Genomic DNA, 288,358 nt, shown 5'->3' on the forward strand with positions numbered 1-288,358 from the left:
CACCATGTTGGCCAGGATGGTCTCAATCTCTTGACCTCGTAATCTGCCCACCTCAGCCTCCCAAAGTGCTGGGGTTACAGGCGTGAGCCACCGCGCCCGGCCAGCATTTTAACTTTTTAAAATTTACCATCTGGCTAATGGTGAGGTGCCCTTCCTAACCATGGAATTCTCAGACTTGCTACCATCAAAACTAAGGAACATTATAATTTAATTGACATAGAAACCCATCATCTCCAATCAAGTGACATCAAGCTTAATATTTTTTATTACTGGCTGCTCATTTTTTTCACTGAGGATCTCATTTTGCGAATGAATTCGATTTTGTGAATCAACTGAATTTTATTACTCAATATTTTATTGTTTATTTTAATTCTTAGGGGAATTTCATTTTCATTATCTTTATTTTTACAGCCATGCTTTATTATGATAAATGACGCTGGTCTTCCATTTATGGTAGAGATGCAAATGCTTCCTTTTAAAATAAGTTTACACAAGCTAAAAGTTGAGACAAATTAAATACAAACATTAATCAAATGATAGCACAAGCGTTATGAGAATGTGACAGTTGTTGTCAAAGAGTGGAACAAAAGTGCTGGACAACACGGGCTGGTATGCAGATATCTAGCACCCAAGTTCTCTTTGCTTGATCCGATAGGGGGCCAGAGAGTTATAAGGATGTGTATGTGTGTGCTTGTGTGTGTATGACACAATCATTTTCCTCAGAGAGTTTCCACCTAGAAAAGCAACACACTTACCAGTAAGGAAACCGTCACTGGTGAGGCTTCAGTGCCAGTGCCTACAAGAGGCACATGTCAACCTGAAATCGGGAAAGGGCCCGGCTTTTAAGAAGACAGGTGTGAAACTATGAGTCACAGTGCCTTTCAAAACTCTTCCTGGATATTAGGCTGCAACAAACCCTAGCACGTCCAAGAGTACAAACTTGTGGATCTCACATTGGCATCACTGGTTTATGGTACTGTGTAGGCTTTTCTAATTTTAAAATAATAAACCAGCAACATCCGGCAGGATGTAGTAGGGGCTGTTCCACCTCTCTGCTGTGTATGTCAGGACTTGCGGAGAAAGGCCCTATGAAGAGCGTCCATCCTACCTGCCCATAGAAACGAAGAGCACCGTTCACCAGCTATGAACCACATGTCAAACACACAGACATATGTAGTATGTGATGATCATGCTGTGTAATGATACCAAGCTCTAAGAGGTAAAGAGCCCTGGAAAGGGATAGTTCACCCTGCAGGAAACTGAATCCGAAAAGGCTCATTAGTCATTATGACTCCTATTGCTTAGAACAGTGCCTAGTACATAGCAGATGCTCAATTGATACTTGTAGTAGTGAGTAGGGAAGTAGAGGGATTGAATTGACCATGATGAGAGGCTGAATAATGGTCCCCCCAAAGATCTACCACGAAGCCTTTGACTATTACTTTACATGGGAAAAGGGATTTTGCAGATGTGATTAAGTTAAGGTTTCTGAGATGGGGAGATTACCCTGGATTATCCAGATGGGCTCCTAATGTAATTATAAGTATCTTATAAGAGGGAGTCAGGGGAAGATTTCACTACAGAGAGAAGAAAAGGCAATATGACCACTGAGGCAGAGACTGGAGTGATGTGGCCACAAGCCAAGAAATGCCTACAGCCCCCAGAGGCAGGAAGAGTCCAGGAAAGACAATTCTCCCTGGGAGCCTCCCAAGGAATCGCAGCCCTGCTGCCACCTTGATCTAGGCCTATAAGACTCAGTATGGATTTTTGGCCACCAGTACTGTAAGAGAATAAGTTTCTGTTATCTTAAGCCACCAAGTTCGTGGTGATTTGTTACAACAGTACAGGAAGCAAAGGCAGCCATGATCTGGGAAGAAGGTAGAGTGAGAGGGAGCTGTGAAAGCTGTCTGGGCAGTGTCAAGGACATTGGAGAGCCTAGGGGTTTTGAACTGAGGCCTCCTAAGATGCAAACAGAGCTTGAGAAAAATGAATCTGTCTTGACTGTGCAGAACAGATCGAAGGTGGAGAGGCCAGAGGCTGGGAACTCTGTCAGGAGGTTCTTAAAGCAGCTCAGATTCACAGGGGTGAGAGACAGGCCCCTGGGATTAGCAGTGGAAAGGAGAGAAGGAGACCAGTACAAAAAAATTTCAAAGGCAAAATTGATGGCGCTTAGTGAAAAGCTGAATATAGCAGATGAAGGAGAAATTTCTTCCAGCTGTTAGAGCAGACACTGCAAAGAAAGGGAAATTGCGGCAAAGGGGGAGACATTTCTAAATGTTTCTAACAATATTGAGGGGGTTAGTCTAAACTATAGCAGTGCCATGAACTGAGCTGCTTGAAGAGTCAGAGAAATAACTCATAGATCAACCCTTTCTATGGCTGGCCACTGGTGGCAGAAGGAAAATACTATTGCCTGGGCTCCTTGTTATAAAGTGTGGAAGAATTCTTTCCAAAATTCTTTCCCCCCTTGACCTCTTCTGCCAAGGCCTAGATTTTCAGTGTGGAGGTGGGCAGGGGAATGGAGTGAAAGAGAAGGAGAGGAGTGCGGGTAGGAAGTAAAAAGGGAGGAAAAAACAATAGCACGGGTCAAACACGGCACAAACGTATACCAGCTGCCCTCTTGCCTGGGCACTGACCAATCTCAACAAGCCCGTCAGAATGAGGTTGATGCCTTCACAGCTCCATCGGCAGATCCCTCTCACTGGGTGCCACTTCCATCCCTGTAGACCTTGACCTTCTTGCCAGAAATTCAAATGGATTCTGGCATGGTGGGGGACTACAGAGCAAGAATAAGTGGATTGAGCAGGAATTGAACTTGAAACATCTGATTTAGGGTATAACCTAAATCCTAGCACTACCCAGAGCAGGGAGCACTGCCCCAGAATAGTAATCCATCAACCCTAGAAGCCGTCTCCAGAGATCTGGGCTACAGATTGGGAGAATGTGAATCACAACAGTGCCCTGCCTCATGCACTCTGTGATCACCGGCCCCCACTGGGGAATTCTGCCACAATGCCTCCACCAACTGTACCGAGAAATTCTCTAAGAAAGCCACAGCTCTGAAGCCTGCCTTTGTGCAGGAGCTGTCAAGTCTCATGGTTCAGCTTGGCTTGGTAAGGGGGAGAGAAAAGGGAAAGTTTCCCGCATTTACCACTAGTTATTTACTGTGCATCTCCTGTGTGTCAGGCACCTGCTAGATGCTTAGAATACTCAGTAAATAAGACAAGCCCAGCCCCTGTCCCCATGATGCTGATAAATATTATCAAAAGCAGCCTTTGAAAAAAGCCTGAGTGGAAGCTTGAATCAGAACCAAATCTCTATTTTCCAAAATGATTGAACTGGCAAACGTGCAAATGTTCTCAGGACCAAAACAGGATTTTGTTCCATTTGAGTCTCTCCTCTCTCCAGGGCCTCAAACAACCTGCTGAACAACAGAAACTCACATGGCCCGATCTTCTGACAAAGTCCCCTGAGGAATTGCTGAGATTACTGAGAAATCAATTTGATCACACCATTTTCTAGCAATATTACCCTCTTCCTTTCCCAAGCCCCTTCACGGGTTCAACTGCTCATTTGACAAAGATTTATTGAGTGCCCAGCCTGTGCCAGGTATGGACAAAGGGTGCAGCCCTGCCCAGTGGGGCTGTCAGTCCACAGGTGCACACCATTTGTATTAGTCCACTTTCACACTGCTGATAAAGACGTATCCAAGACTGGGTAATTTATACAGGAAAAGGGGTTTAATGGACTTTACATTTCCACATGGCTTGGGAGGCCTCACTACTATCATGGCAGAAGGCAAGGAGGAGCAAGTCACGTCTTACATGTATGGCAGCAGGCAAAAAGAGAGCTTGTGCAGGGAAACTCCCATTTTTAAAACCAGCAGATCTTATGAGACGTATTCACTATCATGAGAACAGCACCAGAAAGACCCACTCCCATAATACAATCACCTCCCACAACACATGGGAATTCGAGATGAGATTTGGGTGGAGACACAACCAAACCATATCACCATTCCTCAGCTCTTGGTTGGGGGACAGGGCAGGAGTGACAGCCCCGATCAGACAAGCAGAGAGCTAAGGGTAAACCTGGAGAGGAAACAAGCCCAGGGTTGGAAAGTGGCAGAGCTGGGGGAAAAAAGCCCAAGATCCCTAATTCCTGTACTAACACCTTCCTCCAACACTCTGTCCAATTCGGCCACTGAGAAACTTTCAAGGATGGGCCATTAGAATCTACCAAGTGTATTCACATCCACGGTCTCACTTGAGCCCCACGGCAACCCTAAGGTGCGCTTTTTCACCCCCATTTTACAGACAAGTTAATGGAGGCACAGTAAATCTCAGGATTCGTCCCAAGTTAACCAGCTGGTAGGCTGCCAAATTGGGGCACAAACCCAGGTCTTGTCATTTCAATGTTAGTCTTCTTTTTCGCCAGACATCAAACTCCAGCTCTTTGTTCCTGGTATCTTGTCCCCCCACCACCAAGCCACCAAAAATCATATACACACCCCAATCCCCAAAATAATTAAGTTAAATTAAAAACAGAAATGTCTTTCTCCACTCTAAGATCTGGCAGCAGGCAGCAGGCAATTCTCCCGGGAACACTAAGTGATTTCCAGGGGAAATCTGACCATCACTAACGTCCAAAGACTCCACTGTGGTTTCAATTAGGGGTCGGAGCACTCTGGTACTGGAGGAGAGGGAACAATGGACCGTGCTCCGGGAGAGAAGGCTGACCTCTCTCAGAACCCCCTCTGTTCCTGGCTAATATGTCAATAGCCTCTTAAATGGAACGTTATGTGTCTGGGATTTTACTGTCAGACCCACCCCTTTTTGGTAGGGTTTAGCTTTTTTTTTTTTTTTTAATCTAAAGTTGATTGCCTCTCTCATTATCAAAGCCACCATCCATCTGTTTCCACTTTCTCGAGGGCTGTAGCAAGGAATAGAGCTGGAAATGTGTTTTTACTTGAGGTTTCAGGATTCCCCCTCCTCCCTGCTTGTTGAGGGTTGTTCAAGTTTTAATGTTGTCACTGCAATATGATCTTCCAGTAGTGGGTGGCCCGGCTGTGCCATTTGAAACTAATTTACAGCTTCATCTGAGACTATCGTCACTTGAAATTAATTAACCAGAGCAGACCAAAAGTTTATATAATGGGGGGAGGAGGAGAGAACTTTTACCTGGTAAGAAAAGACTCCCCAGACTTTGCAAGATACTGTCCTTGGGTACAAAGAGCAGTCTTTACTTTCCTATCCACTCACCACGTTTTTGAAACTAAAACACACACATAAACCATAAAAAAGTCAGGATGTTTTCTGAAAGGTTTCTTTGGGAAGATAAGAGCTCTGTGGCAGTTTTCCCAGACCCGAGCCATGGCTGTTACCAGGAAGAAAGGTGAGTAGACTCATCACCGGCTGATAGAGACTTCTGCATCCCATAATGAATGCTAGAGATGAAATGATGGGGGAAGCAGGCAAGAGTGGGGTGGGCTGGGCAGGTCTCGGGGCATTTACCACAGTCCCATCTAAAACAGATTCTTCCCAGGCTGCAACGCGGAGATCATCCATTCCTCTCACATTTGGTGAGTATGTAGTGACCCCTTGTTATTTGCCAAGCACTGTGGGTGAAGGAAATACCCTCAAGAGGCTTATAAGTTTCATCAAAATGACAACAAATACTTGTAAAGCTCTTGGCAGTCTACAAAGCACTCTTATGTACATTCCCACTTAATTCTCACCACGACCCCGTGAGGCACACAGTACTATCATTCCATTTGATGAGGAAAGAAGCCAAGGTTCAGAGAGGGCAAGAGCTTTTCCCTGGGCCACACAGCTAGGAAGTGATGGAGCACAAATCCAAACCAAGGTCGGTAACAAAAGTCAAATCCTCTTTCCACCAAACCTAGTTAAGGATTATAAACACAAAGCAACAGGAACAAAAGGGGCATTAAGTCTTGAGGTACCCCCACATGAATGTGATTAGGGGTCAGCAGGCATCTTATTTTTCTGCCATAAAGGGTTCCAGACACTGCCATCATGAGACTTGAGCTAGTGATGTGGCCAGAAGAGGCAACTCTCTGACCAGCTCTAGGGAGTTCTGGGCCCTCAACCAGACATAAATCTGCAGATGACAAAACTATGCACATCATTTCCTGGGCTCAATTTGACTTTCTAAAGCTGAAACATGCAGAGTGTTTGGGCGGCAACAGATTATAATCTCTCTGCTCTTAAATGCCAACGAATATGTGAAAGTAATTTGAGAGCCATTAACTGGTGCTTGCATAATGCCTGGTTCCTACTAAATACTGAAAACACTGGCTGTGATTGTGATTCCCCAAATCGTCTCCCTCCTTGACTCTCAGAGTTGGAAAGAAGGGACCTTAGACACAAAGATTGGTCCCTGATCCAACCAAAAATATGGATATCTGTTACAGAATTACATAATCGATTGTAACAGCTAACATTGGGCACTTACTGTGTGGTAAGTGCTCTTCTAGTATTTTGAGCAAATTAATTCTCAGGACAACCCTATGAGATCTTTGATTACCCCATTGGACAGATGAGAAATCTGCAATAGAGATCAGTGACACATCCTCTTGCCCAATCAGGATTCAAACCCAGGTAGCTTCCCTCCCAGGGAGGGCCCTTAGCCACGATGCTATTCATCCTGTCCAGGTCCTTCCTAATGTGCTGAACAACCTGAGTGTGTAGCCTTTGCTTACACATCACAGTAACGGGTGCTCACTACCATAGAGGCAGCCTCCTGTTGCAAGACTGAGGATTTAAAGTGGAAAATTCATCTTTATGTTGAAATGAAGTTTCTTTTTTTTTTTTTTTTTTTTTTTTGAGTCTCACTCTGTAGCCCAGGCTGGAGTGCAGTGGCACGATCTCAGCTCACTGCAACCTCTGCCTCCTGGGTTCAAGCGATTCTCCTGCTCCAGCTTCGCAAATAGCTGGGATTACAGGTGCCCACCACCATGCTCGGCCTTCTTTTTTTTTCTTTTGTATTTTTAGTAGAGACGGAGTTTCACCATGTTGGCCAGGCTAGTTTCAAACTCCTGATCTCAGGTGATCCGCCCGCCTCAGCCTCCCAATGTGCTAGAATTATAGGCGTGAGCCACCACGCCCGGATGGTGAGATTTCGCATTTCTCACATGCCCCCAAGTGACGCTGATGCTGTTGGTCCAAGGACCACATTGTGAGGAGGAAGGGTCTAGCTCAGGTGTAGGGCTGAGCATGCCTGCCACCTATCTCTGTAAACGGTGTTTTATTGGCACACGTTTACACCCATTGGCTCCCACATTGTCTGTGGCTGCTTCCGTGCCACAACTCAGTTGAGTGTTCGCGACAGAAACCATGAGGCCCACAAAGCCTAAACTGTCTTTCCCTTTATAGAAAGAGCTTGTCTGCCCTTGCTTTAAATGACCACCTTTCAAATTTTGAAAAGCTCTGCCCCATCCTCCACCCATAGCCTCTGAGCCATCTCATCGCAGGCTGAACATTCCAGGCTGCATTATCCCTCCCATCAAGTGTCCTGGGCATCCTGGTGTCTAACCGTGAGCACATCCAGGTTTGCCAGGACCCCCTCTGAAGAAGGAGCCTCACCCCCCAGATACTCCACTGTAGGAGTGACTGAGACTATTCACGCCCTGATCACAGGGTTATATTTCTCTTCGTGGGAAGGTCAGCACTTGGCCTCTGTGGTCCTGTTGAGCCTTCTGCCCTGGGTCTCAGCCACCAAAAGGCATCCTGCCCTGCTCCCTGGCACTCTCTCCCTCCTCCTCTCCTTCCCACACTCTGATGTCCCACAGGCTCTTCAGCTTTCTGCTAAGCAGTTGACAGTAACTACCATCGAATGCTGGTTACCACTCTGGTACTCAAGCCATTAAGAAGTTGGCACCCAGGCCACTGCAGAATAGGCCTTCCATTCTGGAGGCTATCGGGGGAAGCTCTACATGATTCTGTCCTTGTAGAGTGGGTGTCTCTGGCCCCTGGTTGCTCTCAGAGCCAGAAGGCAGGATCTCAGGGCTGAGAGATTACCAGGAGCCTCATTAAAGCCCCAGAAACCACTGCATCTGTGACCTCAAGGCCCAAGCTCACTGCATGGGCATCTCTAGTGACTAGACATGGCTCAGAGGGGTCTCCTTGCAACTCAAGGGAGTGGCCTTAAAGACATGGCCCTGCCCTTAGGCAAGGCAAGAACCTCTTAGCTGGAGTGATTTAGGACTGAGAAGTTCCTGATATGCTCCACACCTTTTTATTTCTTGACACAGAGTCTTGCTGTGTCTCCCAGGCTGGAGTGCAGTGGCACTATCTCAGCTCACTGCAACCTCTGCCTCCCAGGTTCAAGTGATTCTCATCCCTCAGCCTCCCAGGTGGCTGGGATTACAGGCATTCACCACCACACCCAGCTTTTTTTTTTTTTTTTTTTTTAAGTAGAGACAGAGTTTCACCATGTTGGCCAGGCTGGTCTTGAACTCCTGATCTTGGGCAAGCCACCTGTCTCGGCCTCCCAAAGTGCTAGGATTGCAGGCGTGAGCCACCAGGCCCAGCCCACACCTGCTTTTTAAAAAATTCGTTTCTGGCAGCTATTGAGCATTTAAAATGTGGCTCCCGTAAATGTAGTCCTGAAAGACTCCATTTATTTTATTTAACTTTAAAAAGCCATAGATGGTGAGTGCCTACTAAATTGTACAGTACAGTATCTAGCTCAGGTGTAAAATTCACACATTAAATTCATTAGAATTTGATCTAATTCTGTGACCTCAAGGACCAAACTCACTGCACGGGCATCTCTAGTGGCTGGCCATGGCCTAGAGAGGTCTCCTTGCAACTCAAGGGGGAAGCTTTAAAGACCCAGCCCTGCCCTTAGGCAAAGTAAGTTCTTTAGAATTTGATCATGTCTACTCTTTGGGGCTTGGTCAAAATTTCCCTGGGGAGAAGTCACCTATGGAGCTATTCTGAGTCACTCGTTCCTCCATAAGAAACAAGGCACTAAGAATAGGAGTTAATCTGGGGAGGCCAGAAAAGGGGCCCTGGAAGTCACAGGAATCCAGGAAGGAAGGAAAAGAACCAGCTCAGGCCAATTTTGATTGGAGATCAAAAACACCAAACAAGCAACTCTGCCAACCTGGGGACCCCGCTAGGACCTTGGAGGTGGCCAATCCAGTTGGAAAACATCAATTTCTACTTGATAAACAGAAGGAAGGGAAGGAGGAAGAGAAGGAAAGAAGGATGGAGGGGAGCCATTGTCATTGTCCTGACCCTCAAGGAATTTGTAATCTAATTTAAGAAACAGAATCACAATAGCTGAAACTGCTGGAGAACAATGAGGTGCTAAGTTGTGGCACTGCCCTGTCTAAAGCAGAAATCCCAGGACTGGGGACATGGGTGGGGGCTGAATCACACTAAAGAAGTGGGAGTGGGCTTGGGCCGGAAAACAAACAGATTTCATTTGGACTAAAGGGAAAGAGAAGACACCCTGGGCAAGTGGCAGGCTGGGACAAATGCAAGAGGAGGAGGCATCAGGACTCCAGTGGCAGCAGATCCCGTGCCCCTGATTAGGGTGAAGGGCCAGGGTAGGGGGCAGAGAGGATGAGGGTGGGGTGCCAAGGTAAAGCTGGGCTTGGGGGTTCTGGACAGCACAAGAGCGAGAGTTTGGGCTTCATTCGTTTTCTGGCTTTCTGAAAAGAAAAAAGAAGTTGTCCAGGGCTCCTACAGAGGCTCCTCCTGCAAAGTCCATGCAAGCAATGCCAAGGGTCAAGGGGCGGGAGGAGCCAGTGGCTGAGCGGGTGGGTCTTAGCACCCTTGTGCAGGATGCAGCTCCTGTGGCTGCTCTGAAAGCAAACAGCCCGGCTAAAACGTCGTTAGAACCACTCCACACTGCAGTGAGCCTTCCTGTGCAAGCGCCCTCCCTTCTCTCTCTCCTTTTGAAGGTTCAGACTCCAGCCAGCTCCTGCTCCTTGCCCTGAACCCTGCACATGCGTTTCCCCTTCAGCACATCTAATTCTGTGGTCGAGTCTGCTTCTCACAGGACCCAAAATAATGTAAGAGGAATAGAGAATTCTATTTTCTCCTAAGAGATTACATCCTCCTCGAGGGTTGAGTGCTCTCCATGACCAAAGTAGCCCCTGACAATGTCTGCCTCTGGAACACAGGAAGTGCTCAAGGTACAGGAAGTGGGCCTCAGGCCTTCAGGAGCAGGGGTGTGGCACAGGCAAGCTTCACACTTTGCCAGGGCAGATCCCAATGATGGCCCCTGCTGGCAGCCTCCCCTACTCTGTTCTGGGCCCTCCCCTTTCTGGTAGTGACCCTCCCCAGTTTTGAGCAATGAGCACGCTCATACATCAAAGTCCCCTGGAGAAAGTGAGGCCAGCACGCTCACACCTGAGACTCACCCCCACGCAGCTCAAATATGGGCACCAAATGTTGTAAACTTTTGATCCTGAAGTGATAACAGAAGTGTGAGGAATGGAGAGGAGCAGGAGACCATAGAGAGGAACCAAGGCCCTGATCATGTTTTTCGGGGAGCAGGGGAAGAAGGGAAAGTGGAGGGGGCAACTGTCATCCCCCAGTCCCTCCTCTGTCACAGGCTGTGTTGCTGAAGAGGAGTCAAAGGCCGTCAGGGAAGACACTTCCACAAACCTCACTCACCCACCGGGCTCATCTGCTCCATCCTTCACATCCAGGATTCTCAACCTCAGCACCAATGATACTTGTGCTGGAGATCCCTTTGCTATGGGGCTGCTGTGCGCATTGTACCACATCTAGTAGCATCCCTGGACTCTACTCACCAGGTGCCAGGAACACTCCCCTAACTCCAGCTGTGACACCCACAAATGTCTTCAGATGTTGCCAAATGTCTCCTAAGGGCTAAAATCATGCTGGTTGAGAAGCACTGACTTAAATCATCAGAAATCCCACTTCAGACAGAATAAAATAAATATGTCTGCGGACTGTGTCTCTCCACATCAACCTTCCTACACTCAGGGCTTACCAGATCTCTGCTAACCTGAATCTCCCAATACAGCTCTTTCCTGGGCTAGGCCTGGCGGTTCCCAGCTCCTCCCCAGATCCAGCACCTTCTCACTGTACCCATCCCCATTTTATCAAATCTCATCAGCCAGGCAGCCCAGCCAGCCCAGCAGACAGCCCCAGAGGTGCTGCCTGGATACAGTCTTCAGGTTGTCGCACTTATACATGCCAGTGGTTTCTGGCATGGATCAATAATACAGCTCTGCTTCCCCTCACTGCATTTTTTATTTTTATAGGTTTAGGGGGTACAAGTGCAGTTTTGTCACATGGATATATTGCATAGCCCTCACTGCATTTACAGGAAACTAATCCAGGTGGGTATCACACTCGCTGCCCATTGCTGAACACCTCCTGATTGATTTACTCATTCAACAAATAGTTACCGAGTTCCTACTAGATGGCAGGCACTCTACTAGGAGCTAGGGATATAAGTATGGATGCAATAGACAGACGAAGGCCCTACCCTTCCCAGCAGGTAGAGGTGCAGGCTCTGAACTCTGACTCTGGACTCCAAGAAATGTGAGAATAGATAGTGTAGGACATAAAATATGCTTAGCATGGTGCCTGACACATGGTAAGGTGAAAAAGAGCTCATCCTGTGGTAAGGGTTGACATTATTGTTATTATTCAAGACATTGCAGCCTCATGGGAGAGACAGACAAATTTAACATGCAATTACATCAAGTGTAATAAATGCCCTTGGAGACAGATGCATAGAATTCATTTGGGGGTAACCTATGAGACTCAGGGATGTTTCTGCCAGGAAAAAGTGCTAGTAAGTTCAGATCTGAAGCCTACGTAGGAGTTAGCCCCTCTCCCCACCAAAAATGAGGTGGTCAGGAGGGTATTGCAGACAGAGGGAAAAGCGTGTGTTAAGGTTCAGAGACCAGAGCATCACAGCATGGCAGGGGTGGCCTGAGTGTTCAGCGTGGCTAGAGCATGGATGCTGATGTTGTGAGCAGGGCTCACACCAGTCACTCCTGTGAGCCATATTAAGGCATTTGGACATGACCCCAGAGCAATGGGAAGCCATGGAGAGTTTGGCAAAGGAGGAGTGTGATCATATTTCATTTAGAACATACACTCTGGTTGAAAAGGGAAGAAACACTGGAGAAAGAAAGTTGGCCACTGCTGTAGTCTCCCAGTGAGAAAGGACAGTGGCCTGGCCCAAGGAGTAACAGCAGGAACAAGAAGAGGTGGATAGAGCAACAGATTCGTGAGTGACACAGTTTCAGGCACGTAATAGATGACTAATGACTAGCTGGAGAACAAGTACACAAGTGGGGAGTAACAGTCAGGTCTTTGGAGGACCATGTAGAGCCTCAGAAGACCTCCCAGCATATTCCTGTAGCATCCAGCTCGGAGGGGCCATCTATGGCCTCAGAAGATGAACTGAATGCTAGGCAGCTTCAGGAGGCTGATTAGAAACAAAATAGAAAATGCCTTCCTCCCTACATAGGCAGTCCCCCCACTGGCAGTCATGATCTGTACTGTCAGAGAGAGAGGATGAATGATAAATGTCAGGGCAGAACAACAAAGTGTGCCACGGCTTCAGGGGCTGCCACATGTGGAGAGGTTTGAGAAATCAGGTCCAGAGTCTGGAAAGGCAGGAGCTGAGAGGAACCAGATCAAAGGCTCCCAAAAGTCCTGCTGCAGTCACCTACAGCTGGCCAATGACAGATGAGCTCACGCAGGTAAAGCTGGTACATAAGGCGTTCTGCAGGTGTTTGGGGTCTCTAGGATGGAATGGGCACAAGCACATCCCCCACAGTGCAGAACATCAGCTTGGAGCTTCAGACAGGTGGTCTGGGGCAACTACAAGAAAGGCCAAATTTTTAAAAATACTAATTTTTAATGATGTAACAAATTCTCATAAAAAATTTAAACATTACAGATAAGGCTAAAGTCCCTCACCACCCACCCCAAATCTAGCCCCTTCTTCACCTCTCCCCAGAGGTTCCTATCTCTTGTCTCCCAGGCTGGAGTGCAATGGTGTGCAACCTCCACCTCCCGGGTTCAAGTGATTCTCCTGCCTCAGCCTCCCAAGTAACTGGGATTATAGGCGCCTGCCACCACACCCGGCTTATTTTTGTATTTTTAGTACAGACAGAGTTTCACCACGTTGGCCAGGCTGGTCTTGAACTCCTGACCTCAGGTGATCCGCCCGTCTCGGCCTCCGAAGGTGCTGGGATTACAGGCAGGAGCCACCGAGCCCGGCCCTTTTCTATTTATTTATAAATAGAATAGGATGGGTATATACGTGCCCAAAGAAAGTGTGTCATCTTTTAAGGAGTTTGCTTGCTTGCTAATTGTCGTTGCTGTGAATTAATCTGTCTTTCTGAAATTTACTATTTTTCATTCCACAATATATCTGGAGATCTGCCCACATAGGTTTATAGGGCTCTATGTCATCCTTCCTAACCATAGCATGGGATCATATATTATACTATGTTGAATTTGGCCATTTCCCCATCACAGGTACTTTATATAATGTACAGAAAATCCAAAATATCTTACTCTCTAAGGATACTCAGGGCCAAAAACAGAAGTTTCTTCAAAAAGCTGAACATAACGGTAGAGTCGGGAAGGGCTTGGGAGCGAGAGGAAGGGGAATGGGGGGTTAGTCCTCCAGCCTCAACAGGGAAGACCCTGTCCTGGGCAATAGTTATTAATAAAATGGAAGGTTGAGAAGAGTTGCAGTGGGTGAGAGAGGGTAGATGAGTTGCTTCATGCTTGTTCATGCTTGGCTTGACTGATACCACATGCTGAGTGGTAAAAGAAGGTTCTCCTGGCCTTCCCTGGGGGTGGAATTACAACTCAACACTGGGGCTAAACCTGATTTCAGAACTCAAGCAGAGAGAGCTCCTCCTACCATGTTGGCAGAAGGGAAGACGGGGGTGGATGCGAGTCAATAGTCACAAGCACACACTCCACTTGCTTCTCCAAGTTAGGGGGCCAGAGGGGAAGTGTGGGAGGCTCTTTTGGTTGCTATGGCTTCTGTATTGAGTTCTGCTTCAGATCACACCTGAGTTTAGACGACTCAGCCCAGGCCGGATCCTACAAGACATGTCCCAGGTTGGAGGTGAAAACCAATGCAAGGCCAAGGATTCTGAGGTGGGGCTGCAGGGGTTCCTGATGGCCTCATACATAGGCAGGGTAGGCAGTCACCACACTGACCCTGATGATGCCTGAGGTTCCACACTAAAGTTCCAGCATGTGTTCAAGGCCTTCTCCTTCATCCTTTTTTTCCCAAAACTAAACTACCGTCCAATCCCGCCAACCAGGAATTCAACCACCCAGTAGGAGTACGCCATCCAGGACCCAACTCCCCTATGTGGGTGATCTGGACAGCACCAGGGTTACTGCCAGAGCAGGCTTAAGATCCACAGAAAAGACTCCAAGAGATGCCTGGTCTGGGCTGCTACTTTGTCTCTAGGTCAAGTCCAGCTTTGATCTCCCACTGTGCTTTGGAGACCAATGACTCACCCTCTTAGGAGCACTCTTGCCTTGTTACATAAATGGGAACCCAACAGGGTCCTGCCTTCTTCCCGGCACTGTTGCCAGGCTCAACATGAGCTGTGGATGTGCTGTCGGAGGGCCATGAGACTGGAGAGGCAGTTCCTACTACCGGCCGCAGAGGTAACTATTTTAAGCCTTAGTTTTCTTATCCATAAAATGGGAATAACAACAGCCCCTACCTCAAGGACTGTTAGGAAGATTGATGTAGATGCTGTGAGATGCAGCCAATAAAAAGTAGATGCTAGTAATCATAATTGGAAGAATGATGTATAATGAAGATGTTGAGTATTACAGCGTGGGATATGTCCCCGTGTCTCAGCAAGGACCTGGCCTCTAGCAGACTCAGCTACTGAAGCTCAGCTTTGCTGCCAAAGGTTCCAGATTCATTGACTCGGCTTTTCTTGTAGGAAAACATTCCATTCTGTTGCTAGTTCTCCAGGCTTTCACCCCAAAATTTTATCTCAGTCCTCCCAAAGCTTCCTGACCTTGTGTGACTCGGGCACTGCCAAGACCACATTCAGGATGAGTCACCTCCATCCTGGATCTCAGCACAAAGTAGGTAAAAAACAGGGGAGGGTATGAGTGACAGGCTGCCAGCAGTGCCTACTAGTGCCCGAGCATTTGCTGGGAGCCTTTCCCCTACAGGGAAAGCTCAGGAGGGCGGGCCAAGCAACGAGGACAGAGTCTCTTGGGCCCCTGCTGTGGCTGTGTTTAAACCTGTCTGTCCTGAACCAAGACCCCCGGCACCACATTCTCCACTTCCCCAATGAGGCCTCCACCTGAACCTCCTGTCTGAATATCATGTGGTCTCCACTAAAGCCTGACATCAGAGCCTTCCCTATCTCCCTTACAAGAAGGCTAGAATACCGAAAAATTCAGAGGCGCCCTCTCATCCTGCTGAAACAGCTGGCCTCCTCTCCATGGTGCGGTGAGGGCCACCGTGAGCCAGTGTCTCCCAGGCTTTCAGAAGGCCAGAGCTCAAAGGCCTGGCCCGAGTCCCACCCCTTCACGTGACAGATGGGGAAACCGGGCCCTAAGAGAGGAGATATAAGCCCAAATCACAAGCTAGCAAGGGGCCACAAGTCTTTTGACCCTCGCCTGCAAAGTAAAATCAATAAACTCCACCTGGATTCCTTTTCAGCAAAACACCGTCAGAAACCCGTAGGCAATTCTTTTCTAAGTGGAATCACTTGTGGCTTAGGCCTTTGATGTGACTCATCCGGACAGAATCCCTGTAAACAGTGGGCTTGACCCGCGAGGACTTGGGGGCTGCTCGGGTCAGAGCCTCGCGGCCGCCGTCACACACCCCGGGGAGCTGGGGAGGGACGACCGGCCTCCACCAAAGAAACAGCAAGGACAGCACAGCAGGACCCTGGCGAATCCGCGCCCGTCCCTGCCCAGGCTGCCCGGGTTCCGCCGCTGGGCGACCCCAGGATTTCCTTTGAAGTCTGAATCTCTCTTATCCCCGAGCCCCTGCCTCCCGGTACAGCCGTTGCGCGGCGATTGCCAGGCAGGTCTCCGCCGGGCTGGGAGAGTCGCCGCCGACCCTGTGCTGGCGCCTCCCCTTTGCCCGGGTGCGCAGCGCCCCCTGCGGACCAAGCGTGGGCCCCTTTCCAGCCCGGGCAGGGTCGCTGCCGCGGCGAGCACCAGAGGCCGAGCCCAGCGGGTGAGGACCCCTCCCCCGGCAGCAGCAGGTCTCAGGAGCGCAGGGTTCAGCGTCAAGGGGTTCTGGTTCCAGGCGGGACTGGACAACTTGGGAGCTGGGTGGCTGGGACGCGCTGGTCCCCTCTGTGAGCGCGCTCCATCCGCAGAGGGAGGAACCCCCCGCCCCCACCACAGCCCAGCCCCCACCACACAGCCGGCTTCCCGAGCTCTCTGAGGACCACAGCAGTCGAGGTAACGTCTTTGGCAGCGCCTCTCCTCCCCGCCCCCAATCTGTGCACAGCGCCCTGTCACCCCAGGTGACCTCACCCCTCCCTCTCCAGAGCCGCCTCTATCCCTCTCCCGGCAGCCTCCCCCCAGCCCTGACCTGTGCAACCACGGGTAGTTGTTGTCAAGCCTCAAAGCCTCCCTCAACAATGCTGAGCGTTACAGAACAAGGACGTCTTTCTAAAGTGACAGACAAAAAGGCACAATCTGTGAGCTTGCTGGAGCACTTGTCAGGAGATTGGACTCCAGTCAGCTCAGCCAACCTTTTAGGGCATCGCTCTGTTCCCCAGGCATCCTCCCGCTTCAGCTCCCACCTCCCCAGTTCCCCAGTAGCTGGGACTACCCGCATGGGCCACCACACGCGGTTGATTTTTGTATTTTTTGTAGAGACGGGCTTTCGCTATGTTGTCCAGGCTGGTCTCAAACCCCTGAGCTCAGATGATCTGCCCGCCCTGGCTTCCTAAAGTGCTGGGATTACAGGTATGACCTACGTTGGACAATTCAATTGTCCTTCTCAGAGCCATTTCCTCCTCTTTAAAAAGGGAGAAGATCTTTTGGGGTCTGGCACTCCTCCCTTCCAGTTCACTCTCCAAACTCCATACAGAACTGGGAGCATGCATCCCTACTCCCCCTACCCAGTGATGCCCCTGCCCCTCCTCCTGGACTGAATTAGTAAAAAGCACTGCCCAAACCTCATCACCCGGACTACAGAGCTGGGACGGGCAGTATAGACTCTCCCACTACATCCTGAGAGTCTTCAGAGACGCCTCCCCACCCCCTACCCCCTACCTCTCTGCCTTCTGCCTAAGCAAAGTCACCCCCACATCGCTGCCGGAATGGCTGTACAAAAAAACAATTCGGACCAGGCCACTTCCTACTTCAAACCCTTCAGTGCCTCAGCCTTCAGGATGAAGGCCACGGTTCATACCCAGGCAGAGAGCCTTGACCATCGACCCCTGCGGATGTCTCCAGCTGCACACCCCATCCCTTCCCACCTTAGGCTGGTCCCCATAATACAAAACGGCTTTTGATTCCACACACTACCCCTCACTTACAGGGTCCCCTTCGCAGAGGACGTCCTCTTCCCTCCCCACCCCACCTCATGCAATACACACACTGTCCTGTGATTAACTCCTGCTCCTGTGCCTCCTCCCCCAGTGCACCTCCGCTTCACAGCCCCCTGTGCTTGCTTCGATTGCTTCCCCTAACCACCTTATATTAAAATGTGATTCAGTGTTCTTGTTGTTCCAATTACTTATCTGTCTTCCCTTCTAAATTGTGAAGTCCTCAAGGGCTGTCTTACTCATCTCTAAATAACCCAGATGAGTCCTGGGATCTCCCAGCCCACTTAGCTCTAGTTTAGATGAGTTTTGCAGAAGACACAGCCAATTGCCCACCCAACAGTCATTTTCCAAGTCATCTTTAATGATAGAAACTTGATTTTGTTCAGGAAGACAATAAGCCCAGCTAAAATAGTCTCCTTCCCAGATTCCCTTACCACTAAGTGTGGCCACGTGACCCACATGTGGCAGAAGTCACTGGATGGCACTCCCAGAAAAGATTTTCAAAAGAGGATACATTCATTCATCTGTCCTTTTTCCCCCTCCCTGTTTTTCTTTCCTGGAACACGGGCAAGATGGCAGGAGGAGGAGCAGCCATCGTGCAACCAAGAGGACAGAAGACGCACACAGAGGTAGAACAGCAAGTGAAAAGGAACCTGGGACTCTGGTGACAACTTCCAAACACTGTACCAGCCCTTTGATTGTTTAAATCTCTCTTTGGAGGTTTTTCCTCTTACTTGCCGAAAATTGCAATCATAACTGGTACAAACACAATTTCCTCACCCAGAAGTTCAAAGCTCTCCCCTATAAGATGTCTGCCAGCTCCCAGAGAGCTCACATTCTCCTGGTCACCACTGACATTAAGCTGCTGCTCATTTTTCTGTTTAACTCTGGAACCTGAAGTGGCAAACCACTAGACTTCCATTTTTACAATTTCACAGGAAGCATTGCAGAGGGAGGTGGGTTAACTGAAAACGTTTTATAGTGAAGACCCAGACAGAGGCATGCCACATTGCAGCATCTCACACATAATGAGGCAAAAGAGTAGGAAGCCTCATTCTTAGAAATCCTTCAGCCGCCCCAGTCCCCTAGAGAAAAGATCTTGACCACATCAGTCCACTGTGGTCCCCAGCCTCACACCCTCTGACTACCCCCTCTCTCCCTCTCTTCTTCTCTGATCCTCCCTTCCCAGCCCTCCAACGAGGAAAAACCAAATTTTCATGTTCTCATGCATAGCAACTTAACACATCATTCCTGTGGCTTGGACTCCTATATGCACCCTCCCCCTCTATCCCAGTGGCTTACCACACTATTATTCCAAAGACAGTTGCCTCTATATGGGAAACTCTGTTACTAGAGGATATGATCAGTAATTTTTCACTCTTACCACATTTGTCTTTCCAATATACAGTAAAGGGGCTCCATGAAGATGGGTCATATGAATGGGCCAGAAGGGAATCTTGAGACACCCCCTCACCTGCTGTGAGCTATCGCCAATACTCACCTATTTTAAGAGGTGCCTTGGATTCAAATTCAAAGGAATAATTCTCCTGTGAGAAATGGTAGACCAAGTGAAAGGAAAGGTTGCTGTGAAGGTCAGGCAAGTGAAAGACGTGACAGATAAGCGCAGTGATTCTCTGTCCATGTGCAAATCACATTCAGTCTCTGGGCTCAGGTTTGCCAAGAAGAACTTAGACTGAAGTTAGAAGGAATTTTAAATCTCATCTGTAAAAAAAACTAAGAATGATACGGACCTCTTGTAAATTGGGGATATTTTTTCATTCCAAATACGATACCTGGTTGTTGGGTTTTTTTCCAGTCAATCTTGGTAAATTTATTGTATTAATCTTTTCAAAACACTAACTTTGAAGTGGTTTTGGTTTTTGTTGTTGTTGTTGTTTCTTTTGTTTGGTTGTTTTTGTTGTTGTTGTTTGCTAGAGTTTTACTCTGTCACCCAGGCTGGAGTGCAGTGGCATGATCTTGGCTCACTGTAGCCTCTGCCTCCCGGGTTCCAGCAATTCTCCTGCCTCAGCTTCCTGAGTAGCTGGGATTATAGGCATGTGCTGCCACACCCGGCTAATTTTTGTATTTTTAGTAGAGATGGGGTTTTGCCATGTTGGCCAGGCTGGCCTTGAACTTCTGACCTCAGGTGATCCCTCCCGCCTCGGCCTCCCAAAGTGATGGGATTACAGGCGTGAGCCACCACGCCCAGCCTGAAGTGTTTTTTATAACGTCGACTGTATGCCTATGTTCTCTTTCTTCACTTATCTTTATTATCACCTTCCTTCACTTTCATTTTTTATTCTAACTTATTAAGTTTCATGTATGCCTCATTAATATTCAGGGTTTTTTCATTTCTAATATAAGTATTTAACGCTATGAACTTCCATGTAAATACTGCTCTGGTGGTATTATGTTTTGATGTGTAATATTTTCATTAATGTTCAATTATAAATATTTTCTAATTTCTATTATAAATTTTTTAACCCGTGAGTTGTTAAGTGTTCCCTTTTCTAACTTCCAAAATAATGGGAGTTTATAATTTCTTGTCATTGTGGTTGTTGATTTCCAACTTACTTGCATTATGGTTAAATAACATAGCCTGTATAATAACACTCCTTTTGAAATTGCTGTGGCTTGCTTCATCACCTCGCTCATGATAAATTTTCATAAATATTCCACATGTGTTTGAAAAGAACAATGGGCCCTATCAGAGGATGGATGGTGGGGGGCGAGAGAGGATCAGGAAAAATAATTAATGGGTACTAGGGTTAATACCTGGATGATAAAATAATCTGTACAACAAACCCCCATGACACCAGTTTAACTGTGTAACAAACTGACATGGTTGGCTATGTCACCATCCAAATCTGGTCTTGAATTGTAACTCCCACAGTTCCCACGTGTCATGGGAGGAACCCAGTGGGAGGCGATTGTATAATGGGAGCAGATCTTTCCTGAGTTGTTCTCTTGATAGTGAGTAAGTCTCGCAAGATCTGCTGGTTTTAAAAATGGGAGTTTCCCTACACAAGCTCTCTTTTTGCTTGCTGCCATCCATATAAGATGTGACTTGCTCCTCCTTGTCTTCTGCCATGATTGTGAGGCCTCCCCAGTCATGTGGAACTGTAAGTCCCATTAAACCTCTTTCTTTTGTAAGTTGCCCAGTCTTGGGTATGTATTTATCAGCAGTGTGAAAACAGACTAGTACCGTAAATTGGTACCAGTAGAGTGGGGCAGTGCTGCAAACCTTCCCCGAAAATATGGAAGTGACTTTGGAACTGGGTAACAGGCAGAGGTTAGAACAGTTTGGAGGGCTCAGAAGAAGACAGGAAAATGTGGGAAAGTTTGAAACTTCCTAGAGACTTATCGAATGGCTCTGAACAAAATGCTGTTAGTGATATGGACAATGAAATCCAGGCTGAGGTTGTCTCAGATGAAGATGAGGAACTTGTTGGGAACTGGAGTAAAAGTAACTCTTGCTATGTTTTAGCAAAGAGACTGGTGGCATTTTGCCCCTGCCCTAGAGATTTGTGGAACTTTGAACTTCAGAGAGATGATTTAGGGTATCTGGCAGAAGAAATTTCTAAGCATTGAAGAAGTGACTTGGGTGCTGTCAAAAGCATTCAGTTTTAAAAGGGAAACAGATTATAAAAGTTTGGAAAATTTCCAACGTGACAATGCAGTAGAAAAGAAAATCCCATTTTCTGAGGAGAAATTCAAGCTGGTCACAGAAATTTGCATGAGTAATGAGGAACCAAATGTTATTCCCCAAAACAATGGGGAAAATGTTTCCAGCCCAAGTCAGAGGTCTTCACAACAGCCCCTCCCATCACAGGCATGTCGGCTTAGGAATAAAACATGGTTTCATGGGCCAGGCCCAGGGTCCTGGTGCTGTGTGCAGCCTAGGGACTTGGTGCCCTGCATCCCAGCCACTCCAGCTGTGACTAAAAGGAGCCAAAGTACAGCTTGGGCCATGGTTTCAGAGGGTGCAAGCCCCAAGCCTTGGCAGCTTCCACGTGGTGTTGAGCCTGTGGGTACACAGAAGTCAAGAATTGAGGTTTGGGAACCTCCACCTAGATTACAGAGGATGTATAGAAATGCCTGGATGTCCAAGCAGAAGTTTGCTGCAGGGGCAAGGCCTTCATGGAGAACCTCTGCTAGGGCAATGCAGAAGGGAAATGTGGAATTGGAGCCCCCACACAGAGTCCCTACTGGGGCACCACCTAGTGGAGCTATGAGAAGAGGGCCGCCATCCTCCAGACCCCAGAATGGTAGATCCACTGTTAGCCTGCACCATGGGCTTGGAAAAGCCACAGACACTCAATGCCAGCCTGTGAAAGCAGCCAGGAGGGAGGCGTTACCCTGCAAAGTCACAGGGGTGGAGCTGCCCAAGACCATAAGAACCCACCTTTTGCATCAGCATGACCTGGATGTTAGACATGGAGTCAGCTGGGCGCAGTGGCTCAGGCCTGTAATCCCAGCACTTTGGGAGGCCAAGGAGGGTGGATCATGAGGTCAAGAGATCGAGACCATCCTGGCTAACACGGTGAAACCCCGTCTCTACTAAAAATACAAAAAATTAGCCAGGCGTGGTGGTGCGCGCCTGTAGTCCCAGCTACTCGGAGGCTGAGGTAGGAGAATGGCGTGAACCTGGGAGGCGGAGCTTACAGTGAGCCGAGATGGCGCCACTGCACTCCAGCCTGGGTGACAAAGCGAGACTCCGTCTCAAAAAAAAAAAAAAAAAGACATGGAGTCAAAGGAGATCATTTTGGAACTTTAAGATTTGACTGCCCTGCTGGCTTTTGGACTTGCATGGGGCCTGTAGCCCCTTTGTTTTGGCCAATTTCTCCCATTTGGAATGGTTGTATTTACCCAATGCCTGTACCCCTGTTGCCCCCATTGTATCTAGGAAGTAACTAATTTGCTTTTGATTTTACAGGCTCATAGGTGGAAGGGACTTGCCTTGTCTCAGATGCGACATTGGACTGTGGACTTTTGAGTTAATGCTGAAATGAGTTAAGACTCTGGGGGACTGTTGGGAAGGCATGATTGGTTTTGAAATGTGAGGACTTGAGATTTAGGAGAAGCCAGGGGCAGAATGATATGGTTTGTGTCCTCACCCAAATCTCATGTTGAATTGTAACTCCCACAATTCCCATGTGTTGTGGGAGAAACCCAGTATGAGATGATTGAATTATAGGGGTGGGTCTGTCCTGCTCTGTTCTCATGATAGTGAATAAGTCTTACAGGATCTGATGGTTTTAGAAATGGAAGTTTCCCTACACAAGCTCTCTTTTTACCTGCTGCCATTCATGTAAGATGCAACTTGCTGCTCCTTGCCTTCCACCATGATTATGAGACCTCCCCAGCCATGTGAAACTGTAAGTCCCATTAAACCTCTTTCTTTTGTAAATTGCCCAGTCTTGGGTATGTGTTTGTCAGCAGCATGAAAACAGACTAATACACAAACCTGCACATGTACCCCTGAACTTAAAAGTTAAAAAAAAAAAGAAAAGAAAAGAATGTGTTCTCTGTGTGCAAAAGTCTATTAGGGCAAACTTCATCTTTGTGTTGTTCAAATACTCTATATTTTTGTTAATTTTTTAATCTCCCAGATTAATCAATAAGAGAAGAAGGTTAAAATCTATTTTGATTATGAATGTGTAAGTTTCTTCTTATAGAAGTTCTGACAATTTTTGCTTTATATATTTTTATGTTATTTTTATTAGGTTTATTCTGGTTTGGAATTGTTACATCTTCCTAGTGGAGAATGTACTATCATTATGTAAAGGAAAAAGTTATGCTTCTTTCCTTAAATACTATTTGTCTTCTATTAATATCACCACATCGTTTGTTTTCTTTGGCTTAGTATTTGCCTGTTATATATCTTTCTAGCTTTTTACACTGAGGTTTTATGTATGCTTATGTTTTAGTTATGTCTCTCGTAAAAAGCATATAAACTGAATTTGGCTTATTTAAAAAATAATCAACTCCAAAAATCCTTGTCTTTTACCAGAAATTTTAGTTACTTTACATTTATTGTGACTGTTGGCATATTTTGATCTATTTTTGTTATCTTATTTTGTACTACAGTACACATTTGTCCCACATTTTCTCTTTTTCTTATTTGGTTTCTCTTTCCTGGTCATTTTTTTGGTGGAGGGAGGGTAATTGATTTGTTTTTCTCACTCAGTTTTTTACCTCTGTTATTGCAGTAGCTACCCTTGAAAGTTTAACAAGCATGTTTAATAGTGTCTAAAGCTAATTAGTATCCTCACCCCTTTTCTGAAAAATTCATGGGTTTTTAAATACTTAACTCTGATTACACCTCCCAATAACTTGCAAGTTATTGGGATCTACTTTTTATCCTATTTTTCCTTTAGTCAAAAAATAGACATTATTCTTATTTTATACAGTCATTGCATATTTAGATATGCCCATACATGTTCACCAATTTCTTGCCTCTTAATTCCTCTTTGTATATCCGATCTGAGATCTGGGATCACATATGAGATCACATTCCTTCTGTAGGAAGTATATGATTTTAGAATTTCCTTAAGTGAAGATTTGCTGGTTTCAACTTCCTCATTTTTTGTCTAAAAATGACTTTATTTTGGCCTCCCATTTAAAAGATATTTTTGCTGACTATTGTATACTCAGTATTGTATATAAAACTGTATTTTAGACTGTTATTTTTCTCAACAATTTTTCTATTATCTTCTGGTTTTTATTCCCCTTGCAAGTGTAATTGTTTTGTAGGTAGTTCATCTTTTTATGGTTGCTTTTGTAATATTTTCTTGGTCTTTGGTGTTCTGCATTTTTCCAATGATATGTCTGGGGTAAATTTCTTATCCTGCTTGAAATTCAGAGTATCCTAGTTCTAAAGTGTACTGTCTTTCAAAAATTCCAGAGAATTCTCAGCTATGATTTTTCTCTCTTCTCTTCTGAAACTCTGATTAGAGATTACTCATCTTCCATGTTGCGTAACTTTCCTTTCATACTTTCCATTGCCTTTTCTCTCTGGGATACATTCTAGGTAATTACTTCAGATCTATCATCTAGTTCATAATTCTTCAGCTGCTTCTAATATGCTATATCACCCATCTACTCAAATTTTAGATTTCAATTGCTATTTCTTATTCCTGAAAGTTTTATTTGGTTCTTTTATAATTCATCTTGGGTCTTCCTTTGATATTCTATTTTCTTTTTACCCTTTTCAAAGTACTTATTTTCTTTTATCTCTTTCTTTGCTTATTTTCAAGTATCTCATTTCTATAAACATGGTAAACATACTTCCTTAAGTCTCTGTATCCGTTAATTCTGATATGAAAGTCTTTTCAGGACTAATTCTGCTGTCTGTTTTTTCTGCTGGCTCTTGCTCATGGTGTAATTTTTCATGCCTATTTTATGATTTTTGACTGTGAGCAGAAATTCATTGGAATTTTATCTGTAGGGATTCTTTGAGCCTAGGGTTGAAGTTGTGTTTCTCTGGATGCTTTACATTTGCTTCTGCCAGCAATACAAACCTAAGACTGCTTTAAATTCAATTCTCTGTTTAAGGTATTTCAGACCATGTAAGCAGAATGAACCTGGGCTGCAGACCCACATGAGGGCCAGCCTGCAATTATGATTTCACAAAGAATACTTTTTCTTTCCACCCAGTGCCCAGTCTTGCCAGGCAAGGGCAAGTGTGCCTGCTGTCCCCTCCTTCCTGGACATTAGACATTTACCTTTACATTACAGATGCAGCCCTTTTGAGTCCCAGCTCTATGTGAGGGTCTCTGTGAGATTTATCAGCCTGAGTGGAACTAACATTTTATCTCCCATACCATACCCAGCTTTCAAAAATTGAAGTTCAAGGCCATCGTTTTTGGCAAATACCTTCAAGGTGAACTGGCTTTTCTGCTAGCTTACTTTCTGCCTTCCCTATTATTGTTATGACTGTCGTTGTTATTTGTCTTCTTTTTCTTTTGTTTCTGTGCATTCCTTATTTTCTTATCTGCTCAGCTCTTCATTTAAAATCATTTTTTTGTTCAAAACCATTTATCCAGTTCTCTTTTTTTCTTAACTGTTTTCTTCTTCTAGGGTATCATTCAATGTGTTCAGTTCACCGAACTCCCTGAAACAAAGTCTGAAAACATTTTTGGATTGGGCATAGTTGTCCCCGGATGGATTCATGATTCACATTGTCTTCACCACCTAGGTCCCGCAATCACTGCAGTGACTCTATCGCATTGCTTTCATGCCTCCCACAGCTTTACTAACACCAGACCCTGTGGATGACAAGTGACTTTTATCTTGTCTTTGAGGAGCCCAGGAACTGTACTAATATTGCAGAAATAACAATGTTCTTCAGAACATCTTCTAATAGTGATCATGATAGCTAACCTTTAGTGGGTACTTCTGCATGCCAGGCATTATGCTAAATGTTTTGTGTGCATTATCCTGTTTCATCACCACAACAGCACTATGAGGTAACACAATTATTATACCCGTTTAAAATATAAAGAAACTGAAGTACAAGTGGTTACATAAATCACTGAATGTCACCAGCCAGGCAGGGTTGAAGTTTGAACCTCAGTCTGTCTGACTCAGAACCAGAGCTCTTAACCACTGACTAAACCGTATGAGTAATGGCTCTTTGGCCACAGTGATCAACAACTCACAAAGAGGGTGAGAATGGTACAGGTGGGGAGGGGTGAATGAAATGAAGCCAAAAGCCCATTGATCCCAGAGCACCTTCAGCCTTTGGCTGAAGAAGTCTTTTAAACTAGAGATGTGTTTTTTTAGAGTAAGGCATTGTGTCTTCAACCTTTTACTTCTGGGATTGGCAGCACAGAATGATTATTAAAAGGAAGATGGAAAGACTATTAGGTATGTGCCTTTGCTACATACCAGATACTGAGCCAGGTGCCTCCACATCAACCCTGTAAAAAGAATATTCTTACCATGTTTTGCAGATGGAACAATCGCAGCTCTCAGAAGTTAAATGTCTTAGGCTGAGTGGGCCCAGGATTCAGATCGAGAACTTATTTTAAGCCCATGGTCTGTCTTCTACACAACACTGAAGATATTGAGGCAAAGGAGTGAGATGTTAGCTACGAAGGTATGAAGACGAAAAGAGAATCAGAGAGACCAGGCAACCCAATTAGGGGTTTGAGGTCAGCCATCGCCCCCAAACTACATATTGACAAGGAAAGGGAGGACACTTTTTCTAAGGACTGATCTTCTCTAGAGGAACTGCTTGGCTGGAGCCTGTTCAGCGTTGGTGTCCCTGGGAGAGGAGAGAGGCAGTCCTGCCCACAAAAGCAAGTGGGTGCTCTCTGGGACACCCACAGGCGTCAGCCCTCAGCCTCAGCAGGATATCCAGGTGGTGCCAAGAGCTCCCAGGGAAGCATGGATTCTGTCCTTACTCTCAAGTCATTCATAGTCCATGAGCACCTGGACAGAAGCCAGGAAAGGCATCTACAGGGGCAGGAATCTGCTGAATCTCTGCAGATCATTCAAGGGTTGGACAGACAGCAGTCGGATGCTGTTTGGCACAGCTGAGACAAAGAAAAGCTTCACAGAAAAGGGCCATTTCATTGTAAATTATTTTTTATTTTAATATGCAAGAAAGAATACAGAATGGGGCCAGGCACAGTGGCTCACGCTTGTAATTTGGAGCACTTTCGGAGGCCAGGCTGGCAGATCACTTGAGGTCAGGAGTTTGAGACTAGCCTGGCCAACATGGTGAAACCTGTCACTACTAAAAATACAAAAATTAGCCCAGCATGGTGGCAGACGCCTGTAATCCCAGCTACTCAGGAGGCTGAGGTATAAGAATCACTTGAACCCAGGAGGCAGAGGTCACAGTAAGCCGAGATTACGCCATTGCACTCCAGCCTGGACGACAGAGCAAGACCCTGTCTCATAAAAAAGAGAAAAAAGAAAGAATACAGAATGGGAGGCATGACTCCTCTGACAAATGGTAACAAAAATGATGCTAATCTTTAATGAGCCAGTGTGCGCCAGGCATTTTACATGAAGAGGACATTCCACATTTTGAAATCCCTACAGCTAGTGCTTAGAGCTGATGTGAAGGAGAGACCAGATTACATGATAATTTCTAAAACCTGAATTTGAATTCCAACTCCACCATTAATAACTGTGTGACATCAGGCAAGTAAGTTAACCTCTCTTGGCCTCAGTTTCTGCATCTATAAAATGGATTTAAACTATATCTGCCTTCCTAGGTTATTTTAAAATTGAAATAATTCATGTGTAGAATTTCCACAAATCAAGCATTACAAAAAAATACTTGTTGTTGGTAGTACTCGTTATAATGGTAATTAATATTACAGTAACTTTTATTCTAGGAATCTGTGTTGACAAATTTGGGCAAAAGGAAATATTTTATTTACCAGCCTGGGTGGAAGATTACTATGTCTATTTTCCATAATTTAGCTTAACTGCTAAGTCTACACACCCTCTTCCCTTCTGCCAAGCTGGAAGACATTTTAACCCCAGCCATTATTGGGGTCTCACTTCCTCCTCCCATGGGGTCCGAGGCACTGGGCATGGTGGGAGGAGGCTCTGGTCATCTGCCCACATAGACTTCCTCTGAGATGTATCTAGAAGCCTTTGCTCCTAGGACCCCCAAGGTTGGAACCCCTAGCATCCCATGTACCCTGAAGTCAATCCTCCCCAGGGTGTGACACTGCCCAGAAGTAGGCCTGGCTAGGACACAAGAGCCTTTCTCATAACTGGCCTCCAATGCCAGGGAACTCTTCCCAACCTCTTCTCCTGAGACACCACCTTGACTGTCAACCTCCCTTCCTTTCGCCTCCCCCTCAGGCCCTCTGACCTTCTACTGATTTGGCTTTGCAGAGCAGAAGCTTTATAGAGATTTCTTTATCCCACCTGGCCACATAGCTCCCAGGAGGCATTGAAGTGCACTATTACCTCCCTGCTTGACTGGGGGACAGGAAAGAGGGAAACCCAGCCAAGTACTGACACTATCTTCCCTCCTGTGGCCTCACCTGTGTGCAGAGCCTTTCTTGAGCTCCAGCTTGGCAGCTCCTCAGAATCAGTATTTCCAAGCTCAGCCTCAAGTTCCCCCTAAAGCATTTTCCTCTTTAGAGCCTATGGCTCCCATGCACTCTTGCCCAGCAGATGGAGAAGCTGGCCACCTGAGAAGAAAATGATTAGAGTAGCCTTTCCCTGCAGGAAAGCGTAGGATTAGAGTAGCTCCCCTGCCACCCCCTAGGCTCAGGCCCCCCGCTCCAGCCCTGGTCAGTCATGTTCAGCCCCTGGTCTTTCTGCTTTCACGTGCCGCTTTTCACTTCCACCCACAGACCCTAACAAATTGTCCTACATTGCCGCTTAGCATTGAATCTTACTGGTCCAAAGACCTCACCTGAGTCCTCAGCTACCTATTGAAGACCCAAAACTGATTCTAAAGTTTATATGGAGAATCAAAACACTGAGCAGCTAACACAGTATTGGAGAAGAGCAAAAGTGAGAGAACTTACACTTCCTGACTTCAATTCTTACTATAAAGCTACAGTAATTACAACAGTGTGGTATTGATGAAATAATAGACAAAAAGATCAATGGGACAAAATAGAAAAATAGATCCACATAAACATAGTCAACTGATCTTTGACAAAGGAGCAAAGAGGCAATACAATCAAGAAAACATGTCTTTTCAACAAATGGTGTTATAACAACTGAGTATCCGCATGTAGAAACATGAATGTAGACACAAAGCTTCCATCCCTAAGAAAAATTAACTCTAGACACAAAGCTTCCACCCCTAAGAAAAATTAACTCAAAGTAGACAGTAGACGCAAATGTAAAATGCAAAGTTCTAAAACTCTTAGGAGATAACACAGGAAACAATCCAGATAACCTTGGGCTTGATGATGACTTTTTAGTTATAACACCAAAGGCACAATCCATGAAAGAAATGATTGATGAGCTTGGCTTCATTAAAATTTCTGCTCTGCCAAAAAAGACACAGTCAAGAGAACAAGGAAAGCATCCACAAACCAGGAGAAAATATTTGCAAAGGACATATCTGATAAAGTACTGTTACCTAAAATACACAAAGAAATCTTAAAACTCAACAATCAGAAAATGAACAATCCAGTTAAAAACTAGGCAAAAGAGCTGAACAGACACTTTGCCAAAAAAGACATACAGATGAAAAACCATCAGATGAAAAGATGCTCACATCATATGTCATTAGGGAATTGCAAATTAAAACAACAGTGAGATGCCACTACACATGTATTAGAATGACAAAAATCCACAACACTGACACCACCAAATGCTGGTGAGGATATGGAGCAACAGGAACTCCCATTCATTGCTGGTGGGAATGCAAATTAGTAAAGTCACTTTGGAATACTGTTGAGCAGTTTCTTATAAAACTAAACATACCCTTACCATATGATCCATCAGTCGTAGTCCTTGGCATTTATTCAAATGAGTTGAAATTTTATGTCCACACAAAAACACAGATGTTTATAGCAGCTTTATTTATAATTGTCAAAACTCTTGGAAGCAACCAAGATGTCCTTCAGTAGGTGAATGGATAAATAAACTGGCACATCCAGACAATGGAATATGCTTAAAAAAGTTAACTATTAAGCCATGAAAAGACATGGAGTAGCCTTAAATGCATATACATACATACGTTTTTTTGTTGTTGTTTTTTTTTTGAGACAGAGTTTTGCTCGTGTTGCCCAGCCTAGAGTGCAGTGGCACAGTCTCAGCTCACTGCAACCTCCATGTCCTAGGTTCAAGTAATTCTCCTACCTCAGCCTTCCAAGTAGCTGGGATTACAGGTGCCCACTACCACGCCCAGCTAATTTTTGTATTTTTAGTAGAGATGAGGTTTCACCATGTTAGCCAGGCTGATCTCGGCCTCCCAAACTGCTGGGATTACAGGCGTGAGCCAGCACCCCCAGCCTAGTGCATATTACTAAGTGAGAAAAGTCAATCTGAAAAGGCTACAGACTGCATGATTTTATAGATGACATTCTGGAGAAGGCAAAACCATGGAGACAGTGAAATGATCAGTGGTTGCTAGGGGGGTAAGAAGAAGGGAAGGAAGGATGACTAGACAGAGCACGAAGGATTTTGAGGATGGTGAAACTACCCTATATGATGCTATAATGGTGGATACATGACATTTTCTATTTGTCAAACCCCAGAGAATGTACAACACCAAGAGTGAGCCCTGATATAAACTATGGACTTTGGGTGAAAATGACATGTCACTGTAGGTTCATAGATTATAACAGAGATCTCTGTAGTGGGGGATGTCTTTAGTTGGGGGGGCTGTACATGTGTGGGGGTAGAGGTTATCTGGGAACTCTCTGTACTGTCAATTTTTTTTTTTTTTTTTTGTGGACTTTAAACTACTCTAAAAAAGAAACTGCTCTATTACAAAGAAAGAAAAGAAAAGAAAGTGACAGGCCCAGATCAGGTAGCAGTTAACTCAAGGTTCCCTGTGAAAGCCAGAGGGCCTGTGTGGTGCATTTAAGATCTCATGGCTCTTACCCACAGGCACCCCTGGGGTAATCCTCAGGCCCAGGATCTAATTGTAAAGGTGGCAATGCTGTTAAGAGGACAAGTCTCCCATGTCAATATCAGAGGTTTCATAGGAAAAGAGTGGGACCCTGAGGCCTGGAATGGGGATATTTGGGTAAGCAAGACTGAGAATTTGGAACCCCGGATGCCTTGAAACATCAGGGCTGGAAGAAGCTCCCTCCCCTTCGTTAGAGAAGAGTGGCCTCCCGCTGTGTGGAGACCATGCAGAAACCTCACCTGACTCAGGTGCCTCCCCAAATGATGCTTGACCTTCTCAAGATCTCCCCCCACCATCCATTGCCAATAACCAGGGTCAGGATACCACACAGTCCAAGCAGAGAAACACAGCCCCTCCTCTGGAAGGAAGCAGCAGGTGCCCTCCTGCAAGGAACATGGGAACACATGTGAGGGAGGATCTTGGGAGTTTAGGCTCAGTGTGGTTGGCTAGAGATAAGGCTGAGTGTTTTTTATATTGACCGATGAGGGAGCATGTCATAACTCAGGGCTCAGTGTCTTGACAAGGACTCTGAAGCCCTAATCCTAAGATGCTACTGATGGCTTCTTCAGGCCTGGACTCAAAGAAGGCCCCTGTGTGGGAAGTCAGCACCCAGTTGCCTTGGCCCTCAGCCTACTTCCTTTCCCCATGAGACCCCACTTCCCTACTCCTCAGCCCCTGCCCCTCTGGACGGGGCCACCTCCAGCCACTGTCCCCAGGTGGGATGCCAGACTGTAGCCAACTCGGCCTCCAGGGCTGCAGGGCTGGGGCCATCCAGAGGACCTCCCTACTTGAAGAGGTACAAAGCCCCTCCCTCAGAATGGGCCTCCAGGTTCAGTATGTGAGCACCCTTGCCCCCTGTAGCTCAGAGCTCTACCCTCTGTCCCCTTCCCCCATTGAAGACCCTCAGCCAGATGGACCCTTGCTACCCCTGTTCCTCCCGACCACCCCAAAGGACCCACTGCCACCTCCTTGAGTGCTAATCAGTCCTCCAAACCCACCCGACAATCAGAGACATGTCTCGTGGAGCCCAGTCAGCTGTGGGTTGGCCTGGAGTCTTGTTTGGACTTTTAGTTTTCAAAAGGTTCTCAGATGTAAGTTGTTCACTATTTCTTAGTACACAGCACGTACTCACGGGCCCATGCAAGGCTGCTCTATCTGGTATTTCTCGTCACTTTCTTTTTTTGCTTTTTGCCCCGTAACCTTGATACTGGCACCTTTTCTCCTCCCCAGCCCTTGTTTTTGGCCAGCACTCTAGTAGTTTTGCTATAAGTCTTCAAATATGCATGCATGCATGAGCTTTATACGTATGTGTTTTTAAATTACATAAATAGCATACTAGAAAAAAAAAACTCTGTGGTCTAGGAGGTGGAGATGCTGGGATGTTTGGCGAAACACTGAGGAAGGAATAGCATTCTCAGGAGGGTGGGAATGGCAGAATGGACATGTTATGTGAAAGCACAGAGCTCACTTTGTTTCCTCTAAGCAACCAGAGCCCATGCCCCCTGTAAGGCAATAAAAATGGCACAGGACAGGGGGCCACCAGCACCCTTCAGGAGCTCAGTGGTGGTGGCTGTTCTTTCCGGGGACAGGACACGGTTGGGGGTCACAGATGCTGCCGTGGACCTGGGGGGCCTGGAATCCTGAGTAGGGGCAATAGGATTCCAGACAGGCTGATGCTGAGGAGAGCATTTACTCAGAAGCAGGAAGTGAACGGAATGACTGTAACAGGCAGCAAGGCTGGAGTGGCAATCAGGCCGCCCCGACCTGTGGCGATCTTGGTGATTGCCAGCTGATCATGCTGTTCTTCTGAGGGGCACAAGAGTGTCATCTGACTTACCTGAAAACAACTACAACAAAAACCACAGACAGCTGGCAAGCAGAAGCTGCCATCAGCTGCCCCACTAGAGTACAATGGTTCTGTATACAGCTTCCAGATCTAAGTCAGTTTACAGACACGGGACCCACCATTTGCAGGGGAGGCCAGATCCCCTCGAGGAAGGACCTTGTAATGCCATCACAAGTATATGTGATAAATCATTTCCTGATCCCTTCCCAAAGGGTCCTGCAGCCGGTTACTTGATAACTGCACTGGAAAAGGAGAACAACCAGACTTTTAGAGGAATTCTGGACAGGGGCGTCTGTGCTGAGACTGATATCAGGGAAGCCAAAATGCCACTGGGGCTGTCCAGGTAGGAGTGGGGGCTTGTGCAAGGCAGGAACTGTGGGATGGTAGCAGGAGTGGACCCTCTCACGTCATGCCCACGGTCTCCCTGCAAAATGGGGTCATAATAGTACCGTCCACATAGAATTGTGAGAACTCAATGAGATGCTCGTGAGAAAAGACCGCATAATCAGCTTGGCCAGTTATATATATATATGTTATATAAATAATATATTATATATAATATTTTATATCTATGTATATTTGCTTTGTAGCTTTGCAATAAGAAAGCTGGTCCACAAACCATTCACAGAAAAGCCAGAAAGTTAAGAAATATTGGGCCAACAGTCATCTCAGCCGGCCAAACGAGGGCACCAACCTCACACCCAAAGTTCCCTATGGGAAGGAGCCATGCCTTCTCCTCAGCCTTGCCCTGCAGTCCCTGGCTCCAGGCAGGCTCGGTCCTCTGCTCTCCAATCTAAGAGTTTGTTTTCCCTTGGCATCCGCGTGGAATGGCGCACACCTGACTAGGAATCAGGTGCTGGGGGCCCACCTCTTGGGTTTCCCCCAGCCAGCTGCATGACGCTGAGAAAGTTCCTCACCCCTTCTGGGTTCCTCAGTGTGAAATAAACAGGTAGATCAGAGGCTCACCAAGGCCTCTTTCATGCCCAGAACCAACAGACTTACCTAGGCCAAACCCCAGTGAACGCATCTTTGAGACCTCAGCATCTCTCAACAGAAGACGGGGTGAGCAAATCAAGAAGTTCAAAGAAACTAACCGGAGTTATAATCACCTCCTCGCAAAGACCTTCAGAGTGTCTCAGCGTACCTAATACGAATGAACAAACTGTTCCCGCTGCTAGGTACCCCTCTAAGTTCTTGAGTACACACAAACAGAGCGGAGGGGCCCTATGGGACGTCTGCTGTGGGGCCTTCCCTGTACAGTCCATGTCCCCCCGGGAGACTCTAGCACACCTCTCTTCTCCCTTCCAGTCTCTGCTTTCAGCCGCCTTTGAATTCTTCAGCGACCCTGAACATGCTGTTTGTGTCCTCATTGTGGTGCTGTTTGCCAGCCAGGCAGGCAGGCAGGGAGGTTGGGAGAGAGCCGGAAGCCATGGATGCCCTAGCGAGTCATACTGTCAATTCTGTGCCTCAGTCCCATTTAACCAGGGACAAGCCAGTGCTTTGGCAGCCCAAGAATGCAGTCCTTAGGCAGACGTCTGCTGCCCGCAGGAAACTCTCAGAGCAGCCACGCTCTCCTCTCAGACTTTTGGCAGAGCCCTCGCCATTTCTTCATGTTAATAATGAAGAAAGAAAACCCCTCAATGAATGTGCAGTGAAATGAATCTGCAATTAATTTTAAATAAGCTTAAAATCCCATCGCAATGCCCTCCCTTGGTATTTTTATGGGAAATGGTTTTCACTAGATATGCACACCATAAAGATCCTGAAACGTACCATAGACAAAATCCTCTTAGGCGTGCTAAAGGGTAATTTGGTTTTTCTCAAAGCTACATTAAAAAAAAATAAGGGATAGAAATAAGCCAGCTTTTAAGAAAATATTAACAGTTAACCTATAAACCATCCCCAAAAGCAATCTCCCTACTCAGGAAATTTAGCATATGGCTTTAAAAGCTTAACCCTTTTGCTTTTTCTCATCTTTATGCATCTCTCACTTAAGCAGAATCACTTAAAATATCTTATCACAAGGGGCTTAAGAAGGCCTTTTCTTATGGATCTAAAATCAGCAACAACCCTTAGGTCAGGGGGGTCATCCTTTTCGGAGTCTGCCCAGCTGCAGTTCAGCCCCACCAGCCTGGGAGCCGCAGGCCGGACTCAAGAGGAGCAGCCACTCCAAAGCTACAGGAAGCCCTTTCTCTTCCCAGGCCTCTGGGACAGTTTCCAGCTCTGGTTCCCAGCCCGCTGTCCGTCCCCTCCCCCTGTCTGATCCCAGGCCAAACCTTGGCTCCAGTAATAACAAAGAGGCCCAGAAGATGAAAAGCTGAAGTCCTTTCCCTTCCAGCTGAAGCCAGGTGTGATGCTGGCAAGGAGAGGTTCCAAGCTTGGCCAAGCCAGATGAAGGCATGCGAAAGCAATAACCCAAAAACGAGCCCCACATGGGGCCGGATGCCCAGATCTTTCACTTATTTCACTATAAATGAGTTTCCTGGGGCAAAATAATTTCTTTCTTCAAAGAAAATCGCAGTCAAAGGCCAAAGAAGAAAAGGCGGAGGGCAAGAGGGAGGAGGTGAACTGGGGACCACAGAAAGACAGCAAGAGAGGAGTCCCTTGGTGGATACTCTGGGGATTTCCAGAGAGCTCAACCAAGCCTGTACAGAACTTGCTGGCCTGTAAACGGGCACTCTGATGTTCGCAATGATCAGCCCCAGAGTTTTGCCCAGACTTTTGACTGACAGTGTGTTTCTCAGCAGAAACAAGCCGTTGGGATGTTTTCCTGACCTCCCAGAGAGCTGAACATCCTGATGCCCTGGGGACTGGCAGGCTCCCCAGGGAGGTGTCCAGATCCTAGAGAAAGACTGGAAGGGTGGGTGCAGACTACAGGCTAGATTCATATGCTGCTCTCTGATCTTCCTTAGTCCTTGATGGCTGCTCAGACATAGGGACTTGAGAAGGCGGTCTCCAGCCCTGCCTGCAGGAAACCTTCAATCTGATTTTTTAATCTCAGGGGGACCTATATTTGAGCTTTTGAACGCAACCTCAAAATGAAATCCAGATGCCATGCCAGGTTGCTTCTGCCTGGTCATTTAGAGTGGATAGCACTGCAGGTTGAATCAGACTGGTGAGCTGACCATCAGCACGAAAAAGGGCTGATGTTTGCCATGGTGGCCAGAAATAGGGACATTTCTCTCATTGCCCTTGGTAACAGGTCATTCTCCTTGGTAATAGCTCATTCAGGTGGGCAAAGGTGGCCTGGCTGGTGGCTGCATGACTTCCCAAAGCCTGGATCTTGAGCCGCTGTCTGGAACCCAGCACACTCAGCTCCAGATCAACCACCCAAGCCCTCTGGTCATCATCGAGCTCTGAGGCCCTTTGATATTCAGAGGTCAGTTGCACGGGGAGACTGAGAAGAAGTGGACTCTGAGAAAGGGTGAAAATTGAAAGAATGTGGTGCTGGAGAATCTGGGCCTCGCTCCCTTCCATTCCCACCTCCTTGCCATGTGCCTCACTGCCCACTAGAAGCCAGGAAGCTAAAGAATATCTCTATGTGACACTTCTGTAGCTCAGATGTGCACCAGATCTAGCTTTCTCCCAGCAGGTGCAGATTTGGAGGATGGGGCATGCATGGGTCTGCTGCACCTCCTGGCAAGCACAGCCATGGGGGCATTTGGTTTTTCAGCAGAGGGTCCCAGAGAGTCTCTGGCTCTGTGAGTGTCAAGAGGCTGGGTTGGAGCCTTGTCTGAGTTGGCAGGGTCTGCAGCAGGGCAGCATGTACCTGGAGCCAGAAGTTGTAGTAAAGCATCCCAAGCACAGCAGAGGTAGTAGCGCCCGAGGCAGGCCAATTCCTTGGTGTTATTCTAGCAGGCATTTATACTGGGTCATACATATGTGGAGAGTGACAGCCATCGGATGCACCTCCAATCCTTCCAATCCTTTTCCTTTTCTTTTTTTTTTTTTTTTTTTTTTTTTTTTTTTGAGACAGGGTCTCACTCTGTCGCCCAGGCTGGAGTGCAGTGGCACGATCTTAGCTCACTGCAACTCCCAGGTTCAAGCAATACTCCTGCCTCAGCCTCCCAAGTAACTGGGACTACAGGCACCTGCTACCATGCCTGGCTAATTTTTGTATTTTTTTAGTAGAGACGGGGTTTCACCATGTTGGCCAGGCTGGTCTCGAACTCCTGACCTCAGGTGATTCATCCACCTCGGCCTCCCAAACTTCTAATCCTTTTATAAAAACTAGACTTCCTCTATGAAATCCCTTTCAGCCTGAGTTAGCTAGGGTGGATTCTGTTGTCTGCAATTAATCCCCAAATAAATCAGAAGTGAAGCGAAGAACGCATTTCATAAAGGAGTAGCCACTCTGTCAAACACTGCAGAGACTTTAAGAGGAGCATAGGAAAGCATCTTGGATTTGTCAGTGTGAAGGTTATTGGTAACCTTGATGTGCATAATTTCTGTAGGAGGCTGGAGAGTGAATGGGAAGTGAACAAGATGAGACAACCACTGGAGAAAACTCTTCTGAGAAGGGTTGCTGAGATGCAGAATAGAAAATGATGCAACAGCTAGAGGAAAATGTGGGCTCAAGGAAGAGTTTTTTCAATATGGGAGACTTTGGAGCATTTCACCTGCTGAAGGGATGCTGCAGAAAGAGAGGGAGATGAATAATGCAAGGAAAAGAGGATATCAAAGGAGAAAAGTCTTTAACCGCAAGGAAATAGGATCCAGAGTGGGTGGAAGGGCAGGTCTTTGAAAGAAAGAAAGAAATTTCTCCATGGTAACAACCTCTTGGCGTTCAAAAGATAGAGCACAGACCAGCTGGGCTGAGGGGTTGTGCAGGGAGCTGAGAGGGAGAAGGAAGAAGAAATAAGAGGAAGCCAAACTGCAAAGAGCCTCGGATGTCAAACCAAGGAATTTAGACCTCCTTCTGCAGACACTGGTCTTTGGAAACAAATGCTTCTGGCCAGAGGATGATGTAAGAACAAATATCCAAAGGACACCCAAACCAAGTCCGCAGGAAAGAAACTGACCTGGTGTATTGCCAGTGTGTGGGCTGGCATCAGGACAGGGGTCGAGTTTTGGGTTAAGGAAAGGGCAGCATGATGAAAAGAGCTCCAGCTTTGGATTCAGATAAATCTGGGTTCAAATCCCCTTGCTATTAAGCTGTGAAACTTGGGGGAAATTATTCAACTTTTCTGCACCTCTTCTGTAAAATGTGGAGAATAGTTGTTCCTCCTGGAATGGGTGTTGTGAAGAATAAATGAGATTACATACCTGGCCTAGTAAATACTTAATGAATAGTAGCTACTGAATCCGAGTTGCTGGAAGAGGTGCCTGGGGTCCACATTTTTAACACCCTCTATGAGGAGATTCCACTGTTAGGCTGTGGGGCCTGCACAAAAAAGAAAAGCCCAGAAAAACTTGTCGTGAGCTTTTCTCATGCCCTGGTAGATAGTAGGTGGTCAGTAAGTATTTGTTTAATAATTAGATAAATCGATAAACAGATAATAAATAGAATATATGTAGATAGAACTGGCTGTAAAAAAAATGCATAGTCTCAATTTGGAACATTAAAATTTAGATTGTTGGTCCAGTGTGGTGGCTTACATCTGTAATCCCAACACTTTGGGATTAGATAACGAGGGCAGATAACGAGGTCAGGAGTTCGAGACCAGCCTGAACAACATGGTGAAACCCTGTCTCTACTAAGAATACAAAAAATAGCCAGGTGTGGTGGCACGTACCTGTAGTCCCAGCTACTCAGGAGGCTGAGGCCGGAGAATTGCTTGAACCTGGGAAGTTGAGGTTGCAGAGAGCCGAGATCGTGCCACTGCACTCCAGCCTGGTGACAGAGCAAGACTACGAGACTCCATCTCAAAAAAAAAAAAAAAAAATTTAGAATGTTGGTCTGGCATGGTGGCTCACACCTGCAATCCCAGCATTTTGAGAGGCCAAGGCAGGTGGATCACTTGAGGTCAGGAGTTCAAGACCAGCCTTGCCAATGTGAAGAAATCCTGTCTCTACTAAAAATACAAAAATTAGCCAGGCATGGTGGCGCACACTGTAATCTGAACTACTCAAGAGGCTGAGGCAGGAGGATTGCTTGAAACTGGGAGATGGAGGTTGCAGTGAGCCGAGAAGGTACCTCTGCACTTGAGCCTGGGCAACAGGGCAAGCCTCCATCTCGGGAAAAAATAATAATAATAATAATCAGGCTCTTCAGGGCTTGGAGGCCAGATTGTGTCTCCTCCTGTTTCATCTCTTTGGGCAATTGGTAGATGTCCCCTGGCAGCCAAGGCTCCCTCTAGGAGGGCCCTGATGACTGCAGGGGACTGTTTTTTTCACTTTTCAGTAAACATGACATTTTGAACCCAAAGCTGGAATATTAATGAAGTCTGCGTACAGACTGGAGATCAAAATGACCTGAAATTCAGGCTCAATCTGGAACAGTAATTGTTCCTGCAGTTATTTTCTGCTGACTGCTTCACAGTGTCAAAGAATCTTAAGGAGGGTGGGGATACCTTTCAGATGAGCTCAGACAAACTGCTTGGATTCCTCTGAGGCCTGGGATAAGGTTTCAAAATGTTTTTCAAATTGTGTTTGCCTGCGGCAGCCCAGTGTGATAACAATGATCATATGTGTTGGAATCCTAGCAAGTCCATAAACAGGCTCTGTGACCTTGGGCAAGCTGCTTTAATCCCTCCAGACCTCAGTGTTCTCATTTGTAAACTGGGTCGGGGTGATGCTTACTGTGGGAGAAGTGTGAGAAATACTAGAGATCGCGTCAAACCCCTTGCCAGGCCTGACACGCGGTAACTGCTCCATCCATGCTAGTGTCACCCTCCCACCCTGACCTTCTTCCCAGGAGCCTAGAGGGGCCAGGACAGGTTCTTCTCAGAAGATGCCCACCACTCAGAACAGTTCTCTTGCCAAAGTTTTGTCCCTACATAAATTCAGCAAGCAAAGACTCCTCTGATGCTCCTTTCTGTATTCTCACCTTGGGTTAGAGTAAGTTCAATATCAGCCCCTTGCCTTACGGAAAGAGAGACAAAGGCATTGTAATTTAAGTTCCTTTTAGGGCTAAAAGATAACAATCAATCAACATTTGCAGAAAGCACTGACATATTAATTTTTTAACCTTGAGGGATTATCTTTTCCTACAGTAAGTGAACTACACAGTAAGTGCATTTTCTGTACACAGCATTTCTACACAGTAAGTGAACACATTTATTTTTCTTCCCTGAAAAGGCCTCTTATCGTTGGAATGAAGAATGCAATGCAATTCCCTTCTATCCCTTCTCATTCCAGGATCCCCTTGGGGACATACCTCTGCACACACTGCTCAGACCCCGCTAGCATCCATCCAAACAGTGGGTGTTCTTTTTTAAAATACAGTTGTACTTTTATCCTAATAGAAGTACCAGGATTCCTGAAAATCTTTTTTTACACCATGCATAAAATCTCATATGTGCTGAACCACTGGATTTCCCAGCCGCCACATGCCCCCACATGCAAAAATATACCCTCATTAGACTCTCCTGTGCCCCCAATTCTTCCACTATGGATCTAATCCTTTGGGTTAAGCATGCTCTTTTATTTGGCTCCTGGGGAGCTGGGAGCCTCCTAGCATCTAATGACAAGGTAGTAGGAGTAAATCCCTACTCATAGATGTACCAATGCCACACATATAATTCTATGTATTTTTCTCAATTCAGGCCAATTCCAGTCCCCGGAGTCCTGAATCCTTCCAGAGGGTTCCTCCCTTCTGGAGCTTCCTGCCTGTCTCTCTGAGGTCATGCTGAAGTTCTGGTTTCTAACAACACTTGGGGTAGGAAATGGACTCCAACTGGTAGGTGTCTACTTCATTTGCCTAATTCACTCTCCTAGTGATAGGCCCTTCACATCCTCCCTATGGTAAGCAATGCTACGATGGACATCTCAGTACATGTAACCTCCTGAGGCTGTCTGGCAATCAAGAGCAGATGGCTAGGTCCTAGGATACATGAATACCCAGTTTGACTGCATACTGTTAGACTGCAGTCTAAGACCACTAGCATGATAAGGGCTCCTGGCTGCTCAGTCTCAGGAACATTTGGCATTGTATGGCTTTCCAATGTTTGCCAAACTGATGGGAATAATGTGCAGCTCATTTTGGTTTTAGATTTTCCTTTCTGAGATTGCCTGTGACACTGGGCATCCCCTCATGTGCTTACAACCAGTTAGGTTTCTTCTGCTGTGAATTGCCTGTTCATGTCCTTTGCAACATTTTTCTATATTGTTCTTCATCTTTTTATTGTTGATGTTCAAGAGTCACTTATATATTCTGTACATGACTTTATTGCTATTTTCTTCAACCTTTTATTTTGAAAAAATTCAAACTAACAAAAAGGTTATATAGGTATGATAACAGGTTTACCTATTATTAATATTTTCCCACAGATTTTTTTTTTTCTTGAGATGGAGTCTCACTCTGTTACCCAGGCTGGAGTGCAGTGCCATGATCTCAGCTCACTGCAACCTCACCTCCTGGGTTCAAGCGATTCTCTTGCCTCAGCCTCCTGTATAGCTGTGATTACAGGCATGGGCCACCACACCCAGCTAATTTTTGTACTTTTAGTAGAGATGGGGCTTCACCATATTGGCCAGGCTGGTCTCGAACTCCTGACCTCAAGTGATCCACCCGCCTCAGCCTCCCAAAGTGCTGGGATTATAAGCATGAGCCACCGCGCCTGGCCTCCACACATTTTATATCACTTTCTATACCATAGCTATAGATATATAACACACACACACATCACACACATATATATACATATATATTTTTTAATGTAATCCAGCCCCCAACTGACTGCAATCCTCTGGGTCACGTGATGAGTTGTTTTGTTTTGTTTTGTTTTTTGTTTTTTAATTATGGTAAAAAATACATAACATAAAATTTGCCATCTTAACCGTCTTAAATGTGTAATAGTATTAAATATGTTCACATTGTTGTGAAGACATACAAATATATTCTGTTGAAATATTTGAAAGTAAGTTGCTGATATTTTGACACTTCACCACTAAATAGTTCAGTGTAGATCTCCTAGGAACAACGACTTTCTCCTACATAAACTAAAATAAAATTTCCTCACTGAATACATTTAACATTTATACAATACTAATGTCTAATTAAGGGCTTATATTCAGTGTTACCCATTGGTCCCAATAATTTTTAACATTGTAAAAATCACCTCCCAACCTGTGACCTATTTTTTAATTTCATCTGTGAACACCTTCAGGTAACAAAATGTTTAATTTTGCATCATCAAGTGTGTTCCTTTTTTCCCCTAAGGGCAGAGGTTTTGAGGGTCTTACGTATGACGTTCTTGGCTATTCCTAAATTACAAAGATTATTTGTCAACAATTTCTCCTTTTAGCTTTATAGTTTCACCTTTCAAATTTAGATCTTAAGTCTAAGGGTAAGAAGTAAGAATTCAATGTTTTCTACATAGTGAACAATCTTTTCCAATGACATTTAATAACCAATCTGTTCTTTCCCAAGTTACGTGTGGCAGTCTCTTAACACTCCTATGTATATGGCCTGTTTTGGGACTTCCCATTCTTTCCATGTGTCTATCTGCCCATTCCTGTGCAGGAACCACGCTATTTTCATTTCTGTGGCTTCGCCTTGTGTTTTCCTATCTTTCTGTCTGACACATCAATGTTTCTCTTTTTGCTCTTAGTTTTTAAACTTGGCAGCTGTTGGGGAACTTTTATTCATCTGTATAAATTCTAGGTTGTTTTAAGGTCTTCAGACATTCTGCCCTTGGCCAGCCATTGTAATAACCTAGATACACAGCTGCCCTGCTGGCCCTGACCTTTCTGCCTCACAGACTCCTAAATTCTACGTGGCAGAGTTACACGTGATGATTCTATTCCAGAAAATCCATTTCATGCCATACCACAAAAATGCACAAGTTTCTCCTGAAAGTAAATAAAAGCAAGTATTTGCAAGGTATGGTGGCTCACATCTGTAATCGCAGCACTTTGGGAGGCCGAGGTGGGCGGATCACCTAAGGTCGGGAGTTCAAGACCAGCCTGACCAACATGGAGAAATCCCATCTCTACTAAAAATACAAAATTAGCTAGGTGTGGTGGCGCATGCCTGTAATTCCAGCTACTCGGGAGGCAGAGGCAGGAGAATTGCTGGAACCCAGGAAGCAGAGGTTGCAGTGAGCCCAGATCACGCCATTGCATTCCAGCCTTGGCAACAAGAGTGAAACTCTGCCTCAAAAAATTAAAATTAAAATTTAAAAAATTGAAAAAAACAAACAAGACTTTAAAGCAGCTGTGAATCCCAATTCACAAGTTCAGATATGTAAGAAAGAACACTTTTTTTCATATCCCAAAACTGAATTGAATTTGTTTTTGGAGCCCCGAGTCTGCTGGAGTAGCAGAAACACCATTTCAGTTAATTTAGGGACTCTTCCTACTTTCTCTGGGGTGAATTTGAGTTACAAAGGACCTGCAGAGAACCAAGGCTCCAAGGAGGAGGGGTGATATTTTAAGTCCTCAGTATCATCAAAGCGTGTCACTAACTTGTCCATCGTCCCATCTGGTCCTCAGTCAATGGTCCTTAAAGGTCTCTCTGCTACTTCTGTTCCTCTCTCAAGCTCCTGGCAATCATTCTGTGCCTGTGAGACAAGAATTGAGAAATGCTGTGAGATCTCATCTGCCTAGATGCTGCATACAACTGAAGCCATCAGTTCTCTGGGATCTTGCCACCCCTTGAAGCCCTACCAGGAAACACAGACATAGATGCCCTGTATTCTCAGATCCTGCAAATCTGTCAGGGCCTCACCAGGGTTCATTCTTGTCTCCCTGGGACCCAATAACAGCTACCTCTCTATATTAGTCATGGTTCTCCAGAGAAACAGACTCAATAGGAGATAGATAGATAGATAGATAGATAGATAGATAGATAGATAGATAGACAGACAGACAGATAGATAGATGATTTCTTTTTTTTTTTTTCTTTTTTTGAGACAGAATCTCGCTCTGTCACCAGGCTGGGGTGCAGTGGCACCAGCTTGGCTCACTGCAATCTCTGCCTTCTGGGTTCAAGTGATTCTCCTGCCTCAGCCTCCCGAGTAGCTGGGATTACAGGTGCACACCACCACACCCAGGTAATTTTTGTATTTTTAGTAGAGACAGGGTTTCACTATGTTGGCCAGGATGGTCTCAATCTCCTGACCTCGTGATCCAGCCACCTCACCCTCCCAAAGTGCTGAGATTACAAGTGTGAGCCACCGTCCTCGGCCAAAAGATTTCTTATAAAGAACTGGCTCGCATTCGCATGATTATGGAGGCTGAGAAGTCCACAATCGGCAGGGAGGGCTGGAGACCCAGGAGAGCTGATGTTTCAGTTCAAGTCTAGAGGCAGTCTGCTGCAGAATCTTCTCTTGCTCAGGGGAAACAGGAGTTTTTGTTCTATTCAGGCCTTCAACTGCTGGGAATAAGGCCCACCAACACTATGGAGGGCAATCTGCTTTATTCAAAGTCCATCAATTTAAATGTGAATCTCATCCAACACACCCTCACAGAGACACTCAAGATGATCTTTGACCAAGTATCTGAGCACACTGTGGACCAGCCAAGTTGACATAAAATTAACCATCACACTCTCCTTGATTAATGCCATATCAACCAGGATCCAGTCAGGCATTCCAACATAGAAGATTTATATTTTTACAGACATAATTCACATACCATGAAATTCACCCATGTAAGGGAGTTTTAGTATGTTCAGAATGTTGTGAAACCATCACCACTATCTAATTCCAAAACATTTTCATCAACCCCCAGCCCCAACAAAAAAAAAAATAAAACTCCTACCTGTTAGCAGTCAACAAGGGGATTTAATATAGGGAATTGGCTGGATGGATAGCAAAGGACTGAAAGGAAGAAAAGGAACACCTGACATCATGCAAACATAGTAATTGCAGGAAACAGCCACCACTCCTAGGACTAGAGGAACAGAGGGAAAGGGTTGGGGCTATTAGAACCCAGAATCCTGGAGGACAGCTTCACAGAACTAGGGTAAAGACCTCTCAGGAAAGGGTAACAGCCTGCTGGTATCGGTACCTCAGGAAACTCGAGGAAGGGTTTCACAGAGCTGGGACCTAGATCTCCCAGGAGGGGTCATGAGCTAAATGCTGCTGTACCACAAGAGCTCAGAGAGAAGGTCTAAGTTAGGACTCAGTCCTCTTAGGAGGGAGTGCTACCTGGAAGCTGCTGCTAACGATGGGGTGAGATGGGCTGATTGTGGGAACTTAACAAAATAATGGAAACTGGAACCAAACTCCACTGCTGGGGTAACAGTGACGGGAACAGCAAACATGGGGAAGGAGCATCCCTTCTCCATCATCCTATTGTCTGGTCTCCTTTTAGCATCCCCTATTACCAGGACCTAACAGGGAGCAGCTGGCAACAAGGAAATTGGGTTGCAAAGTCACAGCCTCACCGTTGCAGAGCTGAGCACAGAAGAGTTATTAGGAGCTGGAGATGGTAGCTTTAACACCATGCCTCCCTACTCTGTCTAACCCCAGCCCAGGGAGGGAACATTCTCATCTGGAAGGTTGGATGACAACCCATCTTGCTCTTCACCCATCTTATTAGTCCATTCTCACACTGTTATGAAGAAATAACTGAGACTGGGTAATTTATAGAGGAAAGAGGTTTAATTGACTCACAGTTCTGCATGACTGGGAAGGCCTCAGGAAACTTACAATTATGGCAGAAGGGGAAGCAAACATGTCCTTCACATGGCAGCAGGAGAGAGAATTGCTGAGCAAAAGGGGAAAAGCCCCTCATTAAACCATCAGATCTCAAGAGAACTCACTCACTGTTATGAGAACAGCATGGGGGTAACTGCCCCCATGATTCAATTACCTCCCACTGGGTCCCTCCTGTGACATGTAGTGATTATGAGAGCTACAATTCAAGATGAGACTTGGGTGGGGACACAGCCAAACCATATCACCCATGATGTTTTCTTCCAAATAATTAGTCTGTTGCAAGAACTTCTGTAATATATCCACTTCCTGATCTAAGAGCCTATTAGCATGATTCCTAGAGACACCTGGGAAGCTAACCTTGGTTCTAGCCCACAGCACTGGGTTTAGCCAAACGTGGAGACTGGGCTGTTTGGGCATGGGGAGGCAAAGGATGATAAAAGAGGATTGTCTTTGTGCTTCAGTGGATAATGGAATGTGGACTGTATGGAATATGTTGTCATATTCCATGTAATGCAACCCTGAGAATGATGAGGGGCATCTGGCTTATGTGAGGTGGTCCCCGACATATAATTACACTAACTGCCTGCAGGACTGCACCAGTTTTAAAGCGGGGAGTATCTTCCTAGATTAAGTAGGTAATGACAACAGCACCAGTTTTAGTAAACAGAGCTACACTCCCCCTCAGTACATGCAGCTGCCACAAATGGAGCAGCCAAGCTTCTAAAGGTCTGCTGTGATCCCCACATGGACACTGTCATGCACAAGCATGAGCCAATCATGTATGCACCTCTACCTGTCTCAAATAACATTGCTCTTCTCTCCAGCCTGTGTGCTGACTGCATGGCCCCTTCTGTTTACTTTAGATAAGTAAACATTGTTTGATTTACCCATGGAATGTCTGTGTCTGGATTTTCCTTTAATCTAAATCCACTATTGACATTATATAGTGATCGTGTGGTTTTTCCATCACCTGACGGGCTTAAGTTTTGAAATGCAAAAAGTTGGGGTGTGGGGGGATGGTGTTTTTTCTTTACATGTTTGCAATCATCTCCTCTCCAGAAAGAATCAGCACAGAATCCCCTAGTTGTTTCAGAGTAGAAGATGGAATGGAGAAGAGACACATCCCAGTTGCTTTTTTACAGTTTTATTTTTTAATATTGTATACATCAAGTTCACAAACAAAAATGTGCAGTTACATCATGAGCATCCATGTAGTCACCATCCAGGGCAAGAAACAGGACATTGTCAGCCCACCAGAAGTCCCTGGGTGCTTTGTTACTGGCATCAATCTTCTCTGCACATGTAGCCACCCTGCTGACTGTGGGATCTGGACTGTGTCAACTTGGCTAAAATGGAATTAGGCTTCCTGGAATTCCTGAGTTACTTGTAAAATAACTCAACTAGATTTGTTCCTTCCCTACTCCACCCCACCTCCAACACCTAATTTTTATTTTCTTTTGCAAGATGGAAGGCAGACGTGAACAGCAGGTTTTGTATCATAAAGGCTGTCACAGTTAGATGTGGTGACAGACAGACACAGGTGTCCTGTCCTTATCCTCCTATGCTGCACATCCAGCTCTTCTTTCTGAGGCAGGCCATGCTGAACCAACAGTTATCCCAGCTTGCAACTGGATATTTGGCTGCCAATCCTCAGGCATGGTAGCTATGCAGAGGCCCTAGTCTTCAACTGACTTCTTCCCTCCACCAGCCCTTCACAGTCCTCCTCCAGCAGCCTCACGTGCCTGGTTTCTGGATCTTCTAGAAAGCTCTGATATGTTCACTCCATGCCAAACAGACCTTCAGGTGATTGTTTAGTAGCTTTTCTCTATCCTTAAACTGTTTTTTGAACCTATACTCCCCCAGCTTCTCTCGTAACTGCATAGGGTCTATTTCCTCTAGTTAGAAGGAATGTTGCATTCTACAATATTCACAGGGTTCCACTTCCCTGATGGAGCACTGACTGATACAAAGATTTTCACAATAATTACTTTCTTCTTTTTCTTTATAGTGTTATTATCAATGAGGCATGGGTTCATAACACTGTAGTTTAGTTTTGCCTGGTTTTTTTAAGAATATTTAACTGATATTATTTAGTGTGTCTTATTTTGTGTCTAGTTTTATTTGCTCAACTTTATGTTTGCAAGATTCATCCACGCTATTGTTTGAATCTGTAGCTTATTCATTTTCTTTGCTGTGAGAACTTCTTTGTATGAATAACTCACACTTAATTTTTCATTCTATTGTTGATGAGCATTTGGATTGTCCATTTGGACTATTATGAATAATGCTGCCCTAAACACTCTTGCACATGTCTCGGTACATCGATGTATGCATTTTTGTTGTGTACATATTTAAGGGCAGAATTGCTGAGTCATTGAGTATGTGTGTCTTTGTGTTTAGTAGATAAAAACCTAACTGTTTAAATGTGTTTTTACCAGTCTACATTCCAATCAACATCGCAATTAGTATTACCAACCTTTTTATTTTAGCCATCCTGTCTGGTGGATCCCTAGGTGGACACTCGTTTGTGTTTTACATTGCATTTCCCCGATAATGAGGTTGCATACATCTGTATATATTTATTAGCTATTTTGAAGTTTTCCTGTTCATTTTTCCATTAGGTGTTTGTTTTGTTTTGTTTTGTTTTTCATTGATTTTGAATAATTCGTAATATAATTTGAAAATAAGTGAATGTATTTTAAATATGAGCCCATTTCTGTGTTAGGCATATAGTTTGATGAGTGCTGACATACATATAAATCAGTCATTGAGGCTGGGTGTGGTGGCTCATGCCTGTAACCCCAGCACTTTAGGAGGCCGAGGCAGGTGGATCACTTGAGGTCAGGAGTTCAAGACCAGCCTGGCCAATATGATGAAACCCTGTCTCTAGTAAAAATACAAAAAAATAAAATAAAAATTAGTGGAGCATAGTGGTGCATGCCTGAAATCCCAGCTACTTGGGAGGCTGAGGAAGGAGAATCACTTGAACCTGGGAGGTGGAGGTTGCAGTGAGCTGAGATCACACCACTGTGCTCCAGCCTGGCTGACAGAGGGAGACTCCATCTCAATAAATGGATAAATCAGTTGTTGAATAGTGTTGGAAGTTCTTACCAGGGCAATCAGGCAGGAGAAAGAAATAAAGGGTGCTAAATTAGGAAAAGAGGAAGTCAAATTGTCCTTTTTTGCAGATGATGTGATTGTATATTTAGAAAACCCCACTGTCTCAGCCTAAAATCTCCTTAAGCTGATAAGCAACTTCAGCAAAGTTTCAGGATACAAAGTCAATGTGCAAAAATCACAAGCATTCCTATACATCAATAACAGACAAACAGAGAGCCAAATCTGAGTGAACTCCCTTTCACAATTGCTTCAAAGAGAATAAAATACCTAGGAATCCAACTTACAAGGGATGTGAAGGACCTCTTCAAAGAGAACTACAAACCACTGCTCAAAGAAATAAAAGAGGACACAAACAAATGGAAGAACATCCCATACTCATGGATAGGAAGAATCAATATCATGAAAATAGCCATACTGCCCAAGTAATTTATAGATTCAATGCCATCCCCATCAAGCTACCAATGACTTTCTTCACAGAATTGGAAAAAAATACTTTAAACTTCATATGGAAGCAAAAAAGAGTCTGCGTTGCCAAGACAATCCTAAGTCAAAAGAACAAAGCTGGAGGCATCATGCTACCTGACTTCAAACTATACCACAAGCCTACAGTAACCAAAACAGCATGGTACTGGTACCAAAACAGAGATATAGACCAATGGAACAGAACAGAGCCCTCAGAAATAATACCACACATCTACAACCATCCAATCTTTGACAAACCTGACAAAAGCAAGAAATGGGGAAACAATTCCCTATTTATTAAATGGTGCTGGGAAAACTGGCTAGCCATATGTAGAAAGCTGAAACTGGATCCCTTCCTTACACCTTATACAAAAATTAATTCAAGATGGATTAAAGACTTAAATGCTAGACTTAAAACCATAAAAACCCTAGAAGAAAACCTAGGCAATTCCATTCAGAACATAGGCATAGGCAAGGACTTCATGTCTAAAACACCAAAAGCAATGGCAACAAAAGCCAAAATAGACAAATGGGATCTAATTAAACTAAAGAGCTTCTGCACAGCAAAAGAAACTACCATCAGAGTGAACAGGCAACCTACAGAATGGGAGAAAATTTTTGCAATCTACCCATCTGACAAAGGGCTAATATCCAGAATCTACAAAGGACTTAAACAAATTTACAAGAAAAAAATCAAACAACCCCATCAAAAAGTGGACAAAGGATATGAATAGACACTTCTCAAAAGAAGACATTTATGTAGCCAACAGACACGTGAAAAAATGCTCATCATCACTAGCCATCTGATAAATACAAATCAAAACCAAAATGAGATACCATTTCACACCAGTTAGAATGGTGATCATTAAAAAGTCAGGAAGCAACAGGTGCTGGAGAAGATATGGAGAAATAGGAATGCTTTTACACTGTTGGTGGGAGTGTAAATTAGTTCGACCATTGTGGAAGACAGTGTGGCGATTCCTCAAGGATCTAGAACTAGAAATACCATTTGGCCATTCCATTACTGGGTATATACCCAAAAGATTATAAATCATGCTGCTATAAAGACACATGCACATGTATGTGTATTGCGGCACTATTCACAATAGCAAAGACTTGGAACCAACCCAAATGTCCATCAATGATAGACTGGATTAAGAAAATCTGTATACATATAAAATAAAAATTCCATATACACTATGGAATACTATGCAGTCATAAAAAAGGATGATTTCATGTCCTTTGTAGGGACATTGATGATGCTGGAAATCATCATTCTGAGCAAACTATCACAAGGATAGAAAACCAAACACTGCATGTTCTCACTCGTAGGTGGAAATTGAACAATGAGAACACTTGGACACAGGGTGGGGAACATCACACACCAGGACCTGTCATGGGGTGGGGGGAGGGTGGAGGGATAACATTAGGAGAAATACCTAATGTAAATGATGAGTTAATGGGTGCAGCACACCAACATGGCACATGTATACATATGTAACACACCTGCACATTGTGCACATGTACCCTAGAACTTAAAGTATAATAATAAAATAAATAAATAAATCAGTTGTTGAAAAGATTACCCATTATCTAATGAATTATCTTGGCAGCTTTCTCAAAAAGCAATTACTCGTATGTGTATGAGTTCACCTTTCAACTCTCTTCTGTTCCACTACTCTATATGTCTATATACCATGCTGTTTTGTTTATTATAGCTGATAGTAAGTCTTGAAATCAGAGAGTTTAAGTCCTCCAACATTTTTCTTCTTTTAAAAACATTTACCTGTGTAACAAACCTGCACATCTTGCACATGTACCCTGGAACTTAGAATAAAAGTTAATGAAAAAAAATTATATTTGTTATTTATGGTTCTTTGTCATTTCAAATATTAAAAATTAATTTGTCAATTTCTAGTTTGAAAAGTTTACTTTGATTTACATTGTTTCATATAAACATCCCATTTTGGAGAGAATTAACATCTTAGTGATGTTGAGTCTTATGATCCATGAACATGGTATACATGCCTATTTATTTAGATCTTTAATTTCTCTCAACAACGTTCTTTTTTACTGTATGTATCTCTTGTATTTAATCCTAAGTATTTTGTTTTTGACACTGTATTAAATGAATCTTTTTATGATATTTTTCACTGGTTTACTGCTAGTAAAAAATAATCAATTTTTGTATATTATACTCGTATCCTGCAGGTTTGCTAAATTTGTTTTTTATTTCTAATAGCTCTTTCATAAATTCCTTGGAGTTTTCTATATAAACAATCATGTTACATGCAAATACAGGCAGTTTTACTTCTTACTTTTCATCTGTATACCTTTTATTTATTGTCCTTGTCTTATTGTAACGGTTATAACCTCAGTACAATGTTAAATAGTAGCTGTGAGAGTTACATCCTTACCTTGTGCTCAGGCTGAGAGGTAAAACATTCACTATTTCACTATCAACCATGGTGTTAACTGTAGGTTTTTCATATAGATGACCTATAGAAATGTGAGGAGGATCTCTTTTTTCCTACTTTACTGAGAGATTTTATTAATGGATTTTAAATTTTTTCACTTGCATTTTTCACTTGCAATTTCTATTAAAATTACCTATATTGTTTTTCTCCTTTCTTTATTTTGTTAATATGGTGAATTACATTGATTGATTTTCAAACATTAAGCCAACCTTGCATTTCTAGGATAAATCCCATGTGGTCATGGTGTATTATCCTTTTTATATACTGTTGGATTCAATTTGCAAACCTTTTTTAGGAATTTTATGTCTATGTTCATGAGGAATATTGGTCTGAAATTTTCTTTTATCTTTGGAATATCTTTCACAGATGTTGGTATTCGAGTTATGCTAACTTCAGATAATTAAATAATTGTCCTACTTTATTTTCTAAAGGATTTTATGTAAAATTGGTATTATTTTATTTTATCCTTGAATTTTTTATAGAATTTACCAATAAAGCTATTTGAGCCTGGAATTTTCTTTGTGAAGAGTTGTGTGTGTGTGTATGTATTTTGTTGTTGCTGTTCTTAAGAGACAAAGTCTTGTTCTGTCACCAAGGCTGGAATGTAGTGGCATGATCACTGTAGCCTTGAACTCCTAGGCTCAATATTCCCACCTCACTTCCTGAGTAGCTAGGACCATAAGTGTGCACCACCATGCTTGACTAATTTTTTAAATTTTTGTAGAGATGTGGTCTTGCAGTGTTGCTCAGTCTGGTCTCAAACTCCTTGCCTCAAGTGATCTTCTCACCTCAGCCCCCCAAAGCGGGAAGTTGGTTAAAAAAAAATTAAATTTATTTAATAGATATAGGCTACTCAGAGTTTCTGTTTCATCTTATGTCAGTTCTCATTAATTATATTTTTGATTTTGTCTATAGTGCTGAATTTGTTGGTATACAGCTATTTATAATATGCCCTTCTATCTTTTTAATATCTGTAGTATCTGTATTAATTAATTAACTTTCATTTATTCCTGATGTTGGCCCTTTGTCTCCACTCTATGACCAGTCTAACTAGAGATTTACCAATTTAGTTCATCTTTTCAAGGAAACAACTTTGGCCTTATTAATTGTTTATATTACCCGATCTCTTCTATACTGATTTTTGCTTTTGTCTTTATTGTTTTTTCCTTCTACTTATTTTTGGTTTACATTGCTCTTTTTTGTTTGTTTTCTCTTAGCTCTTTGGGCATTGATTTTCAACATTATTTTCTTTTCTTTTTTTGAGATGGAGTCTCGCTCTGTCGCCAGGCTGGAGTTCAGTGGTGCGATCTCGGCTCACTGCAACCTCCGCTTCTCAGGTTCAAGCAATTCTCTTGCCTCAGCCTCCAAGTAGCTGGGACTACAGGTGCACACCACCACGCCCAGCTAATTTTTGTATTTTTAGTAGAGACAGGGTTTCACATGTTGGCCAGGATGGTCTCGACCTCCTGACCTCATGATCCACCTGCCTCGGCCTCCCAAAGTGCTGGGATTACAGGCGTGAGCCACCACACCTGGCCTTTTCTTTTTTAATAAAAGGATTTAAATCATTTTCTTCTAAACACTGATTCAGCCAAATCTCACAGATTTAGACATTGTTATTTTCATTATCATAATATCTGAGATTTTTATTATTATTAATATTATTTTGAGATGGAGTCTCACTGTGTCACCCAGGCTGGAGTGCAGTGGCACGATCTCAGCTCACCACAACCTCCGCCTCCCAGATTCAAGCAGTTCTCCTGCATCAGCCTCCCTAGTAACTGGGACTACAGGCGCGTGCCACCACGCCTGGCTAATTTTTGTATTTTTAGTAGAGACGGGGTTTCACCATGTTGGCCAGGCTGGTCTGGAGCTCCCGACCTCAGGTGATCTACTCTCCTTGCCTCCCAAAGTGCTGGGATTTGTAATCCAGTGGCATGAGCCACTGCGCCCGGCATAAAATATTTTTTAATTTGGGGGAATTTCTTCTTTGACTCATGGGTTATAGAGAACTGTATTGTTGAATTTCCAAAATGTGGGTTTTTTCTAGATGTCATAGTTGTTGATTCAAATTTAATTCAATTTTGGTCAGAGAACATACTCCAAAAAGGCCAGATTTTGAATTTACCTCTCTGGGTTTCTGTCATCCTCCAATATGCTTCATTATAATATCAGCTCACTAGAGCTTACACACAGATCTTTTAAAAAATATTTTGTCTGGTTTTCCTTATTGTGCTAATGGGGAGAATTAATCCAAATGATTAATTCAAGTCATTCATTATCAGAAGTCACTATATTTGCTTTTCAAACATATGTCAGACAAAACCAATTGTTTAACATAAAAGTTAAGTCATAAATCATTTGGTGGAATTTTTCTGCCTGGGATAGATTGGCTCTTTCCTTAAAACATGAGTCAAATGAAGTTTGGGCCAAAGACATTATCTCCCTCTCCTAGAACAAATTTCAGAATCAAGTTAGGCATTCTTTTTACAAGAATTTCCAAGAGATACTCATATTGAGGTCCTTTTTCACAGTTGTTCTTCATTGCCTATTCAGTTTATAAGAATGTCTTTGACATTAATTGCTGAGGAAGGAGAAATCTCACTTCTTCCTCTTCTTCTTCCATTCCTTAGTCTCTGTTTTATCAACCTAAAAAACTAATTTTGAACTGCATTCCTTTTCAACAATTAGATATACTATTTTCTAGAACGTCTACAATGCTCTATCTAGTCCTATAGCTTTCCTCAAACCCTGATGTCATTGTTAAAAGGGAAAGATTATTCTCCACTCATGTATCATTCCATGTGGAGGGGCACCATTCTTTGTAACACTTCTGGCCTCACTCCAAATGGTGAGTTAGAAAAGAGGAACTGGGAATGTGCACTTCAGCTTCTTCTGTCCTCTCTCTCTGGAACAGGTTGCCCCAAAAAAGCACATGTTCTGTTACGCTCCTCCAAGAACAAAAATTCACAAGCTAATACTTCTGGGTGAGCACAATTATCAAAGTCTGACAGATTATTAAACCCAAATATCAGGTTCATAATTAATAAAAGAACTATTCCACTGGCTCCCTTGAATCCAATAGATATGCCAATCAATTCTCTTCCTGAACTGATCCCAAAGGAAAAGAAAGCATTATATCAAAAAGAAACCAAGTGGATGGATCACCTGAGGACAAGAGTTCAAGACCAGCCTGACCAACACAGTGAAATCCCGTCTCTACTAAAAATACAAAAATTAGCTAAGCAGGGTGATAGGTGCCTGTAGTCCCAGCTACTTGGGAGGCTGAGACAGGAGAATTGCTTGAACCCAAGAGGCAGAAGTTGCAGTGAGCCGAGACTGCACCGCTGCCCTCCAGCCTGGGTGGGAGAGCAAGACTCTGTCTCAAAAAAAAAAAAAAAAAAAAAGAAAGAAAGAAAGAAAGAAAGAAAAGAAAAGAAAAAGAGACCTGCCCTCAGGTATTTATCACAGCACTAGTCACAATAGCAAAGATGTGAAATCGACCTACGTGTCCATCAACAGTTGACGGGATAAAGAAAATGTGGCATATTTACCCAACGGAATAGGAATACTCTTCCACTATAAAAAAAAAAAAAAAAAAAAAAAAAAAAAAAAAAAAAAAATGAATGAATGAAAACATGTCTTTTGCAGCAACATGGATGGAACTGGGGGCCATTATCTTAAATAAAACAATTTAGAAACAGAAAGTCAAATACCATATGTTCTCACTTATAAACAGGAGGTAAATAATGTGTACACATGAACATAGAGTGTGGAATAATAGGCATTGGAGACTCAGAAGGGTGGGAGGGTGGCGGAAGGGAGTGAGGGATAAAAAATTCCTTAAAAGTGTACAATGTACATTATTTGGGTGATGGTTACACTCAGAGCCCAGACTTTACCACCATGCTATATAGCCATGTAAAAACACTACACTTGTACCCCTTAAATTTATAAAAAATAAAAATAGAGGTTTTCAGTCTCCAGTGTGGTGTAATAGTGAGAGGTGATACTGTGCTAGCAGCCCTCACTCTCAGTGCCTCCTCGGTCTCAGTGTCCACTCTGGCAGCACTTGAGGAGCCCTTCAGCCTGCCACTGCACTGTGGGAGCCCCTCTCGGGACTGGCCGAGGCTGGAGCCGGCTCTCTCTGCCTGCCAGGAGGTGTGGAGGGAGAGGCGCGGGTAGGAACTGGAGCGCATCCAGGCCAGCGCGAGTGCCAGCAGGCACCCACGTGGTTCGGCAGGCCCAGCACTCGGAGCTGCCGGGCTGGTGGTGCTGGCCCAGGGCAGTAAGGGGCTTAGCACCCAGGCCAGCAGCTGCGGAGGTTGCGCCAGGTCCCCCAGCAGTGCTGGCCCACTGGCGCTGCACTCAAATTGTGGACAAGCCCTAGCTGCCTCCCCACCGGGCAAGGGCTTGGGACCTGCAGCCCACCATGTCTGAGCTCCCGCTCTGCGGTGGGCTCTCGCGCAGCCTGAGCCTCCCCGACGGGTGCTGCCCCCTGCTCTGTGGCGCCCGGTCCCATCTACAGCCCAAGGGCTGAGGAGTGCAGGCACAGCTCCGGACTGGTGGCAGCTCTGCCTGCAGCCCAGGTGCAGCATCCACTAGGTGAAGCCAGCTGGGCTCCTGACCCGGAAGGGGGCTTGGAGAACTTTTATATCTAGCTGGAGGATTGTATGTGCACCAGTCAGCACCCTGTATCTAGCTAATCTGGTGGGGACTTGGTGAACTTTTATGTCTAGCTAGAGAATCGTAAATACACCAATCAGCACTCTGTCTAGCTCAGGGTTTGTGAATACACCAATTGGTACTCTGTATCTAGCTAACCTAGTGGAGACTTGGAGGACTAGCACTCTGTGACTCTGTGGCTAGCTCAAGGATTGTAAATGCACCAATCAGCACTCTGTGTCTAGCTCAAGGTTTGTAAATACACCAATTGGTGCTCTGTATCTAGCTAACTCTGTATCTAGCTAACTAGCACTCTGGGTCTAGCGCAAGGATTGTAAACGCACCAATCAGCACTCTGTCAAAATGGACCAATCAGCTCTGTGTAAATAGACCAATCAGCTCTCTGTAAAATGGACCAACCAGCAGGATGTGCGTGGGGTCAGTTAAGGGAATAAAAGCAGGCTGCTGGAGCCAGCCAGCTGCAACGTGGTCGGGTCCCGTTTCACACTGTGGAAGCTTTGTTCTTTCGCTCTTTGCAATAAATCTTGCTGCTGCTGACTCTTTGGGTCCACGCTGCCTTTATGAGCTGTAACATTCACCTCGAAGGTCTGCAGATTCACTCCTGACAGCAAGACCAGGAACCCACCAGAAGGAAGAAGCTCCAGACACATCTGAACCTCTGAAGGAACAAACTGTGGAAACACCATCTTTAAGAACTGTAACACTCACCGCGAAGGTCCGCGGCTTCATTCTTGAAGTGAATGAGACCAAGAACCCACCAATTCCGGACACAATAGGACAAAACTGAACCCAAATCCCAGCTTTGTGACTTTAGGCAGACATTGGTCGTTCAGAGTCCCAGTTCCCTCCCTTGTGGAAGCAGAGACGAACAATGACTGTCTTCAGGGGCTGGTAAGTGGGTAACTACTGGCAAGATAAATGTGGTGAGTACTTGATAATGGTAACTATTTTTTTGAAACAGAGTCTCACTCTGTCACTCAGGCTGGAGTGCAGTGGTGTGATCTCTGCTCACTACAGCTTCTGCCTCCCAGGCTCAAGTGATTCTCCTGCCTCAGCCTTCCAAGTAACCGAGATTATAGGTGCTGGTCACCACGCCCAGCTAACTTTTGTATTTTAAGTAGAGATGGGGTTTCCCTATGTTGCCCAGGCTGGTCTCGAACTTCTGGCCTCAAGTGATCTACCCACCTCAGCCTCCCAAAGTGCTGGGACTATGGGCGCAAGCCACCGTGCCTGGCCTCTGATAATGGTAAAATTTTTTCCTTCCAAAAAACTAACCCAAATGTCCTTGATTATTTTAGGGAGTCTCAGGGAAGACTCTCAATAATACTGAAAACCAAAGAAACGGGAAGATTGGCAAAAACAAAACAAGACAAAAACAACCGCGTTTAGAGAAGGAATGATCCAGGAAACATATTCCATTTCTACAACTTGATGCTTTGCCAAAGGGCTCCTCTCACTGTTATTTGATTTGAGCCTCACAATTGCTCTGTGAAACTGATGGGGCAAATACTACTGGGTCCATTTGGAATGTGAGGAAACTGAAGTCAAGAAATCATGTGATGATTGCTCAGGGCACCTCAGCGTCTAGTCCAATCCATTTCTCCTAGGGAACCCTCGACATGTTCTGGTCACTGAAATGATGGCCATAAAGATGCCACCCTCACACATATACGGCACTTTGCAATGTGCAAATAGCACATTTATTTTCTCATTGAGCTCTCACAGCAATGATTTCTGGTCATTTCACAAAGAGGAGCCCAAAGGTTCAGAGAGGCCAAGCAGCCAACCCCATATCACACAGCTGACGCAGAGGCTGAATTTGGGTCTTCTGGCAAGGCTGGGGCTCTCATGCTCATGGATTTTAATTACACTAGGGCAAATGAGGATACCGAGGGCAAGTGGGGAGGTGGACTGGTGTTAGGGCGAGAACAGGATGCACGTTTTTCAGTCCTGGAGGAGCGCCGCACACGAGCAGCTCTGGCTTTTGTGGTCACAGCGACTGGCACAGCCAGCTCTCTGCCCAGGTCATTTAGTATAATCTGCAGCATCGTTGTGATTTATTGATGGCTTTTATTCCCCACTGGGACGGCATGAAAATAATCAGATGAATAATGAGCTTGTGAAGATGGATGCACTCTGAGCCAGCTCCCGCAGAAGGGAATTATACGCTGGGATTCTGCCTGGAGCAGCACAGGACGATGGATGTTGCTGCAGAAAGCTGGGCCTCATTTGCTCCTTTGGCAGTGAGTTGCTTCTCTCTACAGACACAGAGAGCTTAAGAGGTAATAGTGCTGGCATGTCCCTGTTCCAGGAGTGGAAATGAGATGGGCATTGATGGTCTCAGGGATGATAAAACGGAACCTCATCCTGGGGGTTGGTGGTAGGAGGCATAGCTGCACTTCACCCTGTGGTCGCTAGCAGGAAGACCACCCACTGTGAGGTTTTGCAATGCATGGTAGCCACTCTGCATGATCACGAGTCTGGCACCTTCCTGCTGGTGCATCCATGCTGTTTCAGTTGTCTATCGCTGAATCACAAATCACCACAAAACTTAGGGCTTTGGAACAACAGTCATTTTATTACTCACAATTCTCTGGGTCAGAACTTGTGTGTCTCAGCAGAGATAGCTTATCTATGCTCCAGTTGTGTTGGCCACGGCAGCCCAACCAAGGCTGAAAGAGCCACAAGAGCCTGTCTTGCATGTGTGGGGCCATGGTGCTGGCTATCTCTGGGCTGCCTCAGTTCTCCTCCATATCATCTCCCTCCAGCAGTACAGCCCGGACTTGTTTACATAGCGCTGGGTTCCCAGAGTGAAGGTGAAACTGCAAGTCCACTTAATCTCAGGCTCAGAAGTCCCAACCGTCACTTCTACACATTGTCTTGGTGAAAGCAAGTCACGAGGCCAGCTCAGATTCAACGTGGGGAGAAATAGGCTGCCCTCGGGAAGGGAGGAACAGCTCGGTTACTGTGAAGGGGTGGACATAGGCTGTGATTCACTGGGGCCAGTCAGAAGCTGACTCTGAGATGGAGTTTGGTGAGCAGGATGTTCGCTGAAGAGTGTCCTTGGGATGAACGCCTGTGGAAGGGAGAGCTCTGGAAGGAAGGAGGGGACAGAGAGAGAGGTGGAGTTGTGATCAGGTTCACAGAGAGCTTCAGTGGATGCCGCAGGAGCACTGAAGCTGGAATGGTCCATCAGAGCTGTCCCGAGGTGGGCCAAGGTGGTCAGGACCTTGTATGCCTGCACCAAGGATGTAGGCACCCTGGAAAGGGACATGACCTTGGCAGAGGCAGTCCCTGAAGGCTGCCTGTTCACAACCCTCCCTGCAGCAGACAGCACTGCGGGCGGCTCTCACAGTGTCCTCCCAACCTTCTACCACACTTGCCTTCAAGAATCTACCTTCCTCCCCAGCCTCACAGCTCCCTCAGTTCCCATCCATACCACTGTCCACCCAGAAAATGCCACAGATTTTCCCTGACGCCTCCTCCCATCTGGCCAGGCCCTGCCAACTTCAGCACCCTATGATGTCCCTGTACCCTCTCCTTCCTCCCCAAGTCCTCTCCTTCCTCCCTGCCCTAGCCCTGAAGCAGCCTCCTGACCCCATGTCCTCGCTTCTGCCCTTTCCCCTTCAAAACCAGTGCTTCTGCAGTAGCCCCAGCCTTCCTTAGAAAACAGAAATGTGCCCCTGAGGCTTTCCTGTTTAAAGCCCCTCACTGATCCCCATCATCTCAAGGCCGAACCCCGGCTTCTCCACATAGCTTCCTGGCCCTGACACTTGGCTCCAGCCACAGCTCCCTTCATATTCAACCCTGACCCTCAGGGGCTTCCAGAGCTCTCTGTCTCTGGGCTGCCACACAAGCTGTTCCATGTGCCTGTGTGCTCTGTCTTGTGGTCCCCTCCCTGCCTCTGTCAGCACCCTCATCCCACTCTTCATCCAGCCCACTCTTCTGCTAACCCCTTGCCCTGGGAGCTTGCCCCAGTGAGCCCTAGAGCCCACCCACGTCCCTCACAGGCCCACCGCACCTCCGTTCCCCCATCCTGGCTCTCTGCACATTGGGCACAGGTGCCAGTGATGTCTGTCTCCCATCCATCAGGCGGTGGGCTCCACAGGGCGGGCCCAGGTTCACTGCACCACAGGGCCCAGAGCACAGCACCCTGCAGAGCCGCTGCTTTGTGCATGGCAGGGGATCTGCCACCTGTTCTCTGCACCAGGCTGCTGAGCTGAGAGCTGGAGGAGGGATGAGGAAGGGAAAAGAGGGCTTCAGCCTAGTCCTGCATTAGATAGGCAGGCCTCAGGAGAGGGGCGCGCTCCAGGGCCAGGAAGAGCTGCTCTGGAAAATAGGCCTGGCCCACAAACAGTCCTATCCACAGGGCACGAGTGCTTCACCTGGCAGCCCAGGACAGTGGAGGCTTGGAGGATGCCCCGTACTGGTGGACAGGCTGTGGAAGGCGTCACATCCCTTAAGATAATATCCAGATTCCACTCCCTACTGGGATTTTCCCTGAACATGGCACAGCCCTCAACATTTCCTGTTATGGGGTGAAATGCACAGTCCATCTTTTCCTTGCCCCAGAAGAACGCTGCCAATCCACAGTGCCAGAGAACTGCCTGGCCCCAGTTCTTACTAGGATCCACGCCCTGGCAATGCACTTTATGAGGATTATTAGCCTCGGTTTTCAGGCTAGGAAACTGAGGCTCAGAGAGGTTAAGCAGCTTACCCAAAGTCTCCAGAATTAGGAAGTGGTAAACATGGGGTTTGAAACTAAGTCCTGTCTCCTGTCCACCGCAAACACTTGACACTTTGCACAAGACCCAGGCAGGGAGGTCTGCGAGAGTCAGAGAGTGAGTGCCTATGAAAGCAGCCCACCACCAACGAGAAAAGATCACAAAGCTCGTATTGCTAACCTCTATGAGGCGCTCTGCCCAGGATTAAAAGGGAACTTGGAGACCATCCTGGCCAACTACCTCCATTTATATTTCATTTTACTTTGTGGACCCTCGGGGCTATGGTTTTTAATATCCATCTATGCTTCTATGTGAACATCTGGTCCACTGCTTTTAAACGCTTCTAACTGCTGCGTCTACTGTGGTTTACTGCCCACTGCTGCAGGGACAGAGGCCCGGGTAACAGCTCGCTCCACAAACTCCACTGCAATGGACACCCATAGTTGTGTCTCTGTTTTTAAAGGTGAGAAAACAAGGTCTAAAGAGTGGAGAGAGGCTTGCGGCCGGTATTTATCCGTGGTAGGCATCTCTAGTTAGCTCTTAGCAACTCCAGGGAAAGGGGCATTTTTCTCTCCCAGTATTTGCATGTCCATTCAGGAAAGAACTCCAACTGGTCCTGCTTAGATGTTCACACACTTAACTAATCCCTGTGGTCAGGGACAGGGCATCCTGACATTCCGAGCCTGGACCAGGTGACCACCTCTGGTTTGGAGTGAGTAAGGCAGTTCTTTACCTGCCTATAGAGGACAGGTGGAACGGGGAAAGACATTTAGCTCTTCAAAGAAAAATAGTAGGTGTCCATATAGGGACCTACAAGCTTTCCCAAACTGGGGACAGCAGTGCTGGCCATGGGAAAGGGCCCTTTGTTGGGGTGGAGGCACAGGGGAACGCCTGAGGAACAAGGCTGTGAGTGCACAGGGGCTCAGAGCTGCCCATCGGGAGGTGGGCATTTCCCTGCCTGTGCTCCCTTGAAGGAGCCCCAAATGTTTCTCTGGTCTCTCTGAAGTGCTCAGCACGGAGCAGCAAAATTACCAAGTTTAGCATAAACTCCCCTCCCCACCTGGTCCCAGGCCAGAGTGAAGAGCTGGTGAAACTGCTCACAAACATCGCCAGGTATGCACAGAAGCAGGCACAGAACAATAAGAGTCTCTGGACATGTCAGGGAGTCCCATCCTGCCACATGCAGAGTCCTATCTTTGTTGACAACTTAATCTCTCAGAAAGTAGAGGAACAAGAACAACTACTTCCACAGACTTAATTGTGGTCAACAAAGAACTGGCTGTTGAAATGGCAAAGAAAGGAAATTGAGAAAACATAACAATCCACTCAGAATGTGTTTGTGGACTAGGTATGTGCCCAGAGCTGCCACTCGTCCCTTCTCTTTTGGACACCTGAGACCTTGTACATTAGGTATGGGCAGGGCCACCTGGAAGAGTCAGATTTAATGCCTCCAGAAGCTGCCCACAGTCATCCAGGGATCGAAGTTTGGTGAATTAATACCCCAGCTCCCCAGCTTCCTTTTCCTATGTCAGGCAACTCTGCAGTGTGCTCTGCAGGATCTCCCAGGAGTCCCCAGCAGGTTAAGCTTTCACTGCCTACAGCAGTAACTTACATGATAACACACATACAGCAAACGGTAACTTGCACGCATGCAGCAGTAACTTGCATAACACACACAGCAGTAATTTACATGATACACACACAGTAGTAACTTGCATGATACACACACAGCAGTAACTTGCATGATACACACAGCAGTAACTTGCATGATACACACATAGCAGTAACTTGTATGACACACACAGCAGTAACTTGCATGACATACACACACAGCAGTAACTTGCATGACATACACACACAGCAGTAACATGCATGATAACACACACAGCAGTAACTTGCATGATACACACAGCAGTAACCCACATGATACACACACAGCAGTAACTCGCATGATAACACACACAGCAGTAACTTGCATGATACACACACAGCAGTAACTTGCATGATACACACACAGCAGTAACTTGCATGACATACACAGCAGTAACTTGCATGACACACACAGCAGCAACTCGCATGATAACACATGCTGTATGCGCTTAATTTCCTTCGTCTCTTGTCTCCACTCCTTCAACCATTTCCTTTCTTAAAAAACTATTTGCACTTACATTCTTCTCTCGGGTTTTGTCTGGTGGGACTCAAACTAAGAATGCAATAGCTACAAAAGTAAATTCTAGGAACTTGGAGACAGAGTCATACAGTGAATAATTGGACAGGCTTTAGAGTCAAACCATCTATGCTTGAATATACCACTAGTATGTAAATATTTAATATTAAAACGATTGTTGTATATAAACTTTAGGAAGTAGACTTTAAGACAGGCAGAACTGGAAACTCTAGAAAAAGGAAGATGGCTCAAGAAGGAGAGGAGACGTGTTAAAATTCTGAGAATAGACAAATAATTCATTCTTCCGAGGTAACCACAGAAATACAGTGACTTCCCAGGACGCTATCCGGGGAGGCAGGTGTTCAAAGGACAAAGGGCAGAAGGAGTAGTCATGAGCCAGGCAGAGAACAAAGGCTTCCTGCCCCAGCCTGCAAGATGCTGGGGAGACCAAGCCCCAGAATGCACTGTGGCTTGCAGATATCCCAAGGACAATAGAAAGGCTTTGTTAAAGTATGCCCCAAAAAAAACAGAGAGGGAGGAAGGGACACACTGGCGCTTGGAGCAGAGTGTGCTGTTCACGGGTGATGGAGAAAAAACTGAACTATTCAACTCCTGTCTTACTGCTGTCTGTCCCATCAAGGCAAACGATTTAAAACATAAAAGGTGAAGACAAACAGTTAAGAGGAAATCAGCAGTCAGCTAAAATCTCGGCAGGCTCTCTGGCTTCACGAGGTTCCTAAACTGGTAGACAGAGATGTGGGCGAGCCAAGGAGGCTGGGCTTGGGCTCAGAGGCTGAGAAGCTCTCTTGGTCAGCGGGGCAAGTGGTAACTGGAAGTGGGCTGCAGGCTCTGACCTCAGCCCCAGCATGTTTTCCAAGAAACTGAATGAAGATACTAAACACAGGGCTTATCAGAGAGATGCCTCCAAACCAGCAGGTCTCACCAAGGGTGATTTTGCCGCCACAACAAGGGAAACCTTGGCAATGTCTAGAGACCATTTTTGGTGATCACAAGGGTATGGTGGGGGTGCTATTGCTATCTAGAGAGTAGAGCCCAGGGATGTGTCTGAACTTCCTGCAAGGCACAGGGCAGACCCCACAACAAAAAATTATCTGATCCAAAATGTCAGTAGTGCCGAGATTGAAAAGCCCTACTCTGAGAAACCCCCCTCAAGAGATGGCTGTTGAGTGAATGAATAAGACGTTGAGTATCCACTATGTGCCCTGGGAAAGTACAGATGACTGAGACGCATTCTCTCCTCTCACAAACTCATACTTTCTTCCAAGAAACAGATACAAGTGGCTGTGTTACAGTATATAACATGCTTTAATGGAAACGCTATGGGAGCAGAGACCAAAGAACCACTGATCCCACTAAGCAAGGCATGATTTGAGCTAGGCTCTGATAAACAAATGGAAGTTTGGCAGAAACACAAGGTGGGAATGAAGGGTGGAGGGAGGCATTAAATGTGCCTGGTGTGTTGGGGACACCTCCTCTTAAGGAGGAGCAGCTGGAGGGGGACCAGGGAGGTGCTGGATGCTGCAGTAAGGCCTTGGCTCTGTCTCACAGGCACAGGGCTCGAGAAGGTTAACCAGAGGGTAACACAGTCAGATCTATTTAGGGCTGGGTGAGGTGGCTCATGCCTGTAATCCCTGCACTTTGGGAGGCTGAGGTGGGCAGATCACGAGGTCAGGAGTTCGAAACCAGCCTGACCAACATGGTGAAGCCCTGTCTACTAAAAATAGCAAAAAAAAAAAAAAAAATTTAGCTGGGCATGGTGACAGGTGCCTGTAATCCCAGCTACTCAGGAGGCTGAAGCAGGAAAATCGCTTGAACCTGGGAGGCGGAGGTTGCAGTGAGCTGACATCGTGCCACTGCACTCCAGCCTGGGTGACAGAATGAGGCTCTGTCTCAAAAAAAAAAAAAAAAAGAATATATTTATGATCTCTGGTTTAAAAAAAAAAAAACTTCCCGCCAACAAAAAATTAGCATAACAATCACCTCATTTGTAAATCCGCCATGATGACCTCACACCAAAACACAGTGGAATATGCTGGAACCTTGGAGAGCATGCTAAAATGCTGCTCTGTCCACCTTCATGCACCCCTCCCGTGCCCTGTGCATGTGCCAGATGTTTTGTGTACAATTTAATAATTTTTTCTAAATTCATGGAGTTGTACCACCATCACCATCATCCAGTTTTAGAACATTTCTGTCACCCCAAAGAGTCCCTGTGTGCATTTGCACTCAATCCCTATTCCTACCCCCAGCCCCTGGCAACCACGAAGCTGCTTTCTGTCTCCATCGATTCACCACTTCTTGCCACTTCCTATAAATGGAATCATACAATATGTGGTTTTTGACCTCCGGCCTCTCTCATTTAGCATGATGTTTTCGAGGTTCGTCATGTGGTAGCATGAATCAGTGGTGTGTTCCTTTTTATTGCTGAATGATATGTCAGTCAGAGGTCTATTTAAAAGACTATGCTGGTTATAGAATGAAAGATGGGGTAGGAGGAGGAAGAAAGTAGAGGCCAGGCCGGGCGCGGTGGCTCAAGCCTGTAATCCCAGCACTTTGGGAGGCCGAGACGGGCGGATCACGAGGTCAGGAGATCAAGACCATCCTGGCTAACACGGTGAAACCCCGTCTCTACTAAAAAATACAAAAAAACTAGCCGGGCGAGGTGGCGGGCGCCTGTAGTCCCAGCTACTCGGGAGGCTGAGGCAGGAGAATGGTGTAAACTCGGGCGGCGGAGCTTGCAGTGAGCTGAGATCCGGCCACTGCACTCCAGCTTGGGCGACAGAGCGAGACTCCGTCTCAAAAAAAAAAAAAAAAAAAAAAAAAAAAAAAAAAAAAAAAAAAAAAAAAAAAAAAAAAAAAAAAGAAAGTAGAGGCCAAGAGACCAGTTAGGAGACAGTGATGGTTATTCAGGCTGAGACAAAAAGCTGTGAGTCGGTAGAGAGGCTGTGGGTGTGAAGAAAGAGGACTGGGTGGGAGGTTACAGGTCTGGAGGCAATTAGTGTACAACAGGATCATTGGGGAGGCTTGACCAGAGGCCAGGGGCTACACAGGGAAGGTGAGAAGCCCACAAGAGGTCTGAATTCCCACGGGGCTAAGAAACAGGACCTGAGCTGATGGCACCTCTGGGCAGATTCATACCTGGCTGAAGGAATAGAGTGCTCTAAGGACCCACCAGCCCTGTGGACCCTCCTGCTGGCCTGCTACGAGGCTGGCTCCTTGGGCTATTGGGATGAAGACAATGAGAACATGTTTGTCAACTGTGCAGGTGACACAAATCTGGAAAGAACAGCAAATTTGGGATAACAGTGTTCAAAACCATCTTGGCAGACTCCAGTGATGGGCTGTGGCAGAATCTGGGCAGCTCCAGAGGGGTGAGATCTAGTGGATTACGAGTCTTCTGGTTCCCTGTTTTCCTAGGATGCTGTGAACTTTGTGAGAACAAGAACAGTGTCTGCAGGACACAAGAAGTATCATCTGAAAAGGACCCCAACAACTTGCTCTGAGTCTCAGCTCTGGGGGTTCCCCCAATAAAACCTGATCCTTAACCCATACTGTGTGATGTGCAGAAATTTATCCCAAGCCCTGGTACCTCAATAGGCGGCCATCACAGAAGTGATGTCTTCTTCTTCATATCCATTTATCAAACACCTGTCATGCCAGCCCATGGACAACAGAAGGCACAGACCCCTTGGATGATGGGCACCTTCCCTAAACAGAGTCAGCTCAGATTTCCAAATACAAGTATTAAGCAGGGGCCCCATCACTGTACTCTGTTTATAGTGTCCTCATTCTTGGAAACTGGAAATTCTGATAACATTTACTGTACTGTCTAATGATATAACTAGCACATGCTCTCTGAGGCAGATCTGGAAAATATAAGCAAGGTTAACTTTTTGATTAATCTATCTCTCAATACAGAATATATGCTCAGCATATTCATTCATTCACCCCTACACATAGATCCACACACACACACACACACACACACACACACACACACACACACCCCACAGATTCTGTCTACATATTTGGGATCAACAGTTTGGCTTTTAGTTTCAAATTAAAAACATTTTTCTGTGCTTAAGACTCTTTGAAAACACTCTGTGTACTCAAGGCATCACACCCCACCCCATGCAGGTTCCATGACTGATGTGCCCATTCCCCTCTCATTGCCATGTCGGTGGTTTTGAATTTGGGGACTGGCTTTGGTGAGCCTAAGTCTGCAACCGGTGCATTGGCTGTGTCTCTCACATAAGCCCATGAGTTCTTCCCCCTTTAAGCCACCTTCTCTCAGAACCTGCAATCCTTCCTCTTCTGGTCCCCTTGCTCCTGGGTCTGTGTGTAACTTCCCTCTGTTCCTCACCTCAAGGGCAAGTTCTGCGCTAGCCCCCTGCTTCCCCTTCTCCACCAGCTAGCTTCTATGGTTTCACATCTTCACAGTCCTTCGAGGCCACAAACAAGATTCTTCCTGGCTCTCTCCTGCCATCTCCTGCCCACTCACAACATCTCTAGCTCCCTGGCTGAAGCGGTACGGTGCTCGGATGAATTAGAAAAGGACAAACCTAAATCCATGTGAAAACATGCAATATGTTTCCTTGTAAAGTCCCATGCTTGCTTTGTTTTCAGCTATCTGCATATGACATTATGACAAGCCTGATTTAGCATCTGAAAAGAGACCTAGAGGCATAATTGGTTAATAAGCTAAAGAAGAATCAATACTGGAATGTGGCTGTCAAAAAAGAAAGTTAGGCTGGGCGCAGTAGCTGACACCTGTAATCACAGCACTTTGGGAGGCGGTCGGATCATGAGGTCAAGAGATCAAGACCATCCTGGCCAACATGGTGAAACCCCGTCTCTACTAAAAATACAAAAATTAGCTGGGCACACCTGTAGTCCCAGCTGCTTGGGAGGCTGAAGCAGGAGAATTGCTTGAACCCGGGAGACAGAGTCAAGATTGCGCTACTGCACTCCAGTCTGGGTGACAGAGCAAGACTTCATCTCAAAAAAAAAAAAAAAAAAAAGAAAGAAAAGAAAGAAAGAAAGTTAATGCCATGCCACTCACAGCCACCTTTGTGTACCATGTTCAGGCTCAGGACCAATAGCGAAATCACAGGAAGGCAGATTTCTGGTCAAAATTAAGAAAAGGCTTTGTAAAAGGGGTTGACTGTAATCAAATGGACTGGCAGTGAGTTGCCCACCACTAGCAATGTGCAGGAAAAGATGGTATTCATTATGCTCCAAGATTTTCTTGCTTCCCACATAAATGTATGACCCACACTTCTTAAGAAGTGACTACAGAAAGAGAATACCTAAACAGTCTATGGGAAATGTGAGCTCTGGCTTCTGTGTGAACCTTGGAAGACTGCAGTGAGGTGTGTGGTTGCTCTGAGGTGGGTCCTGAACAGGCCCCCAAGGAGTGCTTTCACCAGCACTTGGGACTTGACAGAGGGAGGCAGCATTTGGTCTCGTTAACTAGGACAATCACCGGTGGGGGCACAGTGTGAGCCATTCTCCCTGAGCCCTGGGCTAAGAGAGGGCAAGGCCCTGGCCCCAACTTCCACGTGGCCCATGATGTTTTGCTGCAGCCCCTGCACTGTCTGTGCCCAGATGAGCCCCAGCAACTCTAGCAGATACTCACTTTTCACACATTCAACACAAGTTTCCATCCTCCGGCCTGTTGCCGAGAATGGCGTGCAAGGGTGGTACACTCTTAGGGATACCTAAGAGAATGGTTCCATTTACCTTGGGAAGAGGCATCAAGAAAGCAAAGTCTTACTGGGTCAAGGCAGCGGACATGTGAGAAGGTGTGTCTGCCAGAGAAAACAGCAAGTGCAAAGGTGTGGGAAGTAGAGGGCCTTGGGACAGGGCTTGGGGAGGAAAGCATACAATGTAGCCAGTAGCTTGACTGGTTGGGGCTGAATGGGGGTGAGACATGAAGGTGGAGAGGCAGATGGGGTTCAGAATAAGAACAGCCATGCTAAGAAATGGTTTTAATCTTCAGGCCATGGGGAGCCGCTGAAAGAATGTAAAGAAGAGAATGATGGAAGCAGATTTTCATTTTCAAAAGACAATCTGGTAACACTTCACAGTGAAGTGGAGAATGGATTGAAGCAAAAGAGGCTAGACACAGGATGGCAAACTTGGGGGAAAGAGTGTAGACATTCATGTGAAAAGTGCCCGGTACCTTCGCTAGAGCAGTGTGGTTTGGGAGAAGGAGGGAAGGCTTCCATCTAGAAATATTGCAGCATGGTTACAAGTGGGTATACAGAGCAGGATGGATTCGGGTGGACTCCCACGCTTTCTGACTTAGCAGCTTCATAGATGGTAAAGTCATTTCCCAAGGCAGGGCAGTGATGATTTCAGATGTTGTCTTATTGCCCTTGCTTATGGGAACATATGTCTTGATTTGGATTAGAAACCAATTATGTCCATGCAACATATATGATATTTCTCAGAGTGTTGGATGCCACGTATCTGAGCCACTTCCTTGGTTTAAAAATTCCTGCATGGTAAGACCAGATGGGAAGCTTGCTTTCCCTGGATTCTTTGCAGTTGGGTGTCCTGGGTTCAGCCAATCAGCTACTCCTGTCCTGGACTTTAAAAAAGGATGTGGCGACATGAAGAAGCAAGGGCCATGAGACTCTCTAGCAGGAGCAGGGGCTGCATCACCATGGAGTTTTGGGCCTCAGGGCTGCCACATTAGCAGTCCTGCATCCAGTCACAGTGGTGCAAACAGTAGCCACAGTCTTCTCACTCAACCAGGCCTGTGAGTGAGACCTGTCATTCAAGTAGCCCCTGAGCCTAGTACTCCAGCCCTTCTGGCAAATCTGTAAGCTCCCATGTAATCTTTCAAAAACTATTTTTTCTCCCTAAATTAGCCAGAATTGGTTTCTGTTGCTTGTAATTACGAACCTTCAACGTTAGACATTGAAATCAGGAGTAGTTGTAGACAACGGATCCTTAGGGAAGTGGGGAAATTGTGGCAGGGTTTGAGGAGGTGAAGGCTGTGAAACTCTAGTATTAAGCAATGGGATTCCGGCAGTCCATGCATGCAGAGGAGAAATAGTAGATTAAATCATCACCACTTTATACTTAGAATGAAGTACTAATTGAAGACAACGCTGTAGGGTACTGTGATAGGCAGGATTATGGCCCCCAAAGATCTCCCACCTTAAACTCTGGGACTGGGAATACAATGTGGTATCATGTCCATAAATATGTTGCCTTGCATGGTGAAAGAGACTCTGCAGGTGTAATAAAGTTTGCTAATCAGCCAACCATAAAATAGAGAGATTATCCTGGATTATCTAGGTGGAACCAGTATAATCAGATGAGCCCTTAAAGCAGAAGAACAGAGCAAACCAGAGAAGCTGGATGCCCAGAAAGGATTTGATGTGTCATTGCTGGCTTGAAGACGGAAGGGCCACATGTCAAGGAAGGGGACCCCAGTCCTACGACCATGAGGAACTGAATTCTGGCAATAACTGAATGAATTTGGGAGTGGATTATTCCCCAAAGCCTCCAAAAAGAAACACAGCCCTGCTGACTCCTCGGTTTCAATGTTGTGAGAGCCTGAGCAGTGGACTCAGTCACATTGCACCGTACCCCTGAACTACACAACTGTGAGAGGATAAGTAAGTGTTGTTTTAAGCCACTGAGTCTATGGTGATTTGTTATGCAGACATAGAAAACAAATACAGGTACTGGGGAGGGGTCATTGTCAGAGAAGAGATAAAAAGCCTGAAGAATTCCAGGACTATGGGGTGGGTGGTTCCTTCTAAGGGCAATGACCGGGTGAAGGAGAAGACAAAAGTTCTGATTCCTGAGCTCTTGGTCTAATGGGCTCTACTTGCCAGTAGCACTGAGCAACCTAAGACATCACAGAGCACCTCGTGGAGAGGGTGGTGTTTTGCTATCCTGAAATACACTTGGGCTTGCTTTCCACTCCTATGGTTCTGCAGCAGCTCAGCCGCCTGTGGACTCACCTCACACAGGCTTCGTATCAAAAACAACATTGCTCTTAAGAAATCTATTTTTCTGCAAAATTTAAAAAAATAATGGTTGATGGTCTTCATTCATTAGTTTTACCACGTACCAAATCACCCGTAGGCAGCTGGCCTTATAGAAGGATGCATTAACCTATTGCAGACTCAAGTGATAGTATCAATGGAGAGACAACAGCTTTTGGGGTTAGGGTGCTGATCTCCAGGGTACAATGTATGCCTTGAACCAGGAGCCAGTACATGGGGCCTAGAACCAAGGGGTGGATGTGGAAATGTTGCTTGTCACTGTCACACCTAATGATCCATTCATAATGTTTTTGCTTCCTATCCCTACAACTCAGGGCTGCTTGGGTTTAAACGTTTTAGTGTTGAAAAAAGAATGCTTCCAACAACAGACACAACGATGGTTTCAAAAACATGGCCATTTCAGAAACATGATCATTTTAGCTCCCCATAGTACTGTGGTTGTAACAAAACTACTACATTATGCAGACAGAGAAGGGTGAAGATGGAACCTCGGAGTCTCCTGGGACTTCTCCCAATACCTTGATGTTCAGTGGTAAAAATGAATGGAAACTCTAGCCAGTGGTACTGAATTGTAGTGTTTGCTAATTTCCTTGATGTAAAAACCCCCACCATAGCCAATTTCAATCTATCAACATGACATTACTGAACACGCAGTTGGGATAAGATGCATGGTAGTACAGCATTATATAGTATTTCTACTATACATATAAAGACATACATCATCTCAAAAGGAAGGATATATGCTAGTAAAATAATTAGAGTGATGAGTGCAGGAGTATTTATTACATTTGTTTTTAATAAAATGTATTTAACTGTAGGCTTATATAATTATTATTTTTTTTGGAGATGGAGTCTCACTCTGTCACCTGGGCTGGAGTACAGTGGTACAATCTCGGCTCACTGCAACCTCCACCTCCCAGGTTCAAGCAATTCTCTGCCTCAGCCTCCCACGTAGCTGGGATTACAGGCACCCACCACCATGTCCGGCTAATTTTTTTGTATTTTTAGTAGAGACGGAGTTTCACTATCTTGGCCAGGCTGGTCTTGAACTCCTGACCTCGTGATCCACCCACCTTGGCTTCCCAATGTGCTGGGATTACAGGCATGAGCCACTGCACCTGGCCTAGAATTTAATTTTTAATAATGGCTGTTTTTAACAAATGCTCATAACATTGTTGAAAATTTGCTAATCCACTCTCACAAGCTGGTACAAGACAGATCCAGCACACCACTGACAAAGCTATTCTATAGAGAAGAAGTCATTGAGGACCTAGATCCCTTACAAATGAAGGTTGGGGTCACCTTTAGATTCTAGCTAAAGACAAAGTGGATCTTAAATATTGAGGAGGAGAAAAATCACCAACACCAATTCTGGCCTTGGGTTCAGTTGCAAAAACTAAGGCTACCCACATTTCTTCTTCCTTCCATATATCTATTAATGAGTTTTAATTAATTTCCTTTGTCTTCCCTTTCATTATCCCTCACTCTTGGGAAGGTGACTTTACAATTTAGTCTATAAATCAGATCACAGAATTTTGAGAAAGAACGTGACATAAGTTGAGGAGGGCTGGACAGTCCCAGAGACCCTGAATGTGGACTTAAAGCTCTTTTTTTTTCAGAGATGGAGTTTCATTCTTATTGCCCAGGCTAGAGTGCAATGGCGCGATCTAGGCTCACTGCAACCTCCGCCTCCTGGGTTCAAGCGATTTTCCTGTCTCAGTCACCCGAGTAGCTGGGATTATAGGCATGCATCACCATGCCCAGCTAATTTTTGTATGTTTAGTAGAGATGGGGTTTCACCATGTTTGCCAGGCTGTTCTTGAACTTATAACCTCAGGTGATCCGCCCGCCTTGGCCTCCCAAAGTCCTGGGATTACAGGGCTGAGCCACCACACCTGGCCAGAGCTGGTCACAATTCTTATGAGATGTTGGGTTGCCTCCCTTCAGGGGCATGGATGAATTTGTTTTTTATGATATGATGGGTAGGAGGGAGGGATTTTTGTTTTGTCATATTTTGGTTTTGAAGTATAAATGTAGAAAGAAGAAATACTGTTGATAAGGTAAAATTTCTAAATAACACACCACCTCATACTGCAAACTTGAATATAACACAACTAGTGATTGCCCTCTGCCCAACCCCTGTTTAAACGCAGGCAGGCTTAATTTCTTATCCTCTGCAGCAAGACTGAGAAATATGGAGGAAGGATGAAGCCAAATAGGAAACAGCAGACACAGGCAGTCCTTGTTTAGGAAAGATGAGAGATGGGGGTTATGCTCCTACATCCCTGGTATTCTCCCCAGATCAGGGCAATTAAATGGGAACCAATCAAGTGGGAGAGTTTTAGAAGCACTGCAACTGTTCTGGAATCCATTCTGGTTGCAGAATCCAGAATCATTTTCTTGATATTTAAGCTAGGGGTTGACAGCTGCCCCAGATGGTACCAGATGGCACCCGGGACCAGGACACAATTGAATCCTGCAGTAGGACTCTCAGAACTCTCGTCCAGCTAGCTGTGCTGCCTCACTCAGTTATTTCACAATAATACAACCCCTCCTTCTACAAGCTTTGATGCATTTTTGGAACTTACTATGGCATTAGAGCAGAGTTTATGGTATCAGCTACCAAAGGGAAGGGCTTTCAGAGATATTTGTGTTTTGTTTTTCATTTTTGACTTCCCAGAGCTTGAGCCCATTTCTAAAATTAGGAAATTCCCACCTTATGAGTCTTATGAGGCTGTGCTGATAATGCCCAGAACCCACTTCTCCAGCCTCCTTTGCAATTAGTGTATAAGCCACATGGCCGAGGAACAGCCCGGATAGCAAACCCGCCCTGAATCTGGCATTCAGTGGTAACAATGGCATCTCCACCACGCCCCTTCTGACGGTTTGGTTGGATAGCCTGCATACAGTCTTTCCATCTTTTGAGTGATTCCTGAGTTACCTTTTTACAATAATTACTTTTCTTCTTATATCAGACAGCTATTTTTGTAATTAAAACCCTTAGTTCATGCTATACAAATATATTCTACGGGGAAGTAGCAGAGTCCCATTTCAACTTTAGGACCAATGACCCAGGAAGTAAGGCCACTTGGAAAAACTATGGAATTCTTTTTGAATGAGTTTGCTTGTAATGTCACTCTGCTACTTCCTTGGTGAGCTATTTGAATTCTCTGCCTTTAACCTCCCCTTCTTTCATAGGGCTCGTCCTCCAGTCACTACTATAGAGGCAGGAGGGGAGCTCTTATATCCATAGCTACTTGATTCCCCCTGTATTCTGTCTTTCTGTTAATGCACATAAGCACATCATACACTAACAGCAGTGTGAGAAGTTCAATACATGCATGTAGCCATACATCTCAACCAAACTTAGTGTCAGAAAAAGCAACTTCAAAATTCATAATTCAGAGAAAACAAGAACATGATTGGTCCAAATGCCAAGACAAGCTCAACAGTCACACCAGGAATAGAACCTCATAAAACTCTTGTGCTAAGAAGCAGTTTTGTAACAATCAAAGCATCTCTCTTTTCATTCAGGTCTAGGTACTGAGGTTAAGTTAGTTATACAAGGTCATACCAATAATTAGGAGTATACCTAGGAGCCAAACTCAAGTCTTGCTTACATTTTTGCATTTCACAAAACTTTATAAATTCTCCCTCATTAAAGATGTCCTGGGTTATCTAATCTACACACACACACAGTCCAGTAAGAGGAAGACACTTTCTGCATAAAGTGTCAACTTCCAATGAGCCCACTAATCTCTAAAAGACATATCTTATTTGATCTAATGTTAATTTCTCCCCACAACACATTCTCTTCCTCTTTCACACAGTTCCATTTTAGATGGATCCTGACAAGCCTTGTACCTAGGAAATTCTTCCAGGCTAGTTTTTCCACTACAGGCACTGGCGTTTCCCACTGACCATCATCATAGCCAGGACATAATGAGTCCACCAAGCTCTTGCGTATGTCCAGAGACAAATGCAGAAGACAAAGGACTGACATAGGCCACTATTCAGTGTTTTATTGTAACACAAAACAATAGAAAGTGCTCTTTTATTCACTCAAGTCCTAAAGGTGCTGTCCTCTGGATTAAAGAGGTAGCTTAGGGGCAAACAGAAACCCCAACAGACTCGTGTTTTTCTTTGGGTTTAGGAAGCTCAGATCTGACTTTGTAGACCAAGTTTGGTTATGGTATGAGGACTTTACACTTAGCTTCATCTTAACCCTCAATTGCCTAACATAATTACTTTCATCTTACACGTATTTCTGTAAGTCATTGTTTATTTTTCTGAAGAACAAGGTAAATTACTTTCACCATTTTTTTTCATTTTGAAATAGTCACTGGCCGGGCACAGTGGCTCACGCCTGTAATCCCAGCACGTTGGGAGGCCGAGGTGGGCAGATCACGAGGTCAGGAGATTGAGACCATCCTGGCTAACTTGGTGAAACCCTGTCTCTACTAAAAACACAAAAAATTAGCCGGGCGTGGTGGTGGGTGCCTGTAGTCCCAGCTACTCGGGAGGCTGAGGCAGGAGAATGGCGTGAACCCAGGAGGCGGAGCTTGCAGTGAGCCAAAATCCAGCCACTGCACTCCAGCCTGGGAGACAGCGAGACTCCGTCTCAAAAAAAAAAAAAAAAAAAAAAAGAAATAGTCACCAAAAGTTTTCAAGATACTACAGAGAAGTTCACTGTGCTCTTTACCCAGTTTCACTAAATGGTTACATTTTACATCAATAATCAAAACCAAGAAATTGACACTGCTACAATATGTGTATGTGTAGTTCTAGGTCATGTTCTCACATATGTAGATTCCTGTAACCCTGGAACCACCCTGTAATCAAGATACACAACTATTCCATCCCCACAAAGATCTTTCCTGCTATCTCTTCATATCGTACCCACTCCCTCCACCCCTCGTGTATTAGTCCATTCTCACACCACTAAAAAGAAATAGCCAGGTCTGGGTAATTTATAAAGGAAAGACTAATTGACTCACAGTTCTGCATGGCTGGGGAAGCCTCAGGAAACTTACAATCATGGTGGAAGGAAAAGCAGGCATGTCTTATGTGGCAACAGGTAAGAGAGAGTGTGCAAGAGCAAGGAAAACTGCCTTATAAAACCATCAGATCTCATGAGCACTCACTCACTATCATGAGAACAACATGGAGAAACTGCCCCCATAATTCAATCACTTCCCTCCCTCCACACATTGGGATTGCAATTTGAGATGAGATTTGGGTGGGGACACAGACCCAAACCACATCACCTGGCACCCAACAATCGGTTCTCCATTGCCATAATTTTGTCATTTTGAGAATGCATATAAATGAGTTCCTATAGTATGTGAAGGTAAATATATTTTTGAAGTATTTATTTTTTCACTCATCTTTTTTTCTCTAGATCATTTTCATTCACCATTTTATTAACATATCCACTTATTCAAGCGGAAGACTTGGCTGGGAAAGCCACCACTGGAGAGATTGAAAATGTTCTAAGACCACTCTTACTTCACTGTAGCACATAATTTGGTTTAGTAACTTACGTGTCAAAAACTTCACAGATGATAGGACAGATAACTGTATCTTTATTCTCTGTGCCAGATTCAATAATGGCTTCCCAAAGATGTTACCCATGCCTTAATTCCTAGAACTTCTGAATGTCACCACGTATGGCAAAAAAGTACTTTTTGCAAGTGTGATTAAGGGTCTTGAGATGGAGTGATTATCCTGGATTATCCAAGTGGACTCTCCTAAATGCAACCACGTGTTCATATAAGAGGGAGACAGAGTGGGATGTGACTACAGACAAGAGAGGAGAAGGCAATGAGGCAACGTGACCACAGAGACAGAAGTTGGAGTGACACATGCACAAGCCAAGGAATGCCAGACGCTACCAGAAGCTGAGAGGCAAGGAACGGGTCTTTCCCAGAGCCTCCAGAGGAAGTGCAATCCTGCTGACACTTTGACACAGTGAAACTGATTTCTGATTTTTGGACCCCCAGAACTGCGAGGTATTAAATTTCTTTCATTTTAGGCCACTAAAGTTATGGAAATTTGTTTAAAGTGCCCATAGGAAATGAATATACTGCCCGACAACTAAGACGGTGCCTTTCTGATATATTGCAAGTGCTCAAGAAACGTTTCATGAACTTCACTGAGTTCAGTATGAAAGAAAAAGCTTTTTACAAGGGAATTTCTGAAAGGCTTAATGGAAGGAGGATTTGGGTTGTCCCTTGAAGAATTAGGTGAATTATAATAGCAATAAATGGAGCAAGAGATTATTTCAAGTGGTGTGAATAAGATGGGCAAAGCAAGGAGGCAGGAGAGCCCAGTACTATGAGGACAATGATGCTGGGATATTGTCCCAGCTTGGCTGGGATAGAAGGTCCTTGCTGGGAACCAGTGGGGGAAGCACCACAGTATGAATGGCTGGCTACCTCATTTATCAGTCCATATATGGGTTTCCACTGGCTTTCCTCCAGTGCAACTAATCCTGCCAATATGGGAGACTCTCAAATGATTCTTCTAAGACCTGAGCATAAGCAGTGGTGTTCTGTGGTGTGCTGTAGAAATCCTACTTCAGTGGGTCCACTTGGCTCCCCTGCCAGGAAGCTATTTGGAGCCCACTAGGATAGAAAGAATGTGTTTGCTCCTCTGGGAGATGGCTCTGTCAATTACTGACCAACTGTTATCATTGTCTTAGTTACCATTCTGTAACAGTTCTAATGTACAAATTTCATTCATCAGCTTGGTGTGGATGTGGTAATCCATATAACAAATGGATAGGCCTGTCGTCTGTCTCCAAAAGCTCTGACACTCACTTCCCTCCCGGCATCCAAGAAGAAAAACACAGTCAACTCTATTTTATCCAATATCCTGTGCGGGCTCTGTTCATGAGCACATCAGCACATCCATTGCATAATGATAATCAGTGTTGTGATGTTGTTGATGATCCTGAGATACTATAAGGTCTTGACAGTCCTTGTGAATTCCCAAAGGCAAAGTACATTTTTTCAATACAGTTTCTTATTTAACAGAATTCTGTGTTAACCAGGACATTTTATTCTCTGCCCACATGGCAATCTCCAACTGGCAGGCTTCCCAAATTCCTGCCTATTTATCCAAGATTGCCTTTTGTTTTCTCAAAAGCAATTGAAGAAATATTTGGAACTTGTGAGAGTATAGATTTTGGAATAGAGGTAAAAGATAGGTAGACTAATGGAACAGAATGAAGAGTCAAAAAATAGCCCCAGATATATATAGAAATTTGATATGTGCTCAAGGTGGCATCACAAATCAGTGAAGAAGACAGACAGCACTGAATTTAAAAAAAAAGATAACTGAAACAAACTGTATAGCAATTTGGACAATAATTAAACTGAATCTATACCTCACATGATAGCATTAAAACAAACTCCGAATGGATTATTTGTTTAAATATAAACAATATCATACAAGCACTAGATAAAATATGTTGGGAAAGAATGTTTAAGGTGTAACACTAATGCCGGAAACCATAAAGACTGACAAATTTTACTGTATACAAATTTAAAATTTCTGAATGAGAGAAACACAGTTAAATGACAAGTGAAAAAAATCGGGAAAAATTGCAATCTATATGACAAAGAGTTAGCATTGTTTTATAGCTGATTCTTAAATAAGCTACAAATGTTAAAAGCCATCATTCTTCCCCTCTTGCCCACATAGTCCAATTCAATTAAGCACTCTTAAGCCCAGACTCTTAAAACAAGGATTGGAAGCCTATTTATTGGATTCCCTGGACAAAGATGGAAGTGGCCCCAAAATTCTGCTCCATTATTATTATTGTTGTTTTTTGAGACGGAGTCTCACTCTGTCACCCAGGCTGGAAGCACAGTGGTGCAACCTCAGCTCACTGCAACCTCCACCTCCCAGGTTCAAGCGATTCTCCTGCCTCAGCCTCTCAAGTAGCTGAGGTGTGTGCCACCATACCTGGCTAATTTTTGTATTTTTAGTAGAGACAAGGTTTCACCATGTTGGCCAGGCTGGTCTTGAACTCCTGACCTCAGGTGATCCACCCACCTCGGCCTCCCAAAGTGCTGGGATTACAGGTGTGAGCCACCGTGCCCAGCCAATGCCCCATTATTCTTCCTCAGAACAGTCTTCCTTGGAATAGATGCATACAACGTATTGGAAAAGATACATCAAAGCACTAAGAGTGATTTATCTGTAGGCTTGGAGTGAATTATTTTTGCCTTTTTCCTATCTATATTTTCTGAAATTTTCTAAATTGACTACGTTTTGGAAATAAGGAGAAAAAATTATCAGCCCAGGTTCTTAACTGTAAGCAATAGAAATCAATCTGGCTGTTTTAAGCAGACAGGGATTTATTTAAAATGTACTGGCTATCTATAGGGAAGGTAAAAAACCCGGCTTAGGCCTGAGCAGGCAGAAACAAGCTTCCAAATTATACTCCAAAGCCTGTCTGGTGAGAAAACAGCTGTTCCACCAAGCATGAGATGCTCATCTTTTGGCCACCTCCATCTCTGCACCAGGAACCTGATTGTGCAGTAACCCCAACTGTCCTTGCTGCCAGAAAGACGAATATCACCCCTGCCTCTTACTGTTACTTAGTCCCCTAGTCAAAGCTGAGGGCACATTTGGCAGAATGTGCTGGCCTGGGTCATGTGCCTGCACCCCAACACCACCTCTGTCAAGGAAAAGCAATTGTTTGGCATTTTCAGCCTCTATAGTGAGCAGATGTCTCCACATCTTATCATGACTCATAAGGCAGAGAATTCCCGAGAGCTAGAAAGGTGGTTTGTATGCTGGGTGGTCAAGAGAACAGTAAATGTCCACTACACACTACACTTTTAAAAAAGATATTTATAAAAATACAGAGAAATGGAACACTCTAAGGAAAGCAGTAACAGTTCAGGGAGAATTGTGAAGGGGTTGGGCATAATACAGGCAGAGATGATGCCTCTACTTCTTGAAAATCATCTTCCTCTCCCCCTAAAATATGAATCATTTCCCTTCATTTTATTGTTTTTCATAAGATTCTCTGCCAACTAATACATTATTAGCGGGTTAAACATGCTTTTCAAAAATTAGTTTACAATGGTTGTTATCAATAATTTACGGCCAGTATGAATTTAGTCACATGGCTTTTTAATTCCTGCCTCAAAGCTATACCAATTCCTATCTTTGAATGAAGTGAGGGAGAGGAAAGAAAACAGGAGCACATGCACTTAGGGCCTAGGTAAGAGGATGCAAAAATGGGGGACTTACGGAATGGTGAGCATGTTAACGAAAAAATTATTCAGTGACACTTGTGAAAGCACAGTAAGGAAGGTGTTATTCAGGACCATCGTGTTAGGATAGGGACCACTGCAACAGAGTTTGCAAAGGGCAGAGAGACTGGGATTGACTCTGAATACAGCAAGGGTAAGTGGAAATTTATAGCCAAGAAGCAGGGTTGGAGTGGTGGTCACTGGATGGGAAATTTCTACAAGACAACATCAGGAGTAAGGCTAAACTACCCCACAGGATTCTTGCTGAAGACAGATCTGGGTGATGAGACATCACCTGTGGAAGGTGGAGTATGAGGCACCGGATCAGATGTCAAGAGTGACCAGCTATCAAGGGTGAGGGCTCTTGCTAAACTGACCTGGTGGGGTTCTTTGCTAAAACTGGGTTGTACAAGGAAGTGCACAGATGGGCCTAGAAGAAGGTTGAATAGCCTGACTAAAGTTTGGCCAGGCAAAGAATGTTTGTCATGTGCATAGGAGGCCAGAAGGGAGTGACACAGATAATGAAAAATAAGTAAAAGGCAGGCAAAAAACCAACGAACCAACCAAAAAGAACCAGACACAGGTATCTACTTAAGAAATTTGTTTGAAACATCTGTGGCCCAAGAATAAGGCAAGAAAAAAAACAACAAAAACAGATTTTTCCTTACGGACCCAAAATATGGACTGCTATTACCCTGGTTCAGTCATCTCATGGACTACAAATTACTCCAAAATAAAAATGTTACTAAAAATAGCTTTCTTACCATTAAGTCCGATGGAAGCACTTTAGGAAGATGTGCCATTTTTATCCCAGGGCATGTGCCCTGAGGCACTGCGCACTCCAGCTTGAGATGTATACCAACTGATGTGCTGGACCCACGGGGAACACCAGGCCAGTTTCAGAACCAGGAATACCTGTGCTCTGTCTGACACCATGTCTCACATATGTGATGTTTTCATCACTACATTGGCCACTAGGAAGTTCAGAGTCAAACTGAGGTCAGCCCCAGAAAAGCAGGGTATTATATTGTTAACTGGCATGTTTCCTGCACAACAAGTTGTTGCTTGTTTTTCCTATCCTTTTAGTATTTATCATCCCCATTCTCCTCTCCCATATTAACAAAAAAAAAAATGTGAGCCATCTTAAAATCCTTTTTATAATGAGGAAGGGCAAAAATAATAAATATGCATATTGACATTTGCTTGGAAACCTAGAATATAAATTCAAGGCACTAGCTCTTTATTCTGGTTAGACATCAAATCACAATTAAATCTTCCTCAAATTCTCTGTTGTCCTGGTAACTGCTCTCTACTTAGAGAACATGGAGGGCTTGCCCAAAAGGGTCTGGAAGGAGAGCAAGAGCTTATTAAGGAATTCTTTCTGATGTTCGTAACCACACAACAAGCTGTGCCAGAATGACAGCGCGGAGCTGGAGAAAAGCCTTCCTTCAGGTTATCCCAATTGCTGTGATATATTTTAGGCTCTGCTGCCGTTAAATGGCTATGTACATTATAATAATAAGATTGGCCATGGCACACCAAAAACATTGACAATAAATAGTATTTTGGATAATCAGATTGCAAATCCTCTTAAACACATTTGACTCTAACAGCTATATTTAGACTTAGATGAACAGTGGCTGGGGGATTTTAAGTGTCAATTGGTGTGAATGAATAAAGATGGTTTTAAAGGAGCTATATTGCTTAGGGATTAAGGCCAACTGGAACAATTCACTTAAAAAAAAAAAAAAACCCTCCACACTCAGGAGTGCAGCTCGCATGTATTTGATTGAGGCAGATGCACTTTAATCCTTAGGACTTGTATTGCTAGTCCTGGGATGGTTCATCTCTCTCCATTTGTACAAAGCAGAGTGAGTTTTAACTGCATAAATGAGATCCTGCAACTCCTGTAAGTGAGACAATGTTTGCAGCAACAACAAAGAGGGAAAAAAATTTAAGTAGCAGTCATTTTTATTTTGGCTTAACAGATTTTCAGCAGGAAGACTCTGAATATGAATCGGCTTCATTTTTAAATCCTGAAGAAAATTTCTGAAGCAGCCCATAAGGTGCCACTTTAGTCAGAGGCAATTTAAAAAAGCCTAGAATAGCAAGAAAGAAAATCACCAAATTTGTTTGGACATTGTAGGGGGGAAAAAGTTACAAATTATATTAACTCCATTCTCACATCCTCCCTGAGTCTATTTGCTTTTAAACTTCTAAAACTCTTCCATTTTTGGAAGTAGGAATGGGCAGGAGGCATGGTGTAAATAGTAAGAAAAACTTACATTAAGGTATTAATTCCAACAATGGGATTGTGATAAGCACTTAATAAAGAGAATGGTGCAGACTTTCTTCCAATAGGCAAGTGATTCTTCTCAAGGGTCAAATTCCACTCTCTCATTGATAATTTGAGCATTGCTAGAAAAAGTAAACACTTACTAGAACTCCTCTCTGGGTCTTTGTTTTCATGGTCCTTAAGGACCACTGAAGAAGGCATTTCCAAACTTAAATTCCTGACAATACATCGCAACCTTAAGAATCCTGGAAACTACTAGAAATGCAGTTTCTCTAAGTGAAATATCAACAAAGGACATGTAGCTACTTGGATTTCCTGCAGGTACCACTTTTAAAATGGGCTTCACCATATTCTTCTAGCCGGTAAGCAAGCTACTTAATGATGCATAAAACTAATTATTATAAGACTGAATCTGTTTGGTAGCTGTTCACAATGTAGAAAATCACACTTTTTCATGGCCTATTTTCTTTTAAAATGTGTGCCCCTTTCCCATCCTTAATGGGTTCTGTATATGTAAAATAAATACTCTTCGCAGCAGGACCCTGGCTTGGGGGCCTTAAAACCCAATAAAAGAGTCCTGTAGTTTAATGGTCCTTAAATGCTCAACATCTTTTTCACTTAATGTAAAATCCATCTGATCTAATAGCTGTGACTGAATTATAGATATATAATTTTTTTCTATTAAATGTTAATCTTCCGACTTGGCAGAGCAATAGACGCTCTAAATTATTAAGAAGGCAATAACCTCTCTAAACTCTTTCCAGAATTCAGAATATTCCCATGACTGCTATCTTGAAAAAAACTGAAAACTTGCTTAAAATATAAAAGTCAGGCCAGGCGTGGTGACTCATGCCTGTAATCCCAGCACTTTGGGAGGCTGAGGTGGGTGGATCATCTGAGGTCAGGAGTTCGAGACCAGCCTGACCAACATAGTGAAATCCCCGTGTCTACTAAAAATACAAAATTAGCCAGGCATGGTGGTGCATGCCTGTAATCCCAGCTACTTGGGAGGCTGAGGCAGGGGAATCACTTGAACCCTGGAGGCGGAAATTGCAGTGAGATGAGCCTGAACCACTTTAGCCTATGCAACAAGAGTGGGAAAAAAAAAAATCAGGCGTATTAAGTATAATTTGATGCCAAATATCAATTATAACGGGCATTGTTTTTATTGATGTCTCTTCCATTATTTTAACTGAATGGAATATATATACATATAAATTAGACTGAATTATATATATATATGAACTGGAGAAGCAACCCTCACAAGTCTTGCTCTTTTTCATTTACATATGACATTTTTGTAACCTTCTCTTTTTGGTTGAATTCATTCATCACCGATGTTTGTTCATGCAGGCATAAATAATGAAAATGCCTCTAATATATAAGTGATGTCACATGCCCAATTATGCTGAACACAAGCACCCTCACTGCCCAGGGAGTCTGTTGGAATGCCACTGCTGATATAGCTTGATCTTTAAAAAAAAAAAAAAAAATCTGTACATTCATTACTCACTTGAGCCCAAAGGTCAATATATTAATAATCAGAAACTATGCTAAGAAGCAGGTTAATATTTACCTGGAGAGGCTGGTCTAAATAGTCCTGTTTCAAATAGCTAAGACCAAAACATGGGGAAGAACTGAATTTCCAGCAACAGTCTCAGGTTCAGTTTCCAGTTTAGCTGGGAACAACACTGAATGAAATGACAGTTGAAATGTCTATACTAATTTTCATTTTGTATTTTGTGCACAATCTATTTTATGGTGCAAATTCTGCCTTTACTCATCTAGTGCTTTTTATCCTCCCTCTGAACTTATTCATAAAACTTATGGGCCAGGGGTAAGATCTAGGTCAGCCACATCTTCCACGTTCATCACAGGCATTCTCTTTCAACCCGTATTTTGGTGCCAGAGGTGCTACCATTACTTTGGTGCACAGAACCAACAAGAAGAGAAAAGATCACAAGGTTGCAGAATCCAGTGATGAGGAAAACAGAGGCAATAAGAAGTAACTGTCTTCTATCATGGTGAAGCAGATGTCCAAAGAAGCTTGTAACCACTGCTAAGGTCCGGCACTCCTGCAAGCAGGCACTGACGTATCTAGTCACCATGAACACCAAAAATTAACTTGAAACTCTTCCCTTTTTTACTTTGAAACAAGTCGGTCAAAGACATGAACATTCAGATAGGGTAACAAGCACATGTGTGAGAACAGTTTTTAGGTGCTAGTCAGAGGAAAGCTGGTAACACTGGAGAAAAAAAATGCTCATGTTCTGAAGCTGCAAGATTTTTAAAGCAGCAATGAGCCAATGCATTTATAGAAGAGTAGAAAATTGTAAACTATAAAATTTGGTTGGGGTCAAGAGAAAAGGTTCAACTAAAAAACCATAAAAAAGACCGAGCTAAATTCATCTGGAATTCTGGAACACTGCTGATACAGTTAAGTGATTATAGTCACCATAATATTAAAATTTAAGATGTTCAATGCATGAATATTTGATTTTATTTCAATAGACAATTATTTATAACACTGACCCTCTATCAAAAAGAATATGCTTTTCTGATGGGGAAGTGACAAAAAAAAAAAATCTACACAGAACAAGAGTAATAAAGCTTTCAAGTAAGGATTGCACTCCAATAGGAATTGAGTGATTCTCTGAGAGAGCACTCATGACATCTTAGACAACATCACTCTTCTTTCCTCTTGGCCAAATGTTCAGGTCTCATAGTCTTTCTGAACACAGAATGGCAGTGGCCAGCATTGTCCATTACCTATGTTCCACTTGTTTACTAATTAAAAAAGCTTTAGTTTTCAGTGTTGTAAATGCAATTTCTACTTTCAATATCAAAAGGTGAGTGAATGAGACAAGATTAGTTGAAGGAGGTACTTGATATTTTACTTCAGAGCGCTGAAGGAAAATGGGTATTCTCATTTGTACTCTGGAGCCCATCGTTTCCCACTCCCAATGCCCTCACAGACAGTAAATAAACTAGTTTAACTTGCAAATCTTTTTACAAGGATGTTCAAAACAATATTCTAGAGAAAACTTTATTAATTGTTGAAAACAAAATAAAATACACATAATGTTCCCTTCCCATCTCTAATGTGGAAAATAAAACACTTAACATAAATATTCAGTTTAAAACTTTGCTCTATTGTAGAGCTTTTATTTTATTTATTTTATTTTATTTTGAGATGGAGTCTCGCTGTGGCTCAAGCTGGAGTGCAGTGGCGTGATCTTGGCTCACCGCAACCTCCGCCTCCCACGTTCAAGCGATTCTCCCATCTCAGCCTCCCAAGTACCTGGGAATACACGCGTCCGCCACCATGCCGAGTTAATTTTTGTAGTTTTAATAGAGACGGGGTTTCACCATATTGGTCAGGTGGTCTGAACTCCTGACCTCAGGTGATCTACTTGCCTTGGCCTCCCAAAGGATTCTACAGGCATAAGCCACTACCCCTGGCAACTTTTAAAATTTTTTTTTTTATTGAAATAGGTGGCCCAAAACTTGTGAAACAGAACTCATGCTGAAGGACAACATTAAACATAATAATTAAAGAAACAGATATTGCTTATGTAAACCATATAAAGAATTAAAAATAAATCCCATTCTGACTTTCAATGTTGTTTCAACACTGAAAAAATATGATGACTTATTCTTTGGTATGAGAAGTCATTTTGATGGTACTTTTACCCTATTAAAAAAAATAGGATTACAAAATCTGGTTCAGGATGTTCAAAGATTATTGCTAAGGCAAATTTTGCAATTTGAGAAAACCTAACTGCAATGATCCATTTATTCAGTTATTTGTTAATACTCAAATTAGTAATTTTCACTCCAAATGGTAAATAAAATGTTAATAAAAAATAACAAGGCATATAAACTTTCCCTAATGAGACGCAGTAAATAAAAACGGTTGGTTACTTCAGAGTATTTACTATAAACATGTCCACTTATGTTATTTTATTGCTATCTATATACTCTTTCCATTTACTGTATTACTGCACTTGTCTCTAAAACTTCGAAAATCTGTTATCTAAAATCAATTCTCTAATGCTAATTTTGCAGGAAAACTGTATTTCACATTATTAATCTCATTAGTATAACTTTCCTATAAATAAGCATGAAACATTTGGAGGATGCATATATAATGAGTGCTTGGTTACTATAGTAGCAAATGTCAAACTAATTGCTAAAAAAAAGTCTAAAGGTTTTGACACTTTGAAAAATCTAGTATATCATTTATCACTATTCACTAATACTGTGGCAAGAATAGTCACCACAAGTAAAAATTAAGATACTGTTGTAGAGATTGAGGTAATTTTATTATAAATTCCTGATATATTCCACCCCTGCCTGTTCTTAATCTAACTGTAATTTAGCACCACAAACCATTTATGAAAATTAATTTATTTTAAAAGGCATAAAAGTTATTAGTGTAAAAAGAAAAAATACCTATAACTACAAAAAAGGCCAAAGACACTAATGAAGTTACCTCAATAAAGATACTGTAATATGTAACTTGGCCAGCCAAGTTATAACACATTCCTCGCAACTGTATGTCTCAAGGTTCTGAGGATCTGAAAGGTTTTTTGATCCACCTAAAAGTGGCCACCAACCAAATTAATTTCTCTGAAAGACATCTTTAAGAAATTATTTCAGCCTAACCTTGCTTCGTATGGACTCACTCAGATGGCTCATGTTTTATTAGGGACTCGAAGGTTTAAAAATATGTAGTCAATCCAGGGCGAAGTGTTATGTTGTTTGCCTATTTGTAAAATTAACACATACAGAAAATAAGATTCAAACTGATATTGAAAAAGACTAATATATTCATCTAATTTTTTAAAAAAACCTACCAATGGAACAAAATATATTTTATTTTAATTATACCAGCACAGTAAGGCCCAGAAAGACCATGGAGTTGCACAAAGAATGTTCAGCACCAGCAAGATAAAACAGATACTGGCCGTCAGTGCTAACTGCTAGCACACAAGCCCCTGTCGCATTTGTATGATCTGGAGCAGAGCCTCCTGAACATCTTCATCCATGTGACCCTTCGGAGAAAGAAGAAAGAGGAGCATTATTTTATGTAATCTTTGTTTACATAAGAATTCTAAAGACAAAGCTTTTACAAAGCATAACTAGTCACTGACTCATCAAATGCTAAATCCTCACCATTGTGATATCTAAAGGAAAAGGGGGTACAGCCCTATCATGAAAATAAAGTCAATTAATAAGGAGTGCACGGCTGGGTGTGGTGGCTCATGCCTGCAATCCCAGCACTTTGGGAGGCCGAGATGGGTGGATCATTTGAGGTCAGGAGTTTGAGACCAGCCTGGCCAACATGGCGAAATTCCGTCTCTAGTAAAAATACAAAAATAAGCCAGTTGTGGTGGCACACATCTGTAATCCCAGCTATTCATGAGGCTGAGACAGGAGAATCGCTTGAACCTGGGAGGCGGAGGTTGCAGTGAACCGAGATCGTGGCACTGCACTCCAGCCTGAGTGACAGGGTGAGACCCCATCTAAAAAAAAAAGACTAGTGCACACCAGTTGCTCTAACATCCATTATCATAAAACATATGGATAAACCTCCCTCTTTCTCTTTTTTAATAACAGCCTTGAATGATAGAGCAAAGTAAACTACAAGGAAATCTGTTGCTGCTGATGAGGATTTTTTTTTTTTTTTTTTTTTTTTAATTAGAAAACTAACTGATGGCCGAACACGGTGGCTCACACCTGCAATCTCAGCACTTTGGGAGGCCAAGGTGCGAGGATCACTTGAGGCCAGGAGTTTAAGACCAGCCTAGACAATACAGTGAGACTCCATCTCAAAAACTTAAAAAAAAAACAATTTAGCTGGGTGTGGTGGCATGCGCCTGTAGTCCCAGCTACTTGGGAGGTTGAGGGAGGATGATCACTTGAGCCCAGGAGTTGAGGCTGTTTGAGTTATGACTGTGCCACTGCACTCCAGCCTGGATGACAGAGCAAGACTCTATCTCCTAAAAAAATTTAAAATTTAAGTAATTGATTTTAAAAACCCATATTTATGTTTTTACATAAATAGGTTCATATATATTATTTTATAACTTGCTTTTTTATGTAGTGTCATAAAAATCTTTCCCTTGAGCTACCCAATTATTTTAAGTTATTGTATAATATCCACTGCATGGATATATTACATTTCTTTACCCATTCCCCTAATGATGGACATTTAAGGTATTCCCAATCTTAATGGAAAGATTACTAGAGAAGAAATTGCTGGGTCAAAAAGCAGTCTCAATTTTTAATTCTGTTAAGTACTACAAAATTTCCCTCTATAGAGATTATAACAATCTGTACTACCATCAATGGAGTAAAAATGCCCGTTTCCAATACACTCTGGCTAACACGATAGACTATAATCTTGTGTAATATTTCCAGTTCCAATATGTTCTTATTCATTTGCATCTCCCCCATTACTGATGAAACAAAGTTATCTTTTTTACATGCATGTTCACCATTTATATTTTTAAAACATACTTTAAACTTCAAGTGATGGCATGAGTTGATTAAATGCAGCTCAATATGGTGGGCCTATTACAATACCGCATCCCCTCCCAACACACATGTACGTTTTTTTTCCTGGAGTACCTGAATAGGTTTCAGCACAACACTTCCTATTAATATGAAAAGTTTTGCTTTCAAAATCTGTTTCTATAACAGCAGGATGTTTACATTTCAAACATTAGCCATAGTTGATTGAACTGAATTTCTTAGTTAACTTTATGATGCCAGAAGGCAAGACTATTTCTGATGCCAATTGCTTTTGTTATGTTTCATTAGGACACAGCAGAAAATAATTTCAAATTCTGGAAGTGCATATTATACAAAGTGGAAAGGCTTGTTAGTTTGCTGTATTTTTCATTAAGAGCAAGCTCTTCCTCTCACGGCCAATACTAGTGAGTTTCTCAGCCTCTCTAACACAGATTTTCTACTATTTCCCCACTTGAACTTCCTATTCCCTGTCCCTCAATAATCTTCTCTAATAATTGCAATAAACTTTAAAATTCTAGTTTATCTCTGATTTGCTCAAAAGAGTAGCTAAGATACCTTGTTCTATCATATCATTCATTCTTTTTCATTGGTTTCCCCTCCATCTCCTATAGAAATGGCAGGTCTATTGATTTTAAGAACTTGATATCATAAAGTATCTTTCATTATTTTATCTAGTTGTCTGTTTAAAATTGATTTTTTTTTTAATCTTTCCCTTCTTTTTTTTTGGCTTGTTTTTACAGTGTGGCCTAACATACTTCAAATTCAAATAATTCCCATGATCTCTGTCATTCTAAAATTTCTTTCTTTTAGTACATTTTCTTCCTGAAAAAAATCTATGCTGAGAATTTTGGGGATGCTGCTCATGGTGTTTCTACAGGAAATTAAGTATAGTATCCTTTACATGTTAATCATTTCTTAGTATTTTTTTTTAACAATAACTTTCTCAGTACACCCCTAAAAAAAGGGAATTCATAATATTATTCCTTAATTATTCCTTGGCTTTACCAAGCCAAGTTAAGGCTTGGTAAATAATTATCACCAATTCTCTCTTAACAAATCATTTTGTCTTTAATTACTACAGTCCTATACACATAACACCCTGCTTGTTACTTTTGTACTTTTCTAGTATTCAAAGCCATTCCCACACTCCTCTTAGATGACAGCCACGTGTGGATGTCAAGGCACTGTCTCCAGCTAGCAACACCATTAACGTGTGCTACCATCACATGTTACCAAACTGTCTATAAACTGAGTGACAAGCAGATGGAGACAACACTAAATTTAAGATGTTGTGTTGCCATATAGCTTTGTAAATTTTTCTGGGAGATCCACAAACCATGATTAAAAGAAACATAATTATTTTTAAATAAGCATATGGGGTGCAGCTACTTTAAACATCAATTACTTTCACATAAATTTATTTGAAAATAAAAAAATTATTATCTCTAAAGCAATATTCTTTCCAAAGGAGAAGTAGTTCTTTACCTGTGCAGCACTAAGAAGGTGTGTTCGATAAATTGCAATTACTTCTTGATGCTGTCTGTCAGCATCCTAGAAATGTGGAAAGATGGGCAGATGTGAATATCAGCATTGACATTTCCAAACTTTGGACAATGCTCAGGCTTCATGCTACAAAACTATTATTATTATTAAAGTGCTCCTGCTATTTCTAACAACAAACTACCTTGGACCTACCAGATGCAGAATTCCAAAACTAACAATAGAAACTTCTCTAATGAATGTGTGGCTAATGACAGTAATGCTACTTTCCCTAAGTAACATGAAATTATTGCTTTAGTTCACATCTAGTGCCATGACCTTCTGCAGACACTTATCACATGTTTGGATTATTGCAAATGCTTCCTATCCTGTCTTACTATCTCCACACCGTATTCCCTATCATGCCTCTGAGACTAAGGTACCTCTTTCCTCACATCACTTTTGGCTCAAAAACCTTGAGTGACACTTCTTTACATACATGAGAGAATCCAAATTCATCAGTTTGGTTCTCAATGACTTCAACAGTTTGGCTTCAAACATTGGCTCTCAAATACAGCAGTCCCCTCTTATTGGCAGTTTTGCGATCAGCGGTTTCACTTTCTCTATTTCAGTTGCCCATGGTATAGTACAATAAGATATTGTGAGATATAGAGACCACATTCACATAACTTTTATTACAACATATTGTTATAATTGTTCTACTTTATTATGCTATTGTTATTAATCTCTTACTGTGCCCAATTTATAAATTAAACTTTATCACAGGTATTTATATATGGGGGGAAAACATAGCTTAGATAGGGTTCAGCAGGTCTTATCCATGGTTTCAGGCATCCACTGGGGGTCTTGGAACACAGCCTCAGTTGGTAAGAGGGGGACTACTCTACAGGCAGGCCTTTCAGTGCCCTCTGGCCATGCCACTTGTATTCTGTCTCCACGCTTTATAGCATATACAGGGTTCAGCAGGTCCTATCCATGATTTCAGGTATCCACTGGGGGTCTTGGAACATACCCTCAGTGGAGAAGAGGGGGACTACTCTACAGGCAGGCCTTTTACTGCCCACTGGCCATGTCACTTGTATTCCATCTCCATGCTTTTTTTACACTATTTTCTTTGGATGGAAGAGCCTCTACTTTCCTTTCACCCACCAAAATAGCATCTACTTTACAAGTTGAAGCCAGGTACTCCCTTCTTTAAAACTAGCTTCCACCACACCACTAAGCTTTCCTTCCTGGAAACTCCCATCACTTAGAATCTGCATTCTCAATTCTATATTTGACATCTCTCATTTTGTCATTTTACGAATCTGTATTTTGCCTCCCTAACTACCCAGAATTCCTTGGGGACAGGAATGGCATACTTTCTTTATCCCTGCTTAGCACAGTGTCATGAAGATAATAAACAATAAACAAATATTTCTAATTACTAAAGGGACACTATACTCTTTGGATAAGATCCAAATTCACAATTTACCATCCTTAATCTATAGGCCTACAGTGTTAAAAAATAAACACTACAAAAAACCTTTCTTCTCTTAAAAAATAAACAATTCTACGAAATAGGGAAACATCAACAACAATTTACATGTGATTGGGCCATTTTACTTAGCATTTCGTGTGTATTAGTGCATAATTAAAAGCATAGTCCCAGATACTCAGGAAACTGAGGCAGCAGGATCACTTGAGCCCAGGAGATCAGCCTATAGCAAGACCCCATTGGAGACGAGCCTAAGCAACATAGCAAGACTCCATCTTTAAAAAAAAATGTAAACAAACAAGTAATCAGTTATTATTGTTTTGTGGATGAGAAAACCAAGAGTTAAAAGGAATGTTCCTTGCCACTTCCTTGTAAGTGGCAGGACTGAGACCAGACCTTCCAACTTTAGCTTCTAAATCCAGGCATTTATTCTTCTATGTAAGGTATAAAACAATAGGAATGCCTCTTTATTCACAAAGATAAAAGATTATTTTAAAACCTCCTTTAGTTTAGTGGACCAATATTTTAGAGAGTACACTGCAATGAGAAAGATGCTGGATTTGGAGTCAGCCAGTTCCACATTTATACCCCAGCTGAATGACCCCAGGCATCAAATATTTTATTCTTTGTTTCCTTAAGAATTAAATGGAGGGAATAAACCTGCTTTGTGAGATTGTGATGAAGATAAAGTTTATAGATAAAGTATGTAAAATGTTTAATATGGTGCCTGCTGTACAGTAGGCATCAAATAAGTATTATTACACCACCAGTATAGGTAACTTCTCGTATATAAAAACAATTACATTCTTGGATCCAAACACAGCTACAGATCACTTTAATTTCTAAATTAGCCTTACAAACCAACTACAGGGAACCAGCACATATTCACGCAAAGCCCCGTGTGCCTGGTTACTCACAGCCAGCTGTTGCTCCAGAGATTTCACTTGGTGCTGCAGAGTGTCAATCAGCTGGCTCTGCCTCTTGGTAGGGTTCCCACTTGTGTAGGTGAGTTGGGAAAGGCCATTGAGTGCTTGTTTTAGTCTTTCCACATCATTAAGCAGTTCAGTTATCTTAAAAAAAAAGTTGTAGGAGAAACATATTATTTACTTATTCATGTACAATGAACATCTTTGTACATAAATCATTCCTTTTTGGAGACACAAGCTTTATCTTTATACAACAGAAAATTGAGGTATGAATATTGCCAAAATTGTTATCAACGGTGCATATAATATGTAATTTATAATTAAATCCCCAGAAATTCTTTACAAAAGCAATACCAGATTACAATAAATATTACATATATCCTAAGATGTGAGTATAAACATAGTCTTCTTACTTTTAGATTATAAGTATCTATGAAGGCACATGAACTATCTTCCAGGTAACATATAGAACACAGGAAGGGAAGGCGGATTCCCAGCAACAAAGTGTGAAAAGTAAAAGGGTGTGGCCCATGTAAGTCTAACATATGTTCCTTTTTCCTTTCAAGAGTTGTATTATTTAAGACTACTTTGTTGTCGAGAAGAAAAAAAAAACAAGGAGGCTGTTTATAGGAATAGGAAGTGCCTAGAAACATAGCATTTTCCCCCCTGCTTTAAAGTCAGACAGAGTCGACTTGTATGAGCTTGACTAATTTCCTTTACTTTGCTGAGCCTTAGATGCCACATTGATGAAAGGTGGACAATCTTTCAGAGTTAAAAAAATCAGGTTGGGCACAGTGGCTCACACCTATAATCCTAATACTTTGGGACGCTAAGGCAGGAAGATTGTTTAAACTCAGGAATTCAAGACCAGCCTGGGCAATATAGCAAGACTCCATCTCCTCCCCTGCAACATTTTTTATTGAAAAATAATAATAGACAAAAAAACAAAGAAAATCAAATGCACTTATATGCACATGCTCAATAAATGGCAACAAGTAGATATTAATAATTAGCTCTTATAATTTATAAGTATATTTACTTATACTTAAGTATAATAATATATTTAAATTTATAAGTATATTTATATAGTAATATATATTACTATATATATTCATAGCTACCTTCTGAACAAGCTTAGAGCATTTAAATTCTCAATCACAGAGATGGTGTGCCAGAGGATAGTATGTACAAATACTTTCCAATGGGGAGGGCAGTCTGTGTCTGTGTTTACTCCACTGTATCCCCAGCACATGATATGTAGAAGGCATTTAATCATTACATGTTGAATGGATAAAACTGCAGTCAGTCTTTATATGTCATCTCCATAGTAAAAACTTTATAAATACCAGTGTCAAAAATATTGTTGAGTACCTGTCTGTAAATTGTACCATGAGAATTAAAAATAAGATGGAAAGTTAAGTTATAAACCCTGCTCATAAAAACTGGGCAGATCAACTACATAATTCTAACAAGGTAATATACATGTTTTAAAGGGATGGCAAAGCCACAAAAAAACATGTATCTTAGAGGAGGAACTGTTTACCATAGACTAGATTGGACAGTGAGGGCTTTAGGAAGGAGGATAACATGTTAATGAATGTATAGGATTCAACTCAGTAGAAAGGAGGGAAAGGACATTCTGGGTGAGGGAACTAGTCTGGAGAAAGACATGAGCAACAGAACATAAAATGAATTGGAGGGCTCAGTTTACTACTATGGGTGAGTGCCAAGATCAACTCTGGATGCTCCCCAGTGTTCTTGGTTTCTTGCAGCCCAGAATGAGAGCTTCCCCGCCACCCTCTTCCCCACCTTTCACATGCCACAAACCCACTGGCTTTTGACTCTTCATCTGTGAGACAAGTGAGCCTTAAGTCTCCCCATCATTCCTCATTCTTGGCTAGAACAGCTAAACAAACAGAAGGAAAAATGCTTTTGATTTTTGTTTGCATTACTTCACTTTTTTTCAATTCGGAATTTTTGCACACAAGTTGCCAAACTGGAAAGGGTGTGTCTAATGGTCACTTTGTTACTACCTGTGTCTACTTTCCTGTGAGATTCTGTGGTAAAGAGTGCTGCTCTGGGTTTCCAACACATAGTCATGCAGACTACTTTGTACCTACCTTATTATCTTTTGCTTCTATTTGTTTAGCAGATTCTTGTATTCTTCTTTGCAACTCTGTGATTGTTGTTAAGGACTTATCACATCGTTCCTTCTGATCCTTGATTTCTTGCTCAATGCTAAAATGCAGTAATTCCTTCTCATCTTTTGCAGATATTTCCTTCTTCTTGGCATGTAAAACTTCCTCACATACTTCCTCATACTTTCTATTCAGATTGGCCAATTTTTCATTTAAGCTGGAAATCTGTGTCTCCAAATCACTTTTTGTTGCTTTATATTTAGACAAATCAACTACTTCTCTAGTCTCTAATTTTTTTAATGCTTGTTTAGTATTCTGAACCTCAGACTGAAGTTTGGAGACTTCTTCCATTTTGTTTTGGCTTTCTTCTTCCTTTTCTCTCAAGCTAGCTTTTATGATTCCAACTTCTTTCTCAAATGCTTCTTTAATCTGCAAATGCTCTGCCAGGGGTACAGAAGAGTTCTTTTGATTCTCCAACAACTGATGCAGTTTGGTCACTGTCTGCTGCTCTTTCTCGTAACACCTTTGCATATTCTTCAATTCTTCCTTTAGATTTTCAATCGTGCCATTAAGAGATTTTTTCAGAGCTTCAACCTGTTCCAATGGAACATGTTGTTTTTGCAAAAGATTTTGCACTGCAAGTATCTCAGAGGTCTGTTTGGCATTTTCTTCTACTAGCTTCTCTTTCACATTCTTTATTTCTGCATATTTCTGTGACAAGTCTTTTAACTGTTTGTTTAGCTCGTCTGTTTTTCTGCTTAATGCTCTTTCCATTTCATGAGACTTCTCAATGAGAACTGTCTTATCCCTCAAATCTTTCTGAAGGGTAAAAATCTCCTTCTTTAACCTATCATTCTCTTGCTTGTTTTTCTTGACTTCTTCTTCACTGACACTATACTTCTGTGTCTGCTCTGATAACTGGTCTTTTAGTTCTTTCTCTGTTGCTTTAAATTTTCTCTCGCACTCCTCAAAGCTGACAATTGGGGCGTATTTTACCTTAATGCATTCTTGTATTGTGTCGAGCTCCTTCTTCTGGGCTTTAATTTCGGCATGCAGTGTCACAATCTCTTCTTGGCCTTTTCTGTAGTTGGCCAGTATTTCAGCATTACTATCCTGCACCTTTCTCATGCTCTGACTTAGCGAGCTCATCTTTGCCTCGTGCTCTGCCAGGCTGATGTACTCAGCTTTTATTTGGTTCTGAGTGTTTTCCAGGTTTCTTTTTAGTATTTCATTCTTATCTTTTATTTTTACAAATTCCTGATTTATATCTTCAAACTTTTTCTTCACATCTAATAATTCTTTGTTAGTTTTAGCTAACGTGTTATTCAGTGTCATTTTAATCTCTTCATGGGTTTTAACCGGCACATACTCATTACTCATCATCTTCTTCAAGTTACTGTTTTCAGATGTGAGAGCGTGTATTTTCTCCTGGTCTTCACCACATTTTTTCTTAAGTTCAGACAATTGTTTCTTAAGTTCAACAATACTGGATTTCAGAGCTGTTACCTCTTTTTCATGTTTCTCAGGAGGTACAAACACAGTTTCTAGGCGGTTCACATCCTTACTTAAGCTGTCATTTTCCAGTAGCAATTTCTCCATTTCCAGCTTCTTTTCTGTGTATTTTTGTGTTACATCTAAAACCTTTCTATTAAGATCATCAATAATTGCATCATGTGACTTTTTCATGTCTTCACTTACTTTTAAAGGAACATAATGATTTTTCATTTCAATTGTTAAGTTATGTGCTTGCTCCTTGAGGAGCTTATTATCCAGATAAACTTTTTCAATTTCCTTTTGTAGTGTCTGATTTTTCAATGTTAACTCAGTGATCTTCTTCCCAAGTTCTCCTGATTTCTGTTCTAATCTGCTCTTAACCTGTTCATGTTCCTCTAGTTTGATGTGCTGAGCAAGCTTGGCCTTAACATTCTCAAGTTCTCTCTTTAACTGTCTAATTTCACTAAGGGATTTTTCATGTTCTCTTTCCATTTCTACTAATTTTTTTGCTTTCTCATTCACTTCATTTGATAATGAGCTCTTCATGTTTTCAAATTTTTCCGCTGGAATGGAAAGGGCCAACTTTGCTAACAATTCTTTTGCCTGGCCTTCCATCTCTTTGACCTTTCTTCCTTTCTTCTCTCGCTCCATTTCACACATACTAAGTTCCTTCTGTAATCGCTTATTTTCTTCTATCAGCTTGCCTTCATCCCTCTTAAACTCTTCCACTATCATCTCATTTTGTTTGATTTGGTTTCTTAATTTCCCCACTTCTGCTGAAGCACCTTCATATTTTGCTTTCATGTCTTTCAACTGATCCTTCAGTTCCTCCGTTAGTCTGTGATTCCCTGAGGCTGCTTCACTTGTTAAGTGTTCTTTAAGGGCAAGAAAATGGGTCTGCATTTGTTTAACTTTACCTTCTGACTCATACATCCTCTTCTGCACATCTTTTAATGCATCTTCTAATTGCTTTATCTGTTCATCTGAATCCTCCTTGACCCTTTCACATTCTAATGCTAACGCTTTGCATTCTGCCACTTTGTGTGCCAGTTCATTTTGGAGCTTCAGTCGGTCTTGTTTTGCTGACTCGCAGAAAGTTCGCATTGCTTCTAACTCTTTCTTTAAAATTTCATTTTCGGAGTATGATGTTTGACTGGGTAAAGATAGCTCCAGAGGTCTTAACATAGATCTGCTTTGCATATGGGCTGGTATACCTGGGGAAGTACACTGAAAAGAAAAAAACAAAAAGACATCAATCACAAAAGTCTAAATGAGACATTTACTATACTTATTTGCCAAACTTAGAGAAAGTTTGCACATCATCAGGAGTCAAAGTGTTATCAGACTAGGTAGTAAGATGGAAAAAAAACACAATGCTGATTTTTGTAGTAAGAAAACAGTTCTGGATATGATTTCCTTAATACATTCACAACATTTTCAGACCTCTGTTCACGTAAGTCTATTTCTGGCAGAACAAGGGAAAACGGTCATGGCTACTGGGTGCTATTTTGTCTTTCCCCTTTCATAACACCTACCCACACATGAATATCACCAACTTTATCAAAACGTATTTATTATTTATATGTTTTATGGCACATAATGTGCTTAGAACTTCAAATTCTGAAGCAAACCATCATAACCTTGAATAAAAACAAGTATTGTCATTTTAAATGTGCAGATAATTTCATAGAATTATAGATTTAACTTCTAACAAGATTTTTGACTTCTGTGTACTTTCACTGTTAAAACAACAGAATATTCTCTAAATTATAAAAATACCACCAAAATAAACCCAGCTAGTTATCAGAGTTGTCAAGAGAATGATTGGTCACGGCCAGCACCAGGGAAAGAGTCTCCCAATAGATAGAAAACACCTGGAGCTGGTGACAGCCGCTTCCGGATAAGATCTCCGGAGCTGGGTGAGCAGGCTCAAGCATGCACACTAAGAGGCAAAATGGTGGATGTATGACCTTCTTCCAGGGGCATTTGACTGGTAAAGGAAAACAGCCCCTAGAGAGCATGTGCACAACCTTAGTAAAGGCACTACATATGTGGACCCTCCTAAGTGCTGACAGGCCACTACGCATGCAGACAGCCTGCCCCCAAAAGAAGAATCAACGGAGGAGAAATGCAAACCCAAAACCAAGCCAGTGTATAAAAATCCCAAGCCAAGGGCTGAACAAGAGCACTGGGATCTCTCAAGCCACCCACTTGGCCTTCTTCCAAGTGTACTTTGCTTCCTTTTATTCCTGCTCTAACACTTTTTAATAAACTCGCTCCTGCCCTAAAACTTCCCTTGGTCTCTCCCTCTGCCTTAAACCTACTTCTGCCCCTCAGCCAAATCCTTTCCACTGAGGAGGCAAGGATAGAACTTGCTGCAGATCCCTACAGATTTACTGTTAGTTAAATCTGAACTGCCTTTCCCCTGGATCAGGAGGAAAAAAAAAAAATTAACTTTGAATTATTCATATCTGTCCTCCCCTTTATATGGGCAAATATGAAGAGTTAACTGACCACTGTTAATGAACAGAAACTTAGCATCAAATGCAATGAAACTGCAATTCAAATCTCTTATTATAACCACTAACATCAAAAACACTCTAGAGGGCACCAGAAACAGCAATATCTGTTTTTATTAAACTCAAGAAAGCAGGACCAACCTGTCTTTGATAATGAAAACCTCACTCTATTACAATGCTACTTTCTCCTCTTTATAAAGGCACAGAAATTTTCTTTAAATGTTTTTTAAAATTAAAAAAAAAAAACAGTTATTACCTGTGAGTCTGCCATATACATCTGACCTTGTTTAAGAAGCATATCTTCTTTTCCTAAATAAATCCATATAAATGACATTTTAACTTAAATATCCATATTAAAGTAGGCTAAACATTAATTTGATGTTATTCCCTTTATTATTCAAATAAAAGAGAAGCAAGAGGTACAACATAAAAGTATCCTCATTCTAAAATACCCCTTTTTTTCCTTTATTATTTCTATAAACAGAAGTACCTACAATCTACTGAACAATAGATACTAGGTTGGTTTTTATTTTTTTCTTATTTTTTTTCTATGCTCTCTTTCAGCAGAATCACTAAGATTTCAGAAACATCGAAGACTGTCAAACTAGGCTACATGATAATAAAACATATCTTATAATCAAAACAAAAATGATATTCTTTCAAATTTATAGCATAAATATTACTGTTGTACGAGAGGATAGTTTAATAGTCACTAGGAAACAAACAAAAACAGATTTTCTACAGAAATTGTTTATTGCAGAATAAAAAAGATTATGTAGAGTCTAAAAATAATTCATAAATGTTTATTGAACATGTAATTTTAAAATGCCTACTTGCATTGAGACTGATTTCTCCAAATTAGAAAACTGTGTTTATGTTCTTCCCATAAAAAAATGAAGCCTAAATATCACAAGACGAATGTCTATGTCTACTAATCAACAAGGCAAATTTGGTAATTCATACAATATACAATTTTAAAATACAGGTAGCTAAGGAGAATCAGAGCCTCAGCAATTATCAGAATATGTTAGAAGTTACAATAGTCATCTTAACGTCTTCCTAGTTACATGTGTTGATGAAGTTTAGCAGCAGGAATATCTTGTACAGTTATTTCTGTATAGTTAAACAAGTAAGAATAAACATTCTTCTTTGCTTGAACTAGGTGAACTGTAATGATAATCCATACTTTTATACTTACGGTTACTGAAATGACTTCCTGATCCTAAATGATCACTCTGAAATCAGAAGCATAAAACATTTTAGGGTGAATGCTGCCTCATTTTGTTAAATTCTGTATCTGTTTTAGCTCTAAATGATGCAGTCATTAAAACTACATTTTTGACATTCCTGTTTCTCCAGAGCATTATTCTACTCAAACCCACAAAAAGAAACACTAGCAACACTTAGAGAGATCAGGTGGGAATAAAGTACTTCACTAAGCATTTTAGTAAAAGCAGTCAAGTGTTTTAAGGAAAAACTTCATTGCTCAAAAGAAAAAAAAAAGTAAGCCCTAAATGAACTGAAAACAACTTTCAAAAACTACTGTTTGCTACTGCTTTACCTCAAAAGGACGGAAGTGGCCACATTCATGTCAATAACTCATTTTACTTTACCACTGTAGGAAGCAGAAACCCTACCTCATTGACTATGAAATATCGACATAACCTCTTCTTCCAGAGTTTATAAAATACCAAGTACTTGGAAAGTAAAACGAGACAGAGAGCAGGAAATGAAACTGAGGCAGAGACCTACACATAGTAATAAATCCATCAATCCATTAGTTAGGAAATAATAGAGAAACTCCAGATACAGTGAATCAAAATATACTGGGTTGCTCCTTTTCCCAAGTAAGCCCAATACAAAGAATCTAATATATAAATTAAAATGTTACACTTCAAGAGTAAGAATAGGCCAGGTGCAGTGGCTTACACCTGTAATCCCAGCACTTTGGAAGACTGAGACAGGTAGATCACTTGAGCCCAGGAGTTTGAGACCAGCCTAGGCAACGTGGCAAGACCCCATCTCTACAAAAAAATACAAAAACGAGCCAGGCGCGGTGGTTCATTCCTGTAATCCCAGCACTTCGGGAGGCTGAGGCGAGTGGAATGCCTGAGGTCAGGAGCTCAAGACCAGCCTGGCCAACATAGTGAAACCCTGTCTCTAATAAAAATACAAAAAATTAGCTGGACATGGTGGTGGGCACCTGTAATCCCAGCTACTAGGGAGGCTGAGCCAGGAGAACTGCTTGAATCTGGGAGGCGGAGGCTGCAGTGAGCCGAGATAGTGCCATTGCACTCCAGCCTGGGCAACAAGAGTGAAACTTCAATCAATCAATCAATCAATAACACACACAGAAACATTAGCTGGGCAGGGTAACCCAAGTTACTCAGGAGGCTGAGGTGGAAGCACCACCTGAGCCCGGGGAGGTCAAGGCTACAGTGAGTGGTGATCACACCACTGCACTCCAGCCTGGGTAAGAGAGTGAGACCCTGTCTCAAACACAAAACAAAACAAAACAAAACAAAAACCCCAGAGTGAAATGAAGAGTAAGGACAGGCAGATGCAGTTCATATTTGTGCATTTAGGTGTATCAGTCCTAATAGCTACATACCAAACTCTGAAGTTGTCGACCATGATAAAACAGTCCACAATTCCATGACTAAATTAATGCCACCTCCTTTAATCATTAGTGCCCCCACGGCATGAAAAAATACCTATAGGCTTAGTTAAGCTCTTTGTTCTATGGAATATTTAATACTAAAGTTTATAATAACTCCTAAATGGTCCCATACATGCATAAGGGGGTGCTATGCACATAAGGAGTTCAAAAAACTTAATTTGGTCTTATTACCTTTATTACTCAAATGAAAACAAACATAAAAGTTGTAACATAAAATCAGCCTCATTCTAAACTATCCATTTTCTCCATATTTTTATACATACAAGGGAAATAGCTACATGTTAAGTTATTATACATAACTCATACCAGTAATTCTTTTAACAGTTAAGGTTTTTTAAGCATGTGAGATAATACAGCAGTAGATATTCAATGTTTGTAGTAAGTGATGAATTCTTAGTAGTTTGTTGTTGTTTTGTTTGTTTGTTTTGAGACAGGGTCTCACTTTGTCGCCCAAGCTGGAGTGCAGAGGCACAATCTCAGCTCACTGCAGCCTCCACCTCCTGGGTTCAAGTGATTCTCCTTCCTCAGCCACCCAAGTAGCTGGGATTACAGGCATGCACCACCTCGCCCAGCTCATTTTTGTGTTTTTAGTAGAGACAGGATTTCACCATGTTGCCCAGGCTGGTCTTGAACACCTGAGCTCAAGTGATCCACTTGCCTTAGCCTCCCAAACTGTTGGGATTACAGGCTGAGATACCATGTCCAGGCAAATTCTTAGTAGTTTTTAAGGGTTGCTGTTATAAATACTAGGTCATGTATAAAGTGGGACCTGTAATTTTCTGTTTGAAAGTAAAAAATCATTGCTAGCATAAATATTCATCACAATGAGTATGTAGTGACTGAGGAAAATGTCCCCATCATACTGAATGGGAACAGTTACAAAACAAGATGTACAATATGATCCCACCTGTTGAATGAGTATATAACACACAAATTATGTACAAGTGTCTGAAAGGATTTCAGTCAGGTACTAGCAGAGTTAAGATTATAAGTGTCGCCAGGCGTGGTGGCTCACGCCTGTAATCCCAGCACTTTGGGAGGCCGAGGTGGGCGGATCACAAGGTCAGGAGATCGAGACCATGGTGAAACCCCGTCTCTACTAAGAATAGAAAAAATTAGCCGGGCGCAGGGGCGGGCGCCTGTGGTCCCAGCTACTCGGGAGGCTGAGGCAGGAGAATGGCGTGAACCCGGGAGGCGGAGCTTGCAGTGAGCCGAGATTGCGCCACTGCACTCCAGCCTGGGCAACAGGGCGAGACTCCATCTCAAAAAAAAAAAAAAAAAGATTATAAGTGTCTTTTGCATCTGCTTTCAGTTTAAATATATTTTCTTATTTTTCTGAAGTAAATATGTATTTTTATAAGAAAAATGTTACTTTTATGACTACGGTAAGTTATAGACTTGACAATTAAGACAGATAGTTTGTCTAAAGCTACAGAAAAACACCTTTGTTTTCTTCCCCTTGAGACAGAGTCTCACTCTGTCACCCAGGCTGGAGTGCAGTGGCGTGATCTCACTCATTGCAACCTCTGCCTCCCGGATTCAAGCGATTCTCCTGCTTCAGCCTTCTGGGTAGCTGGTATTACAGGAATGTGCCACCACGCCCTGCTAATTTTTGTATTTTTAGTAAAGATGGAGTTTCGCCATGTTGGCCAGGCTGGTTTCAAACTCCTGACCTTAAGTGACCCACCCACCGTGGCCTCCCAAAAGTGCTGGGATTACAGGTGTGAGATGCTGCGCCTGGCCTACATCTTACACTTAAGACATGCAGAAAAGCTAGCTCCTAGAAGAAATATATACATAAATAATACCCAAGTTATAGGTGTCAAACTTTGATTAATACTTAAAAGGCCCTGTATATACTCCTAAATTTTCTCATTCAAGTAATTCTAAGTGTAAAACTAGCATTGTAGTTAAAAGCACAAAGGAGTCAGATGCTTGAATTCAAATCCTGACTCTGTCACTTACTATTTGTGAAACCCCTCATGGGTAAACCCTGCGCCTCAACCTCCTTATCTGTGAAGTCAGGTAATAGTAAAACTTATCACATAGAGTTCTTTTTTCATGCACGTCAAGAATGCAAAGTACATTGGTCAGTGCTATTAAAATATTAGCAATCATCAGTTTCACAATTAACCTAAAAAAGAGTCTTCAAATGTGAAGACAGAAGCCACTATAGCTAGATCATTTTTTGGTTTATAAAATGGTGTTTCTGAATAATCTTGAAAATTCAGTCACATAAATATGTACACATATTAAATGTGTATAATATAATGAATTTTTGCATATGCATACCTTTTGTAATTATACACAACCCAGATTAAGATATAAAATATTTCCAGGACCCCAGAAGTTTCTTCACACACCTTACTCGTAACCCCAACCAAAGGGTGGCCTCTATTCTAATCTCTAACATCATAGATTAGTTGTATCTGCTTTTGAACCTCATAAAAATAGAATCATTCAGTATGTACTCTTCATGTCTGATTTCTCTCTTGCAACATTGTCTGTGAGATTCATATATGTTTTATATTATTTTTCATAATGCACACATAGTTCTTTATTTACAAAGAAAAATATTATTTTTGCTATGCTCTGAATGTCTGCCAAGATGTGTTGAAACTTAATTCCCACTGTGGTGGTATTACGAGGTAGGGCCTTTTAGAAACTGATCAAGTCATGAGGGCTTCACTTAGGCCCCTTTTTGCCCTTTCGCCTTCTGCCAGGAGAAGATGCAGCAAAAGGCCCTCACCAGACACGAACGCCAGATCCTTGATCTTGGACTTTCCAGCCTCCAGAACTGTGAGAAATTAGTTTGTTCTTTACAAATTTTCTGTATTTTGTTAGAGCAGCACAAATGGACTAAGACACTTTTTTAGTGTACTTTGGGGCTGCATTCACCAACAAAGATAAAAGATTCATGCTGAATCAGCTACCTTCAGTGATGCCCAGTGATGACTCCTTTCTGAGATAATCCTGGACATATCACTGTTCATTTTTATGAATGCTTTTTATTATCATTATACTCACTGCAAATTTACAGGTAGAAATACGATGTTTTAAAAAGGTAAGGATGGACAATGAAGAGAAACTAGAATGACACTAAATGTCGATTACACGCTAGTCAATTTAAATGATCTTAACCTTTATAACTATGTGGAGAAAGAGACAATCACCCCAGTTTTGCCAAACAGGCAACAGGTTCGAAGACTTTAAATAAGCAGCCCAAGGTCACACTATAAATAAGAGATTTATAATTCAAATTCAAGTCTGCTGCCAAGCCCCTTACCATTACCCATTATGAGTTATAGGAAATAATTTAACCTTTCTATACCTCAAAATATTTAAACCTATTTTTCAGAGCCTCAATAGTCCTTAAGCTTTCTTCATGTTGCTTTTCTTTGGCTGCCAAAAGGGACTTCAGCTTTTCTCTCTGAAATGAAACAGAATAAATAGAGTAAAATAACCCTGTGCTTGGAATTGGGTTAAAAGTGTGTTTTAGAAAACATGAATTGGAATTACATTAAGGACTGGAGTTAATGAATTCTCCAACCTGGTGAACTCTACTAGTAGAGTTGATAATTTCTACAAATATACTAATGAAACATACAATATCTATAAACAAAATCATAAAAAATTCAAATCTCTGTTTTCAATCTTAATGTTTTCAGACATTTCTTTATGTTTAGAATTTTACATTATTTTCAGGACAAGTTTCACAGAAAGTAAGACTTTCAGAAGCAATAACAACAAAATGCCTACAATAACCTATGCCACTATATTCAAAACATCCTTTTATAGTCATGTGTAGATTTTGAATTTCCCTTTAATAACCAGAAATAGAATCCAGGTCTGTATCTCAATTCAGGACTTAAACCTACTATAGCATCTATAATTGAAGATGCTACTATAGCATCTTCAATTCCTAAAACAATTTTAATGGTTTAAAATAAAATGTCATCCTACCTCGCTTTCCAGATCATCAGCAACCATAACTTCCTAAATTTAAAAAGAAGACAAAATATTTTCATTCTTAAAAGCTTATTTTAAAAGGCATGAACTTGGCAAAGATCTTTTAAAAAGACTGGCACATGTCTTTAAGACTGGGGCCAAGGATATGAGAAGAAGATAATGTACCACCAATTCTGTTGTATGAGTTGTCTTTTATTCTTCTCACTATCCAGGTTCAGAAGCACTTTTGATTCTCTTGAGAATCTATCAACCAACAAGTCCTACTTGTTCTTTGTCCTCATATCTCCTGTCTACTCTTTTCTCTCCAATCCCATGGCCCTAACTATAGTTCAGCCTTTTGCTTTTGCATATGTTCAATTTTAGGAAAATCTAACATAGATAGCAAGATATTAAAGTGATACAGAAAATTAGAATCAGAAGGACACAGCTGTACCAATCACGCAGTTACTTCTTACTTTTGAAATGCAAATATCACATAAGATTTCACCTGTGATAAGTCCTGTACATAATAAAATGTATATTTAAAGAGTGACCTGATTGTACTAGATTTCATATATATTCTACTTTCCCTCTAAAAAAATGATTCATGGATATTTCTTGTATTTCCAATTTTTTTATACAACAAGGAATATATTACGGGTCACTGTTTCTGTGATTTTGTTCACCACAGTGTTCTCTGGAGTGCCCTCTGATTCCCCCTTACTTCCTTCAAAATTCAACAGAAGTACTGTCTCCCACAGGAAGTGCCCCCCTCAGAAGCTGCAGCCCACAATGATCTCTCCTCACTTTCCTGAACATTCTTTACACTGTCCTTACTTGTTTGCTTATGCTACTTTAAATGTAAAATTTCATGTAAAAAGCCTGGTCCCCAGTAAGATTTAACTCCTCTGAAATGCAATGAGCTAATTTTACCTTAAACAATCATTAACAATTTGCTATTGATGATGTAGTAAGACAGTTTTTTGATTTTTTATTATGCAGATTTATTTACCTCATTCAGCTGTAACTGTAAACCGTTGACTTTATCCAAAAGTATTCGTTGTTCTTGCTGAATTTTTCTCAACCTCTCTTTCAAATCTTCATTTTCAATCTCCAAATCCTTAAATAATAAAGACAACAAGGTACCAGGCCAATCTTAAAAGAGCAAATTCTTAAAGAAGAAATTTTTTAAAAAGCAGTTCACTGTCATACAGGTACATACGCATGTAAAACACTAAGTACAAAGATACAATAATTTCAATGATATGCCAAGGATTTAAAATCTACAGATCAAAAATAAAATAGAAAATTACTATCCTATAATAGCTAATAAATACAAGTATATACTACAAGAGGGCAAATCATCATAATTCCAATAAAGAAAAAATAAAAAGCATCCAGACACAGAAAAGAGCAAAAGAATATGCCATTTTAACTTTTGCTTAAGATCTCCCAAATTGGCCGGGCGCGGTGGCTCAAGCCTGTAATCCCAGCACTTTGGGAGGCCGAGACGGGCGGATCACGAGGTCAGGAGATCCAGACCACCCTGGCTAACCCGGTGAAACCCCGTCTCTACTAAAAAAAATACAAAAAACTAGCCAGGCGAGGTAGCGGGCGCCCTGTAGTCCCAGCTACTCGGGAGGCTGAGGCAGGAGAATGGCGTAAACCCGGGAGGCGGAGCTTGCAGTGAGCTGAGATAGGGCCACTGCACTCCAGCCTGGGCGACAGAGCGAGACTCCGTCTCAAAAAAAAAAAAAAAAAAGATCTCCCAAATTTATGAGACTCTTCTAATGTTTTTGTTGAACTTATCATCGTTTTCAGTGCTCTGGTAAAAGATAAAGGCTCGAATTTAAGGACATAGTTCATTTTCTTACACTACATACGAAACTAAGAAAACCCAAATAAAATGCTTTTATTATTTTGAAAACAGCTATTCAATTTATCATTTAACAGTGTTTCAGTCATAAAATTAATTATGGGTCCTTCCTCTAAAATAATCCTCATAATATTATTTGGAAACTTTGACCAATATAAAAGCTCAAAAGTACTGTGTGGTTAGTTTAACAAAATTATTTTTCTCAATCAAAATAGAAAATACTTCAAGAAAAAAATCAGATTTAACTTACATTAATGATCATCATTTTTAATAGTATAATTTTCCAAAACAAACACAAATGTATGGTTTATATCACAAAACAGACATATTTAAATCAAATAGTTATATAAAGTTGCTTTTTCTAATGTATATTAAAACAATACTTTCTACACCATACTTCTAGTGTTATATAATTAAATTTTTTAATACTGGACTCAAACATTGATAACAAAAGTCAATTCTTTAAGACAAGATTAGGCAGCCAGGCACGGTGACTCACACCTGTAATCCCAACACTTTGGGACGCTGAGGCAGGTGGATCACCTGAGGTCAGGTGTTCGAGACCAGCCTGGCCAACATGGTGAAACCTATCTCTACTAAAAATACAAAAATCAGCCAGGCATGGTGGCACATGCCTGTAATCCCAGCTACTAGAAGGGCTGAGGCAGGAGGATCACTTGAACCTGGGAGGCAGAGGTTGCAGTGAGCCAAGATGGTGCCACTGCCCTCCAGCCTGGGCAACAAAGCCAGACCCCATCTCAAAATAAATAAATAAATAAATAAATAAATAAATAAATAAATATAAAATAAGAAGAGATTAGGCAAAAAAGAGAATCACAAACAACGTTAACGAGTGTCCCTTTCTTTGCCCCGCTCATTTCACCCACTCTCTTGTTTCCTCTCTTCTCTCTCAATCCCACTACAAATACTGGAATTGTTTTTAAAGGAAGATACCACATTTTTTTCTTTTTACCTGAATATTTTGATGCTCCCTCTGATGTGACTTCACATTTACTTCATCTTGCATGTGTGTCAAATTTCGCTTTGGTAAAACATAAGAAAACACGGGTCAGCAAGTGTGAGAATACAGAAAAGTATATTTTCCTCAACTGGCAATACACCAGGTTAGTGATTTTCAGTTTATCCAACATTAGCTGCACATAACACAAGGTGGCAGTGTTTCTATTTAAAACCCCAAAATGTAAAGGACCTTTAAGATCATATTTTAAATAAATCAAGTATAATTTATTTAAAAATACTAAATAACAAATTTTAAAATATGATTAAGGATTTATTTTAACTAAAGTCACAAAATTTTAAAAAGAAGAATTTGTAATAAACTCATAACAAAAGTTGGGCTATAAAGCACTGCATTGCCAACTACTCCTAAAAGAACTCAATTAAAAAAAAAAAAAAGGAGGAGGAAGGGGAAGTCACATAAATTTTGAAAGACAATATGGAAATTATTTACTTCTCTGAACACCACCAAAATAAAATATCAAGAGGTATGGTAAGGAAGAGACAGACAGTCCCTCTGACCTGAGCAATATAAAAAGGTCTCTAAATAACTTGGTTGGGTATATGTTGTTTTTGTAACTTACTGCTTTGAAACTTTATTCCAGCTTAGAGATTTGCTTTAACAAAAACACAACATAATCATTAAACAAGAGAACAAATAACTCCCCTATTAAAAAAACCAAAATGATCTTTAAATCTCCACAATAACTAATGTAGAAAGCTATTTCTTTCTTCCTAATTAGTTTTTTAAAAAAAACTACTGCTTTAATTCTTCGAGATAATTTTCTCATGTTTTGTATTATTTGTTTACCTTTGTTTGAACAAGTTTTTAAACTATCATTCAAATGAGTTTGGATCTAGAACCAGAGGAACAAGTCCCATTTGAAAAATATTCTATGTCCACAATTTGGCCCTAACTATGTTTCCAGCCTCATTCCTTCTACCAAAGGACTGTTCTTCAAGTGGAATCTGACATCTTCTCACAGCTCACCTGATCATACCACTTTCATTCCCAGTCTTCACTTCAGAATCCTCACCCACGGCCTCCACTATACCTTAACTCAGACACATTAAGTCAACCCCATCCTTTAATTAAAATCCATCTTCCTGACAAACCTTGTTATTAGCACACTAAAAGAACCTCTCTTGCACCTCTGGCTCCACTTAGCAGCGATCTGATCACATGCACCACTGATTAGGGGGCACACATCCTGCCTTCTGCCATCTGGTAGTTACTGGTGGGTACATATCCAAAGTCCTTATCATACAAGGTCCTTCTTAATCTAGCACTTTGTTACTTTAGCAGCCTCTTCTGCTCTCTCCACGATGGGCACATCACTCCTGTCACACTTGTCTGCTGCTGCTCCATGAACATGTCTAACCTGCTCCCTCATCAGGGGCTGGGCACCTGCCCTTCCCTCAGCCTGTGAGGCTTCTCCCACAGACCTCCACCCACTCCCTCTTCATCCTTTAATTCTGTTTTGTTTTGCTTCATAGCATCTGCTATGATACTAAATATTCCTTTGCTTATTGTTCATCTCTCACTAAGCTAGGAACTCCATAAGGGCAGAGACTTCGTACACTACAATATTTCCAGCACTTAGAACAGTAGTTGGCATGTTGTAGATGTTCAACAGATATCTGTGAAAAATTGAGTGAGTCTTACATTTGCAACTGTACTGTAGGCTTCTTGATAACAGAGATTACATGTGCCTTAGTATTTAAAAAAAAGTCCTATTTACAGCATATATTTAGTAAGTATATTCAATAAATGATAGAAACACAGTAATTAGGAGCAGTGTGTCTTTCTGTTCCTAGTAGAATACTAACTCCTTGTATTCACCTCAATAATTCCTAGAGCACTAAGCCGAGCACCATTCCCATATTAATATTCAATCATTCTTTTTATTTTAAATATCTATACCTTTCAGAAATCATTTTTCTCTGATTCTGTGTGAGATGGCTAGTACAGTCATAGCAGTGTACATTTTTTTCACTCTACTCACACTTAGGTTATATGAGGCACAGGGAAGAAGGCTGGAACAGTTGCTCCAGATGGAAAAGTGCCAACAGACATGAACCATGCATGAACATATTAACTCAGATGGATTGAAAAGGAAAACAAGCTTTAATGCAACTTTCATGATAAGTGCAGCAAACCACCATGGCACATGTATAGCTATGTAACAAACCGGCACAGTCAGCACATGTATCCCAGAACTTAAAGTAAAATTTTTTAAAAATGTAGCTTTCAGATTCAGGTGAGAGGTAGAAAAATGACACAAGATGATGATCAGAATTGCTCAAGATACCTGATTACTTTCTCTTCAGGGTTTGCAAATGCTTAGGTTCCTCTCTCTAGAGAAAAGTTGAAAGCCTGGAAGGAACAGTCAGCAGGAGAGGAAAGCTGCCTACACTAGCTGTTGAGCCACAGTACTGTAAACTAACCCCACTTATTTGAACGCAAATAGATTAGCAGAAAACATAAGACATTTCACAAACTGGTACATCAAAACAGGGTTAAACAGTACTTTAATAATAAATTTAATGCAAAGCATGAATTGTTTCATGTGTTGGTATTCTGCAAAGTCCTCAATTAAATACACACAGAAAAAAAGACTGAAGAAGAAATAAAAACGCTAACAGTGGCATTGAAATCACAATATATAATCAGTTTAGAACTCTGTTTTCTTCATTTCTTATTACATTTAAAGAATTTTCCCATAACAGTAAATATTTTGTCCTATTATTAAGGGAGACTGGGGGAAACTGTCTATGATCTGCCAAGCTAAAGTTCATCATTTAACAAGTTACAATGTCTCCTACTTGAAAAAGTTGAATGCTTGCGGCCCCAATCAGGAGGCTATTTCTTTCCCACTGGATACCTTCACTGAAACTGAGATCTACTGTCTCAAGTTAAGTGACAGTATCTTGATAGGACCTCATGATCTAAGTACCCAGAATCTATATGGGCTTGATTAACTGAGAAGAGAGATAGAATGCATTAAAACTCAGAATAGTTATGCATAACTATTAACTAGTTTTACTAAGCACTTTAAACTGTACAATACATATAATTCTTTAACATTAAAATTAATATCTACCTGTTGCAAAGATGGTCCTTTCTTCCAAAGTTCTCTCCCTAAGATTTAGAGAAAAAGAGAAACAACAAAATGGCAGGTTAACTTGGTGTAGATATACATTCCCTAACTATACAATTGAGTCAATATTGAATAAATAAACTTTAGAGTTTCCTCCAAAGCTTACAACTTTTTAGTTTTATTTCTAAAACATATGCTTAAAACAATAATGAAATCTCACTTTTGCCTATCAAATTAGCAAGGTTTTTATACCAACATTCAAGTAGGTAGGATTAAAGACTAAGGACGGGAGGCAGATAAAAAATGGGAAACTTATTTAGGATGGGTATGGTGGCTCACACCTGTAATCCCAGCACTTTGGGAGGCTGGGGCAGGAGGATCACTTGAGGCTAGGAGTTCAAGACCAGCCTGGGCAACACAGCAAGACCCCATCTCTACAAAAAAATATAAAAAATTAGCTGGCCATTGCGGTACCCGCCTGTAGTCCCAGCTACTCATGAGGCTAAGGCGGGAAGACAGCTTGAGCCCAGGAGTTTGAGGTTGCAGTGAGCTATGATGGCACCACTGTACTCTAGCCTGGGCAACAAAGGGAGACCCCATATCTAAAAAAAGGAGGGGGAGAAAATTTTAAAACCTCCTAAATTGGGAGGCAATTTGTCAACATAGACCAAAGGCTTAAAGAAATGTACATGCCCTGAAACTCAGTGATTCAATTTCTAGGAACTGACACTAAAGGGTAATAAAAATATACTAAAATATTTATGCATAAGGACAGTCACAACCTTTGTGTACTAATGAATAATTATAAATAGCTTAAACACTACATGTAGAAAATTGCTTTATTAAATGAAACTTAAACAGAATCTCATACACCAATAAAAATCATACTGTAGAAAAAGTATTTTTGAGGGAAAGGCCTTCAAAATATGTTACATAAAAAAGTAAGCTACACTTCAGATTTACAGGTGAATTCAATTTTATGGGAAAAGACTAGAAGGATATTTCTCAAAATGTTAACAGAGGCTCCTCAGTGGTAATGAGTGACTAACTTTATTCATTGTGCTTTTCTGTATTTTCCTGTTTAAAAAAAAAACATAAAAAATCATGGCATAGACATTTGATAAATATCAGCTTAATATTTTATATACATGTTTAAACAACGATTCTTTCTTTAAAACTTTCTAAGTATAAAAAGCTGGGAGGTTCACCCCTTCTCATAAAAAAAAAAAAAATTAGTAAAACACTTCACTCTTCCTTCTCAGTTCTGAAGTTATTCCAGTGTCTTAGTGTTCACTGGATAAACTAGATGATATATGCAACACACACTGCCTCAAAGCAAGTGACTATAATGTAAGCAAGCAAATCCATGTTGTAGAGGGAGATGAACCAATACTATTTATCAGTAAGGAATGTTTTGTTTCTTATAAACTGTAGTTCTACTACCTAAGTCTTTTAAAAAGTGGCTCTTTGTTAACGTGGACTTTTCTAGTTACAGAAAACTGCTGATACCTTTGTTGGTATTTTCCGATGCAGTCTTCAACAAGGTTAGAATGTCCAGATTGTCACCAATTCTTGCATAGTAAGAACTATCATGGCCAAGCGCATCCAGCAAGCTTATATCAGCACCATTTTTAATTAAGACTTCTACTGCATCTCTGCAACCATATTCGCAACCTAGCATGAGGGCAGTTCTAAATGGAAAAATGGAAGAGCAAAAGACTGAGAAAACTCCAAGGAAATATCGCAGAAATATTCTGCCCGAGGCTCCCTTCGTAAAGAATAGACACTACTTTTAAGAAGTCAAGCCTGTTACAAATACAGATTTTACTTTACATTTTAAACTCATTGCATTTATAAAAACATTTGCTTTGTATCTTACTTTGCAAAGCTAAAATTTTCTATGTCCTTAAGTCCTTTAATTACTTCTCCTACCAAACCAACCTTTTTTTTTTTTTTGAGGCGGAGTCTCACTCTGTCGCCCAGGCTGGAGTACAGTGGCACGATCTCGGTTCACTGCAAGCTCCACCTCCCAGGCTTACACCATTCCCCTGCCTCAGCCTCCAGAGTAACTGGGACTACAGGCGCCTGCTACCACGCCTGGCTAATTTTTTGTATTTTCAGTATAGATGGGGTTTCACCGTGTTAGCCAGGATGGTCTCGATCTCCTGAACTCATGATCCGCTGGCCTCGGCCTCCCAAAGTGCTGGAATTACAGGCGTGAGCCACCGCGCCCGGCCCAAACCAACCTCATTTATTCCACTTCTTCAAGGTCCTACGGGTAAATAATCACCACAAAAATTTTCCACAACTGATACTGTCACTCCATGTGTTCAAAACCCAGCTTTTCTAGTCCCTTCATGAACTGAACCACATCATGCAAACCTCCCTTAAGAATCCCTTCTCCTCCAAGAGAAGTATCAGATTCCATTCCTGATGTTCCTGCTTAGAAGAACCTTGATTCTTCTAACTGGAGACCTTCACATCTTCAGATTACAACTAACCCCATGCAACATGGATCACTGCTTTATTCTGCTGCAATAGAAACACTGGCACTCAAACATCTCACAGTACATCAGCAAATACTAATCATGCAACAAAATAATTGTCATGAAAATCTAGAAGGACACTAGAAATTATTTTGTCTAATCCTCTATATTTTAGGGTTGAGCTAACCAACACGTAATGAAATGAAATGACATATCCTATATCTAACTCTGTCTTCAATTGTAAATATTGGATCTCTTAAGGAAACTGACTCTTGCCTTTTCTCTGTTATGTATGCTGTGTTTCTCATATTCCAGCCTTGTCCCCCAACTCCCCTGTAGTTGCTGATAAGAAATTCTGTACAAAACCGGCATTAACAAAGTTTTGTTATTTAAAAAATGCTACATATAAAACAGGAAAAAAAGAAACCTTGAATATACAGTATTAGAAACTAAGGTTATAAATTATGCTGAAAATCATCTGCTATTTAGTCTATACAATATACACTGCCCTGCCTCACTGGCCTTTTGTGAATGCCCAATGAAAAAACATAGATAAAGTGCTTTGAAAAATATAAAAGCTATAAAAAATGCAAAGCATTGTATGTAGATCAACCAGATTATCTCTCCTTGATCCTAAATTTTAATTTAATTAATTAATTTTTTTTTTTTTTGAGACACAGTCTTGCTCTGTTGCCAGTGCAGTGGCATGATCTCAGCTCACTGCAACCTACTCCTCCTGAGTTCAAGTAATTCTCCTGCCTCAGCCTCCCGAGTAGCTGGGATTACAGGCACACACCACCACACCTGGCTAATTTTTGTATTTTTGGTAGAGATGTGGTTTTGCCATGTTAAAATCCAATTTTCTTCATCATGCTTGGAATCAGATGATAGTATCCACAAGAAGAAAGTAATACTAAAAAGCCACTTTCTTAATCACATCATTTAATTGCTTAAGAATTTCCTCCTTTGAGATGTGTGAAGAAAACAATTACAGCTATAAAATCTGACAACTAAAGACTATTTTTTATACTTTTACACTTCTAATAAACTACAAACAAAAGAATACATGTTTGTAAGAATAAAATTAAATCAACAGAAACCAAAAAGTTTACTAGTAACTAACTACAAAAATCCCAGAAATTTTAGTTTAATTTATTGTAATATTTGAATTAAATGGAAGGGGTGTATTTCAGATACTTTGTGACCATAAACATCAGAATTGTAATACAGCAAGCACCATGATACATTAGACCTACAGACAGAGATAGGGAGAATTCTGGATAGAAATTATTAGAGCACACCAACTAAAATAGTATCAAATACAGAAGCAAAAATAAAGCAAGGGACCTCTGCAGTACAGAAATGGACAGGTTCAGAGGAGATGGCACTGTACCCTGGCAGAGTAAGGAGAGAAAACACCTTGAGAAAATCTATACTGAAACATGTCAAGTTCCAGAACACTCAAGAACCACTTTACTCAAAAGATTCACTAATGAAGAAGTAACTATAGATGTACTTTTTAAATTCTTCTCCTATGTATCTTACTTGCACCCATTTCATTAAAGAGTTTTTTAAGCTTAAAACACCTAGGATAAAATTCCTCTTTCCTTCAGTTCTTTGAGCCAAACATAAGGCCTAATCACTGCTTTTATTCACATTTACCCTATCATCTTCCTCTATTTCCCTCTCCTCCTTCTTTCTTTGGCAGATTCTGAAGAAAACTGACAAGTAGATGTTAATTCCAAGGAAAAGCAAGCCAGGGAAGGGGAGAACCCAGGGGAAAGAAAGGCCAAGTTGGAGAACAGAGCTGCTGCTTTGACTTGGCCTTTCCATCCCTGTGTATCCAGCTGGTATCTGGGAGCCATGATAAAAGAATTAATTACCTGTTTTGTTTGTCTCTGGAATTAACATCCGCTCCTCTATCTATCAGCAGTTGACATATTGTTGGCCTACTCATCTGAGTAGCCAGAACAAGTGGTGTCCGCCCGTCCTAAGCAAAAGGAAAAATAAAACAGCATTAAGACAACAGATCTCCCAAAATGTAGAAGTTAGAATACATTAGTTGAAATGAGAATAAACATCATAGACTAACTTACTACATCTTTGGCATTCACAGAGGCCCCATGGTCACAAAGCAGCTGTATGCTAGAAGGACAATCTGCCATTGCTTTAAGGAACAAAAGAAAAAGACAAATGGTGAACATCTGTTGGTAAGACACATGGTGTTTTTCTAGGTCCATATAAGGAATAAGTTCTTCAGTTTTTAAACTACCAAGCTTCACATCCTTCACTCTTAGTTTAGCATTATAAGCATCAATTTTTCATCTGAAAATGGATTAGACAAGATAATATTATAAATTGTCTACAATTTATTAGGACCAAGGAATAATGTCAACCTTGGAGAAGATAAGAACACACTACTATTCTAAGGATAAGCACAGATAATAAAAATCAAAGTTAAATTTTGTACTTACAGTATATTTTTAAACATGGCTATAACTGACTTGATCCTTGAAGTGTTGGCTCAGTTTTTTTAAAGAATCATATCCGTTTTTTATAGAACAGTCACAGTAAGTAAAGTATGAATCATACAATCCATATTTCTCATAAAAGCAGAGATTGCAATGTCCACCTTCATGCAAAGTAAGATCATTTTGCTAATAATTATAAAATCACATTACGTTTCTTTGACTAACACTATAGTTCATATTTATATTAGGAAAACTTATGTTAAATTCATAAAATAGGATTATGTTTACAATCCCCACAAATTTTTTAAGGCTTATGAGTTGACATAAATTATAAGCACAAAAAGTACTGACAAAGTGAGCATTTCTTTTTTTATTTTTTTTTTTTGGTGAAATAACAGAATTAAACCAAACATAAGAAAATCAAGTAAATTTTCACTTTTTGTCTCTAATCCAGCAAATCTTTATATAAAAGTATAATCAGCTTTAAGAAAAAGATAAACTGAACTTGAATACATTAATTCAGAAACTGTAAAATTAGCGACCCTTTAGGTCCAATTATAAATGAGAATTTAAAAATGTAAAGCATAATAAATTCCAGAGTTTACAGATTACTAGACCATGAAGAACCACTTAAAACCAAAAAGAGAAAATGGTATATACCACCCAGAAATCCTAGACTTTGAGCTAGACGAAGTAAATGAGTTGGTTTATACATCCTCTTCTTTGGGAGTATGTGGGAAGTAGGGGCTTTGGAGATATTTGGAAGGCCAGAGGGTTGAACTGTAGCAGAAAATGCAGTATTTTACCAAAATTTGTTCTCCTCTTCTTCTACTATAGAGTAGGTGGAATATGACTAGTCACCTAGAGAGTTTATTTCTGAGCCTCCTTTGCAGATAAATATAGCCAATTGATTTTGCTCCTATCAGTAGAATATGAATGGAGAATAATCTACTACTTTCAAATCTGAGTTCTAGACTTTGGGCATGTATTCCACTAGGCTCTCTCCTCCTTCCTGCTAGCTAGAATACGGCTATGACCGCAACTCTGCTTCAACGTTGTAGTTAAGGAAGATACCCAGAGTTAAGTAGAGAAACAAGATAGAAAGAATTCAGTTTTAAAATGACCATGAGTGACCTGTCAATATATATCACTCAACAATTTTTTAAATAAGCATCTGATATTAGAGTTATTTTGTTATAGCAACTTAGTTTCCATCCTAGCTAAAGCATCTAACTAATAAATATTAAGATTTCAATTGGTCAAGTTGTACCAGTTTTTAAAGCAGGGATAATAAAATACATAGTTAACTCACAGGGGTCACTGTGAGGCTCAAATGATAATGGAAAAATGCTTTGCAAATACAGTAATACCCTTCTATATTAAAAAAAGAAAAGAAATGTATTGTGTGAGAAATTATCATACAAACACATAAAATACAAAAAGTAAAATTTTTTTAAAATAAGGTATAAAATTTTGAAGGAAATTTGAAGTATAATATGCCTTCAGTGCAGACCACCTTAATCTACTGCATATATTCCATATATATGAAAAGAGAAAGTAGACTGTTTTTTTCCCTGGCCTTATAGTTAAATGTAGGAATATCAGACTTAGCAAGAGGTCAGGCTATCTTACATTCCAAAAATAGCTAAATATATAACTTTTTTCAAAGTACTTTCTTTAAGACACCTAAAGAATAATGCAAATAAATTTAGACACACAAGTATAATTAATAAAATCTCTAAAAATTATCAGTATAGGCCGGGCGCGGTGGCTCAAGCCTGTAATCCCAGCACTTTGGGAGGCCGAGGCGGGCGGATCACGAGGTCAGGAGATCGAGACCATCCTGGCTAACACGGTGAAACCCCGTCTCTACTAAAAAAAATACAAAAAACTAGCCGGGCGAGGTGGCGGGCGCCTGTAGTCCCAGCTATTCGGGAGGCTGAGGCAGGAGAAGGGCGTAAACCCGGGAGGCGGAGCTTGCAGTGAGCTGAGATCCGGCCACTGCACTCCAGCCCAGGCGACAGAGCGAGACTCCGTCTCAAAAAAAAAAAAAAAAAAAAAAAAAAAAAAAAAAAATTATCAGTATAAATCTCTTTTAAAATATAGCGCATTACAGTGATATGAAATTCAGCATTGACATCTCTAAAGGAAAACAACTATCACCATTAATTAAGAAATTATTATGTGCCAGGCACTACTTATGATTTGATTATACTTATTAATACTACTTATTGCAGTAGTATTATTAACTTCATTTTGCAAATGAGAAAAAAGAGGTTCAGACATGTTAATTAGGTAAACATAGTTTAAGGAAAGTCTTCTTCCCATTTCTCCACTTCCCAAAGATATGTAACACACACACACACACACATTCTCTGTTTCTCTCTTTCTCTCTCTCTCTCTCACAAACACACACACACACAGCTTGGAGCTCCTTGTAAGCAGGATTACAGTTTATCTACCTTTGTACCTTTAGTATCTAGCAAACTGACTGGCCTGTAAATATTGACTGAATGAATCTTTTTAAGCTGTATAATATAATAAATTTCTAATTTGTGCATGTGGATTTTTAACACTCTCTGTTTCTCCATGAATTATACAAATATCTATGTGTTAAAACTCTGAAATTAATTCAAATGACTAAAACATTTTAACAAATATTTGTATCCAAGGGAAACCTCTGCTCACCTGCATCATGAAGTGCAGTTCTTCCCTGCAGGTCTGCATGCTCAGTGGGACAATTGTACTGTTAAAATAAAGAAAATTTAGTAAAGTAGGAGAGTTTTATTTTAAAATTAGATATCCAGACTCAGATGAACAGCTGCTATTTAATCTTAAAATATTCCACTTATCAAAGAAGCTAAAGACTATCAGACAATCCATTAAATATTTTGACATGGAACAAATACAGTAACATTATATAACTAAATTAACAATATTTCACCAAACAGGAAACATATGGTACATTATAATGAATGGTATGAAATACAGGAAAATATGTATTGTTTGGGTTTTTTTCCACTAAGAACTAAAACTTGAGATACTGAATCAGAAAAGCAAGTGAGTTCTGCTATGAAACGTAGTGAATATGTTTTTAAAAATATATGACTGAAATCTTTGATGGGAACTTTAGCCAACTAGTTAGAATTTTGTGGTTACCTGATTAAAAATGTAATAATATTATGTAGTATAAATTATCTATGTTTGTATAGAAATATACAGATCCTATGTTGTATTACTTTATCTTACATGATAGTCTAGACAACAGAAAATTCCAGCCTTCAGTTATGTCAACAGGAAGGTCAAGCCTTTGTTATTTATTTTTAATACACCGAGTTATGCAATTCACTTCCCTCAGAGTTTTTGTTCTTTATTGTTCACATTCCTTCACAAATGATGGAAAAAAATATGTAAGCTCATAGTCAAAGTTAGTTTACTATTCTCTTTGATCTAAAATTCCAGAAACACATTAAAAATACATCTATGATTTGTAGTCAAAATAATAAAGCTAAAGTATTAACCACTTCCACTACCTGTAGAAGTTTTTGTAGGCACAATGCATGTCCATACTTAGCAGCCAGGTGAAGAGCATTTCTCCCTATAAATAATTTAAGATACATGTGAAGGATTATTTTCTTCATATGTGAATTGAGGAGTTTTATAGAAATATGATTTGTGTTTTCCAAAACTAGTTGACAACATACTTAATCTGTAAGTATACTTTCAGTTTCCAAAGATGTTTCATCTAGTTTGATATTTTAGTAAGAGATGATATACGTACCAAAACAATGAATGTAGAAAGAAAAACTAATTATACAAATCTATAACAAGCAGGAACTTTGTTGTATTCACTACTATATCCCCAGCATGTAGAACAGTACCTAAAACACAGCAGGTAATTAAATACTGGCACAGAGAAAAGGGAAAGGAGAGAAAGACAATGAGTAAAGAAGATGGATAAAGAAATACCGAGATTTCACATTACATTTCCAAATAGGCAGTGCGGACACTGAAAATTGAGAAAGTTTAGAAGCGTAAGGCATAGAAAGGGTATTCCTTAACTGATTTTCATGCTTTGGCTAAAATTCAAAGTTTATTATGTAATTGTATCTCTGAAAATCAGACAGCTCGTTCAAATGTAATTTGTATAAAACGTGCATTCTAAAGGAAATGCCAAAGGGGGTAGGGAGGAGAGTTATCAGGTAATCTGAAAGGTTAATTCTGAATACCAGAAAAGAAACTTGTAGGAAAGTTCTACCTCCAAACACTATTTTTGCTAATTATATTTCTTTTTCCAAACACCTCTTGGATGGTGAAAGATATAAGGATTTAACCAGACTATTCCAACTTCTAACATTTAATGCTCTTAATTTCCCTCTAATCTCACAAACTTCTTTTCTTTTCAATTTATCCTTTTAGAGACAAGGTTTCACTCTGTCATGCAGGCTAGTGTGCAGCCTCATAGCTCAGTGCAGCCTCGAATGCCTGGGCTCAAGCAATCCTCACAGCTCAGCCTCCAGAGTAACTGGGACTACAGGCTCATGCCACCATGTGCAGCTAATTTATTTTATTTTGTGTAGAGATAGGGTCTCACAGTATTGCCCAGACTGGTCTTGAACTCCTGGCCTCAAGCAATCCTGCTGCTTGAAGTGCTAGGATTACAAGCATGACACATCACACCTGGCCACAAACTTCTTAAAATATAATTTGGGGGCCGGACACGGTGGCTCATACCTGTAATCCCAGTACTTTTGAGAGGCCTAGGCAGGTGGATTGCTTGAGCCTGGGAGTTTGAGACCAGCCTGGGCAACATAGTGAAACCCCATCTCTACAAAACACATAAAAATTAGTCAAGTGTGGTGATGTATTCCTGTAGTCCTAGCTACTTAGGAGGTTGAGGGCAGAGGATCACTTAAGTACAGGAGGTCAAGGTTGTAGTAGACATGATCATGCCACCACACTCTAGCCTAAGTGACAAAGCGAAACCCTGTCAGAAAAAAACAAAAACGCCACAATTTGATTTCACAAGTAGACCTTTTTGCTAGAAAAGTAATTTATGTTTTATTCATCTTGGAGGGATAAATAAACTGGCTTTCAACTTTTTGGTCACTTCTGTGTAGCTGACTAACCAGGCTGCAGAACAAAATATAGTGAGTCCAGGTCTTTCAGGTTTTTCAGTAAGTACAGATATAATATATTCAACCATACCCAAACATCCTCTAATTACAAGTCGATCAGATGTGATCATTTCAAATTTCAGTTCGCTCCTGTTCATGAACAAGTGTCCTAGAAACATTTCACATTGTGAAAAGTGACTAAAATAACTGTCATTTACATGTGAAGTAAGAGATAGCATGGAGTGGAGATGGTAAGGTTAGGCACAGTGGCAAGAGTACCTGGTGTTCTACAAAATGGTACAGAAACTTGATCACATAAAAATGTCAGGTCAGGACTAAGGAAACACCAAATCTAGCCAGTTGAGATATGGCAGCAAAAAATCAAGGAAACATCAGATCTAAAGCATACCAACATAAATTACAATACAGGTGCATAGCTGGTAAGACCTAAGTAACAAATATCTCAAAACTGCACTAATTTGAAATCTAGTCATTTTAAATACACTTATATATTAAACAGCACTTAAGATAATACACATAAAGATGTGTGTTCAAATTTAATTGCTGTAATGTCTGGATTATAACGGACATTACAGCAATTGAGAAAAGACTCTTGTATTCAATAAAGGACAACTCTAGAGACAAACGTAATAAAACATATCCAATGAAAATATAAATAGCAGCAAAAACAAAAGACAGGAAGAGTTAAACATGGTATGTTGGGGTACAATATATGAAATAATATCTGCTGAGCTTGGGAAAGCATTTGAGCTTGATCTGCAATGAAAGAAGGCAGGCAGAAGTCACTAGATTAGCCACTAGGCAAAATGTCCAGAGCAGAAAGAATACAGGCAAAAACAACAAAGACACTTGTTTGAATTGGAATCAGCATAATAAATAGTCTTAAGAGCTCTGAAAAGGCATGGTTAGTCCAAAATTTCTAAAAATAAATGTTCTTCTACATCAATGGAAAGCATATATAAGCAATAAACACATTTCTTTGTTCACTCAAAGGTAGCAGATAAATTGAATTTGGTCTTCTTAGAATCCGATGTATTCTTAATTAAAGATTTACCTCACTATTTCAATTATGATCTGTCTCCCTCTCCTTCCCTTCCATTTCTAAACACAATGCTGGGTAACAGTGATGTATTTATTTGCCCATACATGGAATCACAGGATAAAAAACTGTAAAAACTAACAAACAAAACCTTTTAGTTCTGAGTCAACTCCTGTATTTAACAGAAACACAAAGTAGAACTGCAAAGAACTAAGCTGTCAACAGTCCCAGAGAAGTGAGAATGTTTATCCTGATAGATAGGAAACTAGCACTCTCATGGAACAAAAGAGATAGTTATATTCAAATACTTAAAGGTCTACCTTTGATGTACAAACTTCTGTTGTAAGATTTTAAAGAACAGACAAAGGTACAAATAAGTGTAAGCAGAAAACTGAGTAAGAAATACATTTTGATTCTCTATAAAAAATGATTTTTTTATAAACATAGCTAGGTACAGAATGGGTTCCTTATGAGGCATAACGGTTAAGAATACAGATTCTGACTGCGACTTAGCTACTGAAGGGCCTTGGGCCAAGTTACTTAACAGCTCAGGGCCTCAGAACCTCTCTGGGTTGATGTGAGGATAAAATGAGTGGGTAAAGTGCTTAGAAGAATAGCTATTAAATGTTATATACACGTCAGCTATTCTCGTTATTATTGTTGTCCTTGATGATAATGCTGTTATGTGGCAGTTAGTTCTCCATCACAAGAAACATCCAACCAAATGCCAAATGACCTCACAATAGAAAGAATTCATTAATCAATAGTATATGAATATAAACTAAATGGCCCCTAATGGTTCTTCAAAATCTGAGATTTTAGGATCCTGTAACACTACTTGGACCTGCACTAGAATTCAGGTCTCCAGCTGCTCATCAATAAAGAAATCCTTTCTCCTAAATTCCCTATACTTGACCTATCCCACAATACCTCAGAAGTAAACTTTTTCTCAACTATTTAAAAACAGAAAATTGAGATGTCTCTCTTTAAATCACATTTAAGTCTGAATAAAAATGTTAGCAGTGGACAATGTTTGTTTTCGCTTTATGTTTTACAATTAACTACGGAGGTAAACATACCTGCAGTGTCGCTGGTTGTAATATCAACTCCATGTATAAGGATGGCATTTAAACACTCAAGATTTCCCTTTGAGGCCACAACATGGAAGCTAAACAACAACAACAAAAATTTGTTATGCTAAGGAAATGACCAAAGGTCACCTTAAATGTTACATTAATGTCACCCTTTATTCAACACACACTCACACACACAAAAAAAACACACAAACACACACGTTTTAAAGGCTACATTAGAACACCAATATATTTAATTAAAATTTTAAAAAGACACCTATCCTATTTACATAAGCAGCCAATACTTTCTAAAAATATCTGCTTAGAACCAATGAAATATACGAATGTGCAAAAGCCTTAATAAGAGAAAGTTTACACTATAATATCATTAACTCTAAAGTTTATAGCAAAAGCACTGCTGGTTGGATCTTAATAAATGCACTGAAAATGTTCTATCAGATTATTTTATTTAGTTTCAAATAGTTTCATTATTTTATTTAGTTTAGCAGAATGCTGAGGCCAAAGACAGATCCAAACACTTATCTCTTCTTTTTAGAATTATCAAACTAAACCTAAGAAAAGTCTTCAAAACAACAAGCTAAACTACCCTTAAAATCACAAAAGAATCAGCGCCTTCCTCCCAAACATTACCAACTAATTACCAACTACCAGTTAATTCTTCCTTCTGTTCAAACGCCTGGGCTTGTATGATTGGCTTAAGTTTCACATGAACGGGAATAATTGAATAAGTTTCCTAATAAGGCAAGTTAAAGTTAAAAAACTAACTTTAAGCTATCAAGTATTCAAAATGCTAGGTAACAATATTTTATTATTTATTTGATCATCTAATATTTTATTAATCAACAAACACAGAAATATTTTGTGTGCAGTGAGAACTGACATTCTGTGAATCTATGAATTATGCTGAGTTCAACAAAAAGAACTGCCACTGACATTGAATATTACTCTGCAAATCCAAACTGGTAAACACAATAGTTGTTGGCAAAGGATGTTGAACACAAGTAGAAATAGAACTGAAGCCTTAAGTAAGTGCAATAACCATTCTAAAGATGCCAGGAAACAAAAAATGTGAAAGTGCTCAGCAGGTGCCAGGATACAGATACACTGTTGAAGCCCACTCTCAGCAGAGGTCTTCCCTGACCACACACCATTAAAATTGTTTACATTTCCCCATTCACCAAAACGTTAGTACTCCTAGTTCCCCCAATGCCTGCCTTTATTATTCTATATAGGATTTAATATTTTGTAATAGAATAAATTCATTACTTTCTTTATAGTCTATCAATCTCTTCCCGCTCAACTCAATGAAAGCAGGGATTTTTGTCTAGTTTTGCTTCCTATTACATCCCCCAAACCAGTAACAGTGCCAGTCAAATGACAAACCCTCAAATATTTGAATAACTGCATGCTTGGAGACAAAATCTGATGATAGCTTACAAATTCATTTCCAGATATTACAAGACTCAGTCTTGCGAAGCTATTAGTATTACGATGGATATAAATGCAAACTATAGACCAAGCACTACCAAGTAAAGCAGGTTTGTGTACAATCTGAATTAGAAAGATGTTTCTGGTAAAAGAAATACAGTGGTCTTAAGAATCAGGTAAGTTCTCCTTCTACTAAATTAAATCGCTGTAAGGCTGAGTATCTCTGCCTTATAATCCCTCTGCCACAATGAAACTGGGAATTATACTATGCAATGCACCGTAAGAACCTTTTGAAGAATGCTAATTTCCTTTAGCAAAGGTAGTCTCCCAACAATCTTAGAGATATCATTGTTTTTTTTTGGTTTTTTTTTTTTTGGTTTTTTTTTTTTTGAGACGGAGTCTCGCTCTGTAGTCCAGGCTGGAGTGCAGTGGCCGGATCTCAGCTCACTGCAAGCTCCGCCTCCCGGGTTCACGCCATTCTCCTGCCTCAGCCTCCCGTGTAGCTGGGACCACAGGCGCCGCCACCTCGCCCAGCTAATTTTTTTGTATTTTTAGTAGAGACGGGGTTTCACCGTGTTAGTCAGGATGGTCTTGATCTCCTGACCTCGTGATCCGCCCGTCTCGGCCTCCCAAAGTGCTGGGATTACAGGCGTGAGCCACCGCGCCCGGCCGAGATATCATTGTTTTGTTGTTTGCTTGTTTTCATTTCTTAGATCACAAAATGTGGAAGACCTCTTTCTTCAAAAGAGATCCACATTATAATGATGATGTACAAAAGGTCAGAAATCACAACAAATCTACAATGCATTAGTAATGCTGATGTGCTATAAATAGATGTGCTTTGGAAAGAAAATATATCAATCATTAAAACATATGCAAAGAATTGTATAGGAAATTTGAAAAATTGCTTTATAAAAATACTGTTTTGCAATTTAAAAAGCAACTCTTTTTTTCTTTTAAAAACATGACATGGACTTCTTCTATAACAAGAGATATATGTAACTTGGACAAACGTTACTACTGAGGACAACTAGAAAAGCTGCAAAAAATATGAGACATATGCTTAAAGGTGTCAGTGAGCTAACAAAATAGTAAAAAGTTACTAGGCCAGGATGCAAGGTAGGACGAAGGCCCAGAGAAGTGAGCTTAGTATTTGAGGTCACTTTTTCCCTGGGAACATTTGCTGATTCCAAAGTACTGAACAGCACTTTGACAGCCTTAACGAAATGGGGAGATACAAACTGGAGTCCACTGCTCTCCAAGTAGCAGTGGAATCCTTGGTGAACCTTCCCCATCTTGGATTGGGCCGTCGAAGGGCTGTACCTTAGGAGAGAGTCAAACAGGAAGAAAACAGATCCTTGCAGTAACTATGGCTAGGCTTCAAGTATTTTATTTTTGAAACCAAATTAAGCTCAAGAAGTACATGTTCTTTTGTCTTAAATTTAGAAATTTCAAAATTAAAAACAATCATTTGAAACAAATTGTTTTTGTAAATACAGAAAATATATTTGTAACATGTCCCACACTTGACTAAATACAACATGCTTTAATTAAGAATACAGTTTGCGTGTGAGTTTAAAAAAAGGGAAATACTTAATTCTACGAATGCTAGAAAGAATTCTACTCTCGGCCTGGTGCAGTGGCTCACGCCTGTAATCCCAGCACTTTGGGAGGCCAAGGTGGGCAGATCACCTGAGGTCGGGAGTTCAAGACCAGCCTGACCAATACGAAGAAACCCTGTCTCTGCTAAAAATACAAAATTAGCCAGGGGTGGTGGTGCATTCCTGTAATCCCAGCTACTCGGGAGGCTGAGGCAGGAGAATCAACTGAACCCAGGAGGCAGAGGTTGCGGTGAGCCGAGATCGCGCCATAGCACTCCAGCCTGGGCAACAAGAGCAAAACTCCATCTCAGAAAAATAAAAAATAAATAAAAAATTTAAAAAATTCTACTCTCTACAATGAAAACTTCAAGACTAACACTCCTCAAATATTTCAAAAACTAAAGTTCACAGTTCATAAAATTACACCATTATAACTGACTATTTAATGCCACTCAAAATTGAACCTTATATCAAAAACTCCAAACAAAAACTCAAGCCACCATTCACTCAAAACATTCAAAGTATGAATGGGCAGAATTGATTTCAGTGATGTAGGTTTCACTGAAAAGTTTCATCCCAAAAAAGATTCCCTTTATCTTTTATCATCTTAGCATTTGAGAAAAAAGAAACATGAAAAGCAATGTCACTTTTGGATATTAAATTTTCACAATTTATACTGTGAGCCCTATAAATAGCTTAAAATTCAGTAATGGGGCAAGATTCAAAATAACCAATGTTTCCATAACTATCAAACTGCTACTTGATAAAAGTGAAACATTATGAACTTGAAACTTTTCCAACTTTATTGCTCTTAAAAACTGCTTAATTTATAGTCCTGTTTTGTTATCTTTACTATATTTAATATCTAAGCATTCCAAGGCAGTGACCCACATCACACATTAACTATTCACTTCCTAATATTCATTTCTATATTTAGTATCTGGTTTCCAGTTATAATATTCTGAATAAATTCATGCAAGTATAAGACTGAGAAGAATTTTTAGGAAATGAGACTTTTCACCTCTAACTTTGGAAGGGTTCCTAGATAAGGTTTTAAATGCTATAAGTATAGAGGGTCATAACAGACACCAGATCTACCCTTTAACCCAACTGCTCCCCACCCACAACAAGAAAGGAAATAATGAAGATTTGAGACGAGGGGGAGAAGACAGACACAAGGTTCATAAGCATATATACAAGCCAGCAGTTCCCCTCAGTAACAAAATAACAAAAAAACAAAAGGGTGGGATTATTACCTGTATCTCCCTAACCCACACTAGTTATTCTGCCTCCTTTCTGCTCTAAGCATTCTCATTTAAGTGAATTATCCAAGTATAAAAATGGATTGGGGGTTGGGAGAAAAGAGTGTAATTTACAGAACTCTTCAAAGACACAAAGCTTGGGTTCACATTCCAGCTCTGTGACTTTACCTGAAATGAGACCAAATTATTTAACCTCCGTAAACTTTTTCCCACTTCTTTTATCAGGCTGCTTCAAAGAGCAAATATGATAAGGAATACAAAAAGGCTTATAATGAAAATGCACCAAATAACCATAGGCTGTGGTTTGCCACCGGGTCTAAACAATTCTAGACCACTGGATAGTATTCTGGTGTTCTCTCTCTAGACTGGAAATCTTTTAAATTGAGAACAATTATTAGTTTGTTTGAAAGATTTTATAGTGCAGGTTTTGGCAGAATTTCTTAATAAGTTGATAACTACAATTCACAAGTTTCATTTGTATCCCAAGACAATTCCCTTCAGACACGCTTTTATCATCAATAATACTTACGCAGATCTGCCTTCCACATCTAGTTTGCCTGGATTGACCCCCTTTTTAGCAAGGATTGAGGACACTTTTTCTACATCCCCCCTTTCTGCTGCTTTCATCAATCGGTCATCATATTTATTCCAATCTGCTGCATGCTACAAAAATGAAAAAAAAAAAAAAAGTAAATATGGCATACTACATTAGTTAAGATTTCCTAAAGAAAGGAAAAAAAGAGAAAAGAAAGCAGTACTGCATAATACATAACTTATTTTCCAATTGCATTCCAAATTTCCTTCTCCCTTCTGTGCTAACTTCATTAGGAGAGCAGAGTTATAAAATCTGTGTATCTTAAACAAGATATACAAGACACAAGATATACAAGAAACATTTAAAATTATACTTTTGAGGGAAAGCATGTTTCTTTTGTTCTCTGCCCAGTTCTCTTTGCCTTTGAGGCAAAAAAGAAAATCAGTAACTACTGAACACCTACCCTGTACCAGGCACTAAGGTCCCAATCAACCCTAGTAAACTAAAATTATCATCTCCATTTAGCAGATAAGAAAAGCCAAGGCCCCAGAGACAGTAAATGTCTTAAGTGTTCAAGCCCGACCATGACTTTTATAGTTCCAAAATCAGTGTAGTTTTCCCACACCCTTTCAGATTTCAAATCACACTTTCAGATTTGGCTCTGGTTACATATCTCCTAGGACTCTTAGATGCAGTGGAATTCTACATACATTTTAAGAAACTACCCCCCCCCCCAACACAGACATTTATGTAAAAAGTACTGTTGGAAATATATTTATGGAGGCAAATTAAATATACACACACATATTCTATACAGAAAGCAATTCATTATGTTTATATATTAGAATAAAATAAAACTTTTACATAGAAAAAGCTAAAAATGACAGACTCTAAAGTATTAACTGCTTAACATCTGAAAATACTAAGATCACAGCTTACTTTCATTTTCTCCTTTTACATTCCATATGTATTGTTTTTATAAAAAAATAGATTTTTAATTTTAATAAAAATTCTGTGTATGTGTATTTAGAAGATTAAAGGTGAGGGTTTTAAGGAAGATGTCTCATATAACATACATTTTAATCATATCAAGGTTATCTCTAACTTTGATAAGCAAAAATACATTCAAGGTATTCTGAAGCCAATAACCTAGATCTTTTCTCAATAAGCATAAATGTCAGAACATAGAACTAAAATACATGTTAAACAATTGATATTTTAGCCTTTTAAAATATTATACCAATTTACTAGTAAATTCTGTGCTAAATCTAGTATTATTTCTAGAACAAAAAAAGATCTGGGTATTTTTCACTTAACTTACAAAACAAATCCTATGGCCACAAATACCCTAACAAATCTCTGAGAAAAAAACTGAATCACCTGTATATCCTCTAAATGTTTGATCAATATGATAATTTTATATCTACTATTCCCTATAAACCAAAAAAGAAAAGTAAAAAAAATCACCATCACTAATTTTCTTGTTAAACAAGTAATGTAAAATTAAATACTTGATGTAGAGAATGATTATGAAAAAAGACAAATACATTAAAATTTTAACTTACTCCTGTAATTTAATATTTTAATGGAACCTGGTTCAAGTACCTACACAGATTTTAGAATTGTCTCTAAATTAGTTAAATTTGGTGATGAACCCCCTTCCTCCTAACTTCAAAAGTTTAAACTGCCAACTTATAGAATAACCCTACCTATGGGCTCCATATCTAAGCTACATTTTACGTATCACCTTTCTTAAGCTTTAAAACAAAAACAAAACAGTTTACTGACTCCAATTTGGGGAGTGGTAGTGAACATAAGCTTACAAGACATTGTATTTTCAAATGTCTAAAGGATTAAATCACACTTAACACACAAATGCTTGTTCTAGATTTGATTAGTCTACCCTTACAATTAAAATAATCTCAAGTTTATTTCCAAGTAAACTTGCTGGTGGAAAAAAGAGCCATTTAAATCACCAAAAAGTTGTAAAAATTCAAAAATAAGGCTTTCTTTAAAGATAATTAAATGTGATTAAAGTCTCACATTATCATATGACTTTCAGTTCTATACCAAGTACCATTTTCAGCTGCGATTCACTGTCAGTTAACAGTAACACTGTACAATTATTAAGATTTTATCATGTGCTTTTTAAACCCAGAGAAAGAACTTTTGTTTTCTATTACTAACCCCAATCTGCTAATCAACTAAATCAAGAAGAAAAAAATAAAGCAAACCAAATTAATAAAACAGTAGTGCATTTTAAAAGAACACAGTTCAGAAAGCCTAACCAAGAATCTTTTGTTACACTAGACTACTGGGATACCTACTCTGTTCTTAGGAGCACAAGAAAACCAACAGTTCATCATAGACAGGATTTAGTTTCTTGTTGCTAATGGCAAACTACTTTGCATTAAGTTACAAATCTCTGTAAGCTCACAAAGCAAACCCTCAGACAAACTCCTGACAAGTGACTCAGTCCCTCACATACTGTGCTACACTTAGCTTGGATCTCTAACGATATTTTCTTTGTCTTCAGGATCCTTCTCCGCCTTCATAACGCTTGAATATTATCTTCCTTGCAATGCAGCACTTGATTAAGAGCAGCCCCAAGTCAGGTACAGTAACTGTCTATTTCTTATTTTTTAGAAGCTAGCTATCTTTCAAAGTTGTCCCTTTGAGGGACCCCACTGGAAAACTTGAACAGCGCTCTGCATCCTGCTGCCTCAACACTGCAACACAGACGCTGCAGTGCATGATAAAACTGTCCACATCCGAATTGTCCAGTAAACAGTGTGGAGCCCGTCTCCCATTGGTTGAGTTCTATTTTAGATTCCATAGGACTTGACAGCTGAATGATAGAAAGGAGCAGCTAAGAATATATTGTAAATGCATGCTTTTCCTCTGAGTAATAAATTTCAGGTCTACTGGGGAAAATGACTCAAACATATTGTAAAACATGCTTATTATATAAAAACAAATTGTGTGACATAATGACAACATTTTAAGAGACAAATTTGGTTATTCCTCAGAAAAATATTTAAAACCAGTTTCAGTCTTAGGATCATCTAACATGAAGTTATAATAGCCCTGACAAACTCTATTTTAAGCAAACGTGTCACATTTTAATTTAAGGAAACACACAGTAACACTTTCAAATTTTCTCCATTTTATTTTGTACCCCTATCAGTCTCATTCTGCATACAACCAGGTTTCAACTTACAACTGCTGCCAGTCTGTCTCCCAGCATGTTAAATGAGAAGAGCCAGAGGCACTGCCAAAACATTAAATAGAATACATCATGATGAATACTTTTCAACAAATTTTAAATTTAACTCAGTACTTTTAATTTCCAAGTTTAGCACCCTGCCTAATATGACAAGTAAATATTTTATCAGTGGAAAGTCAAATTACCTGGATTCACTGGATTAAAAAAAAAAAAAAAAAACTGGTTAAACACTAAAGGAGGCAAATACACATTAGACAACGAGCTAGACTATTAAAAAAAATCTCCATTTGGGGACAAACCAGGTAACTTCTCTGCATTCTCTATGATAGCATACTTGTATCAACATTTCTTACATTACCAAGGCCAGTGCAAGTTCAGGGTGGTTTTTTTGTGGTTGTTAGTGGTGGTGTTTTTTGTTTTTTGGTTTTTTTTAAACCATGTTCTCATTACCACAATAGCATGAGAATAATTTACACTTCCTCTAAAAAGACACATTTGGGAAAATTGTTTCATGGGAATGCAAAACATTCCAACACAAGTGTTTACAGGAAGGAGGGAGCTGCTATATTACAGATCATGCTGCCAGTTAAAAATTCTGCTATGTACTTCCACAAGAAATTCGTTTCCTACTAAATTTAAAACATTAGGCCCATATTCTAATTATAAAATATATAAGGGTCATATACCGTATCTTATTTTTGAAACAATGATTGTTTTTTCCCCCCAAACCACAAGATATCACAATGGATTCATTTGGCTAAACCCAGAGACTCCGCCCAGTCTGTGTCACGTTCTTCTGAGGAAATCTGTGATAGAACTCAGACCCTGTCCTTTGGGTAACAAAGCAAGCACATTCTTTCTAGAAATAGGACAGCAAAGGCAAAGGAAGATGGAAAACAGGAACAAATAACTAAAGCCATATAAGGAGCTACCCACACTCAGGAGATAGAATTGTGTGTCCTAGTATTATGGACATCCTGAGCTGTCTGCCACCTCCCTAGCCTTTGTGGCGTAATCTTCTGTGCCTGCTCTCACACCTTCCTTCATAGCTATTTCCCAAGAGCCCTAGGCAAATTCCCACCTTTGCTGTCCCCTGTACCTATAAGGTTCTTCCCTCCCCTACTTTCAGGTTCTTCTCCAATGTTACTTCCTTAGAGAGGGCTTCCCAGACCTCTGCATCTAAATGGCCCCCGGTCCCACTCTACCCCACCACTCTTTATCCTTGTGCCCTGTTTTACTTTTCTGCAGGGAGCTCATCAGTATCTGCCATTATATCAGATGTTTATCTGTTTATTAGCGTACTGTCTGCCTCCTCAGCTCCCCTCTAATTTGACTATATCTAAGGTTTCTTCTGTGTCTGGTTTGAAACTGTAAAACTAATTTTTCAATAAGTAATTTGGTAGCCAGTCACTAGATTCTCACCCATCTTAAGGACCAGAATCCACATCTGCTTCATGAATCCTTTTTCCTCTTGGACTAAATTGTTAAATAGGCTAGATCTGTAACACACATTTACCAGCAACATTGTTTCCCAGTAAACTATCCACATTCAGATAACAAATATCTATTGACCTGAGGTGAAGGCAGTTAGCCCATGAGTGGTTCAGTTGATTGCAACTGAGCAAACAGATCCTACTGCTCATGGTCAATAAAAGATCCTTCTTCACACTTACTCCTGCACATCCCACACTGCAAGTCTTTCTTTACCAGTCTACAAATCCCACTGAACTCCTCAAAAAGCATTTTAGTTAAAACACGCATTCTTCAGAATTTTGCCTGACTCAAAAGTCAGGCAAACCTGGGTTCAGAGTCCAGCTCTGCTACCTACCTGCTGTATACCAGTGGGATAATTTATTTACACTTTCTAGGCATCAGTGCCCTTAACTACAAAGCAAGGATAACAATAGAGAACCTATATGTGTAAAATCAAATAGCTAATAGATATGAATGATCTCAGCACCATGCATGGTAGATGTTTATGCCCAAAAATGGTAGGCACTGGCGATAGTCACAAGTGCTCCAGCTCCTGGTCAGTGTTACTGTTAAAAGAAAAACTTCAGCTGAATTAAATTTAAAGGAGTTTAATTGAGCAATGAACAATTCAGAAATCAGGTAGCCCATAGAATCACAGCAGATTCAGAGAGACCCCAGGGATGCCCTGTGGTCAGAACAAATTTATAGATTAAAAAGGGAAGTGATGTATAGAAATCAGAAGGGAGGTACAGAAATAGCTGGACTGGTTACAGGTTGGTGTTTGTCGTATTTGAATACAGTCTGAACACTCAGCAGTGTATGAGTGGTTGAAGTATGTGGCTGCTGGGATTGGCCAAGACTCAGCTATTGTTATGGGCACATACTCCTAAATTAGGTTTTCAATCTTGCCTACCGATTAAGTTAGATTATAGTTCATCTGCAAGGACTCAAATATAGAAGTACAGAGTCCTTCTCAGGCCATATTTAGTTTGCTTTAACATTACTAATCAGAAAAACACTCTTTAAAAAATTAATAAAGAAGTGGCCAGGTGCAGTGGCTCACGTCTGTAATCCCAGAACTTTGAGAGGCCAAGAGGCGGATCACCTGAGGTCAGGAGTTCGAGCCCAGCCTGACCAACATGGAGGAACCTCGTCTATACTAAAAATATAAAAGTAGCCAGGCATGGTGGTGCATGCCTGTAATCCTAGCTACTCCAGAGGCTGAGGCAGGAGAATCGCTTGAACACAGGACACGGAGATTGCAGTGAGCTGAGATCGCGCCATTGCACCCAAACTTGGGCAACAAGAGCGAAACTCTGTCTCAAAAAAAATAAAATAAAATACAATAATAAAAATCCAACCAAACCCCTAGAAGTAACAATTTACAAGAAATACAGGGGACAGAGAAATATAATAAACTATATCACAAAGATTGCATCACAGGATGCAATCAGAAAGATCTACCATCGAGTAAACCATGGCTTCTTAAACAAAATACAGCAAGATTTAAAAGACAGAATTTAACCTATAAATTGAAAGTGACTTCAGAAACCTACAAAGCAATCGTAAGTCACAGAACTTAAGTACCCTGATTAAACAAACTGTATCTATAAAAATAAAACAATTGAGAAAATACGACTACTGACTGGACATTGGATGGCATTAAAGAAATCTCAGTAAACTGAGATTTCTGATGTGATAATCTTCTAATTATTTCTGAAAATCCCCATGTTTTAAAAATACATACTGAAATATTTTTAGATCAAATGAATCAAGTAATAAGATGCCTGGTATTTGCTTCAAAAATAATCAAAACAATCAGAGGGCAAACCTAATCTAATAGCACATTTAATAGATTATACACCATGATCAAGTGTATAATCTTTATTCCTGGAATGCAAGGACGTTTCAATATATGAAATTCATTGTAATATACCACCTTAACAGAATAAAGGACAAAAATCACAATGATCATATAAGTTGATAAAGAAAAAGCATTTGACAAGACTCAACATCCTTTCATGGTAAAAATACCCAAAAAACTGGGACTAGAAGGAAACTGCCTCAACACAATAAAGACCATATATGAAAAGCCCACTGCTAACCTTATACTCAACTATGGAAAACTGAAAGCTTTTCCTCTAAGATCAGGCAGAAGACAAAGATGCTGCTCTGGCCATTTCTATTTAGCATAGAATTGGAAGTCTTACTCAGAGAAATTAGGCAGGAAAAAGAAATAAAAGACATCCAAACCAGAAAGGAAGAAGTTGAAATCATCTCTGTTCTCAAATGACAGGATCTTACTTGTAAAAAAAACTCTAAAGATTATAGATACACACTCATACACACAAACAAAACAAAAACCTGTTAGAATAAATTCAGCAAAGGTGTGGGAAAGAGCACACAAAAACCAGTTGCATTTCTATACAATAACAATGAACAATCCAAAACAAAATTAAACAATTCCATTTACAATAGCATCAAAAATAAAAAAATACTTAGGAATAAGCCTAGTCAATTAGGTGAAAAATTTGTACACTGAAAATGACAAAACATTTTTGAAATTAAAAAGTGACAAATAAATTTAAAGACATCCCAGGTTCACAGGTTTGGAAAACTTAATACCATTAAGATGTCAATACCACCCAAGGCAATCCAGAGATCAGTGCAATCCCTACCAAAATCCCAATGGCATTTTTTGCAGAAATAGAAAAATAAATCCTAACATTCATATGGAATCTCAAGGGACCTCAAATAGGCAGTCTTGAAAAGGAAGAAGAATGTTGGAAACCTCATACTTCCTGATTCCAAAGCTTATTATGAAACTATAGTAATCAAAACAGTGTCAAAGTGGCATAAAGTCAGACATATAGACCAGTGGAATAAAGTAAACAGCCCACAGATAAACCCTCATGTAACAGTCAAATGATCTTCAACAAGGTGCCAAGAGCACTCAATGGAGAAAGAAAAACCTCCTCAACAGTGTTGGGAAAACTGGATATCCACATGCAAAAGAATAAAGTTGCACCTTTAGCTTACACCAGATGCAAAAAATGACTCAAAATTGATTGAAGACCTAAACATAAGACCCAAAACTGTAAAACTCCTAGAAGAAAACACAGGAGAAAACTTCATAAATTGGATTTGGCAATGATTTCCTGCATGTGACACCAAAAGCTCAGCTACAAAAGCAAAACTAGACCAATGAAACTGTATCAAACTTCTGTGCAGCAAAAGAAACAATCAACACAATAAAAAGGCAACCTACAGAACACACAGAAATATCTGCAAATCATATATCTAATAAGGGGCTAATACATAAATTACATTTTTAAATTACTATGACTCAACAACAACAAAGATTTAAAAATGGGCAAAGGACTTGAATAAAGATTTCTACAAAGATAATGTATGAATAGCCAATAAGCATAAGAAGATGTTCAATGTCACTAATCATTAGAGAAAAACAAATCAAAACCACAGTGAGATATAACCTCACACTCAGGAATGCTAACATCCCAAAAAAAGGAATAAGAAAAGAACAAGTGTTAGCAAGAATGTGTAGAAATTAGAACCCTTGTGCACTGTGGGGATTGTAAAATAGTGCAACTACGATGGAACGCATATGGTGATTCCTCAAAAAATTATAAATAGAGCTACCATATGATCCAGCCATCCTACTTCTGGGTATATATCCAAATGAGTTGAAAGCAGGGTCTCCTAGAGATATTTGCATATCCATATTTATAGTAGCATTATTCACAATAGCCAAGAAGTGGAAATAATCCAAATGTCCATTGATGGTTGAATGGATAAACAAAATGTGGCTTATGCATACAATAGACTACTACTGAGCCTTAAAAAGAAGGAAACCCTGTCACATGCTACAACATAGATGAACCTTGAAAACATTATGCTAAATGAAATTAGCGAGTCAAAAAAAGACAAATACTGTAAGATTTACTTACATGAGGTACCTAAAGTTGTCGAATTTACAGAAACAAAAAACAATGGTGGATATCAGGGCTGTGACGGGGCAGAAATGGGTAGCTGTTGTTTAATGGGTATAGAGTTTCAATATTCCAAGATAACGTTCTAAAGATCAGTTGCATAACAATGTGAACATACTCAACACATGAATTTAAAATGGTTGACAGTAAATGTTTATGTTATGTGTTTTCAGTACAATTAAAAATAATAATAAAAACATAAATGTAATTTCTCAAGACTGTTTTTCTTTTATTTTCTTTTTTTTTGAGACAGAGTTTGTTCTGTCACCCAGGCTGGAGTGCAATGGCACAATACCAGCTCACTGCAACCTGCAACCTCCACCACCCAGGTTCAAGCTATTCTCCTGGTTCAGCCTACTGAGTAACTGGGATTACAGGTGCACACCACCCACACCCGGCTAATATTTTTGTATTTTTAGTAGAGACAGGATTTTGCCACATTGGCCAGGCTAGTCTCGAACTGCTGACCTCAACTGATCTGCCCACCTCAGCCTCCCAAAGTGCTGGGATTACAGGTGTGAGCCACTATGCCCGGCCAGCCTATTTCATGATTAATACTAACAAATACTAATTTTTTAAAAATCAATCAGGGCTTTGGGAGTATAGATAAAACAAGATTGGCCACAGGTTAATAACTGTTAAAGCTGAGTTACAGGTTCATGGGAGTTCATTATAATAAACTATTCTCTCAACTTCTGTATATTTCATTCACTACTAATAAATTAGCTGATGTATACATATTTAAACTGCAATACATCATTATCACCAATGCCTTTCACTGAGTCATTAATGCGGCTCCTAAAGCAGCACACCCTTTCCACTCTAATCCTTTAACAAAAGATACCTCTCTGCTTCAAAAGAATTAATATTTCAACATATCTTAGTGAGTCCACAGTCATATACTTACAAGGTAAGCGCCATAATATCAAATGAAAGCCTTCTAAAAGGAAGTAGTAATTTTTTTGAGGGGTACTAATGTTTACCATATATTATAACAAGTAAATTTCTACAGTCAGTTATTATGTTGGTTTGAAAAAGAGACGTTCATCCTATTCAGAATGCAGCAAGCCAAAGTATCTATGGTAAAAGACAAATATAGTTGTTTCTGGAGAACAAATATTTTAACATAAATCAGTTATTTCACTAGGTAGATCTAACTGGACAACTTTAAACTCTACATCAACATAAAAAAATCACTTAAAAGTTTTGACATTGACTCTCATATTAATATCAATTAGAAATTCATAACTTTTCCAGATATATAAAATTTTTAATTTGAAAAGTAATGTATGTTTTGTGTAGAAAGCCTAGAATACATTTAAGTTTATAAATGAAAACCGATATACCCCATAATTCCACCATGCAGAAATAACCATTATTAAAAACTTTACATCTAGACTCTTTTCTGTTAAAAAGTCTAAACAACATTTCTTTAAGCCTATGAGTCCAATACTGAATATTTATTCAATATTTAAGAAAGTCTCCTAAGAAATTTATATGCAAATACACTTTAACATATATGCAAATCCATATGAAATATACTGTTTAATGGCTAGTCAACAAATCATAGCTAAAATGATTAGGTGACTAGTTTTAGCCTAAAGGTAATTTATATAGGATGATAGCAAACCTTTGATAGAAAACTGCTTAAAGCCAAGAGGAGTCATCCTGAACAAAAGTATCTAATTCACAGATCTTAATAATTTTGGTGTCATGGATCCCTTTAAAAATCTAATGAGGCAGGGCGCGGTGGCTCTCGCCTAAAATCCCAGCACTTTGGGATCACTTGAGCCCAGGAGTTGAGACCAGCCTGGGCAACATGACGAAACCCTATCTCTACAAAAAATACAAAAAAATTAGGCATGGTGGCGCACACCTGTAGTCCCAACTATTTGGGAGGCTGAGGTGGGAGAATCACCTGGTCCTGGGAAGTCGGAGCTGCAGTGAGCCAAGTTCGTGCCACTATATTCCAGTCTGTCTGTTAGAGCAAGACCCTGTCTCCAAAAAATAAATAAAAATAAATCTGACGAAAGCAATGGACCCTCTTTTTATTTATAATTGCATATACGCACTCGATGAGATAGGAAAAACCAAACTTTTCCCAACTCTCACACTCACCACAGAATACTTCTGTGGCCAAATGCAGAGAGGTTTTCTCCACTTACGGAGCAGTTCTCCAGCACACACCATCTGAGTCTCCTACAATTTAACTCATTTCTGACACTAGCTACCTGGAGATAGTGTCAGATCGCACAGAGCTACAGACTCAGTCCCATAAGACTGTCACTCCCACCCTTCAGATGCCAATTGCAAGCCCCAGCTTGTGACCCGTGCTTCTGAGCAACTGCCTGTAAATCAGGGTTCCCATGACCCATGATTAATTTGCTAGAGCAGCTCACAGGACTCAGGGAAACACTTTACCTATGCTTACTCATTTATTGTAAAGGATGTTACCAAGCTTGCAGATGGAAGAGATGCAAAAGGCAAAGAATGTGGGAAGGAGTGAAGGGCTTTCTTGCCCTCTCCTGGCTTACCATCCTCCAGGTGCCTCCACATGTTCAGCAACCAGGAAGCTCTCTGAACCCTGTCCTTTTGGGGCTTTCATGGAGGCTACATTACATAGGCATGACTGATTACATCACTGGTCATTGGTGATCAACTCAAACATCAGCCCCTTTCCCCACCCCTGAGGTTGGGGTGGGCTGAAAGTCCCAACCCTCTAATCATGGCTTGGTCTTTCTGGAAGACCAGTCCCCATTCTGAAACTATCTAGGGGCTCCCAGTCATCTCATTAGCATACAAAGGCACTCTTATCTCTCTGGAGATTCCAAGGGTTTTAACAGTTGTGTGCCAGAAACCAGAAACCCCGACTCTACTTAAAAAAAAAAAAAAAAAATTGCAACAAAATAATCACTAAACACCTATGTGTAAAGGGATATAAATATTTCACTCAACATTCAAATATGTATGATCAATTGATAGTGCCAAGCCCCACATTTAGGGTGCTAGATATACCCGGAGGAAGAAAATAGACATGACACCCGGCCTCAACCAGGTGACTGGAATTAAACTCAGTCACTTTCTTCAACTGATCTCACAGTATAAGAAGGCAGACAGACATGTATATAAACATGCACAAAACAATTACAGTATAGTATAACACCACCACAATAATTATGTGTGCAATACAGAAATAGTTCAAAAGAGGGAAAGTCAGAAAAGTTCTACAGAGAAGATGACTAACCTATCTATTAAAAGGTAAGCAGAAAATCAGGTTGGAAATACCACCACAAATTTAGGAAATGACAAACGCAACCTGTGGCCTTTTATGTTCTACAAAGCACTTTATATTCATGATATACATATCAATTAAAATCTACATGCAAATGACTCAGAAACACATCCACAACCCAGGCTTCTCTAAGTTCCAGGAATATGTATATATCTCCATGTACCTTCTTCATGATTCTTCTTGAGTGTTTTAAAAGCACCTACATGTCCCAAACCAAAAACATGCTCTTCCTCCTGAATTCTGATCCTATTCCAGGTTTCATTAACACAGCAAAGACATCAGAATCCATCTGGTTGTGCATAGACAGAAATCTAGGTATTAATCTTGACACCTTCCTTTCCTTGGTCCCCATCACCAAATCCTGCTGATTTTACCTCCCCATGTTACTGAAATCCACCTGCTCATCTCCATGTCCATTGAAATTACCCTATTCCAAGTTAGTACCATCCCTCACCAGGATGGCTGCATTTATCTCCTAAACGGTTTGTTCTCATTCATTCTAGCCCCTTTCCTTGTGTTCTCCACACTGCAGTCAGTAATTTTTCTAAAATGGAAACCTAATCATATCACCACCACCACTTCCCTATATCCTGTCCCACCTCAGTTAAAATCCTTTCAGTAGCTTTCTATTGCTTGTAGGATAAATATAAAGTTCTTTGACGGAGTCCAAAAAATCCCTGCACAGTGCTGCCCTCACTTGCCTCCTTATATCATATGGAAAGTTAACCCTGTTTCTCATTTTATACATGCAGAAACGGAGTCACTAGGAGATTAGGGGATTTGGTCTGCTATAAGGCAACTGTAATTCGTTGCAGAATGATTAAAGAAACCTGTTGTATTGACTTCTTGTCCATTGCTCTTTGCACTAGTTATGCTACTTCCATTTCTCTAATCATCTGGAAAAAATCTTCAATGTAAAAATGCAAGTATCTTTTTAAAATTTCCACCTAATAAACTTAGATATCCTTTATAGCAAAAAGGATGAAAACTTCCATATTTGCATATGCAAACTTTCATGAAGCGCCTACTACTGTCAGGCGTGGAAGACAGCCCAAGTCTCTCTTCCCATGGAACTTGATGTTCTAATGAAGAAAGATAAGTAAGCAACCAAGGAAAACAAACTATCACGTAAGAATAGGGAAAGAGGGCTGGGCGCAGTGGCTCACGCCTGTAATCCCAGCACTCTGGAAGGCCGCGACGGGCGGATCACGAGATCAGGAGATGGAGACCACGGTGAAACCCCGTCTCTACCAAAAATACAAAAAATTAGCCGGGCGCGGTGGCAGGTGCCTGTAGTCCCAGCCACTTGGGAGGGTGAGGCAGGAGAATGGCGTGAACCTGGAAGGTGGAGCTTGCAGTGAGCTGAGATCCGGCCACCGCACTCCAGCCTGGGCGACAGAGCGAGACTCCGTCTCAAAAAAATAAATAAATAGGGAAGGAGATGTGATGAAAATGCTGAGAGTTGACTGTTAGGTTGGGTAACTGGAAAAGGCTGTTGTAAGAACCTGATCTTGAGGGTGATATCCGAATGACAAAGAATTTATAACCCAGACAGTGGGAACAACTAGTGAAAGGGGCTTGGATATCTGAAAGAAGGCCAACATAGCTGATGCATAATGAGTAAGACAATCCCAGGATGAGATAAGAAGGCAGACACCACCAGATCTATAATATGGGATTCCTCAGTTTTATCATAAACGTTTTTCAAAAGGGACTTCTTGAAGGATTAAGGCAACTGTATTTTCATGAAGTTCTTTTGGTCGCTTTGGAATCAAGTCTACAAAAATAACTCATCCTGACATACTATTTTTTTTCACTTCCAAGAATTTATATTGAGCAATATTACCTGCTGAATCTTAACTTGCTTTGAAATGTTTACAAGATGAATTTATCTTAATATAATAGATATCTTATATACCTCACCCACTTCAGACCTAGAAATCTAAATAAACTTTACAATGAACTATGCTAAAAAATCTACCATAAAAATAGCACTCCCCAAAACAGTTTCATAAACAGTCACCATCCTCCAGATAAGGCTCCAAGAAAAGAAAGTCTTCTCCAAAGGGAAAAATATATATCCTAAATAAAACTAAACATCATTGGTGTTTAGGCAAATTCCCCCAAAACATCTAATTAACAAAGTACAGCAGGCTTCTATAGTACCCTATAATTACCAGCATTCTCTGTTACACAAGCTGTATCACAATTCAAAACAGCAGAGAGCAAAGCTTACAAAGCATAAACATTCCTTGAAGATTAGGCTGCACAATTAAGAACTGTTCTACAGTTCATTGGATTGATGATGGCTAGAAGTATTCCCCCATTCCATTTAGTCCAAAGGTTATTTATTCCTCCCACTTATATAACAGCAAATTAGAGCTTATGTAACAGAAAAAGAAAAGAATGCTAAAATATACCAGGGAAACAAAAGCTGTACAGCCAGCTTCTTTCTCCCTGACCCCTGACTATCTTCTCTTTATTATTTCCCTTATCCTTAGTTAATTATGCCTCATTCACTTCTGTTATCCTTCCACTGTATGATTTGAAAGTATGTAGTTTGGACTCAGTGGAACAAACAGAGGAAAGGGAAAATTATATCCTAAAATCATTTTCCTGACCAAGGCAAGAACAGGCTTAATCTCACTTTACTGGATTCTTCTACATAAAAATATAAACAACAAAAAAGATGATGATGATTTAAATAATAAATCTAACCTCTTCAACATCTAAGGTGGCTATCAAATCTGAAAAAAAAATTTAAAGAACTGGAGTCAGAAAGACTCAGAAAGCACTGCTTTGCCAAGATTTCCTAACCACCCAGTTTGATTCTATTCTAGTCTGTTGTATAAATACCAGACTGTCTACCCCTCCCTAATGCAGGTATTTGTTACTTTATTAGAACTGTCTGGGCACTTAAAACAGTTTATTTAAAATATAGACAAGATGTGGCTTCTCCACGTTTAACAGTTATCATTTATACTGTAATATTACTTATTTTACCCTTCCTCAAGAGGAGATGCATTAAATTACTAAGTAAATATATACATAGACCTTAAACAGAACAAATTATAATGTATATCATACAAGAATGAAGCTTTCAGGCTGGTTAAGATTTTGTTTAATATTCCCTTAAAAATGCTAAGATTGGTTATCTGGAAAAAAATAAATTTTGTTCCTTGATATTTTTTGAAAAGTATATTCAAATTAGAGTTCTTAAAAAGCCTAAATGTCATAAGTAAAAATTTTTAAATATAAAGCTAAAAACCAAAGAGGATCATTTTGCCTTCTATCCCTATATACACCAATGAACATAGTAATACTTATGGTGAATTTTAACAAATATTTTTGCCAATGTTTGATATGTATCTCAAAACAGGAGAGTTTTAGAAAGCATTCTATGTTTATTCTCAACAAAGTAAAAGGCAAAATAGATACACTTATTAAAGAGCCTCTGATGGGGTTTGATCACAATAAAAACCAACAAAAGATATTTTTGTACCTTTGGTTTTTTCTTGGCTTTGCAAAGAAATATTAATTAAACAAAAATACGTTCGCTACAACTCAAAAGACTCTTCAAATACTAAACTGAAAACAAACATTACACTATTAGCCAATATTTTTAGAATGTAAAATGTGAATTATAAGGTTATATATATAAAAGCAGAGGGTTATAGGAAAGCATATGTTTTTGTAAACCTATTAAAAGTTAGCTGCTCTTCCTTTTATTAAATGAATAATACTTCTGCACAAATGCATAACTTTCCCCCAAACAGCTATTTCACACAGGATTTCCTTCCAGTGAGTCTTAATACATGTCTCCCATATTAAAAATACATGGCCAAATTAATAATGAGAAAGAATGTTTGCTCTCATATTTAGATCTATAATAAAAACACAGCATTATAAATAAGGATTCTATTTCAAAATCGCTGAGGAAAACCTCTAAGTGTTGTATGTACACAATTATTAAACTTGAAGAACCCTTCAAGTCAAGTCAAACTGTTATTTCTACTTTCCAAATAGGGTACAAAGGAACTAACTAATTTAAGGCGGTGGATGATGCAGCCACTGTCCATTTCTTTCACTGCTATAAGCCCAGCCCTTTGCAATGTGATTGTGCCACTCCTCTCATCAAGAAACGACATTTACTTCCTCATCCGTTGAATCCGGCCTGGACTTGTAACTTAATGTGACAAATACAATGTGGCAGAAGTGACCTTTCTTGCTGCTTCCACTCTACTCTGGGAATGCTGCTAGCATGCTGTGAACAAGCTAGCCCCCTTGAGGGTAGGAGAGCATGACAGAAAAAGAGCCCAGCCACCCAGTCATGCCAGCAAGCATCATGTGCCAGACATTATCAGTGCTGCCATTTTAGACCATGCAGTCCTCGTGCAGCCACCAGACGACTGCAGCCACAGGAGTGACCCCAGACAGACCAGATCAGCAGAACCACCATGTAACAGAGTCCAGCCCAAATTGCTGACCTACAGAGTCATCAGCAAATAAAATAGTTGTTATAAGTCACTAAATTTAAACCTAGGACTGTCTGAATCCAGAGCCTAGACTCTCTCCACTAACTAAAGCTGCAATTATTCTTTGGTTGAGAAATACAAAATCTTACATCTTGTAGTCTAATTCAATTTTATAGATATAAGAAGAGCAGACAAATTGAGAAATAATAGTTTATAACTTTTTTTATCCATTACATAAAAATAGGGGATTAGTTGGGAACAGAAATATGTCTTTTTACCCTCCTAAAAGGAAAATAGATATAATATCAATAATATTACGCTGATAAAATGTTATTAGAAAAAGTACTTTTTCCTCTTTCCCAAAGATATGCCAAGTATTCATTTAAAACCTAACAGCATTCATATATGTTTTATTGATAAAAGCTCAACTCAGCATCTGATCTAAAAGACAATCTGGCCATGCAATAAAAATTAAGAAGTTATTAATTTTTATTAATAAATGTGTGGCTTCAAACATTGAAACATGGCTGGGCACAGTGGCTCATGCTTGTAATCCTAACACTCTGGGAGGCCAAGGCGGGCAGATCACCTGAGGTCGGGAGTTCAAGATCAGTCTAACTAATATGGAGAAATCTCGTATCTACTAAAAATACAAAATTAGCCGGTTGTGATGGCGCATGCCTGTAATCTCAGCTACTCAGGAGGCTGAGGCAGGAGAACTGCTTGAACCCAGGAGGCGGAGGTTGCAGCGAGCCAAGATCACACTACTGCACTACAGCCTGGGCAAGGAGAGCGAAACTCTGTCTAAAAAACAAACAAACAAACAATGAAACACTGCTACTACTGTAATGTCTGATCAGTATACATTCATACTTGAATGGAAACCCTAAACTAGGCATGGACCATAACAGAGCAAGAACCATAAGAGCCTTCTCTATGTGTATCCTTTAGGGTTTGGCAAACTTTTTCAGCAAAAGATTACATAGTAAGTATTTTAGACTTTGCAGACCATGTGGTTTCTGTTGTAACTATTCAACTCTGCCACTGTAAACTAAAACAGCCATAGGCAATATGTAATGAATAAGCATGGCTGTTTTCCACTAAAGCTTTATTTATAAAAATAGGCAGTAGGCCACAGTCTGCCAATCCTTGTTTTAGATAGTCACTGATCTTTGGCCAAAAGACACCTAGTTTATTGGCTCTGATCAAGCTAATCTGCATGCTGCCTTCTCATAAGACCTACCAGAAAGTACTCTCCATACTCATATTTTACTGTCTGCAAAATTGCACGATGTATATGTGACGTTTAAATTTTGTGTCAATTTGATTCTGTTATGCTGCCCAGCTGTTTGGTCAGATACAAGCCTAGATGTAACTCTGAAGGTATTTTGTAGATGTGATTAACATCTACAATCAGTTGATCTGAAGTAAAGGAGATTACCCTCTATAATGTAAGTAGGCCTCAAACCCTTAAAGGGCTTAAGGGCAAAAACAGGATTCCCAGAGAAGAAGCAATTCTACCTCAAGACTGTAACATGAAAATCCTGCCTGACTTCCCTGCCTGCTCTACAAATTTCAGATTTGCCAGTACCATAATCACATCAGCCAATTCTTTAAAATAAATTTCCATACACACACACACACACACACACACATATATATATCCTATTAATTTTATTTTTCTGAATATCCCTGATTGACATACTAAGGTAGTATATCCTTACATTTAAAATGGAATATACTCTGATTTTTTGGTACATCAACTGAAAGTTATGGTAGATCATATTACTATTTGAAACTATTTATTCTCCTGCTTCCTTACAAGGTGAGAGAGAGAGACAGACAGAGGAACAGAAAGAGAGAAGGAGAGGGGGAGGGAGGGAGGGGGAGGGAGGGAGGGGGAGAGAGAGAGAGAGAAAGAGAGAATGTGTGTGTGCATGTGTGTTTGTGTTAGGAGTAGGTTATTGCTCTGGGAATCAGCCATGTGATATGTTTGACCAATAGAATGTGAACAGAAGTGAGGTACACTGCATGTTACCAAAAGCTTTAAGCAGCAATCCAAGTTACAGTCAGCCTTCTTGCTGTAGTACTTTGTGAAGAGACTGGCACGTATCTTACGAGGGCTGTTCCTTCAGCCTTGTTTCCCAAATGAGAAAAAGTCTGGAGCAGAGCCACAGGTCAGGGCAGAACTGAAGTTGAATCACAGTTTATTATATAAAGTTAGTGGGAAATATAAGTTTGTTATCTTGAGAAGCCACTTAAATTTGGAGATAATTACTATAACATGGCTGAACACTGCAAAATTTGGTACCAAAAGTGGGGTGCTACCTTAACAACAGCTATCACCAAAAACAATTTTAAAATATGTGACCTAGGCTTTGAAACCAGGTGGCAAAAGCAAGAAAATTGTTATTGGAGAATGGAAAAATAGTAACCCACATAAGGTGGTGGTAAATAAAACTGTCACATAAAAAATTGAAGGACTTGGCAAAAAGATTATAAAAGCTGAACTTTAGATGTCATTAAGTAGATTTAATAAAGGACCATTAGATTAGCTCATTAAAGGAAAAAGAAATCCCCCAGTCATAGGAAGGAGGAAGGAAGGGAAGAAGGAAGAGAGGAAGGAAGGGTAGAAAGTAGGAAGGAAGGGTGGAAAGTAGGAAGGGAGGAAGGAAGGGAGGGAGGGAGGGAGGAAGAGAAAGAGGAGAGGAGAAGAAAACAGAAGAGAAGAGAAGAGAAGCAAAGCGAAGCGGCGAGGCTCAGAAAAGGGGCCTACTTGCAAGTAAGGATAAAAAAAGAGAGAACCTGAAATTCCTGGACTTGCAAGTTAGATACTCCCAACCATTTCCCATTTCCAACAAGTAAAAAAGTGTTTTCAAAGGTCAATTATGACACAAACCCAGGGCAAAGACCGAATCAGAAGTGTAGCCATCATACTGTCTAAGACCTTAGAATTAACGCTGCCCCCAGTAAATCCACTCAGTGGAACAAAATGGCTTGGTGGGGGATTCCCCTGACAAGCAGCAACTAAGAACGTGGACCCACGGAAGCCCAGTAAGCTCAAGATACCTGTACTGAAGTAAAATGCACATCTCAACGAATTGAGGATGTAGCTACTGGCACATGGCTCTGACTAAAATCAAACAGATAAAAAGAAAAAATACAACCACCAAAACATCATTCTGTTTGAATTAAGGAACCATTATTCTTCTGGATTATCTTTGGGTCCTCAATTTTCTATAGGCAAGAAGTGGGTTGAGAAAGGTGTTCAACCCTTGTAACATTCCCTGACCAAGAAGAGCATATCCTCCAATATTCCGTTCAAATGTAGACAAGAATGATATATTAAAGGAAACACCTTACAGAGTACCCACCCAAGAGTCATGGAAAACAACAAACTGGGTGAATAATCAAGGAAAATCCCCTAGGGCCAATAAAAGTTACCCTTGCTACATTTATCCAGTAAGATTTTCATTGCTAAGGACCAACAATTGTTATATGCTTCCTTTCTTCCCCTTTATTTATTTATAAATTGTTTGAGATACAAGGTGATATGGTTTGGATCAGTGTCCCCACCTAAATCTCATGCTGAATTGTAATCCCCAATGTTGGAGGTGGGCCTGGTGAGAGGTGACTGGATCATGGGGGCGGATTTCTCCCTTTGGTGCTGTTCTCATGAGATCTGGTTGTTTAAAGTGTACAGCACCTCCCCTCTTTCTCTTCCTCCTGCTCCAGCCATGTAAGACATGCCCGCTTCCCCTTTGCCTTCTGCCCTGATTGTAAGTTTTCTGAGGCTTCTCCAGAAGCAGATGCCACTAGGCTTCCTGTCCAGCCTGCAGAACGGTAAGCCAATTAAACCTCTTTTCTTTACAAATTACCCAGTCTCTGATATTTCTTTATAGCAATGTGTGAGTGGACTAATACACAGTGTCTTGCTTTGTTGCCCGAGCTGGAGTGCAGTGGTATGATCATGACTCACTGCAGCCTCAAACTCCTGAGCTCAAGTGATCTTCCCACCTCAACCTCCCAAAGTGCTAGGACTACAGACATGAGCCACCATGCCCCACCCATTCTTCCCCTTTCTTAACAGGAATGTTTATGGTGGACATCCTGTCTCTGTTCCACTACTGGGAGAGATGGATGGCAGAACTGGTATTTTAGTTCATTGATCTCTGGATCGAGAAAATCTGCATAGGTAAAAGATGTAGAAATCCTAAAGAGGTTTAGACTTCAAGACTAATGTTATTGAAGGAAATTCTTGGAGTGTTTTCCTTGAGGAAGAGATAAATATATTTTGTATGCCGAAGCAAAGAAAGTTAATATTTGTGATCAAGAGGACAAACTGTGGTAGATTATATTACTGTTTGGTATTTACCAGCCCTGTCTTTGAAGAATATGCACCCCTGCACCTCACTGACTCTGCACCTGACCACGTGACATGCATTGGCAGTCATGAAGTACTCCACTCCGGAGCAGAAGATTTAACAGGTATCACAAGTTACAGCCAGCCCTGAATTCTGCTCACTACCATGAAAATGGCAGGTAGAGACAGAGGCTGCTCCATCATTCTGGATCTTAGGATGAAAATAGGGAGTGCAGCCACTTGCACAGTCAGCCCAAAGCCTACATGTGCCATAATGCTGACAAATCACCAAGATTTGGAGATTATTTGTGTCTGCAGTGAAGTTGATTAATACAGAAATCAAATGAAACAAAAGGTTAAAGGGGGAGGAATTGTGTTACATACAAGTATTATTTTGGTAGTTGAATATAGTGTGAGATGCCTTAGGTGGTAAAATGAGTACAGTTAGTGAAGTAAAGAACACCCATTCTGTTTCTAGAATGGCTATGAGTGTGGGTAAATATAGATTCTTTAAAGGATAAACCAGTTCAGTTTGGTTGTTGGATGTGATGGGTAGCAAAATATAAAACTACAGTTGCAAACCTAATAAATTAACTTTTATTAACCCAGAACTTTACACAGTCCTCAACTATAATCAACAAAGACTTTTATTACCATCTTCATAAAAAGAAACAGAGAAGTTCAGTCACCTGCCAACATTACAGTTACCAAGAACAGTTAAAACTCAAACCTGAGATTATCTAATTCTAAACTTTAAATTTTTTCTATAGCATGCTGTCAATAAACAAGGGTACAGATTATTTGGTAAACATTCAATTAAAGTGGTTACTGACTTTATACCATTTGCCCATTAGATGCAAAAGAAAGGTGATTCCATGAACTCAGTTCTAGGTCTGAATCCTATTTAAAAACATTCTGTATCTCTATTCAGTAAATTCTCTTAAATTTAGACTATACTAATTCAGAATTCTGAAAACCCAGATAAGGAATGGCCTATATTTTACCTTTTTGATACGAAAAATATTTCCCAGGCAAATTAATAATGCATTCAAATGACTGGTGATGCAGTTTGGACATTTTAAACACTTTATAAACCCCTTAACAGCCTTCGAACTCCTTATATTTACTATGTCATTTTTATTATAAAATAATATATTCATACTAGAAAAACAAGAAAACACTAATAAGAAAATACTAGGCCGGGCGCGGTGGCTCACGCCTGTAATCCCAGCACTTTGGGAGGCCGAGGCGGGCGGATCACAAGGTCAGGAGATCGAGACCACGGTGAAACCCCGTCTCTACTAAAAATACAAAAAATTAGCCGGGCGCGGTGGCGGGCGCCTGTAGTCCCAGCTACTCAGGAGGCTGAGGCAGGAGAATGGCGTAAACTCAGGAGGCGGAGCCTGCAGTGAGCCGAGATCGCGCCACTGTACTCCAGCCTGGGCGACAGAGCGAGACTCCGTCTCAAAAAAACAAAAAACAAACAAACAAACAAAAAAAAAAACAAAAAAAAAAGAAAATACTAATACATACTCAAAGAGGAAAGGAAGGCAAGAGGGAAGAAAGAGGGAAAAGACAATCTAGCAAAATCACTTTTTTTATTTTTTGAGACAGGATCTCACTCTGTTGCCCAGGCTGGAGTGCTATGGCACCACAGTAGCTCACTGTGGCCTCGATCTCCTAGGCTCAAATGATCCTCTCACCTCAGCCTCCTGAGTAGCTGGGACTACAGGCATGTGCCACCGCACTGAGCTAATTTTTTTGTTTTTAGTAAAGAAGAGGTCTTGCTATGTGGCCCAGACTGGTCCTGAACTACTGAGCTCAAGCAATCCTCCTGGCCTCCCAAAGTGCTGGGATCTAGCCTACAAAACTACCATTAAAACAGTAACTTCGTATTTTGTTATATGCCTTTCCAAACTTCAATATCTAGACACACATTAAACTTTTAAGTCAAAATGAGAACATACTATACACATATTCCACTTTAAGGAATAGTCTTAATATGAGTTCAGTGGAATTCCTTACTGATGAATATTCCTCACTGAGCATTTCAAAGCTCATTAAAATATCAATCTTTCTGGCTCCCTCTGGTGGCAACTAAGAGAAGCTATTTTTTTTCTTCAGTTTGAAAAAAATTAAGGTGGCTCCACTCAAAAGCACTAATTTATCATTACTAAAAACATCTTTAAGAACCTATCTGAATATACAATTTGGCCAGAAAGCGTAAAATGGACAATTTTTGAGTGAATTTCTATTAACCAACAGGGATTTCACATCAGAAAAACCTGGACAGAGTTCCTGACTTGACATTTGTTTGCTAGTTGACCTTGGTCAAGTTACTTAATCCCCCTGTGCGTCAGTTTCCTCATTTTAAAAATAATGCTAATAGGGCCCGGCGCAGTGGCTCAAGCCTGTAATCCCAGCACTTGGGAGTCCGAGACGGGCATATCACGAGGTCAGGAGATTGAGACCATCCTGGCTAACATGGTGAAACCCCATCTCTACTAAAAAATACAAAAAAACTGGCCGGGCGATGTGGCGGGTACCTGTAGTCCCAGCTACTCGGGAGGCTGAGGTAGGAGAATGGCGTAAACCCAGGAGGCAGAGCTTGCAGTGAGCCGAGATCCGGCCACTGCACTCCAGCCTGGGCAATAAAGCGAGACTCCGTCTCAAAAAAAAAATTAAAAATTAAAAATAATAATAATAATAATAATGCTAATAAAAACCACTTCATTCATTATTAGAGTTAGGGTTAATATATGTGTACTCTGAATATGCTCCACAGTACTGACACAGTAAAACAGTAAACAGCGGGTGCAGTGGCTCACGCCTGTAATCCTAAACTTTGGAAGGCCTAGAATGGAGGGTCGCTTGAGCTCAGGCATTTGAGACCAGCCTGAGCAACATAGTAAGACTTCGTCTTTACAAAAAATTAGCCAGGCGTGGTGGTGCATGTCTTTAGTCTCAGCTACTCAGGGATACTCTTATAATAAACTTATTGTTCTCAAGACCAAAGTCCTTAATGACCTCTAAGATTCTCCATGGTCTCACTCCTCCTTACCTCTAAAGTGTAATCTTGAAATGGGATACTCTCCGTCTAGCCTCCAATCTCTTTTCATAGCGAAGTTCTTCAAAATTACCAAGTTCCCTCACACAGTACCAAGGTACAATGCTACTCCATTTGTGCTTCTTAATCCTAATTCATTTTTCAGATCTCATCTCAACTTTTTCAAATAATCTTCCTCTGACTCCCCAGATTTTGTCAGGCCCTCCCCGTTACATACTCTGGTATATCTGTACTTCTTACAGCTTATTACATAGAGCTGTACCTTTATATTTTAAGTGTGTTAGCTTTCTAATCCTGTCTCCCCCCACTTTTCTGTCTACAAATTTCTCAAGAGCAAGGAGTACATGTTCGAGCGTAGCACTCTATTTGTCTACATAGAGTAGGCACTTAAGTATCTGTTGAGCAACTGAATAAACTGAAATTAACAAATACTGCAATTAAAGAATTCTTTCTAAACCTACTTCACATAAAAGATGGTCATGGAAATGTAAAATAATATTCCACATACTATGCTCTGTATTTCTTCCCAGGCTATTTAGTGTTCATAAAGGCTGATAGAAAATAATACTCAGAAATATATTTAACCCATACTCACAGAAAAAGTTACACCCTTCAGAGAAGAATCAAGAGCACAGAACCTAAATATATAATGATAGTCCTTTAAACACCTCAGTTTTAATTTTTTTTCAAATTTTAGTACATACGTGGTTGTTTTCTGTAGCAAATATCCAGCTGAAAATGTGTCTGAAAATGGAGTGTTTTATAAATGTACCAGACAGTTTTACTTTTCAAGGAAAACTGGTGAATGAACTAGTACAGCTAACAATCATTCGCTAAAAAGTGTACTTCATGGTTTCCTTGGAAGATATGCACTGAACTATTTTAAACCAAGGCACACTTATAATTGCCTCAAAGAGTGTGACCTTTTTATAGATTAAACTCTTTCTCTATACAGTAAGCATCCCTAAGCACAAAGTAAATTTTGGTCCCAAATGGCTTTGTCCTCTATTCATTTTCACCAAGCCAGAAATAAAAGATATCTGGAAATCCCCAACCAAAGAAAGTTACAAAGTTTGCAATACTCTTGCCCAGAAGTTTGAGACCAGCCTCAGCAACACAGCAAGACTTTGTCTCTATTAAAAAAAAAAAAAAAAAAAAATTTAACTAGCCAGGTATGGTGGCAAGTACTTTGTAGTCCTCGCTACTCCAGAGGCTAAGCTGGGAGGATCACTTAAGCAAGGGAGGTTAAGGCTGCAGTGAGCCATCACCACGCTGCTGCACTCTAGCCTGGGCAACACAGCAACACCTCAAAAAAGAAAAACCTTCATTTGATGGAATATTTGATAGATTTATCTGACAGATTTTTGGTAAATCCTATGACTCCAAAACAGTAATTATTTTTCCCCAAAAGCTGCATCATGATATATAAAAATCTAAAAATTAATTCCTTCCCCTGTTAGGTTAAAGGAAAATAAGAGTTTAAAATATAGCTCATATTTATAATAAAATCCTTGAGAATCACCTTCTCCAGGAAAAGTAAATATTGGTATGATGTGGCCTCCCTCCCATGGTGAATATAGATAAATCAAGCTTAGCACTCTTTCCTCTTTCCTCTGACCAAGAATGTCCACAGACCTCCTTAGGATATGGCACTACTCAGTAATACAAGAAAAGCATAGTCATTTTAACTGTCAGAGGGAACATTTGCCATCAATGGTTGTGAAAGGAAGTGGCCAGTACTTTAGGGAAACTTCTCTTCTCCCTGTCTGAAAAGAAAATCTTTCAACTTTCACAGTGTCCTTCTAACCTTAAGGAGGACCTCTCATGGTGGATCTCTTAATTCTCCAGTCTCCAGGAAGGTGGATAGAACTGTGATCTTATTAATAATATATTTCCTATGTTATCATTTAACCAAGAAATAAAAACCTAGAGTGGGGATACAAATGTACCTGAGTGAAAGCAGAGGTATATTAAGAAGGAAGGTTTTCAAGAATCCTGGCACTGGCCACGCAGAAGCAATCCAAGGAAGATGAAGGCAACACCAAGTCATCAAGATAACTTTGCTAGAAGAAAGAACCTGAAATGTACCCAACACATAGACATGATAAACACTGAGGTGATGGATGCCCTAAATATCCTGACTTGATCATTACCCACTCTATGAATGTAAAAAAATTTCACATGTATCCCATAAATATATACAAATATAATGTATCCAAATAAATAAATAAAAATAAATAGGATGACTTTAAACATCTGAATCTTATTCATTCCCACTGTTCTGACTGCACGTTCACTAAGCAAGCTTCCGACAAACTTGCTTTCACATGGGAAGAGACTGGATGGAAGTATCCAGCCCCTCAACCAGTTATTTAGTTCTCATTACACATTAATAAAATGACATTTAATACATGAGTGACTTTCAGGGTAACTCAGCACCCCCAAATCCAATCAAGAGTGAGTTTCTGCTTAAATAAGCCTAAGGTAAATTTACCAAGATGACAAAAGACCTTCATCTGGCAACAGAGGATTGGCTCTTCCCCAACAAAACTTCTCAAACTTTTACAAGATATATATCTGAGCAGCATGGAGGAAATTGTTTTTAAAAAACGTAAACAGCACTGATTTTCTCATTAGCTTAGAATTAGAAGCATATTCTTTGCTGTTTGTGTATAAAATAAAACTAAATCTCTCCAAAATACAGATCTTAAAAATATGTATTCACGACTTTCTCCACTTATTTTCATTTCATTTGGCTTTACTTTTTCTTTTGAAATAGAAATAAGATCACAAAGCTCAGCTATCTTGAAAAGGTTTTAAGACCACATGTTAAGAAATAAACACTCAGAAAACTAATGAAAGGGAAGAACCAAAAAATTAACAGCTATGGGATGTGGTATTAGAGAAGACATTTTTTCTTTATATGTTCGGTACTTTCTAAATTTTCTACAATAAATATTGTTCTGTTCAGGCTTCTTTATTTGGAAGGAACAAGTACCTATCCAATTTCTTTGTGATTTATCACAAAGCTATACAAAGAATCACAAAGGAAATCTCACAGAAAATACTGGGAACCACAACTGAGCTGAGCCCTATAAAGTCAGGAGCTAGAGGGTGGCCTGGGAGTCAGTTCTGTTCTGGGAATCTCAAGCAGAGGATGAGTGGTGCTGCAGCCAGTGCTCAGCCATGCACACTGCTCAGAGCTCTAATCCACATGTTCTTCCACTCTCACTATCAGCTGGAAACATTCTTTCTTGCCTCCATCTTAAACTCTAAATTCCTTTCATTTTAAGTATAAGGCTGTGGTATAAGAAGGTTAGAAAAACATGCAGCTTTTTCTTAAGGGTTAAATTTAATGCTTTTTAGATTATATACGGAATGCATAATCATAGCTTCTAAAAAGATCCAACAGTATAAAGAAGGGTATATAAAAAGGAAAATCTCCTTCCCCCCCATTCCTCTTCCCTGGCATATTTTGGGGGAAAGAGAAAGCAATCTACGACAGAAAAATTTATAATTAATGCATATTTCCAAAAATCATAAAAATATTATTTAACAAACCACAATATCCTATAACTTTTTTCTCATTTTATTACATAAATTAAAAATTGCTGTATAACCAGAAAATACAGACAATAAAAAAGCAAAAACAGGTCACTTTAAAATTACTTGATACTGCATACTGCATCATATACAAATAATAAGAAGCACTTTAAAATTGATTGGTTCTATTTTAAATAGACATTTTTCTTAACTTTACTGTCCATGGAGTAGATATGTTTACATTAACAACCTATTTAAAATGATATAAAATGCCTCATCACTGTAGAAATATTTCAATTCCTATAAAACTTTTCATTTGTCTTGTTCAGGTTTAACTGGTTAAAATTAAAATAATTGTGAAACCGTTCTCAAAAACTAAAAACACCAAATAAACACAAGGCAGTGATGTTTAATGTATTAATTACTAAATATCTTAAACTGTTTTAGAACTTCTATTTAATATAGCCAGTAATCTCAAACAGTGGTTTTCAAACCTATCTAATTTTTAAAATTTTCTTAAAAGCCTTGAAATGAAGAAAGAAAGAAGGGTGGCTCTGTTTGAAAGTAGGGCCTCTTCACTGCCTATGTTCTTTCCCTGAACCCCTAAGGCTCTTCACAGAGCAGCTCAAAGTGTAGTAGACAAACCATTTTCATCAAAATAACCTGGTGCATAACACTAACCAAACTAACCAAAACAGCATTGATACTGGTACAAAAACAGACACACCGACCAATGGAACAGAAGACACAACCCAGAAATAAAGTCACACTCCTACAACCAGCTGATCTTTGACAAGGCTGACAAAAACAAGCAATGGGGAAAGGACTTCCTATTCATTAAATACTACTGGGATAACTGGCTAGCTATATGTAGAAGAATGAAACTAGACCCCTGGCCGGGCGCGGTGGCTCAAGCCTGTAATCCCAGCACTTTGGGAGGCCGAGACGGGTGGATCACGAGGTCAGGAGATCGAGACCATCCTGGCTAACACGGTGAAACCCTGTCTCTACTAAAAAGACAAAAAACTAGCCGGGCGAGGTGGCGGGCGCCTGTAGTCCCAGCTACTTGGGAGGCTGAGGCAGGAGAATGGCGTAAACCCGGGAGGCGGAGCTTGCAGTGAGCTGAGATCCGGCCACTGCACTCCAGCCTGGGCGATAGAGCGAGACTCCGTCTCAAAAAAAAAAAAGAAAAAGAAACTAGACCCCTACCTTTCACCATATACAAAAATGAACTCAACATGGATTAAAGACTTACATGTAAGATCTAAAACTATAAAAATCATAGAAAAGGCCAGGCACAGTGGCTCACGCCTGTAATCCCAGTACTCAGGGAGGCCAAGGCGGGCGGATCACCTGAGGTTGGGAGGTCGAGACCAGCCTGACCAACACGGAGAAACCCCGTCTCTAATAAAAATACAAAATTAGTCAAGTGTGGTGGCGCATGCCTGTAACCCCAGCTGCTTGGGAGGCTGAGGCAGGAGAATCCCCTGAACCCAGGAGGCGGAAGTTGTGGTAAGCCGAGATCGCACCATTGCACTCCAGCCTGGGCAACAAGAGTGAAACTCCGTCTCAAAGAAAAAAAGAAAAAAAAACAGAAAAAAATCCTAGGAAATACCATTCTGGAAATCAGCCTCGGCAAAACACTTACAACTAAGTCCTCAAAGGCAATTGCAATGAAAGCAAAAATTGGTAAGGGGGACCTAATGAAACTAAAGAGCTTCCACACAGTAAAAGAAACTCAACAGAGTAAACACACAACCTACAGAACAGGAGAAAATAGTCACAAACTATGTATCCAACAAAGGTTTAATATACTAAATCTATATGTAACCTAATGCAACAAGCAAAAAACAAATAACCCTAATAAAAAGTGGGCAGAGAACATGAACTGACACCTCTCAAAAGAACACATACAAGCGGCCACCAAGCATATGCAAAAATGCTCAACAACACTAATCAGAGAAATGCAAATCAAAAACTGCAATGAGTTACCATCTCACACCAATCAGAATGGCTATTATTATAAAGTCAAAAAATAACAGATATTGGTAAGGCTATGGAGAAAAGGTAATACATATATACTGCTGGTGGGAATGTAAATTAGTTCAGCCACTGTGGAAAGCAGTTTGGAGATTTCTCAAAGAACTGAAAATAGAACTACCATTCAACCCAGCAATCCCATTACTGGGTACATACTCAAAGGAAAATAAATTGTTCCACCCAAAAGACACTGTACTTGTATGTCACTTCAGCACTATTCACAATAGCAAAAACATGGAAGCAACTTAGGTACCCATCAAGAGTGGACTGGAAAAAGAAAATGTGCTACATATATACCATGGAATACTACTTAGCCATAAAAAAAGAATGAAACCATGTCTTTGCTGCAACTTGGATGCAATCGGAGGCCATTATCCCACATGAATTAATGCAGAAACAGAAAACCAAATCCCACATGTTCTTGCTTATGAGTAGAGCTAAACACCGAGTACACATGGACATAAAGACGAGAACAAAAGACACTACAGGGCAGACAGAGGGACGGGGGAAGGGCTGAAAAACTACGTACTGGGTACTATGCTCAATACCTGGGTGACAAGATAAATCATACCACAAACCTCGGCAACATACAATACACCCAAGCAACAAACATGCATATGTACCCCTGAATCTAAAAGTTGAATTTTTTAATGCAGATTCATAAACAAACACCATTCTAAACATCTCTAAAAGTGTTGTCTAGGAATACCCCTGAGAACCTAATATTCCTAAACCCCTTAAACATAGGAAACTATTTTAAAGAGTTTAAAGAATTGATGCTTATTTTCTCAATTAAAAAATTCACCACTAACCAAACTGGGATTACACTAATAGTCCTCCAGCTTGCTTCTTTTTACATATTTTGACATCTTGGCATGTCACACATATGTAAATATGGACAATTTGCACATTCCAAATGATAATTTCTAAAGATTTACAATTTCCTACAACTAGAGAAAACCATGTATTTTTGTTGTTTGTTTTTGAGACAGGGTCTTGCTCTGTCACCCAAGCTAGAGTGCAGTGGTGCAATCATGACTCTGCAGCCTTGACCTCCCAGGCTCATGCGATCCTCCCACTGCAGCCTCCCAGGCAGCTGGGACTACAGGTTTAAGACACCAAGCCCAGCTAATTTTTTAATTTTCTGTAGAGACAGGGTCTTGTTATGTTGCCAAGACTGGTCTCAAACTCCTGTGCTCAAGTGATCCCCCCACCTCAGCCTCCCAACGTGTTGAGATTACGGATGCAAGCCACTGTGCCCAGCTGAAAACAATGATTTTTTTAAAAAGAAATGAATAACAAAGGTTTTTTTATACTTCTGTAATTTCAAGTACTTTTAATTGATTTTAGGATTTAATGTTGGGATTATAATTGTAATATTATACTGATAGATGTCTTTATGCAAAACACCTCTGGTGTGGAATGTGAAAGTTAATGGCCAGATTTCTAAATTGTTTTAATTTTCATGTTTTAGAAATAGTAATACTTAAAAACAAGTTTGAATGTTTCGCATCATATTTTATATCAGTCAAGTAGCTGTATATAAAGAATAATTTGAATTTGGCACGAATAAGTAGTTTCCATACTTCTTAGTATGCTTTAAGTATTTATGTTTATAGTCAGATTCTTTATAGCAAACTACTCTAAAAAAATTATACTTTATTATACTATGCAATTGGGATAAAATATTTTATACTGATTTTAATAGAATGCTTAAGTATTTAACATGCTTTTTGTGTTTTTTTTTGAGATGCAGTCTCGTTCTGCCACCCAGGCTAGAGTACAGTGCTGCGATCTTGGCTCACTGTAACCTCCACCTCCCAGGTTCAAGCAATTTTCCTGCCTCAGCCTCCCAAGTAGCGGGGATTACAGGCAAGCACCACCACGCCCGGCCATTTTATATATATATTTTTTTAGTAGAGAAGGGCTTTCACCATGTTGGCCAGGCTGGTCTCCAACTCCTGACATCAAATGATTCGCCCACCTCAGGCTCCCAAAGTGCTGGGTACAGGCATGAGCTACCACACCCAGCCTCAACCTGGTTTTAAATAACATTTTCTGTATCTAAGAAATTATGGAACTTAAAGTTCAACAACTTTATCCTTTTAATGTAAGATTGCAGTCATCTATATTGAGGTGATTATTCTAATTGTAGTAAATAAATGCTTATACTTGTAAGCTCTTGGCTGATGGTGACAGAGCTCATGACCTTTGATTATGGCAGGGCTTGGCATTTTACGTAAGAAGAGTTTCAGTTTACTAGTTATCAAATGCTAACTCAGGACACTCTTTGGTACTATAAAAGGTATGAGGGTGTCTCGTATCCATCCTATTACTTTTTTGAATTTCAAGGATACTGAAAATGTTTAATAATGAGCAGATCTGAGATCCAAAACACTTATGATGCTTTAAAATCATTACTGTTCTGAGCTGATAACCTAATGTGAATAGGTGGCCATCGGGGCTTAGTGTTTGAAACCAAATGTCTTAGGAAATTTCTGCCCCTTTTAAATATAACAGTGCCCTATTTGGGAACTATGCCTATATTATCAACAGATTAAAGAGTGGGCAACTCATCCATAGTATTATAAATGTGTACATTAAAGAATAAGAGACTGTGTCTAAGTCTTAAATTTTATATTAGATTCTAACAAGTTTTACTCAGTTTTAAATTTAGTATTTTTTTCTATATTTAAAAACACTTGGCTGGGCGCAGTGGCTCATGCCTGTAATTCCAGCACTTTGGGAGACCATGGCAGGCAGATCATCTGAGGTCAGGAGTTCAAGACCAGCCTGGTCAACACAGTGAAACCCCATCTCTATTAAAAACACAAAAAAATTAGCCAGGCACAGTGGCGGGCACCTGTAGTCCCAGCTACTGGGAAGGCTGAGGCAGGAGAATCGCTTTCTGAACCCAGTAGGCAGAGGATGCAGGGAGCTGAGATCGCGCTACTGTACTTTAACCTTGGTGGAAGAGTGAAACTCCATCTCAAAAAGTAACATAACATAACATAACATAACATCACTTGTTAGTTGATTTGCTTATATTCCTACAATTACTGCTATATATAAGATATTTGGATTTTTTGAATGTCATCTGTGCCTCAATCATAGCCTTTTACTTAAAGTAGAAGTGGAGCATCAGCCACAGTACTTACACAGACACCAAACCACATTTCCAGGCCCACTCTACAATTCAATAATTTGCTTGCGTAGTCTTTTCCAATAGCCTCACACATTTTTGCAACTTGTGATTCTCTTCCTACATCTTTCCTGGACTTCCCAATAATGTTTTGATGGGAAGATGAATTTTTAAATAGACATAAGTATATTATTTAAAAAAAAAACAACTTTTCTATTTTATTATTTCTTAAGTAAAAGACTATGGAAAAAAGCAAAATAACATTTTTTAAATATCCTGGAATAAACTTAATTTATATTAATCAGTAAAAATCAGAATTATAATCACTTATTTTTCTTCTGGTTTCTGCATCCTGGACTATTATAATAATCTATTAATTGGTCTCCCTGCTTCTGCTTGTACCCTTGCCTCCCTGCTAGTTTATTCTCCACACAATAGTCAGAATATTCTTTTAGACCATGTCAGATCATGTTACTCCTTTGTTTTAAAACCCTCCAGTAGTCAGCATCCTTGCCATAAATGTTTAACCTAAACCTAATAACTAGTAAGTAATCAAACCCAAATTGTAGGAAGTTCTTTTAAAACAAAACAAAACACACCTGGCCTGGATTCTTTAGTTTGGCATTCAGACACAATCCAAAATCTTTACCCATACATGATCCAGACCCCTAAGAGATCACTGACAATAATCTCCTTCCACTTTTTCCCTCTTGCTTACTTTAATTTTAATGGCTTTAAACCATGGTTTTAAAACATGAAGACAATAAAATCTCATCTCGGGGTCTTTTAACATGCTATTCCCTCTATCTGGAATTATTATTGATTAGAGGAAAAAGCAGAAACATTCATCCAAAAAAAAAAGTATTACTATGTCTACTGCTGCAGAACCAAAACAGTGATTTGAAACAGCTACCATTTATTATTGCTCATGACTCTGCAGGTCAACGGAGCAGTTCTGCTGGGCTGGGCCAGGTATAGCAATCTCAGCTGGTTTATGCTTGTGTCTCCAACTCAACTAGTAAACAGGTTGGAGGTTAGATGGCTCAGCACGGGCTTGTTCCCAAGAAAGAACGGAAACATGAAAGACTTTTTGAGACGTAGGTTCAACATCACTTCTAACACATTCTATTGTTCAAAGCAAGTCACAAATCCAACTCACATTCAAGAGGTAGGGAAACAAAGTCACACTGCAAAGACTATGGATCCAGGCAAGGGTAGAGAATTGGGACCAATTTGTAATCAATCTACCATATCTTAAGAAAACTATTTCAAAATAGTGGTTCATCTAAGATGGGAGAAAATGAAATGCACAAAGGATAAAAACTATACTTTATACTTATAAATCCTATAAGGCAGGGTTTCTCAATCTTGGCACTATTGACATTTTGGGCCAGGTGACTCTTTATTGTGAAGAGGGTGTCCTGCACATTGTAGGATGTTCAGCAAGATCCATGGCATCTCCCCACTAGATACTAGCAATACTCCTCAAACTTAACCACCAAAAATATCTCCAGGCATTGCCAAATGTCTCTTAAGGAACAAAATCACCCCTAGTTGAGAACCACTGTTATAAAGGGATAAATAAAGGGATAAATTAAGGGAAAGATAACTTGGCCTTACAAACTGGCTTTATATTGGCAAGAATATAATTGCTTTCAAAGGCTGTTAAAAATGATTCTAAAGTGCAAACCTTATTTACAGGTATGTATGATATATACCAAACTTTCAATAGCTGACATATTAAAAATTCAAAGTTTTGTTGACAATTCCTAGGTCACTCCCAATTCATATAATTTAATAAAAAACATTACCATACTCTTGAAGTCAATATAAAAGAAGATAATGGTGTCAGATGTTAAATTAAATTAATACTACTGGCTCTAGAATTTGATGTGTGTATATACAAGCCCCAGATTGCAATAAACAAAGTTGTTTCTCTCCAATTGCCAAATATAAAATTCTGTCTTACAACTCTATCTCATCTGCAACCCTTCTTTTCCCAGTTCATGCGTGACACCGGCAATTTGCCTCCCAATTCCACTTCTCATTCTTATCATCAACAACAGATGTAAAACACAGCACAGAAAACTGCTGTAAAAAACAACAGCAGTAGAAAGTATTAATTTTTTAATAAGTACAACAAATCAAAATACACCTTAGGGAACTTTTCTAAGTAAAAAGAAATTGGAAAACCTACAGTAAAAAGCAACCAAGAAATATTTGTTAATCTAAATTGTTTCCACAATACTTATGTTCCTGAAACTCTATATATAAATTAAACTACTTTAAATACATAATACTGTGAATCTTATAATATTGTATGTTGTAATCTTGTAATTTGTAAATATTATAAACTAAATATTCTCTAACATTCATGTGCAAATCTGTGATAGCACTGGCCAAGTAAAGTCATATACACAAGACCCAATTTAAAAACTTTCTTTTGAGCTAGGTACAGTGGCTCATGCCTGTAATCCCAGAACTTCGGGAGGCCAAGGTGGGAGGATCACTTGAGCCCAGGAATTTGAGACCAGCCTGGGCAACAAAATGAGGCCTTGTCTCTATTTAAAAAAAGAAAAATTCAATCGATCAATCAAAAAATTAGCTGGGCATGGTGGTATGCACCTGTGGTCGCAGCTACACGGGAAACTGAGGCAGGAGGATTGTTTGAGCCCAGGAGGTCAAGGCTACAGTGAGCCAGTTTCCTGCCACTGCACTCCAGCCTGGGTGACAAAGCAAGACCCCGTCTCAAAAAAAAAAAAAAAAAAAAAAAAAGCCCTTCGTTATGGAGTTTTAGGGCAAAAATAAGTTTCTCCCTTAGAGAAAATAAAATGGGGTAACTTGCTAACACAGTAATACACAAACGAGCTAGGCTGGCCGGGCGTGGTGGCTCACGTCTGTAATCCCAGCACTTTAGGAGGCCCAGATGGGCAGATCACAAGGTCAGGAGTTAGAGACCACCTGGTCAATAATTTCTACCAGAAATACAAAAATTAGCCGGACGTGGTGGTGGGCGCTTGTAGTCTCAGCTACTCAGGAGGCTGAGGCACGAGAATCGCTTGAACCTGGGAGGCAGAGGTTGCAGTGAGCAAAGATCACGCCACTGCACTCCAGCCTGGGCGGCAGGCTCCAAAACAAAAAAAAGGGGCGGGGGGGGGCCTGGGCTGAGAGTAGGAAGAGGGCAGTAAAGTGCCTACGGTGCAAAATATGTAAGGAGGGACTCACTGTCAAGGCCAGGCAATAAGCCAAAATGTGAGGCAAGAGCCTGCTGTTCTCATTTCATGTCCAGTCCAGCAGGAACTGCACTTAACAGCAGGCAAATAACACAGGAGGCTGCCCGAGGTCTGTCCTGTGCTAAGCCTCAGCACTCACATCTTACTCTTCACTGTCTCTGTGTCCCAAGCACACAATTAAGATACTTGCCAAAGTTTTGAAACTATGAAGGTGGAAAAGAGGAGCATTCTGGGAAGTTTCCAAAACTCTGTCCTTTATAAAATTGGCTTTGTGTTTAAAAGTAGTTTCTAATTTAAGCATGTGTATTCACAATTTCAATGAAAATGTTATTTTAGTCATTTTTTTCTAATTACTGCTATTTAACTGAACCAATGTTATTACCCATGAACAATGAAAAGCAACAGTATGTGATTAGAACGTTAGTTTTAATAAGTCAGTTCATGCAAAAATGACTACAGAATAGGGTTTCATCCTCACAATGCAAAAGTATTCCTTCACTACTTTTGGTCCTCTTTCAGGAGTATCTTCAATACTAGCAGTTAGAAGCAACCACAAGAAATTCCACCTTACAGGTTAGAACCAACAACAAAACCCTACCTGATAGCCTCCATGCATTAAATGAGATAATTTGTCCTAGGATACACACAAACACACCACCACACCCGAAAGCATTTACAATGGATCGTAAGTGTAGTTCCTTCCTCTTTTGTGACTCACCCTTTTCCAGGATGTCAAAACAGTTCAACAGCAGGAATGTAATTAGATATGAGCAATTAGAAAACTTGCTGTTCTATTTTCCCAATGTGCATACAAAAAAAGTTCTGATTAATAAAGCCTAACTTACAGGACTCCCTGCAATACAGTTCTTTCATTAAGGCTAAATTACTTAACATGGCTATAAGTAATAATATGCACAAATCCTTTCACATCTTCATTTTAAAGATAAGCAACTTGAAATCCATCTTTCCAACTACCACTTCTACTACCTCCACACATAATCTATTTTCAAAAGCTATTTCCTCAGCAAACTAGTCAATTGGTGAGTGTCAAGGAATGTAGGATTTTTAGTTTATTACCTACAGGTTTTTAAATACCAATTATCAGACGGGTGCGGTGGCTCATGCCTGTAATCCCAGCACTTTGGGAGGCCGAGGCGGGCGGATCACGAGGTCAGGAGATGGAGACCATCCTGGCTAACACGGTGAAACCCCGTCTCTACTAAAAATACAAAAAATTAGCGGGGCGTGGTGACTGGCGCCTGTAGTCCCAGCTACTCGGGAGGCTGAGGCAGGAGAATGGCCTGAACCCGGGAGGCGGAGCTTGCAGTGAGCAAAGATCGCACCACTGCACTCCAGCCTGGGTAACAGAGCGAGACTCCGTCTCAAAAAAAAAAAAAAAAAAAAAACGATTATCTTACTGACATATTTAGTAATTACACAAAATTACGGAAAACACACAAGTTTTTCACATCTAACACTTGACAGCAAGAGTCTTTTCGGGTACATGAATTTGCATGTTCCCAGTAATAAATTCCCAAATAAAGTTCTTCGTTTTATATAAATGTTTATTATAAGTTGCATTAATATATTTTAATTATAAAAAGGAATATCATAACCAAAAAATGAAAAATAAAAAACATTTCATAATTCTACCATACCTCCATAACTATGATCTTTGTATATCCCCTGCCGGTCTTTTCCCATGTGAATGTTTCATATGACTATTATCAGGTTGTACCTATAATTTTTATTTTGTTTTTTTCACTCATGAGATTTCCATTTCTTCCATAGTATTCACATGGTTGCCAAATGCCTTGCATATCAATTTTCTATTGCCATATAACAAACCACTGCCAACTTAGAGGCTTAAAAACAACATTTATTTAAAATTTTACAGTTCTGTAGGTCAGAAGTTCAGGTGGAGTTGACTAGGTTCTCTGCTTGGGGTCTGATCTCTCAAGGCCAAAATGAACGTGCCAGCCAGGCTGGGCTCTTGTCTGGAAAAAGACTCTGCTTCCAGGCTCCTTTGGTTGTTGGCAGAATTCAGTTCCCTGAAGCCATAGGACTAAGGTCCCAGTTTCTGATGGGTTGTTAGCCACAAGCCTCTCTTAGCTCTAGACCGCTCACATTTCTTCTCACATGGCCCTGTCCATCTTCAAGCCAGCAACAGGAAAAGTCCTTCCCATCTTTCAAATTGCTGTGACCTACAGTTCTGCTTTGAGCCAGAGAAAACTTTGTTTTTAAAAGGGCTCATGTAATTAGAATAGGCACACCTAGGTCTCCTTTTTAACTAAAGTCAAGTGATTAGTAACTTAATTACATCTGCAAGATGTCATCTGCCATGTAACATAACATAATCATGGGCACATTTCCTTATCATATTTAAAGTCCTGGGGATTCAGGTGGGAAATTAAGGCCATTTTTAAAATTTTGCTTACCACATCTCTGGATGTGTATTTTTCACTGCGCGTTGTAGTCAAAAAGCTTAAAGGACATCTAGCCACCGGACTAGAAAACTTTAAGGTCCCTTCCAGTCCCAAAATTCTAAAAATCTAACATGCAAAGCTATTTTCCTAATTGGAAAGGAAATACAAGTATGCAAATTTCAAAGTTAGTTAAATCAAAAAGGGTGTTGAAGATTTTCCTTTCCTAGTTTAAAATAAAAAGGATATGTTTTAACGAAATTGTCATTTTGAGGGGGGCCAATTTCTAGTCCCAATAAGAGGCTGAACATCTAGGGAAGAATACAGTATGAAAGTGAAAATAAAAGTTAGTGCCAAATCGTAACGCCTGGGAAAGCCAAACGCAAAAGACTCTGAACCAGTGGCAATTTCCACACTACAAAACTCCAGTTTCATTCTAAGTAAAAAGATTAGAAAAGGTAAACAGGAGAAATGAAAAATTAGGTCATAAACAGACTATTCCACCCAAGGTTCATTAAGAAAAACTAGGACTAAGGATACAAACCTTAGGCTGTTGGGTCTCTTAACATACAGGGATTCAGCTGACTGCCTTTGGTATAAGACAGTCCCCATCCCTACGACACAAATCTAACAGAAGGAAGGAGGGAGAGAAAAAAGTACCTCACATATACCTGATGACACATAAATATCTGTTGAGTAAAGGTGTAAGATAATAGACTATAAATTTGTTAGCCTTCAGAAACTTCACCTCCCTAGCCAGAGAAGTGAACTATTTCTGAATTCAGCTATTAATAGAATAAAAGCTACCTATATCAAGCAAGGCTGACATTGGATCAAAGGTAAGACAGTCTGCAAGGGGGCTGGATAATGGTCCTCAGGGGTGACAGAAGAAAATGGGGGCAGGCAGTGTTAAGACCAAAAAACAGTCTTTTTTTTTTTTGAGACGGAGTCTCGCTTTGTCACCCAGGCTGGAGTGCAGTGGCGCGATCTCGGCTCACTGCAAGCTCCGCCTCCCGGGTTCACGTCATTCTCCTGCCTCAGCCTCCGAGTAGCTGGGACTACAGGCCGCGCACCACCACGCCCGGCTAATTTTTTGTATTTTTAGTAGAGGCGGGGTTTCACCGTGTTAGCCAGGATGGTCTCGATCTCCTGACCTCGTGATCCGCCCACCTCGGCCTCCCAAAGTGCTGGGATTACAGGCGTGAGCCACCGCGCCCGGCCCAAAAAACAGTCTTAACAAATATTAGATTGAATTTTGCTGAAATTTTTAGTTTCAAAGTAATTACAACTTATATAATGGCAAATATACAAGTAGATACAATGTCCTCAACAGAATTCCCAAGACTTGTTCTCAGCAAAATTAGTCAGGATTCTCACTACTGGTATTAACAAGCAGAAAGAACACTTTGATAGCTATGAGTGATACCATGGAATGAGAACTTCATAACAGTCATACAGAGAATACTAACCATAGCTCCAACTCCTCATCAAATACACAAGTGTAATGTTTTCCATAGCTTACAAAACACTCAGTCTGGGGTTCTCATTCATTGCTCTACTCTATAATAAAAATTTACTGGGGAAAAAACATGTATTTTGACCTAGGAATACAACTTACAAGAGATGTGAAGGACCTCTTCAAGGAGAACTACAAACCACTGCTGAAGGAAATAAGAGAGGACAGAAACAAGCCAGGCGCAGTGGCTCACACCTGTAATCCCAGCACTTTGGGACGCCGAGGCAGGCGGATCATGAGGTCAGGAGATCAAGACCATCCTGGCTAACACAGTGAAACCCCTTCTCTACTAAAAAAAAAAATACAAAAAATTAGCCAGTTGTGGTGGCAGGCGCCTGTAGTCCCAGCTACAGGAGAGTGGCATGAACCTGGGAGGCGGAGCCTGCAATGAGCCGAGATCGTGCCACTGCACTCCAGCCTGGGCAGCAAGACTCTGTCTCAAAAAAGAAAAAAGAAAAAAAAAGAGAGAGAGAGAGGACACAAACAAATGGAAAAACATTCCATGCTCGTGGATAGGAAGAATCAATATTGTGAAAATGGCCATACTGTCCAAAGTAATTTATAGATTCAATGCTAGTCCCATCAAGCTACCATTGACTTTCTTCATAGAATTAGAAAAAACTACTTTAAATTTCATATGGAACCAAAAAAGAGCCTGTATTCCCAAGAGAATCCTAAGCAAAAAGAACAAAGCTGGAGGCATCATGCTACCTGACTTCAACCTACAGTAACCAAAACAGCACGGTACTCGTACCAAAACAGATACATAGACCAATGGAACAGAACAGAGGCCTAAGAAATAACACCACACATCTACAACCATCTGATCTTCGACAAACCTGACAAAAACAGGTGATGGGGAAAGTATTCCCTATTTAATAAATGGTGTTAGGAAAAATGGCTAACCATATGCAGAAAACTGAAACTGGACCCCAAAATATAATTTTGTATTATACCTTATACAAAAATTAAATCAAGATGGATAAAAGATTTAAATGTAAGACCTAAAGCCATAAAAACCCTACAAGAGAATCTAGGCAATACCATTCAAGACATAAGCATGGGCAAAGACTTCATGACTAAAACACCAAAAGCAATGGCAACAAAAGCCAAACTTGACAAATGGGATCTAATTAAACTAAAGAGCTTCTATATGGCAAAAGAAACTATCATCAGAGTGAACAGGCAACCTACAGAATGGGAGAAAATTTTTGCAATCTATCCATCTGACAAAGGGCTAAGGGCTAATATCCAGAATCTACAAAGAACTTAAACAAATTTATAAGAAAAAAACAAACAAACCTATCAAAAAGTGGGCGAAGGATATGAATAGACACTTCTCAAAAGATGACATTTATGCAGCCAACAAACATGAAAAAAAAGCTCATCATCACTGGTCATTAGAGAAATGCATATCAAAACCACAATGAGATACCATCTCATGCCAGTTAGAATGGCAATCATTAAAAAGTCAGGAAAGAGATGCTGGAGAGGATGTGGAGAAATAGGAATGCTTTTACACTGTTGGTGGGAGTGTAAATTAGTTCAACCATTGTGGAAGACAGTGTGGGGATTCCTCAAGGATCTAGAACTACAAACACCATTTGACCCAGCAATCCCATTACTGGGTATATACCCAAAGGATTATAAATCATTCTACTATAAAGACACATGCACACATATGTTTACTGCAGCACTGTTCACAATAGCAAAGACTTGGAACCAACACAAATGCCCGTCAATTTTAGGCTGGATAAAGAAAATGTGGCACATATTCACCATGGGATACCATGCAGCCATAAAAAAGAATGAGTTCATGTCCTTCACAGGGACATGGATGAAGCTAGAAACCATCAATCTCAGCAAATTAACACAAGAACAGAAAACCAAACTCCCATGTTCTCACTCATAAGTAGGAGTTGAACAATAAGAACATATGGGTACAGGGAGGGGAACATCACACACTGGGGCCTATCAGGGGGTGGGGGGCAAGGGGATAGCATTAGGAGAAACACTTAATGTAGATGATGGGTTGATGTGTGCGGCAAACTACCATAGCACATGTATACCTACGTAACAAACCTGCACGTTCTGCACATGTATCCCAGAACTTAAAGTATAATGTTTTTAAAAATGTATTTTGTCACCTTTACAAACACTGTTCCATCTCACTTCTGCTGTATTCAGGTATTTAACTCAAAACTACTTTGTGCAAAAACGAATGGTGTTTGTTTTGGGGGGGGGGGTTTGTTTTTTGTTTTATTTATTTATTTATTTATTTATTTATTTATTTGAGACTGAGTCTTGCTCTGTTGCCAGGCTGGAGTGCAGTGGTGTGATCTCAGCTCACTACAACCTCTGCCTCCCGGGTTCAAGCAATTCCCCTGCCTCAGTCTCCCTTTTAGGGGTTATTTTCGGGAGACAAGGTCTTGCTCTATTGCCCAGGCTGGAGTACATTGTCATGACCATGGTTCGCTTCAGCCTCAACCTCCTAAACTCAAGGGATCCTCCTGCCTCAGCCTCCCAAGTAGCGGGGACTATAAGTGTGCACGACTACACCTGGCTACTTTTTCTCAAGATGGGGTACATTTCCATTTATACTGTTCTAAAGCTTTCGAAATATTTCACTAAAATCTCTGGTAGGGTAGAAAAGCAAGTGGTATTAGCCCCATCTTACAAGAGAAATAATGGAAACTTACTGAGATAAAGTTCTTTGACCAGAGTTTTTCAGTAGCAGTGCCTGGACTTAAACCAAAATTTTCTGACATCCTCTCATCCTTGATCTTTCTGTCCATTGAATATCTCTACTTAAATAGTATTGACACTAAAATCAAAGAAGACATTTTTTAAATTGCATCAAATTTCTTTTTATTTATACAGAAAAAAATAAAATAGAATAATTTATGTCCCAGAGAAACACTAATTTTATCTTAAAAATCTGAATGAAATAATATATTCTTAAATACAAGTCTAGGTGATTCAGTTTAGAGAAAATGAATTCTCTAATTCATATAAATTCTCAAATATTCACGAATATATGCCAAATTTTTTGTTTACATTTTTTATGCAACCTAGTGCCTGGCATACTACCGTATGTATACACCTACACCAAGCTAGGCTGACACTGGACCCAAGGTGGGGCAGTGGGCAAGGCGGCTGGATAATGGTCCTCAAGAGTGACAGAAGAAAATGCAGGCAATTTAAATGGTTTACTATTTAATTAAGAACTTCACCAAATTTCAATTCTTAGCTGTAAAGAAAAGTCAAAAAAATTCAACCCACAAACACGAAAGTATTTACTTAGCAGCAGAATCCAGAAATTGAGCATCTCTCTAAGTGTAGTCTATACACCACTATGCACGTAACCCTCCTCCTGGCACAAGGACAAACGTGGGTGACACAGTCTTCTGGCAGTTCCTCCTACGGTTCCAGATCGTTCTGCATCAGTCTGCAGCAGGGACAGATGCAGCAGTGAAGCCTGGGGCATGAAGTTAGAAATTAAAAAGGAATAAAAGCCCAACAGAAGCCGGCTCCAAAGCTCCGGTCCTTGGCTCACCCTAATGACAGGACAAATAGAGTGCAGGTCCTTGCATACAGCCTGCAGTCACATGCCTGGACAACAACATTCTCTTCCCACCTGCCACTACCCTTCCCTTTCCCTGTTCATTCCCTAGAGATACTCATCATACAAATACTCTCTGTAGCTCAGAGGAACACTAGGTTACCATTTCATACACTGTCCTGCATACAATTTCCTTTCTAAATAAATGTACTGATATTTAAGTGTTTATAAGTGAGATATTTAAAAGAATATTCCAATTATTAATAGCACCAGTATTTCATCGATGTGACAGAAAAATCAAGATAATACATTAATATTAATGAAGTTTGTAAAAAAAAAAAAAAAAAAAACATTTATTTCTTCCAGCTCTGCTTCATCTTCACAAGTCATATTACCCTTAAGTTTCCTCACCTTTAAAAGTTAGTTTCAAATATCCCTGTTATATTGTAGATACCTGCTATAGTATTTAATGGTAAAATGTCATTCTACAACTTACTTCCAAATGGTTCAGTGAAAGATATGAGTGTGCATTTATTATGCTTTTACTATACATATATAGATAGAGAGAATGCACCAAATTGTTAACTTTCGGATCTAAGTAGAGTGCAGGTGGATCCTAGTTCACTGTGCTATTCTTTCAAATGTTATGTATGGTTCAATTTTTTCATAACAAAAAGTTGGAGAAAACAAATTAGCTATCTGCTAAAAAACTGTGCTTATAAAGATTATTAGCACAGTAAGTTAAACTTTCAAGGTTATTTTTCAAACATCATCAGAACATTGAGCTATTCACCTGAACTGAATATAAATATGTGCACTTCAGAAAAAAACCCACTAAATTGCTAACATACAGGAAGATGTAGACAGTGCTCTCTCTCTCCCTCTTACAGCATAATTACCATTCAATCAGGGACTGCACAGTGCATCAAACCCAGGACACTTGGAAATCACAAAGGGCTAGCAGGCAGGGTTTCTGACCACGTGTCTGTTGACTGTGTCACTTTGGTAAGTCACAACTTCTTCAGGGTTTCAGGTGGCCTACGTTTCTCCAACTTGGGCCCTCCTCTCCATCCCTTCCAGCATTGTAATGATGCAGGCCCTCACTAATTCTTGCCTATACTATTTCAGCAACTTCATAACTGATGCACCTGTCTCCAGGCTAGACCCCACTCAAATCCATCCTGAACAGAGCTACCACAGTAATCCATCAAAAACACGTTTGATTTTGGAATTTCCCACTTCTGGAACCACAGGAAAAAGTTCCAACAACTCTTGAAAATGGCCATTTTTAAAGCCATTCCAAGATCTACCCCCAAATCTCCTCTACTTCCTATTTCCCACCCAATCTCCTTGCTATTGTTCTAGGATCCTCCCTTGCTATTTTTCTAGTATCCAATTTCCCCCTCACCCAGCTCTGTGATATTTCCTCTTCTCTATGCCTTTGCTCTTGTTGTTCCCTCTGAAAGAAATTTTAACCTTTCCTAGATCACTCCTACCCACTTCTTTCAAATCTCAAGAAGCTCACCCTGGCCAGGTGCGGTGGCTCACTCCTATAATCCTAACACTTCAAGAGGCTGAGGTGGGAGGATCGCTTGAGCCCTCAAGCCTGGGGAACACAGTGAGACCCTTGTCTCTACAAAAAAATAAACAAAATTAGTCAGCCATGGTGGCGCATGCCTGCAGTCCCAGCTACTCACTTGCTGCAGTGAGCCAAGGCTGTGCCACTGCACTCTAGTCTGAGTGACAGGGCAAGACTCTGTCTCAAAAAAAAAAAAAAAAGGTCACCCTGCAGATTAGTGTCTGCCAGGAGCTAGAGAAGAGTAGGTGGAAAGCAGTTGCTTAATGGGTACAGAATTTTCTTCTGGAGTGATGAAAATGTTCTGGAAGTATGTAGAGATGGTGGTTATACAACATTGTGAATGTATTAAATGCCACTGAATCGTTCACTTTAATACGAGTGATTTTATGTTTTGTCAATCTCATCTCAATTTTTAAAAGACACCAGCAGCAGCAGCTTATTCTACCAAAAAACCCTCAATGGCTCCCCACTCTTCTGCCCAGACTAGATCAGTACTTTGTACACTTCTCTATCACAACACTTATTATCTTCTATTGTCTGCTGATAGAGCTCCCCCACAAAACTATGAGCCTCTTCTTAACTTCCTCATCTTCTTACCCCGCAGCGCTTAGCTCAGGTGCTCAATAAATTTTTTCATAATTGAAAAATTATAGAGATACCACTTATCTCACTCAAGAAAAGGGCTAAAACAGATGGACTTTTGATGATTTAGGCTATATAAAAGCCTATGAGAGTTTATATTAATTGGAAAGGAAAAGATTAGGAAGATTGCTGTGTCAATCTGGTTATAAAGGACAACAATGGCATGACCTCTGGTGAGATTTTTCAGTTAGCAATATAAACATGTACTGAGTTACCTATATAAGAAGCACTGTATTAATACGCAAGCCCTGAATATGCCTTGTATCATTTAATGCTCACAACTACTCTATGAAATGAGTATAGTGATTAATCCTGTTTTCCAAATGAAGAAACAAACATTTAATTAACTTGCCTAAGGTCACAAAGCTGGTTACCAGGAGTGGCAAGGCTCACACCCAAGATGTGCAGGCTGCAGAGTCTGACCCTGTAGCATCAATGTGCTACCCTGCACCTTCATGCTGCTCCAGGTATGGTTTCAAGAGCTACGAATGGACGTTCTCTGGCCCACAATTTGCCTTTTCTAAGACTGAGAAACACTTCATTTTCCTCATTTACCTACTTATACATGGCCATGAATACTATTTATATTTCATAAAGTGCTTTTTTAAAATATAAAATGTTAATTAAAAAAAAAAGTCACAAAAAAGAGATGAATCATTTAAAAAGGATTTATCATTTAAAAACTTTTCAGCCGGAACTGCCATCTTCCAGTAATTCGCCAAAATGACGAACACAAAGGGAAAGAGGAGAGGCACCCGATATATGTTCTCTAGGCCTTTAAGAAAACATGGAGTTGTTCCTTTGGCCACATATATGCAAATCTATAAGAAAGGTGATATCATAGACATCAAGGGAATGGGTACTGTTCAAAAAGGAATGCCCCACAAGTGTTACCATGGCAAAACTGGGAGAGTCTACAACGTTACCAGCATGCTGTTGGTATTGTTGTAAACAAACAAGTTAAGGGCAAGATTCTTGCCAAGAGAATTAATGTGCGTATTGAGCACATTAAGCACTCTAAGAGCTGAGACAGCTTCCTGAAACGCGTGAAGGAAAATGATCAGAAAAAGAAAGAAGCCAAAGAGAAAGGTACCTGGGTTCAACTGAAGCGCCAGCCTGCTCCACCCAGAGAAGTACACTTTGTGAGAACCAATGGGAAGGAGCCTGAGCTGCTGGAACCTATTCCCTATGAATTCATAGCATAATAGGTGTTAAAAAATAAATAAAAGACCTCTGGGCTGAAAAAAAAAAATAAAAAAATAAAAACCTCTCATGTGGCCAGGCGCAGTGAATCACACCTGTAATTCCAACACTTTGGGAGGCCAAGGTGGGCGGATCACCTGAGGTCAGGAGTTCAAGACCAGCCTGACCAACATGGAGAAACCCCTTCTCTACTAAAAATACAAAATTAGCGGGGTGTGGTGGTGCATGCTGTAATCCCAACTACTCGGGAGGCTGAGGCAGGAGAATCGCTTGAACCCGGGAGGCAGAGGTCGCGGTGAGCCAAGATCGTGCCATTGCATTCAAGCCTGGGGCAAGGAGAGGGAAACGCCATCAAAAAAAAACAAAACAAAAAAAAAAAAAACAAAAAACCTCTCACATGTAAATCAGCAAGTATTTGTGGGCTATTCTTGTACACGGCTGGAAAGATCATGGCTTTACTACAACCACACCCATAAGGCCCTCCCCACTGGGACTCATTTTCAAAGTACCTCAACATCTGCACAAAGTAGGCACCCTGCTAATGAGAAAATCATATGAAATAACAGTATGTTGGAAGAAAAGTTAAACACTCTTACTTTTTTAAAAGTTTAGAAAGCATGGTATATATGTCTCTCTCTAATAAAGAGAAAATGTCACAATCTGGTAAGAAGAAAATTACCCAAGAATCAATGAGATTTTTTAAAAAAATGATTTGTGCATCTGCAAGGGAAAACCTTACTACAGAGGTAATGTAAAACCTTGACAATATATAAATATGGTCAATATTAAAAACATGTCATCTCCTCAAAAGTGTACACAGTTGCAGATACACACGCACACAAATACACACACACACACACACACACACACACACACACACACACACCCCCCTCCAAATAAAACTAAGGATGATAGTATAATATACTGGGTAAGTATGCATGCATACAAAGCAAAATGACAGAAGGGGCAGTGTGACAGTATTAATATCTAACAATGTCGAATTTGAAACAAAAGTTATAATGGAACTAGAAGCTTTTATACTACAAGTTATACTCTACAATGAATATAAAATAGCCAAGAACCTTAATGTATCAATTATCACAAAATTAAATACATAAAACAAAAACTGTTTGAAATATAAGGGAAGGTGACAGAAGCACAGCTAAAGCGAGACAGACATTCCTCTAAAGCGACGGCTGGCCAAGTAGCAAAAATAAGGATGTATAAAGCTCTTACAGCTCAACATGAACAAGGCATCAGCAGAAAAAAATGGTCAAAGAAAATGAACAAACAATTCCTAAAACAAGAAATGAACGCAGCCGATAAGCACAGAAATATGTTCACACTCCCTGGAAATCAAAAACATGGATTAAGCCAAACTATTTTTTTCTATCAGGTTTAAAAACATGTTTTAAATAACAGCATCTATTATTGGAAGGATATAAGGAATGCAACAATTTCACATATCTCTAGAGGGAACACAAATTGGTTTTGGAATCTCCCATAAAATGCCTCCTTTCTCCCTAATCACCCCTTCTCCAATATTTTTGTATATATGGCTTAAGGTGTAAATCCCATAGCATTAAATTTGAAACATCAGTTCACAATGGTAAGGACATGGGTTCCAAAGCCAGGCTACCTAACTCTTCACTTATTAGCTATAGTGTCTTGGGCAGGTAAATTATTTAACTTGCATCTGAAATGATGGCAATAGTACCTACTTCTTAGGGTTGCGGTAAGGACCAAGTTACTACCACTTGGACCAATGCCCGGGAAATACACATTCAATAAATCTTGGCTATCGGCACATGGATTTCTCATAAGCAGTTTCTTTCTAAGTAACTCACTAGCATTTACTGAGTACTCCTAATTGGGACATTTGTATGTGCTCAAACAATTTCAAATTACTTATAATTTTTAAGTACAAAGTTTATTAGAATAAAATATAAATCAAAAAATTATACATATATCAGCTGGGCATGATGGCTCACACCTGTAATCTTAGCCCTTTGGAGACCAACGTGGCCAGATTGCTTGAGCCCAGGAGTTCAAGACCAGCCCAGGGAACAGGGCAAAATCTGTGTCTACAAAAAATACAAAAATTAGCCAGGCATGGTAGTATGTGCTTATAGTCCCAGCTAGCCAGGAGGCTGAGGTGGGAGGATCACCTGAGCCCAGGGAGGTCAAGACCACAGGGAGCCATGATTGTGGCACTGCACTCCAGCCTGGGTGGCAGACTGAGACTCCCATCTGAAAAAAAAAAAAAAAAAAGTAGACATACATTATTGCTATAGAATCAAGATAAATAAACACAGAGTGAATAACAGAGAGAGAGCATGGTATATTTATCTATTTATTTATCTTGAGAGAGGGTGTAGCTCTGTTACCCAGGCTGGAGTAGGTAGGTGCTACAGTGGCACAACTGCACCTCACCATAGCCTCAACCTTCTAGGCTCAAGTGATCCCCCTGCCTCAGCCTCCTAAGCAGCTGCGACTGCAGGTGTGCATCACTATGCCTATATTTTTTTTTGGTGGAGGGGGTAGAGACAGGGTCTTACTATGTTGCCCAGGCTGGTCTCAGGTTCAAGTGATCCTCCCACCTTGGCCTCGTTAAGTGCTAGGATTACAGGCATGAGCCTCTACAGAATTTTTAAAAAGAGCATCAGTGGTTTATGGCACAGTGAATGACATTATGGGTGATTTGTTCTATTCTTATCATCAACTATATTTGGTTTTCTTTTTTTTCGGGGAGGGGGTGGGATGGAGTCTCACTCTGTCACCCAGGCTGGAATGCAGAGTGCAATGGCTCGATCTCAGCTCATTGCAACCTCTGCCTCCCAGGTTCAAGCAATTCTCCTGCCTCAGCCTCCCAGGTAGGTGGGATTACAGGCACGCGCCACCATGCTCCGCTAATTTTTGTATTTTTAGTGGAGATAGGGTTTCACCATGTTGCCCAGGCTGGTTTCAAACTCCTGATCTCAAGTGATCCGCCCACCTCCCAAAGTGCTGGGATTACAGTCATGGGCGACCACGCCCAGCCTATATTTGGTTTCTACAATGAACATGTATAACTTTTGTGGGACAGTCATTTATCCTAACTGGTTGAGACATTCACCTGCGCTCTCTCAAGGGTACCTGGCTAGGTCCCATTCAATTACAGAGAGCCCCCAACTTACAATGGTTAGACTTAGGATTTTTTGACTTTACAACAGTACAAAAGCTACATGCATTCAGCAGAAACTGTACATACTTTGAGTACCCGTACAACTATTCTGTGTTTTCACTTTCAATAGAGTATTCGGCATTGAATTCATGAGATAGTCAATACTTTCTTATAAAATAGGCTTTGCGTTCGATGATTTTGTCCAATTAGAGGCTAACGTAAGTGTTCTGAGCATGTTTAAAGAAGGTTAGGTTAAGCTATGATGTTAGGTAGTTTAGGTGTCTTAAATGCATTTCAACTTACAATATTTTCAACTACACTGGCTTTACCAAGACATAACCCTATAATAAGTCAAAGAGCGTCTGTATAAAAATACAACTCATCGATCCTTTGCCAGAACCTCTGGTCACTCAACTACATCAGTTCATCTTCTGCATATCACCTTGGAGACTGTATCATTTCAAAGTATGTCAATGTCAACAATATTTAGGATTTCTGACAATAAAACAAAGCCAACAGACAAAACTGTTTTTGTGACTACAAACAATCCAATTTATTCTTGTGTTTTGGGGCTATATTTTTAAGCCCAGAAGAGACATTATCTTTTCTAACTATATAAAAGCTATATAAAGCTTTTAATTGTATTATGATTAAGGAAAATAAGGCAAAGAGTATTATATCCTATTGTTCCATTTATAATTTCAGGAAGCGCATTTCAACCATCCATTTTTAGGCAAATTCCCCACAGAAATCAATCTGACTTCCTTTCCAAAAATAAGCGTGTATGGGTGGAAATTTCAATAATTTGCTGTATCCTTTAGGTGGCAGGACAAACATTTGCAAAACTGTAACAGGACAGTAAAAGTTTCCATATGATAGCGATGAAACACAATACATAAGTTATAACGTTCAAATCTATTATTCTTGGATCTAGATGGGCTGATAAAATCAAAATTTTGCTGGCTATTACTTAATTCTAGAGAGGAAGGGAGAAGCAGAAGGATGAACTTACAAACTCACTAACGGGATAATTTCTGAAGATGAAACTTTCATGACTAGTCAGTTCTCTCTAAACAGTGATTTAAACTTGTCAAGTAATTTAACATTTTAATTCAAGGTTAAAAAAAAAATGAACGAGGCCAGGCGCAGTGGCTCACGCCTGTAATTATTAGGGAGGCCGAGGCAGGTGGATCGCTTGAGGTCAGGAGTTCGAGACCAGCCTGGCCAACATGGTGAAACGCCATTTCTACTAAAAACACAAAAATTAGCCAGGCGTGGTGACAGACATCTATAATCCCAGCTACTCCGGAGGCTGAGGCAGGAGAATCGCTTGAACCCAAGAGGCAGAGGTTGTAGTGGGCCGAGACTGCGCCACCGCACTTCAGCCTCAGCGACAAGAGGGAGACTTATTCTCAAAAAAAAAAAAAAAAGAATGAATGAAAACCTTCCTTTACCACAATCCCCAAGCTGCAGGCCCTCTTACTCCCTATTTTCACTAGAATTCTTATTTGAAGATTTTTCTATGCCTCATCTGTGCCATCCTCTACCATAAAACCAGAATTAGTTTCCAAATCTGATGCTCCCTCAGAGAGCTGTATAATTTCACAGCTCCATACCACTGCATTTGCTGTTCTTTTGCCTGGAAAGCCACTGAACTTGTCTTTCTGGCCCAAGTTCAGACTCTACCTTCCAACCTTTTTATGGGCTCACTCTACACATCTGTGTTCCCACAGCAATTTATACTGACTTCTATTATGACTTTTAACATGCCATATACATTTATTTTTTCTATCTAGCTCTTAAAATTCTTGAAGGCTGTGACTAGCTCTTTCTAATTATGGTACAGAAATTTTTAGGACATACGCTAAATACAACAGTATCACAAAAGTGAATAAACATCATGAACCACCCAGCTGCAATTTTTTTTTTTTTTTTTTTGAGATGGAGTCCCACTCTGTTGCCCAGGTTGGAGTCCAATGGCATGATCTCAGCTCACTGCAGCCTCCGCTTCCCAGGTTCAAGCAATTCTCCTGCCTTAGCCTCCCAAGTAGCTGGGACTACAAGCGACCATGCCCAGCTAATTTTTGTATTTTTAGTAGAGACAGGGTTTTACCATGTTGGCTAGGCTGGTCTCGAACTCCTAACCTCAAGTGATCTGCCCACCTCAGCCTCCCAAAGTGTTGGGATTACAAGTATGAGCCACTGTACCTAGTCCCAAACGCAGTTACTAACTCAAGACCAATCCTATTGCAACTATACCCCCAACATACGATCCCCACCCACCCAAAGATTATTTTGAAGCAAATCCCAGACTCCAAAGTATTTCTTTGAAAGATAAAGACTCAGCCAGGCAAGGTGGCTCATGCCTGTAATCCCATCACTTTGGGAGGCCAAGGCAGGTGGATCACCTGAGGTCATGAGTTCAAGACCAGAGCCTGGCCAACACGGCAAAACCCCGTCTCTACCAAAAATACAAAAATAGCCAGGTGTGGTGGCGGGCAGCTGTAATCCCAACTACTCAGAAGGCTGAGTCAGGAGAATCACTTGAACCCGGGAGGCGGAGCTTGCTGTGAGCAGAGATCACGCCACTGCACTCCAGTTGGGGCAACAGAGTGAGACTCCATCTCCAAAAAATAAAGAAGGATAAAGACTTTTTATAAACACAGCCACATTACTACCACTGTCACATTTAAATGTTTTAAATAATTCGATATCATCAAGTATCCATGTGATGATTACATTTCCTCAATTGTTTAATATACTTTTACTTTTTACAAGTAGTTAACCAGGATCTAAATAAAGTCCATCACTGCAATTGGCTAATATGTATTTTAATCTCTTAAATCTCTTGTAATCTATAGGTATCTCTTCTTTTTCCTTTTCTTACAATTTATAATTTTTAAGAAACCATTTCATTTTTTTTACAGATTTCCACAATCATAATTTTGCTGACTACGTCCCTATCTTCCTTTGTTCCCTGTACTGTCTATAAAATCGTGGTTATAGCTAAAGGGTTATTATTTTGGCAAGACTATTAATAGGTGGTAATAAATATTCCCACCACAACATATACTATGCCTGCCTGTCTTTCTTACTGAGACATTAGTAACCTCTGATAATCATGTCTAGACTCTAGATTCATTAACTCATTAGGAGCTGTAAAGTTATGATATACTAATTCTATCACCTCTTCTTAATATATTAGCTGGGACAGAATACATGCTGTACTAATTACATCATCCCTTCTTCATCTATTAGTGGCAGTAAAGTATACTTAGAACAAGATACTCTTATCAGCTATTTGGCTACCTTGAGATACAGTTCTCACAGGAAATGCGCAATAAATGTTTTATTATTTCCCTTTATTTTCCTGATCTTAAAAGAATGCATCAGTTTCCTAGCATCCTCCAAAAGTCAACAGTTGTTTTTATTTTTTTGGCCCTCATTACAAACTCATGCATTTAAGGATTTCAGTGCACTACAGTTGTTATTCTTACTGATGATCAAACTGTCCCATCCTTGGGCAACTGAGAGCCTCTTTGAGTTGGCTCCAGAGTCCTAATCTTTCACAGCCTCTTTACACTCTAGCATGACAAGGGGACTCCAAGTTCATCCTCCACACTTTCTGCTTTCAACTTGGAATTATCCATTTCTTTGAAGAGGACCTAATTAATCCATTCTTGAGCCTATGTGTTCCATAAATGTTTTCCAAACAAATAAGGCGACTGCTGAGCAAAGTCTACTTCCTGAACTGATCATTTTTAATTTGAACAATGTGTATGATGCACAATAAGTATACATAATCATTATGCCATCCTTATTAAAAAAGTAATTAAAATCCTTTACTCATCACCTAAAGTTCCTGGACTCATTATGCACCAAAGGACCTACCAAACCACTCTGCTTTGGTATTACAATAAAATTCAGCAATTCAAATCAACATAATGATCTGAATAAACTTGCTGCAGGGTGAGGGTTGAAATCAAAAAGTACAAAAGGAGGGTTTCTTTATTGTAATCCTCCTTCAAGAACCACAAGAAATACAACGCAGGGATAACCATAGGAAGTTGTCTGAACACAGCTTTAATTAAGGTAAGCATTTTTAATTTAAGGTTGGAATTGTTAATGACAATGAGTAAACAGTGCTTAATTAAGTATCATGAGTTTAAACTAAACGTAACAATTTGTTATCTTAATTATTTACATTACCCAAAAGTCGTTGTTATGAGAATAACATTAACATCTTTTCAAATGCACCCAAATCCCTCAGTGAAAAACACAAAGCCCTCATTCTCAAAATCACAACTAAAACAAAATCATGTTTAATCCTTTATGCTTTCTAAACATCTCAAACTAATGTTATTAGTGGAAACAGAAAATGTTTTTGAAGATTTTTTTCAGTTGCTGTATTTGTAACTCTAAATTTTTTTAGAAATACCAGTATTTTTTCACAGTGCTGAAGCATTATAGCAAGATGCTTTAGAACATATTTAGTTCTGATGTATAAAATTCACTGCCCCATTTTAAGAGTAGCCTAGAAAAAGGGCAGCAAAAATAATCACTACAGAACCTCTCAGGTCAGAGATTACTTCTACAATCAAAGTACTCTGCTACGACTTTTTTTTTTTTTTGGAGACAAAGTTTCCCTCTGTCACCCAGGCTGGAGTCACAGTTTACTGCAGCTTGACCTCCTGGGCCCAAGTGATCCTCTCACCTCAGCCTCCCAGGTAGCTAGGACCACAGGCATGCACCATCACATCCGGTTAATCTTTTGTATTTTTTGTGGAGATGGGATTTCACCACGTTGCCCAGGCGGGTCTCAAACTCCCGGGCTCAATCAATCCAATTTAAAGTGGAATCCCCTTCTAAAATGTCTGCTTACAATATTTGTTTGCAGCATTTCTACTACTTCTGGAATTACAGTCCCTTAATTTATATTACTTAAATTTCCTAAGCTAGGTGAAAATGGAACAAGCATATTCTCACTATACATATAACTGAACAAATAATTAACCAGATCTGATACAGTATTTATAGTCATTTAATTATTACTTTTAGAAATTCGAAGCTCCAACTTAGTAATTAAAAATAAATGTAACAGGCTGGGCATGGTGGCTCATGCTTGTAATCCCAGCACTTTGGGAGGCCAAGGTAGGTGGATCACTTGAGGCCAGGAGTTTGAGACCAGCCTGGTCAACATGGTGAAACTCTATCTCTACTAAAAATACAAAAAAATTAGCCGGGAATGGTGGTGGGTGCCTGTAATCCCAGCTGCTCTCGGGGCTGAGGCAGGAGAATCACTTGAACCCAGGAGGTGGGGGTTGCAGTGGGCCGAGATCGCGTCATTGCACTTCAGCCTGGGCAACAAGAGCAAAACTCCGTCTCAAAAAATAAATACATAAATAAATAAACAATAAATGTAACAATAAAAACACTCTTGGTTTATGGTTAATAGATGCAGCCATCTCCAGATTTGCTAGCAAAGGACTAATCCGCAAATGTAGTTTATCCACAATTTGTAATTGTGAACTACATTTACATGTGTACAAACATTCCCATTTAGTAAACTCTAAATTCACTGGAGTATTTATAACAATGGTACTATTCAGAATATGTAAAACACTACTTTTGCCCATAATCTGCATATAATTCTAATTTAGCATGCTAAACTAATATGCTGTATTCCACATATTATGTAATAAAATATCTGTATATGTCACATACCTCAGTCTACTGCTAATGTGTCTCCTTCAGATAATAACCTTAAATACACATACACAAAGGAAATTTATGAAATAAACATTTTAAAATTTTATCTCAAATCAAAGTTGTGCAAAGCGAATAGTGACTATTTCCAAAATAATTAAATGAACACTTTAAGACTCAAATTAGGTACCCATAGAGGAAAGAGGAGAAGAAAGTAAGATGTACCTTACACCATAATAAATATCTTATGTATCAAAGACTTAAACGTAAGAAAAAGAAAAAAAAGACTAGAAGAAACTTGGGGAGGGGGGTTGTTTAATACTGAATATTGCAGAGTGGAAAGGCCAAGATCTAACATAAACCTAAAAAACATAAAAGGTTATAAATTCAATTGTATAAAAATAACCACCTTCTCTGCACAGCAAATGCCACCAAAAAAAGTCTTAAGACAAATAACCAATTAAGAAATAATATTATTCATATGAAAAGGGCTAATTTCCCAGATATAAAGTACATACAAATGAATAGGGAAAAATATCAACAACCCAACAGAAAAAAGGAAAGGATAGGCCAGGCACAGTAGCTCACACCTGTAATCCCAGCAGTTTGGGAGGCCGAGGCGGGTGGATCAACAAGGTAAAGAGATTGAGACCATCCTGGACAAAATGGTGAAACCCGGTATCTACTAAAAATACAAAAATTAGCCAGGCATGGTGCTGCATGCCTGTAGTCCCAGCTACTCGGGAGGCTGAGGCAGGAGAATCACTTGAACCTGGAAGGCGGAGGCTGCAGTGAGCGGAGATGGTGCCACTCCAGCCTGGCCACAGAGCGAGACTCCATCTCAAAAAAAAAAAAAACAGAAAAAGAAAAAGAAAAATGGAAAGGATAAACTGTTCTTACCTATCAGGCTAGCAAAGATCAAAAACTTTGAAGACTTCTACTAAAAGCTTGGAAAACATTTCTCATATACTGGTTCCATGATGCATGAAAGGAAATTTGACAACATCATTCAAAATTACAAATGCACATATCCTTTACCTCAGCAATTCACTTTTAGGAATTGATCCTACAGGTACAGACACGCACTTGAAATATAAATATTAATCACATAACTGTACATTACAGCAAGATATGAATGGGAAGGTTCTATTTACAGTTTAAAAAAAAAAAGTCCAAGATATGAAACAGCAGCTACAGTGTGCTAGCATTTCTATAAAGGATGACTATTTATATTCATATTTGTTTGTATATGCTAAGCTCTCTCTGGAGGAACATACAAGCAACTGTATCACCACTGGCCTCTGAGGAATTGGGGCAGGGTGGCTGAAGCAGGGGTTAGGGAAACAGTACTGATATTTTGTTGTAAATATTTTTATTCCTTTCCAATATTAAACCATGTACTATAATACCTATTCAAAAAATAACTGTTTTTAAAGGCAAAAAGAAAAAAAAAAAAGAGTAGCCCAATCATACAATACATACATGTGACCAAATCTAGGATTATGGTTTATAGATTGAAAAGCAGAAAGGATCTATTTCTCCTGTATATGTGTTTTATTCTATCGACGCTTGGTTTGGTTTTATTCATCACTACAGTTTTATTTTAAAATTTTACAGAATTCATTCTAAGTTTTATTCATCATTATGCTTTTATTTTTAAATTGTACAGAACTTATTCTAATATTTAAACAGAAATGTTTGCTTTTTCTACATAAATAGGTTAATATCACGTTTATCTTTATTATGTCATTTTGAGAAAAACAGAATGCTCAATTGAGTGATAAGATTTAAGCTTAGAGGTATGCACTTTATGTTCCAAATGTATAAAATGCAAACTATCATGCTGATAATACCCACTAAATACTCTGCATTTCCAGAAAATGGGATAAAATTAAGTCATATAAACCTCTAAATGGGATGTAAATCCTTAGTGCAAACAAACACAACCAGGGAAAATATAGTTAATAAACCTAGAAACGTGTAACTTCTATAAAGCTAAAAACACAACCTGCATTAGAGAAGTAGAATCTTAACTGTAATGACCTCCAATATCACTGACATTTCCAATTACTTTTTTTTTAAGTGAAACAAAGTGATCTCTCTTTTCTATGAGCTTATAAAACGACTTCATGCTTTATCAAAGAACATCAATTACGTCATCTGAATCTACTCTTTTTTTGAAATATGAATTTGTCTAGTTAGTTCCTCCACAATTTCCTATATGTCCAAGTAAAATAATCCTCAATATAGGTGGAGAGAAAGGCACAATTCTGAATTAACTCAAAAAAGCAGAAGCAGATTAATTAGTATTCTGATAAAAAGAATACAATCCTTTGGTAAAATCTGTGTTAAATTGTAAAGGTTCATTTTAATTGCCCCAACTAGGTAACTGGGCACTTGGAGCATAACAACTCCTTTACGTTCGACTCTTCAACACTTTTTAAGTAGCACTTTTTTAATGACATAGAATTTTGATGATATCGCCATTCTTGTAACGTGACAAATTATCTAAATCACAACATCTGCGGTCGGGCTGTTTCTCAAGATTTCTGTTCTCCTGCCAACTAAAGAGGCCCTGACTACTCCTTGGCGTGCACACTGAGGCCGCGCTACAGGTCAGCACCGAAAGCGCCCCGCACGGATCCCGCCCCACAGGTGCGATTTACACGACCCACACCACCACCCGACTTCACCACCTCCAGGGTCACCACCCTGTGGGGTTTTGTCTTTACAACTAAGGCGATTCCCTCTGCCTCGCTGGGGAATCAAACTTTCCAATGACAACGACAGCGGCCAGCACGGGACGTCCACCAGCCTGGCAGGGCTTGACGCTCAGTCTCAGACTCGGGGAAGGTCCGGAGTCCGGGCACAGTGGCGCGGGGTGCGCAGCCCTGCCCACCTGCCCTGCCCGGTGCGAGCCCCGGCCCTGGGGACGGGGGGGCCAACACGGCCGAGCGGGCGTGGGGAGCGGGACGAGCGCCGGGAAAGGAGAGCGATGAGGGGGGTCAACGAAAGAGCGGAGTAGGGGGGCCAATCGAGGAACGCTGGATTTAAGAGGAGGGGGCCATAACCGCAGCACTGAGGTTTCTTCCAGAAGTTCGGAGGCTTGGGGGAAAGGGGTGGGGAAGAGACCCGTAGAGGCTCGGGTGCGGCGACGGGGAGGGTCCCCGGGGTCTCTGGGCTGACTGAGTCTCCGGCCTGAGAGAGGAGTCGCCAGGGCCGCCGAAGCCGAACTGGCAGAGGAAAAGCAGAGGAAGGCGGCGCGCGAGCTCGCCAGCAAAGGAGGGCTGCGCTGCTCCCGGAGCGGAGCGCCAGGCAGCCCGGGCCGCGGGACTCACCGCGCTGGCGGCGGCGGCCGCGGCGCCAGACGACGCGGGGCCGGGCACGTCCTGCCTCCTCAGGCGGGACTTGAGGCTCTTCATGGCTAACTCTCGCCAGTCCCGCGCGCCAACCTTAAAGGCTGCGGGGTGCCAGCGCGCAAGAAGTTGACGGCGGCAGCTGCAGCAGAGGCGGCGCGGACTGCACCAGCCCCACCTGCCTGCCACCTGGGGGCCTAGGCAGCCGAGGGCAACGGGCCTGAGGCGGGGCTCCCTTCCCGTAGCCAATCGACCGGCTGCCCTGGCGGGGGCGTGGCAAATCCCGACCAATCGGAATCCGGGAATGGGGCGGGACTTCCCTTTTAAACTGAGTAACACCCTTCCTCTCCCCGCTGGAGGAAAAGTTTGGGAACTTTATCCCGGGAAGGGGCGGAGGAGGTGGGTGGTCAGAGGTGTGGAGAGGCGCGCAGGCCGGGCTCCAGGCCACCGGCGCCCGCCCACCCGGAGCTTAAGATCTGGAGAGAGAACGGGGTCTCGCCTCTGCCACCTCTCATCTTCCCGGACTCCCCTCCTCTTTGCACCCACGCGCTGTATACCAAGTAAAGTTCCTTCCCTTCGTCTGGTCTCAGAAATTTCTGATTCTTGGTTACCTGCACACAGAACAGCTTTCGGGAGCAACCTCTCTTCAGTCTCCTGTTTTACTACCAAATCCTGGTGCCTGGAAACCACCACATGCATCAAAAATTCCAGAAATGAACAGTCTCTAAGAAATAAGGTGCTGATTGTGCAGAAAAACGTACAGTTAAGAAAGACCTTGAAAGACGTTATAAGTTACAGTGCCAGTTACGTGCTCGATTATGTGTTGAGTGAGGAACCCCCCGTATTGGAAGCAAAGGGATGGAATGGAGGCGGGGCGGGAGGTAGAAGAGGTGCCATCAATTAAAAATGACTCCCATAGCCAGTAATGTAAGTTGTCAAAAAAAGTTACGCCCTTTTTTCTTCAAAAAGATTTTTTGTTTTCTGTAGAAACACATTACACGTAAACGTATAAGATGAAGTTAAATCATCCTACCTAGAAATCTGGGTTAATAAAATTATTTAAGAGGTTGAAGAAACAGGAAAGTGTTCAGCACCCAATAATTTGCTGTTCGTGTGACATCTTCAAAAGTCTTCTTTGGAGTCATTTTTCCCCCCAGCGAAACGTTTATTGTCGCATGCATCCATTTGAAAAGACAAACAGTCCACATTTCCTGACTAACAAAGGACTCTTTTTGTCTGAAAGGTCAGTTGCTTTCTTTAGAGTTTCTTTATAGTAACTCAAGGTTTTCTTCAAATACTGTAAGAAAGTTTTCAGAATTTCTTGGAGAGACAGCATTCAAAGACTGTGTTAACCCTATACAACAAGTAAATAACAACTAACTACCCAAAAAAAAAAATTACTAAATTTCATCTTGATTAGATCGTTGGAAGAAAATTTTCTTTGACCCCTCCCCCTTCCTCTAGATCTCCAGTCATTTAGTTCTTGTTTAAAGTTCTCTTTAAAGTGTCTGTGTATGGTCAGTCACTCTGTTCTCACTGCCACTGCAGAGCCAAAATTATCTCATATCCGGACTATTATTACAGAAGTTCCCAGCCAGTCTCCCAACCTTAGTCTCTCAATTGTCCCATCACCAGTAAATTATCAGCCATCATCAAAAAGTCTTACAAAAATAATACTCTTGCTCAAAAGCCTTCAGCAGCTAACAAATAAAATCTAACTCCTCTACTTGGCATTTAAAGCTGTATAACGTGGACGCGACCCTGTTCTCTAGCCAACATCCCAAGCAAATTACTTTTCAGCCCATTCTCCAAACATGGGTCATGGCTTTCAATTTCCACATCTTTATGCATACCGATCCTTCCTCCAATAATCTTCTGTCTGTCTACATTCATCTCAGAAAATCCTACTCCCCCAAGAGTGATTGGCCGGGGACCTGGGGGGCTTCTGGAATACTGTACTATTCTCTCTGGGTGCTGGTTACATATGTAGTGTTTTCAGATTGTGAAAATTCAGTGAGCCTGTACTGTATACAATATATACTCTTTTATGTGTGTGTTATGCTTTAACAAAAAGTTTGTTTTTAAGTGCATGCCCTTTCCAAGTGCCCTCCTCGCTATAGAATCTTCCCTGATCAAGTAACTGGAAGTGATCTCTCCATCCTCCAAATAGTTACAGCAATTATACCTCTCATACGATACTAACACATATGTGCTGAGCAAACCTTATTTCACTACTGGACTTCAATTTACTTAAAATTAGGGAATAACTGGCCGGGCGTGGTGGCTCAAGCCTGTAATCCCAGCACTTTGGGAGGCCGACGTGGGCGGATCATGAGGTCAATAGATGGAGACCATCCTGGCTAACCGGGTGAAACCCCGTCTCTACTAAAAAATACAAAAAACCAGCCAGGCAAGGTGGCGGGCGCCTGTAGTCCCAGCTACTCAGGAGGCTGAGGCAGGAGAATGGCGTGAACCCGGGAGGCAGAACTTGCTGTGAGCTGAGATCGCGCCACTGCACTCCAGCCTGGGCGACACAGCAAGACTCCATCTCAAAAAAAAAAAAAAAAAAAAAAAAAATTAGGGAATAACTGACATATATTTGAATTCCCTAGAATGCTTAGCATGCTACAGGTGTTTAATAAATATTTCTGAATGAATTGATGCACTCTTATTGACTACTATAGCAAATTACGGTTGTTTGTTCTATGTATTTATGTGACACAGGATTGGAATTCCCCCTATTGTGAACACAGATGGAATGATCTAAGGCTGTGGTCCTGCTCAAATACTTGTGTCTCAATCAACTCCTTTGCTCTGGACTTAAGATAAGCACCCATTTACCATCTAGTCCTCTGACTGAATGTTATGTGTTAATTGCTTACACGAGCACTGTCTCAGTAATTGGCTGTTGAGTTATTAATTGCAGTTGTATTGCATGTCTCCTGTACTGGTTGTCTCCTGTAACATCCAAGTTATCGTAGTCCTGGTGACCGGCCTCCTTTTCTGTTGTTACTGGATAAAGCAAAGGAAACAGACAGAACCACAAGTATAGCTTGCATCAGGTTCCAAAAATGTTAGGCAAGTTATTTTTATTAACTGTCTGGATGATGTCCCCATGGTGTCTGTGTCCAGTGGCCTTTATGGATTTTTCCAGCCTAGAAACTTGATAGCTGATGTCTGCTTATTCCCGTTTGAGAGCAGCTAAGTAAATAGCACTGGTCTGAATATTCAGTAAAGCTTTTTTACGTTGATCTGGAAGCTGCCTATATGAAGTAAAGCCACTATTATTCGCATTCAACCAGACAGGTTGGGTTTTACTTTGTTAACTCTTATCACTATTATTTATTTTTATCTTCCCTTCGGAGCAAAGGGCACTTATCAAACCTAGGTGAACTTTTGTTTGTTATCACATTGAGCGTAAATAAAATACTTTTTTTTATTTCACTTCTTATTTTTTCCAATATTTATTTATTTACAATATATACCAGAAAGGGTAATGTATTTTTTTAAATTACTTTAATAGATTATATATACACATGGTAATCTCAAATGATACAAATGGAGCAAGTTAATCTGCTTACCACCCCTATTTTTTGATCCCTGCCATTAAGGAACTTGTGTTCTGGATTAGAGAACAAATGTGTAAGCTGTATGCTAACACATACAGCTTAACTGGACAATCACTTACTGAATCGTGTAGTAGGACTGCAGATGGTATTTAGGGAAGGAAAAGATCAACAGATAAGTTCGCCTGAAGGGAGGCTATCTAAGGTTGAGTATCCATTCAATGAATATGAACAGGTGAGAAGTAACACCAAATAGGCAGAGGATACCCAGGGGACCTGCCAGAACAGGGAAGAGGACACAGTTGACAGATGCTCACTGATAACTCAGATGGTGATAACAGCAAAAAACGATGACAAATATGATTTCTCAGAAAAAGAATAAAGAATCCACACACAGGGCCAGGTGCAGTGGCTCACGCCTGTAATCCCTGTACTTTGGGAAGCCGAGGTGGGCAGATCACGGGGTCAGGAGATCAAGACCATCCTGGCCAACATGGTGAAACCCCATCTCTACCAAAAATACAAAAAATTAGTCAGGCGTGGTGGCGGGCGCCTGTAGTCCCAGCTACTCGGGAGGCTGAGGCAGGAGAATGGCATGAACTCAGCAGGCGGAGCTTGCAGTGAGCTGAGATTGCACCACTGCACTCCAGCCTGGGTGACAGAGCAAGACTCCATGTCAAAAATAAAAAATAAAAAATAAAAAAAGATTCCACACACAGGCGGGGCATGGTGGCTCACGCCTATAATTCCAACACTTTGGGAGGCCAAAGTGGGCAGATCACTTGAGGTCAGGAGTTCAAGACCAGCCTGGCAAACATGGCAAAACCCCATCCCTACTAAAATACAAAAATTAGCTGGGCGCGGTGGTGGGAGCCTGTAATCCCAGCTACCGGGGAGGCTGAGGCAGGAGAATCCCTTGAACCCAGGAGGCACAGGTTGCAGTGAGCCAGGATAACGCCACTGCACTCCAGCCTGGGTGACAGAGCAAGACTTTATCTCAAAAAAAAAAAAGAATTGACATACAAAGTCTAAAATTTACACATAAAATGAGTCCTTTTCAAACACAAAGATCTCCTTCCAGACAAGCTTTAGTTATGAATTCTATATCCAATGACTTCTCTCTTCATTTTCAGAACTTCTTGCTGCTCCTAGTAGCCCTGAGGACCCAGTGAAAAAAGCCAGTGAATAATTCCATGAAGGGGCCCATGACATCAGTCATTCTCTCCCAGCTCAGATGCCAAAGCGAATGGCTGGCAGAACCACGTGTGGCCACAGAGTCATGAGGAAGGGCACCTCTACCCAGAAGTCATAGGCAGCCCAGGAAATGAGAGACTTGACGCAGTTCTCACACCCTCTTCTCTTGCCACATTGAAAACTAAAACATTGCATAAACGAGCTTTAAAAATAAAATACATAGGTCATCTTTGGCACTAACTTTAAAACAATCTGTATTTTTAGTTAACTCGCCAAAGGCTGCATCTTAGAAAACTAGAATGAGAAGAAGAAAAGGGGGAAAGAAGATGGTGTCTGCTCCATATAACCATAGACCCTCATGTAAGTTTTCTTAGTTACTCAGCACTAAAACTTCAAGAGATATCAATTCCTTCTTACAGAAGCAACTTCTTTCATCTCCCCTGTTGAGGATTGTTATGCATTTAGCTATAGCAATCTTGAGTTTACCACTTATCTTCCAAAGAAGGCTGCTTTCTACCTCTCTCTGTCTTCCCTGGCATTTATAGACTGTCATTCACTTATGACACACCGAGTGTGCCATTAGTTTCCATACTAGACTTCCCCAACATAATTGACCTCATACCTAAAAGCAGTTGAGATAACCACTGTGATTTCTTTGGATTTAGGTTTAACATCAAGTCTTGATTACACACAATCCAGAAGTACCCTTAGCTTCACTTTAATAGTAAGACCGATGGCCCTGAGTGCTTATGGTTGAAAGGCAAAAAAAAAACCTTCTTGATTGCCTCTTTTAAAACAGGCTACTCAGCCTGGAGCCCAGATAAACACCAGGAATTTGTTTCGGGGATCAGTAACCATCTTACTCCACAGTAAACTTTCCTGGACCTTGGAGTTTTCTTATCTTGGCCAGGATACCAAGATATGTGCAATGAGCTGAAAAACTTTCAAAACTTGAGCACTGTCAAATAAGTTGGATAGAAAAGTTTCTTGCTTTTAAATTTAAAATATGGCAGATAAAGGCTATCTCTATATATTTTAAATGATGGTTTTACTTGTCCTGCTTGTATTTTTTTCCCTCCAGATCTCCAAGGAGACTTTTAAAATTCTGGTGAGGTGTTCGGTAAATACTCTTAACTGAATTATCAATTACTAGTAAATTACATGCTGGTTCAATACCACCAGTTACTCCAGGACAACCTTTGCTACTCATCCTAACAAAAGAACACAGCAGACAGAATACGTTAAGATAAATCTCACCTTAAAATGTACTTGGGAGATGACCCAAGCTTTATGGTGGATGATGAACAATGACTTTACAGTGATTTAAATTGAAATTGCTATTGACTGTATTGGTTTCAGTTATGGGAAAGGGAAAGGGAAGGTCATAGATAAAATCTGGATATACAAATGTTCTAATAAAGTTATATATAAATGTATTTTATTATATTTTATATCATATAAAATTATCACTAGTGTTCATATGCTTTAAATGTACTATTTGGAATTCTTTCATCAAATATCCTTATAAATTAATATATCTTTAAGTAAATCCCGATTTTTACATTAAAAAGGAACCCATATAAGTGTAGATAAAATGTGTGTCTTAGGCCAGGCACAGTCACGTCTGTAATCTCAGCATTTTGGGAGGCCAAATCAGGCAGATCATTTGAGATCAGGAGTTCAAGACCAGCCTGGCTAATGTGGTGAAACCCCATCTTTACTAAAAATACAAAAATTGGCCGGGCATGGTGGTGGGCGCCTGTAATCCCAGCTGCTCGGGAGGCTGAGGCGGGAGAATTGCTTGAACCTGGGAGGGGAGGCAGAGGTTGCAGTGAGCAGAGATTGTGCCATTCCACTCCAGCCTGGGCGACACATCAAGACTCCCTCTCAAAAAAAAAAAGAAAGAAAGAAAAGAAGTGTGTATTTTAAAAGGTTAACTTAAAAAATTACTGCATGATATAATACATGATTGATTGATTGACTTTTTTAACATTTGATTACCAAAAGACCCATTCCCTTCCCTTTCTGGAAGGACATAGTTCGTGAAAAGTATTTTCTGCAGGCTCCTTCTTCAAAACTACTTGAATCAATGTTTGTTTTCATTAAAAATTAAAATTGGCCGGGCGCGGTGGCTCAAGCCTGTAATCCCAGCACTTTGGGAGGCCGAGGCGGGCGGATCACAAGGTCAGGAGATCGAGACCACAGTGAAACCCCGTCTCTACTAAAAATACAAAAAATTAGCCGGGCGCGGTGGCGGGCGCCTGTAGTCCCAGCTACTCAGGAGGCTGAGGCAGGAGAATGGCGGGAACCCGGGAGGCGGAGCTTGCAGTGAGCCGAGATCGCGCCACTGCACTCCAGCCTGGGCAACAGCGTGAGACTCCGTCTCAAAAAAAAAAAAAAAAAAAAAAAATTAAAATATAATTTTGTATCCAATTGTTAAGTAATACTTAACTACAGCATTTATTTGGGAGAAATGTTTAAATTAAGATACAATTCTTATATACAGTAGCATTATTCCACACTGCATTTAGGCCATCAAGACTATTTTAATAGCATATTTTATTCAAAGAGCTTTGTCCACTCTTATGCCTTCATGGATTAACCAGATAGATATATTCTTTACATCATCTATTTAGTACAAATATCAAAAATATTTGATAATAATGAATCAGTGTATGCTTTCCCTCTTGCTGTTTTATGAATGTTGTTGCCACAAACAAAATATTTAAAGTAGCCAATAAATTAAAATACCAACACATGCTGAACTTCAAAAGAGCTACATTTTAATTTTGCCAGGCTAGGGAGAAGCATGTTTTATGCTCCATAAACTTCAAAACCCTCCCTGGACCTAAACAATAATTAAGAACAGTTCCTTTGAACCTTAGAAGGGTGTAGTCCATGAATTTACTTGAGTTCAAGACATCCCATTTTAAGGCTAAACTAAAAGGCGTATTTCTTCTACTACTGAGACATTGATCTCTAAGAGAACAATAAACTCTCGAGATCCATGAACTTTTTGGTTCATAACTCTGAAGTGACACTCATCAAGTCAACAAATACAAAAAAGCCTAAAACCCCTAACACCCAGACGATTGAGCTCTTATTAGGCAAGTCAAACCCCAACTAAAACTACCTTGGGGAATTCCCAAATATGAATCACAGCAAATCACCTGGCAACAATAAAGGATGCTCATAAACTCTTGCAGCCAGAGAGTTCCCATTCAATACTACATGACTCCAAGTCAACATTCCTTGACAGGTAGCTGTGCAGTCTATGCCAGAATGTTAACACTTTGAATGCTTTTGTTTAAATCACACTTCCATCCAGAAAGAAATTGAGGCAACTTGTAACAAATTTCATTACCATACTTCCTGGCAACAAAGGGAGGAAATCAACCTCAGGAAGGAAGAACTTATGTTCACTATTGGAGAGAGCGTGATATTCATCCTCGAGTTTGAAATTTGGCTTTCAGCTTCCTAATAGCCAAGGCAAAACAAAAATAGAAACTAACAGTGACAGCTTTAAAACCAGGAAAGGAAAAGGCACTGAAAATTCTCAAAAGAGATAATGCTTTCCTGCTGCTACATTCTGCAATAAATTTCTCATATGAGTGTGCCTTTACTTACAGGACAGTGAGCAATGGAATAGACAACCCCCTCAACTATAAGAAATATCTTCGTTGGGTGTCCAGAGTGTTCATTCCTCCAGCAAGTGTTGGTTATCAGATGACGTGTGAGATGATACTGAGGAATCAGCAGGGAACAAGTAAACAAACAAATAAGTAAGTGACCAAGATCAATTCAGAGAATGGTATATGAGGAAAATAAAAAGGATAATGTACTAGAGAACGAAGTGGGAGGCAGGGGTGGGGAGAATGATTGTAGATTGGGTAGTTGAGGAAAGTCTTTCTGGAGAAGTGACTTTGAACTAAGGTCTGAATTACAGAAAGGAGCCTGTCAAGCATAGATGTGGAGGCAGAACACTCCAGGCAAAGAAAACAGCCAATGCAACGGCCCTAAGCAGTGCGGTATGGCTTGGCTTGTTGCAGGAGCATACTGAAGGCCAGTGTGGCTGGAGCATAGTGGGAGAAGAATATGGGCAAGAGAAAGTTGGAGAGACAGGCTGGGGCCAGCACAAAGAGGGCCTGGTGGACCAATGAAGGATTTCGAATTGTGTCCTGATAGGAAGCTAACTAAGTAGGGGATGATATGATCTTATTTATATACTAAAAAGATCTTTCTGCTGCTAGGGAGATAACTGATCATAAAAGACCAAAGGGGAAAGCAGGAAGGCATGAGCAGGACTGGGATATAGTTTAGAAATAGAGCTGCCTCGCTGGTAGACTGGATGCAGGGAGTAAGACATTAAGAATCTAGGTAGGTAGGTGGTGCTGCTTACTGAATGGGGATGACTATGGGAGCTATGTTTCCAAGGGAAAGTCAAGAGTTCTGTTTCAATTATATTGGTTTAAGTCACCCATTGAGCATCCAAATGAGGATATATTAAGTAGGAGGCCTAAATAGCAAGAGTGAAATTCATTAATTTGGAAGTTATGGCCAAATAAGTGTAATTTAAAGCCATGAGGCCAGATAAAATCTGTCATGGAAGAAGAGGGCCAAGGGCCTAGATGCGGATACTGCAACCTTTAGAAATCAAACAGAAGACTGGGTGCGGTGGCTCACGCCTGTAATCCCAGCACTTTGGAAGGCAAAGGCAGGTGGATCACCTGGGGTTAGGAGTTCGAAACCCCATCTCTACTAAAAATACAAAAATTAGCTGGGCATGGTGGCAGGCACCTGTAATCCCAGCTACTCGGCAGGCTAAGGGAGGATTGCGCCGCTGCATTCCAGCCTAGGCGACAGAGCAAGACTTCATGTCAAAAAAAAAGAAAAAAGAAATCAAATAGAGAAAAAAGGTACCAACAAAGAAGACTGAGAGGAAATGGCTAGAGAATAGGCAGAAACTAGAGAATGTGACACAGCAGCCAGGAGAGGGTGGTTTTTCAAAGGTCAATTCTACCAAATACCACTGAAAGATGGAGAAGCACAGAGACAGAGGAGCAACCACTGGGTTTCGCCGCAAAGGGTGTTATTAATAGCCTTTACCAAACAATTTCCATCACTTTTGGGGACAGAAGCTAAGGAAAGTAGACTGGAGAGACAATGGGAGGTGATAGGGTGTTCTGAAGGAGAGCAGAGCAATAGGGATAGCAGCTGGACAATGACAAGATATCAGTGGAAAGTTTTTTAGTTTAAGGTGGGAGAAACTAAAACATTTTTTGTAGGCTGGGAGGAGAATGATCCAGTAGAGGGGAAAGGACTAATGAAACAGAGAAGGGGGACATCTGTAGAAGTTAAGTCTTTGAGGTCAAAGGGGATTTGATCCCTCAGTTAGGAGCCTGGACATGTCATCTGCAGTAACAGGATAAAGGCAAAAAAATGCAAGTACAGATAAGTGTACGGTGGTATATTCAGTGGAAGGAAAAGACGAAGGTCCCAATGGCCTGCTTCTATTTTCTCATAAATCATGATCATCACTTTAGAGGGAGATGGGCAATGAAGAAACACCACTTTTGGAAATTTGAGGACAGATAAGAAGATATGAAATAGCCAATCTTTTTCAGTCTTACAATTCCAAAATATCAACTTGGTCTGCCTGATCTATGAAATACCCAATGTGATTCTGAGAGTGTGAATAATTTCTCAATTGATAATTTCTCAATCTTTCTACTAGCAAAGGGATTAGCTTGTACAGGAACTGCCAATATCTAAGCCACCAAATAGCAAATGCTTAATTAATGTTCCTAAGCTATAGAAGGATTGGCCAAAACATATATTCAGCAAAGCACCACATCTCACCCTTTTCTGTATGTCTACCCCACAGCACAAAGTACTACTATTACTATTACTACACAATCACTAACGTTTACTGAGATATTACCATGTGCCAAGCACTGTGCTAAGTTCTTTACATGTATTTCTTTTAATACTCCCAGAAAAGAAATGAGCAGTATATACTACTGTTATCCTAGTTTTATGAATGATGAAGCTGAAGCTTCCAAACGCTAAATTATATCAGTATTAAAGACCATGCAGTTGTCCATGAAATGGGAAGGACAGATAAGTAACTATTATCAATCATGTCATGTAGTTATGAGTGGAGTTGTATAAATAAGTGTTAAACCAAAACCTAGTAAGGTATTTATGCTTGTAAATAGTTTGCCCATATACAAAAAAAAAAAAAAACCCAAGACTTGATTAAAATGATTTATACCTATAGTGATTCACTATAGAAAGTTAAAATAGGCTTGGTGCAGTGGCTGACACTTGTAATCCCAGCACTTTTGGAGGCCAAGGTGGGGGGATTACTTCAGGCCAGGAGTTCTAGACCAACCTCGACAACGTAGTGAGACCCCATCTCTACAAAAAAAAAAAAATTAAAATTAGCCGGGCATAGTGGTACACACCTGTAGTCCCAGGTACTGGTCGGGGGAGGCCAAGATGGGAGAATCACTTGAGCCTGGGAGGCGGAGGCTGCAGTGAGCCGTGATCACGCTACATCATTCCAGACTGGGTGACAGAGTGAGACCCTGTCTCAAAAAAGAAAAAAAAAAAGATTAAAATACTTCAGACAGAAAGTCCCAACTGAAAAATGGAAATTTGGAAAACCCTGTTGACAGAACAAGGTCTGTTGAAGAAGAGACTCAACCAGTAGTATACTGGTAACCTGTTAGACAGCTGTATTTTTATAAGTGGGAATAGGGGGACTAATTTATAGCAATTGCCAATTTCAATGGTATAAATATGTCCACCATGGAATTCAGACTCTCAGTGTGACATCGATCATCCCTCAAAAATTCTTGAAAATCTACCAGTCAGCTCTTGTGAGTCAGTTCCAGCACTCCACTGGAAGAAGCTAATATGAACCCTCTGGCACCACCAGACCTCATGTTTCCTTGGGTATGTCTAGCAAGGATAACTTTGGGATCTCAGAACTGCAGTCAGCCTGAGGTTTCAGCCCTTCTCCTATGGACCAAACAAATGAGGTAAAAAAGGAACACTGGGCATGAATTATGCTGATTCTAATGTATTTTTGATATTGGAGTTAGGAATAGGTATGAGAGACCATCTTGTTTCAGTCTTTGCTTTTTGCTTGTGTTTTCTCTCTTTTTTTCCAATGTATTGAAAAGATTAATTGAATAAAATACAATCAGATATTGAAATGAACATAAACATTGGATATAGAGATTGTCAGAGTGATCACTTCCTATGTTTCAACATGCTTGTGTGATTCCATGCCTGTATTCCTAAACAGTACTTACACAGCTTCCCCATGTGAGCGCCTGAGAAGTTGGTGTTGATTTATTGGATAAGTGACTGAGTTTTGTGTGTGAAAACAATTCACGGATAGAAATTTAACTTAATGCCATCTTAAAGGATTCAGTGGCCTAATTTCAAGTTCATTAGTACTCACCAAACAGTGCATTTATAAAGTCATGGGTGATTGTTATATGAACTTTCAGAATTATGTCTTTCCGGTTTCATTCTTGATTCACATCCAAACAGGTATGGTTTAGACTCTAGGATTGAAACAAGGGTCTAGGGTAGAATCAAGTTTTCTTTCAAACTTGTCCCATAGATTTTAAAAAATATCAGAGTTCCTGGTGTTATAGGAACACTGCATTCTTTTGTAACCTCCAACAAAAAAACTAGTCAATGCTGCCTAAAATTGAGATTCTAGATAAATATCTCAAAAAACAAATGAATAACAAATATTATTATTAAAAACAGGGAAATTTTAAGCAACATGAGAACTTATGACAGAGAAAATTAGTTTATTTATTCATTAAATATTTGCTGAGTATTTACTTATTAAGTGCCAGGCACTGTGCAGAATCTTTGAGTTTCATCATTGCTTCCAAAGGACAAAGATTCCTGTTTTCCTCGGATATATCCACATGACTAACTGCCTTACCTCCCTCAAATGTCTTTTTTTTTTTTTTTTTTTTTTTTGAGATGAAGTCTCACACTGTCGCCCAGGCTGGAGGGCAGTGGCACGATCTCAGCTCACTGCAACCTCCGCCTCCCAGGTTCAAGTGATTCTCCTGCCTCAGCCTCCCGAGTAGTTGGGATTACAGGCAAACACCACCATGCCTGGCTAATTTTTTGTATTTTTAGTAGAGATGGAGTTTCACCATGTTGGCCAGGCTGGTCTCAAACTCCTGACCTCAGATGATCCACCTGCCTCAGCCTCCCGAAGTGCTGGGATAACAGGCACGAGCCGCCACACTCAGCCTAAATGGCATCTTTTCATGGAGTCCTTGACCTATTCTGCCTTCCCCATCCCTGCTGCTTCTCAGTCCCCTAATTTTTTTTCCATAGCACTGGCATACATGTTACCTTCTGAAATACTAAACCGATTATATATAGTGTATCAAAAAGTTGTAAGTGCTGGAGTGATTGGAACAGGGTGAGAAAGGGTAAGAGAGGGAGGAAATGACCCGAGAGAGATAGTGGGAGCAGGAGTCTAGATCACGTAGTGCCTAGCAGAGTATCGTAAGGGCTCAGGGCTTTTATTTGAGGGGCATGGGAAACCATATCAGGGTTTTGCAGTAATCCAGGTGAGAAGCAATGATGACCAGACCAGGTTAGTAGCAGTAGAGAAATGATTGGATTCTAGATAGATCTTGAAGGTTGAGCCAGCAAGAATTGATGTGAAATATGAGAGAGTCAATTATGAATCTGAGCGCCTGGAAGGATGGAGTTGTCATTAACTGAGATGGGGAAGGCTGTGGGTGGAGTGGGTTGTGGAGAGGAAATACAGAAGATCAGGAGTTTGGTATTAGCCATGTTTATTATGAGATGTCTATTACACATCCAAGTGGAGATGACATGTAGCAGGTTTGAGAAATGATTCTGGAGGCCAGGAGGGACATATCAGATGGAGAGATAAATATGGGAGTCATCAACATATAGCTGGTAGAAGACTGCATGAGGTCACCAAAGGAGGAAATATAAAGAGGCCAGGGACTAAGCTCTGGGACACTCCAGTATCAACCAATTGGAAGACAAGGATCCTACAAAAGAGAAGGAAAAGTGCCATACAATGAAGAAAAAGGAAAACCAAAGAGTATGGAGCGCTGGCAGCCAAGTAAAGGAAGTATATCAAGGAAGAGGTCACGGTCAGCTGTGTCTCTGCTGCTAATCAGTGTGCTGGGTGAGGACTTAAATTACCATTGCATTTAGCATGATGGAAGCAAGCCATTGGTAACCTGGACCACGGGCAAGTAGTGTTGAGGGGGAAGTGAGAACAAAAGTGACTCAGTGGCTTTAAGAGGAAATTGGAGGAAAAGAATTAGAGACTACATTAATAAGCAACTTCTTCAAGTTTTGCTGCAAAGGGGAGTGAGAAAATGGGGCAGACGTGGTGGAGAAGTTTTTCTAAGATGGGAGATAGTAACAGAATGTCTCCAAGCAAATTTTATATACATGGTTACATGTACACACCCCAACTTTAGCACTTGTATTATTCCATTTACATGTTTGTCTCCCCTAATAATTTGTAATAATATATACATTCTTCCAGCCTGGGCAACATGGCAAAATTCCATCTCTACAAAAAATACAAAAATTAGTCAGGCATGGTGACATGGGCCTATAGTCTCCACTACCCAGGAGGAGGGAGGATCACCTGAGCCCAGGAGTTCAAGGCTGCAGTGAGCTGTGATCGTGCCATTGCACGCCAACCTGGGGTGACAGAATGAGATCCGGTCTCAAAAAAAAAAAAAAAAAAAGAAATCTTGAGAACAGGAACCTCTTTTTACTCAAACTTTATATGCCCATAGGCTAACCCAAAGTACTCGTTTTGTATCATAGCTGCAGCAAATCGCCATGAATGTAGCAGCTTAAAACAACACAGCTCTGTAAGTTAGAAGTCTAACACAGTCCTCACTGAGCTAAAATCAAGCTCTGGCAGTGTGTTCCTTTGTTGCCTTTGTCTGCTTCTAGAGGCTGCCCTCATTCCTTGGCTCATAGCTCCTTTCTTATCTCCAAAAATCAGCATTCCTTCCATCTCTCTGACCATGTTTCCACAGTCACATCTCTCTGACTCTGAACTCAGCTAGGAAAGATTTTTTTATTTTAAGGAGGCAGGTAATTAGATTGGACCCACCCAGATTATTCAGGGTAACCTCTCCATCTCAAAGTCCTTAATTTAATCATATCTACAAAGACCCCTCTGCCCTGTATATGGTAAGTTATTCACAGGTTCTGGGGATTACAACGTGGACATCATTGCGTGTCATTATACTGCCCATGATATCCAGCAACTCACACATAAATAAACAATGTCTGGAATACAAGCCTTAAACATTTTTTGTCTCATGGCATTTGTCATACTGCATTCCAAAGGTCTGACTTCCTTAAGGAATTGTAGTCTCTGTATGAGAGCAGAAACTATTTCACCTTTGTTCTTCACTGCATTCCCAGCACCTAGCACAAGACACGAAGTAGGTGCTCAATAAATATTTGTTGAGTGGCTGAATGAATAAATAAGTGGGTAAACCTATTCTATCATGTGAGCTGCCCGAGCAGATCTCTTCTTTGACCTCAGCAGATAATCTCACTCCCTTAATGGAAATGTGGCTCCTTCTCCAGGAGCGGGGCCAGTTTATCTTCCTTGCCTTGTTACTTCTTTCAGCGACTGAGTCTACCTTTAGCACATCTTTTCCCTGAGGCACCCACTGAGTTCATGCCATCTGCTATGCTAATTCACATTAAGCTGTTAGTGACTTTATGACTGGAAGGACATGTTTAATTTTTATAAACATGGAAGGACATGTTTACTTTTTTTTTTATTTATTTTATTTTTTTTTTTGAGACGGAGTCTCGCTCTGTCGCCCAGGCTGGATGGAGCACAGTGGTGCCATCTCGGCTCACTGCAACCTCCGACTCCCGGGTTCATGCCATTCTCCTGCCTCAGCCTCCCGAGTAGCTGGGACTACAGGCACCCACCACCACGCCCGGCTAATTTTTTGTATTTTTAGTAGAGACGAGGTTTCACCTTGTTAGCCAGGATGGTCTCAATCTCCTGACTTAGTGATCCCCCCGCCGCGGCCTCCCAAAGTGCTGGGATTACAGGTGTGAGCCATCACACTCGGCCCCAGAGCTTGGTTTTATACATTTTAGGGAGATATGAGACGTTCAATATGTGTAAGATGTACATTGGTTCAGTCCAGAAAGGTAGGGCAGCTCAAAGTGGGGAGGGTGCTTCCAGGGCATAGGTAGATAGGAGGCAAAGGATTGCATTTTTTTGAGTTTCTGATTAGCCTCTCCCAATGAGACAGTCAGATATGCATTTACCTCAGTGAGCAGAAGGGTAACTTTGAATAGAATGGGAGACAGGTTGGCCCTAAGCAGTTCCCACCTTAACCTTTCCCTTTAGCTTAGTGATTTGGGGGCCCCAAGATTTATTTTCTTTTCACAGCACAAAAAGTTTTAAGTATAAAAGCATATATATTGAAAAGCAAATTGGCGTTCACTCCTGTTCCTGATACCTAGTTTCCTTCCAGAGGCAACATCTTCTACTCGTTGGTTTGCTTGTTTTTGTTTATTTTGAGGGAAGAAGTGTAATCTAATAGGCATACTCTATGCATGTGCAACTTTTTTACATCAACACAGAAGCCTCCTTAAAAAAAAATCCCTTTTCTACACCTTGCTTTTTAATTAACAGTATCAATCTTTCCAACAGTGGCTTAGCATACCATTAAATAGAGGGTACAACAACTTAGCAAACCTTTATAAATCAGGCCCTCAAGAGATGATTTGAGTGTGGCGGAATTTCAGCATTTGAGGCAGAGAGAATATGAGCGGTCCTGTGTCTGGGAAAGGCAATGGAGAGATCTGTAGTGTTGGTGGGGCACTTGGAAGCCTAGATACGTGTCACAAGAAAATCTCAAGGAAAACAATGTAGACAGGGTTGCGATGAGTAGAAGGGAGCAGGAATGCAGAGGCCAGAAGAGGGAAAGCCAGCAAGGCAAAAGGAGTGGGCACTCAGGGCTCTTCACAGCCATCTGGACCCAACCTGTCCCGATGCTCCAATGCATCTTCCTTTTCTTTTTCTTTTCTTTTCTTTCTTTCTTTCTTTTTTTTTTTAAATAGAGTCTTACTCTGTCACCCATGCTGGAGTGCACTGGCGTGATCTCGGCTCACTGCAAACTTCGCCTCCCAGGTTCAGGTGATTTTCCTGCCTCAGCCCCCTGAGTAGCTGACATTACAGGTGCCCACCACCATACCTGGCTAATTTTTATATTTTTAGTACAGACAGGGGGTTCGCCATGTTGCCCAGGCTGATCTCAAACTCCTGACCTCAAGTGATCCGCCCACCTCAGCCTCCCAAAGTGCTGGGATTACAGGCCTGAGCCACCGTGCCTGGTACCAATGCATCTTCCTCTACTTCCCTGAGTGCCTCACCCCTCTGAGCAGGAAAGTTTCCTCTCCCAGTCCCTAGCCCTAAGCAGGCACATTCCAGGGCCTTTGCTCATGTCCTCTTGTTTTCTGGGATGCATTTGAAACCGTTGACACGCCCTCCCTCCTAAGCTCTCACCTGTCCAGGTCTCTGGGTCACCTTGCTCTACTGGTACTTCTGCTACCTCTCTGAACTTTCTTCATTCTCTAAATTCATTGGTTAGGCCTGTCATAACAAAGTACCACAAACTGTGTGACTTAAGCAACAGAAATGTATCATCACACAGTTCCGGAGGCCCGAAGTCTAAAAGCGAGGTGTTGGTGGAGCCATGTTCTCTCTGAAAGCCACAGAATAGAATCCTTCCTTGCCTCTTCTAGCTTCTGGTGTTTGCCAGCAATTCCTGGTATGCTGCCCTTGTAGATGGGTTGCTCCAAGCTCTGCCTCCAAAATCACATGACTATTTTTCTACACCATCTTTTTAATAAACTTGTCTTTTTCTTGTCTTATGAGGACACCAGTCATATTGCATCTTACTCCAGTATGACCTCATCTTAACTAATTATATCTGCAATGACCTTATTTCCAAACAAAGTCACATTCACAGGTACCACTGGTTAGGACTTGAACATGTCTTTCTCGGGGACACAGTTCAACCCACATCACTTCCCATAAAACAGTGGTCTACAAAATAGGGCGGGACCCGTCTCAGAGTGTATGAGATAATCCTTTGAGGAAAGGGAAGAAATTTCTATTTATACTTTTTTTTCCTAAAAGATAAAAAAATTAAGCATTACTAATAATATTTAATATGTGGACTGATAACGGTGGCCTCCCCTGTATTCTGTTTGTCAGAGCCCCATGTCATGCCCAGTGAGTGGTGAAAGCTAAAGGAATAGTAGACTTTCCTTAGCGCTGAGAGGATGACAATGGAGCCCCTGATTCTTGTTCAATTTCAGCATGTTCCCACATATTGCAATTGGTGTGCTTTTGAGTATCATTAATGTGGCTACTTTTATGAAAACAAGACCTTTAAATAGTAGACTCTATATACTACTTTGTCCTGAGATGAAGCATGATCATAAAAGTACTTTAAAATTCAATTTAAACATGAGGTTGCACTCTATTTTACAAAACTACAAATTTTCCAATTTTGCTAGCCTTTTTTCATGATGGCAAATAACAATAAGTAGTATGCTACCCAGCAAAAGGTATGGAAAAAACAAAACTTCTGAGTGTATCCCTTCAAGATAAATGCAATATTTTAACAATGAATAAGAAATAGATTTTTTTCAAAAGGCACTCATGTGGAGAGCATATTGAAAATGGGCATTTGAAAATGTTTCCACTGTTAGATGAAATAACATGTTTCATTCCAAAACTCTTATAGCCTTCCATTTCTGGCAAGAAGAACGACAACATGACCTTAAAACGATCATGCTGGTCAGGCACGGTGGCTCATGCCTATAATCCCAGCACTCTGGGAGGCCGAGGCAGGTGGATCACCTGAGGTCAGGAGTTTGAGATCAGCCTGGCCTAAATGGTGAAATCCCGTCTCTACCAAAAATACAAAAATTAGCTGGGTGTGGTGGTAGGCGCCTGTAGTCCTAGCTACTTGGGAGGCTGAAGCGAGAGAATCACTTGAACCTGGCAGGTGGCAGTTGCAGTGAGCCGAGATCATATCTCTGCACTTCAGCCGGGCAATAGAGTGAGATTCCATCTCAAAAAAAAAAAAAGAAAAGAAAAGAAAACAGAAAACTATCATGCTATAAAACATTTAGTGATGTTGAAAAGAATAATTATTGCTAACACATAACAGAGTTTCTAAGAAAGTCAGGGCAATTCCCAGGGCTAAAACCAAAGAAGGAAATAAAGCCCAGAGCTTCCACTGCAGTCACTGCAGCTTCCTGGTAAACCTGGAGACAGGAGACACCACCCTGGGGTGGTGCCTTCAGGAAAGGTACAAATAAAAATAAAAATTGCTATTTCCAATTACTTTCTTTCTAAAACTTGCAAAAAAAAATTAGCTTCTCTAATATTTACTATGTGGACTGATACCGATGATCTCCTTTGCATTCTATTTGTCAGAGCCCCAGGTCATGCCCTGTAAGTAGGAAATGCAATATTTTACAGGTATATTTTATCAGGTATTTTATCAGAGAGCTGAGTCTTCCATGAAAGAATGCCCTGGAAAACATCCACCTACCAGCAAAGAGACACCTGGGGAAGAGTATCAGTGTGGGCCTATTCTTTTGATAGGGGAAAAGGAAGTCTCTATTAAGGATTTTTCTTTTCTTTTTCTTTTTCTTTTTTTTTTTTTTTTTTTGTAAAAAGGGTCCTGCTCTGTCACCCAGGCTGGAGGGCAGTAGTGGAGTCACAGTTCACTGCAGCCTTAACTTCTCAGGCTCAAGAGATCCTCCCACCTCAGCTTCCTGAGTGAGTGAGTAGCTAGGACCAAAGTGCTGGGATTAAAGGCGTGAGTCATTGTGCCAGGCCAGTATTTCAGTATTTCACTTAAGCAATGTGAAGAGCAGAAGTTGAATATTTTAGCAGCAAATCCTCTATACCAGCAAATGCTCAGTCCACTGATATGGAAACCACAGGTTCATCTAAATGATGGAGAAGTCTGTATAATGATGTTTCCTTCAACAAGGCCTTACGGGATCCAGCAAGTCTTTGAGGTCACGTATGCTCATCTTCCTGGCATCTGTCCTATGCGCATAACACATCTGCAACTGACTGGCTCAGTTCAAACCTAAGGCTAGCAAATTCAGAGCCAAGGGACCAGTTAGTCTGTGTTTCTCATTCTGTAGCCACATCTTAGCCTATTCCCATTCTACTTTACGTATAACTTCTATCCATTGCTAAACATTCTCCGCTGACTTTACTGCCGGGCACAAATCTTTCTTTGGCCATTTCAGCCTATGGGCGTTTTTCTTCCTGTAAACTTGCATCACATTTTCTCTGTCACTCACCTGATTTTTGATAATATTTGGTTTGAGATTGACTTCACTGGATCTTATTTCCCCTCCAAGTTACTTGCTGTCATCAGGAAGCATACTGAAATCTTTGGCATCTTTTATTTATTCTTTTAGAAACTTAGACTCACCTCTGTTCTTGGTATAGATGTTTAGTTATTATGTAACTATTATACTAAGCATATAATAATATATACAATATAGACATATAATCATATATGGACATGATCATAGCATGTTTAAAGTTTTGAGGTGAAATGCCATCCTAATCAGGATTGGTTTCATTCTGAAGAAATTTCTTAATGATTGAGGAATAGAGGTGAGGAAGGTATAGAAGAACAGGCTAAGGTCATATCTCACCTGTACAATACAACTCACTCACTTCTTTCATATATTAAGGTTAAATTTCAAAGAATCATATAGTATAGAATGACAGCATGCTGGTTATCAATTTATCACTTCTCATCTTCACACCCCTCTTCAGTTCCCCTGCTTGTGATACTGGTGCTGGATCCCAGAAACGTGTCTCTTCACCTGATGGCATAATGCTAAGCTTTGTCGGTGGAGGGTTCTGGAGGGACACTGCAGGAAAAAGGGGTCTCTCTTCCTGGTTCTCAGGTGCTTTCTTTTCTTCTTCCTACAGTGGCTCCCCTGTGGTCAAAGGTGGGACTCACCCCCAGCAAGTTTCACTTTAACCCCACAGGCAGCTTCTGGCAAGTTCCATAAGTGTCCTGGCTGGCTTCTCAGCACTCCCATGTGCAGCTTCTCAACAATATTTTCTTTTTCTTTTCTTTTCTTTTTTTTTGAGACAGAGTCTTGCTCTGTCACCCAGGCTGAAGTGCAGTGACACGATCTCGGCTCACTGCAAGCTCTGCCTTCGGGGTTCACACCATTCTCCTACCTCAGCCTCCCGAGTAGCTGGGACTACAGGCGCCGGCCACCCCGCCCGGCTAATTTTTTTGTAGTTTTAGTAGAGACGGGGTTTCACCATGTTAGCCAGGATGGTCTCGATCTCCTGACCTTTCAACAAGATTTTCTAGCACCCAGTGGATGCCTGCTTGCCTGCCAACCCCAGTCTGTCGCACCCAGCAACTCCCTCCGCCATTCGTTGGTGACAGCTCTACCTTCTCTGTAAGGTGTCTGTCTCTGCGTAGCGGTGGAGACTCTCCAAATTTGTCCCTTTCTTGGGTTCCCTGTTTCAGCCCTAGGGGGGACCCTAAGCTGCTCCCTCTATCTGTATTCCTGTATTCTTCAGAGTTCACTTTACACTTTAACAGCTGACTCCCTGCTATTAGTTAATATTTTTTTTCTTTTTTTTTTTCTTTTTTTTCTTTTTTGAGATGGAGTCTCGCTCCATCGCCCAGGCTGGAGTGCAATGGCGCGATCTTGGCTCACTGCAACCTCTGCCTCCAGGTTTCAAGCCATTCTCTTGCCTCAGCCTCTGAGTAGCTGGGATTACAGGCGTGCACCACCATGCCCAGCCAATTTTTGTATTTTTAGTAGAGACGGGGTTTCACCATGTTGGTCAGGCTGGTCTTGAATTCCTGACCTCGTGATCCACCCACCTCAGCCTCCCAAAGTGCTGGGATAACAGGCATAAGCCACCACGCCCGGCCCTAGTTAATAATTTTTTGTGTTAAACTTTTGTTCCAAATACTGTGTGATTTCTTTCTCCTAACCGGACCCTGAAGGATACAGAGAGAATCAAAAGGAACCATTTTCTACAATTCCATCACTTTACAGGTGAGGAGATTGAACCAGAGGGACAGGGAGAGGGACCGGAAAAGCAAATGTCTTGCCTTTCACACAGTGAGAGGTAAAATTAGAGGTGGAAGCCATATCACCTAGTAGACAATATCAGTAGTGACTACACTGTACTCACCCAGCTCAATGACTGGAATATAAGAAGGGTTGCATAGACATGTGTTGAGTGAGTGAATTAATGAATTATGGCTCTGAGGGCAAGGCTTGGTTGGGGAAGTTCAGGGAAGAGGAAGTATAAAGGTGTAGACTCTTTCATAATGATAAAGTAAGTTATCAGTGAGTTAAGAAAACTATGCAGGAGAGACCAAGATCCCTTGGCAGATAATTTGCCAGTTACTTCTTAATGGAACAGACTAACCCAGCAGCTTGACTTCAGCCTATAGATGATCTGGTGATTTGGGGTTGATTTTTTTTTTCTCTTTTTTCTGAGACAGAGTTTCGCTCTTGTTGCCCTAGCTGGAGTGCAATGGCACGATCTCGGCTCACTGCAACCTCTGCCTCCCGGGTTCAAGAGATTCTCCTGTCTCAGCCTCCTAAGTAGCTGAGATTACAGGTGCCTGACACCACACCCGGCTAATTTTTTGTAATTTTAGTAGAGACGGGGTTTCACTGTGTTAGCCAGGATGGTCTCGATCTCCTGACCTCAGGTAATCCACCCACCTTGGCCTCCCAAAGTGCTGGGATTACAGGCATGAGCCACTGTGCAATCCCCCCATTGACTTTTCAGATCACCCAGGCTGCCCAAATATTTACCAGATGGAGGCGGCTTCCCTGGAAGGGTCCCCAACCTAATTGGTTTGTGGCATCCAAGAGGAGGCAGCTCGGCCTGGCGTGGCCAACATGGTGAAACCCCATCTCCACTAAAACTACAAAAAATTAGCTGGGCATGGTGGCGGGCACCTGTAATCCCAGCTACTTGGGAGGCTGAGGCAGGAAAATCGCTTGAGCCCAGAAGGCGGGGGTTGCGGTGAGCTGAGTTCGTGCCACTGCACTCCAGCCTGGGCAACAAGAGCGAAACTCTGTCTCAAAAAAAAAAGAGGAGGCAGTTCTCTGTTGTGGCCAAAAATAAAAAATCAATGGCAATAAAGGAGGCCTCTCCAGAATTGACCCCATCTCCGACCCACTCTCTTGAGATCCCCACAACCCACAAAGCAGTGGTTTGGATTTTGTAATTAGCAGTTTGTCTTTAACAACGATGGTTTTAGCATGGCGGGTGCCAATACAGATTCTCTGAAGCATTGGCCAGGACCCAGGAGTTGCTCCTAATTTCTGATTAAGGCATGTTCAGATAGTAAGAGAAGAAAGACCAGTCTAGCATTTTAATTAGAACAGGGTGATGTGATGGATTTGGCTTGGGCAAACTCCTTTTAGATAAATTGTTTTGACAAGTTCAAGAAAAAGGAGGGGATTCTAGGAGTAACAAGATCAAGTGGAAAGAACACTAGCCCTGAAGTCCAGCTCTCAGAGGTCAAGTCCAGCTCTGCTACTGACTGATTGTATGATCCTGGCCAACTCACTTCACTATTGGAGCATCAGTGCTCTCTTCTGTGAAAGTTTCACCTAAACAATTTCTGGACCCCAGCAACATCTTAAGAGATTATGGGATTCAGGGCACATCTCCTCTTCATCCACTGCTACCTTCAAAAAATTGACTTCTGTATGTTTCAGAGTAAATGCTATTCTTTAAGAGTAAGGGTTTCGCAGCCAGGTGCATTGCCTCACACCTGTAATCCCAGCACTTTGGGAGGCTGAGGGGGTGGATCACCTGAGGTCAGGGGTTTAAGACCAGCTGGCCAACATGGCAAAACCTTGTCTCTACTAAAAATACAAAAATTAGCCGGGCCTGGTGGCGGGTGCCTGTAATCCCAGCTACTCGAGAGGCTGAGGCAGGAGAATCACTTGAACCCAGGAGGCAGAGGTTGCAGTGAGCTGAGATCACTCCACTGCACTCCAGCCTGGGCGACAAGAGCAAGACTCCGTCTCAAAAAAAAAAAAAAAAAAAAAAAAAGTAAGGGTTTCACTTTGTGCCTATCTCAGAGCAAATGACCGAAAGTGTTTCTCTTATGCATGTATTCGTTCAGTTATTCTCTGAGCCCCTCCAGGGCTTGAAAGAAGTGCCTGAGAACTAATCTTTTTTCAGGCTCACACACTCAAACCCCTCCTCTACATATTTTTCCGGCTCAGCGGCATACTCTAACTCCTCCTTTTCTGTACTCACAGCAGTCAGCATCTGTTCAACTCATTTCCTAATCTATCCCATAATCTCTCTTTCAGTCTAGAGTTTAGCCATTAAATTGTTACCTCATTTCTCAAAGTCATTTGCCATATCTCTAATCAGATGTGAGATCTGAAGGGCGGAAACTGGACCCTGCACTTTCTACCTCCCACAGGATCTAAGTCGGTGTCCTCCTCATGGGTAGTCCTCAATTAATGGTCCTTAACGGGTGGGTCCATTAGCATTGTGGGTGTACAAAGGCATGTAAGTGGACGATCCTGTCCTCAGGAAAGATTCAGTGTAATTAAGGGAGACAGTGCGACCTGAAGAGTTAGGTGACAGTTGCAAGCAACATTGCCAGGCCTGTGATTCATTGTCAATAAATGCAATAGGTCAGTGGTTCCCAACCTTTGGACCCTGGAGCTCTTGTAAACTACGGGTTATGCTAAGCATCACAAATCCTTCTATCTGTAAGATGACTCAGACATGTCTCAGATGGTAGTCCCCTCCCCCCTTACCTATGGTTTGGCTTTCTGACATTTGTTACCCGTAGTCAGCCAAGGTTCAAAAGTATGAAACGGGAAATTCCAGAAATAACCTTTTGATGAGTTTTAAAATGTGAACTGTCCCACTTTATCCAGCCTGGGATGTGGACCCTCCCTGTGTTCAGTGGATCCACACTGCAGACGCTACCTGCTCATTAGTCACTAGGTAGCCATCTCTGTTATAGGACGACTGTCACGGTGTCATGGTGCTTGTGTTCAAGTGACTCTTATTTTACAGGATAACAAGACCTTGAATAACGTTGTTCTTTTTTTTTTTTTTTTTAGTTGGAGTCTTGCTCTGTCGCCCAGGCTGGAGTTCTGGAGTTCAGTGGCTTGATCTCGGCTCACTTCAACCTCCGCCTCCCGGGTTCCAGCAATTCTCCTACCTCAGCCCCTGGAGCAGTTGGAATTTACAGGCACGTACCACCACACCCGGCTAATTTTTGTATTTTTAGTAGAGACCCCTGTCTCAAACTCCTGACCTCAAGTGCTCTGCCTGCCTCAGCCTCTAAGTGCTGGGATTACAGGCATGAGCCACTGCGCCCAGCCTGTTACAATGTTGATAAGAAAAAAAAATCTATTCCTGGCTGAGGCCGACATCTGTGTGGAGTTTGCTTGTTCTCCTCATGTCTGCGTGGGTTTCCTCCCACATCCCAAAGATATGCACATGAGGTGAATTTGCATGTCTACCTCATCTCAGGATGAGTGAGCGTGGGTGTGAGTGTGGGTGTGGGTGCACCCTGTGAGATAATGGCACCCTCTCCCGGGTAGGTTCCCACCTTGCACCCTGAGCTGCTGGTACAGGCTCCAGCTACCCATGACTCTGAACTGCAATAAAAAGGTAAATAATTATCTTACTTGCTTTTAATAATCTTTCTTAAATACATGCATAGCTCACATTTATTGTAAGGTTTAATATGAGTAGTTTGGCTTATAGTTAGAAGTTTAGTGATAGTTTTGTCACCAGAAATATGCTGAGGGAACTGAACTATTGTTTGTATCATTAACCTATGGTAAAATTGATTTCTTCATATGTTGTTTCACTTAAAGTCCCAGTTTCTTTCTTTCTTTTTTTTTGAGATGGAGTTTTGTTCTTGTTGCCCAGCCTGGAGTGCAGTGACACAATCTCAGCTCACCACAACCTCCGCCTCCCGGGTTCAAGCGATTCTCCTGCCTCAGCCCCCCGAGTAGCTGGGATTACAGGCATGTGCCACCATGCCTGTAATTTTGTATTTTTAGTAGAGAAGGGGTTTCTCCATGTTGGCCAGGCTGGTCTTGAACTCCTGACCTCAGGTGATCCACCCGTCTCGTCCTCCCGAAGTGCTGAGATTACAGGCATAAGCCACGGCACCCGGCCTAAAGTCCTAGTTTTGGAGAACCTACTGATGATGTTAAGTGAGGCCTTACTGCACTTAATGGCCCCAAAGCATAAAGAGTAGTGGTGCTGGCAATTTGGGTATGCCAAAGAGAAGCCATCAAGTGTTCCTTTGAGCGAAAAGATAAAAGTTCTCCACTTAATAAGGAAAGAAAAGATATTGCATGATGAGGTTGTTTAAATCTATGATAAAGGCCAGGAATGGTGGCACACATCTGTAATCCCAGCACTTTGGGAGGCCAAAGCAGGTGGATCACTTGAGGCCAGGAGTTCGAGACTAGCCTGGCCAACATGGCAAAACCCTATCTCTACTAAAAATACAAACAAATTTAGCCGGGTGTGGTGGTGCATACCTGTAATCCCAGCTGCTCAGGAGGCAGAGGCAAGAGAATCGCTTGAACCTAAGAAGCAGAGGTTGTAGTGAGCCCAGATTGCGCCTCTTACCCCAGCCTGGGTGACAGATCAAGACTCTGTCTAAAAAAAAAATAAAGAAAGAAAGAAAAAAAAAGAAAAAAGCTATGATAAGGAGTTTGTACTAGTTTTGCTGTCACACCTCAAACTGCAAAAGTTACTGCCACAGTGTGTGGTAAGTGCCTAGTTAAGATGGAAAAGGCATTAATTTTTGTGGGTGGAAGATATGTACAGAACATGTTTCAACTGATGGCAATTAGGTTTATCCAAGGTTTCAGGCATCCATGAAGGGTCCTGGAGTGTGTCTGCCACAGATAATGAGGGGACTATTGTACTTATTTTTCAAATATATGTTGTGATTGGCAAAATATATAGCCTTATAAAAGCCTAGAATTTCATGCTATCCTTTGTTCATCATGAACTTTTAAGACAGATACTACTCTTCCCATCCCAGGAGCTTTAAAGCTGTGAGTTATAATGCCAACATGGCCAATTCCACGAACCATACCACACGCAACCAGTCCCCCAAATGGCAAAAAAGTGGCATCAAGAAACCCTGATCACAAATATATGAATCTCTTAAGGGGGTGGACCTCAAGTTCCTGAGGAACATGCGCTTTGAAGCACAACAAGAAGGGCCTGAAGAAGAGGCAGGCCAGCAATGCCAAGGCCATGCGTGCGAGAGCCAAGGCTATTGAGGCCCTCGTAAAACCCAAGGAGGTTAAGCCCGAGATCGCAAAGGGTGTCATCTGCAAGTCCCATCAACTTGCCTGCAGTGCCCACCCCAAGCTTGGAAAGCGTGCTCATGCCCACATTGCCAGGAGTCTCAGGCTCTGCTGACCAAAGGCCAAGGCTCAAAACAAGGCTCAGACCATGGCTTCAGCTCCAGCCTCAGTTCTGGCTCCAGCTCAGGCTCCCAAAGGGGCTCAGGCACCCACGAAGGCTCCCGAGTAGAGGCCTGTGTCTGCCAGAATGAGGACAGAAGGACCGGTGTGACCTCTGGGCTGCTGTCTGCTTGGGGCTGGTGCCCTCCTGTGCTATTTGCATGAATAAATGTGAGGCGGGAAAAATACATACATACATAGATGCTAAAAGAACAATTATTATACAGGTTCTGTGAACATTTTTTTGAAGTTAAAAACCATCATGCTCATAGAGTTTGTTCAAACCACTGGCATAGACAGCTAGAATTTAGAAAGCAAAGTGAACACTTTAGCCTAGGTGGCTCAATAGATTTTTTTTTTTCCCTGCAAAGGATGGGATTTGAACTCAGCTTTGAATAATGATTAAGTTTTTAACAGCAAGGATATGTCTGAGATTCAACCTATTTCAGGTGTCCCAGTGTATATGAAAGGAGAAGGCTTCATACCTACATGTTGTAATTCTCTCCCTGACAGGTCATGATACCTCAAGATCAGCTGAATTGGAGCACAGCTGGATGGAGGCCTCAGGTTAATTAACTTCCTTTGAGAGCATCCAGAAAATTAGCAAAGACATGAGAAACGATTCACCCTAGTAATGCATACCAATCAGCCAGGACACTCTGAAACCTATTAAATCAGATTTTTAATCTTCTAAGCACTGTAGACACCTGTGTGACATCAGCCACACCCTCAAATCTTAAGGGAAGCATGAATACAAGAACACATGTGTACAAGGAATCATGCATAAAAGGATTGTGCCTTCAAATCAACTCAACTGTTTTTATTTGTCATCAAATGTGAATGGAGATATGGAATGCCAAAAACCAGCAGTGAATCACTTCTTGAATAAGTCACCTCATTCTTCTAGACTTTGATTTGATAAAGGGAGGGATTGGACCAAAGAATCTTTAAGGTCTCTTCCTACTAGTATGTTTCTACCTTTTGGATGATGACTATGATGAACAGAGTCATATGTTCCCAAGGAGCTGGCTGGTGCCACTGCTCTAGCCCTGTGTTCTAGAAGTGGACAGAGGATTTGCCTAGGGAGGTGAGCAGAGGAAGCGATGGCTTCCTTATTCGATTTGGAATAAGTCTCAATAGGGCTGTCATTTCCATAACCCTTTCATAAAAGTTGTTTCTCTGCAATAAGTGAAGCTTCACTTTCTCCCTTTTTGACCTGTCCCTTTAGGCTAAAATTTGCCAGTGAACCTGATCGATCTTCCTTCCTTCCTTCCTTCCTTCCTTCCTTCCTTCCTTCCTTCCTTCCTTTCTTTCTTTTTCTTTCTTTCTTTCTTTTTTTCCTTCTTTCTCTGTTTCTTTCTTTCTCTCTCTTTCTCTTTCTTTCTTTCTTTTGTTCATTCATTCATTCATTCTTTATTTCTCTCCTTCCTTCCTTCCTTCTTTCCTTCTTTTTCTTTTTGAACCTGATTTCACTCACATAAGAAATGTTGCCTATTCACGCCCTGCACTGCTGGGAGGAAATCATCTAAGATGATTCCTCTTTCGAAAAATATTTTGGCATGAAAGATCACAATGCTTAAAAATGTTCGTAGCTTTTTATCTGATAATCTTACTTCCAGAAATCAATCTTAAGAAAGTAATTCTAAATGTCATTACAGATTTAGGCATGAGGATGCTCATCACTGAGTTGTGTAACTGCAAAACTGGAAGCAACCTACACTTGCAGAACAGAGGAATGGTGAAGAAGCCATGGCATGTTGAAATGATGAAATATTGTGTTAACAAATGGTGTTCAACAGTTTGAAACAGAGACTTGAAGACCGCTTATTTCAAAAAATGATAAGTCAAGAATATGAGATACAAAATTAGGCTGGGCGCAGTGGCTCACGCCTGTAATTTGGGAGGCCGAGGCCGGCAGATCACCTGAGGTCAAGAGTTCAAGACCAGCCTGGCCAACATGGTGAAACCCCATCTCTACTAAAAATACAAAATTAGCTGGGCATTGTGGCGCATGCCTGTAATCCCAGCTACTCAGGAGGCTGAGGCAGGAGAATCGCTTGAACCTGGGAGGCGAAGGTTGCGGTGAGCTGAGATTGCACCATTGTGCTCCAGCCTGGCTGACAAAAGCAAGACTCCTTCTCAAAAAAACAAACAAGCAAGCAAACAAAATTGATTGTATCTTGTGATTTCAATTCCATAAACAAACAAAATGGATAGAAAAAAGAAATAGACCAAAATGTTAACAGTGGTATTTCCGGATGCTGGGATTCTCTCTTGCTTATATTCATCTAATATTTTTATTAACAAACTTTTATTGTTATCAAAACAAAAATACTGGTCAGGTGCAGTGGCTCCTGCCTGTAATCCCAGCACTTTTGGAGGCCGAGGCAGGCGGATCACCCGAGCTCAGGAGCTTGAGAACAGCTTGGCTAACATGGCAAAACCCTGTCTCCACTAAAAATGCAAAAATTAGGCGGGTGTGGTGGTACACGCCTGTAATCCCGGCTACTTGGGAGTCTGAGACAGGAGAATCCCTTGAACCCATGAGGCAGAAGTTGCAGTGAGCCGAGATCTTGCCACTGCATTCCAGCCTGGGCAACAGAGCGAGACTCCACCTCAAAAAAAAAAAAAAAAAAGAAAGAAAAGAAAGAAAGAAAAGAAAAAAGCAAACTCACAGGGCAGGAGACCCTACCAGGAAGATAATCGTGGGGCTCCCCAGAAGCTCTTCACCTGCATGGGTGGCCCTGAAGAGATGGAACATGTACACACTTATTAGTGGCTCCATGACCTGCCAAAGTGGCCCAGGCGGAAGGTACTCTGCTGTGCTTGTCACTAAATTTAGACTACAGGTGGCAGGAAGGACATAGGAGGAAGGATTAAAGATCCAAGGGGGCGGCTGCTTAGAAAGTTTTGGGAACCTAAATCTGGGTTGTGCTGTTGAGTGGAAACACCAGTTCCAAACATCCCAGCCAGCTGGTGCAGCACTGTTTGTCCTGAGAACTGGAGGTGAACATTCACTTGTCCACACAAATACCCAGCCTGCGCACCACCAGCAGGAGTCTGCTGAGACCAGGAGCCAACCAGGCGGGCAACCCCACTGGAGACTCTCAGGGTGCTCTGCTTGCTCTGTAGGCTGGCTGATCCCAGCTGCTGGGAAGTCAGATCCCACAGGCAGACGTTGCAGGCAGCCTGGACAAAGCCTGGGAAACACATAGGAGATCTTCCCTTCATTCAAACCTCTGGCATAGAGGTGAAGTGTGAGGGCTCTGGAGTGAGAGCCACTATTGTCTTCCAGCTCTTCTACCAACTAGGCTGGAGGATAAGCCTTAGATAAGCTGCTTGATCGCCTCACTTTCCCCAGTTAGCATGGAACCTTGGACCTGACGTATGGTGGATGCTTGACAAATGCTGTCCAATGAAGGACAAAGAGTAGGATAGGGTTGGCCTCATCAAGCAGACCCCTGAGGTAGGTTCACAGGGGCTTCTCCCCTTTGGGAAGAGACACATGGTGTGTCATGGTTCCCTGCTCTCCCACACCCCTTCACCGCTCAACTAAGAGGGAATCCCTTCTATCCATGCAGGCATGTTCTGGCTTTCCTCTTGGTGGGTAGGCACACAGCCACAATCTAGGCCACAATTAGGCGTGGCGCAGTCTTGGCAGGGTTTGGGGCAGCAGAGTCCTCACCATCGGTTGGTGGGGTGGTGGGAGCTGCTTTCTTCCATCTTTCTCACAATCTGGCTTCCTCTAACATATTTCCATCTTAGCCACGATGTTATTATATTATCTTTAAGAATGTAGAAAAACCCTCCCCACCTCATTCCCACCACCCCTACTCTGCCTCTGGTCCCGGGCGATGGAGTTCAGGCTTGAGCCAAATGTAACCAGCCCACAAGGGTCAAGAGGGCCCTAGGGGGCCTTAAACATACAAGGAAAAAATAAGAGCATATCAAGGCCCTCCCAAGGGGCCAACCAAGAGAATGTTGAAGCCCACGCAGAAGTTCTTTAACAATTGAGAGGGGGTGGGAAAGCTTCCCTCGAGGGTGACTGAGAAGAAGGATAAACAGGAAAATCAGCATTCAGAGGAGAGGATGAGGGAATGGAGGCTATCCCCAAACGCCCAGGGTGGGCGGTTACATGAGATCTCACAGTTCACCTACAGCTCTCTCTCATCCTAAATCTCTCTGTGGCCTCTGAAGCAACAAGTTTCTCTACTTTTAACCACTTGAGCAGAGACAGAGGCATGTCAGGCGTGAACCACAGTAACCAGTTCACGATGGAAATTCAAGAAGAGAGGAAAACATCTCACAAATTGCTGCCCGGGCTTTGTGGGTGGAGAGGCTGGGGGAGGGTGGGGACAGGAGAAGGGGTTTATCCACCAGCTGATCAAGCCTACCAGCAGCAATTGCTCCGGATGTTGGGGATTTGGGGGCTTCTTCCCAGGCCAGTGTAGCTAATTTAAGTCATCTGTGTGCTGAAATTCAGTTAAAATGGAGTTTTAGCAGAATTCTTCATGTGGATGCTGTGGTTAAAAAGAAATTCCTTTTCAGTGATGTTTGAACAGTGAGTCAAAATAAGGCCAGTAATAAGCTAGTGATGAGTAAGTCCAGGACAGAGCAAGACCTGGGTGGAGAGGATATTTACGTGGAGCACACGGGCCAACGTAGAAGGGAAATGATTCCTTCTCCAGGTCTCTCAGCAGGAGGTGGCCTCCTGCTCTCCTCCCACCCACCCCTGTTCTATAGGGATTATTGTTTCCTTATAGAATTCTTGAGCCTGATTGAACTTCAATGATCATAGGCAAGGATCTGTCTTTTTCAAGATAAAGTTTCTTTTATTGCTTTTTCTTATTAAAAAGTACCACCGCTCCACAGGCACGGTGGCTCATGACTGTAATCCCAGCATTTTGGGAGGTTGAGGTAGGTGGATCACTTGAGGTCAGGAATTCGAGACCAGCCTGGCCAATGTGGTAAAAGCCCATCTCTATTAATAAAACAAAAAATTAGCCAAGGGTGGTGGTGCACACGTGTAATCCCAGCTACTCAAGAGGAAAGAATCTCTTGAACCTGGGAGGCGAAGGTTGCAGTGAGCTGAGATTGAACCACTGCACTCCAGCCTGGGCTACAAAGCAAGACTTGCTTTCAAAAAAAAAAAAAAAAAAGGGCTACAAAGCAAGACTTGCTTTCAAAAAAAAAAAAAAAAAAAGTATTACTTCTCATTACAGAAAAATCAGAAAATACTAATAAATGTTAAAGTACTCATAATCTCTCTTAAACATCACTATTAATGCCACTTTAGATTATTAGTACACCCTCCTAGGTAAATACATATATATATGTATATATGTAATATATTTGAGTATATATAGCATATATGATACACACACTAATGTACTTTTTTCAAACAAAAACGGGTCCATCCTGTAGTATGGCTTTGTGCTTTATTTCTCCTCTTTTACCTAACATTTTCTGTGGCTGTAGATACATTTGCCAGCATCATTTAATGGCTGCATATTTTCCTACCACCTGAAGTACAAAGTTGATTTAGCCAGTTCCCTGTTGTTGGACGCTTAGGTTGTTGCAACTTTTTCTCAATTATAATTGTTGTAATGAACATCCATGCAGCTAAATCTTTGCATAAATTCTTTTTTTTTTTTTTTCATGCCTCAGGTTTATTTATACAAATAGCACAGGAGGACACCAGCCCCCTGCAGACAGCAGCCCAGGGGGGTCACATCAGTCCTTCTGTCCTCATGTTGGCGGACAGAGATCTCTACTCTGAAGCCTTTGTAGGGGGCCTGGGCACCTTTGGGAGCCTGAGCTGGAACTGAAGCTGGAGCTGCAGCCTGAGCCTTGGTTTGATCCTTGACCTTGGCCTTTGGCTGGCACAGCCTAAGCGCCTTGGCAATGCGGGCACGAGCATGCTTCCCAAGCTTGGGGTGGCCAATGTAGGCAAGCCGATTGAGCTTGCGGCTGACACCCTTTGGGATCTTGGGCTTAACCTCTTTGGGCTTTATGAGGGTCTTGATAGCCTTGGCACGTGCACTCATGGTCTTGGCACTGTTGGCCTGCATCTTCTTTAGGCCCTTCTTGTTGTGCTTCTTGGCAAAGGGCATGTTCCTCAGGAACTTGGAGTCCACCCGCATTTCTATGCCATTTTTGGAACTGGTCGTGTGTGGTGTGGTTCTTGGACTTGGCCATGTCTGCACTGTAAGCCACGGCTCCCAAAGCTCCTAGAACCGGAAGAGCTTGCATAAATTCTTAACCCCTTCATTGGATAAATTCCCAGAAGTTAAATTGCTGAAGCTCCTTCATATTTGTATGTTGGGAAAAATAAACCCAGATATTGGCCTAAAATACTGAATTAACACTAAAAGGTTCCCAGCCTTCAGTGGAGAGTTGGACAACCCATGCCAGTGAGCTCCAGAGGCCGTGCTGTTTGCTCTGTACAAGGAAGAGACTCTCCATCCTCATGTGACTATTGGAGATTCCAGCTATGAGAATGGAAGCCACAATTATAACTTCTTGTAAAAGCAAGGGCTCTTCATTAAAAGCCATCTATGGGAGTTATCCATCTTCTGGAGCCTCAAGTGTGGGATACTTTGGAATGCATGTATGTGTATCAGACCTGTCATACTTACCTACCTTTAGCATGTGTGGACATTGCATCCTTCTTTCTCTTCTCTTTGCATACCTTCTTCTCTGCTGGCCACAGGTGAATTGGAATACAAATGGTTTTTGAAATTCTATAGGAATGTCCTGGCCCATTATCAAATAGTGCCTGCTTCTCACTTAACATCTCTGCCCTGAGGGTATTTGGAGTGCAATTCAAAGGCCTCAGAACAGAAGTACAAATTGTCATATCCAGTAGAAAGCAGATCAAAGCTGCATGAGGTGGCTCACACTTGTAATCCCAGCACTTTGAGAGGCTGAGGCAGGCAGATCACTTGAGGTCAGGAGTGCGAGACTAGCCTGGCCAACGGTGAAACCCTCTCTCTATTAAAAATATAAAACTTAGCCGGGCATGGCGGCAGGCACCTATAATCTCAGCTACTCGGGAGGGTGAGGCATGAGAATCTCTTGAACCCAGGAGGCGGAGGTTGCAGTGGTGAGCCGAGATTGTGCCACTGCACTCCCAGCCTCCAGCCTGGGTGACAGAGTGAGACTCTGTCTCCCGGAAAAAAAAAAAAAAGTAGAAAGCAGATCGAGATCCCCACCCCCAACCCCAACCCCACCTTAGAAATACAATTTAAACTGAATCAGCTTGTGACTAAATCTGTAAGCTAATAATCCTCCCCCAAGGAGAATGGCGGCTGGGTGAGTTGCTGGGGCAGGTAAGGAATTGTAGAGGAATACAAGTGGGGCTGTAGAGGAAAGAGGAAGGTGTGCATTGAAGTTGAGAGTTGGCTTGGGAGTGAGGAAGCTGGGCTCCAGTTCTGCCAGCGATGTAAGGTGCGTCTTTGAGGAAGTTGCCTCCCTACTCTGCTCCTGTTTCTTCATCATTTAACCAGGCACTACCATCCCGTCCTGTTCTCACTACTTTGATCTTTTCCTCACTCATTTAATAATTTTCTAGTAACGTGGTTCAGAGCATTGTTTCATGACTTTTGACAGTCTTTTACACTTTCTGAATCTTGTAGATGGGCTGCCCAGTAACTGATCGCATCTGAATGCCTTGGAGAGTTAGCAAGTCAATCTTTGACTTTCGCTATTGTCAAAGCCCTTCAGTTTCCAAAAGCCTCTCGGATAGCAACAAGCTCTTGTTTATAGGTGACCATGCTCCCTTGCTTTTAAAGCCTGGAACATGGGGGCCTCCAGGAGCTAGGAATGTCCACCTCATATATACCTGGAGAATTCTCCCACTTCTACTCACTTTCTGCAAGGCTTTGGCCAGCAGGAACTACAGAGTTGGCAGATAGATTTCATCCAGCATGCCAGCCTAATCAAGCGGTGGCAGCTGCCTCAATGGTCCTACTGAAAAGCACTCTAAGGCCACTTCCATTCTCAGCCAGAAAGATTCCCATGTCTGCCACCAGCAAGAAACATGGGGAGGAGGTGCCATTACTGCCATTTCTGATCTTCCTGACCTAGTTTATGAGAATCAATAAATTTGCAAGTCCTAGCTTTCCAATAGGTTCCTGTGCTTCAGGGCGGGGATGCAGAAAATCATCCCTCTTAGGGAAGGTGAGCTTGAGCAGAAGGTGACCAGTGCTGTAAAAGGAGGTGTGCGTCTCACCCAAAACCATCTAGCAGCATGGAGGTGAGGTGTCTCCTCTCACCTGGACACTGCATTTTCTCAAACTGTGTTTTACTCTTGGGTGGTGGCTTATCCTCTCCAAGCCTTCTCTGGATGTTAATTTTAACTTTTCTCCTCTTTTATTTTGAGTAGGTAAGGTGAGAATCACAGTGAAAGTGGCCTTGAGCCTCTGTTTTCCAGCAGGAGAAACTGGCTGGACCACTGTGGGCTGGAAGTTGGGACTTCAAACACAATCCATTATTTTCTGGAAGGAAAAGGTTTAGAAGCTAGCACCAAGGGAAGGGTTTGATGTGTTCTCCTCATTCTTTTGATATGAGTGGAAAGTAAAAGAAGTGTGGGGTGGTTATTAGAGGAACTCTAACGTGGGGAGCAGAAAACTCCAGAAAAGTTGGTTGGTTCGTTTTGAGACAGAGTCTTGCTCTGTCGCCAGGCTGGAGTGCAGTAGTGCAATATTGGCTCACTGCAACCTCCGTCTCCCGGGTTCAACCAGTTCTCCCTGCCTCAGCCTCCAGAGTAGGTGGGATTACGGGCGCCCGCCACCACACCCGGCTAATTTTTGTATTTTTTATTAGATACGGGGTTTCGCCATGTTGGCCATGCTGGTCTCGAGCTCCTGATCTCATATGATCCACCTGCCTCGGCCTCCCAATGTGCTGGGATTACAGGCATGAGCCACTGCTCCCGGCTTCCAGAAGGGTTTTGAAAGCAGGCTTCTTAGAACTGGAGCTAGCATGCATCTGTGTTCATGGCAGTGTGGTCCACAGGGCAAACCAAGGCATGGAATCAGGAAGCCAGAGCTCTATCTTCAGCCTTGTCACCCATTGCAGAAGTCAATTCGCCTGTCTGGACCTCAGTTTCCCCATCAGTTAAAACATGCCCTGCCCACCTCAGTTTTGGGGATAATCTGATAGAGAAAGGATGTGAACACTTCTTTAAAAAAAATAGCTAAAGAGCTATATAAATGGAAGGCATGATTGTTTGTTTTCCTAAGTGAAGCTGTGTCTTTGCCATCACTGCTGGAGAGGCTGTTTGGATCATAAGTATTTGGCCTCTGAACTTTCATTCTGGACTGGAGCAGCTGTGGGTGGCAGGAATGCAGAGAGGGAGGAAATATCAGAGTTTGCAAGCCTGGGCCTCAGTCTCAGAGTTGGCCAAGATTCTAGGGGAAAAAATAATCTCAAGTAGCTCTTTGTGGTCATGAAGGATACACTTATGCAATTGTTTTCAATATTTTAAGAGTCTGAAGAAAAGCTTTAAGGGACACTTATCCCAATGGAAAGCAATAGAGTTACTCATTCAACCTAGATTGAACAAATCTGCATAAAATAGCGAATAGAAAAAATTATCTAAACAATTCAACACTCCTCTTTTTTCTGGCACATACACATACATAAACAAGAGGATTATTTCATCCACAGTGATTCCGCTAGGGTGTTTGGTGTGTTCTTCTTCCCCCTTTCCAACAAGTTAGAGCCTTTCCATTCTTCAAAGTTCTTCGCAATTGCTTTGTCTTTTTATACTCAGTGCCAAGCACAGTATAGTAGGTACTCAGTAAGTTTCTGATAAATGAAATACCACCCTGTCTGGGGTATATCATGACCATAATGGCTCCCAGTGAATCATGCCTCTCTCAATCCATGTGCTTATGGAGTCCCTTTCACACTGACTCTGGGCTCCACCACGTAACTTGCTTTGGCCAATTGGACCTTAGCAAACACATTATAAGCAAGAACTTGAAATGTGCTTATACACTGAAACATAAATACCATATGAAGAAGTCTAAGTGAGCCTGCTGCAGATACCTGGCCCAGTCAACAGCCAGCTCTAATGACAGGTCATGTGACTGAGGCCATGTTAGAGCGTCCAGTCCTCATCAAACCACCAAATGATTGCAGCCAAAGTCAGCAGAATTGCCCAGCTAAGCCCAGCCCAAATTGCTGACCTTTAAAATCATGAACAAGTAAAATTGTAGTCTTAAGCCACTGAATTTTCATGTGTTATGCAGTAATATATCACTGGGATGCCACTTCTTTTTAGAAAATTAATAGAAACCTTTAAGTGAGAAATAGTAAATATTATGTTACAGCTAATCTATCAACTTTGGTAGTGTTTTCTTGGACGACTGTCATAAGAAGAATTTGAAGGCTAAATTAATGGAAAAGAAAGCCAGCCAGCCGCAATGGCTCACTCCTGTAATCCCAGCACTTTGGGAGGCTGAGGCAGGTTGATCACCTGAGGTCAGGAGTTCGAGACCAGCCTGGCCAAGATGGTGAAACCCCATCTCTATTAAAAATACAAAAATTAGCTGAGCATGGTGGTGCACACCTGTAGTCCCAGCTGCTCGAGGCTGAGGCAGGAGAATCACTTGAATCTGGGAGGCAGAGGTTGCAGTGATCTGAGATCAAGCCACTGCACTCCAGCCTGGGTGACAGAGTGAGGCTCCATATAAAAACAATAACAATAACAAAAACAACAAATAAACAAGCAAAACAAATGGAAAAGAAAGTCAAATTCATTAGTGGTGTGTGCAAAGAACATGGACAGGAGTGGAGACAATATATATGCTATATATTTGCCATTCTTGTTCCATATTATCAATCACAGGTCAATGAATTTACAAAGCAGGACTATTTTTTTTTTGTTTTTTTGTTTTTTTGTTTTTTTGAGATGGAGTTTCGCTCGTGTTGCCCAGGCTGAAGTGCAATGACGCATTCTCAGCTCACTGCAATCTCTACCTTCCAGGTTCAAACGATTCTCCTGCCTCAGCCTCCCAAGTAGCTGGGATTACAGGCACCTACCACCATGCCTGGCTCTTTTTTTTTTTTTTTTTTTGTGACGGAGTCTGGCTCTGTCGCTCAGGCTAGAGTGCAGTGGCACGATCTCGGCTCACTGCAGCTTCCGCCTCCCAGGTTCACGCCATTCTCCTGCCTCAGCCCCCCGAGTAGCTGGGACTAGAGGCACCCACCACCACGCCCAGCTAATTTTTTATATTTTTAGTAGAGACAGGGTTTCACCATGTTAGCCCAGATAGTCTCGATCTCCTGACCTCGTGATCCACCCGCCTCAGCCTCCCAATCATTTTTGTATTTTTAGTAGAGAGGGGGTTTCACCACATTGGCCAGGCTGGTCTCAAACTCCTGACCTCAGGTGATCCACCCACCTCAGCCTCCCAAAGTCCTGAGATTACAGGTATGAACCACCGCACCAGGCCAAAAAAGCAGAACTATTCAAGTTGAATGTTAGGTGGGCCAACTGGCAAGGAATTTTCCCAGTGAGTTAGGTCACATTTTCCAGGAACAGTGACAGTGAAGGCAGAACACTTTGAGTAGACACAACCAAGCATTATTTACGTCACTTGGTTGACGTAACACAATTATATACTGAAGAGGCTCACAATTTGGGACTTTGGTTGACTAGCAGATTACCTGGGGCAGTTTGAGAGTGTGTTTACCATGGCTCCATCGTGTCATCAGCCTCGTAGGTCCAGAAACTCAGTGCCGTTGGTGTGTCCAGAGCTGACTGGACTCTTGGGAACAGACCTACAAGAATCATGTTCATGAGAGACTGACAGTAAAATGAAATGCAAAGACTTCCTGGGATACGGCAATTCTTATCTGCTCCCCAGACTAAATGAGTCATCAGAAAGGCTTGGTCCTGTGAAAAGCATGGAGTGAGAAGAAAGGAAGTGAGAAGATTCAGAGGGAACATTTCACACGAGTCAAGAAGGACGGATGGAGCATCTCTGCCCCACAACAGTGCTCTCTCCAGCAATGGGAAAAGCCCTGACCTCAGGCCCAGCGTCTCTGTCCCTTGAGCATAACTGGAGGCACGCTGACCACTTGCAGACATTGGTTCCCCTTCTGACATCTCTGCAGACCTCATTTCTTCTGGGAGACCTGCTTCCTCCAACACATTAACATCATTGATTAGGCCATTGCTACTTTTCTGTTTAGAAACACCTTCTGGGGATTACACCATAATTAGAGTTTTGTTTTTCCAAATCCCTGATTATCCATTACCACTTTGATTTATTTTATTTATGTATTTATTTATTTTTTGAGAGGAAGTCTCGCTCTTGTCCCCCAGGCTGGAGTGCAGTGGCACGATCTCGGCTCACCACAACCTCCGCCTCCCAGGTTCAAGCAATTCTCCTGCCTCAACCTCCTGAGTAGCTGGGATTACAGGTGCCTGCCATCACGCCTGGCTAATTTTTGTATTTTTAGTAGATACAGGGTTTCACCATGTTGGCCAGGCTGGTCTCGAACTCCTGACCTCAGGTGATCCACCCACCTTGGTCCTCCAGAGTGCTGGGATTATAGACATGAACCACAGTGCCCGGCCTACCACTTTGATTCATAGGCATCTTACCCCTTTGAAGATATCCATATACTGCAATGATTTTGTTCACCCATCCTTATATCTATTTGTTCTATTTCTCTGTTTATTCAATAAATTCCTAATATACAGTCAGTTGGTACTGGAGGAGGTTAAGAGTTTGAGTAAAGCATGGCTCTTGCCTCCAAGGAGCCTCAGAGGCGAGAAAAGAGACAGGAGTCTAGGTGAGAGACCAGCCCTAGACAAGAACAGGGAAGAAATGAGGACATTCTGCCTAAGGTAGAGCTGGTGTGATAGGGAAACAGTGGCAGGTATCAGAGAAGGAGAGATGCTAAAGACAGAAAATAGATTTAGTGACTGCCTTGTGGTTGGGCAATGAGGGAGCAGGAGACCAGGATGATAAAAATGAATGTTAACTACTAAATATTTATTAGTGTCATCATCATCCTTGTTAACAACCTGCACTTATTTATTTATTATTTATTTTTTTTGAGACAGAGTCTTGCTCTGTTGCCCAGGCTAGAGTGCAGTGGCGCAATCTTGGCTCACTGCAACGTCCACCTCCTGGGTTCAAGTGATTCTCGTGCCTCAGCCTTCCGAGTAGCTGAGATTACAGGTATCTGCCACCATGCCCGGCTAATTTTTATATTTTTAGTAGAGACGGGGTTTCGCCATGTTGGCCAGGCTGGTCTCAAACTACTGACCTCCAGTGATCCACCTGCGGCAGGCTCCCAAAGTGCTGAGATTACAGGCGTGAGCCACCGCACCCAGCCTAATAGCCTGGATTTATTAAACACTTCCAGCATACCACTGTTCTAAGCACTTTATAACCATGAATTCATTTAATCCTCACAACCCAATGAACCAGGCACTGCCACATGTCTGTATTTCAGGTGAGGAAATGCAGGCAGAGAGAAATAAGTAACTTGTCCAAGGTGATGCAGCTAGTCAGAGGCAGGGGCGGGGTGACTCTCTGGTATCTAAGTGTCCTAGAGGGTGTCTCCCACAGAGATAGGAAACCAGAGGAAGATACACAGAATAGTTTTAGAAATGTGTGATTTGAGATGCCTGGGGCCATCCGGTGGAGAGTTCCAGGAGGGAGTTGTATGTACAGGAGGGAGGCCAAGGAGAGCATCTGCCTGGAAATAGTTTAAACATCACCAGCATCTCCATGTGGCGGCGGAAGCTGTAGGTCTGGTATGGAATATCACAGATGGGGCCACGGTCAAGACCCAAAAGAAGAACCAAGAGTGAAGAGGCATTAGGAGGAAGAGGACCCAGACAGGGATTGTGGAAATGAGGGATTAAAGAGCTAAGGTATGAACCAAGAACTAGCGGTATCATAGAAGGTGAGGGAGAGAAGAGTTTCCAAAATCAGGCAATGCTCAAGTGCATCAGATACCACCACCAAGACAGCATTCAGATGAGGCTTGAAAAGCAGCCAATAAGGTAGACATTCAGGAAGTTTGACAACTAATGGTCTTGACAAGCACAGTTTTGTGGCGTATGAACTCTAGCTCCCAAAGCACCCGGATCAGTGGTTTTCAAACTCTGGTACAAGAGAATCTTTTGATGGTTTATGGAAATGCAGATTCCTGGAACCTATGAACCTGGGTTCATAAGATTTAAGGCCAGCCCCAGGAATCAGAACTTTTTAAAATTGCCCTACCAGGTGATTCTGACATAGGTGGTTCATAAACTATGTTTTGACAGGCATGGCCCTGAAGACACAGCATTTCTTTTTCTACCTGCCCCAGGTTCTGGTTTCTTGTTAAATGATCTACAACCTCTCTCTGGGAAATCAACATATGAATGGCCAACCTTTCAGTTCACACCTTCCCCCAAGGGCTTTGCACACTTATGTGCATACACAGAATAGGTAAGAAAGCCATTTATGCCTGACAGAAACACTTATAAGTAGGTATAAATACCTATGAGTAATCCAATGAAAGAGGAGACTAGAATAATAAAAATGGCTCTCAAATACATTTATATTTACTCTTCAGGACAAAGTGTAGAAGGAACATAGAGGAAAGAGTAGTAAACTCAGCTTGGAGGTGTTGGCTAAGGCATTCCGGAGGAGGTGAAATTTGAATTAGGACTTGAAGAATCAATAAGAGTCCATGGGAAAAGGATTCCAGGCAGAGCAAGAGCAGGTGCAGAAGTACAGAGACATGAAGGAGCACAGTGGTTTCGGTAAAGGTGAGAACTGCACTGTGGCTGGAATAGAGGAAATGGGGTGGAAAAGAGGGTGTAGAAACAAATGGAATAATGGTGAATCAAGTTGGAAAGCTTCTTTGGGCTCTTTGGCGGGTCATCACCCTTAGGAATTTGGGCTTCATCTTGGAAGAAATGGAGAGCCCACACAGTTTTCAAGCAGGGACTTGTAAATTTGATAGCTAAGAATTTCAATGGTGGGAAGGCTAGGAGACCTCTTCCTGTTCGACTCTTCCAGCATCCAGCAGAAGAGGGATCTCTACTAGAGAAAGAATCCTGGAATTCACATGGTACTTGTAGACACAGCTTTTGAGTTTGTTTTTTCTAAGCTATGAAACCTAAAGACTCTAGTTTTGGAAATGAAGCATGGGAAAGAGGAGGGAGATAAAGAGGGGGGAGAAATAACACTCAACTCCAATTCCTCAAAGGAAAAAAGAAAGTATAATGTCTCTTTATCGAAACATGTATTTAAAATAATCACAAAAAAATAAAGTTCAGTTTTTGCAGAGTAGGCTACAGGAGGAGAACCATAAATGACCAAAGAACAACAAAGCAGAAAAAATAAGCACAGGAGAAAGAATATAAAAACAGGAAGTCAGCAGGCAGCAGTTCCCCATGAGGTCATTGGCAAAGGCCCAGGGCCCTCTTCTCTACAGGTCATGGGTGGGGAAGGGAAAGCTGGGCCGCAGGCCTTTTCTCATAGCCATGGGCACCGAACAGGGCAGAACACAGGGTCAATGCCAGACGCACCTGGAAATTTTCAAAAACTGTTTTTATGTGGGTTGGGGGTAGGGTGATCTCAAGGCTGCCCAGCTGGAGGCAAAGAAGCCCAGTTCAAGTCAGGGGCTGAGTCCCCCCTCTGGGTCTGCCATTAAGCGATTGTGTGACATGGGCAAGAGCCTCCACCTCTCTGGCATGTTTCCTCACCTGGGATTTAGTATGATTGGCAAGGCCTCCATGCATGGGTGGCCAAGGGGCATGTTGAAATCCACTGTGCACTCCGGCATGAGTGAAACCAGGAAGAACAATCGTTTAATTTTTCCAGTTTACACCAAAACATTGTTCTGCCAGCCAAACCCACAGCCTCCGGAGCTGGGACCACTCAGAGAGGTCCCTTTTTCTCCTTTATATGTAGGAGTTTCGTGGGCAAACAGTGGCACCGAAGTGAGGTGGTGTGGAGGCACAGAGGACCAGGTCGGAAAGAAAGGGTGAGAGCCTTGGATGCCATGATAAGGAATTTAGACTTGTTCTTGAAAGAAATGGAGAGCCAGATCTGCCTGAGGTCACTTGCCTGCCCCCAAGGCCTTCTCCTGGCCACTTGCACGAGGGAGAGCCCCTGCTGCCGCCGATACCCCACTTCCCAACACAGCAGGCTGTCTCAGCCACTCTGGGGGTGAGTGCTGGGTTTTGGCATGGCTTTCATTATGCCTACTGCGATGGGAAGGAGCTGAAACAGCTCCAGTACCCACTTCAATGTCCAACCTTACCTAGGTCCACTGAGGCTGGCCCAGGTACGCAACCCAAAGTGGGGGGCAGCTAATGCCGCATGGTGTGAACTTTGAGCAGTGAGAGACCCAAGCAACAGATAGGTTCTTGATGCTTCTCCCCAACACACTGCTTTGAGGTGCAGTGGTTTTATGTGTCCTCTAGGTTTTATGTGGCCTCTAGTCTAGAGACTCTAGTGTGGCTTGGTGATTCTTTCTATTTCATGGGGTGCCACAGCCAGCTTTATTATCCCACTTTGTTGGTTTTCACTATTTCTTTTTTTCTTTTCTTTTCTTCTTCTTCTTTTTTTTTTTTTTTAAGACAGAGTCTTGCTCTGTCGCCCAGCCTGGAGTGCAGTGGCACAATCTTGGCTCACTGCAACCTCCACCTCACAGGTTCAAGCGATTCTCCTGCCTTACCCTCCCGAGTAGCTGGGATTACAGGCATGCGCCACCACACCCAGCTAATTTTTTTTGTATTTTTAGTAGAGACAGGGTTTCACCATGTTGGTCAGGCTGATCTTGAACTCCTGACTTCAAATGATCCACCTGCCTCAGTCTCCCAAAGTACTGGGATTACAGGTGTGAGACACTGCACCTGTTTGGTTTTCACTATTTCTCTGCCTCACTTCCTCTCACACTTCATAAGGCTTTATCATGTGAGTGCTACCTTTTTTTTTTTTCTTCTTTTTTTTTTTGGAGAAATGGGTTATGATAGAGGGCCAGGCAAGGTGGCTCATGTCTGTAATTTCAGCATTTTGAGAGTCTGAGGCGGGCGGATCACTTGAGGTCAGGAGTTTGAGGCCAGTCTGGCCAACATGACAAAATCCCTTCTCTACTAAAAATAAAAAAATAAAAAAAGATACTGGCCATCTTGCTGGCCCTGTCTAGTGAGGGTTAGTCACACTTGTAATGTTACATTTCTCGCTTCTGAGTGTGTTAGAACAAACTCATACTCCTTACAAATATTTGGGCAGTAGAATGAAGAGAGCATGGAGTCAAACAGGCCAGGCTTCGAATCCTATCCCATCGCTCACTAGCTCTGTAAAGTTCTCTAAGAAGATTTGACTTCTCCATCTCTTAGTTTCCTCCTCCATGAGATGAAGATAATCAAACATACTCCATTGAGTCAGTGGTGATTAAATTAAATGAGATGATGTACGTGGGTTACCTAGCCTATTGCTGGACATACAGGATGAGCTGGCAAGGATGTTTTTGTTGTAATGATTAGGAAAATTGAAGTATAGGAGGCTTTTGGGTTAGTGCCCTGGGAACAGTAACTGTAGAGAGGGACTGCAGGACTCAGGCCTGAGGGAGGGGCAAAATGCCGGTGGCTGAGGCCAGTCTGGAAGATTTCCCACACTAGATTCTGAGCGTGGGGATGGGGAATGACATGAACAATAATCCAGGCCTCCCCTGGAACCCCTTTCATCTGCAAGGCTGCATAGACCCACTGAGCCACCCACGCTGACCTCAGCCCGGAGCAGATCCACCTCCCATCCCTGAATGCTATTTCCACTGCTGCTCCTGTCCCCATTTCATCCTCAGAAAGGACAGGCTTCTTGCCTGGCTGTTTTCACTGTGGCCTTGGTATTGAAAGCTAAAGGCATGATTTGGCAGAAGGTAAAGCCCGGGGCAACCTAGGACAGAGGCTCTTGCTGCCCACAGCCTCAGCAGCCTGCAGACATGTCTGATGCCAGCGTGGATGTCAGAGACTACAAGGTCATTATCACATGTGCATGGTGGTGCCACTGCTTGACCCCTTTGTTTATTTTTATTGTTCTACTGCTACTGGTGGTAACAGACTACCAGTGGGGAAGGGCGGGAAGGAGAGGGGAAGGGGTTTCTACTCCATCCCATTTCCCTGTGTCTTTACTGCTGCCCCACATCTGGAGCTAAGCAGCTGAGTTTGAAGGAACTGAAGCAGGCTGGAGAATGTGCTACTACAGGTCATAGCCTTAAGGGAGGCCTTTGTTTCGTTCTGCTTTTTTTTTTTTTTTTTTTAATTTTTTATGATGGGGGAGCGTGCACATGGAAAGAACCAGAGAGAGAGAGAGAGAGAGAGATGAAAGCTGGTAGAGCAAGACCCCAAGGAAACATGTGAGGGGTGAAGGCACTGGAATCCAGGGCACGGGGGAAGAGATTTTGGTCTCTATATAGATGGCACACCCAGTTCTCTGACACTGGTGCGGAGGATGTGAGGGCTGGCAGACCTAAATACTTTCGTGGGAGGGAAGCTGGAAGTTGAGGGATTTCGTGCCGGATGGTCTCAATTTTCTTTCTCTCTTTCTTTCTTTCTCTCTTTCTTTCTTTCTTTCTTTCTTTCTTTCTTTCTTTCTTTCTTTCTTTCTTTCTTTCTTTCTTTCTTTCTTTCTTTCTTTCTTTCTTTCTCTTTCTCTCTCTCTCTCTCTCTCTCTCTCTCTCTCTCTCTCTCTCTCTCTCTCTCTCTCTCTCTCTCTCTCTCTCTCTCTCTCTCTCTCTCTCTCTCTCTCTCTCTCTCTCTCTCTCTCTCTCTCTCTCTCTCTCTCTCTCTCTCTCTCTCTCTCTCTCTGACAGTCTCGCTCTATCACCCAGGCTAGAGTGCAGTGGCACTATCTTGACTCACTGTAACCTCCACCTCCCGGGTTCAAGTGATTCTCTTGCTTCAACCTCCTGAGTAACTGCGACTACAGGCGCGCACTACCATGCCTGGCTAATTTTTGTATTTTTAGTAGAGACAGTGTTTCACCATGTTGGCCAGGCTGGTCTCGAACTCCTGACCTCAGGTGATCCACCCACCTTGGCCTCCTAAAGTGCTGGGATTACAGGCATGAGCCACCATGCCTGACCAGGCAGGATGGTCTCAATTTTTTCTGAGAGCTAGTAGGCAAAGCCATCTGCTGAGAGGGGACTTGAGGTAAGGATGGAAATTAAGGAGTAGTGGGAAAGGTCTGGAATAGCCATCGTGGTGACGGAAAAGGATGCTTCCTAGAGGCAGTTCAAAGGATTGCACAGTTGCACCAAGGACTGTGAATTTACAATTTATCCCTGAGCAGCATTGAGCAGTACAGACCTGGGATCCAAAAAGGTAGAGGATGGGATTAGCCCCAGGATTGCTACCTATGGATGAGACCTACAGACATCACTATGGAAAGTATCTTGACCAACGCTTCATGTCTAAATAGTTATTAAGCCCAGACCTTTCTAATTCATCTCCCGGGAGCAGTCAGAAGGTAAGTGGCTCAGTCAGAAGGTAAGTGGCTCACACCATTGGGCCAACCCACCCCTGTTGCCACTTCATCTTCCTCTGCCCCCAAGGTCAAGTGACTTGTCTTGCGGGCAGCTCAGATGCTGCAGGAGTAGATGGCCAAGTAGGTAACCCCTGCCTCTTTGGCATGATCTGTCTGTCTGTGACTCCTGCACATGGATGCCAGGGGCCTCACACAGCCAACACAGAGTGGGGGCCCTGATTGTCTGAGTTTATGGGTTTTTTAAGCACTAGGAGTATAGTCCTTCATGCAGCTGGGCCCAGATCTCAGCCAATCAATCAAAAGCTGGTCATGAGATGTCACTGTGCTTCCTCTCCAACACACGGAGAAGGCCAACCTCCCCGGTGCCAAGGTCAATCTCCCTGGTCCCAAGGCCAGCTTTATTAAGGGGAGCTTGTTCTCAGAGGTCTTATTTAATTGATATGTACCCAAATGTATCTGTGTTTCCACAAATCAGTTGTTTCTCAAAAGTTCCCCGTGCATGAAAAAAGCTAGGGAACAGGGTGACATGGAAATGTGTCTCATGGCATACAGCAGATGATTTATTGGTAGAAAAACCAAATTGGGGTCGTTTACTGTCCTTATATAAAATAGTTTCATGCTTGGGACTGACCTACCTTTCCAAGATCCCATGAGCATACAGATGTCAACCAAGCAGCTCAGCCTTGTAGGAGAGACATGAGCCATGTGAACTCACTATGTTCTCACCTTTTTTTTTTTTTGAGACAGGGTGTTACTCTGTTGCCCAAGCTAGAGTGCAGTGGTACAATCACGTCTCACTGCAGCCTTGACCTCCCAGGCTCAAGCAATCCTCCCACCTCAGCCTCTGGAGTAGCTGGGACTACAGGCATATGCCACCACACCCAGCTAATTTTTTAAAATTATTTTTTGTAGAGATATTGGTCTCACTATGTTGCCCAGGCTGGTCTGAAACTCCTGGGCTCAAGCAATCCTCCTGCCTCGGCCTCCCAAAGTGCTAGGATTTACAGGCATGAGCCATTGCTCCCAGCCCCACTTATTTAAAAAGATAAGAATCGAGGAAAACCCACCTACGCTTCATCGTTTATCAACCTTGCATCCCTTTCATTTTGGCAGTTGAGACGTGAACATTGTTCTGGAGTGAGTCTTGATATGTTGCCATCTTGTGGTAGAAGAGAGTAACTGCCTGTTTACTCTCTGGTCGTATTTATTTCAAGTACTGTATTTGTTGAGGTCCAGTCTGTATTAGGCACTGTACAGTAATTGCAGTCATAACTTTACATTAAGAATAAGGGTCTGCCAGCCGGGCGCGGTGGCTCACGCCTGTAATCCCAGCACTTTGGGAGGCCGAGGCGGGCGGATCACGAGGTCAGGAGATAGAGACCATCCTGGCTAACACAGTGAAACCCCGTCTCTACTAAAAATACAAAAAAACTAGCCGGGCGTGGTGGCAGGCGCCTGTAGTCCCAGCTACTCCGGAGGCTGAGGCAGGAGAAAGGCGTGAACCCGGGAGGCGGAGCTTGCAGTGAGCCGAGACTGCGCCACTGCACCCCAGCCTGGGCAACAAAGCGAGATTCCTTCTCAAAAAAAATAAGGGTCTGACTATGCTGTGGGAGCCTCTCCCTGGGATTGGTGGTGGCTGCCATTCCAGACCCTCCATACCAACTGTATCGTGGGAAGCCAGTACCCTCACGCCCCATTCTATTTGAAATTTTACCCGGAATCTTGGATGCTAAAAGGAGCCTGATGGAACAATGCTGCCTTATGCTGCATCATTCATTTCAGGTGAATCAAAAGGTGACTTTTTCCAGCTGTGGCAATTTCCCAGCCCTACACATCAGTGGTTCTCAGCCCTGGCTGCACACTGGAATCACCTGCAGGCTTTTAAAAACCACAATGCCCAGGCCTCACCTCCCAGAGACTCTGATTTAATAGTTCAGGGTGAGGCATTGGTATTTTTACAGCTCTCTGGGTCAGGAATGAGAGATGCTGTAAAATTTAGGATGGGTCAGGCATCACCATTTTTATTGCTATTGTAACTGGAGGAATTACCCTCCCAACATTCCTGCATGCACATACACACACACATACACACACACACACACACACACACCTCTGCCCCCTCACCACATTGGGACAGAAATTGGAGAAGAGCATACATGGCTCCATCATCTAAAAACTTCATTTGTCTCTCACATTATAAATAATACTTTCCAAGCTTCTGGGGCAACGGGGGATCTTTGAGAAGCTCTATAAGTTACTAGTGAAGGTATATGGTCAACAGGCCCCTTTTCTTATTCTTGGTCAGTCAAAGGGAGCACCATTTGAAAGTAGGATGGATGGATAATTGAGCAAAGGAATACATTCTGGTCACCAAAATAATATACAGTGAAACTCCAAGGAACAGCCTGGTAGAGTATGGACAGTTTGATAAAAAAAGGTTTGTTTTCTTTTTAAGGGTAAAATCTATACTATTTCTGGGAATTAATGTTTGTCACGGGGAGAGTGTGTGCATGCACCAACTATTATTCTAGGAGCATTAGGAAGAATAAAGACATCTTTTTTCCATTCACTTTGGTAGGGACAACTTAAAGGGGAACAAGCACGAATCCCCACATCCCCCAGAGCTTGTCTGGCTCTGAGGGACTTAGAGGGCCCAAGTTCATCTTGGACCAGTTTGCTGAGCTACCAGGTGCCATTCTGAATGGAATAACTAAGACTTGGCTAAATAAACTCTCAGGGGGAGTTGGGTAGGGTGTGGGAGAGCCTTGTGTGATAGACCAGTCCCTGTAGGTAGGGAGGTGAGGTTTCTCAAACACAGGAGAGGATACATACCTGTCTTAGTGGACTTTTTGCGGCTACAACAGAATACCATAGACCGGGTAATTTATGATGAACAGAAATTTATTTGGCTCATGGTTCTGGAGGCTGGGAAGTCCAAGATCTAGTTGCCACATCTGGGAAGACCTTCTTGCTGTCATAACATGGCAGAGGGCATCACACAGGCAAGAGTGCACACGCGTGAGAGGGAAGGGGGCTGAAGTCATCTTCTCCTGAGGAGCCCATTCCTGCGATAATGAACCCAATCTCATGATAACGGTGTCAATCCACTCACTGGGTACAGCCCACATGGCCTCATCATCTCTTAGAGGTCCCACCTCTTAATACTGTTACACTGGGGATTAAGCTTAATGTCTTTGGGGGGACACATTTGAACCACAGCAACACCCCAGAGGGGGAAGGTTTGAAGGAGGCTGTGTCTCTGAAAGAAAGGTAGATATAAAGTCAAAAGATCAAGATTAAAAACTGAAGAGCACCACCTAAAGAGTCTCCGGTTTTCTATGGAAAATCATTCAATGAAACGTTTAATTCATTGAATGGTTTTTCTTGGGAACACAAGAAAAATGGTATTGGTGGCCATTTAACATTTTCTGTTATATGTTGTGACTTTCTTTTATTTTCCCACCTTGAGTAAAGTTGGATATATTTATTCACTTTTGTGTCATTATGTCGTGAAGAGAGGAGAGACACATTCCCTGCCTCTCGGTTCTCGGAGACCATTGCACAGGAAGCAGCAGGATGCTGGGACAGGCTTGCCCAGTGATGACCTGAGCCTGGGACCACAAGGAACCCAGAGCTGCTGGAAGACAAAAGAGCTCAGAGGGATGGAGGCCAGGGGAAAACTGAGATATGGGAGTAGGAAGACAATTCCACCCCACCGCCACCAAATACAGGAGCATGTGACCCTTAAGAAGGGAAAGCTGCCATTTAGGTTACAGCATAAATTCCTTTATTACTGAGATAAAGGTGTGAACCCTGAAAATTTGATACAGGTCTCAGTTCGTTTAGAAACTCTATTTTGCCAAGGTTGAGGACGCAGGCCTGTGACACAGTCTCAGGAGGTCCTGATGACGTGTGCCGAAGATGGATAGAGCACAGTTTGGTTTTATAGATTTTACAGAGACATAAGACATCAATCAACATATGTAAGATGAACATTGGCTCTGTCTGGTCCGGAAAGGTGGGACAACTGGAAGCTAGGCAGGGGGCTACCTCTTATGGTAGGTAGATAAGAGACAAATGGTTGCATTCTTTTGAGTTTCTGATTAACCTCTCCAAAGTGACAATCAGACATGCATTGATCTCAGTGACCGGAGAGGTGACTGAATAGAATGGGAGGCAGGTTTGCCCTAAGCAGTTCCCAGCTTGACTTTTCCCTTTAGTTTAGTGATTTTGGGGGCCCAAGATATTTTCATTTCACAAACGGGAAAGAGAAAGGTGGTTGACAGAGAAGGCTGGTCTAGAGTTATGATTTTTAACTCAATTCATTTTGGGTGACAGCAGGATATTCAAACAGAGACTCCCCATATATATGAAGACATATGTGATAAAGAGAACGTGCGAATTTAAGACCAGTGGTAAAAATTGGAAAATGTAAGCAGAATGAAAATTGTCCAGGTATGACAAGTTTGAAGTCATAGACCAAGTCCTAGCCCTTTATTTTATATATGAGGAAACTGAGACCAGAGTGTGTCAAGGACTACTGACATCCTCGAGGCAACAGAGCTACTCTTCCTGGTATCCATGGTTTGACTCTGCCTCTCCTCACTCCCAACTCAGGTCTTGTTTTTGTTTTCTGTTTGCCCAGGTGTCATTTTGGTCCTGGTAATCTGAACACGGACAATGGTGAACACATGAAAAACATTTTGCGGGACACGCTGGGGAACCCACTAACCAATAGTCTTTTATTGAGTTTTCTTGTGTTATTGGTTTAGAATTTTTTTTTTTTTTCTCTTTTTGCTTTTTAGTAGAGTAGTCACCAATGTTTGTGTAGACAGAGGGTTGAATCTCTGAGTCAGAACTCCCTGCTTTCTTTCAGCATATTCAAAGATTTCAGGACTGCATGAGCAAAAGGTATCAAACGGTTTCCATTTAAAAGGGAAACTGAAATTGAGCCATGAGACTTGGCTGCAGTCGTCATGCTAAGAGATGTCAATGGGGACAGGCTAGCCTTTTTATTGAGGAGATATTTGCCCATTACCAAGGGGAGAAATAAAGCAGGAAAGGTTCAGAGGCATCCCAGGAACCAAATGAAATGACCTCTTTGAATGGCCATTGTTATTATTTCTAACAGGTTTTTTTTTTTTTTTTTTGAGACTGAGTCTTGCTCTGTCACCCAGACTGGAGTGCAGTGGTGTGATCTTGGCTCACTGCAACCTCTGCCTCCTGGGCTCAAGCGATTCTCCTGCCTCAGCCTCTCAAGTAGCTGGGATTACAGGTGCCTGCCACCAGGCCCGGCTAATTTTTGTATTTTTAGTAGAGGTTTCGCCATGTTGGCCAGGCTGGTCTTGAACTCCTGACCTCAGGTGATTTGCCTGCCTTGGCCTCCCAAAGTGCTGGGATCACGGGCGTGAGCAACCGCGCCTGGCCTCTAACAGATTTTAAATTTATTTTCTTGTTTTTTTCTTCGTTAGGTAGAAGATTATAAAATGTGCAAAAATTGATGATCTTGTTTCTTTTCCTAATATTTATATTTCTTATTTCATTCTCTTAGTGACTTTGATAGCACTTCCAGAAGATAATACAAAAGCAGCTAATGCCAGTCACCTTTGTCTTTCCTCTGATGCCACAGGAATGCTCATGAGTGTCTTCCCTTTGAGCGTGATGCCAGCAGTCATTTGATGTGCATGTGGAAGCTTTTTGGTTATATTATGGAACTATCCTTCTATTCTTTTTTTGGTGCTCTGGTTGCATGGAAAAGTTATCTCATGGTGATTTCTGAGATTTTGGCACCCCCATTACACAAGGTATCCTACTATTCTTATATAAAACATTGCTATTAGGAGTAGATGTTACTTTTAAAAATTGTTGTTATGCATTTGAGACTTTTTTCTTTTTATGCTCACAGCCTATCAAATTTTGAATAATCTCACAATTTTTTGCAGCTATCCCGTAACCGCAAAGGAGGAGGAATCGGCTTCCCTCAGCTCAGGCTGAAGTCTTTCTCTTTTTAAAAATCAGGATTAATGTCTTCGCAGCCATTTTATGAATGGACTTGGGGGTTTGGGTTGGCATTTTTGCTGCCAGCTGGAGGGTCCAACAGACTCCTCTGTTGGCTCTCGACTATCATCTCCTGTCTGCACTGCCAGCCATCCCATGTCAAGCCCCCTCAAGCAGTGATTCGTGGGGCTCCCAACAGCCTTGACCATGCTCATTTTCCAGTGTTTCTGAGATCAGAGGTGCTAGCCCTACCCATGAAGCTCTATTCTCCATGGTTAAGCCTCATTTGTCCATGAGGACTTGGGATGGCATAGAAAACAGCTCTGGGAGGTGTTCAGACGTGCTCGGGCCTCCTGTATCTTGTGTTTATAGCAACAGGGCCCAAGCTGTGACCTGTGAGAAAGCTTCTGTGGTCTGGATCGGGCCACCCTGAATACCTGGGACCCTCTGAATAGTTTGGAGACACCATGTTTGTTTATTCTGAAAGAGAAGGCCAAGAAAACACATTGGAAGAAGCCCTGTCCCGCACCAGTGGAGCTGGCCAAACAAGGAAACTCTAACCACAAAGCTGAACCTCATTTTAAAGGCCAAACTGTTTTCTTCTCCTTCCCAGTCCTCAGTCACAGTTAAATGTTTCCATTATTTGGGTCTCTCTTCTCAAAATACGATTGCTTTTCTCTTTATCACTTTTTTAAAATGGAAGAGCACTTTTCCCATAATTTACTATTATATACCCATTCTCCACATAGTAGCCAGAATGATCTTTAAGAGGCACAGACTCCTTTCCAAGTGTTTCTATGGCACTACATGGGCTGACCCTGCCCATCTCTTTGACTTCGCTGTGTGACACTCTCCCCCAAGCTCTTTGAGCTCCAGCCACACTGGCCTTTAGTTCATGCACCAAGCACTTCAGGTTCAGGGAACTTATAAGGATAGGTGAGGCTGCATACACACCTGAAACCACAAATCAATCATTTTTATTTCATTTATTTATTTATTTATTTATTTATTTTGAGACAGTCTTGCTCTGTTGTCCAGGTTGGAGTGCAGTGGTGTGATCTCGGCTCACTGCAACCTCCACCTCCCAGGTTCAGGCAATTCTCCTGCCTCAGCCTCCCGAGTAGCTGGGACTACAGGCGTACGCCACCATGCCTGGCTAATATTGTATTTTTATTAAAGGCAGGGTTTCACAGTATTGGCCAGGCTGGTCTCGAACTCCTGACCTCGTGATCCGCCTGCCTTGGCCTCCCAAACTGCTGGGATTACAGGCATGAGCCACCGCATCCAGCCCTTTATTACTTTTAAAAACTTACAGTAAACTTCACTCCCATTGTTGTCCAGTTCTATGATATTTCACACATGCGTAGAGTCTTGTAATCACCACCACAGACAGGATACAAAACAATTTCAGTATCTAATAGAATTCCTTCATGTTGGCCTTTTGTAGTCAGTCAGTTTTCCTCCCATACTCTGGCAACCACTGGTCTGTTTTCTATTCCTATAGTTTTGCCTTTTCCAGACAGCCACACAAATGGAATCAGACAGTATAAATCTTTTGAGACTGGTGTCTTTCACTTCGCATAAGGCATTCAATATTCATCTACACTGTTGAGTGTATTAGTAGCTCATTCCTTTTTATTGTTGAGTAGTATTCCATTATGTGGATGTACCACAGTTTGTTTATCCATTTATTTGTTGATGAATATTTGGGTAGTTTTCAGTTTGGTGCAATTCTGAATAATGCCACTATTATTATGTACAGATTTTTCTGTGAATGTGAGTTTTCATTTCTGTATAAGAAATACCTACAAATGATATTACTGAGTCAAATGGTAAATGTATTTTTAATTTTGTAAGAAAATATCAGCCTTTTCTAGAGTGCCCATCCTGCACCATTTTGCATTCCAACCAGTCACATATGAGAGTTCCAGTTGCTCCACATCTTTCAGCACTTGGTATTATCAGCATTTCTTATATTTACCATTCTAATTGGTATATAATGGTATCTCATTGTGGTTTTCAATTTGCATTTCTCTAATGACTAATGATGTTGAACAACTGTTCATATGTTTATTTCCCATGTATGTATTTTCTTTGATGAAGTGCATATTCAAATCTTTTATTCATTTTTTAAAAATATGTTGTTTTCTTATTGACGAGTTTTGAGAGCTCTTTATATACTCTGGGCACAAATTCTTTTTCGGATATGTGATTTGCAAATATTTGACTTATCTTTTCATTTTATTAGTGTCTTTCACAGAGCAAAAGTTTTTAATTAAATGAATTCTAGTTTATTATTTATTTATTGATATGGAGTTTTACTCTGTTGCCCAGGCTAGAGTGCAGTGGCATGATCTTGGCTCACTGCGACCTCTGCTGCTCAAGTTCAAGCGATTCTTCTGCCTCAGCCTCCCATGTAGCTGGGATTACAGGTGCCTGCCATCGTACCTGGCTAATTTTTGTAGTTTTAATGGAGATGGGGTTTCACCACCTTGGCCAGGTTGGTCTTGAACTCCTGACCTCATGATCCACCTGCCTCAACCTCCCAAAATGCTTGGATTACAGGTGTGAGCCGCCATGCCTGGCCTAGTTTATGTTTTTTTAAATCTTGTTTTGTGAGCCAAAATCACAGTAGATTTTCTCTTATTTTTTTACACTTATAAAAATAACACTTTTATAGCTTTAAAAATTTACATTTAGTTCTATGATTCATTTACAGTTAAATTTTGTATATTATGTGACATATAGGTTGAGATTCAAACTTTGCATATGAATATACAGTTGTTCCAGCACTATCTTTTGAAGTGTTTTCATATCTTTGTCAAAACTTTGAACATTAAATTCACTAAAGAAGATAGATGACAAATAACCACATTAAAAAATCTTTAACATTCAGAAAAGACCATCAATATTTGAAAAATGAAAATTAAAACCATGAGTTACCACCACACATCTTTTAGACTGGCTAAAAAGACTAATCATACTAAGTGTTGGTAAGGGTGTAATGAAGATGGAACAATCATACACTTCTGATGAGAATGTAAGATGATACAACCACTTTGGAAAACAGTTTGCCAGTTTCTTTAAAAGTTAAACACATAGGCCGGGCGCAGTGGCTCACGCCTGTAATCCCAGCACTTTGGGAGGCTGAGGTGGGTGGATCACAAGGTCAGGAGATGGAGACCATCCTGGCTAATGTGGTAAAACCCCGTCTCTACTAAAAATACAAAACAATAGCTGGGCATGGTGGCAGGTGACTGTAGTCCCAGCTACTCAGGAGGCTGAGGCAGGAGAATGGCATGAACCTGGGAGGCAGAGCTTGCGGTGAGCCGAGATAGCACCACTGCACTCCAGCCTGGGCAAAAGAGCGAGACTCCATCTCAAAAAAAAAAAAAAAGTTAAACACATAGTTACCATATGATCCAGCCATTCCAACTCCTAGATATTTACCTAAGAGAAATGAAAGCATATGTCCATACAAGACTTGTACATGAATGTTATATCAGGTTTATTTGTAACAGACAAAATAGTATACCCCTGAATGACCATCAACAAGTGAATAGATAAGCAAAATATGGTACATGGATATGATGGAATACCTCAGAGCAATAAAAAAGAATGGACTATTGATACATGCTACAACATGGATGATTCTCAAAAGAATCATCAGAAAGCAAGACGAAAAAGTACATTTTATATGATTTCATTAATATAAAGTTTCAAGGAATATAAACAAATATAAATGATATAAAGCAGATCAGTGATTGCCAGGAGATGAGGTGGAGAAGTAGAGAGGGGAGGAAAGAAGGGATTACTAAAGGACACAAAGAAACTTTTGGGGATAATGTATATGTTTATTATTTTGATTGGGCTGATGGTTTTACATATGTATACATATATCAAAATGTATCAGTCTTTATACTATAAATATGTGCAGTTTCTTGTAAGTCAATTATACCTCAATGAAACTCCTTAAAATTACCATATTTTATGAATCTATTTCTAGAATCTCTATTGTGTTTTATTGATCTCTGTATCTATCCTCTAGTTAATACTGTTATGATCACTGTGGTTTTATTTTATAGTATGTCTTTTTTTTTTTTTTTTTTTTTTTGAGACGGAGTCTCGGAGTCTGGCTCCGCCACCCAGGCTGGAGTGCCGTGGCACGATCTCGGCTCACTGCAAGCTCCGCCTCCTGGGTTCACGCCATTCTCCTGCCTCAGCCTCCGGAGTAGCTGGGACTACAGGCACCTGCCACCACGCCCGGCTAATTTTTTGTCTTTTTAGTAGAGACAGGGTTTCACCGTGTTAGCCAGGATGGTCTCGATCTCCTGACCTCGTGATCCGCCCACCTCCACCTCCCAAAGTACTGGGATTACAGGCGTGAGCCACCGTGCCCAGTCAATAACTCTTCTAAAGCATGAACAGGATATCTCCTCATTTTTTAGGTCTTTGGTAATTTGTAGTTTTTAGCACATTGATCCTGCATATATACTTTATTAGAGTTATGGCTGAGTATATCATGCTTTTTGGAGTTATTATAAATGTCGTGAGTCACTCTGCTCGGGCTGTTTACTTTTCAACAGCATGTTATATTGTAATAAAGATAATTTATTCAAAGATGGAAAAACAAGCACCTAAATCCAGTTACCAAGTTCAAGTGATTAGATTATGGGCTATTTATATAATTTTAAAAATGTTATTATTTAATGGTTAGTAATCGTTTTATAACTTCTAATTTCATAATTACATGAGATATAATTTATATAACTATAATTACCTTTAAAATGTCAAGTTATATATTATTATATTATTTATAAGTTTATAATTTATAGAATATAATTTTTATGAATTGTAAATTTATTTAAGGCAGTTTTTTAAAACCTTGTCTGACCCTTAGAGATGCATACTTAACATATATAGGGATGAAATGAATGATGGCTGGGATTTGTTTTAAAACACCTTAGCAAAAAAAAAAAAGAAAGCGAGAAAGATAGGAAAAGGGACAACAAAAGTAAATGTAGAAAAAATTGATAACTGTTGAATCTCGGGAACATACTAGAGTTCACAATATTCTCCATTTTTATGTCCTTGAAAATTTTTCATAATAAAAATTAAAAATAGCTCTGCACTCCTACCTACTGTCATTCTCTAGCCCTTTACATGGTTTTATTTTTTCCAAACGATTGTCTGAAATTATCTCATTTACTTGTATATTGCCTGCCTCCCCCCAGAAGAATATAAGCGCAATAAACACAGGATGTACCTGAGTCTTATTCATTCCTCTTTTCCTAGCAACTCAAACAGTTCCTGGCAGGGAGCAGGTGTTCAATTAATTTTACCAGCACATTACAAGTAACATGATTTTTCAAACAGGTAGTGTGCTGTAGTTGATGGGTAATTTATTTTTGATGTTTTTTAAACAATAAGATCTTAGTACAGCTCTACTTTTTGTCCCAAAGGGATCTCGGCTTTTTACATAAGCGACCCAGCTCTTTTCTCCTTGCATGGACAGCATGATTTGGATGGATGCAGAGACAAAATCCCCTCCAGAGTTCTTCACAATCGTTTCATGGCCCCAAATCTGGTTATTTGCCAGTCAGTAAAGGCTATAAGGCCCAGCACTTTAATTTGACCAACTGTTAAGTTCCCCTGTGAGGTTGTTATTTTTTAAGAACTTGGAAGTTTTATAGCCTCAATCTTCCTTTAATTGTTTTAAGGCTATACTAAATGAACAACAGATGTTGCACTCCATAAATCTGTGATTACCAGCTTCTGATCGGTTCTTAATGTCAAAGTCTGCTTCTTCCTCTTGTGAAGACTCGTCTCAAAAAAAAAAAAAAAAGTGAAACTGATATACTAGTCTGTCTTGTTTATTTTCTTTCTTATTTCCTTTTTTTTTTTTTTTTTTTTTTTAGATGGAGTCTCGCTCTGTCCCCCAGGCTGGAGTGCAGTGGCACAATCTTGGCTCACTGCAACCTCCACCTCCCGGGTTCAAGCAATTCTCCTGCCTCAACCTCCTGAGTAGCTGGGATTACAGGCACCTGCCACCATGCCTGGCTAATTTTTGTATTTTCAGTAGAGAAGAGGTTTCACCATGTTGGCCAGGCTGATCTCGAACTCCTGACCTCAGGTGATCCACCCTCCTCGGCCTCCCAAAGTGCTGGGATTACAGGCGTAAGCCACTGCGCCCAGCCTTGTTTATTTTCTTTTATTTATTTTGGGTTTGTAGACTTACGGTGTTAGAAGAATAACTTTTGTATAAAGAAAAAATGTATTCATATTTATAACAGTTGCTATATGTTTTTCACTGAAGTCTGAAGTCATGGCCGACTTAACACATGACAGACTCAACTATATTTTTCTCTTTTTCTGGGAGGGGGGACCGAGTCTCATTCTTGTTGCCAGGCTGGAGTGCAGTGGTGCAATCTCAGCTCAATGCAACCTCCGCCTGCCGGGTTCAAGCGATTCTCCTGCCTCAGCCTCCTGAGTAGCTGGGATTACAGGTGTCCGCCACCACGCCCGGCTAAGTTTTGTATTTTTAGTAGAGACAGGGTTTCACTATGTTGGCCAGGCTGGTCTCGAACTCCTGACCTCAGGTGATCCGCACCTGCCTCAATCACATTTCTATAACTGAAATCATCTGGGCCGGGCACGGTGGCTCATGTCTGTAATCCCAGCACTTTGGGAGGCCGAGGCAGGTGGATCACACGGTCAAGAGATCGAGACCATCCTGGCTAACACAGTGAAATCCCGTCTCTACTAAAACAGACAAAAAAATTAGCCGGGTGTGGTGGCGGGCACCTGTAGTCCCAGCTACTTGGGAGGCTGAGGCAGGAGAATGGCGTGAACCCAGAAGGTGGAGCTTGCAGTGAGCCGAGATCGCGCTACTGCACTCCAGCCTGGGCAACCCAGCGAGACTCCGTCTCAAAAAAAAAAAAAAAAAAAATCATCTGGGCACTTGTTGATTGCGTTGGCCCATCAAAGTGTATTCCAGGGGCTTCAGGATGGGACCATCACTCTCATTTTACACATAGGAGAGGCAATATAGGAGGTCTCTTGGGTCCTGACTTCTGAAGGTCCCTACTGGCCTTTGGCCACCACTCTTATTAACCGAGCTCTTCCCATTCATCCCAGGAGCTCACTCATGTTTTACAGATGCATCAGGGAGTCAGAGCTCAAGAGTTCTCATCCCAGATTTTATCATGCTGAATATGCTTTTCCATAGCTTACAATGAGACCTACAGCTACCCCAAGGTGTATTCCAGAGCTGGAGTATTTCAGGACAAGGAGAAGTTGCCAAACAGTGTTGAATTATAGAGCCCTTAGGATTTACATGCTCTGCAAGAGAGTAGGCTTGGATATTTGGAAACGATGAATTTATATTACACCCTACAATATTTTTAAGGCCAGGAAGAATTCATTTTTATTCAGTACCTCTTCAACAAATGTTTTCTGAGATCTTTCCATCGACCAGGCACTGTAAGATGTGTGGAGATACATGGTCTCTTACCTCATTGTTCATAATTCAGCAAGGAAATGGTGCATAAACAACTGGTTAAAATGCAGAGGGAGGAGTGTGCTAGATTAGTCTTTCCCATCCTGCTTACTTAGGATGAGCTTGCGTCTGGGAGCTTTAGTGATGGCATATTTTTGGAAGCAATTTCTTTATGGTAGGATGGTGTCATGCTTTCCACGTATCATCCCTTAATTCATTACAAAAAAACCTGATGTTGTAGGCATTATCATCCTTATTTTACAAGTGAGGGAACTGAAGCTTAGAGAAGTGAGACAGGCCTGAGAGTTCTGCAAGTGGCAAGGCTGGAATTTCAACGGGTCTTTCTTGTTCCCCGACCACAGGAGCATACCCTAGCTCCGAGCAGGTGCCAGGCTATCATGTTTAGATAAAGCTATGTCCCGGTTGGACACTAGAGGGCACCGAGATAGCAAAACAATGGGAGGAATTTGCCTCCGGCTACTACTTTGAACAACCATAACAAATTGAACTTCCCAAATTCATCTTTAAAGGCGAGTTAACTGTAAATACAGCATTGGGAAGGCAGGCCTGCACCTACTGCACTCTCCAGTTACAGGTAAGGAAAAGGATCACCTAGGATTTATCTTTCATCCAAAGCCCTTCAGCCTCCTGCTGCTTTTACCCATAGTAGTTGCTCAGAAATCTTTGTGAAAAAAAAATTTTTTTTTTTTTTGAGACGGAATCTCACTCTGTTGCCCAGGCTGGAGTGCAGTGGCACGATCTCGGCTCACTGCAAGCTCCGCCTCCTGGGTTCACGCCATTCTCCTGCCTCAGCCTCTCGAGTAGCTGGGACTACAGGCGCCCGCCACCACGTCCGGCTAATTTTTTGTATTTTTTTAAGTAGAGACGGGGTTTCACCGTGTTAGGCAGGATGGTCTCGATTTCCTGACCTCGTGATCCGCCCGCCTCAGCCTCGCAAATTGCTGGGATTACAGGCGTGAGCCACCGTACCTGGCGGAGATCTTTGTGAAATTGAACTGAATATCTGCGTGCCATCACAAGGTGCATATCTAGCTGGCTTCTGCTCATCCCACAGCTGATTCCAAATCTGGGGTGTTGTGCAAACAGCTGCTCAACTGGACCTTGGTCCAAATGAAGGTAGCTTGGTTCACCAATGGGCTGTCTACACGCTCCAGATATATTTCCCACTGACCCAGAATGAATTGCAAAGGACTGATGCAATCAACATGACTGTCATCCTGAGGGATGCTTCATGAGGATGAAGTACTAAGATTGTCACTTACAGGATTATTATTATTATTTGAGAGGGAGTTTCGCTTTTGTCCCCCAGGCTGGAGTGCAGTGGTGAGATCTTGGCTTACTGTAATCTCTGCCTCCTGGTTTCAAGTGATTCTCGTGTCTCAGCCCCCCAAGTATAGGCGCATGCCACCACGCCTGGCTAATTTTTTGTATTTTTCAGTAGAGATGGGATTTCACCCTGTTGACCAAGCTGGTTTCAAACTTCTGACTTCAGGTGATCTGCCTGCCTCGGCCTCCCGAAGTGCTGGGATTACAGGTGTGAGCCACCCCGCCTGGCCCAGAATTATTTTTTCATTACAGGAACTAGCACTTACCAGGATCTATGTCAGTGTTAGGAATAAAAAGTCCACATTCCTTGTTGATTCAATCCTTTCTTCCTTAGATCTTTGCTGTTAGTTTCTAGGTAGCTTTTCTGTCATGTTTACAACTTACAAGGAGTAGAGTAGATGGATGAAAATTACTGGGAAAAGCTAGCTCACATGTTACGGAAAAAGTATTTAAAAATAATCGATGAACAGTATGTCTTCAATGAGTACTTGCTCATGTGTCTGTCTTGTGTGGCAGAAACCAAACAGAGCCTTTTTCAACCGAGCCACACCCTGGAGTGATGCAATAGTAAATGAGACACAGGCATGGTCACATATTCGGGATATGAAGCAGGCCTGCCAGCTCAGGAAGTTACCCCAGAGTCGGACGGGTGGTGGATCAAGGAGGAATGTTCAGAGAGCCTTCCCCACAAAGCACACAGCACAGCAGGGCATAACAGGCAGTTGGGCTCTTTTTCTCTGTACAGGAAGCGGCAGACAGCAATTTTTTATTTTTATTTTTTGAAATAAGGAAGGTATGCGACCAGAAGCCTATTTTAGTAAGATAGGTTTGGTAGCATGATGGCGGATAAGTGAACGCAGAGGCTTAGAGACAGAGAGACCTTGGGAGGAGGGTATGTGGAACTAAGTAAGCCCTAGGGGAGAAGGGAGCATGTAAGAAATATTTCAGAGCCAAAAATGGAAGTTCTAGATTGTTGATTGAATACGGGAGATTTGGAAGGGAAAGGTATAAATATGGTAGCCTCACGTTCTTTGAGCATTTACCATAGGCAAATTACTAAGCATTTTACAAGTATTGACTCATTTGATTTTTTTTTTTTTTTTTTTGAGATGGAATCTCACTTTGTCATCCAGGCTGGAGTGTAGTGGCTTGATATCAGCTCGCTGCAAACTCTGCCTCCCAGGTTCAAGCGATTCTCCTGCCTTAGCCTCCTGTGTAGCTGGGACTACAGGCATGCACCACCAGGCCTGGCTAATTTTTGTATTTTTACTAGAGTCAGAGTTTCACCATGTTGGCCAGGCTGGTCTTGAACTGCTGATCTCAAGTGATCCACCCGCCTTGGCCTCCCAAAGTGCTGGGATTACAAGCATGAGCCACCATGCCTGGCCTGACTCATTTAATTCTAACAAATTGTATGAAATAGGAATTATTATTATCTACTGTTATTATCTATTATTTATTGGAGAGGAAACTGAGACATAGGGAGGCTCAGTCATTAGTCAGAGGTCACTTGGTCTTCAGAACCTGCATTCCTCACGTATTCCACATGGCCTTGTCTCCAGTCTGGGTGACTCAGGAGATGGTGATGCCACTGGCTGAGATGGGGAAGTCAAGGGAAGGAGCAGATGGGCATGTGTATGGAGCAGGAGGGAGGGCGGACAAGGTAGTGTTTTGGGTATGTGTAGCTTGTAGATGTTCTGCCAGCACCTCAAGTGGAGATGGTCAGCAGGCCTCGTGTCCTAGTGTGGAGAGGGAACTGGTTTTCATTAAAAATAATGAAACATCTGTAAAAATACCGTTGGCTGAGTTTCTCAGTCAAGCTACTTGAGAAAAGTTGGCTATGCTAACAAACAGGAAGCCCATGCCCCAGCTGAAGATTTGGCCAGAGAGTTACAAGGAGCAGGTTCATCAACAAAGTGCTCAGACCCCTGGAACACCTACAAGAGACCAGGACTAAGCCTTGAAAAAGGAGGAGGGAATTAATGTGCTCCTCATTCCAGTGGGCCAGAGCTTTCCAATGCTGCCAGCCCATTAGAATCGCCTAGGAGTTTTTCATTTTTAAATTTTCTTTTGAGACGGACTTTTGCTCTCGTTGCCCAGGCTGGAGTTCAATGGCACGATCTCAGCTCACTGCAACCTCTGCCTCCCAGGTTCAAGTGATTCTCCTGCTTCAGGCTCCAGAGTAGCTGGGATTACAGGCCCACGCCACCATGCCTGGCTAATTTTTGTATTTTTCTTTTTTTTTTTTTTTTGACACAGAGTCTTGCTCTGTCGCCCAGGCTGGAGTGCAGTGGCACAATCTCGGCTCACTACAAGCTCCACTTCCCGGGTTCAAGCCATTCACCTGCCTCAGCCTCCAGAGTAGCTGGGACTATAGGCGCTCGCCACCACGCCCAGCTATTTTTTTTGTTTGTTTTAGTAGAGATGGGGTTTCACTGTGTTAACCAGGCTGGTCTCGAACTCCTGACCCCACGTGATCCACCCGCTTCGGCCTTCCAAAGTGCTGGGATTACAGGCGTGAGCCACCATGCCTGGCCGAGTTTTTTAATTTTTATTTTAATTTTATTTTTTGGAGACAGAGTCTCGCTCTGTCGCCCAGGCTGGAGTTCAGTGGGACTATCTCAGCTCACTGCAACCTCTGCCTCCCGGGTTCAAGCAATTCTGCCTCAGCCTCCTGAGTAGCTGGGATTACAGGCAAGAATCACTAGGAGTTTTAAAAAATGCTCATGCCCTGGCCTCACCCCAGAACCAATTACATCAGAATATCTCAGGGATGGCCAGAGGCAGTTGTTTGTTTTCTTTTGTTTTGTTTGAGACAGGGTCTCACTCTGTCACCCAGGCTGGGTGCAGTGGCGTGATCTTGGCTCACTGCAGCCTTGACCTCCTGGGCTCAAGCGAGCCTCCCACCCATCTCCCTAGCAGCTGGGATTACAGGCAAACATCACCACGCCCAGCTAATTTTTTATCTCTGTAGAGCCACGGTCTTGCTATGTGGCCCAGGCTGCCTCAAACTCCTGGCCTCAAGTGACTCTAAAGTGCTGGGATTACAGGCATGAGCCACCATGCCTGGCCTATAGGCAGGTGTTTTGTTTTTGTTTTTGTTTTTGTTTTGAGACAGAGTCTCATTCTGTTGCCCAGGCTGGAATGTAGTGGTGTGATCTCGGCTCACTGCAACCTCTGCCTCCCAGGTTCAAGCAATTATCCTGCCTCAGCCTCCCAAGTAGCTGGGATTACAGATGCGTTCCACCATGCCCGGCTAATTTTTTTGTATTTTTAGTAGAGATGGGGTTTTACCACATTAGCCAGGATGGTCTCGATCTCCTGATCTCGTGATCTGCCCGCCTCGGCCTCCCAAAGTGCTGGGATTACAGGCGTGAGCCACCGTGCCTGGCCCCATAGGCAGTTTTTAAAAGCTCTTTAGGTGACTCTAATGTGAGGCCACGGTTAAGAATTGCAGCAAAAGGAGGCTTGTCTTTGGAGGTGATGATCAGAGAGCGGGATAAGTAGTGAGTAATGCCTACAAAGTACTTTTCCATTCAGAAAGCACTTGCACATATATGACCTTATTTAAGGAACATCTTCTTGTTATTCACTGGTTTGTGGGAAAAACTGTGAACCAATAAAACAAATGACTTGCTGAAGGTCACAGTCGTTTAGTAGAAAAGCCACGACTCGACCTCAGATCTGCTGACCCCCACTTCAGTGTTCTTTTATAATGTCACACAGGGCAATGCGACCGAAGGAAGGCCAAGTTCATCTGTATTCACATGTAAAGGTGAGGGTGTAGATATTTTTGAAAGTAATTATGATCCACGAGGGTTAATCTAAAAATAGAGCTGTGGCTTGTATAACAGGCATAATGGGGTGGAACAGCCTTGAATGTCACTGGCCAAGAAGAGCTGGTGAAGCCCAGATGGCCCGATGGCCAAGAAGCAGGTGGAGTGGCTGCAGGGAAGCAGCAGGCAGGAGGCGATGGGAGCAGAGTCAGGGAGGGAAGTATAGGGCGGGGCTGGAGGGGGCCCTGGCATTGCCCAAGATCAGGAGGCCTGGCGGTCCAGGCACAAGCCTTCAGGCACCTACAGCTGGTAGTGGTGGAAATGGCAAATCCAGGACATTCCTGGAGGCATTTGCCAGTTTATTGGAACTCTTCTGCATCTTAAGGGACATAGCACCTTACTATCCAGATGATAATCACCTGCTAATTTGTATAGACCTGTGTCATTTAGGATATACTATCTTTGTCCATTTTCACAAGTTTAGGGTATTATTTTCCTACCTCAGCAGCTGCATGTGTGATACTGGCATAATAATACCTTATGATGGACACTGAGAGTAAGTGAAATGTATCTAACCAAATGCCTAGCACGTAGGAAGCTGCTGAATAAATATTAGCACCTTTTAATAGTGGATTCTTTTTTTGAATGTGGATAGTAAAGATCAGAAATGTTGACCACCACTTAGTGGTTAAACAATGTGGGCTCCAAAGCCAGACCACTAGTTTCAAGCCCAACTCTACCAATCTAGCTGTTCAGCCTTGGGCAAGTTAATTACCCAAGTAAAGTCTGTTTTTTTCTGGAATAAAATTGAGATAACACCTGAACATTTCTGTTGCACTTGTTGGGCAGATTAAATGAGATAATGCATGGAAAGCTGTTAGCATGGTCCCTGGCACCTAATCAGTGTTCCATAATTATTAACAAGCTCTATTAAATCCTGACAAATAGCCAGTGCATAAGCCAACACTGGAATCTAGGCCAGTGCTCTTTCTGCTACACCAAGGCAGCTCCTAATGATAACAAACATGAACCCAAGTGAGAAGGGAAGAGAGCTAACATTTAGGGAGGGCCAGCTGCATTCCAGACATGGACATCATGACAAAGCAATTCACAGGGAGATGATGAGGTTCACGGGGCTTAGTAACCTTCCCAAGGTCACAAAATAGTGAGAGATGTGGGGGTCAAATGGACTGACCTCAAGTCCTGCAGCCTTTGTCCATCCGGTGGTTCTCTAGCATGCATCAGAATCACCTGCAGGGCTTGTTAAAACCCAAATTCCAGAACTTTCTCCCAGACTTTCTAATTCAGTGGGCCTGGGGTCAGCCTGAGAATCTGGATTTCTAACAAGTTCCCGGGTAAGATCGATGCTGTGGGTCCTGGACTGTACACCCTCAGTATATGCCAAGCGGCCTTTGCTCAGTAAAATTCATTGTGATGAGACACCTCTCAGGCTGCCAGGAGCCCAAGGAGAACCCTGGGGCTGCCCTGGGGTATAGTGAGGAACCCTAAGTGCCCTGACTTGATCACTATGCATTATAAACATGTAACGAAGTTTCTCATGTAGCCCATAAATGTGTACAAATAAAAAAATGTTTAAATGTTCTCTTAAAGAAAAGAAAGATGTCTCAGCTAATCGCCTCGAGGCCTCATGACATGCCACCCACAGCTCTGTTAGACAGGCACAGACTTTTGTCAGGCACAATCTATAACCTCAAAGTCAGCACTCCCAGTGGGGTGTTTTATTATTTATTTACTTGACAGGTAACATCGATTTGGTCCTATAAGACACCATGCTAAAGGCTTAACTACTTGTTGTTGCACAAGGTAACTCTCCTGAACTCTCAGGAAGCCCTTGCATGGCCTATCAAGGACAGCTCAGTCACTGAAGGGAAAAACTCCATACCAAAGAAGAGAGATGCTGCCAGAGTTTCCCAAGGGAACCTCCATCCCACAGCCCTTCAGGGCCATCACACTCACTCACATCAGCCATCATCGAAATAGTGGCCACGCTGGGAAGAACAGGAGTCCTGAACTAGAAGGTGGTCTTCAAACCATGGCGTACCGGTTTATATATATTACAGATAGATAAATTAAGAGGTCTATATGTATACAAAATCTCTCAAAGAGGAATGAATTCCATTCTGTCATGCCAGATATTTGTCAGAAACTTGAAAACGAAGGTGGTTTTCAGCGGAGCTGGTATTAAAAATAGAAGGTATTTATACACAGGCCCTGCTTCTCTCATGGCCATGAAATCCTCTGGTGTTGTCAGGGCCCCTGGGCAACCTCAGCACCCCCACAGGTAACCCATCTGCAGTCTGCATCTTCCGAGAGAGCAGGGGACTCACACCAGGGCTTTTCTCCTGGGTCCCCATCTCGGCTTGGCGGCGCCTCCGGACCCAGGGGCTGCCAGAGGGAGTGACGCTGCTGTCAGAGGAATAATCCATACATTTGCGGAAGATCTCAGGGCTGGTGCTGCAGTTCAGTCTACCTTCCTCCGCCAGTGGGGACTTTCTGGAAACGCCTTTGCGTTGGGCCAAGGGGCTGCTCCAAGGACTTGTGCACGGGGAGGCATTTGGACTCAGAAAGAGATTCTGGTGGCCAGAAGGGCTGAGCTTGTTGGTGGCCATGTGCCGTCGGCCCGCCATAGGGGACGTGGGGTTGCTCTCGGGGTCAGAGGAGCTGTTGGCAGAAGACTCATCACCCATGTACTGAAGCTCCTCCACTCTCTTGTTCAGGGACTTGTTCAGGTGGATGCTCGCAGTGGGCTCCTCGTCATGATTTTTGTCTTTGGCAGGTTTCTTTTTGGGTGGCTTCATACCAATCAGGACAGCTTTCATGTTCTCTTTGCCCTGAGATTCTGTGATCATGAACTCATGGGCTTTGATAGCTGCTTCCACCTCCTCGAACTCCACAATGGCACACTCCTGGGTCCCCACTTGGCTGTAGCGGCTGCTGATCCTCCGGATGTCAGGGGGCAGCTCTCTCCCAGGTTTGAGGATCCGCACTGACGAGATGACTCCAAAAGTCCCAAAAAGCTTGAGCAGGTGTTCCATCACCTTCTCCTGCACCCTGCCATTCTTCTGGGGGGTGGCCAGAGCCCACAGCTTAGGAGACAGGTAGAGATCATAGACCAGGAGCATCTTGCTGGGGAGGTTCTCGTTGGGGAACAGTGGGACGGGGGTGGTCCTCCTCACCTTCCGGTGGTCCTCATTCAACTCAAGGACCACTGAATACTTCAAGGCATGTGCTGTGGTTCTCCAGTCCCGCGTAAGGTGTTTCACCTGCAGAACAGAAAGCAAATCTGAAATAGTATCTAATGCCCTTGTCCATCCTTGTGTACACTATAAGCTCCCTCTCTCACTTCCTTATCCCTGTAACACCAGAATCCCTGTATTCTAGTGTCTAGAATCATACGTAGTATGTGTAAACACTCAAAAATCTAGTCAATGAATAAGTGAATGAAAACAAGTTCTACAATTTCAAACAAGGGCACCACAGCAGTGTTGTCCAACAGAATTCTCCATGAAAATGGAAATACTCTATTCTGTGCAAGTTTAGAGGTTAAATTGCAGGCTCTGGAACAAGGCTGTTGTATACACAAATCAAAGACCCACCTCTAGCTTGCAGTAAGACTTAGAAAGTTATTCAACCTCTTAGTGCCTCAACTTGCCCTGGAAAATGGAGATGTTAATAGTGCATTTATTCATTCATGCACTATTAAAAATAGAAGGTATTTTTAATAGTGGATTCTTTTTTTGAATGTGGATAGTAAAGATCAGAAATGTTGACCACCACTTAGTGGTTAAACAATGTGGGCTCCAAAGCCAGACCACTAGTTTCAAGCCCAACTCTACCAATCTAGCTGTTCAGCCTTGGGCAAGTTAATTACCCAAGTAAAGTCTGTTTTTTTCTGGAATAAAATTGAGATAACACCTGAACATTTCTCTTGCACTTGTTGGGCCGTCTCAAAGAGCTGTCCTGAAGATTAAACGAATAAATATATACATGTACATATGTATGTACAGACACATACAAACTCATTTACATATAAAACAGAACAGTGTCTAGCTCACAGTGAGCACTCAATTATCATGTGCTATCATTATTTCAAATATTACGTGTCATCATTTTGATAGGATTTGGAGATTTTAACATTCAAATGCTTCTCTAAAGCAGTATTTCTGCATTTCGGCATTTGATACAGAGAAGGTTCCAAAAGATCTTTCACATTTCACTGCAATATCTCCTGAGAATGACATGAACTATTTCAACTTGAAATTAAATCCAACTTGGGCCTCACTAAGAATGGTGAAATAATCCCTCCCTCCTCTGTTGGTGGAAATTGTGTGTATCAATGTTGTAGTATATGAAAGCTATATTTATACTGTAAAACAGTAATTTTCTAGAGGCCCACTTCCGGTGAAGTGAATGCCAGGGGGAATGAGTCATCCCAAAGAAATAGTGAAGGTGGGTGGGGTGGGTGACCTGAGCCCGTAATGGCGAGATCCCCCTAAGTCCTCTGAGAACAGGCCAACATAGCTGCTCTGCAAAAGAACTGGGAACTCCAGGTGCCTCTGAGCATAAAGCAGGAACTTCATGAAATTCAAGAAGGAAAGGCTCACTCACTGAGCAGGATGGGGAAACCCTGGCAGACCCATTACTATACACAGGCTCCTAGAGAGATAGTACTGTCCACTGTAGCCTGCAGCCTCTGGGTGAAATGGCTCAGACTTAGGCTACTAGAAGAACACGGGGCCAAGGGCACAGAGAAGGCGGCCCAGGCCAAGGGTCGGATTTTAGGTGGACAGAGTTGAGGAATCCAGAAAGGGTGAAGCTGATGACTGCAGGTGAGTGTAAGGCTGGGGGAAAGCCAGGCAGTGGCTCACTGTGGGGTGAAACATGGTGGAGCCTTCTCCAAAAACAGCTAGGGAGGGAGCACTTGGGAGATAAAAAGAGACAATTTCCTAAGCCTGAAGCTTGAGCTAGGAGCACCCGGAGAAACTACAGCACTGCCTTACTCAGAAGGCTACAGAAGTCTGTGGGGGACCACATTTCGTTGCAAGAGAAGCAGGCTCTGCAAGGACTGAATATCCCTCCTGAGCCAGAAGCAAGGTCCACTGGAAAATCTCGGTTACAGTCCGAGCATCCTAAGCCTGGGTCCGTGACCATTCATAAGGAAGGTCCAGGTAGCACCTGAGAAAAGGGGCCAGGGAGCTTTCGTCCTTGTGCAATTACTAGAAGAACTCTAAGGTTTCAGAAACATTGTAATTTCCCTGTGTTTTTTACCTTTGTCATGTATGTTTCCCTTTTGTGATTAACAGGAAATCCTTCAGAATGAAAAGGATCTTTGCTCTGATTTTGGAGGTGTTAGGGAGTCTGTCTGTACTCTGCAGCCAGGTTTCAACAGAGAAGAACATTCCTAAATTGGTCCATAAGTGGCAGCTTAAAGAGGAAAGCAAAACAGGCTGACTCTTGGGGTCCCTGGGGAGGAATAAAGAGATGTGCGGGATGATTCCACTGGCTGCTTCATTTTGGAATCCCCCACAAACACTTTTCATATGAAGGCTTGCTCACTGTTCTCTGGTCATTAAAATATCCCTTCCATTCCCCTGTACCTAGAAAACTCCTACTCATCCTCCAAAATCCTATTTCAATGTCACCTTCTCTGGGAAGACTTCTCAATTCTCCAGACAGGGTTAGTTGCTCTGATCAACTAGCACCCAACAGTACTGTGTTCTCTCTTTTGTCCTACTGTATGTGGTCACATTGTAATCTTTCAGATCTCTCTCATTTATTGGACTGTGAGCTTGTCAAGTACAGGGGGAGTACCATCTTCATTCTGTACATCCTGCGCCTGGCACACCACTCAGCAGAGACAATGAGTATATTTGATGAATGAATAAAGGAAAAACAGTGAGAGGGCCAGGCAGAGTACACCAGTGGGTGAGGCAGGGAAGAGGTCCAAGGAGAAAAGCTCTCCTCCAGTGCTCTCTGACAAAGTACACAGACAACTTGGCCGGGACCCACTTGTTACGCATCCCGTTATGCAACAGGCCGCGTGGTGCTTTTCCATTCTAGTAAATGCACTTCCCCCAAGGGAGACACAGAGTTCTTATTCCAACTCGTCTGTCAACTCTCTGAGAAGTAGACAGTACACAGCCCAAACACTGGATCTATATACGGCAGGGACAAGCAGTCTGCTGCCCAGATGGCAGCAATAATTACAAATCTCATCTCCCTATTGTATAGATGAGGACGATGGCGCCACACAGGCAGAGCATTTGTGTCTTAGAGAAGGTTCATTTCTGATAGAGCTGGGTGCTCATTCTCTCCCTTTACTTATTCAACTTGACAAATGAAAAGCTTGGATTTCATATAATTTTAGGTCTGGCAGGTATCTCTCAAGACCATCGAGTCCCTCTGTCCTGGTACCGCATCCTCCCGGCCACCCACTTGCCTGGCAAAAGTGCCTGAACTTTACTAAGAACAAGTAATACTTTTTCATAACTGCTGCCAGCTGAGATTTGTCCCAATGCCCAGGACCCTTTTAATAGTGTGGGAGTGTATTCCTAACAATCCTAAATCCCTTCTCCTAGCTATTTTTCTCTTTGTCAGGCACAGACTTAATTTTAAAAATTGTTCGTCATCAGGTTTCAAGGGAGTAAAAAAAAAAAAAAATGTTTAGAACCACAACCCAAAACACACTTGAAATCCTTGAAGCAGCTTCTGAGAACCAAGCCTCACCTTTTTAAAGGACGTGAGTAGCTTAACGCTCACATATCCCAGCTTGTTCCTCCTCACGTGCTTTAGCAAAAAGGCGTCCTTCTCCAGGTTTTCATCTGAAAAGTAGAATTCGATCTGATCCACCAGTTTCTTGATCAACTCCTCGTCCGGGGGCTTCCACTCCTGCTCCAGGTCCTCACGCTCATTCTCGCCTCCACTTGCAGTGGTGCCACTGAGACCAGAAGGAGACACCAGGTGTTAGAGGTTGAACTGTGTCCCCCAAAAATTCATATGTTGAAGTCCTGACCCGCAGTACCTTGGAATATGATGTTATTTGGAAATGGGGGTCACTGCAGATGCAATTAATTAAGATGAGGTCTTACTGGAGTAGGGTAGACCCCCTAATCCAACACAACTGGGGTCCTTATCAAAAGGGGAAATTTGAACACAGACATGCACACAGAGAGAACATCATGTGAAGGCGAAGGGAGACACTGGGGTGATGCAGCAAAACCCAAGGAATGCCAAAGACTGCCACTAGAAGTGAGGAAAGATGCCTGGAATGGATCCATTTCTAGTACTTTCAGAGGGCACTTGATTTCAGGCTTCAGACCTCCAGAACCATGAAACAATATATTTCTGTTGTTCTAAACCATCCAGCTCATGGTATTTTGTTATGGCAGCCCTAGGTGATGACACTGGGTCACATGGTCACAGAAGGAGAGATTTGCCCCCAAACAGCTAAGAAGTCAATCTTTCATTTTTAACAAGTATGGAAGATCATAAAAATAATAACTGGCCAGGCATCGTGGCTCCCATCTGGAATCCCAGCACTTTGGGAGGCCAAGGCAGGCAGCCTGAGCCCAGGAGTTTGAGACCAGCCTGGGCAACATAGCGGGACCCCTGTCGCTACAAAAAACACACAAAAAAATTAGCCAGGTGTGGTGGTGCAGGCCTATAGTCCCAGCTACTTGGGAGGCTGAGGTGGGAGGAGAGCTTGAGCCTGGGAGGTCTAAGTTGCAGTGAGCCAAGATTGCACCACTGCACCTCAGACTGGTTGATAGAGTGAGACCCTGTCTCAAAATAAGAATAATTATTATTATAACAACACCCTCTGCTGACATGTATGTGGCGCTCTGCCCCCATATGTTTTTCACATATGGCAAAATGTTTTTCACATATACCCTCTTATTCTTCCTCTTCTACTCCACCCCCTCAAATCCTAGTTTCTAGAAGACAGTATAGCAGTCACTTGACCTTTCAGTAAGATCCTCCATATTTATTAAAGAAAAAAAGCTTGATTTCTTAGCTGGTTCAGGACAAGACCTGGAGTGCAGTGGTGCGATCTCCATGTGGATACATGATCACTGCCTCTCAGGAGTCACTGCAGTGGTGCGATCTCCATGTGGATACATGATCACTGCCTCTCAAGCCACCTGCCTTGGCCTCCCAAAGTGCTGGAATTACAGATGGGAGTGTAATTTCCTAGGGCTGCTGGCTCTAGGAGTCCTGGCTTTAGAGTTAAGACTGCCTGGGTCCAAATGCTTGGTTCAGACTGAGTATCCCTTATCCCAAATGCCTGGGACCAGAAGTGTTTCAGATTTCCGATTTTTCCAGAGTTTGGAATATCTGCAGATACGTAATGAGATATCTCAAGGATAGGACCCAAGTCTAAATGCAAATTCATTTATGTTTCATATATACCTTGTACAGATAACCTGAGGTAATCTTATGCAACATTTTTAATAATTTTGTGCATGAAACAAAGTTTCTGAACCAGCGGAAAGCAAAGGTGTCGCTGTCTCAGTTTTTAACCCATGTTAAACCTGTGGTGTCATGGTGGCTCAAAATGTTTCTGATTTTACAGCATTTCAGATTTTGAATTTTTTTATTAAGGATGTTCAACCTGTACCACTGTTTATTAGTTAAGTAAATTTAGGCAAGGAACTCCACTGCATCTCACTTCAGTTTCATCACCTGTAAATTGGGAATCATGATAGTCCCTACCCTCATGGGAGTGTTGTGAAGATTCAATGAATTAATACGTGAAAATATCCAGAAGAGTGCCTAGCATACCCTCAAAGCTCAGTAGGCACAGATAAATTCCTTCACTCATTCATAGGAGGCAGATCTAGAATTTAAACTCAAATCCTCTGTCTCCAAATCCAGTATACATAATAGCTTATATGTTTTGCTAGGACCCTGCAATGGACTCTGGAAACAATCCCGTCACCAGGCTCTTCTTAATAAAGCCCACCACCACCAGCAGCACCACCTGGGTAGACTTCCTTCTCTCCCTCTCCCTAAGAACATTAGGTGACAGGAACAAGCCAAAGCAATCCTGGACAGAGCTTCCTTAGGAAGGCTAATCTTTCATAAGGGGATTATAACAATTTCAAACCAATAAACATTTAGAGAATACTGATTATCCACATCATAACTGATGCCATTATTAGAAGTTAGCAGAAAGTTGCAGGTAGGTAGTTATAGGAGTTGGTTTAGCAACTCAATGTCAGGACCAGTAATCTCAACAGGCCTATTACTGTGATCGCTTAACGCTGGAAAAGACACATACATATATGTCCTTCAACAAAATTTTCATTGGCTCTCAGCCTCACAAAGAAAAAAAAAGAAAAGAAGCAACTGTGGAATACTCAAAATGAGGGAAAAAAATATGGCAAGAGAGAAAAAAGCAAATAAATCTATTTAATAATTTTTCAAATTCAGAAATTATAATTAGTATAAAATATAGGCATTGGTTGATTAAAAATAAAGAGTTTTAGCTATTTGCCTGTAGGCAGCCTGGGAATGGCTTTTAAAATACCTTATTGATGTCTCAAGGTAAATACGGAGTGAAGAGGCCTGGCGCGGTGGCTCACACCTGTAACCCAGCACTTTGGGAGGCTGAGGTGGGTGGATTACTTGAGGTTGAAGTTCAAGACCAGCCTGGCCAACATGGTGAAAGCCCATCTCTACTAAAAATACAAAAAAGTAGCTGGGTGTGGTGGTGCATGCCTGTAATCCCAGCTACTCGGGAGGCTGAGGCAGGAGAATCCCTTGAACTTGGGAGGTGGAGGTAGCAGTAAGTGGAAATCACACCACTGCACTCCAGCCTGGGTGACACAGCGAGACTGTCTCAAAAAAAAAAAAAAAAAAGAAAGAAAGGTATAGTGAAGAAAATAACAGGGAGACTAAATTTTAAAGTTTTTTTTTTTTTAAGTCTTGTTAAAATGGGATGATAAAAATCAGGCATTAAGCTGACTCACCCAACATCCAATAGCAAACACTTTCTCAATTGCTTTCTTCTTCTTCTTCTTCTTTTCTTTTCTTTTTTTTTTTTCTTTTTTTTTTTTGAGAAAGAGTCTTGCTGCATTGCCCAGGCTGGAGTGCAGTGGCGCGATCTCGACTCACTGCAAGCTCCGCCTACTGGGCTCACGCCATTCTCCTGCCTCAGCCTCTCGAGTAGATGGGACTACAGGCGCCCGCCACCACGCCCGGCTTCAATTGCCGTCTTTACTCTAGAGGCTATAAAAACTAAATGTTATGGCCGGTAACGCTTAAGTGAAAATCTCTTGGCCCTGCCCCTTCCCCTTTTATCTTCTTTGAATGTGGATGCGATGGTTGAATCTGTAGCAGCCATTTTACTACCATAAGGAAAAGGCCAAGAGAATCAGCTTGGCCTGATTTGTTGACATTATTGGCCCTGACATTATTAAGTTGTTGGACAAGCTCTTGTAACTATCTACCTGCAGATTTTTTATTATTACATGAGAAAGATCAAGTCCAATTTGTTTAATTCACTTGTTGGGTTTTCTATTACTTAAACAGCCAAATACAATAGTAACCTCAGCAACACTGCATGGAGAAAAGAGGTCCTCAAAACATCCCGAAGGCAAAACATCAGCAGGACAACCAATAGAATGAAAAAGGAGATGCAAGAAGGACAGAACAAATTTCACTTTATTAGGGAAAGTTTACCCCCTAAATAGTAATTAAAACAGATGGGTTGAGGCCAGGCATGGTGGCTCATGCCTGTAATCCCAGCACTTTGGGAGGCTGAGTCGGGCGGATCACCTGAGGGTAGGAGTTTGAGACCAGCCCGGCAAACACGGTGAAACCCCACCTCTAACAAAAATATAAAAATTAGCTTGATGTGGTGGTGGTCGCCTGTAATCCCAGCTACTTGGGAGGCTGAGGCAGGAGAATCGCTTGAACCCGGGGGATGGAGGTTGCAGTGAGCCGGGATTGCACAACTGCACTCCAGCCTGGGCGAAACTCCATCTCAAAACAAACAAACAACAACAACAAAAACAAAAAACAGATGAGTTGAATATAACAGACAAAATAACTACAAATGCAAAGGAAATTCCTGGCCCAGCTAACAAAGATGTCAATAAATCACAGGGGATGGGGCCAGGTGTGTGCTAATGGCCAGTGAAGAGTTTTGAGCAGACTCAGGAGTATTGGCAAAATGGTCTAACTTACTACAAATAGCTAGTATCTCAGAAATGACTGCACTACCAAAGAGAGCCACAGGCAAGTTAGTCCTACTCCCAAACCACAGCAATAGATGCTATGACAAAAGGTAAACTCATAAACAAATAAAGCATAACGGAAGAAAGACAGTATAATTTCTCAGTCTCTCTAATGCTTATTCCAGAGCTTCCCAATCTTCCCAAGGCCTGCCATGTCTGCTTTACTGCCTGCAGATGATTCTATCTCAGACTGGATGGAGAAGATGGAGTTCATCCAATCAAGTTTCTCTAGACCTTCATTGGGCAACCCCTTCTCCCTTTTCCCAACCTTTGCTCCAGCTTCTTCTGTGTCTCTAGACATCCATCAAAGAACTTGTAGCCATATCCAGGTGTCTCTTCTCCATCTTGGTTCTTGATATAGTTTGAATGTAGTCTTAGCCAGATCTCATGTTGAATTGTAATCCCCAGTGTTGGAGGTGGGGCCTGGTGGGAGGTAGTTGAATCAAGGGGTGGTTTCTCATGAATGGTTTAGCACCATCCCCTTGGTGCTGCCCTTTTGATAGTAAGTTCTTGTAAGACTTGGTCATTTAAAAGTATGTGGTAATTCCCCCCACCCCCACCATCACCAACTGTCTCTCTTGCTCCTGCTTTCATGATGTGATGTGCCTGTTCTCCCTTCACCTTCTATACCACGATTGTAAGCTTCCTGAGGCCTCACCAGAAGCAGATGGTAGTGCCATGCCTCCTATACAGCCTGCAGAGCCAAGAGCCAATCAAGCCTCTTTTCTTATAAATTACCCAGTCTCAGATATTTCTTTACAGCAATGCAAGAATGGCCTCACACAGTCCTCTTGCCCCGATGCAGGATCTGACACTATTGACCACCTTCTTCTTGATACTCTCCCCCTGGGCTTATGTGACTTATTCTTTTCTGATTCTTGTCCCCATTTTACTGCCCTCTATGTCTCCTCTTTCTCTCTCCATTTATTTCATTTTATTCATTTATTTATTTTTTGAGACTGGATCTTGCTCTGTCGCCTCAAGTTGGAAGGCAGTAGCACAAACACAGCTCCCTGCAGTCTCAGCCTCCCAAGCTCAAGCAATCCTCCCACCTCAGCCTCCCAAGTAGCTGGGGCTACAGGCATGTGCCATCATGCCTGGCTAATTTTTCTTTTCTTTTTTTTTGTAGAGATGGGGTTTTGCCTTGTTGCTCAGACTAGTCTTGAAACCCTGGGCTCAAGTGATCCACCCACCTCAGCCTCCCAAAGTGGTGGGATTACAGGTATGAGCCACCATGCCTGGTTTCTCTTCATTTCAAAGTGTAGGTGTTACCCAAGTATCTATCCCTGACACTTTATCCCCTAGCAACCTCTACACTTCAGCTCCTATAAGCTCATCAAATTCAAATCTACCCCCACCAGCCTGTCTGCCCCACACCTTCCTCTCCTTCCTGAGCTCCAGTCCTCGATTCCTAACTGCATGCCAGACATAACTGCACTAGGACAATCTGATGTAGTATCAGATTAAATATGTCCACAGTCTAACTTCTCACCTTCTGCAGAACCTGACCTTAGGCAGGACTGAAGCCTGGGCCTATCAACAGGCATTCTATCTGGGAAGTTGACCTTCCTTTCACACAGTCTCACAGTAGACTATCCATAATGTATCGGGGGTGACTCTGCATCAATTATTTGCACCCACTGAGCAGACAGGCAGATAGCCAGAGATTCCAGAACAGGTGGGTGATACTGTGGAGGTGACATAAACCCCTATGCAAGTGCAGAGGTGAGCTTCTTGGGCTTGGAGGACTCCACCCTCTGCATGAGTGCTGTCAGCAGCAACTGTGCATCTCCAAAGGGGGATCTTGGGGGAGTTGGAAACCCTATGTTATATCCAGGAGCAGGCTGCATTGCTTCCTGTTTGTGAAATAGCCTTCAAAAGGGAAAAGATACCATATCTTTTAAGAATATTAAGTTTATATCCTTTAAGTCTGAATATTGTCAACTTTTTGTCGATTACAACCATCCTGTGAAAATCATGTATCTTCCCTCCCAATCCACCCCGCCAACTACTTTCCCTATTCACTCTTCTATGTACTTAAGCTCAAGACGTAGGATGTATCCTTTCACTCTCTCTTTTGCCCCCACATTTAGTCAATTATAAAGTGCTTATTTCATTTTGAAGGGTCTCCCATCTGTTCTCTCTTTGCCAGTCCAACCATCCTCATTATTTCTCCCTTGGACACAATATCTCATTGAAACATGATTCCAAAAAATTAAAGTAATAGATAAACATAGCAAAAACTAAAATAAAATAGTAGGGAACTTATAAAGAAACCAATAATTCCCCACTCCACCCTTCCTCCCTAAAGGTAACTTCTCTTCAGCCATTTAGTTCTTAGGAGAGTTATCTCATAGCTCTATAAAATATGCTTATAGCTCTATTTCTCACTTGCCAACTGTAGTCATTCTCTATTCATGTCTTACTATATAAAATGAGGATTTGGGGTCACTTATGACTTATGTCCCTAAATAACCTTCTTCAAATTTTTAAAATTTTCTTTTCATTTTGGTCCTTCTATTAGCCTTCTATTTGTGGTTTTAGTGTTTTTCTTCTTTCTTTTTTTTGAGACGGAGTCTCACTCTGTCGCCCAGGCTGGAGTGCAGTGGCATGATCTTGGCTCACTGCAACCTCCACCTCCGGGGTTTAAATGATTCTTCTGTGTCAGCCTCCTGAGTAGCTGGGATTACAGGGGCACGCTGCCATGCCTGGCTAATTTTTTGTATTTTAGTAGAGACGGGGTTTCACCGTGTTGCCCAGGCTGGCCTCAAACTCCTGAGCTCAGGCAATCTGCCCACCTTGGCCTCCCAAAGTGCTAGGATTAAGGCATGAGCAATCACACCCAGCCTTTTTTTTTTTTTTTTTTTTTTTTAAGATGGTCTCACTGTCGCCCAGGCTGGAGTACAGTGGTGCAATCTCGGCTCACTGCCACCTCTGCCTCCCAGGTTCAAGCGATTCTCCCACCTCAGCCTCTCAAGTAGCTGGGACTACTGGCACGCAAAACCACACCCGGCTAATTTTTGTATTTTTAGTAGAGACAGAGTTTCACCATGTTGGCCAGGCTGGTCTCAAACTCCTGACCTCATGTGATCTGCCTGCCTCAGCCTCCTAATGTGCTGGGATTACAGGCGTGAGCCACCATGCCCGGCCCTATTTATGTTTTAAAATAATACACTTTAAGTGGTTTCTTATTCCATAAACATTAAAAAGTATTTTTCAATTTCTTGCTACATATGATATATTAATACACACTACTGTCCTATCCTCTTTTCCATCTCACCTATTTCCAACCTTCCATATTGCATCAGATGTACTTTTATTTCATTTTGCCATGGTTCATAATATATCATTCTATTAGGTAACTAATATTCTATATTTTATCTATAGCTACGTACTGAAAATTGAAAGTCAATCAGTTGTATTTTATTATTATGACGATGTAAACACTGTTTCCTAATAGGGCTAAGTCATTTGCTAAGATTACATTTCTTGTCCTAAAGTTCTATTAGTTGACTGACCACGTGGATTGGTCCTCTATGTTTATTTTTCCTTCCATATGATCTGTCCTTGTTTTTGTTTGTAATTTACACACTAAGGGATTTCTTTGACATTATATTCTAACCTTTCTTATGGAATTTTTAAATTTTAGTAGTTATTTATTTAGTTTCTAAGAACTCTTTTTGGTCCTTAGATCATTGCCTTCTAAGAGCTTCCTACTCTTGTTTTGTGGATGCAGTATCTTAAATTCACTCTCAGGGTCCCAGTTGGAGTATACATTTTTGAGTCCTTTGTTTCAACATCATCACCTCTGTATCCTTTGGGGTCAGTTCTTCCATTTAACTTTCATGCCACTGATTTTCTTCATGTGACTAATAAATGATTCATTTTTTCTTTATTAAAGAGTTTAATAAACTTATTTTTGAATAGTTTTAGATTTACAGAAAAGTTGTGAAAATTGTACAGAGAGTTCCCATATATACACCCAGGCTTGCTCTGTTATAAATATCTTGCATTAGTATGGTACATGTGTTACAACCAATGAACTAATTGCAATTAGTTCATTAGTTCATTATATATTATTATTAGCTAAAGTCTATATTTTATTCAGATTTCCTTAGTTTTTGCCTATTGTCCCTTTTTCTGTTCCAGGATCCCATCCAGGACACCACAACACATTAATACATTAAGCTGTCGTGTCTCCTGAGGCCCCTCTTGGCTGTGACGGTTTTCCTTGTTTTTGATGACCTTGACAGCGTTGAGAAGTACTGGTTAGGTATTTTGTGGAATGCCCCTCAATTGGGATTTTTCTGATGTTCTTTGTCACGATTAGATTGGGATTACGGGTTTTGGGGAGGAGGACCACAGAGGTAAATTTCCATTTTCAGCACATCCTGTCAGGGTACATGCTATCAACATGAATGATCACTGTGGAAGTTAACCTTGATCAGCTATCTGAGGTAGCTTTTGTCAGGTTTCTCCCCTGTAAAACTACTGCCTTTATCCCCATTCCCATACTGTGCTCTTTGGAAGAAGGTCACCGTACACAGCCCACACTTAGGGTGTGGGGAGTTATACTCCACAGCCATTCACTGTGAAGGCAAAAGGTACGTGTGCTTTTTCTTGGAGGGTTGTAAGTTGTACACTCCCACTGGTTTTCTTCCTAGATGGCGCTATGTACACAGGTGGGGCACGCCAAGTGGCAGGCTTCACATGAGGGTGAACAGGCAGGGAATCATTAAGCTGGGGGCTCTACTCAAATGGGGAAGGCTTTACTCTGCAGCTGCCAGCTCTGCTTTCGCATCCCTAGATCTCCGTAGTGAGCTCATTCAATTCCTTTAGAAAATAATCTTGTCTCTTTTTTTTCCCCCCTTAAAAATAAAATACCTGCTACTTTTACTGGCAGACAGAGAGGCTAGGAAATGGTTCTAAAGGAAGAATTTAAATTACCTTTCAGATATTTGTAGCCCTTTTTACTCCTGCATCTTTGGTATATTTCCCAACCAGAGTCTTTCGAGGGTTCTGTCTTCCCACCTCCTGCCACCTCCCGTGTTATATTTTAGGCTACAGCCTCCTCCACTCTGTGCTGTATTAAATGTTTTGAAGAACAGCTAGAATATGTCACTGCTTTACTTGATGTCACTGATTTACTTTAATAGTAATAATAAAAGGTTTTCTATTTCCTGTTAAATAAAATTCAAAATCTTCAGCTCCCAACCAGGCATGGTGGCTCACACCTGTAATCCCAGCACTTTGGGAGGCCAAGGCAGGAGGGTCATTTGAGGCCAGGAATTCGAGACTAGCTTGGGCAACGTAGCAAGACCCTGTCTCTACAAAAAATTTAAAAATTAGCCAGGTATGGTCGTGCACACCTGTAGTCCAGGCTATTTGGGAGGCTGAGGTGGGAGGATTGCTTAAGCCCACGAGGTCAAGGCTACAGTGAGCCATGACCGCACCACTGCACTCCAGTCTGAGTGACAGAGTGAGACCCTGTCTCAAAAACTACATACATACATACATACATACATACATAATAATAAAAAAACCCTGTCTCAAAAACTACATACATACATACATACATACATACATACAGAATAATAATTTAAAAAACCCACAAAGTCTTCAGTTCCTTATTCAGATTCATTTAGAATCTGGCTGTAACCAGCGTCAAAACTTATTTCCATCGGTGTCCTTTCAGATCCTTTGCTCCAAACAAACAGAAAGACATGGCTATCTGTAAGTGTCACAAACTTTCTGGACTCTGTGCCTTTGAACTTGCTGTTTCTGTCTCTGAATGCCTTGCTCCTCTCTCTCGGGTCTAAATTCTAGTCACACATTAAGGTCCATCTTAAATGCAATTCTCCTAGGAAAAAAAAAGTCATTTCTACTTCTCCCAATACTTATCTATATTTGTATTATAGCTACTTGTGTGCATATTTTATTAGCAGCCTGAACACTGAGTTGAGAGTAGAACTCGAGCTGGTTTCTTTCATTATAGTATTACCCCAGAGCCTTGCACGTAATGGGAATTTAAAATGTATCACCAATGTAAAGCAAACAGTTTTGAGGGCAAATCATACCTATCAGGATCCTATCAGGAGGGAGGAAGGATGGTTTCTGATGAATATGTTCTCAGCGGCCTTTCAAGGAGGCTTGAAAAAGTTTTACACTTAAGGTTTTGCTTTGTTTTGTTTTTTAATAAAACATTGTAAAACATTGTAAACTGGGAGTGATGAGGTCTTTTGTTATAGCTATAAACCTGTGAGAAATGGGTAGAAATAAAGGGGTACATTTTAAAACAGATAATTGGGTTCCATGAATCAGTGTTGAATTTTTTTTTTTTTTTTTTTTGGATATTGTCTCACTCTGTCACCCAGGCTGGAGTGCAGTGGCACGATCTTGGCTCACTGCAACCTCTGCCTCCTGGGTCAAGCGATTCTCCTGTGTCAGCCTCCTGAGTAGCTGGGACTACATGTGTGCGCCACCATGCCTGGCTAATTTTTGTATTTTTTAGTAGAGACAGGCTTTCATCATATTGGCCAGCTGGTCTCAAACTCCTAACTTTGCGATCTGCCCATCTTGGCCTCCCAAAGTGCTGGGATTACAGGTGTATCATATTTGTAAATGATTTAGAGAAACAAAATGATTTGTAGCATAAAACATCCAAGGCTACTTTTTTTTATAAAATATCGAATCTGGTTATACTGATTGCACAGTTAATCAAATGATACCCTACAGGAGGAAAATATCCAAACTAAGATGGTGGAATAATGAGACCCTCGCCACAACTTTCAATCCAGGAATGACTTCTCAGACGCATCATCTATCATTGTAGATGGCGGAATATGGTATTTTGACCACCAAGACCAAGAAAATGGTGGACACCAATAAGGAAGGTACCAAACACAAAAGAGAAACATCATTTCTGAAAAACATTAGGGTCCAGGTCCTGTTTGTGTGAGATTTCTTTTGACTCACCTCTAGAACAAGATAATGAATGTGAAATGGCTCAAAAAGGGCAAATTGATAATGCAATATAAAAACACCAGGGTAGATTCAAAAGATAAAGATTCTTCACTGAGACAGATTAAAAACATATACAGGTATGTTCTCAACTTTGTTAAAGGCATCACCCTTTTACAAACCATACTTTGGATGGTGCTAGCAGGGTCACATCTTATGCTTCGGTGGCCCATGGGTTCTTATATATTTATTACAGAGACACGAACTTCCTCTCTGACCCTGTCTTCTGCAATGCTGTTCTGGCATAAGCCCTTGAGCCTGGGAAAGGGATATACAACTAGTGGATATCTCTGCAGGTCTAAATAATGATTTGTAGTACGGAGTAGAGACTACATATATAAGGCACTTAGTTCCACATCTGACAAAAAATTGACATTAACAAAAAAGTAGAGGCCACGGTTGGTGGCTCATGCCTGTAATCCCAGCACTCTGGGAGGCCAAGGCGGCCAGATTACTTGAGGTCAGGAGTTCAAGACTAGCCTGGCCAACATGGTGAAATCCCATCTCGACTAAAAATACAAAAATTAGCCGGGCATGGTGGCGGGCGCCTGTACTCCCAGCTACTCAGGAGGCTGAGGCAGGAGAATTGCTTGAACCCAGGAGGTGGAGGTTGCAGTGAGCCAAGATTGGGCCGTTGCACTCCAGCCTGGATGACAAGAGCAAGACTCTGTCTCAAAAAAAAAAAAAAATTATATATATATATATCTTAGTTCTGTCCACTGAAAGGCTCTGAAAGCAACAATACCCTGGCAAAAGTTAGCTTTCTTAATTCCAGGTCTTGGTTTCTAAATACTTTCTTACTAGTATTTGAAAAAACCAGAGATTCCTGTGGAAATGGCTGAATTCCATGACTGGAGTAGGAAAAGTACAAATTATGCCTGGAATATCTAGTACCAGAAAGCAAGGAAGTGCTTAAAGACTAATGGGCATGTTACAAAAAGACACAAGGAGGCCAGCTTCAAGGGGGTCTGCTAGCTGCAATATAGGCATTTTGAGCACCAGAAATGACTGTGACTAATTATTAAAAAGTGAATAAATACAAATCCATGAATTGGAGAGAGAGGGAGAGTATGAGCTTGAGGAAGAACCCTCATTTAAATTATTTAGTGTAACTATTATATCAAATTATCTCTTTGAAAACTGTAATTAAAGGGAAATAATTAAGCATTTTTTTGCCTCTTTAGGAGAAACTTTTGTTCAATCCAGATGATGAGACAAAACTCTTTAAAAAAAAAAATAGAGCAATGCTAGCTAATAAGTGTACAAAAAAATGTGAAAATTAGAAAATCCTCAATTTTCAATCCCCGGTGAAATAACCAACTTAGGTAAGGATCATCAATAGATGCTAAAATAATTAGGTGAAAAGTCACTGGGGAAAGAATATTGCAAGAGGAATGGATAACTTAGAAGAAATGCACAAATTCCTAGAAACATGCAACCTACCAAGACTAAATTATGAAGAGACAGAAAATCTGAACAGACCAATAACAAGTAAGGAGATTGAATCAGGAATCAAAAATCTCCTACCAAAGAAAAGCTCAAGGCCTGATGGCTTCATTGCTGAATTCCACCAAACATTTAAAGAACAACTAATACCAATACTTCTCAAACTCTTCTAAAACTTTGAAGAGGAGGGAATGCTTCCAAACTCATTTCAAAAGGCCAGCATAACCCTGATACTAAAGCCAGGCAAGGAAAAAAAAACTATGGGCCAACATCCCTGATGAACATAGATGCAAAAATCCTCGGCATAATATTAGCAAACTGAATTCGACAGCATCTTAAAAGGATCATTCACCATGTTCAGGTGAGATCTATCCCTGGGATGCATGCATGGATCTACATATGCAAATCAATACATGTGATACATCAACTTAACAGAACCCAGGATGAGAAGCCCACAAATAACTTGTTAACTGCAAAGGGAAAGACAACCTGTACGATGGAGAAATCTCCTAATCGAATGGTCAAATTTAGCATCACTAAAGGTGAGATGGCTCCTGAGGTGATGCAACATAAAGTTCCAGGCACAGAGTATGAGGCATTCTTGCCAAAATGTTTAAACAGAATCAAATCAAAATCTTAGCCCTAACTTCCAGTTTATAAGAAGCACATGGTACAAAGGAGCAAGTAAAATAAGACCATGAACACATTACCAGACTAATCAAAAATGTGAGACATTCAACAAGATATCTGGCCTCTTCTGTCCAAAATAGCAAAGCATTAGGGGAAAAAATGGTGGAAATTTCTAGATAAACAGATTCTAGAGACATAAGAAGCAAATGCCTCAACCCAGACCATATTCTGGTTTGAGGGGAAAAAATAAACAGCTGTAAAAGACAATTGTGGAACAATCTGGGGAATCCTGAATGTGGAACTTGGCGATTAGCTTATCTTCAGGATTATATTAGGGAATGATAGGTAATTTTCTCAGTTGCAATAATATTGTTAGGGCTTTATAGGGAATGTCATTATTAGGAGTTACAAAATGAAGTATTTAAGGTATAATCTTGTGTAAAACATATCTCAAATGGTTCGGGGGAAAACACATACATTATATATCCATTCACTAAATATGGCAAAATATTAAGTGTTAAATCTAGATGATGGGTCTATGAATTCTCATAGTACTGTTTTTTCATATTTTCTTTATGTTTGAAAATATGTATGTTAAAAAGGTGAGAATAAAAGGAAAGGCATCTTTTTAATGAATGAGATGTGGGGAGATGATCCATGAACATTTTAGAGGTTGTAAAGGCTTTTCTTTATTGTTCGTTTATTCTCTGTTCCCTTATATAAGCCAGGTATTAGGCTAGGTATGGAAATACGAAAAGGAGTAAGATAAGGCAGCTGCTTTCAAGGATCTCACTGTCTAGGGGAGGGGAAACACACATATCTCAACACCATGGAGTGAGTGTGATGACAGAGATATGCATTCGGTCAACAAATATGTCCTATGTGCTGGGTGCTGTGTTAGGTGCTGAAGATACAATGAAGGAAGCAAGCATGGTCCTTGAATTCACCGAGCTCCTATCCCTGTGAGGGAGACACAATGATAGAATCACAATTGTGGAAGGTGCTAGGCATAAAATGTACAGAGTACTACAGCAACAGAGAAGAAAGGAAACACAGCCAGCTCTGGGGTGGGGATTGGGGGTGGGTGGAGAAGAGGCAGCAAAGTTTTAAAGGCTGACTAGAAATCAGTCAATCAGAGGACCTAGAGGTGGGGGTGCAGAGACATGTAGACACAAAATAGCCCCCTGTGCTCAGGCAACTAGACAGAATTGCGGGAGCAGGGAAGGAAGCAATGGGCTGAGGAGATGATGTGAGTGGGTGTCGCATCTTAATGAGCAGATTGAGGAATCTGGGCTTTCTCCTGTAGGCTCCAGGAGCTGAGAACATTCACATCAGGTGATGGCTGCTGCCATGCAAGGCTGGGCCCAAACAGGGGATAGTGTGAATCCTGTTCTTGGCTACATCTCCTCGTGCTTTGGGTGCCTGCCCACTGGGCTCTGTCAGCTCCCTGAAGAACCCCAGGGATTTTCTGGGGTCAACTCTATGCCAGTGGGCAGCAGGAAGGGCTTCAGACTGAACACTTGCTGAGACTCAAGCCATGGGAGCTGGGAATTCTGGAGGAAGAGCAAGAGGGGTTCAGGCAAGAGGCCCACCCATACTGAAGCTTGGTTTCTCCTAGACTTCCATAGGGGATCTTTCCAGGCCTTAAACATAAGTAGAGCTTTAATCCTGACTAATGATACAATCTCACAAATTTAGCCCTCAGGATAGGGATGGCTATTTGCCATTGCCGCAGGAAAATAAAGTTATAAGGATAAACTACTCGGGGCTATTTTACGTACTCGGATATTATCTAACTAGGTGACTGCCTTCTCAAGACTGTGAGCTGTCAGTGACTATGGGTTCATCATTTTTACGCTCTCGGTACTTAGCACAGAGCTAAATGAATCAGGCCTTGCATTATAAAGCCACAGATCTATCTACCGCGTCATATGCTATGGTCCAGCTTTCCTGCCCTACCCTGGTGGGCTGACTTTTCTCCCCTAATAACTGTCTCTACTGGTCTGCCCCGAATCTCGGGGTCCAGAAATCTGACCCTTTAACCTGGGGAAGGGTCAGCCAGTAATAGAGAATGGCTCTGGGCCCAGTATTCATCCACCCTTAAGTTGAGGATTCTCCCAATGAAGTAGATATATGCCTGCCAGGACAATCCTGCAGAACGTTAACAGCTAAACGCCTGGGAAAGGGTCCTAGAAGAAAGAAAGCTCCTAACAAGTGCCTGTTGGCATCCCCCAGAATGTGCAAGTTCTGTCATTTTCCCACTCTCATGTCTATGTCTATGTTGTATCTCCTTTCAACAGCAGGAACAAAACCCCAGTCCTTAAGGGTCTGGGCATTAGTGGACAGGAGCCAAGGTGCCTGCGGACAAAGCTCAGGACCCGGGACAAGGTTAGACAGGTGCCATAGCAGCTCCAAACTACCCAAAACCCAGGAACCCACCTACCCAAGACAGCAAGATGATGATGCAAACATAAAGGTCGGGTGGGAAAGGCTGTGTGAAAATGGGAATCCCCCCAGAGCGGGAGGATGTAAAGCAGCAAGTCCTGTATCTGTCTCAAATTACCATGAAATCCCACCTCCTGGAATCCCCCATCAGCAAGTGTCCGCTGTACCTGGCCTGCCACCACCTAAAGACTGAGCGCATCCAGCGGGACTGGGAAAGGCAGGGCGATGCTGGCAGTGAAGGGTAAGTGGGACCACTCGCAAGGAGAGGGGAAGGCGGGCAGGGATGCACTTTGCAGGGATGTGGGGGTGGTGTCTTGAGGGAGCCCACAGAGAAGAGGCCTCCTCCAGAGGAGCGGGTGGCTTGGATGGCCCGTGAAAGTACTCCTGGATCCCTGAACATCCCCACGTCCGGGCCCCTCAGATCCCGGCCGCCAGCCCTGGGAACCTCGGTGGGGCGACGAAGCTGCGGACTGGGGCACCGGCTGCCTCCACGGGCCGGTTCTGACTCAGGGGCTCGGCCCGGAGCTGCTTCATCGGCAGCGGGGCTGACTCAACCCCCTCTGCCCACGGAGTTGTCGCGCGCAGTCAGCGCCCCGAACTCGCGCGCGGCCCGGCGCCCCCTCGGGGCCCACCTCCCTGGCCGGCCGCCGCGCCTACCTGTGCCCGCGGCTCGGCTCCTCCTCGCTGGCGCTGCCCCAGCCGGGGCTGAGGTACCGGGCCGGGTCCCCGGCGCCCCGCGTCTCCGCCCCCTCCTCCTCGTCCTCCAACTCGTCCACGTCCTCGGCCTCCTGGATGGCGACGCGGATCTGCACCGCCGTCTCAGGCCCGGGCCGAGCCTCCCTGCCAGACTGGGCCATGGCTCGCGGGACTGCGGCGCTGCCGGGGTCCTCACGCCGCGAGGCCCAGCCAGCCGGTCGGCAGCTACTGCAACAAGGGGGCGGGGGCGGTGCGAGCGCGCCCGCCGCTCGGCCCGGGGGAGGAACAGGGGTCGCGGCGCCCCGCCCCGCGCCGCCGCCGCCGCCGCCGCCGCCACCACCACCACCACCCCGACCGCTAGCTGAGCGCCCGCGCAGGCGGGGCCTCGGAGGTGGAGGGCGGCTTTCCGGAGCTCCTCCCGCGGAGGCCTGTCCCGGAAGGATCCCCGCGACCCCCGATCCCTCCCTCCGTCCTCTCGCCGCTGTGGGGCCCTAGCCGGAGAAGAGGCGTCAGGGCTCCCTCCTCCTGCGCCTACTTTCACGGCGCCGCAGGAATGGGCACAGCACAGCTGACTTCTGTTTGTGCTTGACTCCGGGGGTGGCAGGCGCAGACCACAGCTCCAGGGGCTTCCAGGCCTCCTGCGTGTCTTCCCCACTGACGTGCCAAGATGAGAAAATCTCCATCGTTAGTCTCTTTGACATAATAACCACTCTAGATCGTGTCTTAGATCAGGGGCTTGGCTCCTGCCATGCCCTGTATCAGTTTTTCTCCAAGTGTGGTTCCCAGATCAGGAGCATCAGCTGTACCTGGGAACTTGTTAGAAATTGAATTCTTAGGGCTCATCCAGACCTCCTGAATCAGAATCTATGACTCAGAACTTTGTGTTTTAACAAGGCCTCTAGGTGATGCTGAAGTTCACAAAAGTTCGAAAGCCGAGGGCCTATAGAGTATGCCCTGCACATAGTATGCTCTCAGATATTTGTTGAATGAATAAAGGGAGCTATTGAAACGTCAGGATGTTCTAAAACACTGCCACCTTTACACGTGTAGCTTCAAATTGAGTTCCATCTCACCCCTCCAAATGTGACCCAGAAACTAGGGACAGGAGCGTAGAAATGAATAAGACCGGTCGGGCGCAGTGGCTCACGCCTGTAACCTCAGCATTTTGGGAGGCCGAGGCTGGCGGATCACGAGGTCAAGAGATTGAGATCATTCTAGCCAACATGGTGAAACCCCGTCTTTACTAAAAAAATACAAAAAGTAGCTGGACGTGGTGGCGTGCCCCTGTAGTCCCAGCTACTCGGGAGGCTGAGGCAGGAAAATCACTTGAACCTGGGAGGCGGAGGTTGCAGTGAGCCAAGATCGTGCCACTGCACTCCAGCCTGGGCAACAGAGCCAGACTCCAAGAAAGAAAAGAAAAGGCAAGGCAAGGCAGGGCGGGGCAGGGCAAATGAATAAGACCTGAATCTGCTTTCGTGTAGCACTTTATTTAGAGCCTTAAACATAATTTATCATATTAATTTTTCACACTGGGACCCCCAAACAACAGAACCCTGCACCAATATATTTGTTCTGATATAGGAAAGCAAGTTAGGATCGGCTCAGGAAATGAGGCCTCCTGGAGGGCAGTGTCCTTGTAAAAGAACACCGTGTATAGGGTCCTGGGTTTCTGGGCAGGGCTGGGGAGAGATCCAGGGGCCCAGCGAGGACAGTCCCTCTTCTTAAGGACACTAGAATCTGTGTCCCTTTCTTTCTCGGATCTCTCTTTTGATAGAAGAGGTCCTAAAATAAGTAAGTAAAGGAAGAGAGAGAGACCTTTGGTGCTATTGCTGTTTGTGCACCAGAACAGCTCACAGCCCTGGATCTGAGCTACTGGGAAAGGAAGAGGCAAGAGGTTGACAACATCTTTTTCCAGCCAGCTGTGCCTCCCTCCAGGGCTACAGAGGCTATAAGTCCTCTGCACAGACCTGTGATGAGGCTCAGAAGGACAGAGCTGCATCAGCCACCATGCCTTCCAGTTTGATAATTTCGGTTCCTGACTTTCACAAAGTGATACCCATTATCTGTCTCATTTAAGCCATCTCGTGTGGCAAAGACATCAGGGGTTATTATCCCTACCCACAGTGATGGCTCACATTCGTCTCAGGTTTTATAGTTTATGAACAATTCATACATGTCATTTCAGGGTTTCCAAATGCCTGATCATAAGAGTCCCCTGGGGACTTTTCTTAAAATATAGATTCTGAAAATATAGTTTGAAAACTGACAGTTGGTGGGTGAATCTGGGCTGCAAAAGTGTTTTACTTGGTGAGAGTTTTGAAAAAAAGAAATTGAATTTATATGCCCTTACATTCAAACATATCTGCCTATGTTGTTTCTGTTATTACTAATTTCAGACTCCTCATAAAGGAATTTTGGATCTAGAAAGAATGCCAGACATCATCTAGCTCGGAGCCGCTCCTGGTAGGGAATGGGTAGTCTGGCAGAGTACCCAAGAATGGGTACTCTTGGGGGTACCCATTAAATCATAGGATAAATATGCGGCATCTTTCTGGGGTATCAATTTTACTTAGATGTTTGAGAGAAGAGCCACAACGTGTATATTAAAACAACTTGTAATATCTGTGAAATCAAATGCAAAACTTGCACAGAATGTTTAAGGCAACTCACATAAGTTTCTCATTTATAGTAGTTGGCTTAGAATAATGCCTAGAGGAGCGGAGGACAGAAACCCTCATCTGCACTAGGGGTACTTCATGGGAGAAGTACAACTTGATCACTTTTGCAATGAGGAGAGTGAGTCTCAGTGAGGCTTAGAGGGAAGGGCCTCTTCTTCCACTTTGTTGCACCCCATTTTGTCTAGCAGGGAGCCTTGCATCTGGGAACACTTGCTGATTTGCTTTGATTAGTCCTACCCACATACCCACTGTTTGTGTCACTGGTAAAGAAACAAGGGCTTTTAAAGGGCTCCTTCCGGTTTCCAGCTTATTTCTCCCCAGAGCTGAGGCAGGGGAAGGAGACCAGTCCCACCCAGGCCTGTCTTGAACATTGTTGCAGGGAGTTTGCATCACCACTGAGATGATTAGCAAAGCCTCTTTAAACAAAATCATGACCTCAGCCTGGAGCTGGCATCTTTCCCTTCCCTGGAATCTTGACAGCTCATTTTCATAGTAAACTCACAATGGGAAACAGCTTTTTCCATAGCTCCTGAGGATGAAACAAAAGGAAATACATTGACAAGCCATCAGGATGGACTGAGATTAGGTTGAAGGAAAAACTCAACCCTAGAAGACCTTTCCAGTATATACAAGGGTGTTGTTTGGAATCAACTGGAAATATTTTTGAGTGTGCCTGGCACTACAGCTGGAAACAAAGGACTTGGAATAAAATATTGTGGTGAAGCTGGGAAGTTGGGACAAGGCTAAGTGTTGAAGAGAAGAAGTGCAGTCCCAGCTACTCGGGAGGCTGAGGCAGGAGGAGCCCTTAATCCCAGGAGGTCGAGGCTGCAGTGAACCATGATGGCACCCCTGCACTCCAGCTTGGGCAACAGAAAGAGATCCCATCTTCAAATTAAAGAAAAAAAAAGAGGTCAGTTTTAGCTGTAGGTTAAGAGGACTCATTTAATCATTTGTTTAAGCATGTACCAAATACCAGGACCTGTGCTATACTCTGTTTTGTAAAATGCCTAAGACATGATCCATGAATACCAAGAGATGGAGGGAGCCTAGGAAAGACAGCCTTCAATAATAAGACTGTGTCTATGCACTAAATGCTGTGACAGAAATCCATACAGGGAGGCACAGCCAGTGAAAACATCCCCAAGGATGCTTTGAAACTGGCTAGAAAAGCTCACACATAAGCGGCAGGGTATAATGGAAACATGCTCACTTTGTCATCAAATAGATCTGAATTCAGACTCCAGCCTTGCTGCTTCTTGGCTTCATAACCTCTCTGCTGTTCAGTTTTCTTACCTGTAAAATGTCCTGAATGATCCTTACTTAATTGAGTTGGGCACACAGATCAAACTAGGTTGTTTGTGAAAAATGTCTAGCAAAGACCTGGCCCAGATTAGACACTCAGTGTATGCTAGTAGATTATGATGCGGCCTTCCAGGAACCTTCATACCAGGAAAACCTAGACCTGAATGGGAAACACAAACATTCTAGTTGCTGAATGTATATATTGCTCCATTGTAAATTAATAAATCAGGTTTTTTTCTAGATGCCATACTCTTATAAGTTGAATCTGGTCTGCAGAAGTGTTACTTCAGAGCCAGCCTAATCCTGAATACACTAACAAAATGGAGGACTTCCCTGGGCCAGAAACCAGCATTTTTCTATAGTGTTTTTTTTTCTTTTTATGTTTCGAGACAGAGTCTCACAGCTGGGTGCAGAGGCTCACGCCTGTAATCCCAGCCCTTTGGGAGGCTGAGGCAGGCAAATCACTTGAGGTCAGGAGTTCAAGACCAGCCTGGCCAACAATAGTAGTAGTAGAAACTCTGTCTCTACTAAAAATTAAAAAAATTTAGCCGGGCACGGTGGCAGGCGCCTGTAGTCCCAGTTACTCGGGAGGGTGAGGCAGGAAAATCGCTTGAACCTGGGAGGTGGAGGTTGCAGTGAGCCAAAATTGTGCCATTGCACTCCAGCCGGGGTGACAAAGCGAGACTGGGTCTCAATTAAAAAAAAAAAAAAAAAGGACCAAGAAGAAGCTTCTCCGCTCCTTCTGGAATCTCTGCCTTATTCAGCCCACCTGCCTCCACTCCTGCCTCCACCATGTCCACCAGGGTGACCCAGAAGTCCTACAGGGTGTCAACCTCTGGTCCCCGGGGCCTTCAGCAGCTGCTCCTACACAAGTGGGCCCAGTGTCCACATCAGCTCCTTGAGCTTCTCCCAAGTGGGTAGCAGCAGCTTCCGGGGTGGCCTGGGTGGAGGCTGGGTGGTGGGGCCAGCGGTATGGGTGTGTGTCACTGCTGTCACAGTCATCCAGAGCCTGCTGAGCCCCCTTAACCTGGAGGTGGACCCCATCCTGTGCACATCCAGGAGAAGGAGCAGATCGAGACCCTCAACAAGAAGTTTGCCTCCTTCATAGACAAGGTACCGTTCCTGGAGCAGCAGAATGAGATGCTGGAGACCAAGTGGAGCCTCCTGCAGCAGCGGAAGACGGCTTGGAGCAACATAGACAACATGTTCCAGAGCTACATCAACAACCTTAGGCGGCAGCTGGAGACTCTGAGCCAGGAGAAGCTGAAGCTGGAGTGGAGCTTGGCAACATGCAGGGGCTGGTGGAGGACTTCAAGAACAAGTATGAGGATGAGATCAATAAGCATACAGAGATGGAGAATGAATTTGTCCTCATCAAGAAGGATGTGGATGAAGCTTACACAAACAAGATAGAGCTGGAGTCTTCCCTGGAAGGGCTGACTGACGAGATCGACTTCCTCAGGCAGCTGTATGAAGAGGAGATACGGGAGCTGCAGTCCCAGATCTCCGATATGTGTGTGGTGCTGCATGTGTGTGGTGCATGGACAATAGCCGCTTCCTGGACACGGACAGCATCATTGCTGAGGTCAAGGCGCAGTACGAGGAGATCGCCAACGGTAGCTGGGCGGACGCTGAGAGCATGCACCAGATCAAGTATGAGGAGCTGCAGATGCTGGCTGGGAAGCCCAGGGATGACCTGCGACTTATAAAGACTGAGATCTTGGAGATGAACCGGAGCATCAGCTGGCTCCAGGCTGAGATTAAGGGCCTTAAAGGCCAGAGGGCTTCCCTGGAGGCCACCATCGCAGATGCAGAGCAACATGGGGAGCTGGCTGTTAAGGATGCCAATGCCAACCTGTCCAAGCTGGAGGCCGCTCTGCAGTGGGCCAGGCAGGATATGGTGTGGCAGCTGCGTGAGTACCGGGAGCTGATGAATGTCAAGCTGGCCCTGGACATTGAAATCACCACCTACAGGAAGCTGCTGGAGGCCGAGGAGGGCCGGCTGGAGTCTGGGATGCAGAACATGAGTATCCATATGAAGACCACCAGCGGCTATACAGGTGGTCTAAGCTCGACCTATGGGGGCCTCACAAGCCCTGGCCTCAGCCCCAGCCTGGGTTCCAGCTTTGACTCTGGTGCGGGCTCCAGCTTTCCTTCAGCCGCACCAGCTCCACCAGGGCTGTGGTTGAAGAAGATCGAGACCCGCGATGGGAAGCTGGTGTCCCAGTCCTCTGATGTCCTGCCTAAGTGAACAGATGTGGCAGCCCCTCCCAGCCTACCCCTCCTGCGGCTGCCCCAGGGTGCTGGAAGGAGGCCACTGTGCAGGGTATCACAGGAGACCCACCTGAGGTTCAGCCCTAGCCCTCAGCCCACCTGCGGGGGAGTTTACTGCCTGGGGACCCCCCTTGCCCGTGCCTCCAGCTACAAAATAATTCAATTGCTTTTTTTTTTTTTTTTGGTCCAAAAATAAAACCTCAGCTAGCCCTGCCAACTGTCAAAAAAAAGAAAGAGACAGAGTCTCACTCTGTCACCCAGGCTTGAGTGCAGTGCAGTGATCGTAGTTCACTGTATCCTCAAACTCCTGGGTTCAAGCTATTTTCCTGCCTCAGCCTCCCAAGTAGCTGGGACTACAGGCATGCCAACACATCTGACCAGTTTAAGTTTTTTGTAGAGATAGTCTTTCTATGTTGTCCAGGCTGGTTTCTAACTCTTGGCCTCCCAAAGTTCTGGAATTACAGGTATATGGCATTGTACTCTGCCCTATAGTTTATTTCTAACTTCAATATGAATTAAGATAGTTATCCATAGGTGTGAGATTTTTATGAGAATTGTCCATTAATATTTATTCTTTCTTGTCTAACAATATCAATCCCCAGTTTTAGATGTCTATATGGCCACTTAATTAGTGATTACATTTCCTAACCTGCCTTGCATATTGGTATAATCGTGTGACTAAATTCTGGCCAATAGGATGTGAACAGAAATGTTTTCTGGCACTTCTGGGTTGTGCGTCTCTGGCTTTTTCCTCTACCCATTGGCTAAAGTTGTCTTGTCCAATCCAAGGATGGAAGTCACGTGTTAAGGAGAGTTGAAGCAACAAACACGCTCTGTGCTTGTTTGCTGGGCCATAATCTGCATCATTATTTTAGAAAGAAAGAATCTCATACCTTGTCTAATAGACTGTATTTTGAGATATTTTTGTCACAGACTTAACCTATATCCTACTTAATATCTAATACTAATACCTAATATTAATACAAGATTGAATTGTATAACACACGGAAGTACCTAGTTCAGGGCCTAGGATATAGTAGCTACTCAATAAATTGGTGTTGAATTTGAATGTAACAACTTAAACATTTATTGCATGGCAAAAGCACGCAAATTATGTGGTAAGAATGATGCAGGAGTCCAAAAGGAATAGAATGTAGTTTCCCCATTAGCATAGGAGCTGGTGTTCTAGTGGGGGAACTAGATTCTTTATTCCTTCTTCTTCTCTCCCTTCAGAAGAATAGCATTATCAGCATTATCAATGGAAGTCAGGTCATTGCTGCAGGTGGTAAAAACAGTGGGGTTTTCTAAAAGGCCCTCAGTACTGTCTCCCACTCCCGTAAGTTTGAGGTGCTCCCCACAAAGCAACAACATCCCTAGTTTGGGTCCCACCATTTAAAAATAACGTCTTGCTCTCATTAATTTCTGTGTAGCATATTATCAAATTGTTTTGACACATAGTTTGGAGCTTATATTTGAGCTTTACCTGCCATTTATGTCTTGTGGAGGATTGGTTTATCAAACTGATGTGGAATGTCACATGTTAAAAATAGATGGAGACCCTAAGCCGGGCGTGGTGGCACACACCTGTAGTCCCAGCTACTCGGGAGGCTGAGGCAGGAGAACGGCTTGAACTCGGGAGGTGGAGGTTGCAGTGAGCCAAGATCACACCACTGCACTCCAGCCTGGGCGACAGAGCGAGACTCTGTCTTAAAAAAACAAAACAAAACAAAACAAAAAACAGATGGGTTCTATTTTAAAGGGGTGAAAGAAGGACTAGATCTAGGTGAGTGATCAGTAACCACAGGTATAAAGGTGATTGGTAGAAATTCTGAGAGACACAGGCACAGGTTCTCACTTTTTTCTTGAGGGAAAACCTGAAGAACTTATACAAAGCTGGACCACATATAGCAAGAGAGCCAGCTGCCTACTCCGGCCTGAAGAGCGAGCCCACCCTGGTCCTCCATTCCCCAGGAAGACACACAGCAGTCAGTGCTTCTCCCTGATCACGGTGAGGGCTCCATTAGGTCAGCGATTCTCAACTTAAGCTGCATGTTAGAATCTTAGAATCACCTGGGGGGCTTTAAAAAATTCTGATGCTGGCCAGGCATGGTGGCTCATGCCTATAATCCCAGCACTTTGGCAAGCCAAGGTGGGTGGATCACGAGGTCAGGAGATCGAGACCATCCTGGCCAACACGGTGAAACCCTGTCTCTACTTAAAACACAAAAAATTAGCTGGGCATGGTGGCATGTGCCTGTAGTCCCAGCTACTCAAGAGGCTGAGGCAGGAGAATAGTTTGAACCCTGGAGACAGAGGTTGCACTGAGCTGAGATTGTACCACTGCACTCCAGCCTGGGTGACAGAGCAAGACTCCATCTCAAAAAAAAAAAAAAAAAAAAAAAAAATCTGATGCCCTGCCAATTAAGTTCTGGGTTAAGACCGAGGCATCAAGCATCAGGCATCAGACCTAGCTTTCAAAGCTCCCAAAATGATCCCAACATGCATCCAAATTCAAGACCTCTGTGTTCGATCTTTCAAGCCATATTTTTCAGGTTCCTCCCAACAGGTCTGGAGATGCTGGCTACTGGTTCATCTGATCTCCAGGTGCAAGTAACCAGCACAATTCAACCCCAGCATCTTCCTAGAGTTTACTGAGGGACTGGGTGACTTGAAGATGCATTTCTCATGTGCACTATTTCTTCACAGGAACAGGCATCAGACCAGGCTGCTGCAAACAATTGTTCAGGTTGTGCACAGCACAAGGATGCTTGGCAAAGGGGATAAAGGGATGAAATGACTGCCTAAACTGTGCTCACCAATCTGTCACCCTGGCCTCGGACTTGGTGCAATTAGAGGGGGAAGAGTAACTATTTCTAATTCTCCCCAATGAGCTGAAGTGGCCCTTTGTGCTAATAGTGGCCCTGGTTCAGGCCTGCCTAAGGTAGAGGCAAAGTGAAATTCGAGGACCACGTGCATCAGAATTACTAAGGAGCTTATTTAAATGTATATTCCTGCATCTTCACTCCAGATCGAATGAGTCATATCTCTGAAGATACAATCTAGAAATATGTGTATTTCACAATCTCCCAAGTGGTTTCCATCAAGCTGAAGTTTGGTGGCCACTGACCGAAGGTATGGGATGGTCTTTCAGTAAAAATAACAAACTGAACATCTCCTACATGCCAGGCCCATGCCACCATTCAAGGATATGAGAGCGAGTAAGACCCCATCCTTTCCTCAAGTATTCTGGTCTAATAGAAGACAGACAAAAGCTGTGGGTCCCAGGAGGAGCCCAAACTATGACCTCTGCTGGAGTTCAGATATCTGGCATATTCAGAGAACCAGTTAGCAGATCCAAAAATCCCTACAGGAGGGACTGAAGCTCCTCCGAGAAGAATAGTCATCCCGGAGAAATAGGAGCCAGGCACCACAAGCCTGATCCACTAACAAAGTCTCCATTGTCAGAAAGGATGAGTGATTTGGGGGACAGACTAATATCTGATATGTGTTTGTTTGCCTGTGGGCCAAGGCCCTGCTACCCAACCTCTGTGGTCATATATCTGAGCCCCATGGAAAGCTAGGGGACTGTACATGAAAACTGACCTGTTTCCCTATCACCCCCATAAACTATTTCAGCAGAAGGAATATGACTTTGGGACCCCACTATCTGAGGGTGCACATCACAAGGGGAGGCATTTTTTGCCACTGCTCACAATAACATCTCACAGCTTTGGCACCTCCTGTGCTGCTCATCAGCTGCAGGAGGAGACTCTGGTGCCTGGTGGACACAGTTGTGCCCAGGGAAGTGCCTGTAGTGCCCATTGGACAGGGTTTTGTCTGGCAGAGGCTGGGGCAGTAAAGGAGAGACCACCTGCAGACACCAGGTGGTGACTAGCTAGATTCATCTATGAATACATATGAGACACCCCCAGGGAATGTCCACAGATACTTGGGCAGTGTTTGAGGGGCTAGGATCATGTATTAATAACATTAGTGGGTAAAAGGAGGCAAGTGGAAAGAGCTCCCCCCGGAATGGGTGACAGACTCGCTTTCTCTCCATTTGTCATCACTTTTACAGCAAGAAATTGGTGCCTAATCAGGATGACTTCTAATTTGTAGCCCAGACTGCACATTCTAAAGACACTGAGATGCCCTGAGGCGTGGGCGCCAGGATGGATGGGGCATTGGGAGGGAAGGAGCAGGGCCCTGGAGTTCCTGAGGGGAGAGGTGTGAGTGATTTCCTTTGCCTAGTTTGGAAGGTCTAGTGCATTCTGGCTCCAGGCTGCCTTTCCACCCTCAGCTTGTGTCCATCTTGCCCTCATTCCCTCTGCTCTGGCCATACTGAATTTCTCTTAGTTTATCTCAAGGCACCACTCTTCTGTCCTTTAAATGTGTGGTTTCAGATGTGTGACATGTTTATTCTCTCCTTTTTACCTGGCCAACTTCGAATCTTTCAGATTTTAGCTAAGATATCACTCAGGGGAACGTTTCTGGATTTGCCAGTTTAGTGTACAGGACATTCAATGCCGTCCATAAACTCAGATGTGGAGAAAATGTAACTCTTTGGGGTGATGGAAATGGAATCTCAATTTCAATTTGGGTTCTTCTCATAACTTTTGCTAAGGTCAAAATTCCAGGTGTCTGCTCATCAGTCATCTGTGTGTCCAGGAATCTATCAGCGGAGATGTCCATATCATTAAGTCAGGGCTCTCTTAGCTGCTTCAGTGCCAAATTTGGGGCACTAGGGTCTTTGCTAGGCCCTCTATAATCCCATGTGCCTAGAGTCAACACCACCAGCAC

General features: G+C 42.0%; 2 protein-coding genes, 1 long non-coding RNA gene and 3 pseudogenes across 11 annotated transcripts; 4 read left to right on the forward strand and 2 right to left on the reverse strand.

The window, feature by feature from the left end:
- Nucleotides 1–16,144: 16,144 nt before the first annotated feature.
- Nucleotides 16,145–27,769, forward strand: LOC135971836 (uncharacterized). Of its 2 annotated transcripts, XR_010588137.1 has the most exons (4): nucleotides 16,145–16,448; nucleotides 18,118–18,174; nucleotides 18,954–22,923; nucleotides 26,503–27,769. It is a non-coding gene; the product is annotated as an uncharacterized lncRNA (long non-coding RNA). The 2 variants fall into 2 exon arrangements; XR_012416272.1 differs by having other exon boundaries at nucleotides 18,118–22,923.
- Nucleotides 27,770–87,851: 60,082 nt separating this feature from the next.
- Nucleotides 87,852–188,457, reverse strand: UACA (uveal autoantigen with coiled-coil domains and ankyrin repeats). 8 transcript variants are annotated; one of them, XM_005559943.4, is made up of 19 exons: nucleotides 188,256–188,457; nucleotides 129,254–129,387; nucleotides 124,419–124,507; nucleotides 120,696–120,760; nucleotides 119,851–119,908; nucleotides 116,788–116,858; nucleotides 116,575–116,681; nucleotides 113,715–113,896; nucleotides 112,209–112,246; nucleotides 109,061–109,129; nucleotides 107,224–107,331; nucleotides 106,227–106,259; nucleotides 105,595–105,693; nucleotides 100,782–100,818; nucleotides 99,840–99,892; nucleotides 95,553–98,291; nucleotides 93,424–93,576; nucleotides 91,015–91,080; nucleotides 87,852–88,046 (listed from the first exon to the last, which is right to left on the reverse strand). In XM_005559943.4, the coding sequence occupies exons 1-19, from the start codon at nucleotides 188,337–188,339 to the stop codon at nucleotides 87,975–87,977; spliced, it is 4,257 nt and encodes a 1,418-aa protein (XP_005560000.3). In that variant the 5' UTR covers nucleotides 188,340–188,457; the 3' UTR covers nucleotides 87,852–87,974. The 8 variants fall into 8 exon arrangements, with proteins under 8 accessions (XP_005560000.3, XP_005560001.3, XP_073852248.1 ...); XM_005559944.4 differs by lacking the exon at nucleotides 188,256–188,457 and adding an exon at nucleotides 131,587–131,990; XM_073996147.1 differs by lacking the exon at nucleotides 120,696–120,760.
- Nucleotides 175,563–176,073, forward strand: LOC107130245 (large ribosomal subunit protein eL21-like; annotated as a pseudogene).
- Nucleotides 188,458–210,145: 21,688 nt separating the features above from the next.
- Nucleotides 210,146–220,822, forward strand: LOC107130153 (large ribosomal subunit protein eL29 pseudogene; annotated as a pseudogene).
- A 34,716-nt stretch (nucleotides 220,823–255,538) lies between these two features.
- On the reverse strand, nucleotides 255,539–277,542 carry LARP6 (La ribonucleoprotein 6, translational regulator). Its single transcript, XM_015452491.4, has 3 exons — nucleotides 277,266–277,542; nucleotides 260,554–260,764; nucleotides 255,539–257,090 (listed from the first exon to the last, which is right to left on the reverse strand). The coding sequence occupies exons 1-3, from the start codon at nucleotides 277,463–277,465 to the stop codon at nucleotides 256,026–256,028; spliced, it is 1,476 nt and encodes a 491-aa protein (XP_015307977.3). The 5' UTR covers nucleotides 277,466–277,542; the 3' UTR covers nucleotides 255,539–256,025.
- A 4,775-nt stretch (nucleotides 277,543–282,317) lies between these two features.
- On the forward strand, nucleotides 282,318–283,657 carry LOC141407211 (keratin, type II cytoskeletal 8 pseudogene; annotated as a pseudogene).
- The last annotated feature ends 4,701 nt before the right edge of the window (nucleotides 283,658–288,358 follow it).

Source organism: Macaca fascicularis, chromosome 7 (genome assembly GCF_037993035.2).
Source record: "Macaca fascicularis isolate 582-1 chromosome 7, T2T-MFA8v1.1".
NCBI lineage: Eukaryota > Metazoa > Chordata > Mammalia > Primates > Cercopithecidae > Macaca > Macaca fascicularis.

Excerpts from the sequence above, each read along its gene's own strand:
- UACA (XM_005559943.4), bottom strand. The coding sequence starts at position 188,339 with ATGAAGAGCCTCAAGTCCCGCCTGAGGAGGCAGGACGTGCCCGGCCCC. Across the intron at positions 109,130-112,208 it reads AAGGACCATCTTTGCAACAG|CGAAATTTGACACACATGCA; the intron begins GTAGATATTAAT and ends GTTTTACCAAAG. Across the intron at positions 98,292-99,839 it reads TGTATATGGCAGACTCACAG|TGTACTTCCCCAGGTATACC; the intron begins GTAATAACTGTT and ends TTTTCTTTTCAG.
- LARP6 (XM_015452491.4), bottom strand. The coding sequence starts at position 277,465 with ATGGCCCAGTCTGGCAGGGAGGCTCGGCCCGGGCCTGAGACGGCGGTG. Across the intron at positions 260,765-277,265 it reads GAGCCGAGCCGCGGGCACAG|TGGCACCACTGCAAGTGGAG; the intron begins GTAGGCGCGGCG and ends TTCTGGTCTCAG. Across the intron at positions 257,091-260,553 it reads TACTCACGTCCTTTAAAAAG|GTGAAACACCTTACGCGGGA; the intron begins GTGAGGCTTGGT and ends TCTGTTCTGCAG.